The 288,358-nt window shown below is 39.7% G+C and overlaps 2 protein-coding genes across 5 annotated transcripts; both read right to left on the bottom strand.

Annotated features, from left to right (window-relative positions):
• Positions 1-16,255: 16,255 nt before the first annotated feature.
• Positions 16,256-48,728, bottom strand: MAB21L3 (mab-21 like 3). Its single transcript, XM_037826284.1, has 7 exons — positions 48,592-48,728; positions 47,510-47,761; positions 29,020-29,160; positions 26,193-26,484; positions 23,397-23,578; positions 22,943-23,137; positions 16,256-17,578 (listed from the first exon to the last, which is right to left on the bottom strand). The coding sequence occupies exons 2-7, from the start codon at positions 47,555-47,557 to the stop codon at positions 17,300-17,302; spliced, it is 1,137 nt and encodes a 378-aa protein (XP_037682212.1). The 5' UTR covers positions 47,558-47,761; positions 48,592-48,728; the 3' UTR covers positions 16,256-17,299.
• Positions 48,729-92,550: 43,822 nt separating this feature from the next.
• Positions 92,551-234,483, bottom strand: SLC22A15 (solute carrier family 22 member 15). 4 transcript variants are annotated; one of them, XM_037826287.1, is made up of 12 exons: positions 234,259-234,483; positions 221,220-221,432; positions 173,584-173,716; positions 172,802-172,966; positions 160,277-160,406; positions 156,059-156,274; positions 152,488-152,628; positions 149,271-149,356; positions 113,071-113,191; positions 111,505-111,577; positions 108,554-108,742; positions 92,551-93,244 (listed from the first exon to the last, which is right to left on the bottom strand). In XM_037826287.1, the coding sequence occupies exons 1-12, from the start codon at positions 234,343-234,345 to the stop codon at positions 93,224-93,226; spliced, it is 1,575 nt and encodes a 524-aa protein (XP_037682215.1). In that variant the 5' UTR covers positions 234,346-234,483; the 3' UTR covers positions 92,551-93,223. The 4 variants fall into 4 exon arrangements, 3 of the variants coding, with proteins under 3 accessions (XP_037682215.1, XP_037682213.1, XP_037682216.1); XR_005215266.1 differs by lacking the exon at positions 92,551-93,244 and adding an exon at positions 102,330-104,436 and having other exon boundaries at positions 111,501-111,577; XM_037826285.1 differs by lacking the exon at positions 92,551-93,244 and adding an exon at positions 102,330-104,436.
• Positions 234,484-288,358: the final 53,875 nt, after the last annotated feature.

A 288,358-nucleotide genomic window follows, 5' to 3' on the forward strand; every position in this document is an offset into this window, starting at 1 on the left:
GGCACTGGCGGGGAAGAGGGCGAACGGGGAAGGAGACTGAGCTCTTGCAGGTGGCACCGACGTGTCCGGGTGAGCCAACATCTGTGCGGGGATGCCTGCAGGTCCCCTTCTACGCCCCCACCCCCACCCCTTCTTCCCCCTCCAATAAATAGTCCCGGCTGATAAGAGGGACCCAGGGAGCACGGGCTGCCCTGCTGATGAGCAGCCCTTCTGCGAGGTGGTTGAGTCGAAGGGTCACCCCAAGGGTGCCGAGCCCGACACACAGTCCAGCCCGGGTGGGGACGCGAGGGGGCGGGCCGCTGTCTGCATTTCCTGTGCCGTCCCGAGATCCGGCGTGGGCGGCGCAGCCGGGCAGAGCGCCTCGCTAGCGGTGCAGGTATGTGGAAACGAGGACGCAGCGCTCTGCAAGGTCCGCAGTGTCCCAGGCTGCTCTCTGACGGGCTGGGCTCTGTTTTGGGCAGGCGGAATTTCCCCAGCCGTTTCTGAGCTCTGCGGCGGTGCAGACCGCGCAGAGAGGAGCTGTGGGCGCCCCCTGCTGTTTGAAAGCCACAGTGCGGGCGGCAGCCGCTCCTCTCCGGACCCTTGTCTTCCTTTTTATTTTCCCCCTTTAAAGCCTCTCCAGTATCTGTTTACAAGGACCCGCCAGGGGCAGAGTGGGGCTAGCGTGCTCATTTCCCGCTCTATTTCTCCTTCCAGAGCCCATGGCCTAGTCGCAAAGGGCCTGGTCACAATTGGTGGCCCCTGGACAGAGAGAGGCAAAGGCGGGCAGCTTTTTTGATGGCCCCACACATCCCACTGTGCAGGAAAAGAATAATACCTTGGAAAGGGGCAGGAAAGCCGAGGAAAGTGCAAGACGAGAGGAAGAACCCCTGAACCACCAAATGGCCCAAACTGTGCCTTTCTCCACCGCAGGGCGGCCTCACCTGCTCACCTTTATTCTCAGGTCTGAAATGACACTATGCTTGAGTGTCTTTAGTAGACACTCAATGTGTTGGGTGCTCAACCCAATATCCTAGTATCTCCCTGTGCCCTGAAAAGAGAGGTTACGCCTTACATTATAGTCAAGGGTCAAGGGTTCTGACTAGATTGTTAAATTTTTCAATGGCATTCTCTCTAATGAGCACCTATGTACTTCATCTTTTGTATTCAGGGGTTCTAGGGTTGGGTCCTGACAGAGTCATGGGCTACCACATGTGAGAACATAAGATATAAGCACACAAAAGGTCAGGAAGCCAAAAATACAGCTCATTGAATGAGAGGAAATGAATGGTCTAGTCTCAGAGACAAAGAGAACGAACGGGACAGACCTTCTGCCAAGACCACTACTGTTTGTCCCCGTGCTTGGCAGGAAGGGGGGGGATGAAGGCCTCCTTTCTGAGGGCTTTGTTTAAATTCAAAGTAGTTATGTGCAGTCTGCAAAATGCATGTATTGGATCGCGACTGAGCGAGCTGCCAGGACAACTATGCGTCAGCGCCTACAGTTGCGGTCGGCCGCCTGGAGGCTGAGCGGTGGCGCTGTCCCCTCCGCAGCATGAGTGTGCAACCTGAGCCTCTGCTGCAGCAAGCTGGGATCTGCACTGTGAGAAAAGCCAGGCCCTTTCGAGGGTAAAAAAGGTTTCCAGGGCCACAGATATTCTTTCTGTAAAAATACAGGTGTCATTCTTGCGAGTCAGAAGGCCTAGGTTCAAGTTGAGACCCTGCCACAAAGCAGATGGATGTCATGGGGCCAAGTCACTCATTCATTCATTCCTCCAATTACTCGTTTAACAAATATGTGTTGGGCACTTACCAGGCATTCTTCTATGTGCAGGAGATACAACTGTGAGCAAGACAGACAAACTCTTTGCCCTCATGGAGCATACATTCTAAGAGGGAAACAGGCTATGGAAAAAAGTAAAGGAGGATAAGGGGATAGAGTGATGGAGATGATTTCTGTAATAGGCTGGCTGGGGAGGAGTGAGCCATGTAAACACAAGAGAGTTCCAAGCAGAGGGACAAACAGGTACAAAAGCCCTGGGGCAGAAACGAACTTGTCATGTTTGGAGCACAGCAAGGGAGCCAGAATCATGTCAATGGAACAGAGTGACAGGGAGTGGTAGTGGCTGAGGGTGGAAAGGACTGCAGGGGTCACATCATGTGGGCCCGGGAGGGAGTTTGGAATTTTTTTCTAGGAGTGATGGGAAGCTATTGGACAGATTGGGGCAGGGAACCACCATGGCCTGATGACACATTGAAAAGACCACTCTGGCCCTTGTGTGGGGAAGACTCTGATGGGATGGGATGGGATGGGGGCGGCAGGAGAAGGTGCAGTTAGGAAGTCACCACCTCAGGCTGGAAGGGAGAGGGTGGTGACTTGTCTGGGGAGGGGGGTTAGTGAGGAGGGTGTGAGGGGGCAGATTTGGACAATATTTGGAAAGTAGAGCCAAAAGGATTGACTGGTGGATTAAATGTGGGGAATGACAGAGAGGACCCGAGGATAATCGTGTTTTTGGCTTAAGCAAATAGCTGAAAGGTGACTCCATTTACAGTGGTGAAGGGCAAGTTTGAACAGGGAGATCAAGAGTTCAGTCTGGGACATAATCCTTTGAGCAAATCATTTACCTTCCTCTCTTTTGGCCTCTGTCTTCTCACCCATAAAATGAAGAGGTTGGCCCAGTTGATCACCAGGAGCTCTTCTGTGGTGATTAGAGTTATTTTTCCTGATTCTTCCATCTTCCAATGTCTTTTAAACCCACAAATATATTCTGAATCCAGGGAAAAGCAGTAACAGGACTCTTAATTCTCTTTTGGGGAGAGGAGAGGGAGAAAGGAAAGGAAGACAAAAACAAGTCCATGGGTATCACAAGGGTTCACAGGGACGCTGAAGTTCCCCTATTAGAGAGTAAGCTCCCTGAGGGCATGAAGGTGAGAGCCATGGAGAAGGGCAAGGGGGTGAGTGAGAGCAGGGGACACAGATGGGGAAGAAGCACAGTCTGTTAGCCTTGTGTCCTGAAATGCCCTGAGTTGCATTTTAGAAGTTTCAAGGACTACTGAAAGGAAAAGCATTTTAAACTTTTCAATTGCAAACTACCGCCAACTTTGTGGGCCAGTGGGAAAAATCATCACTAACTCTGAAACCCATCTGAACCTCAGTTTCCTCCACTGTAAACTTAAAGCTCTCTGGTGTCTCATTAAGCTAGAACATTCTATCATTCTATTGTTTTTGAGGAAAGAAATCATAAGCACGTCAATGTCCAAGAAAGTTGAGCCCTGAGTTGATAGTTTTTGAAGGAGTTTTGAAACATTTCCATTCCACACATATTATTTTACACCAGCTTTGTATTGGGCCCTGTTCCAGACTCTAAAGATACAACCTGAAAATACAGTAAAGGTCCCTTTCTCATAGAGCTTCCACACTGTGGAAAATAGGTAGGTAGGTAGGTAAGTAGATAGATAGATACAGACAGAGAGATAGAGAAATAGAGGATGCATGGATGGATAGAAAGACAGATAGAGATACGTGGATGGATGGACAGATGGAGATTTATATACAGAGATATAGAGATAGAGAAAGGATGCATGGATGGTGTATTAGTTAGGGTTCTCTAGGGAAACAGAACCAACAAGAGATATCTGTAAATATGAGATTTTATAAAAGTGTCTCACGCAACTGTGGGAATGCACAAGTCCAAATTCCGTAGGGCAGGCAGTGAACTGGCAACTCCAATGAAAGTGATCGATGAACTCGTCAGGAAATGCTTTGCTGGCTAGCTGAAGAAAAAGTGAAAGTCCTCTCTCTTTTGCCTTTGAAAGTCTTTAACTGATTGGATTAAATCAGCTGATTGAATTATCTCATTGTGGAAGACAATGCCCTTCATTGATGCAATCAGTCACAGGAGCAGTCAGTTGACTGATGATGTAATAAACGAGCCTTCTGGTTTATTAACCAGCCACAGATGTCCTTGCAGTAATGTTTAGGCCAGTTCTTGCTTGACCAGACACCTGGGTACCATCACCTGACCAAGTCAACATATGAACCTAACCATCACAGTCCACCTGTTATCAACTTGGCAGTTATACACATCACCTTAAACCATACTTTATCTTTAAGTAGAGCACAATAACAGACATATTTCACCTATCAATACTCAGCTGTCCTGCATACAACCAGAAATGCACTAAATCTCTCCAGAATAGGGTACAAGTCCTTGGGTGACATTGACTCTTAAACTTGATTTCCTTTAATGTAAATACTACAAAATGAACAATACAACTTATGTCATAAGATAAGGGGATAAGATAGAGAAGAAAATGAAGATATTTGCTCTACGGACAATTAAAAACATACTCATAACAAAACAAGGAGGATATATTCATGCCATCATAGTCCTCGTTTCTGTAACTGGTCACACGGTCATAGTTCCTATTTGTCACTACCTTTTTCCACTATTCATTCCATGATTCCTTTACCTTTAGCGAGGCCTTCAGCTGGCCGTGGTTCTTTTCCTGGTGGGGTGACCCAAACCTTCACTCCTGAAGTTTCTTGGCCAATGGTAGTCCTGACTGGACTGGGTTGTTGCACTTTATCATTGACTTTAATGGTAGTACTAAGAGATGCCCTAGGGGATCTCCTGTATTCCAGGAAAACTCTTTTTACCCCATTGTGTAGTTGCAGTGCTACTTCCCTTTGATAGGATCAATCACCCCAGCCCATACGTAATCCCCTTCCTTGTCTGTTGATTCAAAGGCATGAGAAGTCCAAAGTGCCCAGGTGGCAGTCTTAATTTCCAGTTCAGTGGAATTATTGTTGTGTCTCCTGGTAGCAGCACTCCTCCTTTTGGAACTAAGACTTTTAGACTAGCAGACCTTAAACTTTCAGGGACAAGAAGCAAAAATTTACCTAGTGGATCACTAGGAATGATACTGAGTGGTGCCACTCCTGTTTCCACCCCTTGATTCCTGGACCCATGAATCCTGGCTATGGGAGAAAAAGCCCCAAGAGTGGGTGCTGATTCAGAGCATACACAGCCTCCTGGAGAACACTGCCCCAACCTTGCAAGGTATTGCCATCTAGTTGGTGCTGTAATTGAGTCTTCAAAAGGCCATTCCACCGTTCTCTCAACCCAGCTGCCTCTGGATGATGGGGAACACGGTTAGACCAGAGAATTCCATGAGCTTGTGCCCATTCCGTCACCTCATTTGCTGTGAAGTGGATTCCTTGATCAGAAACAATTCTGTGTGGAATACCATGATGGTGGATAAGGCATTCCGTAAGTCCATGGATGGTATTTTTGGCAGAAGCATTTCATGCAGGGAAGGCAAACCCATATCCGGAGTATGTATCTATTCCAGTGAGAACACTTCCATGATGGAAGCGGTCCAATGTAAGCAACCTGCCACCAGGTAGCAGGCTGATCACCCCGAGGAATGGTGCCATATCTGGGACTGAGTGTGGGTCTCTGCTGTTGGCAGATTGGGCACTCAGTAGTGGCCATGTCCAGGTCAGCCTTGGTGAGTGGAAGCCCATATTGCTGAGCCCAGGCACAACCTCTCTCCCTACCACCATGACCACTTTGTTCATGAGCCTATTGGGCAATAACAGGAGTGACAGGGGAAAGAGGCGATTGGTTTCCACTGAATGGGTCATTTTATTTACTTATTAAAATCTTCCTGTTGAAGTCACCTTCTGGTGAGCATTCACATTGGAATCTTCATGTTTTTTGCCCAATCAGAAAGGTCTATCCACATACTTCTACCACAGACTTCTTTGTCACCAATATTCCAATCATGTTCCTTCCAAGTCCCCAACCATCCAGCCAAACCATTAGCAACAGCCCATGAATCAGTATACAAGTGCACCTTGGACCAGTTCTCCTTCTAAGCAAAATGAACAACCAGGTGCACTGCTTGAAGTTCTGCCCATTAGGAAGATTTCCCCTTACCACTGTCCTTCAGGGACATTGCAGAAAGGGCTGCAGTGCTGCAGCTGTCCACGTTAGGGTGGTACCTGCATATTGTGCAGAACCATCTGTAAACCAGGCCTGAGTTTTCTCTTCCTCAGTCAACTTATTATAAGGAACTCCCAATAGGCCATAGCTCTGGGCTGGGAAAGAGAAGGTAATGTGGCAGGAGTGGGGGCCATGGGCATTTGGGCCACTTCCTCATGTAACTTCTTGTGCCTTCAGGACCCACTCAAGCCTTATCTCATATATACCATTTCCATTTTATGATGGAGTGCTGCTGTGCACACCCAACTTTATGGCTTGGTGGGTCAGACAATACCCAGCTCATGATAGGAACTCAGGTCTCATGGTAACTTGGTGGCCCATAGTTAAGCATTCTGTCTCTACTAAGGCCCAATAGCAGGCCAAAAGCTGTTTCTCAAAAGGAGAGTTGCTATCTGCAGAAGATGGTAAGGCTTTATTGCAAATCCTGAGGGCCTGCATTGTGATTCTCCTATAGGAGCTTGCCAAAAGCTCCAAACAGCATCTCTATTGCCACTGACACTTCCAGCACCACTGTATCAGCTGGATCATATGGTCCAAGTGGCAGAACAGCTTACACAGCAGCCTGGACCTGTCGCAGAACCTCATCTTGTTCCAGTCCCCATTCAAAACTAGAAGCTTTTCTGGTCACTCGGTAAATGGGCTGCAGTAGCACACCTAAATGAGGAATATGTTGTCTCCAAAATCCAAAGAGGCCAACTAGGCATTGTGCCTCTTTTTTGGTCATAGGAGGCAACAGCTTATCCTTCACCTTAGAAGGGATATCTCAACAGGCCCCACACCACTGGACACCTAGAATTTTACTGAGGTGGAAGACCCCTGTATTTTTGTTGGATTTGTCTCCCATCCTCTGACACACAAATACATTACCAACAAATCTGAAGTAGTTGCTACTTCTTGCTCATTAGGTCCAGTCAACATGATACCATCAATATAATGGACGAGTGTGATGTCTCATGGGAGAAAGAAATGATCAAATTCCTGCAGACAATATTATGACATAGGGCTGGAGAGTTGATATAACCCTGAGGTAGGACAGTGAAAGTATACTGCTGGCCTTGCCAGCTGAATGCAGATTGTTTCTGGTGGTCCTTACAGCTACTGAGGAAAGAGCATTTGCAAGATCAATAGCTGCATATCAGGTACCAGGGGATATGTTGATTTGCTCAAGCAATGATACCACATCTGGAACAGCAGCTGCAATTTGGGTCACCACCTGGTTAAGCTTATGATAATCCACTGTCATCCTCCAAGACACATCTGTTTTCTGCACAGGCCAAATAGGAGAGTTGAATGGGGGTGTGGTGGGAATCATCACCCCTGCGTCCTTCAAGTCCTGAAGAGTGACATTAATCTCTGCAATCCATCCAGGAATCTGGTATTACTTCTGGTTTACTATTTTGCTAGGCAGGGGCAGTTGTAGTGGCTTCCACTTGGCCTTTCCTACCATAATAGTCCTCAATCCACGAGTCAGGGAACCAATGTGGGGATTCTGCCAGTTGCTGAGTTTGTCTATTCCAATTATGCATTCTAGAACAGGGAAAATAACCACAAAGTGGGTGCACGGACCAACTGGACCCACTGTGAGATGGACTTGAGCTAAAACTCCATCAATCACCTGACCTCCATAAGCCCCAACTCTGACTGGTGGACCAGAGTGATGTTTTGGGTCTCCTGGAATTAATGTCACTTCTGAGCCAATGTCTAATAACCCCCCAAAAAACTGATCATTTCCCTTTCCCCAGTGCACAGTTACCCTGGTAAAAGGCCATAGATCCCCTTGGGGAAGGCTGAGAGGAAGATTATCAGTATAAATTTTCGGCAGTGTAAGAGGATCCTTCCCCAAGGGTATTCGGCCTTCCCCCAATTCAAGGGGCTCTGGATCTGTAAACTGTCTCAAGTCTGGGAATTGATTAAGGGGCCATGACTCTCTGTTTTTGTTATTCAAGGTAGACTTTTGTTCACTTGACCTAGAATTCTGCTTATACAAATCAAACAAGAATTTAGTAGACTGCCGATCTATTTTACTTCTAGGTACTCTATGATCTACTAGCCAGCACCATAAGTCTCTATGAGTCCCTTATGGTAGCCACGCCCACCTTGTCTTTGGTGATTAACTGCTGCCACATGCCTTCTCCTGACTTGGGATCCAGTTATCCCCATTGTGTTTAAGGATTGTAGCTCAGTGGCAACAGTTTCCTACAATAATATCTGACCTATAGAAAAGGGTGACTACAGAGCTCTTCAGGGATGATGGAGCTAGTCTCACAGTTATTCCTCACAGTCCTGGTAAAAGGTGTGTCCTCTGGACATTCCAGGGATGTGTGAGCAGGTCTTCCATGATAAATCCACTCTAACATTCCAGTCTCTCTAAGTCTTTGAATCCCCTCCTCCACATTGTACCAGGGCAGTTCTGGCATTTCAACCTCCGGTAATACCGGCCACCTTTTGATCCATGTTTCAGCCAACCACCCAAACTGTTAACACCCTTTCTAACCCCTCGAGCTACAACACTGAATGCATAATCTCTGCTTAGTGGGCCCATATCAATAAACTCAGCCTGATCCAACTTTATATTCTTTCCACCATTATCCCACAGTCTTAATATCCATTCCCACACATATTCCCCTGATTTCTGTCTATATAAATTGGAAAACTCATGCAGTTCTTTTGGAGTATAGCATACTTCCTCATGGGTCATGCTTTGCACCTCATCCTTTGGGGCCTGTTGGGACTTTAGTCTAATTATAGGTCTTGAAGCAAAGACTGGTGGTGTGGCTGGGTCATGAAAAGGTTTAGAAGTATCCCTCAAGCCAGTTACCTCTGGAAATTCTATTGCAGTTTCATCTTGTGAAACAGGATTAATCTTTCCAGACAGATGAGTGAGGGCTGCTTCCTCAAGGGTGGTGATTATAGGTTTAGCAGGCAATGAAGGGTTAATCTCTTTAGGAGGAGGTTGGATGGCAGGCTCTTCAAGACAGACTGGAGGTTGGGAAGCTGTTTCCTCAAAGCAGGCTGGAGGTTGGGTAGCTGTCTGCTCATAGCAGACTTGAAGTGGGAGTGCTGTTTCCTCAGGACAGACCACTACAGGTATATCTAGCAAAGACTCAGCAGAATTCAGAGTTCCAGTGTCCTCATTGCCACTATTATCAATCCATATGTCCCCATCCCAAGTTTCAGGATCACATTATTTTCTAATCAATGCCTTTACTTTAATAGCAGATACCCTATGAGGTTGAGATTTTAGTTTACATTGTAAATCTGCTACTCACACAATGAGACTCTGGGTCTGGTTTTCAGAAATCTCAAGTCTGCGGCCACAGGAAATAAGATTTTCTTTCAGGGCACACATAGGAACCTTTATATTTGTCAGTTTCAGGGCACACATAGGAACCTTTACATTTGTCAGTGTTTCAGTTTCAAATTTGAAGCCTTTAGCACATCTCTTTCTCTTATAACTTTATCCAGCATATCTAAGAGCAACCAGTCAACATCATTATACCTCTTAACTCTGCAAAACTCTGTGAAGGTGTCAAAAACACTGTCACCCAGAACCTTGCTTCATACAAGAGTATGATTAGGAGAATCAAACGGTGATATTTTGCGTATATCCATTTCCAACTCACACCATGGACCTGTCAGTGCCGTCTTGATTATTGGAAATGGAGTCATTAGTGCCTTTGACTCTAATCAGAGTAAAAACCAGTTGTAAAAGCCCATTTTAAGATTGTTTCTCAAGAACTACTCCCGGTAGCAAGCTGTATTATTTAGGGTTCTCTAGGGAAACAGAACCACCAACAAGAGATATCTGTAAAACAAATAAGATTTTATAAAAATGTCTCACACAACTGTGGGGATGCACAAGTCCAAATTCCATAGGGGTGGCAGTGAGTTGGCAACTCTGAAGAAGGTGTTCAATGAACACTTCAGGAAATGCTTCACTGGCTAGCCGAAGAGAAAATGAAAATCCTCTCTTTCTCCCTTAAAAGTCTTCAACTGATTGAATTAAATCCAGCTGATTGAATTCTCTTGTTGCGGAAGACCACAACCTTCATTGATGTAATCAGCCACAGATGCAGTCAATTGACTGATGATTTAATAGCCCAGCCTTCTGGTTTATTAACCAGCCACAAATGTCCTTGCAGTAACGTTTAGGCCAGTGCTTGCTTGACCAGACACCTGGACACCATCACCTGGCCAAGTTGACACATGAACCTAACCATCACAGAGGGATGGATGGATGGATAGATAGATGGATGGATAGACAAGAGAGGTTCTAAGTACTATGAAGAGAAATAAAGCAGAGAAGGAGGGTGGAGCATGCCAAGACTGAGCAGGGGCAGCATGGGGACCCGTGATGCTATTTTATATAGGGAAGTTACGGAAGACCTTTAGACGGAGGGAGCAGCAAGTACAAAAGTGCTGAGGTGGAATAATGCGTGGTATGTTTTAGGAAAAGCAAGGAGGCCAGAATGACTGGAGATGAATGAGCAAGGAGAAAAAGAGTAGGAGATGGGTTCTGAGGTTGGGGACTCTATATCATCTAGAACTTTGGATTTTAACTTGAGTGGGGTGAGAGGCAATTGGAGGGCTCTGGGCAGAGGAGTAATAGGATCTGCAAAACCAAAAAGAGGACCCAAATTCTGAGTGGTACATGGAGGCACAGGAATCCCTGGGCTATCAGACACATTGTCAGGTTGCTTCAAGCTCTAAAGCAATCAGGTATATTTGTTTCAACAAATGCTTAAACCAAAATTGTTGGGCCTTGGTGTGTAGCCTGCACCACCCCTGCTGGAAGCTTCACTTATTCACCCACTGAAGAGTTATTGATTTTCTGCTGTGTACCCCACATGGGGGATGTTAGAAAGGACAAAACATGATCTCTACCCCTTCTTGGAGAATGAAGTTGAGGTTTTGCTATGCTGAGTAATAACCAAGGCTACTAGCTGGTGGGTGGCAGAGCTGGAATTTGTTTCCATCACCAGCCTGCCCACCTTGGGTCTGAGCTGCCCCTGGAAAGGAGAGTAACCTTGGGTAAAGCCGTTTTCTTTAGCCAAGGCCATCTCCTCAGGGGGATGACAGCTGAGGACTACACCCCCAGCAACAGGGGAAATAAGTCCTTGCTTCCTAAACGGGGATCTGGGTGGCTCATCACAGACTCCAGCACGTGTTCTCTCCACCTCATCACATAGTCTCCTAGTGACGTTTCCTAGTGACATTCCTGGGCCTCTTTCAGGTTACAGAAACATTGTAGGATCACATTTAATACTCAACTTAAAATATATATATATATATGTATCTTTTGCCTATCTTTTCTACCATATTTTCAATGTTTAAATGTTTTTACGTTTTCCTTTCATTTTATTTGTTTTTTTTTTCCCTCCCTCATTCGACCAATCTGTTTCTTTCCTTTGTGCCTTTGCTCTTTGGAAGAGCTGGGCAGTGGAAAGGGTGGTACTCAGGTATTCTAATAAAAGAGCTCACTTTGTACAATTGGGAAAGAAAATTAGAAATGCTGCCTTTTGTATGTAAAGCTACTGGTAGCCAGCAGAGTAATTTTCTATAAGAAACACATGACTCTGCCCGAGCAAAGGCAGAGGTGCTCACGCTGAGGGTGGGGTCATGCTGGCTGAGGTGGAGCTGCCCGTGAAACATCAGCGCGGAGGGCTTCACAGGAGCCACGTGGAGCGTACAAAGGTCTGGTGGAGTTACACGTTTGCGCGTTCTTGGATGGTAGGTGGCACTGGAACCATGGGAATGGGTAAAATTGTAGAGTCTGAAGAGAAGGGGCCTTCCTGAGTCCAAGAGGAAGGGATGACAACATGTAGAGGGGCAGAGAAGGAGTCAGAAAGGAGACTAAGAAGGAGCAGGAGGAGACGCAAGAGAGTGGTGTCACAGAGACCTAGAGGAAGGTGATTCAAGGAGAGGTCGACTGTTGCCAAGTGCTTCAGGGATGTTGCATGAAATGAGAACCAAGAAGTGGCATCTGACGTTGCATGTAGGGTCAGGTGGTAGGGCAGAAGCCTCATTTGGGATTTGCTTGAATCAAGTTTCTGGCTGGCATGGGTCAGGCTATGTACTCATCAGGGTAGCAGATTACGTACTCTAGACAACCTGCCCAGGTAAAAGAGCTAAAACGCAGGGTTAAATATATATGTGTGTCCACTGTATATTTTAAAACCTTTATAAATGCATCCCTGAGGTAGAATGAAAGTCAGGAATTCACAAACTCTAAAAAATGAGGTCAAACTAGAAACCTTGGGAGTAAGTGAACACCAATTGTGGCTTTTTCCCTGAGAGGTTTTCTGAACCCTAGAGATCTTAAATTTCTCACTGACAGCTGTATGGGTCTAGGGACACATGAGAACACCAAGGGCCTGCCCAGGGTGGGAGATCTAGTGAGAGTTACCAGCATAAATTTGGGGCTCAAAAAACTATACTCTCAGAATACGAGTGAATGAGGGCTCAGCCTGCCATGCAGAAGGAAACCTTGCTTATCTCAACCTTGGCATTGGATGAAGGGGAAAAAAATATCCCTTAAAGATTTGTAACCACAAGCTGACCTCAGATGTTTTCAGCCTGAATTCATCTACCTGTTGGCCTGAAAAACCTCAAGCATCAAATTTAATTTAATTGGTTTGGGGCTGGTAGTGCCCTCAGGTAACTGGAAGAATCAAAAGCAAATCCTCTCTAGAATACCTCAACTTCCTCCCAGACCTCAAAAAATTCCCACTGATAAAGTTCTAAAGCATGAACCGCTGACATTCAAAATTTACAAACTCACAAGGAAATGAGACGGGGGAGGGGGAGGGTGGGGGGAGAATATTAAAAGTATCCATAGAGAAAAGGCCAATAACTGATAAAGAAACAGCATATAGTCTGACAACTGACTTTTAAATAGCAACAATGGAAACCAGAAAACAGTGGGAAAAATACCTAAACTGTGCTGAGAAAAATTGTGTGAACCTAAAATTGAATACTCAAAAGAAACTATCCTTTAAGAATGAAGGTGAAATAAGGAATTTTTCAGGCAAATAAAAAAAAAGTGTTTACTCTTGGATACATTCACTATAGGAAATGCTTAGAGGACATAGTTCAAGCAGAAGAAAAATGATCCTTAATAGAAAATCTGAGATGCAAGGAAAGTGAGCAAAGATAGTGGCAAATATGTGAATAATATAAGAAATTATAGACTTTATAACATAATGATGATAAAACTATTTTATATGTGTGTGTGTGTGAGAGACTGGGTGTATTTTAGATGTCTATGTGTGAGAGAGAGTGGGAGTGGCAATCAGGCAAGGACCAAAATCCTAGATTGCAGTGGCAGATAAGCTGGGAGAGTGAGTGATAGGAGTCAAAGCTTTCTATGGTCCTTGCTAGAGGGGAGAAAAAAACATACTGCATGTTTTCCTTGTGATGGTTTCTATTTTCTTTATAAAGAATTTATACGTAGGATGCAGGAGTGGCTTGGAGGGTATGCATCTAAAATGGTGAACACATTTATTCAGCAGTTACTCTGTGCTGGGCACTAAACTAAGAGCTTGTTACATCCATGAGTTCATTTACTCCCTTCATCAAAGCTATGAGATAGTCTCTTGAGATGTCTACTTTGGAGAAAAGGAAATGGTTCTTTGGGGAAGCTGAACAACTTGCCAAGGTCAGGCAGTTATAAAGTGTCAGAGCCAGGATTCAAATGCAAGCAGGTCAACTACAGCAGCTGATACTCAACCATCTTGCTATAGAACCTAGTCCTGCTCCTGGAAGAGCGGAGATCAATGGAAAAGTTCTTTTAAAGAACAAAAAAAAAAGCTGTCCAGATAGAGTAGGAACATGTTGGAAGTAAAGTAGTTATCTTAGGTTAGTTGTCTTTTTCTTATTCCCTTGTTATTGTCTCTTTGAAATGTTCTTTTATTGTATGTTTTTTTAAATTTTTTTTTATTTTTTTATTTTTCATACAGTTGATTTAAAAAAAAAAAACAAGGGAAAAAAATATGCAGAGCCCCCTTGAGGAGCTAGTGGAGAGTGCAGGGGTATTGGCCTGCCCCACCTCGATGGTTGCTAACATGCTCACAGACATAGGGGACTGGTGGTTTGATGGGTTGAGCCCTCTACCACGGGATTTGCCTTTGGGAAGACTGTTGCTGCAAAGGAGAGGCTAGGCCTCCCTATAATTGTGCCTAAGAGCCTCCTCCCGAATGCCTCTTTGTTGCTCAGATGTGGCCCTCTCTCTCTGGCTAAGCCAACTTGAAAGGTGAAATCACCTGCCCTCCCTCCTACGTGGGATCAGACACCCAGGGAAGTGAATCTCCCTGGCAATGTGGAATATGACTCCTGGGGAGGAATGTAGACCCAGCGTCGTAGAATGGAGACCATCTTCTTGACCAAAAGGGGGATGTGAAAGGAAACGAAATAAGCTTCAGTGGCAGAGACATTCCAAAAGGAGCCGAGAGTTCACTCTGGTGGGCACTCTTATGCACAATATAGACAACCCTTTTTAGGTTCTAATGAATTGGGGTAGCTGGTGGTAGATAACTGAAACTATCAAACTACAACCCAGAACCCATGAATCTTGAAGACAATTGTATAAAAATGTAGCTTATGAGGGGTGACAACGGGATTGGGAAAGCCATAAGGACCACACTCCCCTTTGTCTAGCTTATGGATGGATGAGTAGAAAAATGGGGGAAGGAAACAAAAAACAAACAGACAAAGGCACGCAGTGTTCTTTTTTACTTTAATTGCTCTTTTTCACTCTAATTATTATTCTTGTTATTTTTGTGTGTGTGGTAATGAAGGTGTCAGGGATTGATTTTGGTGATGAATGTACAACTATGTAATGGTACTGTGAAAAATCAAATGTACGATTTGTTTTGTATGACTGCATGGTATGTGAATATATCTCAATAAATGAATATAAAAAAAAAAAGACTAAAAAAAAAAAAAAAAAGCTGACCAGAGTAAAGAAGTAAGGTTTTCTGATTTTTCAGAGCTGTGCCATCTGTCCTAGGAAACGGAATGAGCTGAATACTTCACAGGTGCCAGGATAGACCCTCTTCCTACACTCCCCTTTTAAATCTGTATGAGCTTTAGGTAGAAAGACTGTAATTTTTGGCCAACAACTTAACATCAACTGGAATCCACTGTCCCCCAAAAATACATTTTTGGAGAAGCCAGATGTAACTTACAGGCTGAGGGGGCGACACCTGCTGGGTGCTGAGGCTTGGCGGAACCTAGCTCTTTTCATATGTGGTCCTCCACTGTCCTCTGCTGGCCAGAAGCAGGAATGCTCAGGAATCTACCCCGAGTCCCACTTGCTCCAAAACCAACTACTCCATTGGGGAAAGGAGAGAAGAATGAATTGGAATCAGATTGTGGAGTTTGTCATTCCCACCCCTCTCTGCACGTATACATGCATTTTGAACCAATGATACAGTCGACTTTCATGATTTGGCATTGTGGGACTGTAAAGCTGGTTTAAATTTTGCTTCAGCTATTTTCCTCAATTTAGACAAAAAGCCTTGCTATATCTTCCAGATTTTCAAAACTGTTTTCTAAAATCCAAGAATATGAAAATTAGAATGCAAGTTTTGATGATTTAACAAAATACTGGTTTCTACATCATTTCATGTTTTCAAAAATCATCTACTAAGTGTATGTTTTGAAAGGCATTTTTTAAAACTCTGCTTTCCTATGTGAGAGTCAAAGGAGCCCACCATCTGGTTATAGAATTTCCGCAAAAATAATTGTTTTCAAATTCAAATGTGACTCTTCATTAAAAGATTAGTCCATGCTTTTAGAAATTTTACTTTGTTATATATTTGGGTTAAAATGTACAAAAGTAATCTAGGCTTCCCTGGAGTCGGGAAGCATAAATCAATGCCGGAAGCAGCATTGCTGTCGTGGAGAACCCTAGAATTCCTGGTCACTCTGCTGGGCAAGTGGTGCAGCTTTGTGGGCCTCAGTGAAACTTAGAATACATAGGCTCCAGGGCCATCACTGTCCCTGACTCTTGTGTGAGTCCCCCTTTTTCAGATCCTCTTCATAAAGTAGCCAGAATGAGCATTTAAAAATGAAAATCAGAGCCTTACTCTTCTGCTTTGGGAGAGGCCAAGTGCCACATTATTGATCTGAGACAAAAACACAGATCTCTCTCCACAAGGTCTGCTCATACCACCCCCTCCAAGCCTGTCCAGCTCCCTTTCATCCCTGTCCAGCTGTTTGCCTTTCCATGGACGCTTCAAATCTAAATTTAAATGTACCTCCTGTGCCATTTCAGCATTCTGTTTATTTCCTTCTACAGTCTGCAACAATTGTGTTTATCAATCTGCTACTCATTTCCTGTCTGTCTCCACTGTGAGGTGTCATCCCCATCAGGGAGGTCCTTGTCCATCTTGCTCGCTGCTGTATTCCCAGTGCCTAACGGGTATATGTTTACCAATAAGTGAGTGAATGAAGTGAGCAAAGAAATGGACTGAGCAAGCTGACACCAAAGCCATCCCATGCAGATCCCAGCATCGATCCATTCCATAAACACAAGGAAGTTGCATCTCTGCACCACAGCCTGGGAGGCAGAGAGGACTGTGGCTGGGACCAGGCTGGCAGGCAGAGCTGCACTTCCATCTTTAAATTACACTAGCCATTGACATCACTCCATCCCTGTTTTCCTATTTTGAGAACACCAGGAAAGCAGAATGAACCAAGAACAACCATTTAGGAGAACAGGGAGGACAGCAAGTAAAACACATGCATGCCAACTCGTGAGACGCAATCATTTAATCAGTGATGTAGCTACTGATCCAGCATGCAAAGACCAGCTACTGAACCAACAAATAACACTCTATGTTGATCAGTGCCTTTGCCTTGAAAGGGCACCAGCCCCACAGACAGCCCTGCTCTGAGGGAAGCATGTTATCAGTCCCATTTTACAAATGGAAAATTAACCAGTCCATGGTCAGTGGGCTGGAGAACCAGTGCTGGGCAGCAGGCTGACACCTGGCCCTCCAGGGGTTCTTGTCTCCATCCTCCCTGTCAGACAATCAGAGCCTGAGCAAGGGAAAATAAACTCAGAACTGTCATCAGTTCAGAATCCGTGGCTTGGGGAAGCATGACAAGAGCCATCCCCAAGAGAGGTAGGTAGGACTGAAATACTCGATTGGCTCTGAGTAGGCTTGGGTCAGACATTTTGGGACATGTCCGTCCACCCCCGCTCCCCCAAGCGCTACTGGTTCAATATAATTTCCTCTGCCATATTTTGCTTCTCTCCTGGTTGGGGTCCTGACATCCAGCAGAGGAACAATCCGCAGAGAAAGCAGTCAAGCCAAAAGGAGGTGTCCGAGAGCCTCCTGGGCAGGGGGTCCCTCAGAGTGGCTGATCTGGGGGCGCTTTAGGAAGAAAGCGAGTTTTTGGGCCACGGCATCCAGTTCACCTGAGTTGGCATACTGAAGGAGGTTGCTCTTTCGGACGAAATAGTGTTTCAGAAAATGCTGGCTCACACACTTGTGCAGTTTCTGCACCAGGCGCAGGAAGGATTTGTTGAAGATCTGCCAGTCTTTGGAGTAGGGATATTTCTCACAAGTCCAGAAGAGTACCATCTGTTGGAGGAAGAAGCGGGTGTCAGGAATTGTTTTGGGCAATTGAGGAGACTATTTCAAAAGCATTATAGGGCTTACACTGCCTTGGAAGGAGGGAGAGATGAGTCACCAGGGCATACTGGTCCTACCATGAATTAATGACCCCCAATCTCTGGGGTGGGGGTGGGGGGTTGTGCTGGTTTGTATATATTATGCCCCCCAGAAAAAGACATATTTTTTGATGCAATCTTGTGTGGGCAGACATATTAGTGTTTATTAGGTTGTAATTCTTTGATTGAGTGTTTCCATGGAGATGCAACCCACCCAACTGTAGGTGATAACTCTGATTGGATAATTTCCATGGAGGCGTGGCCCCGCCCATTCATCATGGGCCTTGATTAGTTTACTGGAGCCCTATATAAGCTCAGACAGAAGGAGCAAATTTGCTACAGTCAAGAGGGACACTTTGAAGAATGCACAGAAAGCTGAGAGAGGAGCTGCAATTTACAGAGACATTTTGAAGACGGCCATTGAAAGCAGAGTTTTGCTGATGTTTTGGAGGTACCAGCTCAGAGTCTGCCCTGAGAAGCTGACACAGAGACATTCTGGAAAAGCTATTTTGAAAGGCAACCTGGGAGCAAGCAGATGCCAGCCACATGCCTTCCCAGCTAACAGAGGTTTTCTGGATACCTCCAGCGAAGGTACTCTACTGTTGATGGACACTTTATGGCCTTAAGACTGTAACTTTGTAACCAAATAAACCCCTTTTATAAAAGCCAATCCATTTCTGGTATTTTGCATTCTGGCAGCATTAGCAAACCAGAACTGGGGGTCCTCAGCCTTGCCTGGCTGGCTCCTGTGCCTCTGCTGATTTTACCCTCTCACTCTCTTCTGAAATCATTTTCTTTAAATCTGCCACCCCTCACTGTGGGCAGGTGCCATTGCCTCCTAATCCACAGGGGAAATGGAAACCCTCTTTGCCTACATAGAATGGAAACCCTATACTACCTACATCTGCAGCCTCCTCTCTCCTTTCCTGCTTGTTACCTGGAGGAGCTGCTGTGCCTCCTGGCTGGGTCCAGTCCCTCTGCTGGGCCCTGGAATTGGCCTCCCAGCAACTCTATATGATTGATTTCCCTTTTTCTCACTGGCTCTGAAACCTGTTCAAAGCTCTCCTACTCCCCCAATCCCACACCTCCCTCCTTTCTTAACTCTCACCTTTCTGCAAACCCTGACTTCTCCAAAGAGCAGTCTCCACTTGTCCTCATTTCCTCTCCTATTCCCTGCCTCAATCCACACCAGTATGGATTCTTCTGCCATTAATTCTCAAAAGCTGCTCTCATTAAGGGCTAATGGTCTCCATGGTGCCAAATCCAATGGGCCTTTTTTCAGTTTTCACCGTACCTGACCTTTCAGCAGAATTGGTGTTCTTGCCACATTTTTCACATGACTTCTAAGCCTTCACCCTCTCTTGGTGTCTCCTGGCATTACAGCCTTCTCCTTGGCAGGCACTTCCTCTTTACCTCTAAATGCTGGCATTTCTGAAGGCTCAGTTGTAGGCCCTTGTCTCTTCTTTCTCTCTGTTCCTCCCCCAGGTGCTCTAAACCAGAAAAAGTGACTTTATTTCCCACTAAATGTTGCTGACTTGCAAAAAAATTTTTCCCTAGCCCAGACTTCTCTTCTGATTTGCTTACCTGATACCCCTTAGATATTTAAAAACTACCTCAGGCTCAACGTGTCCAAACTGAACTCATGGTCCTCCCCCAGAACCTAGTCTGCCTCCAGAGTTGCTATTCCAGCCAGTAGCACAAGACACAAACCTAGGAGGCAGCCACCGCCTCACCACCCCTGATTAAGTCCTCCTGCCTAAGTGTTTCTCAAGTCTAGCTACTTCTCTTCATCTCCGATATCCTTTTCTACACTGCCATCCCATCCCAACAGGACCTCTGCAATAGCCTTCTAGCCAATCTGCAGGAGGCATCTAATCTTGTCACCCTTCACTCTGTTGTCCACACTGCAGCCAAAATGCTCCTTAAGAAACAGGCATCTGCCCACGTTCCCCTTGTTTAAAATACTTCAAGGTCTTCTCCTTGCTTGTCAACTAACACAGTCCTTAATGTGCATTGGTGTACGCACTTTGGTCCCTGCCTTCCTTTCCAGCCTCAGCATGCCCCGAGTCCTCACTTGCTCTCCTGTCTGGCCACACTGGCCTCATTTCATGTTCTTTTTTACCACAGGGCCTCTGCACATCCCATTTTTTTCTGCCTGGAGCATACTGCCTTTCCCTTATGGCCTGGGAAACTTATTCATTAGGTCAAATTTCCCTACTATATCTGTGACACATTCTCTTAACAGTGTACTTCTTGTAAGAAGCAATGATCACAGTAGTAGCTTTTAATTTATTCATATGATTATTTACTTTTCTCCTCTCCCCTATTAGACTGCAAGCTCCATGAGAGCAGGAGACTGTATCTGTTTTTATTCACCGTTATGTCACTAGTACCCAGTAGAGGGACTGGTCTATGGGAGGCAGTTATTACATGTTTAATGAAAAAGTGAATAATTAAATAAATCTTATGGTTTGGATATTATGTTTTGATTTAGCTTATACCATTTTGAGTAAATGAGTCAGAAATAATTTCATGGTAGTCAAGATAACACAAGACACAAAAAAAGAAAAAGTTTTAATTCCTCTTGTTAAACTTTCTTCTTCCTAAGCAAACTGAAGCAGTTAAGACAATGATAACAAGCCCATGGGCCTCTGCGTGGGTCTTACAAATAAGTAAGCCAATAAAAAATAATCTCTTGCTTCAAATGAAGCAGGCTTGGTGGAGAGCCTCTTTGGGAGGAGGTGAGGACCTCAGAAGACAGCCTCAGACTTAAGGTGAGGTGACTGATTGCCACGTCCCTCCTGAGGATGTTTTGCAGCACCGCCCCTTCCAGAGCAAGGCTCCAACACACTCAAGCAGTCATCCAGGGTGAGTGTCCAACACCGCATTTGTCACCAGCCCCACCCACCCTACGGGAGTGAAGGCCTGATTGTGGGAGAATTCTGACCTTGGGTGAAGGGCAGAAGATGAGAGAAAAGCCTATTAGGGCCATTTCTGTTTGTTCTAACTCTTCTCAACAAATACCCTCCACCCCCTTTTTTTTAAATGTCCATCCTTGAGAAGGCACCATTCTATTGTGCCATGTAGGCAGGTTAGGAAGGACTGAAACAGAGAACCTTCAATGATTGCCTTAAAATCCTCTAGTTTTTTTTTTTTTGTTTGTTTTTTTTTTAGGAGTCATTGGGATAGCAGTAAATTCCTGGGTGGAATGCAGTTTTGAAAGCTCAGAAAGTCACAGGCTGGGAGGTCTGTAGTGGCCTTACTCAATTTTGCCTAAAATATTTATTCCACTAAATGGCATTTCCATCTATCTTAACTGAGAGACAATGAAGTCAATGGTTAGGAGTACGAATTTTGGTATCAGACAGACTTGAGTTTGCTTCTCAGCTCTGCCACTTACTAGTGTAGCTTGTAAAAAGGCAAGTAAGAAGGAAGCAAAAGCCACAAAATAAATCAGATTATCTTCAGGAAGCGTGTGCTTAAGTTCCAGGAGAACAGGTTGTGTGCTCAGGGACATGTTGAGAATGTTGAAACTCTAGAGCAAAGCCCCAGTATGTACAAATGAGATGTTACCAGACTCTTGGGCAGGTCAGGGAGGATAGGTTATCAGGAAAGATAAGAAAGCAAAAACAAGACTAGTAATTTTGTACACACACACACATAAAAGTTGAATAAGACGTGAAGTCATTCATACATTCATTCAACAAATGTTTACTGAGCAACTATTACGTACAACAAAGCATTGAGAGAAATACTGGGGGTTCAGTGGTGAACAAGACCAAGATGGTACTTGTCCTTTAAAAGCTTACATTGGAGCAGAAAGAATAACCGGGGACCCAGGAAGATGGTTCTGTTTGTTGAATGAGAGGAGGCACAGGTAGAAGCATGCAAGGAGGGCACCAAACAGGTGCCTTCCCCCAGGGACCTGTGTTTACCTGTGTAGAGGGCCAGCCTGTCCTTTCTGGGGTCAGGGAGAAGGGCTGAAGTTCCTGGGTAGATAGTAGCTAGTCTGGGGCTGTGATGTCTGATACCCTCAACCCCAGTGAGCTTTGCCATTGCTCCATGAGTGTCCAGTTCACTGTGTATGGCCCACAATTTAAGAAAGTGGGAGTTGGGAATGTGATCAAAGGCCACTTCCTCAGGGAAGCCACCTGATCCCCCAGTCCAGGTCTCATTCTGTTGCTCTGTGCCCTGACAGAGGCCACACTCCTCTCCTTCCCAGCACTCCCCATGCTGAGTGATTCTACATGCATCTGTGGGATTCTTGATCAATGAATGTCCATCTCCGCCATTAGACCAAAGCTCTGTGACAGCATTTGTTCACCACTGTCCCTCCAGAGGTTGAGCTCGGAGCAGGTGCTGGGGAAGATGTCTAGCCCATAGCCTCAATAAATATTTTGTTGAATGAATGAATGAAAGAGTACATGAGTGAATACGTTAATGAATTTGAAATGCTGGGTTTGGGCAAAGGAAGGCAGGTGGTGGCAGAGGGATGGAAAATCCTTGCCTGATGATTTGGAACCCTGACGTTCCAGAGCCCCAGAGCATGTTTGAGGCAAAGTTTGCGTGGAAGCATCAACACTTCCCAGTCCTCCTGCCCCCGTCTTTGTATGGAGTGTTTGTGTGTGTGGCTCAGTGGTTGCACTTGGGTCAGAGTAGGGACTGAGGGAGTCATAACGCCAGGGAAAACATCAATTCATCAGATGTTTGAACCATTCACCAGACTACAGATTTCTCAAGGGCAGGGCCAAATAAATTGCAATAAATTTCTGAACCTCAGCAGGGTTCCTGACACATAGTGGGCACTCACATTGGTTTGCTGAATGAAATCAAAGGAGGGAAGTGGGGGGAAGGGAGGGACAGAAGGAAAGAGATGGAGAGAGATACAGAATGAGAAGAAAAAGAGGGAAAGAAAGAAAAAAAAGAGAGAAGAGAACAGGAAAAGGGAATGGGGGAGGCAGAGGATATTTGCTACCCTGGATCAGAGGTGTTGTGGCCCCCCTGAGTCTGGATTTGCCTATTTCCACGAGTGATCATTTGTGGCATTCACACACACATACACATTTGCGTGCACACACATATGCACACGTGCTCACACATTCTTACAATCACACACATCCTCATGCACACTCCCACACACACTCACATGTATACACACTTACACACGCTCATAAGTACACTCACTCCCACAGCAGGCCCACAGAGGATGCAGAAGGTGGAGCACCTCACTCTAGCGGCCCCCTGCACCCTCTCGGCCCGTGCCTGGCACACTCACCTGCAGATGGTGGGATGTGATAACCGGCCTCTTCCCCGGACACCAGACATCCTCCTTCATCTGCCTCATGACCTGGAAACACTTCCTGCGGCAGCCCCCATCCTCGTCCAGCTCCTCCAGCAGCACCTGTTCAGCTTGGCAGAAGCTTAGCTGCCAGTGATAATTTGAACGGGCCAATAACTGAAACCCAAATGACTGGAGGAAAAGAAAAAAAAAATGGGAAGAATCTCCACTAGGTTCAGAGTCGGGTCTGAGAATCTGCATTTCTATTAAGTTCCCAGGTGATGATGCTGGTGTTGTTGGTTTGGGGACTGCACTTTGAGAACCACTGATCTAGTGAAACCTGTGGGTAAACTCAACTTCCCTTCAGAAGCTGGCTGGCACTCAGCAAGGCTGGGACTGGCTGGGCATCAGCATCTCTGCTGGGATGAGCTGGGGCCCTGTGTGTTGGTACCTTGATGCACTCCACTTTGTTTGGGGAAGGCCAGCGCTTCAGACATCGAGGCCACTGGGCTTTCTCGGGCCAGGTGGTGGGGATCTCCACGGTGGGGACCAGCTCGAGTTCCACCTGACATGCAGATGTCTCCATGGCAACCCAAACCACAGAGCTGTAGCTCTCTAGCATGCTGACCTTACCTGCGGGGAAATTAGACAATGAGAAGAGAAAGCCTTGCTCAGTACAAGCATTCAAAGAAGGAATCTGACCAGCCCCTTGCAACTGGTGGAGCAACTTTTACAATGTCACTGACATATCGAGGGGTGGGGCATTTATGGCAAAATCAGACAATCAACTAGGTAAAAATACTGGTATAAGTGGTGCTAGAAAATCTTACTGTTAACAGGCTTTTTCATTTTTCTTTCTTCACCTAAGACTTTTATGGTATCTTTTCTTTTACATAAGAGATCCTTTTCAGAAGGCTAAACTAGAAGTGCCACAAAATAGAAAGAACACATATCATACTCACTACTGTAAAATGAAATCAAACCACTTTTCTAATTCCATCTCTATTCCACCCAAACACCCAGATGTTGGTTTTCAGAGTGAGGCAAACATATGGAAGGCCAATGCCATCGTTTCCACTCTTCATCAAGATATTCGGATATTGTTTTGGGACAGCCTCTGTGCCCTAACTTTTCATATGCTTTTAGTGGAGTTTGGCTTAACTTGTCTTTTATCTGAGTTAAAATCTCTTAGATGATATTTGTTTCTGCCACTCATCAAACCAGCCTAACCACAGATGCATTTATCATCAAAACCCCTTGTAATCATAAAATACTGCAAAGCATGTCAGAGCCACCATCTTGAAAGGTCGGTGGAGTAGGTCAGGATCTTGCTGCCTTGCTTTCCAGCCAGAGAAAGAGGGAGAGAAAATAAATGCATCTGGTAAAGTTTGCCAGTTCATATATTAGAATTTCCTCACTTCTAGTTTGCTCACCTTCTCTCAGAAGATACACAATAGTTTTTTGTTTGCTTGCTTGCTTACATTACAGATAAGGATAAAGTATCTTCAATTGGGATCTATTATTCTGCTTATCTTTTGGAGAAAAAATGAAAGCTTACTAATTGAGTTAGGCTGTTCAAAAGGCAAACGTGGCTCTCCTTGGCTGGTATGTGACAAAGGGCTGGTTGTCTACATCTCATCAGAGCTGCCCAGGCAGGGTTGATGACAACATCTGGCACTTCAGCATTATTTCTGCAAGCACCTCATCAACCTGGCTGGGTTTGAAACTCTAATTTGCACTTTCATTATTAATAATGTCACCAGCGAAGAGGTGAGCCAATGAATGCTGGAGCAGCCTGCCTGGCCCACACCCTGGCTCTGCCACTTGTTTTGCTTACTGGTCATGTGTACTTAATTTCTCTAAGCCTTAGTTTTCTCATCTGTAAAACAGGTAGAGAAAGTATTCTTACTCTATGGTCTTGTTATGAGGATTAAATTCAATAATCCATGAAAGTCTCTTATACATAGTAAAAACTCATTGAAAGTGAGCTATTACCATTATGGAAAGTTTCAGAACTGTTTTGTCTAAACAAGCAAATGCATATACAAATGCATCCTTTTCTTTCTACACAAATGGAACTGCATATTGAGCAGCACTTTGGTTTTTTGCTTATCTCCACAGATACGTTTCAAAACTGTGTGTGTGTGTGTGTGTGTGTGTGTCTGTGTCGCTTGTGCTTTTTAAAGGCTGCATAGCAGTCCACAAGGCAGAGGTTGCATAATTTATTTAGCCATTTTCCCTTTATTAGCCATTTAGACAACTCCCAGTTATTTACTGCAGTGGATATCCTCATGCATATTTCTATGTGTATTTGCAGGGATATATTTCTAGGATTGGAACTGCTATATTGCCATGTAAGCATATTATAAAAACAAAAATGACAGATTGCCTTTTAAAAAGGAAGCTCCAATTTACAATTCCAAGAACAATGTATGAAAACACCTGTCTCACCACACCCACACCTACCCTGAGCAGTATCACATTTCTCCATCTCTGTCAAACTGTTACATGTTTTAATGTGTATTTCTAGAAATATACATCAGCTGGGACTTTTGTCCTTATTTTTACTAGCCATTTATATTCTTTTTCTTTGATTCATGTTTTTGTCATTATTTCTGTTGGTCTGTTCATCTTTTTTCATATTGGTTTACAAATTCTTTGATAATTAAGGAATTTAGTGATTTTCCTCAGTTTACAATTCACCCTTTTACTTTGTGTTGAATAAAAGAAGGTGTGGTGTGTGTGTGTGTGCATATGCCACACTGTACAGTAGCTTAAAATTTTTCTGTTAAACTTAGTTCCTGTGGCTTCTGGATTTTGTGTTTTGGCACAAATCAGTGGTCTTTGAATGTGCTATCTCAACATACTAGGTACTGCAGTCAGCTGGGGGTGACTACAAAGATCTGAGGTTTGTGAATACTTTACTTTTTTAAAAAAACACATTTAAGTTTTTAAGCTAACATCCTGGAAAGGTTGAATAACCCACTGCCCATCCTATTGCCACAGCCAGGAATCCAGTTAAACCCATGCCTGTTTAGGTAAGAATTCCATTCCTCTGTGTCACAGCAGAAAAACAGCTAATTCAAATTATGAGGACAACACAAGGAAAGAGCACATTGGCTATTGTCTAAATTAGGGACATGGGCCTCAAGAACAGGGCACTGCCTGCCAACACCCAAGCAGAGGGCTTTTTAGAGCCAAAGGGAAATGCCAGAAATTTCTGTTGCATTTTTCCTGATCAGCTCACCTGAGAGGTGACAGGCTCGGATTGCGTTTCCCATCAGCTTCCGGAACACCTGGAGGACCTTAGCAGGCACAATGTCCCCCTCGATGTTCACATCCGCCTCATGCCACTGCCACAGTCTCTTCGTAAACTGCTCCACCTCCAGCCACTGCTGCAGGGCCTCCGGTTCCCGCACGGGGGAGGGCAGCCGGGCACCCTGCAGGCTGTAGTACCGCCAGCACTGCTCCCTGGCGTCCCTGTACCCAGCCAGGCCTTTCGTCGGGACTGTGACGAGGAACTGGCAGGGGGCCAAAACCTGGGGTCAGGAAGGAGGGAGAAACAGCGTGAATTCACAGATGTGAGAGGAAACAGAGTCCCTGGGGGGTGGACTGGTCAAGCTCAATTAATCACTCAGCTCACAGCCATATGATGAGGTGGGTGGAGAGCTGGGCCTGGGTGTTGCCAGAGGATTCCATCTCTGCTCTGCTACTAACCACTGGGATGCTTTGGGCAGGTAAATTAATTTGCTGAGCTTTTGGTTTCATGAATCCACAAACAGAAAGAGTGAACTAGACTTGGAACTCTAGAGGGGACCTAAAGTTCGTGGGGAGGAGAAAAGGGAGGGGAAGGGACTAGTATTCATGGAGTCCCATATATACAAAACCCTGTGTTATCTCATGCATTAGCCCATTTGATCTTTACAATCGCATTGTGAGGTTCCCACATGAGGAATCTAAGGCTCAGAGGGGCTCAGAAATCTCCCCAAGAGCACATAGTCAGTGAGTAAAGAGCCAGATCTGAGCTCAGGTCTTCTGGTTGTTTGTTCAGTGATCCTGTCTCTACCATGGGCTGGCTCTCAGACAAGAATGAGTGACCCAGGATGGGTAAGAGGTCTATTATGAATAAAGAATGGGAGGGAATGAAAGAGGAGGGGAATGCATTCTGCAAAATGCCTTCCTTTCTCTTTGCCTGTATGGATGACGCCATGGCCAGTATTAATGACTAATCCTTACAGAATCTAAGGTGAAATGAAAGCCTGTTTGTTGAAACAATGTAAGCTATTGAGATAGAATCGATTCTATGTTTTGTGGGAAAAAGCAATCAATCAGAATCTACCTACTCCCTTTCTACAGGAACCAGTTCAGCAGCAGTCAGGCCCATAGTCCAAAAGGTAGAACAATTTGGTCAACAGTGTTGGTGTCGTCAAAGGGAACTTGAACTTTGACCACGTCACAGGCAGCCCACTCCATGCTGAATCTTCCCCTTGCCAGTCAGTTGTACACTGGCGGAACCACCTCTGCTTCATGGAAAGTCTGACGGTGGAATTTTGTTAACCTTTGCCCAGGGTCTAGTCATTGGCCAATTCAGGCATGACTACCAGAGAGAGTTCCAACTGATTCTGCCTCACGCTCAGAGCACAGTGGTTTGATGTTTTAGATGATGGGTCCATGTGCCTTCTGGTGTCCATAGAAAGGTGGCTGGATCAAAAAAGGAAAAATAAGCTAAACTATGGAATTGACCATCTGTGCATTATTTGAATCCACTTGCGTGTGAATTCAAGAGGCCCACCATCATGTTGCTGGTTAAATAAATGGTGCTTAATAAATAACTTGTTGTATTAGGTCTAAGATACAATCAAAACACTTTTATGTGCCACACTGTAACTATTTTTGAAACTTAATATGCAGGGCATGATGTGTACAACTGCAAGATATATGTTAAGCTATGAATTCTAAGTGGGGCCCTAGGGGGTTTCCTAGGGTATAGTTCTAGGAGAAGTGATGATAATTATCTTTTTATTCCTAGTCACTAGCTGGTATTTGTGTAATTTAGGTTGGCCTGGGATGGGAAGGGTAGACAGGCGATGCTCTGACATTCCAGGAAGTGATCTACTTGTACAATTTTTATCCTGGAGTGAATTTCCTAAGATCCAAGTTGGCCCCCACATCCACAAGTCCCAGAATCTTATGTGTGGTTCTTGTGTTCACTAAACTGCGTCCAACCACCATCAAGATGTACTGGAGCAGCTGATTGTCCTTCAACTCCCATTTCCTCCAGCTCAACTAAACACCTATAGCACTTCACACAACCCTTTCTGATGGTACTTAATATAGTCCACTTTATGCTAGTTACTTGGGTTTTGTGGGAGCTGCAAACTGACAATCAGATGGTAGAAGGGAGATTTTGGATGTGTTTTTGTTAGCCAGGAAGTTTTGCTTGTTTGTTTTTAATTGATTGCCTTAAAGTAGAGCAAATACTCACTGGTTGCCCACAGTCCCCACCACTCTCTAATGTCCTGCACTAGCTGCTGTGCACTCTGGTCATCTGTCTGACCCTGATGGGCTTCCTTAGCACTGCCACAGTGGCCTGGCATCCTTCCAACATGGCACTTCCCATACAAAGTGATGTTTCTATAGGTGTAGCCCAGCTAGAATGTAATCTCCTCAAGGACAACAATGCACCTTAGCTGTCTTTATGTCCTCACAGCCTAGCAGAGAACAGAGTAGGAGCTGACAAAGGAATGTGTGCTTAACTGAATGTTAACCACTATAGTGGAAAGGGCTATGGAATCAGAAGTCTCTGTCTGAGTCTGACTTTCATGCTGATATAAATTAAGTCATTTGACTTCTCTAAACTTCAATTTTTGTCATCTATAAAGTAGGAAGAGGGGGATTCAAATGAGATAACATTTCTGAAATGGTTTCAAAAACAGTAACACTAAAAGTACCTGTGGAAGCACAAAATATTATTTGTATTCTTGGTGGTGCGAGCACCTGTCACGGGCTAATCTCCACCGATTCAAGTCTTCTGACTCTTGGGGGATACTCAGGGACAGGTGAGACTTGCTTACCTTAATGTTCCCATTGTATGTGTCAGAGTAAGGGACAGCTTGAAATCGAACGTCTTGGTGACTGATTTCTGTGGTCAAATGGTGGACAACTTTCTGTACCTCCTCCACAGTTTGGGAAATCAGCTCGCGCCTCAAGTCCACCTGGGTTTGAAGGGAGGTTATTCAAAGGTGGTTATTTCATGCACAGGCCTCAGGACATTGGGACAAATGAGGGACGAGACAAATCCTGCCCTCCCAAGAACTTGAGGGGAGATAAGCTTAAGTCTGACTCTCCAAGTGAGCATTTGTCAGTGCTTCAGTGTTCTCTTCTGAAAATAAATTCATCTGTTCTATGTTTATTTAATCCTACTACCTGGCAGGCACTGATCTAGATCCAACAGTGAATAACACAAAGAAACCTGCTCTCTAGTTGAGGATACAGGCAAAAACAAGAACCAAAACATATAATACAATACCAGGTATGATAGGTCTCATGAAGAAAAATAAAATAGGATAGTGGGCTAGAGAGTGAAAGGGCTGCTATTTTAGATAGGGTGGTCAGGGAAGGCTTCTCTAAGGAGGTGACCCTTGAGTGAGCCATGAAGACAGCTTAGGAAAGCAAATTCCAAGACCCTTAAAGTAGGAGCAAGCTTGGCAGGAAAGGAGAAGGAATGTAATGGGAGTTGAATTTGGAAAGGAGGACAAGAGCCAGATCATGCAAGATTTTATGAACAATGGTAAGACTGCAGAATGGGATAAGATGGGATAATATTGCCTGCTTTCCAGGTTGGTGAATAGTAAACACTTCAATGTGTGTAAATGCCCTACGGATTGATTTCCACTTAAGTCATCAACAAATGATGATTCCCATCTCCTCTGTACTACTCTCTCCTTTTGCTACTAGATCCATAAGAAAAGGCATGAATTTATGTTTTTTCTGACTCTACACAGCATGTCACCAAGAACTGGAAAATACCCATAGAAAATTAAATGGCCTCAAAAATATATACCTTAAAAGATACTGAAGCTTTAGGGAAATAGATGTCTTTCCCCAAACTCCAGAAAAGACAGAAAAAAAAAAAGTGAAATAAGAAATGGGAAGAGTCTGCAAGTTTTCCCAGAAATGAAGGGAGTATTTGTTTCATTTCCTAGGAGGCACATGCAGGCTGGCACCCTTGTAAGAGTTCTTCAGAGAGAGGTGGGGCAAGATGGCGGAGTGGTGAGGTGTAGGTTTTAGTTACTCCTCCAGGGCAATAGGTAGAAAGCCAGGAACTGTGTGGACCGGACACCAGAGAGCAATTTGAATTTGGACATACTTCATACAACACTCACAAACCTGTGGAACAGCTGAGATCAGAGAAATCTGTAAGTTCTCGCAGCCAAGGGACCTGCGACCCTCCCTGCCAGGCTCAGTCCCATGGGAGAAGGGGCCATCAGTGCTGGGAATGAGGAGGGAGAACTGCAGTTGTGGCACTTATTGAAAACTCAGACTGCTGATCCAAACTCCAAACAGAGATAGACTGAGACCAGACACCAGAGAATCTGGGAGCAGTCAACCCAGCAGGGAGGAGATAGGGCTAGCAAAAACAGCAAAAAAAAAAAAAAAAAAAAAACCCAAAAATTAAAACAGAGACTTTTTGGAGTTCTGGTGAACCCAGAATGGAGGGCAGGGCTCAGGCAGAGTCAGGCTCATATGCAAATCCAGAGGGCAAGGACCCTGGTCTGAAGAGCTGAAGAGACTGGTTCTCTGCTTTCTTGGTTGTTCCTTAATGGCCCTAATCTCCTTGTCTCTTAGCATTTCAATAGCCCATTAGATTTGCAAGTAGGGCCCTTCCTTTTTTTTTTTTTTTTTTTAAATCTTTTTCTATTCTTCTAAAACAGTTACTCTAAGAAGCCCATTACAGAAAGTGTCAAAGACTTGCAATTCAAGCCCAGGCAAGAACAGAGCTAAGAGAGCTCTGAGAGACAAAGCAATAAGTCTAGTGACTGAGAAAATTCATTAAATGCCATAACTCCCAAGAAAAAGGGGGCATCCCCTTACAGCCATCTTCCTGGAGGGCTGGGAATGCTCCTGCCCAGCACCAGCACCACAGCCCAGAGCTGCCCAAAAAACCCAGTGTGACAGGAAGTGTTACTGACAACACATCCACACACCACAACACAGAGCATGGACAATAGCCTTTCGGGCACCCTCAGCTAATTGTCCTGGAGCCTAGAAGGTGGAGCTGTGTGAAAAGGGGGAAATTAACATGCCCCATTCAGCCATCCTTTCTGCAGACTGGGAACACCCCTACACAGCCCTGCAGCCCAGAACTTCCCTTGGGGGACAGTGCTCACCTGTGACGTAGCACAATCTTCCCCCAGCAGGGGACCTAGGAGGGCACGGCTTGGAAGAGAGACCCATTCACAAGTCCCAGGGACCATACGCCAATACCAAGGACTTGTGGTCAGTGGCAGAGACAAACTATGGCAAGACTGAACTGAAGGATTATGCTATTGCAACAGCTTTAAATCTCCAGGAACAACTGGAAGATTTGATTTCTAAAGCTGCCCTCCCCCCCAGCCACTCAACACACGCCCCACATTCAGGACAGGAAGCACCAAGTACACACGCAAACTTAGTACACCAATTGAACCCCACAAGGCTCACACCCCCACTCACCACAAAGACAAAGTGGGGGAGAACTGGCTTGAGGGGAATAGGTGGTTCGTGGATGCCACCTGCTGGTTAGTTAGAGAAAGTGTACTCCACGAAGCTGTAGAGCTGACAAATTGGAGATAAGTGTTTGAATCAGCCAACATATCCTAAAAGAACCCTATCAAGTTAAGCAAATGCCAAGAGGCCAAAAACAACAGAAAATTTTAAAGCATATGAAAAAACCAGACAATATGGATAACCCAAACCCAAACACCCAAATCAAAAGACCAGAGGAGACACAGTACTTGGAGTAATTAATCAAAGAATTAAAGACAAACAACAAGAACATGGCACAGGATATAAAGGACATGAAGAAGACCCTAGAAGAGCATCAAGAAGAAATTGCAATAGTAAATAGAAAAATAGACGATCTTATGGAAATAAAAGAAACTGTCGACCAAAGTAAAAAGATTCTGGATACTCATAGTACAAGACTAGGGGAGCTGAACAGCGAATCAGTGACCTCAAGGATGACATAATGGAAAATAAAAGAACAAAAGAAAGAATGGGGAAAAAAATTTTAAAAATCAAAATGGACCTCAGGGATATGATAGATAATATAAAACATCCAAATATAAGACTTGTTGGTGTCCCAGAAGGGGAAGAGAAGGGTAAAGGTCTACGAAATTGTTGCAGAAAACTTCCCAAATCTTCTAAACACCATAAATATACAAATCATAAATGCCCAGTGAACTCCAAGTAGAATAAATCCAAATAAACCCACTCCAAGATATATTCTGATCAGACGGCCAAATACTGAAGAGAAGGAGCAAATTCTGAAAGCAGCAAGAGAAAAGAAATTCACCACATACAAAGGAAACAACATAAGACTAAGTAGTGACTACTCAGCAGCCACCATGGAGGCGAGTAGGCAGCGGCATGACATATTTAAAATTCTGAGAGAGAAAAATTTCCAACCAAGAATACTTTATCCAGCAAAACTCTCCTTCAAATTTGAGGGAGAGCTTAAATTTTTCACAGACAAACAAATGCTGAGAGAATTTGCTAACAGGAGACCTGCCCTATTTGAGATACTAAAGGGAGCCCTACCAACAGAGAAACAAAGAAAGGAGAAAGGTTCAGTGCTAAAGAGATTCAGTATGGGTATATTAAAGGACATTAAGAGAGAGGGAAAAAATATAACTGACAAACATAAAACAAAGGATAGGATGGCTGATTCAAGAAATGCCTTCACAGTAATAACATTGAATGTAAATGGATTAAACTCCCCAATTAAAAGATATAGATTGGCAGAATGGATCAAAAAAAATGAACCCATATGCTGCATACAAGAGACTCATCTTAGACATAGGGACACAAAGAAATTGAAAGTGAAAGGATGGAAAAAAATATTTCATGCAAGCTACAGCTAAAAGAAAGCAGGAGTAGCAATATTAATCTCAGATAAAATAGACTTTAAATGCAAGGATGTTATGAGAGACAAAGAAGGCCAGTGCATACTAATAAAAGGGGCATTTCAACTGGAAGAAATAACAATCATAAATGTTTATGCAGCCAACCAAGGTGCCACAAAATACATGAGACAAACACTGGCAAAACTAAAGGAAGTAACTGATGTTTCCATAATAATTGTGGGAGACTTCAACACATCACTCACCCCGATAGATAGATCAACCAGACAGAGGACCAATAAGGAAACTGAAAACCTAAACAATCTGATAAATGAATTTGATTTAACAGACATATATAGAACATTACATCCCAAATCACCAGGATACACATTCTTTTCTAGTGCTCACGGAACTTTCTCCAGAATGGATAATATGCTGGGACATAAAACTAGCCTCAATAAATTTAAAAAAATTGGAATTATTCAAAGCACATTCTCTGACCACAGTGGAATACAATTAGAAGTCAATAACCATCAGAGACTTAGAAAATTCACAAATACCTGGAGGTTAAACAACACAATCCTAAACAATCAGTGGGTTAAAGAAGAAATAGCAAGAGAAATTGCTAAATATACAGAGATGAGTGAAAATGAGAACATACCATATCAAAACCTATGGGATGCAGCAAAAGCGGGGGAAATTTATAGCACTAAATGTATACATCAAAAAGGAAGAAAGAGCTAAAATCACAGAACTTATGGAGCAACTGAAGAAGCCAGAAAATGAACAGCAAACCAATCCTAAAACAAGTGGAAGAAAATAAATAACAAGGATTAAAGCAGAAATAAATGACATAGAGAACAAAAAAACAATAGAGAGAATAAATAACACCAAAAGTTGGTTCTTTGAGAAGATCAACAAGATTGACAAGCCTCTAGCTAGACTGACAAAATCCAAAAGAGAGAAGACCCAGATAAACAAAATAATATATGAGAAAAGTGACATTACTGCAGATCCTGAAGAAATTAAAAAAATTATAAGAGGATACTATGAACAACTGTATGCCAACGAACTGGATAATGTAGAGGAAATGGACAATTTCTGGGCCCTGTGGACTGTCCCTCGACAGCCGCCATTGTGTGGAGACTAATTTCATCCCTCTCTGGGGACTGAGAGGAATGCGGGGTCTGCGGAGACTGAGCAACCTGGGCACCCTGACTTCCTCATCTATGAAATGGGAATGTAATACTGCCTATCTTATGGGCTTGTGTAAGGATTAAATGAGATTGTGCATATGCAATAATAAACTGCTTATCACAGTGCCCGGCAGTCTGAGTGCTGGATCCCAATATGGGCAACCTGCCCATAGAAGTCGGGACCCCTTTCCAACCCAAAGAGAAGTTTCCAGATGAACCCCTATCAAGGAGACTACTTCAACATCATTGGAACAGTCCAAGTCAGCACTCTTGGCCATGGGCAGGCAATAGTGCAGTCTCTGCAAAGAGATTCAAAGTCCATTTACTCTAGAAAAAGGATGATGCTTCAGCGTTGTTGTGCCGGTTTGAATGTATTATGTCCCCCAGAAAAAGCCATATTCTTTGATGCAATCTTGTGGGGCAGACTTATTAGTGGGGATTAAGTTGGACGTTTGGATTAGGTTGTTTCCATGGAAATGTGCCCCACCCAACTGTGGGTGAAAACTCTCATTGGGTAGTTGCCATAGGGTTGTGGCCCTGCCCATTCAGCATGGGCCTTGATTAGTTCACTGGAGCACTATATAAGCTCAGACAGAAGGAGTGAACTTGCTATAGCCAAGAGAGACACTTTGAAGAATGCACAGGAGTTAAGAGAGGAACTGCAGTTTACAGAGACATTTTGGAGTTGGCCTTTGAAAACAGACTTTTGCTCCAGAGAAGCTAAGAGAGCACAAACACTGCAAGAGCAACTGAGAGTGACATTCTGGAGAGAAGCTGAAGCCTAGAGAGGAACATCCTGGAAGAAAGCCATTTTGAAATCAGAACTTGGAGCAGACACCAGCCACGTGCCTTCTCAGCTAACAGAGGTTTTCCGGATGCCATTGGCCATCCTCCAGTGAAGGTACCTGTTCTAGTTTGCTAATGCTACCAGAATGCTAAACACCAGAGATGGACTGGCTTTTACAAAAGGGGATTTATTTGTTTACACAGTTACAGTCTTAAGGCCATAAAGTGTCCAAGCTAACACATCAGCACTTGGGCACCTTCACTGGAGGATGGCCAATGGTGTCTGGAAAACCTCTGTTAGCTGGGAAGGCACATTGCTGGTGTCTGCTCCAAAGTTCTGGTTTTAAAATGGCTTTCTCCCAGGACATTCCTCTCTAGGTTGCAGTTCCTCAAAAATGTCACTTTTAGTTGCACTTGGGTTATTTGTCCTCTCTTAGCTTCTCTGGAGCAAGAGTCTGCTTTCAACAGCTGTCTTCAAACTGGAGCAAGAGTCTGCTTTCAACAGCTGTCTTCAAACTGTCTCTCATCTGCAGCTCCTGTGCTTTCTTCAAAGTGTCCCTCTTGGCTGTAGCTCCTCTTCAAAATGTAACTCACGGCTGCACTGAGTTCCCTCTGCCTGTCAGCGCATTTTTATGGCTCCACTGATCAAGGGCCACCCAATGGGCCAGCCAACACTCCATGGAAATTATCCAATTAGAGTCATCACCCACAGTTGGGTGGGGCACATCTCCACAGAAACACTCAAAGAATTACAATCTAATCAACATGGATAACATCTGCCCACAGAAGATTACATCAAAGATAATGGCTTTTGGGGGACATAATATATTCAAACCGGCACAGTACCCTTTGTTGATGGACACTTTATGGCCTTAAGACTGTAACTTTGTAACAAAATAAACCCCCTTTTATAGAAGCCAATCCATTTCTAGTTTTGCATTCTGGCAGCATTAGCAAACTAGAACAGTTGTTAAAGGATTAAATGACATTATAAGTAAAGGGATTAGCACAGTGGCTGGTGCTCAATAAATCATTTTCTGTACTGCCTCTGCCCTTCACATTGGACCTTTGCAAGAGCCTTCTGGTGGGTCTCCTCATTTGCAAACTGGAGTTGAGTAGCTAACTCCTAGGCTGTTGTGAGAATTAAGTGAGAAACTATAGGTAAAGAACCTGACATCTAATTAGGATTTTGGAAGTTATAGCAATTCTTGGTTCACTGGGATGACATACGACCTGTACTGTCCAAGACGCACACCTTTAGAAGCCCCTTCTTCTTTTTTTTAATACATTTTTTTATTGTGAAATTTAATATATATACATAACAGTGATAACTTTCAAAGTACAATTTAACAAGTAGAGAGCAAATTTCAAAGAACGTTATGGGTTACGGTTCCACCATTTCAGTTATTTCCTTCTAGCTATTCTAATACCCTAGCATCTAAAAAATATATATTTATGTAAAGATTCAGTATTCAAACAATTCTACCCAAATTCATCTATAGATTCAATGCAATCCCAATCAAAATTCCAACAACCTACTTTGCAGACTTGGAAAAGCTAGTTATCGAATTTTTTTGGAAAGGGAAGATGCCTTTAATTGCTAAAGACACTCTAAAAAAGAAAAATGAAGTGGGAGGACTACACTCCCTGACTTTGACGCTTATTATAAAGCCACAGTAGTCGAAATAGCATGGTACTGGCACAAAGATAGACATATTGATCAATGGAATCAAATTGAGAATTCGGAGATAGACCCCCAGATCTACGGCTGACTGATCTTTGATAAGGCACCCAAAGCCACTGAACTGGGACATAACAGTCTTTTCAACAAATGGGGCTGGAGAGTTGGATATCCATATCCAAAAGAATGAAAGAGGACCCCTGTCTCACACACTACACAAAAATTAACTCAAAGTGAATCAAAGATCTTAATATAAAAGACAGTACCACAAAACTCCTAGAAGATAATGTAGGGAAACATCTTCAAGACCTTGTATTAGGCGGCCACTTCCTAGACCTTACACCCAAAACACAAACAACTAAAGAAAAAATAGATAAATGGGAAATCCTCAAGCTTAGAAGTTTTTGTACCTCAAAGGAATTTGTCAAAAAGGTAAAGAGACAGCCAACTCAATGGGAAAAAATTTTTGGAAATCATGTATCTGACAAAAGACTGATATCTTGCATATCTAAAGAAATCCTACAACTCAGTGACAAGAGTACAGACAGCCCAATTATAAAATGGGCAAAGGATATGAAAAGACAGTTCTCTGAAGACGAAATACAAATGGCCAAGAAACACAAGAAAAAATGTTCAGCTTCACTAGCTATTAGAGAGATGCAGATTAAGACCACAATGAGATACCATCTCACACCAATTAGAATGGCTGCCATTAAACAAACAGGAAACTACAAATGCTGGAGAGGATGTGGAGAAATTGGAACTCTTATTCATTGTTGGTGGGACTGTATAATGGTTCAGCCACTCTGGAAGTCAGTCTGGCAGTTCCTTAGAAAACTAGATATAGAGTTACCCTTCGATCCAGCGATTGCACTTCTCGGTATATACCTGGAAGATTTGAAAGCAGTGACACGAACAGATATCTGCACACCAATGTTCATAGCAGCATTATTCACAATTGCCAAGAGATGGAAACAACCCAAATGTCCTTCAACAGATGAGTGGATAAATAAAATGTGGTATACACACACGATGGAATACTATGCAGCAGTAAGAAGAAATGATGTGGTGAAACATAGTATTACAACATGGATGAACCTTGAAGACATAATGCTGAGCGAAATAAGCCAGGCACAAAAAGAGAAATATTACATGCTACCACTAATGTGAACATTGAAAAATGTAAAAAAAAAAATGGTTTATAATGTAGAATGTAGGGGAACTAGCAATAGAGAGCAATTAATGGAGGGGAAATGATAACCCAATAAGAACAGATAAGCTATCATGGGTGAATTTAACATTCTGGAAATGCCCAGAAATGACTGTGGTTTGTTAATTTCTGATGGGTATGGTAGAAACAAGTTCACAGAAATGTTGCTATATTAGGTCATTTTCTTGGGGTAGAGTAGGAACATGTTGGAAGTAAAGCAGGTATTTTAGTTTAGTTGTCTTTTTCTTACTCCTTTGTTATGTTATGTTTGTTGGAAACTTTTTTTAGTGTATTTTTTTATTTTTTTGATATAGTTTATTTTTAAAAAGTTAATTAAAAAAAAAAAATGAAAAAAACATGCAGAGCCCCTTAGAGGAGCTGGTGGAGAATGCAAGGGTGTTGGGCTTCCTTCCCCACCCCTCAATGGTTGCTGATGTGCTCACAGACATAGGGGACTGGTTGTTTGATGGGCTGAGCCCTCTACCATGGGACTTGCCCTTGGCAAGACTGTTGCTGCAAAGGAGAGGCTAGGCCTGCCTGTAATTGTGCCTAAGAGCCTCGTCCCGAATGCCTCTTTGTTGCTCAGATGTGGCCCTCTCTCTCTAGCTAAGCCAACTTGGCAGGTGAAATCACTGCCCTCCCCCCTACATGGGATCTGACACACCCAGGGGAGAGAATCTTCCCGGCAACGTGGAATATGGCTCCCGGGGAGGAATCTAGACCTGGCATCATGGGATGGAGAACATCTTCTTGACCAAAAAGGGGATGTGAAAGGAAATGAAGTAAGTTTCAGTGGCTGAGAGATTCCAAAAGGAGCCAAGAGGTCACTCTGGTGGGCACAGTATAGACAACCCATTTTAGGTTCTAATGAATTGGAATAGTGAGCAGTAAATACCTGAAACTATCAAACTACAACCCAGAATCCAAGAATCTTGAAGACGATTGTATAAAAATGTAGCTTATGAGGGGTGACAGTGTGATTGGGAAAGCCATATGGACCACACTCCCCTTTGTCCAGTGTATGGATGAATGAGTAGAAAAATGGGGGAAAAAAAAGGCGCCCAGTGTTCTTTTTTACTTTAATTGTTCTTTTTCACTTTAATTTTTATTCTTATTATTTTTGTATGTGTGGTAATGAAAACGTTCAAAAATTAATTTTGGTGATGAATGCACAACTATATGATGGTACTGTGAACAACTGAATGTACACTTTGTATGACTGCATGGTATGTGAATATATCTCAATAAAAATGAATTAAAAAAAAACAATAAAGTCCTTCAGAGAGACACTGCCAAGCCCAGTCAGGGCTTGATTTTAAGCAGTATTGATAGATCTTTAGCCAAGGCTCATCTATTAATCTTCATGTCCCTTCAGAATTTGGTAATAATGGCTGTTACTATACATTACAGAGCAGTTTTGAAGAAACCCATAAATGGGTCAAGACATCCAGAAAAAAAGTCCAAATCAAACAGATTTCTGTCTGTTTTCCTAAGCTAAGTCATCAATTAGTCCAACCCTCTGAGTTCTCATGCCAGCAAAGCCATATGGACATAGAATACAAATGTGCATATGTATCTATTTACATGCATGTTGTATGTATATCACATACAGAACCAATTCATCAATAAATATTTATTTAGCATCTGCTATGTGCCAGGCACTTTGTTAAATGTGGGAACACAACAATAGTAAGACCGACGCAGCCCCTGCACATACAGTTGTGGGGAAGACAGACATTAAGAACAGAATTCAAGTGTGGGAAGTGTAGGGTGCCATCGGGTACAATATGGGTGGGTGATCTAGTCTGCAGGCCGAGACCTGTTTTATAGGTACATACCCCCATAAAGAGGGCTCTCTCCGTCCAGATGCCTACTTGGTCCAGAGTAATAAGAAACACAAGACGAGGCCCCTGATCTTAAGAAGTCTGCAATCTTACTGGAACTATATGATATACATGCATAAAATTATCTTGGTAAATAGTCAAGGTGCTCTGTCTAAACTTGATTATGGTAATCATACCTTTACTGCCTTTTAACATCTTATTTTTGCCACAAGCAGCCAGCTACCTTCTCTGTACCTTTTGTGTCTATCCTTCCATATTCAGCATGGGAGAAGGAACCAAGGGTACCCTCCTTGAATGTTAGTAAACTATGGAGATTCTGCATCTTCCAGAGTGTGCAAGTGGAGGAGAGGGGACAGGCCATCGGCCATGCCAAATAAAAAGTTCTTCCTATGGCCAAGGGTCCTCTCCACTGTGGGACACCCTCTAAATATTGTGATTCAATGCCATGTAACCAATTTTTGTTGAACATCCCCTTCATGCCGGGCTCTGTGCATACATGGTGTGAAGAGGTTAATGGCTGAGTGACAGACAAGATAAATAAACTGGCAATTGAGAAGAGTGCCATCTTGTGCCAGATAAAGATTTTCACAGGATGATATGCGAACACAAAAAAGGGATATTTCATCTAGTTTGGAGGTGGGGACCTTCCTGGAGGAATAGTTGTATCTTGAAAGACTGGTAGGAGTTAGCTAGATAATGGGCATGTTTCTCTTTTGTTCCAGAAAATGAAAACAGCGGATTATCTAGGCATGAGAGAGCTCAAGGGGAGGATGTTGGAACAGAGAATGCCTTGGAGGCATGCTGGGATGGTAAGAGAATAAAGAATGAAGGTCTCAAAACAAAGGAAGGAGAATTTTAAGAATGAGGTCAACAGTAAATGCCTGAGTGAGCTAAGACCCTGTGATATTTAGTCTATGTGTCAACTTGGCTAGGCTATAGTATGCAATTATTTAATCTAACACTAATCTAAGTGTTCCTGTGAAGCTATTTTGTAGATCTAACATCTACAATCAGTTGACTGTAAGTAAAGGAGATTACCCTCAATAATGTGGGTGGCCCTCACCCAATCAGTTGAAAGCTTTAAGAACAAAAACTGAGATTTCCCAGAGAGGAAGAAATTCTGCCTTAAGATTGCAGCGTAAAATCCTTCTTGAGTTTCCATCCTGCCAACGTGTACTACAAATTTCAGACTCAAGGCTACAACATCAACTCTTTCCAGAGTTATCTGCTGGTCTGCCTTATAGATTTTGGACTTGCCAGCCCCCACAATCACGTGAGCCAATTCCTTAAAAGAAAGCGCTCTCTCTCTGTGATATATATGTATGTGTGCCCATGTCCACACACACACACACAAATAGATCCTCCTGTTTCTCTGGAGAACCCCAACTGGTACAGGCCCCTCAAAAGATAGTAGAGTTTGGCAACTAGAATGGGATTGGTGTGTTCAGGGAAATGCTGGACATTAAGCCAGACGAGCACGGATTAAGAGTAAATGGAAGCTGAGCAAGTAGAGAGAGGAGTAAGGCACTCTTTCAGAAGTTTGGCTATGGAAGGAAAAAAACCAGGGACACCCACACATTTTCTCAAAATGACACACAGGCTTGGACATGTTTAAATGCTGAGGGAAAAGTGCCAGTGGAAAAGGAAGAGGAGCAGAGAGCAGAACAATTGAGTAAGGACTTACCAGCTGGAAGGAGTAATGCAAATCCAGAAACCTGTGTGAGGCATCAGCCTTGATACGTCAGAAGGAAAGAAAGAAGAATGACCGGTGCTGATAGAGGAATCTGAGAGATTTCCTGTCTGATGTCTATTTTCTTAATAGAGTAGGAAATAAGGCAATTTGTTGGGAGTGTGGTGGAGAAGTGGAGATAGGAGACTTAAGGGTGATAGATTTTGAAATAGCTCCTTTAAAGAATGGGGGACTGTTTAGGTACATGTGTGAAGATTGCCCAGGAGTACCAAGGCTCTGCTGAGGATAGCTTGATGAGGCTGTGGATGCCAGGAGGCTCATCGTGACATGCTCTCCAGCACTTCTTAACCCTCCAAAGGCAGGAGTTGAGATGCTAATATTGGAGTTTGCAGGGCAAGAATTGGAGAAGTATAAAAGAGGGAAGCAGGGTTTTAGTGATGGGCCATGGTTTCCAGCCTGGGTAGGTAATAGACATTTTGGTAGATTGGGGACACTGGACAAGTTCAGAGACGAAAAGTCTGATCAGGTATGACAGCAGAAAAGTAATACAAGACCTAACTAATTTGGGCATTGTAGTCAGAGTAGTTGGAAAAGAGCATTCTCAAAGAATTAAGTTCTTGGAGCTCATTGAGGACTAAGGCTAATCCCCCCACCCCCACCCCCAATCTTCCAAGTCCACTGGAAGCACTTGGAAGTTACTAACATGACTGCAGGTAACATAGTGGTGACTATATATAGTAATGCTCATTATTTGTGGTAATTACATTCTATAAAGTCATCGCAAACACTGAAGTAGCAAATAGGGTTAGGTTCTGGTGAACCTCTGACCACATTTTGGTCAATTGATCAATACATTATCTTGTTTTATGTATGCTTCTATTTAAAGACACTTCATTTGATATATATTGTTGATTCATGAACATTGAACTCACCGCCAAGAGCAGTGTAACTTATGCCTGAAAGAAGATTATCTAACACACGTTTTTTTCTCCACAAGGCATGTCTCAGCCTTCGTGTGCTTTAGGAACACTAGATAGCAATTGACCACTATGCCTGGGAGCCAATTTAAATGGTGAAATCACCAACAAAAAGCACAAAAATATGGCCCTAATTGTACTGTGAAAAGACTTGTTTGCAGTCTGAGAGCTGAAACAAGAAGGCAGAGAAGCACTTTGTTTGACCTTGGCTGAGAGCATGCCTCTCAGGTGACTTAAGTTTTTCACTGCTCTGTGCATGTCTGCAAGTGACTGAGAAAGCACAGGAGTATTTGTTTGGTGTTACAAATACGTTTTGGCGAGTAGGAGAATTGGCAAATATAGAATCCATGAATAAAAGGATATATTTTTTTTCCTGAGTTAAAAACTAATGAAAGATTTCTCACCATATTGATACCATCAAGTCATTTTTAATTGATAAAAGCTTGAGAGAAAGTGTGTGTGTGTGTTTGTGTGTGTGTCTGTGTTTGAGCACACACATATGATGAGTAACCTACTGGAAAAAAGTTTTCCAATGTGAACTTCTTACAAATTATGCCCTCATTTGATGGTGCATTTTCTTTCTTTCCAAGTGAAGATCACTTGCTTCCTGGAAAACACTTATAACCTCTCACTCATTATAAGGGTTATTTGCTTGTCTCCATGACCTGTTTTGATTCCCCAAGGTGAAAGTCAAGCAAGAGGCTGCTTTAAGGGGCCTACAGACACAAACTCTGGTTTTGATTTTCTTCATACATCATTTCTGCTGCAATTTAGTCTCAGGATCTTAGAATTGGAAAAGACTCAGAAATCACCTTGTCTGGTATAATTTTACAGAGTTCCAGAGTGACATGGTGGCTCACCTAACGTCACACTGGAAGTAGCAGTAAGACTAGACCTACTTTCCACGTTCTCCGACTCCTTTCCATCACACTGTGCTACTCCCTCAAGTACAGAAGCACCAGAAGTAAAATTTACTCTTTATCCTAAACAACCCTAAACTTTGAATCAAGGTCCATGAAATATTGAGTCCAATATCTCATGTATTTGGGCATCATCGATGGTTCCATCCTCCCACAAGCACATGTGGGTAACCCAGCAGAGGCCTGACAGAGGTACTACGGGCATGGATCAGAGAGGAGGGGGCAAAGAGCTCTGCTATGGACAAGCCAGTTCCCCCCACCACGCCTGAGCTGTAGATGCTAAGTGGGAGCATATTTCCCATTAGGTAATGGACAGCCTTCTTCCTCCCAACATCTCCAGCTATACTTTATACAACAGGTTCTCTTCCTATACAGGATCACTGTGCTATACAGCAGCCCCAGAGGCAGATTTTGCTGCAGGTTTCCCAAACTTGTTCCCATGTAGTTCCTGTCAGTCCCATGGTGTAAACTCCAACCCAGAAACCCTAGCTATTTCTCTTTACTTGTCCTGACCACAGCTTAGAACAGTAGAGCAAGAAGATTCCAATTCAGGGTGAAGTAAAGCAGGGAGTGGAGACTGAGGCACTTTAACAGGGTGAAACAAAGAGTACTACACACCAGAAAGCTCCACCACAAGCAACGATCCACTGCAGGTCCTACCCTAGAGTCCCTTTATTGCTTCTCAAACTTTGGGAAACCTTGTTCAACCCTGTCACCAAATTTATTTCATGGCAAAGGTTTAAAATAAATTTAAGAGAAAAGCATGACAATTTAAGAAGATAGAATCAAAGCACCTTAATCCAAACTTGACCCCAGGTGCCTGCTAAAGTTTCACTCTTCTCCCTAGTTGATTAAATCAATTAACAAGTGCATTTTTCTTTTCAAAAGATTGCACATGTGGATGTGCAGAGCAAAACCAGAAAACCTTTCAGGATGCCACCCATTCTGTGTTGTTCTGTCCTCCTCTGGGGGCATGTCTGCATACCTGTATGCATTCACCCTTCCCCATCTGGGGCCACTTTCCTCTCCTCCTCACCAACCACAATGTTGGCACCATTGTTGTCCCACAAGTCATTTGCTACTATTAATAGCTCAAGTTTGTGAACCATTAACCATTTCAAATGTTAATAGTTGGGAATTCAAGGTTATTCCCTATAATAACATCATTCTGACTCCCTTTGCTTTCTGATATGTTTTCCTGAGTGAGATAAATGGATGGGGCTAAACAGCCTGGCAGGAATGTCACCCAAGCCTGGTCATGCTGGTAAGGACGTGGCCTGTGTGAACATAATCCATGAGGAGTGCCTCTGGGGAAAAAAGCTGAGAACTTCCTTCCAGAAAATAGGAAGTCAGACCTTTCATTCTGGAATTGCATTCAATCCAGCAATCAGTTAAAAAAAAAAATTGGCAGATATCATCTCTGTCTTCCCAAGAGCTAATAATTTAAAGGGATGGAAACTTAAATTCAGCGACACAGCTGAGGCAGTAGGTCTTCCACTATCAGATTCCTGTTTTTCAGACTAACCCTTCCATGAACCAAATCCCTGGGCCACACAGAATATTTGCAGCTCTCTAATGTAGCAGAAGCTGTAGCAAGAGCATCATCATGGAGCTAAGAGTATTTTGTGTTGTACACTTTATAAGGTTTGGCTCATTTGAGCCTCCCAGTAATCCTTTAAGATGTATACTATTATTATCCCCATTTTACAAGTGAGTAAACTGAAGTTTAGAAAGTTTAAGTGATTTGCCCAGGGTCCCAGACTTAGTAGGTCATGGATTCACCCTCATGCAGTATAATTCTGAGGCCAATACTTGTGACCACTGTAGTGGTCTGTCTTCCCAAAAGACAAGATGACTGGGAATGAATCCCATGCCAACTGTTCAGATGGGGTTCCTTTACCTTGGAAGGCCTTTCCAGTACTTTTTCATGAAAACCCCTACACATTCTATGAGACTTTGCCTCTACCCGTCTTTCTGTGAAACTCCTCTCCCATCAGAGCTAACTCTCTACTCTCCTCCAGCACACTGCTTAAATCTTTACAGTAGCCCTTATGTTTTGCTGTGTATTAATTAAGTGTTTGCCTGTCTGCACATGGAACTTCCTCCTTGTACCTTCAGAGTTATGTGCAAAGTCAGCAGTTGAGACAAAGCCATTCTTAAAGATTCACTAAACACAGACTTTCTCATTTGGCAGGCCACACACCTGAAACCAAAGCACAGCATTTTGCACAAAGCAGGTGCCCAGCGTATATTTGTGGAGATATAGAGGAGTTTAGCAGAGGAAATGTGGTCTTTGGAGTAAAAAAGATAGGCTGAAATTTCAGCTCCCTCACTGTCTGGCTGTGTGACTTTGGGTAAATTATTTCATCTCCACGAGCCTCTGTTTCTTACCCTGTAAAAATGGCAGTAACGTGTGCACGTCACATGGCTGCTGATTAGATTACACAAAATACTGCTTGCACCTCAATCTGCCAGCCCCTTCTCCACTACTCTTGGGTTATCTTCAAAGGACCCTGAAGATATTTCTGATCCATATGTGCAAGATACTCTGTGAATGTCAAGGGGGGAAGAAAGATATCCAAGACACTGTTCCTCTCTCTAGAAGCTTATAAACAATAAAATAATATAATATTTAAGTCACTCCCAAGATAATAATAGGAAAGATGTCATGAGTCAATATACAATGGATTACTAAATACCCATTATCAGGAATAATTACAATAGGAGTTCATAGGACTCCAAACACATTTTGTGCTGGGTGTCAAGAAAAGCTTTCTTGAGAAAGTGAACACTGAGCTGAGTTTGAAGGATTAATAGGAACCAGGAGAGAGGAGAGGAGATCTTCCCTGGTAGAATGAAGAAGGGGAGCTTGGCCCTGGCAGACTCGAACACCTACAGGGTGGGGAGAAGGGGAGGGAGGGATCAGGGAATACATAAGAGGGAGAAGTGTGGCAAAGGGGGCATTGATGTCGGATGCCAGAGTGGGCAGCCTCCAGGGAACTGGCAAGCACATGCCCTGTCTAATAGATACCCAGCTCCAGCCTATGGTTGCTGGGCAAGAAATAGGGCCGCATGGTTGCCAGAATTTTGATTTTTTTTTTCCAGAGAAGATGGAAATCTGGATTTCTATGCAAAATCTCACTATTTAAAAATGTTTGTAACAAATTTGAAATATTTTAAAAATACTTTGCAGGCCAAACAAAACGTGCACAGGCTGTGTTCAACATGCGGACTACCATTTAGAACTTCTACTGTTGGAATTGCAGGGGAAGCACAGGGTAAAAAGAGCAGTTGAAAGCACTTGAATACCAGGCTGAAGAATTTGGACTTTTTTCTTTCAGAAAATACAAAGCCATGGGAAGATGTCAGGAAACACCCTTCCATTTAATAACCCCAAAAGGAGTAATCATGGGAAATAATTTTGTTTACTGTAATTTTTATTATCATAGGCTTCTCCTATTTACCTTCCAATGATTTTATCTAAGAACTTGACTTTACTTATCCCTATGCTAGTAACCCCTGCTGTGTTTACTTGTAAAGACATGAAAACTGCAGACTACTCCGTAACTTTTAGTCAGTTGGAATGTCTTGGTTTTAAGGGTGCCTCTATGCCTTAGCAGCTTTATCTGTAAATGGTTGAATGAGATAATATTTTAAAGTCCCTTCACGTTAACATTCTAAGAGCTTATGAGTCTACATAGAAGAAAATAAATTAGTTCCTGATCAGTTTATATTAAAAATAATAATGATATTTTTAACCCCGGCAGTTTCACCGTTTTCAGAAAGTTTTGTCTTAATTCCATTTATTCTTTCCCAGTGACTCTGCTAAGATCTCATTATCATCCCCATTTTACGGAGAAGAAATCTGAAGCTCAGAGAGGTTAAGTGACTTGCTCATGACCACACAAATATCAGTTGCAGAGCTGGAATTCCAACCCAAGTTCTAATTTCCGCCTCCGGGCACCAGAATCCCAAAGAGAGAACTAAAATATGCTAGGACCCAAAACACTCCTCAGGCATAGGCTTTGGTTCCCAGGAGCATTCTGTGTATCTTTGGAAGCAGCCTTATCAAGGCTGAGGGATGGGATCAGGGTTGGGGGTAGGTGTGGGAAGAGTGAGGAGACAGTGCCGTAGGAGAAACAACCATCAGTCCTTACCTTTTTCAGTAGGCAGTCTTCGAAGTTTCCCTCAGTCAGGGGTTTCATGACTTCTCGGTCAATCCTGAGTAGAACGAGAACTTCTGGGTTTGTTACTCAGTGGAAGGACAGAACTTGTGGGTGGCTGTCCCCCTGGACGGTTAGCCTTTGGTTACGAAGTTTCTCTGGAAATCTGGATGTAGACCAGAGATTTGCTTCCTCAAATCTTCACTCAAGTTCTCATTTTCAAATTGAGAACCCATCTGTCATTCTCTGGGAAGTTAAAGTTTTTTTAAAAAAAGAAGTGGTGATGAACTTGAATTTACCTTTTAGCTCTACTGACGGGTACTTTGACCTGAGAGCAGTTCTCCAAGTTGTTATGTCTCACCCAAACATTTAAATTTCATTCAAGACAGAAATGCCCTGTAGTTGCTTTCCCCTTCCCTTTAATTCTCTTATCCTGACACTAGATGCACCCTTGAACTCAGTATCTTATATCTGCTTGTCCTTATTCTGTTGACAGTAAATATTTCTTGCCCTCCAATCCAGGAAATCTTGCAGCTTGATTTACGGTCTTTACAATAAACAAACAGGAAACTGCCGAGCAACCAGCCTGGCACCCATCACTATGCCTAAAAACAAGAGATCAGGCCATGCCAACAGACCAGGGCATAATAGTTTGCTTTTGGAAAAGCACCCCCACCCACCCACACACAAGAAGGGTAGGGCAGCGATCCTTCTCCTCACCTGCTGACCTTTAAATATAATTTCCCTCTTCCCACTTGAAAGCCAGCAGTAAAAATAAAGTCAGTGTAAATAGGCCCTTTGAGAGTCAGGGAAACATTCACTTCTCGTTTTACCAGCAAAACTCATGCTGGAAAACTACTCAGGCAATAAATTCCCAGTCAGTCTGGCTGATTGGAACTAGTTTTACTACAGAAACAAAAAAGAAAAGAAAAATCACAATGGCCTGATTTCCCTGAAGCTGGTAAACATCAAAGAGGATGCTATCAGACGATCTAAAAAAATTACAAAGCTTCGGCAAGCCCAGCTCACTTCTGAACAATGTTCCAAAGGCAAAGAAAGTGTCTTTCCAAACCCACCTCAGTGCGCTGCCTCCAATGACTCAGCACCTCAGCCGCTCAGCTTTCCGTGCCCCGAGTATTTGCATATCTTCACGTACTCTGCTCTATCTAAAAGTATGCTGCTGCTCTGGGTTCCACCCACTCTCTAATCCCAGTTTTCAGTCTGGCTTCTACAGATAACTTTAGTCTGTAGTCTGATATAAATATTGTAAATGTAAAGCTACATCATCCCCAATGATCCTCAAATAACAATCCCCCCTCAAAACTGCCTTAATTTCCCATTTGCTTCAATAGGTAATTCGAAATCTCCTTTTTACAACAAATACTTAGGAATACTTAAGAAACTTAGTCCCTAAATTTTCACAGTTGGAACAAAAGTCTCTCTCACTCTGAAATTCTTGGAATTCAGACTTTTCTGTCCTGAGATCTCATTTTCAACTTCACTAAAGTCCTCGCTCTCCTCCCATGTGGTCCTGTTTTTGTCCTGTCCTCTGCTTGCACTGTAATCATTAACTCCGAGGTTTCTTTCCTCAAGTGAGGCCTTTCCTGGCATTCTAAGTTTACCCCAAAATTCTGTGATCAGATGCACAAACTTTCCTCATTCTGGCACCTGTGGGTGTCCTATTTGCTTACTCTAGTATTGAGGCTGATCAAAATGTTATAACTGTTTATTCTTATTTTTATTTACTTATTTTTTTGAGTAATGAAAATGTTCAAAAATTGATTGTAGTGATGAATGCACAACTATATGATGTTACCATGACCAAGTGATTGTACACTGTGGATAATTGTATGGTATGTGACTAAATCTCAATAAAATTGCATAGAAAAAAAAAATGTTGTAACCGGAATTTTCTTGTTCTAGGGCCCAATGACACTCACCAGACAGGAGAAGGGGAAAAGTGAAACAGGACCAAGTGAGGAGCCTGGGAGGAGAAGGAAGAAGTGTGTGCTCAAGGCAGCTTACCAGAATCTGATATCACCAAGATGCCAAATCCAGGAAATCAGGGTGTTGTATAAACACAATCCAGTTCCTGGATCATGATATAGTTCCTTATAGGCAAAGGTCCTGAAATATAGGGCAGTCCGACAAATACAGCCTCTCTGGATGGCTTCTACCTGACAGATTGGCAAAGACTGTAGATCTGGATCTTGGGCTATTTGGAAATGTTTCAGCAGATATTTATTGAGCAACGTTGTGCCTAAGGTCCTATGCTAGACCACTGAGGGGAATTCTCCTCCCTCAGGAAATATCTCATTTCTCATGACTCAAACCAAGTGCAAGAATGAAAATGGACACAGCTTTGGGCTCAGTTTCTGTTGTGAGGATCAAGAAGTTACTTTTGAAAGTCAGTTTTACAAGGTGAAGCCAACAATATAAGAAGGCCTGGAAGATAACACTTGCCTTTCTTCCACCAGCAGAGATGCTAGTGATTTGCTTAGTAGCCAAGATTTTTATCCCAAGGAGAGGAAAGATCCAAGTTGATCTTAGATATGCAGATTTGTTCAAGTTTCCTGAGGATGAACAGCTTGTGGCAGCGATCGTGTATCTTCTGTATCCCCAGTAGTGCCAGTTACAACACACTGCTGAACCCCAATGAATATTACCATTTAACTGCTACCCTGAGACATGATAAACAAAGCAAAATATTTTAAGATGCATAAAATCACTTTATAAATTATAAATTTAATTTTAAACATTTGCCTGCAACCCCTTTAAATTACTTTTATAGACAGGCTGAATATAAACGAACTTAGCACAGAGACTGGAACACAATAGGACCTCAATAAGTATTTGTCTCCTTATCCTTTTTTCTTCCTGAGGAAAAAGACACCCCACCTCCTTTTTTTTTTTTTTTTTTTTTTTTTTAATGTATGTGAATAATTCTCACGGGCTCACCTGGTGGGTGAGAGCTTTCTCTGGCTTGGTCTTCACAGTTCCACCAAAGAGCTAGTCTCCTTTCCTCTCATATCAGAAATGGCAGCTGAGAGGATGATCCAAATCAGTGGATGGTTGGAACTTGACTTTTCCTAGGTTCAGAGGTAGGGAATCCCAAACTCAAATGCTTACATGGACCAGGCAGGCAATAAAATAAATCAGGATAGGGTAGAACAATAAAAGAGGTGGAGCTTGTGATAAATTCAAGAATGCATGCCTTACCTAGGATATTTTGTGTGTGTGTTTTTAAAGCAACACTGTACTACACACAAAAGCCACTCCTCCTGCACTCTATGCTCCTAAAAGGCTAAAATGGTTGCTGTTCCCTGAAAAGAGGCTCCACCCCTTCACTAGGCCAACTCCCATTTGTCCTGCAAGATTCCTTTTAGCTGCTCTGCTCCAGGAGCCTTCTCTGATTCTCAAGGCTGAATAGGGGCCTCAATACAGGGCTCCTAGACCACCCAGTGCTTAGTCCTTACTTTAGCCTTTATCACATTGCATTTGCTGGTTTCCTGGTATCTATCTCCTGTTGTAATAGAAGGCGAAGGTTTACCTTGTTGGTCACTGTGCCTGATATAATAAGTGATCAATGGATATCTGTAAATTGAATGACTGCATTCATGAATGGAGGCCCCTTTTCTCATTCTACAATCTCATTTGCTTTCTACCCAAATGCATACGATGAAATGGGAAAAGTAAAAGGTAATTAGTGAGTTATCTCTCATTTGTTCATCTGGGAACACAATTAATTAACAAAAGGAGAAAGGGAATGAGGAAATGTCTCTTGGAAGAGCTGACTTTAGCTTGGAAAGAACAAAGCAAAATGGGAAGATGTGGTTGCACCTGCAGGAAGCCACTATTCATAACCCAGGACTTCAGGACTACTGGAAAACTTTCCAATAAGTAGAGTAGATCATGTGGATCTTAGAAGCCAAAAACTCACATCTTTGTAAAAATCATGGCCCCATCCAGCCATTTTAATAAAAAGTTCATTATTTCTTAGCTGCAATTATTACCCTAATTCATCCAGAAAAAGAAGCAGTTCTCCAGCATCAGTCTGGAGGGAGAAAACATATTTTTACTTAATACCAACAGCTCTATTACTTGAATGGATTGTGATAAACAAAAAAAATACTGAAAAATAATTAGTGCTGCCAACCTCAGCTTTCCATGCAGTCAAGATGACTGTTTTAGTTACAAAATAGGATAACTATATGATCCCAGTTTGGGCTGGGGGGAAGGGACACCATCTAGATCTGTTTCCGTCTGTCTGTGTGTCCATCCATCTTTATTTCTGTGCACTAGAATGCCATTCTGGATCTCCCTCATCTAAATGACGCATGCTGGAAGGCAACCCCGGAAACTTATTTTTAACACAGGGGTTTTAGTTCACTAAAACTCTTGTTTTAATTTGCTAAAGTTGCTGAAATGCAATATACCAGGAATGGACTGGCTTTTAACAATGGGGATTTATTAGGTTACAAGTTAACTGTTCTGAGGCCATGGAAATGTCCAAATCAAGGCATCAACAGGATTACACCTTCTTCCTGAAGAACGACTGCTGGTGATCCGGGACTCCTTTGTCATAGGGCAAGGCATGTGGCCGGCATCTTCTGGTCTTTCCCTTCTCTTCTGGGCTTCGTTGCTTTAAGCTTCTGGCTGCTCCATCTGTAGCTTTCTTTCTGAGCTTGTGTGTTTCTCTTTCTCTCACTTCTTTGCTTTCTCTCTATTTCATGCTCTTATAAAAGGCCCCAGTAAAAGGATTAAGACCCACCCGGGGCAGGCCTCCACTGAGATAACCTATTCAAAGGGTCCCACCCACAACAGGTCTACACCCACAGGAATGGATTAGCTTTAAAAACATGATCTTTTCTGGGGTCCATAAAACTTCCAAACCAACAAAATAGGCCAGATGCCAATGTAATGGAACTGTTATGGTTTTGATGGCATTTTATTTTCAAATCAAATAGTAGGAGTTGTTTCTATTTTTATATCTCTGTAGATGGTAAAAAGAGTTACCATCTACAACTTTTCCTTAAGTCAGGGTGCAACTCCCTCCCCTCTGCCCAAGCAATGTGAGGCTGGTATATTTTTCAGTTGACACCATTGGAGAAACACTGTGACTGAGGAAGACATTTAAGGAAACAGACATTTGATTTTATTAATTTGTTATATCACAAAGCTGAATGGTGTCTTTATGGAACTGTTCACCTTAGTTTTGTGATGTCTGATTTCAGACGTGTCAGGAAATAGGTGGTGGCAGGAATTAACTGTTGCTAGTTCTTGGGGACAAGAGATTTCTACAGGTAGACTACCCTTTTCCCTCCCCTCTATTACTCATGACTCATGACAAATCTGATTTTTTTGTTAAAAGCAACCCAGAGTGAAGACATAGACACATAGATCAATGAAACAGAATAGATAGTCCAGTAACAGATCCTTACAAATATGGCCATTTGATCTTTGACAAAGTATAAATGCAATTTGGTGGAAAAAAGATGGCCTTTTCAGCAAATGATTTTAGAAAAGCCATCCAAAGGGAGAAAAAAATAAACCTCGACATAAAGCTCACACCTTATACAAAGATTAACTCAGAAGGGATCATAGATCTAAATGAAAATGTGTAACTATAAAACTTTTAGAAGAAAACGTAGGATAAAAGCTTTGTGACCTGGGTTAGGCAAAGAGGTCTTGGAAATGACACCAAATGAACCATGCAGAAAAGAACAAACTGATACATCAGACTTCATCAAATTTTAAAACTTGTCCTGCCAAACAGTCATGAGAAAGAAGATACAAGATACAGACTAGGAGAATATATTGGCAAACTACATGTCTAACAAAGGATTTGTATTCAGAATATATAATGAACTCTCAAACTCAACAATAAGAAAACAAATAACACTATTAAGAAATGGTAAAGGATTTGAATGTATACCTCATCAAAGGGAATATATGAATGAAAAATGAGCACATGAAAAACTGTTCGACACAGGAAAATGGAAATTGAAACCACAATAAGATACCATTACCTACGTACATATTAGAATAGCTAAAATAAAACATACTGAAAATATCAAGTGCTGCTGGTGATAAGGAATTAATGGAACTCTTATACATTTCTGGTGGGAATGCAAAATGGTATAGCCATCAGCAATCCCTCTCCCAGGTGATACACCCCAGAAGTATGACAACTTGTTTTACACAAAAACCTGTACATGAATGTTCATAGCAGTTTTATTTGTGATCACCAAAACCTGGACACCACCCCGACGTTCTCTAACTGGTAAATGGATAAACAAATGGTGGTACAACCATCTCATGGAATACCACTCAATAATAACAAGGAACAAACTATTGATACACACAAGAACTTGGTTGAATCTTAGAGACATTATGCTGAGTGAGAGAACCCGGTTTCAAAAGATTACACACCGTATGATTCCATTTATTTGACATCCTCAAAAAGAATGTGATTCTAAAGGGATAGCATGAGGGAGAAGTTGGGGATGATGGAACTGTTCTATATCCTGATTTCGGTGATTTTTACATGAACCTATACATGAGTTAAAATTCATAAAATTCATACCAAAAAGAAAGTCAATTTTATCATATGATAATTTTAAAAATAAAGTTTAAAATAAAGAGCCTCAAGGGTATTATTGATTATAATGAAAACATAATCAAGGTACAGAGTCCCTCTTACATGATATTTTCTGTGTCATTTTATTGGAAAATATAAATATTGTGTAAAGTAATCAAATAGTGTGTTTTGAACTCAACTGAATATTTCAAATATTGCTGATTATTAAAATGTTAATGATGATTTTAAACTGTAAACATCAGAGAGCTAATCAATCATGTTTAAATAATTAAGTCTAATATTATGAAGGAAAGATCAGGGCAGACATTATGGATTTGTAAAAGTTGTTACCAGCCTAGCCACCACATAAACTTTCTTTTTTGTGGCTTTTCTGAATGATTCATTTTAGTAAACAGGTATTCCGCGAAATTTTAAGAGTTTGTAGAAGAAAGTAAGGGAGAGGGACAAAGAGATGAAATACACAAGTTAATCGTGGCTATTTTTTGGGTGAAGGAATAACTATGGATGTGTTTTCTTTTTGTGAATTTGTTTTTATACATTTTCTACAATGAGCACATACTATTTGCAGTCAGAAAAAGGTGTAAATGCTGCAAAGGCTATTTAAAATAAAATAAAATGAACTTATTTCCTGATGCTTCTTTTTTATTTACCTTCCAGTTTTACTGACATTATTCTGCATAATTGGAAAATAGACCCAATCTCATAACAAATGCTTCAAATGTTTGAAATAGGAAAATATTATTAGCAAGACTGCAAAGTGCCTATTTCTGTGGTGGTTTTCTTTATTAAGATGTATCATGCTGAGAGAGGAAAGCTATAAACCAAAGACAGCAACAAAAATATATGTAGGTCAGAGGCAGTAAGAGAACATTCATAAATCATTTCATGGTACATGGGTATCTTTTCAAGGTAGCCACACAATTTCAAGGACAAGCATTTAATAGCAATATTTGTGAGTATACTTCAGACTATACAACCAAATTCATTTCTATTGCATTCCTGGGCTGGGTATTGAAAATGCAAAGATGGTATTGATTCCGTAGGTTCCCACCTTAGGAAGCTTCGAGTGAAGTTAGAGTCAAGGCCAAAACATAAAGAATGAATATCCTCTCCTTTGTGCTGATAAAGTCCCTCCTGGCCCAGACAGTAATTGTTGCAGGGCAACATCAGAAGGAAGGCTGAGTGCACAATGCATGGGCGAGTGCTGAGAGGCTGGTAGGAGAGGAAGCCCTAAGACAGGGGTGACAGCTCCCCACCGGCACAGAGACAGGCTAAGGGACTATGGTGAGAGCGAGGAGAAAGAGCATGCTAGATAAGCTGGAGAGATTGCATAAGGCACTGAATTCAAGGCATAGTGTTTTGATTTTTTCTTATAGACAATGCAGAACTTGTAAAGGATTTTGAACAACAGATTGATATGATAGAAATTGCTTTTTTTTTTTAAGATAAACTCTAGGTTTACAGAAAAATCAGGCAGAAAATAAAGTTCCCACATGCCCTCCCTGTTATTTACACCTTGCATTAGTATGGGACACTTGCTACAATTGATGAAAGAATATAATTATTGTACTATTAACTACAGTCCATGGTTTACATCATGGTCACTGTTCGTGTTGTACAGTCCTATGTTTTTTTTTTTAAGTTTTTATTCTAATAACATGAGAGTTGTTTTTTAAACTGATTTTGGAGCTAATTGTCTATGAAATTATCCATCTCCATTAGCCTGTCAGCCTTGTCGGCAGAGATTGTGTTTGGTTGACTGCTGTCATGGGACTCAGGGCTGTTAGCCTCTCTGGCACCACTGTGCAAATCAGAAAAGGGCAGCTCCTCTGGGTGGAACCTTCCCTGTGGGCCCAAAGCCTGGTGAGCAGACAATGCCTGGGTGAGAAAGAGCACAATGTGCTACTTCCTTCAAGAAGGAACAGCCCACTCCAGGGATCATGGCTTGGTGAGCAAAGCATCTAGATTTCAGTCCCACGTGCCCCCCACTCAGGCACCCTTATGCAGTGCACAACCTGTACGTTAGGTGGAAGCCCTGAGGAACCATAGATCAAGGACCAGTTCAAAGGTGATTGGATTAGGCACTGAACTGGGGTGATGGCAGTAAGTTGGAAACAAGGGGATAAGTCTAGGAGACACATTTTCCTATATTCTAACTGGAATCGCTGCTCTAAGGGATCCTGGATATTATTTATCAAAAGCTGCTCTAACAAATCTGCTCCATTGAATTCCTCAGTGGTGACCCTGCTAGAAAAATCTGCTCTCAAAATCTTGTTCCAAGGTACTGGTGTCTCCACGGATTGACCCCAGTTTCCTCCAGGTTCAACTGATAAGGTTTAAACATGAGAACTTACCCAAGGAAGCTTTGCCTTTGAGCTAAGAGGACTTAGCTCAAATGGGCAGGACTCTGTTGGGCCAAATACCAGTAAACATGAACCCCTAGGAAATTAAAAAAAAAAAAGTTAGTACTGGCACTATGTTGGAAAGAAGTTGTGGAGGGTGCTGAACAACTGGTTGGCAATAAATTTCTTTGGTGGTGGAAGGGAAAGGAAAAGAAGGGAAATTAGGGAGTTTTTATTCTTCTTAGAGGTTTCTGAGATATCTCTCCCAAAGTGAGGTTCATCGAAACCCCTAAAACTCCTGGCCCTTCTGGTTGGTCTATCTCTGTCTCCTTCATTGACTCTTCCTCCTCCCCTCAACATCTCATTGGTGAAGCTCCTCATGGTTTGGTCCTGGGTTTTATTTTTTCACTCACTCTATACAAACCACGTCACAGTCCCCTCCACTCCTGTGGCTTGGAATGCCACTGCTGCAGAGACTCTCGCTGATGACCTCCAGACCACAGCTCCCTCCCAAACTTCAGGCCACTTGGCATTTCCATTTAGATACTTCAATGATTTCTCAAAATCAGCATATCCCAAACCTAACTGATTAGTTCTCAATTTTTTTCATAGAAGTAATATTTTCTCATAGTATAGAGTAAAACACTCAAAGATATAAAAAGACAAAGTTAAAAACTACACACCACCTTTACATTTGCACACACACATCATTTAAGTTTTGTGTTGTTTCTTTTTACAAAAATAGGATAATATTATATATACTTCTCTGATTCCTAACAACGTAGTATGGAAATTCCCACCCCCTGCTATATATATATTTATATATTTATATTTATATATTTATTTAAAGAATATATATTTAGTTAAATATATATATTCTTTAAATATGAATGTAATATTCCATAGCATAAGTGTGCCCCAATTTACTCACTTTATGATCATTTCCTTTATTTTGAGGGTTCTTCCTGGATACAATCCTATAATCAGCATCTTATATATATTAGTGCATCCTTTCATATCAGTGCTTTTATTTATTTATGTAGAATAGATTTCTCAAAGTAGAATTTTTAGATGAAAGGGTATATACATTTTAAATTTTCATCATATTGTCAAATTAATTTCCAAACAAGCTCTAGGAATTAAAAGTTCTATGAGCAATATATTAAAGGAGTTCCTTGAACCATTGGCAGCATTGGATATGAGTACTTTAATAATTAAATTTGGTTTTATTGAGATATAGTCACATACTATAAAATCATCCGTGGTGTACAATCAACTGTTCAGAGTACCAGTTGTGCATTCATTGCCCCAATCCATTTTTGAATATTTTCCTTACACCAGAAAGAATAATAATAAGAATAAAAAATAAAAGTAAAAAAGAACACCCAAACCACCCCCTCCAATCCCACCCTATTTTTCATTTAGTTTTTGTCCCCATTTTTCTACTCATCCATCCATACACTGGATAAAGGGAGTGTGATCCACAAGATTTTCACAACCACACTGTCACCCCTTGTAAGCTACATTGTTATATAATCATCTTCAAGAGTCAAGGCTACTGGGTTGGATTTTGATAGTTTCAGGTATTTACTTCTAGCATTAAAACCTAAAAAGTGTTATCTATATAGTATGTAAGAATGTCTACCAGAGTGAATTCTTGACTCCATTTGAAATCTCTCAGCCACTGAAGCGTTATTTTGTTTCATTTTGCATCCCCCTTTTGGTCAAAAAGATGTTCTCAATCCCACGATGCTGGGTCCAGATTCATCCCCGGGAGTCATATCCTGCGTTGCCAGGGAGATTTACACCCCTGAGAGTCAGGTCTCACATGGGGGAGGGCAGTGATGAACACTCCTTTTAATATTTGCTGATGAAGAGTGAAAAATGACATATTGTTGTGTTAATGTGCATTTCCCTATTAGTGAAGCTGAGACTTTTAATGGGTCTATTGTCATTTAAATTCTTCTTCTGACAACTGTCTATTAATATCCTTTGTCCATTTTTTAAAAAGTTGTTTGTTCTATCAATTCATGAGAACCACTTCCACTTAAAGGACATTAATCTTTTTATAGTCATATCTACTACAAAGTTTTCCACAGTCAAAATATGTTCTTTGAATTTGTTTATGTTAGAATTTTATCATGCCTTTTACTTTTCATTTCTACCTAGTCAAATATATTTATTTCTTCTTCCTTTCATGCTTCCTAGCTTTTGATCTTGTATAAAAGGGATCTCTCACAAAAATTTTACAAGCTTCTCCAAAATTTTTCCTAATAATTAGTTTTGAGAATTATAGACTGACTTGCAGTTATAAGAAACAATACAGAGAGAACCCTTGGACACTTTATCCAGTTTCCCTCAATGGTAATATCTACAAAATTATAGTACATCGTAACAGCGTTACTGACCTTGATACGGTAAAGACTCAGCACATTTCCATAACCACAAGGGCGCCTCATGTTGTCTTTTTATAGGCACACCCACCTCCCTCAGCTTCCTTCTCACCTCCAGCCTGAATCCCTGGCAACTACTAATCTGTTTTCCATTTCTATAATTTTGTCATCTCAAGAATGCTATATAAATGAGATTTTCCAATATTAACTTTTAGGGATTGGCTTTTTGAGACAGCATAATTTTCTGGAGATTCATCCAAGTTGTTGCATGTATCAATAGTTCACTCATTTTTACTGCTGAATACTGTTTGATGTTATGGATGTACCATAGTTTAACCATTTACCGCTTGAGGGACATGTGAGTTGTTTTCAGTTTGGGGCTATCACAAACAAAGCTGCTATGAAAATTGGTGCATAGGTTTTTGTGTGATCATGTATTCATTTCTCTAGGATAAGTACCCAGGAGTAGAATTGTTGAATCTTACAGCACCTGCTGTTAGTTTTTTAAAAAACTGCCAAACTTTTCCAGAGAGGTAGTACCATTTTACATTCCCACCTGCAATTTACAAGTGATCCAGTTTCTCTGCATCCTTGCCAGCATTTGGTGTTGTCACTATTTTTTATTTTAGTCATTCTAATAAGGGTGTAGTGAGAGCTCATTGTGGTTTTAATCTGCATTTCCCTAATGACTAATATGTTGAACATCTTTTCATGCGTGCATATCTTTTTTGGTGAAATGTCTGTTCATGTCTTTTGCATATTTTAAAATAGGATTGTTTGTTTTTTTTTACTGTTGAGTTTTGAGAGTTCTATATATATATCCTATATACTAGCCCTTTGTTGGATATGTGGTTTGCAAATATTTTCCCCCACTCTGCAGCTTGTCTTTTCACTCACTTGCTGGGGCCTTTCTCTGAGCAAAGGTTTTTAATTTTAATGAAGTTCAATGTATCACTTTTTCCCTTGAAGTATCATGCTTTTGGGTATTGACTCTAAGAACTCTGTGAGCCCTAGATCCTGAAGATTTTCTCTTATTTTTTTTTCTAAAAATGCTATAGTTTTTTGTTTGACATTTAAATCTGGGATCCAGTTTTGGGTTAAATTTTTGATAATGTATGAGGTTCAGATTAAGGTCCTCCCTCCTCCCCCGCCCCGCTCCAGCACCATTTGTTGAAAAGGCTGTCCTTCCTCAATTGAATTGCTTTTGTTCCTTTGTCAAAAATTAGGTGGTCATATTTACGTGGGTGTATTCGACTGATTTATATATCTACTCCTCCACAAATTCCACTCAGTCTTGATTACTATAGTTTTAAGTCTTGAAACTGGGTAGAGTGAGTCATTCCACTTTATTTGTCCTTTTCAAATTGTTTTAGCTGTTCTAGTTCCTTTTTTTTTCCATATAATTTTTAGAGTAGTCTTGTCTATAACTATTCAAATCTTGCTGAGAATTTGATTGAGACTGTATATGTCAATTTGGAGAGAATTTACATCTTTGTTAACTGAGTCTTCCAATTCATTAACATGATGTTTCTGCATTTATTTGTATCTTCTTTGATTTCTTTCATCAGCATTGTGAAGCTTTCATTATTGAGCCCAATATGTTTCCTTAGATTTATATCACACTATTCCTTCCTCCCTCCCTCCCTCCCTTCCCTTTCATCCTTCCTTTTTCTTTAGCAACTGTAAACAATTTTATATTTTTAATTTTGTTGTCCATGTGTTCAATGCAAGCATATAGAAATACAATTGCTTTTTGTATTTGGTATCTTGCAACATTGCTGAACCCCTTTATTAGTTCTAGGAAGTTTTTTGGTAAATTCCTTGGAATATACTACATTAACAATTAGATCATCTGTAGATAGGAACAGTTTTAATTCTTCCTTTCCAAACTGCATTTCTTTTGTTCTCTTTCCTTGCTGTCTTGGTTTCCTAGGGTTGCTGTAACAAACCACAAACTAGGTGGTTCTAAACAACAGAAATTTATTGTCTCAAGTTCTGGAGGCTGGAAGTCTAAAACAAGTGTCAATAGAGCCATTCTTCTCTGAAGTCTGTAGCGTTCTGGAGGTGGCTTCTCAGCAATCCATGGCATTTGGGCATAACTCAACCTCACTTCCATCCCATGGCTGTCTTCTCTTTCTCCCACTCACTGTGCCCAATTTTCTTCTCCGTATAAGGACACCAGTCATATTGGATTAGGATTCACTCTAATCCAATTTGGCCTCATTTTATCATCTTAACTAATTAACATTTTAAAAGATCCTATTTGCAAATAGGATCTCATTCATGGTAAGGTTAGGACTTGAACATATGTTTTATGAAGACGCAATTCGATCCATAACGTGCCTAATTGCACTGGCTACAACTTCTAACATTGTGCTAAGTAAGAGTGGTGAGACTGAACATATTTGCCTTGTTTCCAATCTTGGAAGAGCATTCAGTCTTCCTCCATTAATTACAATGCTAGCTATTAAGTTTTTGGTTTTTATTTTTTGGTAGATGCTTTTTATCAAGTTGAGGAAGTTTCTCTCTATTCCTATTTTTCTGAGGGTTTTTATCATGAATGAATGTTAGATTTTGTTAAATGCTTTTTTGCACTGATTGCTGTGATTATGCGATTTTTTTTTTTTAGCCTATTAATATGATGGATGACACTGACAGAATTTAAAATATTGAGTTTGTCTTGCATCCCTGGAATAAATCCTATTTGGTCATGCTGTATAACTCTTCTTCTATATTGTTGAACTCTATTTGCTATAAAGTTTTAAGATTATTTTACATCTAGATTCATAAGGAACACTGATTTTTTTTCTTTTTTTGTACTGTCTTTGGTTTTGGCATTAGGGAAATACTAGCTTCATAAAATTGAATTGGGAAGTAGTCACTCCTCTTCTATTTTCTGGAAGAGACTGTATATACTTGGTATTAATTATTCTTTAAACACTTGGCAGAATTTTCCAGTGCAACCATTGGGGCCTGAAGATTTCTTTGTTGGGAGTTTCTTAATTAAGCATTTAATATCATTAATAATTGTATGAGTATTCAAGTAATCTATTTTATGTTGAATGAGTTGTAGTAGTTAGTGCTTTTTGAGGAATTGGTCCATTTCTCTTAAGTTCTCAAATTTATACGTGTAGAGTTGTTTGTAGTATTCTCTTATTATCCTTCTGAAGTCTACGAGGTCTTAAGTGATATGATATCCCTGGTTTCATTCATGATATTGGTAATCTGTGTCTTCTCTCTTTTTCACATTGTCAGTCTTTCTAGAGGTCTTTCTTTTAAGAACGAACATTGTGTTTCATTGATTTTTCTCTATTTTTTTTCAATTTTATTGACTTCTAGCCTTATTTACTTCCTTACTTTGGTTCATTTTCTTTCTTTTTTCCTATGTTCTTGAGGTGGGAGTTTTGATTTTTCATTTAAGACTTTTCTTCTTTTCTTAATATAAGTATTTAGTGCTATAAATTACCCTCCCAGCACTGCATTGGATGTCTTACAAATTTTGATACGTTGTATTTTCATTTTCATTCAGTTCAATGTATTATTGAATTTCCGTTGAGTCTTTCTCCTTGACCCATGGATTATTTAGAAGTATGCTACTTAGTTCCCAGTGTTGGGGGTTTTTCTGTTAGCATTCTGTTACTGATTTCTTGTTTGAGTCCACTGTGGTCATAAAATACACTTTGCATGATTTCAATTATTTTACATTTGCTGGTTTCTACTATGATATAATATACAGTCTATCTTGGTATATGTCCCGTGGATGCTGGAAATGAATGGGTATTCTGCTGCTGTTGGGTGGAAAAGGACAAATATTGGATGGGTTCATTGATATATGCTAATTATAATGATCAAACTCATAGAGTTAGAATTTAGATTATAGGTTACCAGGGAATTGTCTGTGGTGGAGAATGGGGAGCTGATGCTTAATTTTTACAGAATTTATATTTAGTTCAATTGTAAAGGTTTAGAAATGGATGGTGGTGATGGTAGCACACTATTGTGAGTATAATTAACAGTGCTAAATTATGTTTGTGAGTGTGGTTGAAAGGGGAAGCTTTGAGTAATGTATGTTACTAGAACAAAAGTTAGAAGATAAAACCTGGGACTATATGATAGTGAATCCTGTTGTGGGCAATGGACTGGGGTTAATAGTACAATTATAAGAATGTTCTTTCATGAATTATAACAAATGTAAGACACTAATACAGATGTTAATAATAGGGTGGCATAAGGGGAAAGTAAAACTACTGTCAACTATGGACTATAGGTAATAGTACTATTTTAATATTCTTTCATCAGTTCTAACAAAGGTGCCATACTAGTACAAAATGTCAACAATAGCGGGTATATGGGAACACTGTATTTTTTACATGATCTTTCTGTAAACCTACAACTTCTCTAATAATAACAATAATAATAAATATCAATTAGATCCTATTGATAATAAATGTCAATTAGATCTTGTTGCTTGATGGTGTTGCTGAGTTCTATCTCCTTGCTGATTTTCTGTCTAGTTGTTTTATCAGTTGTTGAAAGAGGAGTGTTGAAGTCTCCAACTATAGTAATTGTGGAGTTGTCAATTTCTCTTTTTAATTCTATCTGTTTTTGCTTCACATTCTTTGCGGCTCTTTTGTTTTGAGCACACACATTAAGGTTGGCTACGTCATCTTAGTGTATTTATTTAATAACCCTCTCTGTCTCTAGTTATTATGTTTTCTCTGAAGTCTACTTTATCTGATATTAATATAGACACTCTGCTTTCTTTTTTTTTTCATTACTCCAAAAAATAAAATTAAAATTAAAATAAAAAAGAACACCCAAAACAACCCATTCCCCTCCTCCCCCCATTGTTCATTAATTTTTTTAAATACAGTTTAACTGAGATATATTCAAACTCCCTACAGTCATCTACAGTGTACAGTTATTCACAGCACCATCATACATTTGTGCATTCATCACCAGAATCAATTTTTGGACCTTTTTCTTACTCCAAAATAAAAATAAAAGCAAAAAAGAACACCTAAATTTTTCCATCCCCTCCATCCCACCCTATTCTTCATCTAATTTTTGACCCCAGTTTTCCACTCATCTGTCCACAAAGGGAGTGTGAGCCACAAGGTTTTCACAATCACACTGTGCAAGCTACATAGTTATACAATCATCTTCAAGAATCAACGTCATGGGGTTGCAGTTCAACAGCTTCAGGTATTTCCCTCTAGCCATTCCAACACACTAAAAACTAAAAAGTGATATCTATATAGCACATAAAAATACTCTCCAGAGTGACCTCTCAACTCCATTTGAAATCTCTCAGCCACTGGAACCTTATTTTGTTTCATCACTTTTCCTCCTCTTGGTCAAGAAGATCCTCTCAATCCCATAGTTCTGGGTCCAGGCTCATCCCCAGGAGTCATTTCCCACGTTGCCAGGGGGATTTACACCCCTAGGTGTCATGTCCCACATAGTGGGGAGGATAGTGCGTTCACCTGCTGAGTGGGCTTAGAGAGAGGGGGCCACATCTGAGCAACAAAGAGGCTCTCTGGGAGGGGGGACTCCTAGGCACAATTATAAGTGGGCTTAGCCTCTCCCTTGCAGCAACTAGCCTCACAAGGGAAAGCCCCCAAATCGAGGGTTCAGCTCACTAAATTGGCAGTCCTCAATGTTTGTGGAAAAATCAGCAATAACCCAGGTGGGGAAGTCCAACATTTCCACATTTCACTTCAGTTCCTCAGGGGGCCCCACAAATACACTTTTACTCTTTGCCCATATCACTCTGGAATGTATCGGGATTTACCCCAGCCTGTATAAACTCACCAAATCCCACTTCCCTTTCACAGCTCCATGTACCTATGCTGTTCAAACAAACTGATCATACAGGTTAAATTATCTAGTAAGCTAAGAAAATACAGATCCTGCACCAAATAAACATCTCCTCATTTCCTCCCTCGGTCTCGCACAAAAGTTGTAGTTTTAAAATACAGTCAGTATCATCCTTTACCCTTGGGCCTGATTTGCCTTAGTCCTAACCAGATCTGCTTCATTCATATCTCTAATTGAAGTCTGAACTCTTTTTCAGCTCTTTCAACAGTTGCTGTATGAGGTGCTAACATTCATAGCTGCCAAGCTCTAGCTCCAAGTGTCAGGTGTCACACAGATACCCAAAGTTCCAGAGACCGATAAGGTTAGACACAAGGGGCTCAGCACCTCGGAATTTAGAGATAACCATTAAACTCAGGAATAGATGTGACTGCTGTAAGAGCTTACAATCTAGGGACCATTACAATAAGCATTCCCCTGATAAGCTGTGCTCTAAGATTTAGATCTCAGAGTTTACACATTACAGTTAGTCCATATTAGTGAGGCATTATAATGTTTGTCCTCTCATTTCTGGCGTGCTTCTCTCAGAATGCTATACTCAAGATCCATTCATCTAGTTGCGTGTCTCAAAGCTTCATTCCTTCTTGTAGCTGCTCAATATTCTATTGTATGCATACACCACAGTTTACCATTTTGTTCATCAGTCAATGTACCTTTAGACGACCTCTGTCCATTGCAAATCATGAATACTGCCACCATATACACCGGTGTGTAAATGTCCATTCATGTCCCTGCTCTCCGATCTTCCAAGTATATACCCCATAGTGAGGTTGCAGGAACTTGTGAGACCCACATAACCAGCTTCTTGTGGAACCACCACACTGTCCTCCAGATGGACTACATCATTCTACTTCTCCACAGTGAATACATATATCTCTCTCTCCAAGTTGTCTCCAATACTTGTATCCCTCAGTTTATTTTTTCACCCTGCAATTTTGTAGGGATATATTCAAATACCATAAAATCATTCAGTGTACAATCAATTGTTTACAGTATCATCATATAGCTGTGCATTCATCACCACAATTAGCACTTACACATATTCATTACTCAAAAAAAAAAGAACTGAAACAAAAGAATAATAAAAAGGATAAAAGGAAAAGTAAAAATAAGATAAAATACAGCACTAAGGTCAGTCAACAACACTGTTACCAAGAATCCCATACTCTTCCCCTACATTCCCCTCTCACAGACATTTAGTGTTGGAATATTGCCTTTGTTACATTTAATGGGACCATATTACAATGTTACTGTTAACCCCAGACTCCATTTGCATTGATTATATTTCTCCCCAATACCATCCCTTTTTCAACACCTCGCAAGGTTAACATTCATTTGTTCTCCCATATGTAAAACCATTTTTACATTTGTATATTTAGTCACCATCAATGACCACTCTAGGTTTCATTAAGTTACACAGTCCCAGTCTTTATCATCCATCCTTCATTCCAGTATTTTTTAAAATTCATATTTATTGAGATGCATTCACATACCATGCAGTTATACAAAACAAAGCATACATTCAATTGTTTACAGTACCATTATATAGTTGTGCATTCATCACCAAAATTAATTTTTGACATTTTCATTACCACAAACACAAAAATAATAAGAATAAAAATTAAAGTGAAAAAGAACAATTAAAGTAAAAAGAACACTGGGTGTTTTTTTTTTTTTTTTCTTCCCCCATTTTTCTACTCATCCATCCATAAAAGAGATCAAGGGGAGTGTGGCCCATACAGCTTTCCCTATCACATTGCCACCCCTCATAAGCTACATTTTTATACAATCATCTTCAAGATTCATGGGTTCTGGGTTGTAGTTTGATAGTTTCAGATATTTACTGCTAGCTATTCCAATTCATTAGAACATAAAAAGGGTGGTCTATATTGCGTGTAAGAGTGCCCACCAGAGTGAACTCTCGGCTCCTTTTGGAATCTCTCTGCCACCGAAGCTTATTTCATTTCCTTTCACATCCCCCTTTTGGTCAAGAAGATGTTCTCCATCCCACAATGCCGGGTCTAGATTCCTCCCAGGGGAGTCATATTCCATGTTGCCAGGGGGATTCACTTCTCTGGGTGTCAGATCCCACGTAGTGGGGAGGGCAGGTGATTTCACCTGCCAAGTTGGCTTAGCTAGAGAGAGAGGGCCACTTCTAAGCAACAAAGAGGCATTCGGGAGGAGGCTCTTAGGCACAATTATAGGGAGGCCTAGTCTCTCCTTTGCAGCAACAGTCTTCCCAAGGGCAAGTCCTGTGGTAGAGGGCTCAACCCATCAAACCCCCAGTCCCCTATGTCTGTGAGCACATCAGCAACCATCAAGGTTGGGGAGCCCGACACCCCTGCATTCTCCACCAGCTCCTCAAGGGGGCTCTGCACATTTTTTTCATTGTTTTTCTTTTTTAATTAACTCCTTTTTCTTTCTAAATCACCTATATCAAAAAAAAATTTTTTTTAAAAACATACAATTAAAAAAACCATTTCAAACAAACTATAACAGGGGAGTCCAAAATGTTCCTACTCCACTCCAAGAAAATAACCTAATATAGCAACATTTCTGTGAACTTGTTCCTACCACACCCACCAGAAATTAACAAACCATAGTCATTCCTGGGCATTCCCAGAACGTTAAATTTACCCATGATAGCTTATCTGTTCTTATTGGGTTATTGTTCCCCCTTCATTAATTGCTCTCTACTGCTAGTTCCTCTACCTTCTACATTATAAACCATTTATTTTAGGAGTATGTTGTTTAACCTCCAGGTGTTTGTGAATTTTCTAAGTCTCTGATGGTTATTGACTTCTAATTGTATTCCGTTGTGGTCACAGAATGTGCTTTGAATAATTTAACTTTTTTAAATTTATTGAGGCTTGTTTCATGTCTCAGCATATGGTCTATTCTGGAGAAAGTTTCACGATCACTAGAGAAGAATGTGTAGCCTGGTGAATTGGGATGTAATGTTCTATATATGTCTGTTAAATCAAATTCATTTATCCGATTGTTTAGGTTTTCAATTTCCTTACTGGTCTTCTGTCTAGTTGATCTATCTATAGAAGAGAGTGATGTGCTGAAGTCTCCCACAATTATTGCGGAAACATCAATTGCTTCCTTTAGTTTTGCCAGTGTTTGTCTCATGTATTTTGTGGCACCTTGATTGGGTGCATAAACATTTATGATTGTTATTTCTTCCTGTTGAATTGCCCCTTTTATTAGTATGTAGTGGCCTTCTTTGTCTCTCATAACATCCTTGCATTTAAAGTCTATTTTATCTGAGATTAATATTGCTACTCCTGCTTTCTTTTGACTGTAGATTGCATGAATTATTTTTTCCATCCTTTCACTTTCAATTTCTTTGTGTCCCTGTGTCTAAGATGAGTCTCTTGTCTGCAACATATTGATGGTTCATAGTTTTTGATCCATTCTGCCAATCTATATCTTTTAATTGGGGAGTTTAATCCATTTACATTCAATGTTATTACGGTGAAGGCATTTCTTGAATCAGCCATCTTATCCTTTGGTTTATGTTTGTCAGATATATTTTTTCCCTCTCTCTCTTATTGTCCTTTAATGAACCAATATTGAATCTCTTTAGCACTGAACCTTTCTCCATCTCTCTCTCTCCTTTCTTTGTTTCTCTGTCAGTAGGGCTTCCTTTAGTACCTCAAGTAGGGCAGGTCTTTTATTGGCAAACTCTCTCAGCATTTGTTTGTCTGTAAAAAATTTAAGCTCTCCCTCAAATTTGAAGGAGAGCTTTGCTGGATAAAGTATTGGTTGGAAATTTTTCTCTCTCAGAATTTTAAATATGTCATGCCACTGCCTTCTCACATCCATGGTGGCCGCTGAGTAGTCACTACTTAGTCTTATGTTGTTTCCTTTGTATGTGGTGAATTGCTTTTCTCTTGCTGCTTTCAGAACTTGCTCCTTCTCTTCAGTATTTGAGAGTCTGATCAGAATATGTCTCGGAGTGGGTTTATTTGGATTTATTCTATTTGGAGTTTGCTGGGCATTTATGCTTTGTGTATTTATATTGTGCAGAAGGTTTGGGAAGTTTTCCCCAACAATTTCTTTGAATACCCTTTCTAGACCTTTACCCTTCTCTTCCCCTTCTGGGACACCAGTGAGTCTTATATTTGGATGTTTTATTTTATCTATCATACCCCTGAGGTCCATTTCGATTTTTTCAATTTTTTTCCCCATTCTTTCTTTTGTTCTTTCATTGTCCATTCTGTGGCCCTCGAGGTCGCTGATTCATTGTTCAGCTTCCTCTAGTCTTGTACTATGAGTATCCAGAATCTTTTTAATTTGGTCAACAGTTTCTTTTATTTCCATAAGATCATCTATTTTTTTATTTACTCTAGCAATTTCTTCTTGATGCTCTTCTAGGGTCTTCTTTATGTCCTTTATACCCTGTGCCATGCTCTCATTTTTTTCTTTAGCTCTTTGATTAATTGCTCCAAGTACTGTGTCTCCTCTGATCTTTTGATTTGGGTGTTTGGGTTTGGGTTATCCATATCATCTGTTTTTTTCATATGCTTTAAAATTTTCTGTTGTTTTTGGCCTCTTGGCATTTGCTTTACTTGATAGGGTTCTTTTAGGATGTGTAGGATTATTCAAAGCCTAATCTCTAATTTGCAAGATCTACAGCTTTGTGGAGTACACTTTCTCTAACTAACCAGCAGATGGCATTCACCAGTCACCTATTCCCCTCAAGTCAGTTCTCCCCAACTTTGTCTTTGTGGTGTGTGGGGGTCTGATCCTTTTGGGGTCCATTTGGTGCACCAGGTTTGGGTGTGTTGTTGGTGCTGTCCACCCTGTATATGCGGCATGTGTCTGAGCAGTTAGGGAGACAGGGCAGCTTTAATAATCAAACAACCCAGGTGTTCCTGGAGATTTAAGGCTGTTGCAAGAGTCTAAACCTTCATTTCAGTCTTGTCACAGACTGTCTCTGCCGCTGACCCTCAAGTCCTTGGTATTGGCGTATTGTCCCCGGGATTTCTGAGTGGGTTCCTCTTCCAAGCTGGGCCCTCCCAGGGCCTCTGCTGAGGGAAGGCTGTGCTACATCACAAATGCTCACCATCCCTCAAGGGAAGTTCTGGGCTGCCGGGCCATGTAGGGGCGTTCCCAGCTTGCTGTAAGGATGGCTGTATGGGGCATGTTAATTTCCCCTTTTCATACAGCTCCACCTTCCCAGCCCCATGACAATTATCTGTGGGTGCGCGAAAGGCTAATGTCCACACCCAATATTGTGGCATGTGCATGTGTTTCTTGAAACACTTCCTGTCACACTGGGTTTTTTGGTGCAGCTCTGGGCTGTGGCTCCGGTGCCGGGCAGGAGCGTTCCCAGCCCACCGGGAAGATAGCTGCAAGGGGAATGGTTATTTTCCCCTACTGGCTCACCTCTGCCTGCCTCGCTCTGAGACAATTAGCATCGGGTGCACGAAAGGCTTTCTTCCACACCAGATATTGAGGCATTCACACAGCACGTTCCTGCCACACTTCACTGTGCTGTTCTTGCTGCCATATCTGCAGCTGCTTTTGGGTTTTTTCAAAAAGAACTATTCTGCCTCCAAATGCCAACCCACAGTTTCCCCACACTGCAGCATGGCTGCCAGATATTCAGCCTGCTCACTCATTCGTTTCAGAATGCAGACTCCCAGTTTCACCAGGTGCACGGTCCCTGTGGATTTAGCAGACCTTGTCCAGCTGGTGCATCGCTGGTACTAGTGTTCTGGGTCGCTTTCTGGCTTTTATCTAGTATTTTTCTCAGAGGTGTTCTTTTGCCCTGTCTCTCCTAGCCGCCATCTTAGGTTCTCTGCTTTCTTTCTTTCTTTTTTTTTGACACAAATAATTTTTTTCTGACTTGTGAATGTTGCCTGGACATTATTATTATTAAGATAGAAAAATACAGTCATATTTAGCTGCTCTTTTAAAGAACTGCATATATCAGGGAAAAATACATGACATTGGGAGTGTCTTGGAAAACTGAGATCGATAGTGACTAGTTATTAGTGGATATTGACTTAAGACCCATGAATCAGTTTCCTAGGGCTGTTAAAACAGTCCCATAAACTTGGTGGCTGAAAATAGCAGAAATTTAGCGTTTCATGGTTCTAGAGGCTGGAAGTCTGAAATCAGGGTGTCAGTGGGCCATGCTCCCTCTGAAATCTGTAGGTTGAATCTCCCTTGCCTCTTCCAGCTTCTGGTGTTTCTGGCAACCCTTGGTGTTCCTTGTCTGGTAGATGAAGTACCTTAAGCTCTGCTCCATTGTTATGTGGACAGCTTCTCTCTGAATCTTCTCCTCTCCTTTTCTTATAAGGACACCGGTCACATTGGATTAAGGGCTCACCTACTCTATTGGACTCAATTTTAATTTAACTCATTCCATCTTCAATGACCCTCTTTCTACAGAAGGTCACATTCTCAGGTACTGCGTTGAGGATTTCAGCATATCTTTTTGGGGGGCCTCAGTTCAACGCATAATGGCTCATTCCCTGCTTTATACATAGCCCTGTGCTGAGATAATGGGTCTTCATGAACACAGCCTGGCTTAAACTATTGCAAAAGTCCTCTAAGGAAGGCTGAGTTTCTTTTGCTAAATTCTACATGTATTTTCAATTCTCTTCTAGGTAACTGTAAATTTATAATTTACATATGGTAACTTTCAGTGAACCAGAGCATTTAATTAATACTCTGTTTTCTCAATCTTCAAATAAATAGTTTGCCACAATTACTTCTTATATTAAAACTCCTGGATTGGGAAGCCTAGGTCTTTGAGTGTAGTCGATAAGGTCATTGGAATTGACAAGAAGTTAAAATGCTTATCTTGATCAGATAATACTGTTAGAGTTCATTTCTAAAAATGATTCCACCAAGGTTTTACTTGGAAAAACTCCAGCAAATAGAATTTGAATTCTCGGGTAATTTACTCTAGATTCTAAGGCACATGATTTCTCTGTTCAGGCAACTCCTACCAGTTACAATTTTTCTTGAATACATTTTGTAATTTATCTAGTAAATAGTAGCAACTGCTATGTGGTTCTTTTGTTTGTTTTTCTTGTTTTGCTTTGCTTCATACCCCCCACCCCCACCCCAGTTGCTTCTGGGAGCAAGTAATAAGGAATCTAGAGGAGAGAATAATGCAACAGTCTATCAAGGAGGAAGTAGAAGGGAATAAAAGAAGTATCCAGATCATAAGAAATAATAATTCCATTCTACTGGTCAGTTCTTTTCTGAAATACTGCGTTAAACTCTGTGTGCCATTTAAGAGGGTCAGTAGCACACTAACTTATACATGAAGAAGGAAGTTGAGCGGGATTAAAGCTAAGAGATACAGTTGAAGGAACTGGGGATAGTTAATCTAGAGAAAAGAAGTCTAAGGTGAGCTAGAAGAGCTGGCTTCTAAATGACAACGAATCTCATTGCAGATGAACGATTAGGCTATTCAGTGTTGCTCCAGTGGACCCAACTAGGATCTGTGGACAGAAATCACAGGAGTTGATTTGAATTCACTGGAAATAAGAAATTGCTAATATTGAGAGTTATCCAACAATGGAATAGCAGGCTCCCAGGTGAGACAGTGAGCTCCACTTACAGCTGGATCCAAGGTGGACAAACATCCATTGGTCTTTATCCCACGATGTCTTGAATCAGTGAGGATGTTAGATTTAGCCAGACTTGAGGTCTCATGCACCTTTGAGCATGGGTCATATCCTAGTGGTGTAAGCATCCTTCTCAAATCCAGAAATGTCTGTGGGAAGAGGTAGAAAGGAACTTGACAGTTTGCTGGGTTGTGATCTTCCACAGCCAGACAGCAGCGAGCTCCTGTGAGGGAACCTGGAAGGCTGTGATTGTTCTCCCCCCACAGAAGTCTGGGTTGGGGTTCAGCGGTGAGAAGTGGGCTCTCTGCTTTCTTTTGATTAATGGTTTAATAATCCTAAAAGTGGATTATTTTTTCCATCCTTTTACCTACCTATATTGTTATATTTGAAGTGATGTTTTAAAATCCACTCTGTCCATCTCTTTTAATTGGTGTATTTAAACCATGGACATTTAATGCAAGTATTGATATATTAGGGATTAAGGCTGCCATTTAATTTTTTTATTTCTGTTTGTCTTCTCTATTTTCTTTTTCCTGCCTTCTTATGTGTTACTTAAACATATTTTAAAATTCCTGTTTGATTTATCTATAGTGTTTTTCAGTGTATTTCTTTCTAAATCTTTTTAGTTGGCTGCTCTAGATATTACATTATGTATACACTATTTATCACAGTCTGTTGGTGTCAACATTTACTTGTTTGAGTGATGCACAGAAACCTTACTTCTCTTTACATACTTTTACCCTTCTCCACTTAGAATATTTGCTCTTTATACATTTGGAATCATGTCAGACAGTGTTTCAACCATCAAGCATAATTTGAAAAACTCAAGAGGAGAAGGGAAATGTATTGTATTTAACCATACTTTTACTCTTTCATTCTTTCTTATTCCTTCCTGAGTTCCAAGATTTCTTCTTTTATTGATTACCTTCTGATTTGAGAATTCTCTTTAGCCATTATTTGAGGGTAGGTTTGCTGGTGACAAATTCTCTTAGTTATCTTCATCTGAGAATGTCTTGATTTCCCTTTCACTCCTAAACTATTTTCTCTGGATACAGGATTCTGGGTTGACAGCTCTCTTCTTTCAGCACTTAAAAAATGCCATGCCACTTTCTCATGAGAAATCTGCCATCATTTGAATTGCTTTTTCCCTTTAGGTAAGGTGTTGTTTCTTTCTCACTGCTTTCAAATTTTTTTTCTGTCTTTAGTTGTGAGTAGTTTGATTATGATGTGTCTTGCTGTAGATTTCTTTGGGATTTTCCTGTTTGCTCAGGTTTGCTCAGCTTCAGCCTCCTTGAATCTGCAGGTTTATGTCTTTTGCTAAATTTGGTATGTTTTTGTGATGGCCTAGTGCTGGGACCCCCTCCTAAATGGGAATGAAATCCCAAGCACATAATTGTCTGTGTGACCAGGACAAAGGTCAATAAAGAAAACAACCTCCCTGGAGGAAAAAGAATGTAATCACGGATGTAAAGGGATGGGAGCAGGAGGGCACTGAATGTATCTTAGCCTTAAACATTAATCTTAGTAAAACATCAGGTCTTTAAGATCCTTTAATGATTATACTGGAAGCCAATATCCTCATATTACATAGAATATCTTTGTTCTAAAATCATATGTGTATTGCTCCTTGCACTCCTGCTGCTCTGCAAAGTGCTATCCCTCTGGACTGCCACTCACCACCAGAGACTCTCCTGTTCCTAAGACCTAGTAAATCTATGCCTACTTCAGTGCCTGGTGTGTTTTTAGGTCTTGCTCTGGCACTGGCTTGTGCTCTTTGTGAACTTGGTCTGGGCCTGAACAGTTTTAAACATTATCTCTTCAAGTACTTTTTTACCTGTCCCCTATTCTTTTTGGGATTCCCATGGCAAGAATGTTAGATATTTTGTTATGGTCAGTCCCACAGGTCCCCAAGTTTCTGTTCAAATTTTTAGTCTATTCTTCTTTCTGTTGTTCAGAAAGGGCAATTTATGTTATTTGATCATGAAGTTAACTGATTCTTTCCTCCATCCCCTCCATTCTGTTGTTGAGCCGATCCATTGAGATTTTTATGTTATTGTATTTTTCAGTTCCAGAATATCCTTTTGGTTTTTCTTTACATCTTATGATTATTTGTGAGATTTTCTATTCTTCATTTGTTTTAATTATGCTTATAATTACTTATTGAAGCATTTTATGATGGCTGCTTCAAAATCTCTGCCAGATGATTTTAACATCTCTATCATCTCCATGTTGACACCTACTTATTTTTTTAAATTCAAGTTAAGATTTTCCTGGGTTTTCATGTGATTGGTATTTTTCTATTGAAACCTGGACATTTGGAGTATTTTGTTATGAGCCTCTGGGTCATATTTAATGGGCTTCCTCTGAAACTGGCAGGGGAAGTAGGGTTGCTGCCTCATTTCTGCCAGGTTCCAGTATTTTTACTATCAAATTTTTATTCCTACTACTGCCATCTGGACAACATGAATGAATCTCACAGACATTATGGAAAGAAAAATAATCCCAAAACAATAGAGTATATAATGTTGATTACATTTACATGAATTACAATGAAGCTTTAGGGAAACTTTTGGGGGTTTTGTAACGCTATACATTTTTATCTGTATAGCAGTTATAAATGTATGTACTTACATAAAAATTGATTTGACTGTACACTTAGGATTAGTGTATTTTATGTACATAACTCTAAACATGTTATACTTTAATATGTTAAAAGAATTTAAAAATCTTTAATTTATTTGGAATTGAATCTTACAAGTGGTGTGAGAAAGGAAACTAGCTTTGTTTTCTTCCATAAAAATTGTTAACTATGATGGAAGTATTTATTAAATCAATCAATATTCATATAAAGTATTGTATCCTTAACATACTGTATTAGTTAGAACCTCCAGAACAATGTTTTAAAATTGTGTTAATAGTAAAAAGAAAATAAAATTGGAAATATTGGGAGAATGGCTGATTAAATTGTATCCATGGAACACTGGTTGCAAGTGTGAGCAATGGAGCCAAAGAATGTAGGCAAAGGAGTTGAATTATATGGGCTGGAATCCTGGCTTCATTAATATTGTATGAAGCTGGGCAAAGTACTTCATTTCTCAAGGCTTCACTCTCTTACCTCTGTAAAATGGGGATGATGATAGTGGTTACCTCATAGATCACTGATCACTGTGAGGATCAAAGTGAGTTAATACTTGTAAAGCACTTGGAAGAATAAGTAGCCCATAATAAACTTTGGTAAATGACAACTTTGATGTAGCCATTTACAAAGGAAAGAACTCTAGGTGCTGACTTGGAGAATCTAAATAAAAAATAGCAAATTGCAGATCGATAAAAAAATTGTGGCAATAGCAACAACCTCTATCTTGCCCTGATTTTAATGGAAACTACTTTTAATTATTTCAACATTTTGTATAATGTTTTCTGACAGACACCTTTATCAAATTCTTAAGTAGTTTTCCTTTAGTTTTATTTTACTTAGTTTTCATTAGCAATGGCTTTTAATATTATCAAATGTCTTTTAATATCAATTATATAATTATAGATTTTTTCCTGAATTATGTTCATAAACTTACTAATGTTGATCCTTTCTTTAATTACTAGAATAAATCATCCTTGGTCAGAGTAGATTATTCTTTTGATTCCCTGTTGGGCTCAAATTACTAAAATTTTACTTAGAATGTTTGCTTCTAGTGATTTAATCTTACAATTTCTTTTTGTGCCATTTCATCTATGTTAAAGTCATAGAAGTTTCAAAATATGAATGTGGAGTCTCTATATTTCTTGATGGTATAGAATAACTTAAATAACAAGAGAAATGTCTCTTTAAAGGTTAGATATAACTCAGCCCATTACATCATTTTGTCTAGTCCTTTAGAAAATGAAAGAACTTTATTTTTGGACCGCTTCCAAGGCTATTGATTTGTTTAAATTTTCTACCTCTTCTAAGGTCAATGTTGACAATTTATATGACTCAAAAATCATCCATTTCCTCGAGGTTTTCAACTTTATTGCCGTGGGTTTTTACATAATATTCCTTTATGATTATTTTCATCTCTTTCATGCTAAACTCTTGATCTTCCCCCCAAGTTGCTTTTTCTCCAGTTTTATGGAGATCAGAAAAATGAACTCATATGATCCTAAAATTGAGGTCACTTTGACTCTCTTCTTATCCCTCATCTTCCACATTCAATCCTCCATTCCATCTTGTCAGTAAAATAACTCATGCCCATCCCTCCCTTCCTCCTGGCTGCCATTTCCATTGCTTCACACCACGTCACGTCATCTCTTTCCTGGACTATTATGATGCTTTCTAAGTCGTTCTGCTGCTTCTTTAACTTGCTGCTCTCTGAATAATTTCCTCCTGCAGTCAGAGACATCTTAAAATTTACATTGGATTACATCACTCTCCTCAAAATTCTTCAACAGAATATCATTTTTAGTATAAATTCCAAAGTTCTTAATTATGTTTCCAAGGCCCTGTATGACTTGATTCCCACCTACTTTTCAACTCTTATCAACCACTATTCTTTCCTTCCTTCATAAAGTTTGAAACCCAATTATCTTTTTTATTTCCCTGAAAACTAGAAAGGATAGTTTCTTTCACAAAGGTTGCTATAAAAATGGGCTATCCATCTTGAAGAGAATTAAGTTGTATCTCTACTTCATATATATTTTTAAAATGTAAAATAAATTTAAATATTTTATGTCTAGAAACAAATTATAAGAGAATATATGTATAATCTAGGGAATGGAAAAAACTTTTCAATTAAGAAATCCAGAAACTATACAAGAAAAGATAGAAATATTTGAAAATATAAACATTGAAAATGATTATTGAACCAAAAAATCATACATTTTTTTAAAAGGTAAATAATAGTTTGTGATAAAACACTTGCAAGGTAAATAAAGGGTTATATCTATGTTGTCACAGAGCTCTTACAAGTGATAAGAAAAAGATGAGTATCCCAATAGAAAATATTGGGAAAGGATAACAAAAGGAAATTCACACATGTGCACACACACACACACACCAAACCAAAGTGACCAATAAAATGGGAAAGATGCTCAGTTCATCCCAGCCCACCCCCTTGTAGTACAGGAAATGAAAATTAAAGCAACAAATTAAAGAAGTATAATCATATCACTTCTCATCTATCCAAATAACAAATGTTAAAGAGAGTAGAAAAACCTGCTGCTTGCAAGGATGTGGAGGAAATAGTACTTCTGAAACAGTGCTGGTATAAGTGTAAATTATTATTACCTTTTCAGAAAGTAATCTGGCAATATCTATCAGTATTTAAAATAAATATATATATATATGTATATCTCCAAGCAATCTCACCCTTGGAATCCAACCTAAATAAAGAAATAATCAGATATAAGTGATAACAATATTATTGATACTAATAGCTAACATATATTAAACACTTTTTATATGCCAGATACTGTTTTAAATGTTTTACAAATATTATCTCATATTATCTACATGATAACCCAATGAGAGATACTATTATTATTTTCAGTTATGAATGAGAAAACTGAGTCTCAAAGAGATTGTTACTTGTTGAAGTTCCCCAAACTAGGAAGTATATGTGCAAGAATGCTTATTATAGTATTGTTTAGAATGGAGACAAAGGAGTTGCCTATCAGTAGAAGAACAGATCCATATCTATATTAAATAGTGTGCATCTATTTAAAAGAATGAGTTAGATTAGTGGCCCTCAACCAATGCTCAGTCCTACCCCAAACCAATTAAATCAGTCTCTGGGAGTCAGTTAGGGTGTAAGTTATTGAGTAAGATCTTTGGCAGTTAAATTGGAGGGAATGTTCATACACATTGTTAAAGAGGTCAAGAAAGGTACACAATACCTTGTTTTTTAAAACAATGTCTGTTTAAAAACAAATCTGTACGTATGTGTGTGTGTGTGTGTGTATGAAGTCAATCCTCATTATTTGTGGACTTTAAACTTGTGAATTTGCCTACTTGCTAAAATTTATTCCTAATCCCCAAATCAATACGCATGACACTTTGGCAATCTTTCCCAGACACGTGCAGAGTGGCAAAAAATTTGAATTTGCTTGACGTGTGCATGTTCTCAGCTGAGGTTGAACAAGGTGAGGCTCTGCTTTTTTGTTTCAGCTCTCCTGCTGAAAACAGTGTCCTTTTTCATGATATATTTAGTGCCTCATTTTTCACACTTTTGTGCTTTTTGTCGGTGATTTTGCCATTTAAAATGGCCGGTAAGTGTGTGTTGGAGTGCCATGTAGTGTTTCTAAGCCCAAGAAGACTGTGATGTGCCTTATGGAGAAAATACACATGCTGGATAAGCTTTGTTCAGGCATGAGTTATAGTGCTGTTAGCCATGAGTTCAATGTTAAAGCATAAACAGTATATATTAAATAAGGTATCTTTAAACAGAAACACATATAGAACAAGGTTATGTGTTGATCAGTTGATCATAATATTGTGACCAGAGGCTGGAAGGAACCTAAGCCTGTATTTCCTCTAGAGCAATTGTTCAATATTTGCTAGTTCAGTGTTTGCAGTGACTTTATAGACCATAAATACCACAAATAATGAGAATCAAGTGTATATATATGCAGATGTGTATGTATGTATATGTATGCATGTATGTATCTATGTATAATTATAAAATGGAGAAAGCACGGGAATATACACATATGGTTATTAATATTAGTCAATATGGGGTATGTATATGGCGTACATATAGTACATGAGCAGGGGATGGGGGGGAGCATAGGGGGAATGGAAGGAAAGCAAATAAAGAACTGTTCACCATACAAAACAGTATGCATACTCATAGTAGTTATCACAGGGAAATGGGATTTCAGGTAAATTTTTTTTTACTTCCCTCTGTAAAACATTTTCTATAAGCATGCATAATTTTTATAAGCAGAAAAAAACTTTTTCATTAATTAGTTTTCTCCATCATGCTCTGTCACTTTGCCCTTTGGTTTCAGAGCAATTATCACAATTTGAAAACATCTGTGTAGCTGTTAGACCAATGTCTGTCACAATATTTAGAATGGAAGCCACAAGGGGTCAGGGACCATGTCTATTTGGCTCACAAATGAATTCCCATTGCCTTGCCCAGTTCTGGGCATATAGGGGTCTCAATAAACTTTTGAGAACTACTTGGATCATTTATTTGGATTTTATAACTTTTCACAATTCCCTACCTTGTGCTTCAATGAGATTTTGTGCTCGCTGATGTCTGGGACTGTGTCTTGCACCTCCAGGTAGTCTCTTTAGTGCTCAACAGATCTCGGGCTAGTTGGATCTGTTGACAACCTTTGTTGTCTCCAATTGTTACTAACATTTTCTCTTATTTAACGTTCTTGCTATCATTTTTTTCCTGGTCTTGCTGCTGTGGGAGAGAACTAAATTGGGATAAAGTTCCCTGTCCCCCAGAGATTTCAACTCTTTTGACTATACTTACTGTTCATTAGTTGCTGAATAATGGAAAGCACCTTCATTCGTGTGTTCTTCTACCTCCACCTCCCAGTGGTGGAGTTTACTGTCTCTTCTGTTGCAGAACTGACTTGGGTTCACCAGACTTAGGCAGGAAGACATCTTAATTGCACTCCCTGCTACCAGTCAACCAATTGCCCCAGGAAGGGACAATGACTTTTCAGTTGGTGTCTGCCAATCAGTGAGTTTTTTGCTTTTCTGGGACATATTTCTGCTACTCTTCCCACTTCCACCAGAAGTTGGGGACAGCATTATCTTTCCTCATTACCCAGGAATAGTTTTAATCCTAGGATCATGGGATGTTGACTATTCCCACCCCTCTCTCAATTCCCCTTATGTGGCTTTGATCTACCAAAGAAAACATGTTCCTAAACGTAATCCATTCCTGTGGGTGTGAACCCATTGTAAATAGGAACTTTTGATGAGGTTACTTCAGTTAAGTTTTGGCCCAGTTGAATCAGGATGGTTCTTAATCATTTTACTGGAGTCCTTTGTAAGCATAAAGAAATTCAGGCACACACACACAGAGAAAGCCACCTAAGGAGCAGCCAGAAACTGAAATTCAATAGAACTGAGAAGCCAGGAGAGGCCACCATATGCATTGCATGTGATAGAAAAGCCAAGGACGAAGGATCGTTAGCAGGCAGCCCCAGAATGGTAGTCTTCTGGGGGAAAGCATCACTTTACTGACACCTCAATTTTGCACTTGTCCTAGCATCAAAACCATGAGTCAATAAATTCCCATTGTTTAAGCCACCCCACTGCTAAAGCATGGTATTTCCTTCAGCAGCCATGAAAATAAAACAGCCCCTTTATTATTTTTTCTCCAGGAAGCCTAGCAGCTTCCCTTCAAGTAAGTCTTTTGATGATTAGTCTTGATAACATACAGCTGCCCATTTTAAAATTCAAATTAGGAATCTACTGGGATTCCTAAGTATGTATACATATGTATGTATCTGTATCTGTATCTAAAATATTTTTAATATACTCAAAGAGAACATGCACCACATAGCAAAATTTTGCTAAAGGTAAAAGCCATCTCAAGCTCTTCCTCAGGATTTCAGGGAACCACCAAACCCCACAAAGGCTACACTGGGAAATGTTCTTCCTCTGAGGAAGATAAAACCTCTCGAAGTGAATGCTGGGGCACCTAACCAAAAGGAACACTCAGTTCCCACTTCTCTGTTTCGCTACTAAGAAACCATAATATTTGTTCTTGAAACATGATTTAGGGAACCAAATGCCAAGGTTTTTTACCATAGGCTCATGAGTGTTCATAAACTACAATCAATATTGAGAAAATAAGATTTGGCCTTTTGGGCAAGTGCCCTTTCAGTGAATTCTCAGCCGCTCATCTCAGTCTAACTATAGTCATTAAATAGAGTAAAATGATCTAAGGTAAAAGACCTTGTTGAATAGCACTGGGCAGCAAATTAATCATACAAAGTCCCTATACAAAAGAAAATGAAATAAATAACACACAGGTCAATGATGTCTTCAGTTCTCTGAGTCTTAGCCCAAGTGTCTCGTATAATATACCCTAATTTCTTTTGACTAAGCACCTCTAGAAGTTTCCTCAACCAAAATATCTTTTATAAACATTTCAGGTTAATTGAAATGAACCAGTTAAAGATAGGACAAATGATGACTATTAATTACTAGAGAATCTTAATAGCTTTTCTTCATTAGCTGGGAGTAATATTTCTTCACATAGCTTCTAACCCTGAATTGGATATAAGTAATTACTCCCAGAAAGGCTGCAATGTAAGGCAGACACAGAACACATGATTGACAAATCTGCTCGCCATGTGGATGCCTACCAGTAATTTGGTTTTATTCTCTTGATAAGTGGATTTTGCATGTTCTACCTTAAAGCCTTAAGCAAAGTCTCTCAGAAGTACTGTGTGCATTTAAGTTAAGCTTTAGAATTTACCGATAGCACTTTTCTTTACGCTCAACATGGCACCACACTGAAGAGTTGCAAACTTATGGAAGAAAAGCAAAAAACGTCTATTTTAATGGTGATAGAGACAGAGACAGTTAACTGCAATAAAGGATGACAATGAGTACAACAGGGATCCAAACAAGGCCATTGATGGCATTAAAATAAAATCAATATCACCCAGCAGGTTGAAGTTGACTTCACTGAAGAAAGAACATTTGAATTGAGACATGAAAGGGAAAGGATTCATGAGAGAGTTTAGGAAAGGAATAATGTTCCAAGAAGAGGAAACAGCAATTTCACTTTCTCCAGTGAACATGGAGCATTGAGAGCTGCCATCTATCAACCCCAACATGGAGAAGTTTTCTGCTACTCTAGGAGACTGGCCTTGATGGGACTTCTTCCCCTGCTCTTTTGGACTCCTTGTGCTGTGTAAGTGACAAGGAGATTATTATCCTTTCTGGACTCTTTATTCTATGCAAATTCTCACCTCCATAAAAGCAATGAGAAAATTAGCCAAAATTGTCAGAAGCAACTTTTTCAAAACTCAGGAAAAGGCTGTGTATTAGTTAGGGTTCTCTAGGGAAACAGAACCAACAAAAAGTATCTATAAATAGAAGATTTTATAAAGGTGTCTTATACAAGTGTGGAGATTCACAAGTCCAAATTCCATAAGGGCAGGATGCATGAATCCAAATTCTGTAGGGCAGCAGTGAACTGGCAACTCCGATGAAGGTGTTTGATGAACTCCTCAGGAAAGCTTCGCTGGCTAGCTGATGAAGTGAAGGTCCTCTATCTGTCTCACTTAAAAGTCTTCAACTGATTGGATTAAATCTAGCTGATTGAATTCTCTCACTGCAGAAGACGTACCCTTTGTTGGTGTAATCAGTCACAGCTGCAGTCAACTGACTGATGACTTAATAAACCAGTCTTCTGGTTTATTCACCAGCCACAAATGTCCTTGCAGTTAACAGGCCAGTGCTTGCTTGGCCAGAGACCTGGACACCATCACCTGGCCAAGTTGACACATGAACCCAACCATCACAGGCTGCATTTATTCAAGGAAATTGTTTGAACTTCAATAAGAACAGTAAGTGATATGGTGTCTTAACTCACCCTAATCCCATCTCTCACTCACTAGTTTAGAGGTTAGCCTTGATACAAGCATCCCCATTCACCATGCAAGCCAGCAGTTTGGCATCTACCAGAGGAAATGAAAGAGGGCTGGAGCTTCTTCAAAGCTTCATTCCCAGAGAAGTATTACTATTTGACCCACCAAGTGGTTCCCTGGAAGACCCCACTTGTAGGATTGTATAGATTTGTCTCTTCTCCAGTGAAAGTGGGGCATTGAGAGTTGCCATCTATCAACCCCAATCTGGAGAAGTTTTCTGCTACTCTAGGAGACTGGCCATGATGGGACTTCTTCCCCTGCTCTTTTGGACTCCTCATGCTGTGTAAGTGACAAGGAGATTATTTATCCTTTCTGGACTCTTTATTCTATGCAAGCAGTAAAAAGATCATTTGCTGAAAGTTTCTGTTGTGCCCTGAACTTGTGATCCCATGATGTTCCTTTGTAGCAACTTGCTTCACAGATTTTGGTGCAGTGAGCACAGTACATAGAATGGGTTGATTTTTTTTTTTACCACTCTTCTTTCTCTTGCATTCCTTTTGTACAGGAGTGTCAGGGCTTTCTGGACTAAATTGAGGGGGTCACTCCCACCCTATCAGCCTGGGTAGAAGCACCAACCAAAGCTGTCTCTGCTCTCTGCGGGAGAAGCAGTAATATGGGACTTTGAAAAGTCCCCCATGAATGCCAGGGATTTGGTTCCACACTGAGGTAAGAGAGGTTGGAGCTTCTACTGCCCAAGATACACTCTCCTGGTACATGGCTTCTTATTATCTGTTCATATTCTGAAACCAAGCAAACTCAGCACACCAAGTCTACCCGGACTGATTCTGAGGTTAGTGTGACACTGGAGACTATTAGAACTGAAGACGGGGAACAGGAGGTAAAAATGAAACTGTGAGATTTTACATAGAAGAAGATACAGGATACGACAGATATGGGGAGAATAAAGGACAGGACCTCCTGTCATGGCTGTCCCAACTTTATGGTGAAGGGGTGGCAAGTGCCCTGATTAACCAAGCTGAACAGAGAAGTTTTGACTGCCTTGCTTCCAACACTGTCCTCCAACAGATTCTCAGCCAGTTGGAGCTGAGAGAGGAGGAAGTAGGGAATGGGAAGGAAGTGGCAGTTGCACCGCAGTCCTGACTTTTGTCTGATTGGATCCTAAAGGGAGTTAGACAAGCATATCCCATCTGGGCGACCTCCCCTGAATTCCAAATAAACCTTGGAATAATGAGGAAGAAGCTGCATGTCCTACTGTGACAATTGGGTATTAGTGTGGATATTCTACCCCCACCAGAGGGATTTAGCCCCTCATCAGATTCCCATTTCATGGAAAGATATTGGTAATTGATGATTTTATTAGAAAGGGCCCCCCTGAATGGGACAACAAACTGATTTTGCTCCTAATCCCAGGGCTTCCCCTGGGAGATGCAATTGAACAAGTTCATCATACAGTGGGGAGGGTTTCCCGTGCTAAGGGAGTGGCCCTGTGGTTACTGGTAGGGGAGCCAGGCCAGCAGGCAGTGGGTGCATGCCCAGTAATGCAGCAGGCTCTCAGCCCCACAGGACAGACCAGAGGCTGTGTGTGCTGCTCGTGGCCCTCACTTATGAAACTAAGTTCTCATGGTTACTAGAGCTGAGGGTCCCCAAGGATTTAAACTATGAGCCAGATACCAAAAGGGACATTTGGGAGTAATTCCCAGAGCATCTGCACCAGGTTGCTTATGGCAAGTGGACTACATTGGCCCTCTCCTGCCATCCCAAGGTATGTCCTATGTCTTGGTTGTGGTGGACACCTATTCGGGCTATGACCTTGCCTTTCCAGTTTGCTGTGAAGGCACAGTACATACATGGGATACCTTGAAAAGCAGCTTTGCCACCCCTTTGGGTACTGAGATGACATTTCCTCTGACTAAGGATCATACTATACTGCACAACTCACTCAATGATGGGCCCAGTCCCACAGAATTAGATGGACCTTCCACATCACCCACCACTCACAGGCAGCTGGAAATGAGAACTTTAGTGGTTGCTTGCAAAAGTAGCTTCAATGTCTACATCCTGACAACTCTCTTACTAGATGGACTGTCTGCCTTACTCCAGACCTCTGGAAGCTTAACTCAGAAGTTCCCCAGATGGGAAACACAGCTTCATTCCTCTTTCTAGCCTGGGGAGGGGGTGAAGTTGAGGAAGGCACCGAGGCTTTGCTGTGTATCTGCCTTTATACCCATCAGGATAAGAATTGGCTCTGAGGGAGGGACAAACCATTTGGGGGTCTCCTTCCCAGCCATTATCAGGGGATCATCCTACTTTTTACCCCATTACACCCTCCATATGATTCCCAGAATAGTGGGAGTTCAGTGCTGCCAGGTGGATGAAGTAGGATGAAGGAAGTGGGTCTAGAAGTGCTGTTTAACACACATGGGGTGACAATGGTTGGAACCTGCAGGACCTGACACTCCATACTGGAGGTTAGTGGGTAATGCTTACCCTACTTGGTCCACCAGTCCCATAGGAATGGTCATGGGATACCTTCAACAAAGCTTGACAACTGCCATCTATCACAAAGGGGTGGAAGTGGGCCAAAGGACATGGGCAAGGCACTCAGATCATAGCTCAGGGGAAGGAGCAGAATGACTGGGTGACCTTAGAAGGAAAAAATAAGTTACGCAAATAGGCCAAGAGAAGTATCTCCCATGGGAAGTGGTTGCTCAACCACCTGGTCAGGACTGGTTACTGCTCCTCTCTCCTTTTCCTATGGATCTAACCGACAGCGACCGGGAAGAAAGACACCTTTATTCAGCCGACTCAGGGCACTGTAATGAGAGGGAACCTGACAGATGGCTGGATCTGCCATCTTTGCCAACTCTGGATTGACACTCAAGAAGCTTCCCTGTATCATGTTTGAATTGACAATAGGAAGCCCCTGTGACAAGGACAACAGCACAGTTATTGGCTGTGCTTTCTTCTTCTGCAACCTGTCAAGATGCAACAAAACTCTTGAAGCAATGAAATTGATGAATGGCTCAGTCATTGTTCCAGTTTGTTCAACATTGAACATATGATGCACAATCTGTCACCCACCTTGGCTAGCACTGCTGAGTTCACAGCACGAGTTCTTCAGGCTCAAAGAAAAATCATTAGACTCTCTAGCCAAAGTAGTGCCTAATAATTGCACTGCCTTAGACTTCCTCCTAAACCAACAAGGAGGCATATGTACTATTAACACCTTTTGCCACACATGGATTAATACCTCAGAGGAGGTGGACCAGGAGGAACTAAAATCCAGCAGCAAGCCCACTGGATGACGTGTACAGCCAGATTCTTTGTGGGACCTCTTCAGCTGTCTCCCAGGGGGCAAGGGAGTATGGACACAACCACTATTTCAGACAAGCCTTATTACCTTGCTTGGAGCAATAGCATGCATAAATGAAGACTTCCTAAATGGCTACAGTAGTTGGTATTCCCAAACCTTTACTGTCAACACTGCTGGAGGCCATGGGCCAAGCAGGCCTGACTCATCTCTACCTTCATGTCCAAGGTGGGAGGTGGGCTTATGCCGTAGAAGATAATACACCACCCAGATCTCATCTACCCCCATGTCTTTCTCTGGGAAAGTCACAAACAGATGCTAAGCGGCCATCCTCTAGCCTTCTGCTACTCCCACCTCCTTTTCTATTGTGTGCCATTCCACAACCTGGGGAATGTTAAGTCTAATGAAAAGGCCTGGCCAGATCTTAAACCTGGAAGCTGGGAACAAGCAGCCCCAGATGCTTATCAGAACAGCAATTCTCAGTGGCAGGGCCCCCTCCTCTGGATGTGGATAAAAACATCACTTAACCAGTATACATTTGTCTCTCTTCTCTAGTGTGATTTGGGGTGAGTAGAGCTGCCATCTGCTGACCCTAACCCAGAGCAGTTTTCAGCCACCCTGGGAGACTGGCCATGACAGGACTTTTTCCTCTGCTCTTTTGGACTTGTGCTATGTAGGTGACAAGGAGATTATCTGTCCTTTCTGGACTCTTTATTCTGTGCAAGTAATAACGGGATCATTTGCTGAAAGTTTTCCCCAAACCTTTGTTCCCACGATGTACCGTTGTAGCAACTCACTCCACAGAAGGTTCTAAGCTCTCACCTCTGGATGACCTTGAGAATCTGCACAAGTAGGAGATAAAGACTAAGGCAGAGCTGTCAACTGCTTGACTGAGTGTTGAAAATAAGCAGAGACTTTAGTGGCCACACATAACAAGGAATACAGGCTTTTCAGAATTAGTTCAGAAAATCCTCTAAACAAATAACAACCACAAAGAACAGTAATAACAAGAGGAGTAAAATCTGATTTCTAGAGTTATTATGATACATTATTTAATTCAGTTTTAATAAAAAATTATGAGACATGCAAAGAAATAAGAAATTATGACCCACAGGAAAAAAAAAAGTAATCAATATAAACTGTTCTTGAGGAAGCACAGATGTTGCACTTACTAGACAAAACCTTTAAGTCAACTATCTTAAACATATTCAAAGACCATTAGGAAACCATATCTAAAGAACTGTGGCACAGTATGAAAAATGATGCCTCACCAAGTAAAGAATGTCAATAAAGAGGCAAAATTATTTTTAAAAAACAAGTGGAAATCCTGATATTGAAAATATAATAACTGAAATGAAAAACCATTACAGGGGCTCAACAGCAGATATGAGCTCACAGAAGGAAGAATCAGCAAATTTGAAGATAGGTCAATTGATATTATTCAGTCTGAGGAACAGAAAATAAAGAGAATGAACAGAAATGAATAACGCCTCAGAGACCTGTAATATACCACCAAACATATTAAATATATATATATATAAAAGCATGATGTGGGTCCCAGAAGGAGAGGAGAGAAAGGGACAGAGAGAATGAATGAAGAAATAGTAGTCAAAGAACTGAAAGAAAAAACTTGTCAACCAAGAATTCTAAATTGAGCAAAGAAAGCTATTTTCAAAATGAAGGAGAAATTAAGACATTCCCAGATAAACAAAAACTGAGAGAATGTATTGCTATCAGAACTGCCCTACAAGAAATACTAAAGGGAATCCTTCAGGCTGAAATGGAAGGATGCTAGACAGTAACTTGCATCGACATGGAGAAATAAGGAGAATTGGTAAATGTTACTATATAGGTAAATATAAGAGTTGGTATAAATGCATATCTTGTTTAATTCTTTCATTTTTCTTATCTGATTTATAAGACAACTGCATAAAGCAGTAATTATAAATCTGTGTTGCTAGGCACATGAAATATAAAGATGTAATCTGTACGTCAATAAAAGCACAAAGAAGGTGGGAGGGAACAAAGCTATATAGGAGTAAAGTTTTTGTATACTACTGAAATTAAGTGTTATTAATCCAAATTATATTGCAATGAGTTATGGTGTAAATTATAATCCCCATGGAAAACATCAAGACTATAAGAAAATATATAGTAAAATAAAAACAAGAGAATTTAAATGGCATGCTAGAAAATATCTATTTAACACAAAAGAAGGAATAATGGAGGAATAGAAGACCAGAAAAGACATAATACATAGAAAACAAATATCAAAATTACAGATTTAAATCCTATCTTATCAGTAACTACATTAATGTAAATGGATTAAGTACTCTAAATGAAAGGCAGATATTGACAGAATGGATAAAAAACACATAACCTAATTTTATGCTTTCTGAAAGAGACACACTTAATGGTAAAAGACAAAAATAATTTGAAAATACAAAGATATACCATGCAAAGAGTAACCAAAAGAGAGCAGTAGTACATATACTAATATCAAGCAAAACATACTTTAAGACAAAAACTGTTATTAGAGGGAAAGAAGGATATTTTATAATGATAACATGGTCAATGCATCAGGAAGACATAACAATTTTAAACATATAGAACCTAATATACAGACCCAAAAGACATGACAGAATTGAAGGGGAAAATAGACAATTCAACAACAGAAATTGGAAACTTCAACAGCCTACCTTCAATAACGGATGGAAGAAGTACAGAGATCAAAAAGGAAATATGAGACTTCAACAACACTTCGAGCCAACTAGACATCTTATAGAACACTCTACCCAACAATAGCTGAAAACACATTCTTCTCAAGTGTACATGACACATTCTCCAGGACAGACTATATATTAGATCACAAAACAAGTCCCAATAAATTTTAAAGGATTGAAATCACACAAAGCATATTCTCCAACCTCAATGGGTGAAATTAGAAGTCAGCAACAATAAAATTTTGCAAATTAATAAATATGCATAAATTAAACAACATGCTACTAAGTATACAATAAATCAAAGAAAAAAATCACAAGGGAAACTGAAATTAGAAGGTACTTTGAAATGAATGAAAATGAAAACAACATATCAAAATGTATGGATGCAGCTAAAGCAGTACTTATGGGGAATTTATAGTTGTAAATGACTATCTTAAAAACAAAGATCTCAAATCAGTAACCTAACCTTCCACCTTAAGAAACTAAAAAAAGAAGAGCATGCTAAAGTCAAAGCAAGGAAAAGTGAACAACTGAGATTGGAATGGGAATAAGGAAAATATAGAACCAAAAAACCATAGAGAAAATCAATGAAATCAAATGATGATTTTTTTTAAAAAAAGATCAACAAAATGAAAATATTTTGAAATCAAATGCTCACGAAAAAAAGAGAGAATACTCCAATCACTAAAACCAAGAGTTAGAGAGGGACATTATTTCTGACCTTAAGCTGGGGGGGGGGGGTAGATTATAAGGAAATACCAGGAACAATTGAATGCCAATGATTTTGATAAGCTATATGGAATGGATAAATTCCCAGAAAGACTATCAAAACTGACTCAAGAAGAAATAGAAAATATGGAAAGACATATAACAAAGAAATTAAATTGGTGATCAAAAACCTTCCACATAAAAAGCCCAAGACCAGATTGCTTCACAGGTGAATGCTACCAAACATTTAAAGAAATTGTACCAATTCTTCTAAAACTCTTCCAAAAAACACAATAGGAGGGAACATGTCTCAATTTATTCCATGAGGCCAGTATAACCATGACACCCAAGCCAGACAAAGACAACAGGTAGGAAAAGCTGCATACCAATAACCTTTAAGAATGTAAATACAAAAATTCTCAAAAAATCCTAGTAACATACAAAAAGAATTATACACCATGACCAAATAAGACAGTCCAGGAATACAAGGTTGAATTAAAACTTAAAAATCAATCAGTGTAATGCAGCGTATTAATAAAATAAATTAAAAAAGTGCATGATGATCTCAATAGACACAGAAAGGCTTGTGACAAAAATCAAACCTTTTCAAGATAAAAACATTCAACAAACTAGGAATAGAAGGGAACTTCCTCAACCTTGATAAGGCCATCTACAAAAATCCTACAACTAACATCATATTTTATGGTAAAAGACTGAAAGCTTTCTCCCTAAGATCCAAAAGAAAACAAAGATGTTCACTCTCACATCTTTATTCAACATTGTAATGGAAGTTCTAAGCAGGACAATTAGGCATTAAAGAGAAATAAAAGTCATCTAGATTGAAAGAAGTAGTAAAATATCTCTATTATCAGATGACATGATTTTGCATATAAAAAAATCCCAAGGAATACGCACGCACATGCACACACACACACACACACCCCTCAGAACTAAGAAACAAGTTCAGCAAGGTTGCTGGATACATGATTAACATAAAATAATCAATTGTATTTCTATAAACCAGCACCAAACAATTAATCATAAATTATGAAAACAATTCAATTCACAGTAGCATCATTAAAACAAAATGCTTAGGGGGAAATTTCAACAAAGGAAGTACAAGACTTTCAATGAAAATTGCAAAACGTTGACAGAAATTAAATAACACCTAAATAAGTGAAAGATAGTGTGCATGTTCATGGAATAGAAGACATTATGGTCATACTCCCCCCAAATTCTACAAATGCAACACAATTGCTATCAAAATTACAAATACCTTTTTTGCAGAAATAGACAATGTGGTCCTAAAATCCATTTGGAAATACAAGGGTTTTAACACACCTCTTTCAGTCCTTGACAGATCAACTAGGCAAAAAATAAAATAAAGATGTGGGCAATCTTGTCAAGTGCTCATAAAAAATTGAAAAAAATCATGGCAAAGAGAATCTTATATATTCTAAAAATAAACTGTATTGGCCACATCCTTTAACTACACTGCAACACAATTAAAAAAATAATGATTGTAAATAAAATAATTCCAACTACTTGGAAATTTAAAAATATAATTAAAAATGACAACAAAGACACCCATAAAGACACTTTGGCTAATAGAAGGAAAAAGGAAATAACAATATACAAAACAGGAATGAAAAAGATCCAGTCACAGATATGGAGAGATTACTTTGCAAAACCCTATGCTAATCGGTTTAAAATCTGAATAAAGTAGATGATGTCTTAGAAACATACAAATTAGGAAAATTGACTCAAAGAAGTAAGAACAGTTTAAAGGAAACAACTTTAGAAGTGATAAAATATTAAGGTCTTGCTTCTTTGGAAGGTGTTGGGCTCCGAGCATTTACTGGTGATTCTTTCAAACTTCCAGGGAACACACTGTTTTCCATAAATTTGTTATGGAGTACCAGAGGAATACAGAAAATACTCATGGGTCATACATCAAAACTTAACTGATGAAAATACTCATCATTTTTGCTGCCGATCTTTTCATCAAAGAATAGACAAAATACTACTCATAAAGTTGAAGTCTCCTTAATGCTTTTCTCAAGCCCCATTCCTTCCTGCCCACCCCTTTTCTGTACAAACAACCATGACCATGCCTGAGAGATGGATCCTTACAGGCCATGAGATAAAGGTGGCAGTTCCAATAAGTGGTACAAGATGGGTGATTAAGCAAATGGTGGAAGGAAAATGCTCAGCTGCTCAGAAAAAAAATAAAGCCAGGTCCCTAAATCCCTCCACACACCTAAATAAATTCCAAGTAAATTAAGGAGTTAAATAATGAAACAGAAGAAAAAGAAGATGAATATTTTTCTGAACTTCTGTGTATGAGGAACATACACTAAAGGTACTGAACTTTAAGTAAAAATTAAAAAATTCAAAATTAGAAAACACAAATATATAAATGGGCAGGGGACCAGAGCAGGCAATTAAAAAAAGAAACACAAATGGTTAATAAGCAAAAAATATTACACCTCGAATTACCAAAGAAATGCAAATTAAGTCCCAACAATGAGTTACATATTGCCCCTTTCACTCTGATAATTCGGTGATTTGGCAGAGATTAGGAGACTGTGGGGAATCTGGCCCTCATATATTAATAATGGCAGTGTAAACTGATGTACTTTTCATCAAAATTTTTAAAATTATTTCTCTTGACCCAATGAGTACACATCTTAAAATTGATCTGAAGAAAACACTGGAGGTATGCCAACTCTCTGTATGTCTTAGTTTTGTAATAGGAAAAACTGGACATAAACTAAGTATCAAATAATTGGACATTGGCTAAATAAATTATAATACATCCATATGACGGAAGACTTTGCAGCCTTTACGAAAGACTATTTAATGACAAAAAAGTTATATACAATATATTTTAATAAATGGAGAAAAAGCAGGACACAAAACATTACTCATATATGGAGAAAATGTTAGGAGTGGTTATCTCTGAGTGGCAGGGACTATATCTGATTTTTATTTTCCATTTTAGCCTTTTCTGAATTTTCCAACATTTTTTACAATTAACATGCTATCACTTTTATTATTGGAAAAAAGAAATAATACATAGCCAATACAACTCAATATTCAGAGCAGATGATGTTGAGATTACTCAGGAAGAGTATATGAACTGGAAAGGGAAAAGGGCAAAGGAAATAGAACCCAGGTGAACAACCAGATATAACTGCATCTGGAAGTAAATTTTTGTCTCTGAAACAATGAGACTTGTCTATCAATGTTAAGGGTGGTGCATATAAATTGTAATTGAGTTTGCTTCCTGTTAATTCATCTATGGCTCCCATGGATCTCCAAGATTTAAACACTGACCCTGACCAGATCACACCCTTTTCCTGAGCATTATTACATCATTTTCTCTCCCCTAAGGCCCAGAGATTGGTGCAGCCAGTGCTCCTGGCTTTCTCTCCGCAGTTCTCTTGTAGCACTCTAGAACAAACACCACTCCCCAAACACCACTCTTCCATACTTACTCCTCCAACCTGGTTCCAAAAGATTTGTCCAGGACTAAAGGAAGCAGTCTTGAATAAATCTTCTAGTGTTCCCACCAAGAGGCTGCAGCCTCATCCCCAACTCCAGGATTCCTTAGAAAAGTGGGAGGGGAAGGCAGCAGAAAGTCATCTCTGTATAGGAAATCGCATTAAAGAAAGATCTTCAAGGACAACAAGGAAGAGGGAAATGGTCTTACAAAAGCTGCATTTCCTCAGTTACATTTTTATTTGGCAAAAGAAGTGGATCGGTTGAAAATGTTATCTTGAAACATTCCATATCGATTTTATTTGTAAAAAGTATGGCACCTTAAGAGATCACATTTTTTAAACACACTTTATATGCATGTATTAAATCCTTACTTAAAAATCTTTGGCAGTTCTTAAGTGGAGCATTTACTGAAGTCCTACTACATGGTGGTTAGAATTTTAAATACGTACATCACTTAGTAATTATCACAACATACAATAAAAAGTCTCTTTAACATTTCATTTTACAGATGAGGGAAATGAGGGTGAGAAACAAGTCGCCTTGACTATAACAGCATTATTTACAGTATATTGATTATGATTGACTATGAAGTCTTCAAAGGGTACTTAAAATGTCTTTTGGGGGTATTTTGAACCACTCCAAAGTTAAAAGTTATTAAGCATCAAATGAAGTTTAATAAGGAATGAAAAAGAAAAATGGTGGCAGCTAGTTTGTTCTGGGCTTTGAAATGTGGCTGATCTGTTAAGAGGAGAGGGTTTTTGCAAGAGAAAATGTTTACAAGTCCCCTTTGCTGATAACAGTAAGCTTCTTCTTCTCAAACAACAGGTTTTAGCCAGGGGCATAATTAAGACAGGGTGAGGGATAGCTTAGAAGTTTTGTGACCTAGACTTCCTTCCTTGAACTCTAGCAAAGATCTCAGCCGGAGATCTTACTTCTCAAGAAATTATTCCGTGAAAAAAATCCATTTCTGTAGGTTCTCCCTAATTTCACCAAGGCCTTTTTACCTTTGTGGTACTTCACCCCTCCCTACCCCATATACCATTAGGTCAAAGCCCGTGGAGGGCTCACAGTTTGAGAAAACCATCTCATACTTTATAACTCCAAGCCTACCACAATGCCTGGCACACAGAAAGCCCTCAGTTAACTTTTTTTTTTTTTTTTTTAATGTACTTGGTGGAATGGCAAGCTATTAGTCCCTACAAAGTGAATAATGAGAGAAATCTCAACGGGAACCCCAGAGATATGAAGAATTTTGCCATTTTCTCTATGAGATCAGTGATTCATCCCATTAATGAGGAGTCTCAATCTTGACAAGTTCCCAATCAATCCATATTATTGACTGACACAAGTATTCCTCCACTAATTTAATTCTGAACAAAAACAAAATTGATGATCCTAAAAAAAATGGAGACTCCATAACTAATTTATCTGAATCCTTCTTAAAATGGTATCGCTCCAGAAGGAGCCTAATCAAATGCTGACCCACAGCTTCACAAGGATTCCATCAGTGACTTTCCTCTTTACTTCTCCACACCTGAAAGCCAGGGAGAAGTTGGATGCATTTCTAGTAGTTTTTGAGACAGAAGTATCCCCTCTTCTCTTCAATTATCTCTTTTAGCTCACAGGGGTAAAATGTATGGGCTTTGGCATAAGACAAAATGGGATCTAGACCTAGCACTTCCACTTACTACCTATGACCTTGAGAAAGTTTTTTAATGTCTCTAAGCATCAGTTTTCATCAGCAGAGCAGGGATTATAAAACCTAGAGAGCTGTGTGGGAATTATGGGATATAACACATGGAATGCACTTATCATGGTAACATGGTGCATGACACTCAAGGCATAATAGTTACCACCATCACTACCGTCATTAAACAGTGCATGGAAAATAAGCCCTGGATAAAATGCAAGAACTCAAAAAGCAAGGCAGTATGGGATGGTCTCTTTAAAAAGTGACCTCTGAAGTCAGCCTAGGTTTGAATCTGGGTTTTGCCAATTATTATTTGTGTGACTTGGACAAGATACCTAACCCGAGCCTCAGATTTCTCATCCATACAATGGAACCGATAATATAAATTTCAGTTTTCTTCTAAGGATCAGAAATGAAAGGTATATAAAATGCTTAGAACAATGCTCAATGTATGTTAGCTCTTTTAATCTAGCACCTACAATAGTACTTGGTACATATGTACTCAAATATTTGAGAAATAAAAATATTTTTCCTTGCAGTGAAATAACCTCTTTAACATTGGAAAGCAGTTGAGGAAATTTTTTATCTTTTTTGTACATCTTCTTAAGGATAAACTTTAAGCCATTTCAGTGGTTTGAAATGGTTGACAGGAAATCAGTCAGGTTATTACTCCATTTTGCATTTGATGTTATGACATCTTTGCCCACTAAATTTATTAATTATTTTGGTCCTCTGCTTAACTCATTTTAGTACTTTGTTCTGCATGACCAAAATAACACTAATCTTGTTTTTTGATGGAATATTTTTCCAAAATTCTCTGCTGTTGTCCCAGGTCTTCAATCTTTTACCTGGTCATCCTTCCCCCTTATGCCTTTGTTCTCCCTGGATGGACTGGATTGGGAAAATCATAAATCCTTTCACTGTAAGAAACATGTCTTTTATGCTATGTGTTTGTTAAGGTATCAGTGAATCAATAATTATGGAACCCTACAGTCCAAGGTCACCTGAATGCATTTTCTGGTATTGATGTTTTGGAACCTACATACCAATTAATAAATAGCTTCTTCTGAAATATGGCAGAAGGGAGAAACACATACAATCAGCCTAACAGTCCAACTTTCCCCTTAGGCTTTACACTCAGTTGTTTGCTCTGACAAAGCAATTTTGGCCAAACAAGACCTACATTGTAGTCAACATATGAGAGCCAACTTCTGAGTTACCTGGCAAATAGAAAAATCTAGACACTGATTCAACATCATAATAATTTTTTTTTCTTAATGTGCTGATCCCTCAAGTGCCTGGAAACAAACTGACAGCTTTTCTGAATGTTTCATATGTTGAGATTCCGTTAGAAGAATTTTTTTAAGAGACTTGAATGTTTCATCATTGATGGTTATGCCAAAAATTCCTTCAAAGAATACCTTCAAAGGGCAGACTGACTCTTTATAGGGACAGGGAAATCTCAGTTTAAAAAAAAGATAATCAAATTCATTATTCTACAGGCCAGGCTGAATGGTACTTTGGTAATATGTCTATCAGTACATGGACAAAATTATTATTTAATAACCAATTCTTCTTTGCTTACTTCCATTCCCCATTCCTTGTTAAAAGGGATGGCTTCTCTCTTGAATACACTGTATTCTAATCCTAATTCTAACCATGCACAAAATGCTAAGATTAGGTATAAGAAGGTTAAGGTGGCATGTGGCTCTCTCTGCTTAACTATAAGTATATTTGTCAGAGCTAAATAATTTACAGACCCCTTCTCAAATTGCTTTTGGGGAGTAATATCCCTTTTAAGGACACTACTACAGAAAGGCCAGTTAAACCAATCTTGACTGCCTTGTATCTGGGCATTCATTCATTCAGAAATTTAAAGAATGTCTACCATTTCCCAGACACTATGCTAGTTCTTAGAATCATTAAGATACGACAGAATCCTTGTTTGCTTTTGAGTTTAATGTAGCAACAGAGTTCATACAGAAGAACTTTAAAAATAGCTCATTGCAGTGGGCTGGAATGCAGTAGAAAACAAGAAAGACATGACCCTGTTTTCATAGAGCTTATGGCTAGTAGTGGAGACATCATCATTCATTAAATTACACAGTAAATACTATGATGGGAAAGTAAAGGATGCTTTATGAGCACATCATAAAGGGAGAGTTTGAAGACAATATTAGAGAAGATAAATGAAAGCTAATGACAGACTTGATTTTGATAGGACAACTGCCGGAAAATGGTAAAAAGGTAGCCTGGCAAATTGATAAGATACCACTTCCACAATGAGTAAAACTCAGATACAAAGACTTAGGAGGTATAAATTCATTTGCAAGCAGCTTATTCTTTCACACAATAAGTGTCAATATATCTCAGTGGGAGATTTCAGGCTTAGCCAACTGGGTCAATAGGATCAATAAACTGTAGATTTGGGACTTTACCCAGGGTCTGGCTGCTCCAAGAGATTACTAAATTATTCCATTCAATTTACTAGATACTGTGATTACTCCAACAGATCTTGTCTACTTAGGTTTGTTGAAGAACACATACTTTGAGACACCTGCAGTAGGTTGACTAATGGCTCCCCCAAAGATGTTTACCTCCTGTGCCAGTCTGTATATATTACGTCCCTCAGAAAAAGCCATGTTCTTTGATGCTATTTTGTGGGGGCAGATTTATTAGTGTTGATTAGATTGGTACCTTTGGATTAGGTTATTTCCATGGAGATGTGACCCACCCAACTGTGAGTGACACCTTTGGTTAGGGTGTTCTCTGAATGTTTCCATGGAGGTGTGTCCCCGCCCATTAATCGTAAGCCTTGATTAGTTCACTGGAGTCTTATAAAGGGGCTCACAAACAGAAGGACGTCAGAGCAGCTGCAGCTAAGACAGGACAAAACACTCCAAGAGAAACATTTTGGAGAATGCCATTTTGAAACACCACCTGGGAGCAAGTGGACACCAGCCATGTGCCTTCTGAGCTAACAGAGGTTTTCCAGATGCCAATGGCCATCCCTCAGTGAAGGAACCCGATTGTTGATGCCTTCCCTTGGACACTTTATGGCCTTCAGACTGTAACTTTGTAACCAAATAAACCCCCTTCATAAAAGCCAATCCATTTCTGGTATTTTACATAATAGCAGCATTAGCAAACCGGAACAGATTTTGGTTCCAGGAGTAGGGTGTTGCTGCTGCTGAGTTTGCAAATACCAAACATATTGGAACGGCTTTTTAAATGGATAAGGGGACAATTTTGGAAGAATTGTGAGAAGCTTGCTAGAAAAGGTCTAGATTCCTTGGAAGACACTGTTGGTAGAAATATGGACTTTAAAGATACTTCTGATGAGACCTTGAGCAGAAATGATGAATGTGTCATTGAATGTGTCATTGCCAACTGGAAGAAAGGTGATCCTTGTTTTAAAGTGGTAGAGAATTTGGCAAAATTGAGTCTTGGTGTCAGAAGGAAGGCAGCAGTAGCAAACAGGAACACCTCATAATCTTTGGAACTTGTGAATATTACCTTACATGGTAAAAGGGAATGTGCAGATGTGATGAAGTTAAAGATCCTGAGATGGGGAGATTATCCTGGATTATCCAGGTAGGCCTTATGTAATCATAAGGATCCTTATATGAGAGAGGCAGGAGATCAGAGTTAGTAGAAGACTATGGGACCGAAGCTGGCAAGATGTAGCCAGGAGCCAAGGAATGATGCAACCTGTAGAAGCTGGAAAAGGTAAGGAAGAGACTTTCCCCTGGAGCTTCCAGAATGAACCAGCTCTGCTGACACTTTGATTTTAGCCCCTTAAAACTCATTTTGAGTGAGTGATGCATGGTGGCTGAAGCAGGGGGACATGTAAGGATGCTCAGGCAGAGACCATGGCAGAAGGTGGCTCGGAGTGTGCTGATGGGCGCATCAAGATGGCGGTGGACTATAGTGCCTGGCCAAGACAAGGCAACTAAAACTAAGAGAAGTTGAGTCACAAGCCCCAAGGTCATACAGTTATTAATATCATGGAACCAGGATGCAAACCGAAGTCCAGCAGACTGATTCTAGAGCGGTTGCTCTCACCCTCCATGAAAGCATTATTTTCACATTACATGCTGTCCAACCTAATGAGCCACACAGAAAACCTGAACTCTGAGCACCTGCCCAGGGAAAGGGGGCAGCAACTCTTCATCCATCTCCAGTTAATCTTTGGCAATTGGAGATGAAGGCCCAGTCTTGTCAACGGTTCCAATTTGAGAGAGAAGCCATGAAAATGGATTTTTATATGAAATGCCTCTATATTTAGAACCTGGACACTGATCTGTTTTAAAGTACTATTTGGGCCAATACTATGTAGATCAAACAAAACATACCTACAGACTAAAGTCAGCTCCTCTACCACCACTTGGGAATTAATAGAATGGTAGTATCCACAAGGAAGAAACAAATCACTTACTTAAGAGAAGTACAACTATTCCTAGAAATGAGTCTATGATGAAAAAAATCTTCCCTTTACTAATTTCTTCTGGTAGCCTACTGTATGCAAGACCTAGTCAGTGTTAGGCACTGTGGGGAATGTAAAGAGTACTTGACAAAGCTTTTGCCCTCAAATAACTTATAGGCCAGTAGGAAAAGAGAAATTCCTATATCTGTTGTTCTAGTGACCATAATGTATGGCATTTATTTAGGATGTTGTTATTACATTCAAGACAGTTGAAGAGACTCGCAAACTCAAATGTCAAATGCCTTTTTAGGTGTCAGCTAGGTAAAGGAAGTGTTTAAAACAGAGGGAATGTTGGAGCTTGTTACACTAGATAACATTAAAAGCATTTGGATTCTGATTTTTTTTTTTTTTTAAATCAGTGTGCCAGCCAAACAAAATAAGGTGTATGTGTGGATTGTTTTTGGGGAGAGATTGGGATATTGGTGGGTATAAGTATGCTTTTTTTTGGGGGGGGGCATACACAGACTTACAGCTTTCAACTTTCAGATTAGATGGCTGTCTTACAGTCCTAGTTGTTTTTTTTTTTTAAAGAAGATATATTTCTTTCTAAAAAAAAAAGACTCATTTTGAACTTCTCACATCCAGAACTGTAAAAGAATAAATTTATATTATCCAAAGCTAAGTTTGAGGTAATTTGCCACAGAATCAAGAGGAAACTAATACAATACCCCATGGCTCATGTAGACTAAAAAAGGTCCTTGGAAGTATTCTTTATGGAAAAGTTGATTTGATTGGTACTTCTTAACCACTGGTCCTTTCTGCTGCCCTTCTTACTAAAAAAGCAAACAACTGCTCATTCTCCTCATCCCCCTTGCTCAAAGGACCCATTTAGAGGAAACTATGGTGGAAAAATTAATTACAATAACGAATTTGGGAAGACTATTATTTGAAAGTAAGCCACTGCTCTATTCCAATATTTTCCAGTATAAACTTCAGGACTAAGTCTTCCAATCTACTATGTTGCATTAGAAGCATTTATTAGAGATAATAATTCTATTTTAGATCATTGGTTTTCTATTTTGTATTTTCAAGAAAATTAGGAGGAAAACATGTGAGACTTTGAAGACTTTGCTGATCATGGTCAATCCTTGATTCCTCAAAAAAGGATCATCAGTGTGGCAAGCCGTAGTTGTCAGGTTCCTGGCATATCATGAGTACTCCCAACATCTCTGCTATCATTGCCTCAGAAAAACCAAATGCCTCCACTGCTGTGAATCCAAGTAGAAACAAAACAAAACAAAACAAAACAAACAGGTGCTTAAGAAGTATGGCCTCCATCTCACTTCTACTTCCAAATTCTATCTGCATCTGATTGACTGAAACTAAATTATACTAGAAGCCTAGCTGCAAGAGAGCTTGGGAAATGTACATATTAGCTTTAATGCCTCCGAAGTACAAAAATGAGCAGGGGATTTCAAACTGTGGGTTTGAACCCATTGGTGGATCATGAAATTGATTTAGTGTATCAAAAACAACATTGTAAAAGATGAGATAGAAAAGAATATAAGTTGTCAGCATACCAAGCAAGAAGAGTAAGTATTGCTTCATCAAAGTTATATATGTATGTGTGCACATACACACCCACACACGAGAGGGAAACATTTCTTACTGGGCTATGATCCAGAAAGTTTGAAGGCCCAGGTACCAGGAGGGTGAATAGATGCTGTGTGTCAATCCACCATATCTACTACAATACCCCTCATTTCATTAAGGAAATTTCTTTTTATTCCTAGTCTGCTAATAGCTTTTATTTTGAATGGTTGTTTAATTAAGTCTAATAATCTTTATGCATCTATTGAGGTAATCATGTCTTTCTCCTTTAATGTACTACACTGACTGGTTTTCAAAAAAAGGTATCAACTTTGTATTTTTCTCTTTCTAAAAACATTTTTGAAATTATCTTTTGTACCCATGTCTCCCCAACTTTGCTATATTTTGTGTTCCATGTCACCCATAATTTCTAGCAGGTTCAATCTTTATCCAATTTACCAAAGATGCTACTATACATCCTGACACATTCTGTAAGAACAAAAGAAAAGGCGTTTGTTTTGTGATCCTCTATTAAATTTACAATAAGTCAAAATATCTACATTTTATTTTTGTTTTTTTAAAAAATCTAATCCTTTATAGATACCCTTCCAAATTTAAGAACCAATGACTAAAAGGAATTTGTAATGGAGGAGTGAGTCCTAATTGAAAGGCATATTTTAACAGTGATAAAATTGTTTCAATTTGAATTTTTTAAGAATATAAATCTACGATAAGAATCTTCATTATCTGGTATCCATAAAAATACATGTTCAGATTACATTCACCTAAGCAGTACCTCCCAAAACTTTCATTTGCTTGTTTGTTTTATTATTTGCTTGTTTTTAAATACTAAAGAATGCCTATATTGCTTGAAAGCAGTCAAATAATAAATACTGGAGTTTTCAAAGGGCAGTGTCTATAACTCCTAAAATTAGGAAATGGTAACACTGCTGCTTTCAACATATTGGTGTGGTCCCAAAGTTCTGACAAGCTATTTATAAGACATTTATGTTTGGAAATGCTGAGGTTTCTTATGTGTCTTACATTTTTCTTGCTGCCCTTTAGGAGAAAAGAAATTTCATTTTTGGACACAATAAAAAATAAAAAAAGGTAAAAAAGGATACATTTTACAAACCATCTGCACAAACAAAATATGTCACTTATCAAAAGTTTTCCAGTAATCTAATCAACACAAATATACACATGCAACACAAATATACACAAGCCTTTACAATCAATACTTTTTAACAGTTAATATCAAAAAGAAAAAAATCTGTTTTTATTAAGATAGGGGAAAGAAAGAACAGTAATTATTAAACCTAGCTAAGGAACCATCTAAAAAGAAACAAAATTTAGTGACATTTCTAACACAAGCAGCTAATAACCAGCCCAGCCTTATGAAGCAATATGTGCTCAAACTTTGTATTCCTCCCTCCATTCTTTAACATCATAGTTGAGAAATAATAGGACCCAGGAAGCGAAGTGATTAGATCTTCATTTATACAGCCAGAAGCAGAGGGAACCCTGGTGCCAACAGAGAGAAACACCCCTAATTGGTCATCAATTGGAACAAACCCATTAACACTGGTGTTTGTTGGGTGTTGGGCCTAAGGGTGATAACATTTTTTCCTTCTATCTTCCAAATTTTCTATAATGAGATGTATTTACTCTTACAGTATGAAGGGCTTCCACTAAAACATTATATATATGTTAGTTTACTGTTTTACTTTTAATGTCCAATCGCTGAGGAAAAGCTTTTGCGCGTCCTTGTAAATTCTTCCTCTCTTCCTCTCCTGATGGTGGGCAGGCTCTCCAATATCCAGGGAAAGCCAAGCAGGATTCCACAGCTTGGGGGTTTGGGTTGGAATTGCCCAGGATTTGCAAGAATGCTTCTGGGCAGGGATCCACAACTTCCCTGAAGGTTGGAAACAGCCATATTCAAGAGATGCTCACTATGTCTAGGGCTGTATTATGGGCACAGCAGAGAGAAAGAAACCACAGTACACATGGCCTCAGTCTATGAAAAGTCCAATAATTAATAAAGGGCATGAAGACTGTCATAAAGGACACAAAAATACTTTAACAAACACAAAGGTACAGACTGATACAGTGCAAACCAAGAAGTCACTGTGGAAGAGAACAGGAGAGTATTTGGAGGTGATGCCTCTAAGATTTTCAGTAGCAGCCACAGTGACGTCTTCTCTTTACCCCTAAGGCATTTTCTTTTTCTCCAAGATGTGAGTAGAAATGCAATTCTGAAAACACAGAAATCATCCTAGTTGGGGAAGTGATGACCTAAAGCCATGCTGCCCAAGCTGACTAGTCCAGGTTAATACTCCTATTTGAGACAATATTCAAGTATCACAGGGACACATATTTTCAACATGTGACTTTAGGAAACTAAGAATGATACTAATATACTTGAAAGTTGGTAGTACTTTATGAAAAAAATCTATGTTTCCTATGAAATTACTGTGCCTTCCATTCTAACTAAATAGGCAGGGGCTGATCTAAGACAAGAAGAGTTCAAGTTCTTAAATGTTATCCAAGTCCCTTATTGCACAAAACTGAAAGCTAAACAAACCAAAAATTCATGAAAGATAATTTTCCTTTCTTCCTCATCAAAAATTGCCCTTTTTTTTAAACATTCAAACGTTCAACATGTCACTTTTTAACTGCCCTCCACCTTTATAAAGCTTAACATTTACCATGCATGATTTTGAGGTTATTGCTGGTAACAATCTCAGATGGACATTTTTCTGGAGGTACATACAAGTGGAAACTAAAAAGATTAAACAATTTGAATATCAAAGGGAGCTACACCTCTGACTCTACAGAAAATTGCTTTGGTAAAGTTGGGCTTCTACTAGTCAATCATCTATGGAACTAAAGACACAAACAGCTCTGACAGCTAACAGGCTGGGAACCAAGCTGAGAATACAAATGTCTTCAGTGAAGGTAAAGCTGGAGGGCCACGCAAAAGACCTCTTAGTTCTGTTCCTCCAACACAGAATTGAAATCCTGACAACAACCTGCCTCCAAAGATTCCTGGTTAGGAATGACTGGTGGGGGTAGATGTCAAATATGGTATCAAGATTCAATCATTAGAATGACTTATCCTATTAAAATAGTGAGAAATTTAAAGTATCAGCTTTTAGGTCATGATGAAAGGAAAACAAGAAGACCAAATTTTTATAGACAAATCTGCCTACCACTCTGGAACATGGATTTGAGCTGTTTGGCCAGAGGCCAGGATTCTCAGCTAAACCTGAATTTTGGAAACATTAACAACAGATCCCTCAATGCAGTGATTGTCATCTCATGAAATCTCTTCTCCAACTTTCTTTGTGCCTTAAAAAATCATTCCATGCTGAGTACCATCTATGTATTTTTGAGCCTGTCTTTCTACAGCTCGTAAGTTTTGTAGGAGAATCTGCCTTAGGCAGAGGCAAAAAAGATGATCCTCTGATTCTGAGACGAAATCTGAAATCTGGGGGTCTTCACTTGATCATTTGAGTCTCTTCATCTGCATCATAAAACTCTTCCTCTTCCTCACTCTCGCTCCCTAAAGTGCTCTCCTTGTCTGCAGACTAAATGAGGAAAATAGAAAAGGACAGTGAAATGATGTCATGACATTTCTAAAAATGAAAATTATTATCTAGCTATTCAACTAACAAATGTATTTTTATGACTACTCCTCTTAGAATTAGCCCCGAGTAAATTTAACATTCTGGGAATGCCCAGGAATGACTATGGTCTGTTAATTTCTAATGGGTATAGTAGGAACAAGTTCACAGAAATGTTGCTATATTAGGTTGCTTTCTTAGGGTAGAGTAGGAACATGTTGGAAGTAAAGTAGTTATCTTAGATTAGTTGTCTTTTTCTTACTCCCTTGTTATGGTCTCTTTGAAATATTCTTTTAGTGTATGTTTTTTTAAAATTTTTTTATTTTTTTATTTTTCATACAGTTGATTTAAAAAAAAAATGTAAAAAAAAAAAAAAAAAAAAAAAAACAGGGAAAAGAATATGCAGAGCCCCCTTGAGGAGCTGGTGGAGAATGCAGGGGTATTGGCCTACCCTACCTCGATGGTTGCTAACATGCCCACAGACATAGCAGACTGGTGGTTTGATGGGTTGAGCCCTCTGCCACAGGATTTCCCTTCAGAAGTCTGTTGCTGCAAAGGAGAGGCTAGGCCTCCCTATAATTGTGCCTAAGAACCTCCTCCCGAATGCCTCTTTGTTGCTCAGATGTGGCCCTCTCTTTCTACCTAAGCCAACTTGAAAAGTGAAATCACTGCCCTCCCCCACTACATGGGATCAGACACCCAGGGGAGTGAATCTCCCTGGCAACGTGGAGTATGACTCCTGCGGAGGAATGTAGACCCAGCAGCGTGGGATGGAGAACATCTTCTTGACCAAAAGGGGGATGTGAATGGAAATGAAATAAACTTCAGTGGCAGAGAGATTCCAAAAGGAGCCGAGAAGCTACTCTGGTGGGCACTCTTACACACAATATAGATAACCCTTTTTAGGTTCTAATGAATTGGGGAAGCTGGTGGTAGATACCTGAAACTATCAAACTACAACCCAGAACCCATGAATCTTGAAGATGATTATATAAAAATGTAGCTTATGAGGGGTGACAATGGGATTGGGAAAGCCATAAGGACCACACTCCCCTTTGTCTAGTTTATGGATGGATGAGTAGAAAAATAGGGGAAGGAAACAAACAAACAAACAGACAGAGGCAACCAGTGTTCCTTTTTTAATTGCTCTTTTTCACTTTAATTATTATTCTTGTTATTTTTGTGTGTGTGGTAATGAAAGTGTCAGGGAGTGATTTTGGTGATGAATGTACAACTTTGTAATGGTACTGTGAACAATCGAATATACGATTTGTTTTGTATGACTGTGTGGTAATATATCTCAATAAAATGAATATTAAAAACAAAGAAAAAAAAAAGAATTTGCCCCTGTGCGGGTTTGAATGTATTGTGTCCCCCAAACGCCATTATCTTTGATGTAGTCTTCTGGGGCAGACATTTTGGTGCTGATTAGATTTGCTTGGAATGTGCCCCACCCAGCTGTGGGTGATGACTCTGGTGAGATACTCCCATGGGGGCATGACCCCACCCATTCAGGGTCGGCCTTGATCAGTGGAGCCATATAAATGAGCTGACTCAAAGAGAAGGAACTCAGTGCAGCTGTGAGTGACGTTTTGAAGAGGAGCAAGCTTGCTAGAGAGGAACATCCTGGGAGAAAGCCATTTTGAAACCAGGACTTGGGAGCAGATGCCAGCCACGTGCCTTCCCAGCTAACAGAGGTTTTCTGGACACCATTGGCCATCCTCCAGTGAAGGTACCTGATTACTGATGTGTTACCTTGGACACTTTATGGCCTTAAGACTGTAACTGTGTAGCCAAATAAACCCTCTTTTTATAAAAGCCAGTCCGTTTCTGGTGTTTTGCATTCTGCAGCATTAGCAAACTAGAACAGATTTTGTTACCAGAGAAGTGGGGTGCTTTTGCTGCTGAGTTTGCAAATACCAAAATGTTGGAATGGCTTTTTAAATGGATAATGGGGAGTTTCTGGAAGAGTTGTGAGGAGCTTGATAGAAAAGGCCTAAACTGCTCTGAAGAGACTGTGGAAATATGGACTCTAAAGATACTTCTGATAAGAACTTGAAAAGAAATGATGAATGTGTTGTTGTGAACTGGAAGAAAGGTGATCCTTGTTTTAAAGTGGCAGAGAATTTGGCAAAATTGAGTCCTGGTGTTGGATGGAAGGAAGAATTTGAAAGTGACAACCTGGAATACTTAGCTGAGGAGATCTCCAGACTACATGTGGAGGATGTACCCTGGCTTCTTCTTGCAGCTTTTAGTAAAATGCGAGCGGAGAGAGATAAACTTAGAACTGAACTCTTGGGTTCAAAGAAACCAGAAGCTGATGGCGTGGAAAATTATGAGCTTCCAGGGGGCAGAATCCCAGAAGCTACAGCCCAACATGAGGATGTTACCAAACATGGAACCCAGCCGCCATTTCAGTACAAGCCAAGATTGGAGATGGAATTATCCAGAAAGGATTTGTGGAAAGTCCTATTGTCTGACGGCTTTGACCCCTGTATGCTTCATGCAAAGCCAACAGAATTTTTGTGAGATCTTTACAGACAGAGCCGTTGCCAGTCTGGACTGGAGAAGAGACAAGGAACGAACTGAAGGAAAAATTTCTTCAAAGACAGAGCCATGGAGGTTGAGGTCTGGAGTCAAGAGGTCTTGGGCTGGGAGAGCGGAGTGGCCCACACGCATGGAAAGGGTGAGTTTGCCCTGGAGGTCGAGGGCGGGCCTTCCACCTCGATGCTCAGGAAATGTCCTGTCACCCCAAGCCCCAAAGAGGGTGGAGCACATTCCCAGGGAATTGGGGAGAGCCTGGCTGCCACCACACTGTTCTGAAAGGGTTCAGCATGTGCCCCGGAGATGGAAGGGAATCCGGGAGCTGCCCCGATGTTTGAGGAGGGTGGGGCCGAGAAGGTGGTCTCCCCAATATGTGGATATGTTGAAGCACTCACCCAAGTGTTTGGAGAGGAAAGGGCTGCCACAAAGGCCTTTAGGAAGGGTTAGACTCCTGCTCTCTCAAGCCCCAAGGATGCAACATTGTTCTGTAAATGACCCTCAGACTTTGAAATCTAATGGAGGTCGTGTTCTAGGAACTGTTTTGGTCCTGTTAACCCTGTTTTCCTTACTCCTTCTCCTTATGGCAATGGGAACGTTTATCCTATGAATGTCCCTCCTTTGTATACTGGAAGCATATAACTTGTTCTAAGTCCACAGATCCAAAGCTAAAGGAGAATTATGCCTTAGGACCCACCACGCCTGTAATTGATTTTGATAGGATCTTGTACTTAACTTTTGTTACTGAAATGATTTAAGTTTTTGTGATATTGTGAAGGAATGAATGTATTTTGTGTTTGGAAAGATAATGTCATTTTGGGGTCCAGGGGGTGGAATGTGCCGGTTTGAATGTATTGTCCCCCAAACGCCATTTTCTTTGATGTAATCTTGCGGGGCAGATGTTTTGGTGCTGATCAGATTTGCTTGGAATGTGCCCCACCCAGCTGTGGGTGGTGACTGGTGGGATACTCCCATGGAGGCGTGGCCCTGCCCATTCAGGGCGGGCCTTGATCAGTGGAGCCATATAAATGAGCTGACTCAAAGAGAAGGAACTCAGTGCAGCTGTCAGTGATGTTTTGAAGAGGAGCAAGCTTGCTAGAGAGGAACGTCCTGGGAGAAAGCCATTTTGAAACCAGGACTTGGGAGCAGATGCCAGCCACATGCCTTCCCAGCTAACAGAGGTTTTCCGGACACCATTGGCCATCCTCCAGTGAAGGTACCTGATTACTGATGTGTTACCTTGGACACTTTATGGCCTTAAGACTATAACTGTGTAGCCAAATAAATCCCCTTTTTATAAAAGCCAATCCATCTCTGGTGTTTTGCATTCTGAAGCATTAGCAAACTAGAACAGCCCCAAATGTGTTTAGGAAAGCAAATTAATCTCTTGTTTATTTTTCTGTAAGTCAGCTATTAGATCCTACCTTTGTTTTCCAACAGTTTCTCTCAGTTCTATTTCATCTGATCAGAGCATTCATTTTTTTCAAAAACTGTCATAATGCAAGCAGAAGATGTGAATGATTTAAAAAAATCACCATACCTGTGGGATATCCAAGGTCTGTAAAGATAATGCTTCGTCCCCCAGCCTCCGATAGGAGTACATCTGAAGGTCAGAGAAGGTCTCTAACAATGGACTGTTAAGGGTTTCTGGCAATAATAAGCTCAGGAGGCCGGAGGTCAGGCCAGTGGTTCCAAAGACAATGAAAGGTAAAGACCACTGCACGTATTTCTGCAGAAATAAGGAGTAGAATGAAAACCAACAAAAACTCAGTATTAGTTTCTGCAGAAGATGACATCAGCAGTCTCAAGACTGAAGAACTATCTTTTAACTATCCATTTTATGCCTTCCTACTAAAATCCACTATAAACAACTTTTTCTTTCCGCTTAGAGAATTGTCCTGGGAAATCACTGATTAATTCCTCAGGCATGTAGAGATGGAAGTGAGCACTGGTATGTGGATCAGAAGCAGCAAGCTGTTTTATATACAGGGTGGGAGAAGAGGACAGGGCTGTAACTGAGCAGGGCAGGCCTACATGGCCTGAGTTTGCAGGAAACATGGTGTTTAGCTCCATTTCCATTTTGGCACTGTGTCTGTTCTTCACACAGGAGACATTACACAATATTTGCTGATGATGAACTTTAAAAGTTCTCAACGCTGGAATCAGCCAAACAATCCCAGAAAGCCTTGCTGATTTGCTTAACACTATAACTGAGATGCACAGGATTAAAGATACAAAATTATGAAACGAAAAAGGCTAAATTATAGAGAACTATACCACATATATATGGTGTGTAAATTGCTTCAACTGAACACGACCTACAAGCAATTGCTTCTGAGATCCAAAAGTTGTACTCAGAAACATTTAAACATTTTCTTTAAATACAATGGGTTCAAAGATAACACAGGAAACATTCTTTATAGGATGCTGATTTGGAGCCTTTGTGAGAACTGATGAACATTCTTGAATTCCTGCACAGGAGCCGCTCTGCTTTAGGGCATCCTGGTTTGGTGCCAAGTGTTCACATGTAACTCTGGGTAGGACACTATTACTTTTAGGATTTCTCTTCAGATAATTTTGTCCCAATTTTCAAAACTGAAGAGAAGATGGAGGAGGAGGAGGAGGATGGGCAGGGCAGGAGGAGGCTGGGAGGAAGGGAAGAAAAGGAGAAGGGAGAGCAGGGAGATGAAGAAGAGGAGGGGCATACAGGCAGAGGGGCTCTCATCTCTAGCCACCCGCCCACAAGCACATGTCCAGCACAGTGGATGTGCCGCTGAATTAAGGGGAAAACAATACTTTCATGTCTCTTAAACTTAGCAGGATCAATAGAAACAAACTGTGCCAGTTTGAATGTATTATGTCCCCCCAAACACCATTATCTTTGATGTAATCTTGTGTGGGCAGACCTATCAGTGTTAATTAGATTCTAATGCTTTGTGCCCCACCCAGCTGTGGGTGATGACTCTGATTGGATAATTTCCATGGAGGTGTTGGCCTGCCCATTCAGGGTGGGTCTGAATTAAATTACTGGAGCACTATATAAGATCAGACAGAAGGAGCAAGCTTGCTACAGCCAAGAGGGACACTTTGAAGAAAGCACAGGAGCTGCAGATGAGAGACAGTTTGAAGATGGCTGTTGAAAGCAGACTCTTGTTCCAGAGAGGCTAACAGAGGACAAACACCCCAAGAGCAACTAAGAGTGATATTTTTGAGGACTGAAGCCTAGAGAGGAACGTCCCAGGAGAAAGCCATTTTGAAACCAGAACTTGGAGCAGATGCCAGCCATGTGCCTTTCCAGCTAGCAGAAGTTTTCCGGACACCATTGGCCATCCTCCAGTGAAGGTACCCGATTGTTGATGCATTACCTTGGACACTTTATGGCCTTAAGACTGTAACTTTGTAACCAAATAAATCCCCTTTATAAAAGCCGATCCATTTCTGGTGTTTTGCATTCTGGCAGCATTAGCAAACTAGAACACACACCGAGTGTTATAATGTTCTAGGTGAGTCATCCACAATTGGATATCTTTAATAGTAGATACCTAATATTGTACACATTTTGCAGAAAGAAATATGGAATTTAACACAACTCCTTCATAAGAAGGGTCTTGTGACCTAAAATTAAGCCTTATATATGAAGAGAGATACTCAGAAAAAGGAAGTATTGAGTATTACAACTCAAAAAATGACAGGATGCAATGGCATTCCAGCAACATCCCTGTATGGGGAGGTGGGTGAGCTAGGTAGCAGTGAACAGTTGTCTATATAACAGGTTCATGGGTGCAACACCAAGAGGAAATACACCCAGGGAAGAGGATCTATCTAGCCAGCGTTCATTGTATCTTGGCTGTGAAAGGTACAGATCAGACCAAGGAGGGAAATGTATACGGGACCCCATAGGTCCTTTCATAGAACCTCAGAATTTCAGGACTTGATGGATTTTAGAGCAGTCATTTAGTCCATTCCCTTTCTTTTGACTATAAATTAGGAAAATGTTAAAAATATTAGTAGACATACTGCCAACCATGTTTCTCTTCTAACTGTTCTTTTCCACGTGGTGGGATTTGGGGGAAGGTATTTAACTCATTTCTGCTGTATTTCTCACCTTTAACACAGGAGTAACAACAATGCCAACTCCACATGTTTTTTGTAAAGATTGCATGAGACAATGTATGTAAAGAGCTTAGCACTGAGCTCAGCACACAGTAGAGGTTCAATAAACATTTGCTGATTAACTTATGAAGCGGAGAGGAAGGGGGCAAGCTGGGCATTAGCGGACTCTTCAGGGGCTTAGAGACTTCAGCAAAAAATCATACCCACTAGCTTCTTCTACCCTGATGGAGTGCTGGATTTTTAATTTAAAAGACACAAGGTTTGCATTTGTGTGAGGCGATCTTAAACAATATCTGTTCACTACCTCCTTCTACTCAAAGCACAAGCATTTCCAAAGCAGAGAATCAAGGAAAACAAAACTAGGAGGTACAAACCAACCAGTGAGGGGATGAAGGGAGCAATAATCCCACCAACTCGGGAGAACATGGAACAAGTTCCAAGCCCAACATTCCTGAAAGGCATAAGAAAAGAAAGAAAATCAGTAAATTCTAGGGGGGGCGATTTCAACACCATGGGGAGCAGAGGGCCTAGAATAGTATATCCCCAAAATCTCTACAGCACAGGATTCTACAGAGCAGCGTTGACTGCCAAAACTTCCTGTGATGACGGTAATGTTCTATAACTGCACTGCCCGATATGGTATCCACTAGACACATGTGGCTACTGAGCACTTGAAATGTGGCTTGTGAGACTGAAGAACTGCATTTTAAATTTTCTTTAATTTTAATTTAAATTTCCACATGAGGTTACAAGCTACCATACTGGCTGGTGCCAGTGTGATAGAAATGAACATTTGAATATGCCAAACATTCTTCTGATTTTTGTGTCTTAGGTCTTTTTTCAGTTACTATAGCCACAGAGAGCCAGGGCTTTATGATCTGAAAAGTCTGCACAGTTAATTAAACTCAGTGAATTAACTATTTAAGAGTCAGGCCTATCAATAGGAGTTGACTGAATTTATATTTCCGGGAAACCAAGACTATCACCTGTTTAGGAAGTGTGGGTTTGAAGGAGGTGGAGGGAGGGAGAGAGAATGGTATTGGTTATAGGTAGGATGACAATTATCACCCTTTTATCCCAGCTTAATTATTAATAACTTCCCCTACTCACACTCAAGAAGTCCCAGTTTGGACAAAATGGTCACCACAGTTTTATAGCCAGTATCCAGAAGAAATAGGTTATAGGAACAATTAGGAAATAACTAAGCAGTGCCAGACAATCTGATCTCTTATTGGGAAAAACAGGATTTTAAATTAACAGCCGAAAGAACCAACAGGCTTGTTGCATAGATAAGGCAAACAGAAGAATTCATCTGAAATGACTCTCATAAAGACTGTGAAAGGCCTGGTTGAAGGAATAATGGCCCAACTTAAAGGGAAACGCTTAAGCTGCACCCACCCTTCAAATTCAGGTTTGGTTTGTTTTTAGACTTGCTCTATCAAGGGAAATTCAGGATGGAATATTCTTTTTGCCATGAGCATGTCCTACTCACTAAACATCTAATATTTTAATATTAACTTATTACTACATGACATTTCTTTTAAAAATGTTGTCTAGTTGTTCGTAGGTTCTGTGAGAAGAGACCCTGTCCCTCTGTCACATGCCTGACACAGGATGGGTGACTGAATAAATGAAATCCACGGAACTGAAAACTGCATCAGAGTGCTATCAGGGTGATGGAATATGTTTACTGCAGAATACTTCTTTCACCATTTGCATGAGGGAATTCAGCCCAGATAAAGGTATGATTCATCCATTTTCCTCAGCCAAGCAGGCAAAGAATGGTCCACAAAGATATTTTCCATACTTAAGACTATTTGCCAAGTCGCAGCTGACCCCACACTGCTATATTTCAGATGAAGAGAGAACCATGCCTCTGTTAATGGCAGCATCTACGACAAAATGCAGAGTGTGTGAAGGAGAAGGTAACTGTAAGACACATACCTGATGACGGTAGGGTAAAGCTCGGAGGTGTAGATATAAACAATGTTAAAGGCAGCACTGATCGTCAGCTTCCCCAGCAAGGACAAGGAACGGCTGTTCACCACTGCAAACACACCTGTGCCTGTGGAGAAGAAGGGCAACGCCTGTGAAGGCCTTAGTTCAGAAATACTCTTTTAAATGACACATTTGATTTTGATAGCAAACAGTAGAGGGGTAGTATAATTGAGCATATTCAGAAGGTTTAGTATTTGCACACAGACCCACATGCAAACATTGTCTAAAGGCTTTGGCTAAAGTCAAGCATAGTATGGGAGCCCTGGGCCCACGGTCTTCCCCAAGTGTTTTGAAGACCACACACAGCAGTTTGCTTGACCTAGGACAGTCAATGTTTGACCTACTCTCCTTGTAAAATCAGGCTTCTGGTGCTAAATGTAATCTATAACTAGGTCCTCCATGAGACTCCCTGAGATACTGTTATCTATAAGATAATCTATAATCCTTCCCTCCTCGCTGTTGATTACAATCAATCCCTTCCTACATTGCAAGACCCCCACTCCTGCCTTATGCTCTCATACCCATTGGAATGTCGAGCCCTTATAACCAGCTTGTTCAGCCCCCTCAAAGCACGGAGTATCTTCACATTGACTCTGAACCTGCCGCCATTCAGAGCAGCTCCTGAATCCATTCAGAGAAGCCCCTGAATTCAGGGCAACATGACTGACTTCCCACCCTGTAGGTAAGCCCCCAAATAAAAGCTCATGTCTCAGAACATGTCTGGTATTTTCTTTAGCCCTTTGGCTACAAAAGCCCTCTTGGGCCATGACACAGAGTGGTGGTCATTAAGGGTGGTTAAAGTTGTACTCACTCCTAAATGATAGCGCACCCTAAATACTTCTGTATTATAGCAAAGTAAGCTTAACGAAAATCGTCAGTTTATCTACCAAGGGCGTTACTCAACTCTCCATTCTTCCCAACCTTGGGTAACAATCAGTGATATTATGACAGACTTGGCACTTGAGGGGGACAGGTTATGGACACAAGAGATGGAAGTGAGGTTCACAAAAAACTCCTAGCTTCAGTTTGTGTTCCTCGGTGTTCTATTTAGAACATAAGGAATAATCTCATTAATTTACTGCCAGAAGATATAAAACATTGTTCTTTATAGAATAAGACTCTAAATACGGAAGTAGTTCTGATCCTTCCTTTTCCCCAACTTCTCACTTGAATTACTAACCAGTCATAATATTTGAGTTTCCTAATGCAATATTTTACATAAAATGTAAAAAAGCATTTAATGCATTTTCTCATCATAAGTACAATTTATTATCCTGTGGTTCTTATCTTTATTAACTTTATCCTCCCTGGGATCCTACAATTTAATTATTCCCTTTCAAACTTGTTTCAATTATGGGCCATTACTCTCTTTCAAAAATGAGTTTCAATAACTCATTTGCCTCTATGTTCAAAATAACACAGTTTTCTCCTTCTGAGGAAAAGAAAAATCTCATTGACTTTGTTGTACTCCTCCCCCATTGCTATCAAGCATCTCCAATGAGTAGCTGCCAGTCCGTTAACTCAAATGCATTCACCCTGTTACTAACATCTGGCTTCCAAAACCATTCTCTCCTGAAACTCCTACTCTCGAAGGTCAATGGAGATGTCCTAATCACCAAATATAAAGGCCTCTCATTCTCCTTGACAGTTTGGACAAATAGAACACTCTTTGTGTCCTTCCTTGGGACTCCATGGCTCATATAAACCACTCTTTCCTTGAGTAACTCAAAAGAAACAGCCCTTCCTTCCTTTGACTTCCACTGCCCTTATTTTCTTATCCATTCAACTGGCATGCTACAGACATTCCCTTGTAGTTACTTACTTTCCCATCTTGTCTGCCTGAAATACGTTCAAGTTCCCAAGCCTAAGGTTGGTATCTTGTTTGTATGTGTGCTCTTGTAGCACCTCCCACAGTACTATACATGTTGGTGTTCACTAAACATTTGTTGAATTAATAAATATGATAAGGATTAATTTAGTGAAAAGAATCTGTGTTTATGCTCTCACTCCCTCCAAGGAAGGAGGCACGTAATATCTGCTGTTCCAAAAAACAAGTGTCATGTCCCAGCCTGATCAGAAAATAAATTCTCATCTATTTTAAAGATGGTGCCTTGAACGTGGCCCAGGCACTGCCAAACTTGACCATCTGGGGCTGTTTTCTTCTCTTCTGCCAGGCTATTTGGAAAATGTAAGCTCTTTTAAGTCCTGAATAATTATTCCTAGGCCATGATGTACTTCTAGGGAAAAAAAGATAATCGAGCCTTCCACATTTATTGCAAGATATGTGTCTGAGCTTTTGAGATCTAATGACTTTCTCACATAAACCAAAAATGAGGGTAAATTAAATTCATCAATTATTTGCCTGAAAATTGAAATGCACTGGGTGGCAGTGAAGCAAATAGAAATGTGCATGTCTGCTTGATTGCAAATGATCTCTGGGACTGTTTTCAACCCATAAAGGATGACATCCTTCAGAATAACTTAACTATGGAGGTACAACCTCTTAACTTGTTAGGGAATGGCCATCCTGAAAGTGGAATTAAAATGGTACTTCCCAGAAAGCTTATCATCTAAACACTGACAGCAAGCTCCAAGGCTGGAAGAAATCTCCCAAGTGAGGCTCAGCACTGCCCAGCTGTGGCACATCTGGGTCGCATGGCTCCACTCACACACTCCCAAAAGAGCTCACATCAGTCTAACTAACGCCTCATCTGATGCCTGAAACTTCTCTCTTAAGTCTCAGTCAATACTCGAACCTGGGGGTATTTACTTTTCCCCAAGGCAGCCAACATCAATTTTAAAGCACTGTTTGCTAGAAAGTAGTTTCTTGTGCTTCTCTGGGACTCCTAGTCTGGAACTGCTGGGATTAGTGGTCATCCTGAGTTAATGTTTCGGAAGGCTCTGCAGCCTCTGGGCGGGCTCCCTGGATTCTGACCTTGCTGTTTATCTGCAAATGAAATCAGACATTATTGGCTATCACCAATGAGTGTTCAAAATGACCATTTAGTAAAAAAGAGGGATTTAAAAGGTAAATTAACAGAAATAAAAATTTCTTAAAACACATTTCCTTCTAAGTACTTAACTCAAGAGGTTGTAAGTTTATTCCAACGATACAACTACTAAGGACATCATTCTTGGAACTAGTTTTCTGGAAGGTTTCTCAGAGCCCACCTGGCATCACCAGAATAAAATAACAAAGTCCTAGTCATATTTCACTTCTGACCCAAAACAGTAAAAAATCAACTTGATCGTCCATTTTATTCACTAGGTTACTATGAGCAAAATTTTCACTGTTCATATGTTAAAATCTTTAAGACAGCTACAGGCCTGCTACTATGATACTCAGGTGGGGTAAATAATTGTGTATCCTATTCACTTTGCTATCTTTTGGCTTTCTTCTTTTTCAGTTACGCATTCATCATGCTGTTTCTTTTATTGAATGTAAGTTCAAACTTACAAGACAATTAAAAAATAAAACATACCCCATACAGAAAACTCTAGCATATCCTTATATTCCTCCCAGATATCCAGATCCACCTATTTTAATTTTGCCCCATTTTCCACATCATCCTAACTACTTAGACATTGACTTTTTTTTTTAAATAATAAATTTTATTTTGAAGTAAGTTCAATCTTACAGGAACAGTTGTAAAAACAGTACAAACCCCATACATAGAACTCCATCATACCCCAACTCCCCTCCCCCAATACCCCGATCCATCACCTTTAAGATCCTGTCACACCGTCTCTTTCTTTCCCTCCCTAACACCCATCATCTATTGCTCTGTCCTCTGAACATATGAGAGCAAGCTGCACATATCTTTGAACAAACAGTATAATTCACATATACCTTTCCCATGGACAAGAACATTATTTTATGCAAACTCATTAAACGCAGCTAAGAAGTTCAAGAAATTCAACATTGATATAAAGCTTACATTCTACATTTCCTTTTTTTTTTTTGTTCCTGTGTCCCATCTGTGTCCCTTTGAGCCTCCTCTCCTCCGACCTCAGATCACATCCAGGATCACCCCTGGCATTTAATTGTCATCTACTTAAACTGTCTTATTTTTTTTTTTTTTTCAATTGTGGAAAGATATATATATATAGCCTAAATCTTCCTATTCCACCCCTCCCTAGCATTCCATTAGAGGGATTAATCACATTTAGAATGTTGCAATGCTATTACCTTCCGACCATCTATTGCTAGAAGTTTCCCTTCACCCCAAACAAAAACCCTACTCTTATTTCTTAACTCCCCATTGCCCCTTCCCCCACTTCTTGGAACCCCTACTCTACTTTTCATCTCTTTGGTCATATTCTCTGATACTTTCTTTGTGTTTACCATGGGGCTTAAATTTAACATCTTAAATCTATAACGATCTTGTTTTTCTTTGATACCAACTTAACTTCAATAGGACATGTAAACTGTGTTCCTATACTCCCTCATTCCCCCAGCTTTATGTAGTTCTTGTCAAGAATTACATATTTTACATTGAGTCCAAAACCACCAATTTATCATTACAGTTTATGTATTTTAGACCCTGTAGGAAGTAAATAGTGGAGTTATAAATCAACAATACAGTAGTATTGGTCTTTGTATTTACCATGTGATCTTTACTGGAAATCTTTATTTCTTCATGTGGTTTCAGTCAATTGTTTACTGTCCCTTCCTTTCAGCCCGCTTAGGCCTGATCTACTGGTGATGAAGTCCCTCAGCTTTTGATTAATCAGGAATGTTTTCATCTCCCCCTCATTTTTATCCTTCAGGTATTTTTGAATTCTCCAAGTCTCTGATGGTCATTGACTTCTATTTGTATTCCATTGTGGTCAGAGAATGTGCTTTGAACAAATACATTTTTTAATTTTTTATTTTATTGAGGCTTGTTTTTATGTCCCCACATACAGTCCATTCTGGAGAAAGATCCGTGATCACTAGCGAAGAACGTGTGTCCCAGTGACCTGGGATGTAATATTCTGTATATGTCTGTTAAAAGTCTCTATATCTCTCTCTCATTTCTTTGTTTCTCTGTCGGTAGGGCTCGCTTTAGTATCTGAAGTAGGGCAGGTCTTTTATTAGCAAACTCTCTCAGCATTTGTTTGTCTGTGAAAAATTCAAGCTCTCCCTCAAATTTGAAGGAGAGTTTTGCTGGATAAAGTATTCTTGGTTGGAAATTTTTCTCTCTCAGAATTTTAAATATGTCATGCCACTGCCTTCTCGCCTCCATGGCGGCTGCTGAGTAGTCATTACTTCGTCTTATGTTGTTTCCTTTGTATGTGGTGAATTGCTTTTCTCTTGCTGCTTTCAGAACTTGCTCCTTCTCTTCAGTATTTGACAGTCTGATCAGAATATGTCTTGGAGTGGGTTTGTTTGAATTTATTCTATTTGGAGTTCGCTGGGCATTTATGCTTTGTGTATTTATATTGTGTAGAAGGTTTGGAAGTTTTCCCCAACAATTTCTTTGAATACTCTTTCTAGACCTTTACCCTTCTCTTCCCCTTCTGGGACACCAATGAGTCCTAAATTTGGATGTTTTATTTTATCTATCATATCCCTGAGATCCATTTCAAATTTTTCAATTTTTTTCCCCATTCTTTCTTTTGTTCCTTCATTTTCTGTTCTGTGCTCCTCGAGGAGGCTGAGTTGTTGTTCAGCTTCCTCTAATCTTGTATTATGAGTATCCAGAGTCTTCTTAATTTGGCCTACAGTTTCTTCAATTTCCATAAGATCTTCTATTTTTTTATTTACTCTTGCAATATCTTCTTTATGCTCTTCTAGGGTCTTCTTTATGTCTTTTATATTCTGTGCCATGCTCTTCTTCAAGTCTTTTATATCCTGTGCCATGCTCTCATTGCCTGTCTGTAGTTCTTTGATTAATTCTGCAAGGAACTGTGTGTCTTTGGATCTTTTGATTTGAGTGTTTGGGTTTGGGTTCTCCATGTCGTCTGGTTTTATCATATGCTTTAAGATTTTCTGTTGTTTTTGGCCTCTTGGCATTTGCTTTACTTGATCTTTAATTTGTTAGAATTGCAGCTTGGTGACATACACTTTCTCTAACTAACCAGCAGATGGTGTCCGTGAGTCATTTATTCCCTCAAATCAGTTCTCCCCAACTTTGTGGTGTGTGGGGATCTGATTCTTTTGGGGTCCAACTGGTGCACTTAATTTGGGTGTGTTGTTGGTGCTGTCCACCCTGAATGAGGGGCGTGTGTCTGAGCGGTTAGGGAGGAAGGACAGGTTTAATAATCAAACCTCCCAGGTGTTCCCGGAGATTTAAGGCTGTTCTCTGCCGCTGACCCAAAAGTCCTTGGTATTGGCGTAGGTTCCCTGGGATTTCCGAGTGGTTCCCCCCTCCCTGCTGTGCTTTTCCAGGACCTCTGTTGAGTGGGGGGGGAGGGCCGTGCCACATCACAAGTGAGCGCTGGCCTCCAGGGAAGCCCTGGGCCGCCGGGCTGTGTAGGGGCGTTCCCAGCCCTCTTCAAAGATGGTTGAATGGGATGCGTTAAATTCCTCCTTTCTGCACAGCTCCACTCTCCCAGCTCCGGGACAATCAGCCGTGGGTGTATTCAAGGTCACTGTCCATGGCCGATATTGTGTCGTGTGAGCGGTGCTGCGGGAAAGACTCCCTGTCAGGCTGGGTTTCTTGGCTCGGCTCTGTGCTGTGTGTTCGGCCCCGGGCAGGAGTAGCCCCGCCCGCTGGGGAGACGGCTGCAAGTCGTGTGTCTCCCCTTTGCTCCCCTGGACCCGAGACAATCAGCAGTGGGTGTGGGAAGGGGTATCCTCCACCCCAGACACCGAGGTGTTAGTCCAGACCGCTCCCGTCTTATCTGCAGCTGTTCCCGGGCTTCTTTTTTTTTTTTTTTTTTTTAAAAACGCCAACCCACCATTTCCCCACACTGCAGTGTAGCCGAGGGACTCAGCCGACTTACTCATTCATTTCAGAATGCAGACTCCTGGTTTCACCAAGAGCACGTTCCCTGTGGCTTTAGCAGAACTTGTCCGGCTGGTGCTATTCTAGAAGTGGTGTTCTGGGTCCCTTTCTGGTTTTTCATCTAGTGTTTTCTACAGAGGTGTTTTTTTCTCTGTCTCACCTAGCCGCCATCTTAGGTTCCTCCTGACTTCTTTTTAAAATGCAATTTTATTGAGATATAGTCACATAACATACAATCCTCCCAAGTGTACAATCCGTTGTTCACAGTATCATCATATAGTTGTGCATTCATTACCACAATCAATCTTTGAACATTTTCATTATTCCAAAAAATAAAATAAAAATTAAAATAAAAAAGAACATCCAAAATATCCCATTCCCCTCCTATTCCTCATTGTTCATTTACTTTTTTTAAATACAGTTTTACTGAGATATATTCACACACCCTACAGTCATCCACAGTGCACACAATCAATTACTCGCAGCACCATTATATAGTTGTATGTTCACCACCAGAATCAATTTTTGAACCTTTTTCTTACTCCAAAATAAGAACAAAAACAAAAAGGAACACCCAAAACTCTCCATCTCCTCTATCCCACCCTATTCTTCATCTAATTTTTGTCTTCATTTTTCCACTCGTGTCCATACGCTGGATAAAGGGAGTGCGAGCCATAAGGTTTTCACAATCACACAGTCACACTGTGTAAGCCACATAGTTATACAGTTGTCTTCAAGAATCAAGGCTACTGGGTTGCAGTTCGACAGCTTTAGGTATTTACCTCTAGCCATTCCAACACACCAAAAACTAGTAAGTGATATCCATACAGCACATAAGAATATCCTCCAGATTGACCTCTCGACTCCATCCGACATCTCTCAGCACTGGAACCTCATTTTGTTTCATCTCTCTTCCCCCTTTTGGTCAAGAAGATCATCTCAATCCCACAGTGCTGGGTCCAGGCTCATCTCCAGGAGTCATTTCCCATGTTCCAGGGAGATTTACACCCCTGGGTGTCATGTCCCACATAGTGGGGAGAGTAGTGAGTTCACCTGCTGAGTGGGCTTAGAGAGAGAGGGGGCCACATCTGAACAACACACAGGCTCTCTGGGGGGTCTCCTAGGCACAATTATAAGTGGGGCTTAGCCTCTCCCTTGCAGCAACTAGCCTCACAAGGGAAAGCCCGCAGATCAAGGGTTCGGCCCACTAACTTGGCAGTTTTCAAGGTTTGTGAGAAAATCAGCAATAACCCAGGTGGGGAAGTCCATTTCTGCATTTCTCCCCAGTTCCTCAGGGAACCCTGCAAACACAGTTTTACTCCCTGCCTCCATCACTCTGGAATGTATCAGGATTTCACCCTAGCCTGAACAAACTCAAGTCTCACTTCCCATTCCGTTCTCCCTGCACCTATGGTGTTCAAACAAACTGACTGTCCAAGTTAAATCATTCAGTGTGCTTCAGAAAATATAGATCCTGCACCAAATAAACCTCTTCTCCCTTGGTCTCATATTTAAAACCCAGTCAGTATTGTCCTTTACCCTTTGGCCTGATTTGCCTTAATCCTAACCAGATCCTCTTCGTTCATATCTCTAATTGAAGTCTGAACTCTTTTTCAGCTGTTTCAACAGTTGCCATATGGGATAATACTGACATCCATAGCTACCAAGCTCTAGCTCCAAGTCTTAGGTTAGACATTGACTTTTAAAATTTTTTTTTCAATTCAGTTTTATTGAGATATATTCACATAACCTACTATCATCCACAGTGTACAATCAGTTGTTCACAGTACACCACATAGTTGTGCATTCATCACAAAAATCAATTTTTGAATATTTTCACTACCCCCCCCAAAAAAATAAGAATAAAAATACAAGTAAAGAAGAACACTCAAAACATCCCATTCCTCCATTCCCCCTATTATTCATTTAATTATTTAATTTTTGTTCCTATTTTTCTACTCATCTGTCCATACACTGGATAGATGGAGTGGGAGCCACAAGGTTTTCACAATCACAGTCAACCATGTAGGCTATATAGTTATACAATCATCTTCAAGAATCAAGGCTACTGGGTTGCAGTTCAACAGTTTCAGGTATTTCCTTCTAGCTATTCCAATACACTAAAAACCAAAAAGGCGTATCTATATAGCACATAAGAAAAACCTCCAGAATGACCTGTCATCTCCATTTGAAATCTCTAAACCACTGAAATTTTATTTTGTTTCATTTCTCTTCCCCCTTTTTGGTCAAGAAGACTTTCTCAATCCCATGATGCTGGGTCTAGGTTCATCCCTGGAAGTGCTGTCCCCCATTGTCAGGGAGAATTATACCCCTCAGAGTCATGTCCCATATAGTAGGGAGGGCGGTGAGTTTACATGCCACATGGGCTTAGAGAGAGATACTTCAGCTTTTTTTTTTTTTTAAAGAAAAATACCCTTTGTGTGCAAAGTAAAAAAAATAAAAAAATAAAAAAATAAAGCAATACTAAAGATAACTGGTTCTCTCATTCTCTTTCTTAGAGGCAACCACATACACGTGTGTGCATACACATATTTTAAAAAATATAAATGGGAGGATACTAGGTAAAAAGCTCTGCATCCTTGTAAAAGTTTTGCAAAAAATTCTGCAACTTCCAACAACAGCTTCAGACGCCATCTGCAAAGACTGCGGTAAGTTAATCAATTCAATTCTAACTCTCCCCAGAGTAGGTCAGACTCAACAGGGTAAGGGCGATTGCCCTTCAGACAACAGTCTCAAGTTTGGGGGCCCAAGCCCCCCACACTTCTGACCAACTGGCTAAAAATTTGGGCATTCCCACCATGCTCTGGGGTTCAATAATTTGCTAGGACAATTCACAGAACTCTCTGAAAGTGCTATACTTACTATTGTAGTTGTATTATAGTGAAAGGATACAAATAAGGAGCCTAAATAAGAGACACATAGGGCAACGTCTGGGAGGGTCTCAAATGCAAGCTTCCGTGTCCTCCCTAGGTGAAGTCAGAACACATCACCCTCCTGGTACAGTAGGGATGGATTTTTTCTCAGTCATGGAAGCTCACAGAGCTTCAAGTGTCCCAAGTTTATATGGGGTCTCGTTATATAGGCATGACTGACAGAATTAATGTCCACGTGGTTGAACTCAATCTGCAGGCTCTCTTCTTTCCCAGAGGTCAGGCTGACATGATGTGGCTCAAAGCCCAAACCTCCTAATGACAGGGTTGGTCTTTCTGGCAGGGCCGGCCCCTACCCTAAGGCTGCAGGTGTGGCTGGCCCTGCCCTGCAAACAGATGTACATTAAGAACAAAAGACACTCCTATCACGGGGAAATTCCAAAGATTCAGAGGTTTCTTCCCCAGGAACTGGGGACAAAGATCAGCCAAGTTTTTCATTATACCACATTTTGCTATCATTCATTATTTACTCAACAAATAAGAGGCACGCACTATTCTCAGTTCTGAGGATACAGCCTTTTTCACTTACAGGCATATCTTGGAAATCACTTTCCTATACCTCATTCTTTTTAATGGCTATATAGCATTCCATTGCATAAAGTACCATAATGTATTTAACCAGTTTCCTATTGATAAGTAGTTGTTTCCAGTCATTCTTGCACATCTTTGTGCATATGTACAAGCAGAATAAAGGATACATTTCTAGAATTAGAAGTGCTGGATCAAAGGATATGTACAATTTAGATTTTCACATAGGTTGCCAAAAAGGATATACTTATTTCTATTCCCAGCAACAGTATCCTAGAGTGGCCTGCTTTCACCAAAACAGTTTATTATCAAACTTTCTGAACTTTGTCAGTCTGAAGTGAAAACCGGAATATTATTTCCGTGTGTGTGTGTATGTGTGTGTGTGTGTGTGTGTGTATACATGCATGTGGGTATGTGTATCCAGTGGCCTAGCCCCATTTGTTGGAAAGGCTTAAGGCTATTATTCCTCCACTGGATTGTCTTGGCATCCCAGCTGAAAATCAACTGACCCTAAATGAAAAGGTTTATTTCTAGATTCTCAATTCTATTCTATTGATCTATATGTCTATCAATATACCAGTTCCACACTGTCTTGATTGCTACAGCTTCAATGTAAGTCATCCAAGTTTTTAATTTTCAAGTTTGTTTTGGCAACCTTGAGTCCCTGGCATATCCATGCTTATCAATTTCTGTACAAATGGCAGCTGAGATTTTGATAGGGATAGTGTTGAATCTGTACATCAAATCAAGGACTACTGCCATCTTAACAATATTAAATCTTTGGATTTGTGAACCTAGAATCCCTTTCCATTTATTTAGGTCTTCTTTAATTTCTTTCAACAATGTTTTATATTCGTTGTACAAGTCTCACACTTCCTTTGTTAAATTTAGTTCTAAGTATTTTATTCTTTTTGATTCCACTGTAAATTGAATTTTCTTAAATTCATTTTCACATTGTTCACTGCAATGTATACAAATGCAATTGAGTTTTGGCTATTGATTTTGTAATCTGCAACCTTGGTGAACACATTTTTTAGTTCTAATAGTATTTTATTTGTGTGTGGATGGCTTAAGTTTTTTGGTATACAAGATCATATCATCTGTGAATAGAGACAGTTCCTTTCCAACCTCTATCCAATTTTGTTTTCTTGACTATTTGCCTTGGCTAGAATTGCAAGCCGATGTGGTGTTAGTTATCTATCGTTGCCATATAGATAACCTGAAACTCTGTGGCTTATAACACACAATTCTATAGGTTCTGTTGGTTAGAAATCTGGCATGGATCTCAATGGAGGAAAATCCAAGTGTCAGCAGGTTGCATTCCTTTCTGAGAATCCACACCTGTTCATTCAGGTTGTTGGCAGAATTCAGTCCCTTGTGGTTGTAGGTCAAAAGCCCCATTTGCTTCCTGGCTATAAGCTAAGGGCCATTTCCATCTTCTAGAGGGAGCTGCATTCCTTGGTTCATGGCCCCTTTCCCCAATCTTCAAAGTCAGCAACAGCAGGTAGAGTTCTTCTCACCCATCATCTCTATGATCCACACTTCCATCATCTTCCACTTTTAAGGACTCATGTGGCTACACTGGGCCACCTGGATAATCTTGGATAATTTCCTATTTTGAGGTCTGGTTCGTAACCTTAATCACATCTGCGAAGTCCCTTTTGCCACATAAGGTAAATATTCACAGGTTCCAGGGATTAGGATGTGGACATCTTTGGGGGTTTGTTTTGCCTACCATAAATGTTGAATACACCTTGTGAGCGGATGTCCTTGTCTTATTCCTGATTGCAGGGGAAAGCATTCAGTCTTTCACCATTAAGTATGATGTTAGCTGTGAGTTTTCACAGATGCCTGTTATATTCCTAGTTTATTGAGTGTTTTCATCATGAAAGTGTGTTGAATATTGTCTAATATTTTTTTCTGAGTCTACTGAGATGATCATGTGGTATTTTTCCTGTATTTTCCTTCATTCATGAAGCAATCTGGTGTTCAATTTTTTTGCGGGAAGTTTTTTAATAAAGATAAAATTCACATAATACACAATTAACCACTAGAAAGTGTGCAATTCAGTGGCATTCAGTGCATTCACAAAGTTATGCAACCACCACCTCTCTCTAGTTTGAATACTTTTTCATCACCCCAGAAGAACAAACTGTACCAATTAAGTAATCACTCTCCATTCCCCCTTCCCTAATCGTCTATCCCCTAGAAATCAGTAATCAGCTTTCTGTCTACACGTATTTGCCTATTCTGGATGTTTCATATAAAAGGATTTTATGATATATATGAACTTTTGTGCAGGCTTTTTTATTCTGCATAATGATTTTGAGGTTCATCCAAGTAGCAGCATGTATCAGGACTTCATTCCTTTTTATGGCTGAATAATATCCCATCATACTTATATATCACAGTTTGCTTATCCATCTGTTTATGGATATCAACAGTTTATTCATCTGTTGATGGGTATTTGTATTGTTTCCATTTTTGGCCATTATGGACAATGCTGCTATAAACCCCCATGGACAAGTTTCTGAGCAGATACATGTTTTCATTTCTCTTCAATATATACCTAAGAGTAGAACTGCTGGGTCATGTTGTAATTATTTGTTTAGCTTCTGAGGAACCACCAACTTGTTTTCCAATGTGGATGCACCATTTCATTCCCGTGAGTGACATACAAGGGTTCCAATTTCTCCTCATGCTTGCCAATACTTATTTTCCATTTTTTGTTTTTTCTTTTTTTAAACAGTCATCATAGTGGATGTGAAGTGACATCTCATGTTTTTTTTTTTAATTTTTATTGAGATTGTTCACATACCATACAATTATCCAAAGATCCAAAGTGTACAATCAATTGCCCCTGGTACCCGCATACAGCATCCATCACCACAATTAATGTTTGTTCAATTTTTAGAACCTTTTCATAACTCCAGACAAGAAATAAAGACAAAGAAGCCAAAAAAAAAAAAAAAAAGAAAAGAAAAGAAAAGAAAAAGAAAAAAAGAAAAGGAAACTCAAATCCTTCCGTATCCCTAACCAACCCCCCTCAATTGTTGACTCATAGTATTGGTATGGTACATTTGTCACTGTTTATGAAAGAACATTGAAATACTGCTAACTGTAGTATATAGTTTGCAGTAGGTATATATTTCTTCCCTATATGCCCCTCTATTATTAACTTCCAGTTGTATTGTCATACATTTGTTCTGGTTCATGGAAGAGATTTCTAACATTTGTACAGTTAATCACGGACATTGCCCACCACAGGATTCAGTTTTATACATTCCCATCTTTTGACCTCCAACTTTCCTTCTGGTGACATATATGACTCTGAGCTTCCCCTTTCCACCTCATTCATGCACCATTCAGCACTGTTAGTTATTCTCACAACATGCTACTGACGCCTCTGTTCATTTCCAAAGGTTTAAGTTCAACCTAGTTGAACACTCTGCTCATCCTAAGCAACCACTTCCCATTCTTTAGCCTCGTCCTATATCTTGGTACCTTATATTTCATGTCTATGAGTTTGCATATTATAATTAGTTCCTATCAGTGAGACCCTGCAATATTTGTCCTTATGTGTCTGGCTTATTTCACTTGTATATTGCCCTCAAAGTTTCGTTATCAACCCATTTTTTTTTTTTAAGATGGTTTTGTTCACGTCATACATTCCATCCTAAGTAAACATCTGATGATTCCCTGTATAGTCACATATTTATGTGTTCACCACCCTCACCACTATCTATATAAGGGCATCTACACTTCTTCCACAAAGCAGGAGGAAGAATCAAAGAAGGCAGAAGGTAAAGAAAAAGAAAAAAGAAAGAGGAAAAAAAAAATGACAGCTAGGAAGCAGCAAAAGGAAAGATAACCTTAAATCAAAGTAAAATAAAGAATCAGACAACACCATCAATGTCAAGTGTCTCACACCCCTCCCCTATTCGCCCCTCTTAATCTGCATTTACCTTGGTATATCGCATTTGTTACATTAAAGGAAGCATAACACAATGCTTCTGTTAATTATAGTCTTTAGTTTACATTGATTGCATCCCTCCCCCAATGCCTCCCCATTTTTAACACCTTGCAAGGTTGACATTTGCTTGTTCTCCCTCGTGAAAAAACATATCTGTACATTTTATCACAATTGTTGAACACTCCAGGTTTCACCACGTTATACAGTCCCAGTCTTTATCTTTCCTCCTTTCTTCTGGTGTCCCACGTGCTCTCAACCTTCCTCTCTCAACCATGTTCATAGTTACCTTTGTTCAGTGTACTTACATTGCTGTGCTACAATCTCCCAAAACTGTGTTCCAAACCTCTCACTCCTGTCTTCTCCTATCACTCTGTAGTGCTCCCTTTAGTATTTCCTGTAGGGCGGGTGTCTTGTTCACAAAGTCTATCATTGCCCGTCAGAAAATATTTTGAGCTCTCCCTCATATTTGAAGGACAATTTTGCTGGATATAGGATTCTTGGTTGGTGATTTTTCTCTTTCAGTATCTTAAATATATCACACCACTTCCTTCTTACCTCCATGGTTTCTGCTGAGAGATTTGCACATAGTCTTATTAAGCTTCCTTTTTATGTGATAGATCACTTTTCTCTTGCTGCTTTCAGGATTCCCTCTTTGTCTTTGATGTTTGATAATCTGATTATTAAGTTTCTTGGCGTAGGCCTATTCAGATCTATTCTGTTTGGAGTATGCTGCACTTCTTAGATCTGTAATTTTATGTGTTTCAAAAGTGAAGGGAAATTTTCATTGATTATTTCCTGTACTATTGCTTCTGCCCCCTTTCCCTTATCTTCTCCTTCTGGGACACCAATGAAACGTACATTCCTGTATTTCATTTCACCCTTAATTTCCCGGAGACGTTGCACATATTTTTCCATTCTTTTCTCCATCTGCTCCTTTGCATGTAGGCTTTCAGGTGTTTTCTTCTCCAGTTCCTGACTGTTTTCTTCTGCCTCTTGAGATCTGCGTTGTATGTTTCCATTGTGTCTGTCATCTCTTGTGTTGTGTGCTTTTCATTTCCACAGATTCTGCCAGTAGTTTTTTTGAACTTTCGATTTCTGCCTTATGTATGCCCAGTGTTTTCTTCGTAGCCTTTATCTCTTTTGCCATATCTTCTCTAAACTTTTGAATTGATTTAGCATTAGTTGTTTAAATTCCTGTATCTCAGTTGAAGTGTAAGTTTGTTCCTTTGACTGGGCCATAACTTTGTTTTTCTTAGTGTAGGTTGTAGTTTTCTGTTGTCTAGGCATCTGACCCCTAGGCCACCCCAATCAGGTTTTCCCAGACAAGAACAGGCTCAGGTCACAGAAGGAAGAAATATTCAGTATCTGGTTTCCCTGATGGTGTGTCCTGGATGATTGACACACCCTGTGCTTTTCTGCCCAGCAGGTGGTACCTGTCAGCCTGTCACGGGTTGGTGTAAGGGGGTGTGGCCCGCGTCTCTCCTCCCCCAGGCTCTGGGGTCTGGTTCTGAATGTAAGGCAAGTAGTAGAGTTGGGCCCCTCCTCTTTCCTCTTGGGAAGATATGTCCCCTAGAGAGAGATCATTTGCATATAAATAGATTCTTTGTTTCCCTGACTCTGCTATCTCCACCCTTGTCTGGGTCAGAGTGCTGTGATTTTAAAATGGCTGCAGGTTTCTCTACTGCCAAGCACTGCGAGCTGAAAACAGCTGAGGCTTTCTCCACTGAGCCGCCCAGGTTGACAGAGAGAGAAAGGGACAGAAAGCCCCAGAGTCACCTGTCGGCCAGAGATGGCACCCAATCCTCTGGGCTCCCCATCCTGGGACAGATATGTCCCCTGACTCTCCCAAGATCAGTCGTCACCAAAAGCCTCTGTGTGCTTGTTGGGGAATCGCTGTCTGTATTGAGCAGTTAACATTAAAACCCCAGTTGGAGCTGGGCTGAAGCACACTCGCTTGTTCAGAGAGTGCTGCTCTCTAGCACCGCGATGCTTCCGTGAGGAGGGGCTCTTGGCTCTGGGTGCAGGTGCGCAGTTTTTACTTACAGATTTTATGCTGCGATCTCGGGCATTCCTCCCAATTCAGGTTGGTGTATGATAAGTGGACAGTCCCATTTATCTCCCTGCAGCTATTCCAGGTTATTTACTAATTTTTCTGTTGTTTATGAATTGTTCCAGGGGGACTAACTGGCTTCCACTCCTCTCTATGCCACCATCTTAACTCCTCTCCTCATGTTTTTTTTTTTTTTCAATCAGAGAAGTTGTGGATTTATAGATCAATCATGCATAAAATACAGGATTTCCATATACCACCCCACCACCAATACCTTGCGTTGGTGTGGAACACTGCTTACAATTGATGATAGCATTTTTTGGTAATTGTACTAATTTTTTTTAGCAGTTGTTACCTTTGTTACAGTTGATAAAAATTATTAAAATTGTACTATTAAATATCATCTACAGTTTATATGAGGTATTGTACCAGTTTGGATATATTATGACCCACAGAAAAGCCATGTTCTTTAATGCAATCTTGTGGGGACAGACTAAGTCTTTTGATTAGGGTGGGATCTTTTGATTAAATTATTTCCATGGAGGTGTGAACCTACCCATTGAGCATGGGTCTTGATTAGTTTACTGGAGTCCTTTAAGAGAGCTCACGAAGAGAAGGAGCTCAGAGAACCTGACAGAGACATTTTGGACAGTAGTTAAGTATGTAATCCAGAGTTTGTCCCTGAGAGAAGATAAGAGCCGACACAGAACCAGATGCTTGGAGATGCAGACAGAAAGACATCTGGAGATGCTAAGCTAAGAGATGAAGCCCAGAGTGTACCCTGGAGAAGCTAAGAGAGGACCCCCAGATGCTTAGATGCACAGGAGCTAAAGAAGCTAAGAGAGACCAGGAGCCCAGAGACATTTTTGGAGAAGGTCATTTTGAAACCAGAACCCAGGAGCAAAGGATGAGCACATGCCTTCCCAGGTAACAGAGACGTTCCAGATGCCACTGGCCTTTCTTCAGTGAAGGTATCCTCTTGTTAATGCCTTAATTTGGATACTTTTATGGCCTTAGAACTATAAAGATTCATCCATCTTTTCAACATGCATCATGACTTTATTCCTTTTTATGGCATGCATATACCACATTGTGTTAAACTATTCATCTGATTAAGGACACTTGGGTTGCTTTCATCTTTTGGCAACTGTGAACTGTGAATAATGCTGCTATTAACATTGGTGTGCAAATATCTATTCAAGTCCCTACTTTCAATCTTCTGGGTATATACCTAGTAGCAGAAATGCTGCATCATAAGGTAATTCTACACTTAGTTTCCTAAGGAACTGCCAAACTGTCTTCCACAGCTGTGGGCAGCCAACTCAGCACCTGGCAGTCGGCCTAGTGGCACGGTCCCTGGGCCTTCAGTACATGTTGCGGTGACCGTTCCGCAAGGCGGAGCACCGAGTGGCACCTATGACTCCTGCCTAAAAGGAATTTGCTTCTTGCTGCTGTTTCTTATATTCTTACTGCCTCTTTTTCCCATTTGGTGTCTTTTGGGCTCTGTGGTGGTGGAATGCTCCCACACCTAGCTACATTAATGAGCCAGCAGCTTACCCTGCATTAGCGTCAGCGTAGTGAAAATGCCTGCTCCTTTCTTAGAAGACAATAGGTCACCCTTTCTGCTCACTCCCACTGGCCACCTGTCAACTAGGCGGTAATCCCCCTTCCCAAGCTTTGAAAGAGTTAGCTAGAAGAAACAAAAAGGTAATGATTAACAGATTCAAAAACATGAACACAAAAAATAGTTATAGATTGCTTGGTACCAAATAACAGGAACTGTTATGCCTGTGCCAAAAACACTGTGTCTTGCTACGCTCCAGGGAGTCTGTCCCTGCTAGCCCATTGATCATTGTGCAAGAATAAATAATGTCTGAAATTTAGCCAAACTATTCTAGTATTGTATGCCTAAATGCTAGTGTGTATGTTGTAGAAAATTATAAAAATAAAGCTCTGATGCTCTGCTTGGTCGGAGATTTCATCTTCGTACCCAGACACGACAAGGTGTCTGTCTTCTTTCTTTGCCGACTCCAGCCCCCCTATCAGGACCCTGCCCGTTGCTGAGGCCGGCCCTCGGCACACAGCAGCTGCACCATTCTACATTCCTACCAGCAATGAATGACTGTTCCTATTTCTCCACATCATCTCCAACACTTATAGTTTCCTGTTTCTTTAATAGTAGACATTCTGGTGAATAATAAATGGTATCTCATTGTGGTTTTGATTTGCATTTCCTTAATAGCTATTGATGTTGAGGATCTTTTCAAATTCTTTTTAGTCATTTCTATATCCTCTTTGGAGAAATGTCTATTTAAGTCCTTTGAACATTTTTAAATTGGGTTGTTCGTCTTTTTATTGTTATGTTGTTGTTGGATTTCTTTATATAGTCTGTATATTAAACCCTTATCGGGTAAGTGGTTTCCAAATATTTTCTCCTATTGAGTAGGTTGTCTTTTCACTTCAGTGACAAAGTCTTCTGATGCCAAAAAGTTTTTAATTTTGAGGAGGTCCCACTTACCTATTTTTTGTTTCATTGCTTGGACCTTGGGTGTAAAGTCTAAGAAACCACTATCTAATACAAAATCCTAAAGATGCTTCCCTACATTTTATTCTAGGAGTTTTATAGTTCTGGTTCTTATAGTTAGGTCTTTGATAAATTTTGAGTTAATTTTTGTATATGGTATGAGACAGGGGTCCTCTTTCATTCTTTTACATATGGATATCCAATTCTCCTAGTATCATTTGCTGAAGAGACTATTCTTTCCCCATTGAATGGACTTGGCAGACTTGTCAAAAATCAGTTGGCTCTGGGTGTGAGGGTCTACTACTGAACTCTCAATTAGATTCAATTAGTCAATATGTCTATCCTTGTGCCAATATCCTGCTGTTTTGACCACTGTAGCTCTGTAATATTCTTTAAAGTCACAAAGTCTAAGTTCTCTAACTTCATTCTTCTTTCTCAAGATGTTTTTGGATATCTGGGGCCCCTTACCCTCCCCCAAATAAATTTAATGATTTGTTTTTCCATTTCTATAGGCTGCTGGAATTTTGATTGGGATTGTGTTGAATCTGTAAATCATTTTGGGTAGAATTAAGATCTTAATGATATTCAGTCTTGCAATCCTTGAACACGGAACATCTTTCCATTTATTTAGTTCTTTGTTACTTTTAGCGATGTTTTGTAGTTTTCTGTGTACAAGTCCTTTACATCCTTGGGTAGTCTTATTCCTAGATATCTGATTCTTTTAGTTGCTATTGTAAATGGAATTTTTTTCTTGATTTCCACTTCAGATTGTTCATTACTATGTATAGAAGCACTACTGATTTGGGGGTGTTATACTGTACCTCATCACTTTGCTGAATTTGTTTATTAGCTCTAGTGGCTTTGTTGTAGATTGGGTGTAAAGAAACCAGAAACTGATAGTTTGGAAAATTCCAGGCTTCCAGAAAGTAAAATCCGAGAAGCTATAGCCCCACATGAGGATTTAACCAAACATGGAACCCAGCTGCCATTTCAGTAGAAGGCAGGATTGGAAATGGAGTGCAAAGCCCTATTGTCTGACAGTTTTGACCCCTGTAAACTGCATGCCAAGCTTACAAAATTTTTGCGAGATCTGTATAGACAGAACCACTGCCCGTCTGGACTGGAGGGGACAGAGAAGGAAAAAATTGAAGGAAAAATTTTTTCAAAGATAGGACCATGGAAATTGAGGTCTGTAGTCAAGAAATCTCAAGCAAGGAGAACAGAGCGACCCATGCACAGGGAAAGGGTGTTTGCCATGGTGGTCAAGGGTGGGCCTTCTGCCTTGATGCTCAGAAACAGTGCTGCCACCCCAGGCCTCAGAGAGGGTGGAGTACATTCCCTGGGGACTGGGGAGAGCCTTGCCACCACCCCACTGTTCGGAGAGGGGAGAGCCTTTGCCCCGGAGAAGCCAAGTCTGGATGGCACCCTGATGTCTGAGGAGGGCGGGGCCGAGAAGGTGGTTTCCCCAATATGTGGTTATGTTGGAACACTCACCCCAGCATTTGGAGAGAAAAGGGCTGCAGTGTAACCCCTTGGAAAGTGTGGGACTGCCGCTCTCTCAAGCTCCAAGGATAAAACATCATTCGATAAATGACTCTCAGACTTTGAAACCTAATGGAGTTTGCCCTGCAGGTTTTAGGAACTGTTTTTGTCCCGTGAACCCTGTTTTCCTTTCAGTCTCCCTACGGCAATGGGAACATTTATTCTATGACTGTCCCTCCTTTGTATATTGGAAGGAGATAACTTGCTCTAAGTTTCACAGGTACACAGCTAGAGGGGAAATCTGCCTTAGGACAAGACCATGCCTGTGACTGATTTTTTTTTTTTTTCCCCTACTGACTTTATTTTTTTATTATTTTTTTTAAATCTTCATTTTATTGAGATATATTAACATACCACGCAGTCATACAAAACAAATCGTACATTCAGTTGTTCACAGTACCATTACATAGTTGTACATTCATCACCAAAATCAATCCCTGACACCTTCATTAGCACACACACAAAAATAACAAGAATAATAATTAAAGTGAAAAAGAGCAATTGAAGTAAAAAAGAACACTGGGTACCTCTGTCTGTTTGTTTGTTTGTTTCCTTCCCCTATTTTTCTTTTTTTTTTTTTTTTTAATCATCATTTTATTGAGATATATTCACATACCACGCAGTCATACAAAACAAATCGTACTTTCGATTGTTTACAGTACCATTACATAGTTGTACATTCATCACCTAAATCAATCCCTGACACCTTCATTAGCACACACACAAAAATAACAAGAATAATAATTAGAGTGAAAAAGAGCAATTGAAGTAAAAAAGAACACTGGGTACCTTTGTCTGTTTGTTTCCTTCCCCTATTTTTCTACTCATCCATCCATAAACTAGACAAAGTGGAGTGTGGTCCTTATGGCTTTCCCAATCCCATTGTCACCCCTCATAAGCTACATTTTTATACAACTGTCTTCGAGATTCATGGGTTCTGGGTTGTAGTTTGATAGTTTCAGGTATCCACCACCAGCTACCCCAATTCTTTAGAACCTAAAAAGGGTTGTCTAAATTGTGCATAAGAGTGCCCACCAGAGTGATCTCTCGGCTCCTTTTTGAATCTCTCTGCCACTGAAGCTTATTTCATTTCCTTTCACATCCCCCTTTAGGTCAAGAAGATGTTCTCCATCCCACGATGCCGGGTCTACATTCCTCCCCGGGAGTCATATTCCACGTTGCCAGGGAGATTTACTCCCCTGGGTGTCTGATCCCACGTAGGGGGGAGGGCAGTGATTTCACCTTTCAAGTTGGCTTAGGTAGAGAGAGAGGGCCACATCTGAGCAACAAAGAGGCATTTGGGACGAGGCTCTTAGGCACAATTACAGGGAGGCCTAGCCTCTCCTTTGCAGCAACCGTGTGACTGATATTGATCAGATCTTGAACTTACCTACTGTTTTGTTACTGAGATGATTTTTTTTTGTGATATTGTGATGGGATGAATGTATTTTGTTTATGGAAAGATCATATCAGTTTGGGGTCCAGGGGTGGAATATGCTGGTTTGGATGCATTATGTCCCCCCAAACGCCATATTCTTTGATGCAATCTTGTGGTGGCAGACATATTAGCACTGATTGGGTTGGAATCCTCTGATTGTTTCCATGGATATGTGAAATGTTTGACTGAATTATTTCCATTGAGATATGAACCCTGCCCATTCAGGGTGCATTTTGATTTAATCACTGGAATCCTATAAAAGAGCTCACAAACAGAAGAACCTGAGAGCAGCTGAGAGAGACATTTTGGAGACGGCCATTGAAAGCACACTTCTGCTGACACTTTGGAGATGCCAGCCCAGTGTTTGCTCTGGAGAAGCTAAGAGAGGACAAAACGCCCCAAGAGCAACATTTTGAAGAACGCACAGGAGCTGAGAGAGGAGCTGGAACACAACCCGAGAACAGCAGATGCCAGTCATGTGCCTTCCCAGCTAACAGGTTTTCTGAACACTATTGGCCTCCCTCTGGTGAAGGAATACTCATGTTGATGCCTTAATTTGGACATTTGCATGGCCTTCAGACTGTAAATTTGTAACCAAGTAAACCCTTTTATAAGAGCCAATCTATTTCTGGTATTTTGCATAATGGAAGCATTAGCAAACTGGAACACCTGCCAATAGTGAAAGTTTTTCTTCCTTTCTTATTTGGATGCCTTATATTTCTTTTTCTTGCCTAACTGCTCTGGCTAGGGCTTCCAGTACAATGTTGTATACCAGTGGTGACAGTGGGCATCCCTGTCTTGTCCCAGATCTCAGAAGGAAAGTTTTCAGTGTTTCGCTATTGAGTATGAAATTAGCTGTGGGTTTTTATATATGTTCTCATGTTGAGGAGGTTTCCTTCTATTCCAGTTTTTCTGATTGTTTTTATCAAGAAAGGATGCTGTATTTTGTCAAATGCCTTTTCTGCATCAATAGAAATGATCATGTGGTATTTTCCCTTTACTTTGTTAATGTGGCGTATTATATTAATTGATTTTCTTATGTTGAAACACCTTTGCATACCTGGGATAAAACCTACTTGATCAAGGTATATAATTCTTTTAATGTACTATTAGATTTGATTTGCAAGCATTTTGTTGAGGATTTTTGCATCTATATTCATTAAAGAGCTTGGTCTGTAATTTTCTTTTCTTGTAGTATCTTTATCCAGCTTCGGTATGAAGGTGATGTTGGCTTCATCGAATGAGTTAGGTAGCGTTCCCTGTTCTTCAGTTTTCTGGAAGAGTTTGCGTAGGATTAGTAGTAATTCTTTCTGGAATGATTAGAATTCACCTGTGAAGCCATCAGATCCTAGGCTCTTCTTTGTTGGCAGGTTTTTGATGACTTGTAATAATTGGTCTGTTGAGGTCTTCTATTTATACTACAGTTACTGTAGGTTGATCCTTCTTATTTCTATGATACCAGTAATGTTACCCCCCATTTCTGATTTTATTTATTTGTGTCTCCTCTCTTTTTTGCTTTATCAGCCTAGCTAAGGGATTGTCAATTTTATTTATCTTTTCAAAGGACCCACTTTTGGTTTTGTTAGTTCTCTCTATTGTTCTATTATTCTAAACTTCATTTATTTCTACACTAATCTTTTTTTATTTCTTTCCTTCTGATTCCTTTGGTTAGTTTGCTGTTCTTTTTCTTGTTCCTCCAGGTGTGCACTTAGGTCTTTGATTTTATCTCTTCTTTTTTATTGTAAGTGTTTAGGACTATAAATTTCCCTCGCAGTACTGCTTTCAGTGAATCCCATAAGTTCTGATACATTGTGTTCTCATTTTCATTCATCTTAAGATATTTACTGATTTCCCTTGAAATTTCTTTCTTTGTGGTTACCCTGGGATTTATATTACACATCCTATGTCTATAACTTACTAATTTGAAAAGGTACCAACCTAGCTTCAATAGCATACATGTTCTCTGCTCCCATATTCCTCTGTTTCCTCTCTTTCTGTTGTTTTTGTCCCACTTTATTACTTTATATTTTGCATGTCTGTTATCAGGAAATATGCCGTTTCCTTGTTCAATTGTATTCTGACTCTTATAGGAATTAAAGAACAGAGTTGTATTTTGAGGATAAAGTACTACTGGGTTTTGCATTTACCTTTTTTAGTTATCGTTACTGATAATCTTCATTTCTTCACACTACTCCAAGTCATTTTCTCCTGTCTTTTCCTTTCAACCTGCAGAACTCCCTTTAATCATTTTTGCAGAGCAGGTCTCTTGTTGATGAACTCCCTCAGTTTCTGTTCATCCGTGAATATTTTAAACTCCCTTGCATTTTGGAAGGACAGTTTTGCCAGATAAAGAATTTCTGACTGGGAGTTTTTCTCTTTCAGTACCTTAAATATATCATACCACTGCCTTCTCACCTCCATGGCTTCTGATGAGAAATCAGCACTTAGTCTTATTGAGGATACCTTGTATGTGATTAATTGCTTTTCTCTTGCTGCCTTCAGAATTTTCTATCTGTGGCATTTGACATTCTGATTAGAGGTATGTATCTGGAAGTAGGTCTATTAGGATTTATTCTGCTTGAAATACATTGCGCTTCCTGTACATGTATATTTATGTCTTTCATAAGAGTTGGGAATTTTTCGGCAATTATTTCCTCAAATATTCGTTCTGCCTCTTTTCCCTTCTCTTCTCTTTCTGGGACACCCATGACAAATTTGTTTGCATGCTTCTTGCTGATCACTCAAATCCCTGAGACACTGCTCAATTTTTTCTCTTCTTTTCTCTATCTGTTTTCCTGACTTTATGAGTTTGATTATCCTGTCTTCTAGTTCATGGATGATTTCTTCTGTCTATTCAAATCTGCTGTTTTTGTTGCCTCTCATGTATTTTTTTTATTTGATTGAGATCATTCACATACCATACAATTATCCAAAGATCCAAAGTGCACAATCAATTGCCCAGGTACCATCATACAGCCATGCATCCATCACCACAATTATTTTTCCAATTTATAGAACATTTTCATTACTCCAGAAAAGAAATGAAGACAAGAAAGAAAACCCAGTTCCTCCCACACCCCTAACCACCCCCCCCTCCACCAATGACTCGTAGCACTGGTATAGTACATTTGTTACTGTTGATGAAAGAATGTGAAAATACTGTCAACTGTAGTACATAGTTTGCAATAGGTATATATTTTTTCCCTATATACTCCTGTTCTAGTTTCCTAATGCTACCGGGATGCAAAACACCAGAAATGGATTGGCTTTTATAAAAGGGGGTTTATTTGGTTACAAAGTTACAGTCTTAAGGCCATAAAGTATCCAAGGTAACGCATCAACAATTGGGTACCTTCACTGGAGAATGGCCAATAGCATCTGGAAAACCTCTGTTAGCTGGGAAGGCATGTGGCTGGCGTCTGCTCTAGAGTTCTAGTTTCAAAATGGCTTTCTCCCAGGACGTTCCTCTCTAGGCTTCAGCTTCTCTCCAAAATGTCACTCTCAGTTGCTCTTGGGGCATTTGTCCTCTCTTAGTTTCTCCAGAGCAAAAGTCTGCTTTCAAAGGCCATCTCTAAAATGTCTCTGCAAGCTGAAGCTCCTCTCTCAGTTCCAGTGTGTTCTTCAAACCGTCCCTCTTGGCTGTAGCTCCTCTTCAAGACATCACTCACAGCTGCACTGAGTTCCTTCTGTTTGTCAGCCCATTTATATGGCTCCACTGATCAAGGCCCACCCTGAATGGGTGGGGCCACGCCTCCATGGAAATATCTCATCAGTTATCACCTACAGTTGGGTGGGGCACATTTCCATGCAAAAAATCTAATCCAAACATTCCAACTTAATCCCCACTAATATGTCTGCCCCACAAGATTGCATCAAAGAATATGGCTTTTTCTGGGGGACATAATACATTCAAACCAGCACACTCCTCTATTTTTAGCTTCTAGTTATAGTGTCATACATTTGTTCTAGTTCATGAAAGAGATTTCTAATATTTGGACAGTTAATCATGGACATTGTGCAAAACAAGATTCAATGCTTATACATTCCCATCTTTTAAACTCCAACTTTCCTTCTGGCAACATACATGACTCTAAGCTTCCCCTTTCCACCACATTCACACACCATTCAGCACTGTTAGTTATTGTCACAAAGTGCTACCGACACCTCTGTCCACTTCCAAACACTTACGTTCAACCTAGTTGAACATTCTGCTCATAAAAAGCAACTGCTCCCCATTCTTTAGCTTTGTTCTATATCCTGTTAACTTATTTTTCATGTCTATGTGTTTACATATTGTAATTAGTTCATATAAGTGAGACCCTGCAATATCTGTCCTTATGTGTCTGACTTATTTCACTCAAGGTAGTGCCCTCAAGGTTTCATCAACCCGTTTTTTTTTTTAAGATGGTTTTGTTCACCCACCATACTTTCTGTCATAAGCAAACATCGATGGTACCTGTATAGTACATATTATGTATTCACACCATCACCACTATCTATATAAGGACCATCTCCATTTTCTTCCACAAAGGAGGAAGAGTCAAAGAAGGTATAGAGACAAAAGAAAAATAGAAAGAAAGAAAAAAATACAATGACAGCTACAAAGCAACAAAAGAAAGACAGAATTAAACTAAAGTAGAATACAAGAGTCAGACCAACATCACCAATGTCAAGAGTTCCATACCCTCCCTTATGTACACTTCTTATAGGCATTTAGCTTTGGTATATTACCTTCATTACATTAAAGGAAGCAAAATACAAAGTTTCTATTAACTATAGTCTCTAGTTTATGTATTTTTTCCCCAATACCACCCTATTTTTAATATCTTACAAGGTTAACATTCATTTGTTCTCCCTCATGTAAAACATATTTATACATTTTATCACCAATTGTGAGTAATCTCGGTTGCATCTGAGTTATACAGTCTTAGTCTTTATCTTTCCTCTTTCCTTCCGGTGTCCCACTGCTCCTAACCTCTCTGTCAACCATACTCACAGTCATCTTGTTCAGTGTACTTACATTGCCGTGTTTCCATCACCCAAAAACTCTGTTCCAAAACCTCTCACTGCTATCTTTTCCTATCTGTCTGTAGTGCTCCCTTTAATAGTCTCTGTAGAGCAAGTATCTTGTTCACAAATTCTCTCATTGTCTGTTTGTCAGAGAATATTTAAAATTCTCCCTATTTGAAGGACAGTTTTGCTGGATATAGGATTCTTGGTTGGCAGTTTCTCTCTTTCACTGTCTTAAATATATCACACCACTTCCTTCTTGTCTCCATGGTTTTTACTGAAAAATCCATACATAGTCTTATAAAGCTTCCTTTGCATGTGATGCATCACTTTTCTCTTGCTGCTTTCAGGATTCTCTCTTTGTCTCTGACGTTTGATAATCTGATTACTAAGTGTCTTGGTGTAGGGGTATTCAGATCTATTCTGTCTGGGGTACACTGTGCTCCTTGGATCTGTAATTTTATGTATTTCATAAAAGAAGGGAAATGTTCATTGATTATTTCCTCTATTATTGCTTCTGCCCCTTTTCCCTTCTCTTCTCCTTCTGGGACACCCATGACACACATATTGGTGCGCTTCATGTTGTCATTCAATTCCCTGAGATGTTGCTCATATTTTTCCATTCTTTTCCCTATCTGTTCTTTTGTGTGTAGGATTTCAGGTGTCTTCTTCTGCAGTTCCTGAGTGTTTTCTTCTGCCTCTTGAGATCTGCTGCTGTACGTCTCCATTGTGTTTTTCATCTCTTGTGTCATGCCTTTCATTTCCATAGATTCTGCCAGTTGTTTTTTTCAAACTTTCGATTTCTACCTTATGTTCACCCAGTGTTTTCTTTATAGCCTTCGTCTCTTTTGTTATATCTTCCCTGAACTTGTTGATTTGGTTTTTGATTTGGCTTAGCATATCTCTTTGAAAATTTTTAATAGATTGTTTCATTAAAGTGAAAGAATACCTCAACTCTATCTTGATGAGGTGTAAGTTTGTTGTTTTGACTGAGCCATATCTTCATTTTTCCTAGTGTAGATTGCAGGCTTCTGTTGTCTAGGCATCTGGTTTCTGTTGTCTAGGCATCTGGTTTCCTTGGTTACCCCAGTCAGATCTTCCCAGACCAGAATGGGTTCAGGTCTCAGAATGGGGTTATATATCTTAGAGGAATGACAGATTTTCTTGTGAGATTTTCAGTCACTGTGCTTTTCCTAACCTGCCCAGCAGGTGGTGCCTGTCAGCCTGTCGCTTCCAACTGGTATAATGAGGTGTGGCCCCTTCAGTTTCTGTTTTGGCTGTTTTCCCCCAGGCTCTGGGGTTTGGTTCTGAGGGGAAAGCTGGGCCCCACCTCCTTACTCTTAGGGAAGATAACCTCCCTAGGGATTTATCATCTGCATTTGAATAGTCTCTCTGCCTCTGTTATCTTCAACCTTGTCTGGGTCAGAGTGCTTGGAATTTAAATGGCTGAGGTTCTCTCCACTGAAAATGGCTGCATTTCTCTCCTCTGAGGCCCTCAGGTTGAGAGAGAGAAAATGGGACAGAAAGCCCCCTTTTGGAGCCAGTACATGCCCCTCCCCCCCAGTTTCACTCATTGGCCAGAGGTAACACCTGGTCTTCTGGGCTCCCCCTCTCTGTACAGATGTGTCTTCTGGTTCTTTAAGGTCAGTCATCACTAAAAGCCTCTGTCTGCTTTTTGGGGGTTTGTAGCTTGTATTCATCAGTCTACATCTGTTAATTAAAACCCCAGTTGGAGCTCAGCTGAGGTGTATTCACTTGCTTGGAGAGTGAGTTTCTACCACAGTGAGCTTTTGCAGCAAAGTCTGCCATGAGGGGAGGGGGCTCTCGGTGCAGTTCTGCAGCTTTTACTTACAGATTCTACGCTGCGATCTCAGACATTCCTCCCAATCCAGTTTGTGTATGGTGTGTAGGCAGTCATGGTTGTCCCCCAGCAGTTATTCTAGATTATTTACTAGTTGTTCCTTGTTATTAGTTGTTCCAGGGAACTGACTAAATTCCACTCCTCTCTTGCCACCATCTTGCCCCTCCTCTTGAGTGTATTTTAATCTCTACTATCGTGTCTTTCATTCCCATTATTTCTCTTATGTTTCTCTTTATACTTTCAAATTCTTCTTTATGCTCACACAGTCTTAATATCCTTTATCTCTTTTATGCATATTTTTTCTTCTCCTTGAATTTAGATTTGTTTGAACTTCCCTTAATTCATTGTTCCAAATTCTGTGTCTCCTCTGAAGTTTTGTTCCCTTGATGGAGCCATATCTTCCTGTTTCTTAGGACAGCTTGTAATTTTTTGCTGATGTCTCGGCGTCTGATTATCTGGATGAGTTAACTCTGAGAGACAGTTTCTTCCTCTTGTCTAGGGTTTTATTGTTGATTGGCTCTCTGTTAAGGCTCTTTTTTGACTCTTGGTCCAACTTATTCTAGACCTTTAGAATACCCATGTTTAACTGATCAGATTTTCTCAGCTCTTCTTCATCTCATTCTTGCCCTGGACATGCGGTACAGTTTTTTTTTTTTTTTTTTTTTTTTTTTTTTTTTTTTTTTTTTTTTTTTTTTTTTTTTTGTGTGCACTTTTTGTGTAATTGTCTCACACCCAGGAAAAAACTTCCTTTCCTCTGTTCCTTCTCTGGGAATCTTGATCTTTCTGTTCGTTTTTGTGCAGTATTTTCTCCCCTCCTATGATTTGTTTAAATTCTCTCCTATTAAGTGTACCATTTTTCTTACTCTTTTCAGTTCTGGGACCCTCCTGTCTTACAGCAGTGCAGTTTAAACACCCTCCCACCCACCCACCCCTTGTTTTCTCTCTGTGAGGCTTTTCTGCCTCCAGTTTCTTCTCTGTTAGGGTATCCCATCACGGTGAGCCAGATGGGGTCAATCCAGAAAGGTAGATCAGTCCAGAAAAGCCCATTTTGCATTTATATGATCCAGTCAATAGAAACTGAATTGAGTTAGCACAGCACCTTCCAAACATGGTTTTACTGCAGTCTGTCTCTCTCTCTCTTTTATCCTCCTGGGGACCCTTTTTTATGTAGCATTCCTCAGCAGTTTGAGTTCCGGAGTTCAGCCCTGGCTCTCTGTGGACTTGTGTCACTGTGCCTGGGTATGTGTGGGGTTCTACTGCTGCTGTCCCTGGTGTCAGTGGGAGGGATCTGGGCCACTGCCTCTGAGCAACTCTCAAACTGCATGGGACTTAGTGAGGGAGAGAGTGTGGACCAGCTGATTCGGGATGGATGTTTCCCACCTGATCTTTTCCTTTTTTCTTCAATTCAGTGCTTGTGGAATCCTTTTCCAGTTTCTAACAACCTCCAGAGTTCTAAGCAAGTGGGATTTGTCCTTTTGTTCACTGAATCTCTCAGGAGCTTTCTTTCAGGGGAAGCCTTGCGTCACCATGCCGATGATATCACCTCCCAAATGGTTTTGATTTGCATTGCATTAATGATCAATGATGTTGACAACTTTTCATGTGTTTATCAACCATTTGTATGTCTTCTCCAGAGAAATGTCTATTCAAGTCCTTTGCCCATTTTTAAAATTTGGCTTTTTGCCTTTTGTTGTTGAGTTGTAAGAGTTGTAGTTGAACCTTATCAGATATGAACTGCAAATATTTTCTCCCATTCAGTAGGCTGTCTTTTCATTTCTTGATAATGTCCTTGATACCCAAAAGTTTTTAATTTTGATAAGTCCACTTCATCAACTTTTTCTTTTGATGCTTGTGCTTTTTTCATAAAGACTAAGAATCCACTGCCAAATTAAAGGTCATGAAGATATCCCTATGTTTTGATCAAATAATTTTATAGTGTTAGCTCTTATTTTTAGGACACTGCTCCATTTTGAGTTAATGTTTGCGTATGGAGTGAGGTAGGGGTTCATTTTCATTCTTTGACATGTTATCCAGGTGTCCAAGCAACATTTGTTATAAAGGCTATTCATTTTCCCCCTTAAATGGTCTTGGCACTCTTGTCAAAAATGAATTGATCTTAAATTTAAAGGTTTATATCTGGATCCTCAATTTAATTCCATCAGTCTATATGTCTATCCTATGCAAGTACCGCACTGTTTTGCTTCATGAAGCTTTGTACTAAGTTTTGAAATCAGGAAGTTTGAGGCCTCCAACTCTGTTTATGTTTTTCAAATTGTTTTGGCTATTGGTGCCTCTTGCAATTCCTTATGAATATGAGTATGGCTTTTCAATTTCTGCAAGAAAGGCCACTGCAAGTTTGATGGGGATAGCACTGAATCTATAGATCACTTTGGGGAGTACTGTGGGTAGATTTTTAATTACTGTTCTGGTTTGCTGATGCTGCCTTTATGCAAAATACCAGAAATTGACTGGCTTTTATAAAGGGGTTTATTTGGTTACAAATTTACAGTCTGAGGCCATGAAAATGTCCAAATTAAGGTATCAACATGAGTATACCTTCACTAAAGGAAGGCCAATGGCATCCAGAAAACCTCTGTTAGCTGGGAAGGCATGTGGCTGCTGTCTGCTGATCCCGGGTTATGTTCCACCTCTTCTCTCAGCTCCTGTGTGTTCTTCAAAATGTTGCTCTTGGGATGTTCTGTCCTCTCTTAAGATTCTCCAGAGAAAACTCTGGGCTATCATCTCCCAAATGTCTGCAAAAGTCTGTTTTCAACAGCCATCTCCAAAATGTCTGTCTAAGCTGCATCTGCTCTCCAAAATGTCACTTTCAGGTGCTCTCAGGTCCTTCTGTTTGTGAGCTCTTTTATAGGACTCCAGTGATTAAATCAAGACCCACCCTAAATGGGTGGGGCCATACCTCCATGGAAATAATTCAATCAAACAGTTTACCCACAGTTGATTGAGTCACATCACCATGGAAACACTCACAAAGGATTCCAACCTAATCAACACTAATATGTCTGCCCCCACAACACTGCATCAAAGAACATGGTGTTTTGGGGGACATAATACATCCAAACCGGCACAATTACCAATTCATTTTCTTTATTTGCTTATAGCTCTATTTGTATTGTCTATTTCTTCTTGGGTTAGTTTCAGTAGTCTGCATCTTTCCAGGAATTTGCCCATTTCATCTGGGTATCTAATTGGTTGGTATTCAATTGTTTATAGTATTCCCTTATACTCTATTTTATTTCTGTAAGGTTGGTAGTGATGACCCTTTTTTGTTCCTAATTTTTGTAATTTTCATCTTTTCCTTTTTTCCCTGGTCAATCTAGGTAAAGGTTTGCTGCTTTTATTGATTTTTATGAAGAACTGATTTCTACTTTTGTTGATTTTCTCTATTGTCTTTCTATTCTATATTTCACACTCTTGTGACTGGCCAATGGGAACACAAACGATTCATGGTCCTGTGTTCTAAGGATTGTTCCACCTGCTCCTTTCTGGTGGGCCTTTCCCTAGCCTCAGTAATTTTATCATGTGCATATCAGGTCCTCATATGCACAGGTCAGGTCTAGAAGTCCCCTCTGCAGGTTACTGCTCCCCAGTATTTTACCCAGAAATTCTAGTCATCTTGGTTTCCCAAGATTCAAATTCTATTTCCTTAGTTTAGCAAGAACATCAGACTTTGTTGGGCTCCCTCTCGCTTTACTGTGGCCTGGAAAACCTGAGCCAGGATACTCTCAGGGTTTAAACTGCTTGTTTCTTTTCTCTTAGGAATAATTGTTCCTGCACAGCCTGTTGACCAATGTCTGAAAACCACCCTTTTTCTTACCTTATTTGGTTTTAAAGTTGTTTAAAGCAGGAATGATAGCTGGTTCCTAGAGCATTTTATTGTCAATTCTCAAATGGTCTCTTCTTTTATCATTATTTTTTAATCATTCATTTCTGTCACTAGATTGTAAGCTCTAGAAATTGGTTCTTGTTTATGAATATTATCTTTATATAGTAGGCACTAGAGAAGTCAAATAAAGAATAAGCAGACCAAAGTTGAGAAAAGAAATGGAACTGTAACTCATTTCTTTGAAATATGCTCTTTACTTGTTAAATGACATGATAAAGTTTCCATTACAGCTGAGTTTGAGGATACTCTTTTTAACTACAAAAGAGTTCATCTAGCATGTGCCATGACTTCCTAGTGTTCAGATTCTCTGGAGGACCATAACTACCATAAATCTCCTTACTGATGAGAGCCCATTGCTGCTCTGACAACCCCGATTCTTGGACCTTATCCAATTTCTCATCAGGCAGCATTAATCCTCTAAGACTACAATGTCACTGTTTGCAATGAATATTTGGTTCTTAAATTCTAAAAAGCAAAACAGCATTCCTGAGTTTAGAGTCAGAAAACCTGAAATTTGAATTTTATAGGTGCTACTTACTTGTTAGGAAACCCTGAGCAAGTGGTTTGACCTATTGCTTTAGTTTTCTTAATTATTCCATATTTATATTCCTTATTTATAAAATGAGGTTTAATATCAAATATATTTTGCATATAAAGAGAACCCAACACATAGTTAGCACTTAATAATTAGTAGCCAGTACTGTAATCTTAATTATAATAATCCAAGAAAGAAGCGACATCAGATAAAATGTATGATGACTAATCTGTGGAATAAATTAGTGGCCACCTGGTAATGTTATCCCCAGAGGAGAACATTTTCTTAGAGGCCAGTGTGTGCAAATATGTACTGGGCACTTCTGCCTAATAATTATGGACCACATGCTGGAGAATACCAAACAATCCATTTTCTAGCTTATCAGTTGTTTCTCCTAGAGATATATTGTCACAGTACTCACAAATGCCTGAGGCAGAAAATCAAAATCATAAATAATGCTACAAAAGTTGGTGGGTAGAGGGGCATATGAGTTGACACATGTTTGGTGGGAAAAAGCAAGGGCAAATGAGCACAAAAAGCAGTGAAAAAATTTGTGGTTTCTAAGTTGACACAAGACGTCAATAGAATTTTTCAAACTAGGTATTTTTCTTGATATGAATTTATGAGAACTTTTAAACATTTTGTTCAGAACTCAGAACTTTGAAAAATTGAAGGATTTATATGAAAACCATCAAAATATTTTAAGGAATAAATACCATAGCTTCAAGGAAAGTTTAAAGAATAAATATTTTTAAGCTCAAGGAAGAGAAGATTCAGGAATAGCTAGATGGCTGTCCGCAAGTGTAGAAAAGATTATGCAAAATAAATAAATAAATAAAGGGTGACCATCTGTTCTCTATCTCTAGTGATGAATACAATGAAAAGAAATGGGCTCAACTGTAGTGGGAGAGGATCGTTCTAACAGTAATGGTTATTAAAAACAGGAAATATTTACTAAGGGATATTATGGATTTTTTTTCCCGGGAAAACTTCAAAAATAGGATAGAGGCTACCTCTCTAACAGAGGTATCATATTCCTGAGGCACATTTGGGAGTGGGAAAAGCACTCTGCTATGCTATGTTTCTTACCCAGCGCCCATCAAGGGGCACAATCAAAAAAGGGTTCAAATTGTTCTCTTACGAGTTAGAAGTGGGCAAAGAGTGTTACTATCCAGATTGGAGAACACCATCTGCATTCACTCAGGGTTTCTGTTTTGTTGTTTAAAAGAGATAATTTTAAGAAAGGGCCATGGGCAGTGTCCTAGGAGGTCAGGTTATCTGGAGTGTGCAAATAAGTAAAGTAGGAGGGAGGAAGGAAGTAAATCACCTGGCTTGCGAAGGTGTATTTAGAGTAACAATGAAAAGCTTTTCTCTATAAAGTGATAAATAGAATACTGGACTGTAGGGGGTTAAAAACAAATGAATTCCTAAGTCATGTATGAAAAACAAAATCTGCTGAACTTAGAGCTACAATGATTTGAAGCCCATTATTGTCTTGCTCAGACAAACAGAATTGGACATCTATTTCCACAAGCCTATGGCAGGACAACATCTGAGGAGTTTCTACTCTACCTGGCACTTACAGAAGTATCGATTTGCTTGGAGAAAAGAAAATAGGCAAACTTAATGAATTCTCTAGTTTCCATTTTCCTATGAAAATCAACATAAGGCTATTCTAAATATTGAGGAAAAACCTAACCAATGAGCAAACTGCAATCTGTATTCAAAGCACAGCTTCAGCCAGCAATCAGCAGCATTTAAGGTATACTGAAGAATTACGTAAGACATAGGACACATGGCCTTGGAGGGTTCAATGAGACACTGGGACAACTCACACAAGAAGCAACTTACCAAAGGAACATTTAAAGAATATGTTCCTACAGGAAATGAATCGTTAAGTTCTTCAGCTGCAATTCCAGTAGTTATCAAGATTTTATGTTAAACCATCTGACAATGATTCTCACCTGGATTGCAAGCTCCATAATGGAGCCCTATCAAAATCCCAAAGCCCCAACATGGGGCTTTTGTTGTACCATACATTGTAGCAGGTGAGTGTCTATTGTGACCCACTCCTCACTGTTGAAAATGAGTGCCAAACTACAGGTCTCAGTTCAATGGCTGCCATACCTCAGGTGAACTAGTGCAAAAACAGGCTGAGAACCAGCAGTATCTACAGCAATCAGGTAAAATGAGGATGCCAGAGGGAACTCACCCCTTTTTGGGAGAATTTTTCATTGTAGTAATGTATATACAACTCAAAATTTTTCATTTAGTGACAGTAATTACATTCACGATATTGTATTACCATCACTGATGTCCATTATCCAAACTTTTTTGCAAAGGGACCTTTTTTGAAGCTGTTTGCATGTAAAACTATAATTACATTAAAAATGACAAAGTTTTCAAAGGATGTCAACTGTCACAACTGTGAATATTTATTTTATTGTTGTTGCTGTTACTGAGGTAGCTTGGAAGTGCTGATGGAGATTTTAAAGGGTGCCAAAGCAACCACTGAGAATCAGTGACTCAATCTCTGATGTTGTAATGTGTTGGGATAAGGAGTGCAATCTGCAGTCTTGGACAAAGTTTTTTCCGGGTAGAACTAATCAGTCCACTTCATCATCAAATAAATAAACAACCTCACTAGTACTGCATCCCAGCCACCCCAGATGGTAGCTTAATAGCCTGAAAGAATTAATAGTGCACCTCTAAGCACATTATACACCCAGAGAATAGTTTAGGCAGTAGAAAGAATCTGGGCCATTATACTCGACACAACTGCTAAATAATATGTGATCACAGAAATGAAGCATGACATATGGTAATCTCTTTACTGTACTGAGATTCATTGTAATAAAAATGCTGTTCGAAACCCTTGTAGAAACTTAAAAGGCATACCTTTCTTTTCTGGAAGAAACATTACGATAAGACAGGCCAGTCCTCCTAGGCACAGAAATGCTGCTAAAGTCCGCTTCCGACCAAACCTAAATAATAAAAAGAAATTTCACATTTCTGCTAAGAATCTTAAAAACTCCTGTTTCTTTCTTCCAACCTTCCTTTTTAAATGTCTTCAGTTTCATTATATATGTTCATCTTTTTAAAAAAGTGGTTAGCAAGTGTGACTGACCAAAAGATTGACTAGGACATAAATAACCAAAACAAAGGAGAACTTTCTGATGGCAGAATCAAATGATATGTGTGGGAAAAGAACATAGACCAATACTATCTATTTCCTTGAGTGTTTACTATGTTCTAGGCACTGTTTCAAATGCTTTACATCTATTACCTTATTTAACCTTAATAACAAAAGCCTATAAGACATGTACTATTATATTCTCCATCTTCTAGAAAATGAAACTGAAACATGGAGAATGGAATTTTCTAGTTCATTTCCTTTTCTGGTTACTTGAAGTTTAAGTAGCTCAAAGTTTTGTTTTGGTTTGGTTTTTCATAGACCTTTGTTAAATCTTATCTTGTTTGTTGCTACCCCTTCCTCTCACTTAATCTCTTTCTTCATCTTCAGGGATACCTAGGCAGTGAACACCCTAACTTGTTCATATTAAAGGGGTTTGTATCAGTTTGTATGCATTATGGCCCCCAAAAAGAGCCATGTTCTTTGATGCAATCTTGTGGGGGCAGATATATTAGTGGGTATTAAGTTGGAACATTTGGATTAGGTTGTTTCCATGGAGATGCGCCCCACCCAACTGTGGGTAATAACTCTGACTGGATAATTTCCATGGAGATGTGGTCCCGCCCATTGAGCATGTGCCTTGATTAGTTTACTGGAGCACTATATAAGCTCAGACAGAAGGAGCGAGCTTGCTACAGCCAAGAGGGACACTTTGAAGAATGCACAGAAAGCTGAGAGAGGAGCTGCAGTTTACAGAGACATTTTGGAGACAGCCTTTGAAAGCAGACTTTTGCTCCGGAGAAGCTAAGAGAGGACAAATGCCTCAAGAGCAACTGAGAGTGACATTTTGGAGAGAAGCTGAAGCCTAGAGAGGAACGTCCTGGGAGAAAGCCATTTTGAAACCAGAATTTGGAGCAGACACTGGCCACGTGCCTTCCCAGCTAACAGAGGTTTTCCCAACGCCATTGGCCATCCTCCAGTGAAGGTACCCAATTGTTGATGCATTATCTTGAACACCTTATGGCCTTAAGACTGTAACTATGAAACCAAATAAACCCCCTTTATAAAAGCCAATCCATTTCTGATGTTTTGCATTCTGGCAGCATTAGCAAACTAGAACAGGGGTGTCAACAGTATGGGAAAGGGGGCTGCATCTAACTGTTGATCCTTAAAGAGGCTGTTGTCTCTGAGTTTTAGTACTTGTCTGGTATAGGAGCACTCTGGTGGATTTAAGTTTCTGAAAAGTAAACTTACTGAATGAATCTTTTATAGAATCTCAGGTAGGGACCTAGGTATTTGGGGACTACTGTTGGTAAGGGCATGGCATACTGTGGCCATTTGGGATATCTAGCTGGAGTTTGCATATGAGAAACCTCCAGGATAGTCTCTTGATTTTATCTGGGATCCTCAGCCACTGTGACTTCAGCTTGTTACCTTTCTTTTTCCCCCTTTTGGTTAAGTAGGCATTTTCAATCCCTCACTGCCAAAGTTTTATATACTGTTAAAATAAGCCTCTCTCTCTTAAAAATACAAGCAGAAAAAAATTTCTTATTATTAAGTCAAAATTCACTGACATTTATTGTACACTTTATTGAGAAAAGTAGTTTTCAGATAAGAACTCTGGACTTGGAAGAATGATAACATTAATAAGCCTCCCTTAATCGCGGCCTGCAACATCTGCCAGATACTCTGCTAGGAGCTACAATTTTAGTTCTAATTTTTATAGCAATTTTACCAGGTGGATTTTATAATGCCTAGTTTAAGGATGGGTACATTGAAGCCTTGTAAGGTAATGTGCCAAAGTCACAAAACTAATGTGTGGCTAAAACTAGATTTAAGATGAGGTCTGCCTGATTCCAAATCCAACACTCCTTCCTATGGCTTTAGACTTTAATACCGACTCTGACAGTTGTTGCTGGGAGACAGCGAAGGTCTTGAGTCTCCTTTTCCGTGTCATTTTGCTTCCTTTGACACTCAGCATCAAATGCCTTTCAGGTGACAGGCACCATGCTAGGTAGGCACCAGGGATATAAAGATATATGATACCCACACCCACAGCTTCCTTTATGGCACATCAAGTGGTCGTTAGATGTATGCACAAGAAGCCACAGCAGCACAATGGAGGGGCATATGTCACAACCAGGGATACTGGGGAAAGATTTCTGAGAATAATGCCTGAACTGACTCTTGGACCATGGTGAGAGTAAGCTGCAGTCACTTACCGAGGGGTCAGCAGAGACAACTGGAAACACCCCCTGGTAGAAAAACCTTCAGCTGAACAGAATCCAAACCTTTCAAAATACTCAGAGCTCCAAAAAGCAAACTTTACTTAGCATTTTACCTGGTGCTATTGTCATGGATTTTGGAGAATGAGAATTGACACAATCCAACTGATTCCTAACTCACACAGAATGGGACTTTTATTTGCTCTGGTCAGCGGCTAAATAACAGAAGCTCTCTGAGAAAACTCTCTAAGGAAAAGATGCTCTATAAAATAACTTTTAAAAAGTATTTTAAAGCCATGCCCACTAACAATGAGTAGCAAAAGCAGGATATATTCTCCCTTCAACAAAGTAAAGTGGGCTTAGGAAGTAAGAAAAGTCTTTCTAGTTCTTTCAGTCCTTTGTCCTCCAGTAAGAACTTCTAAATAATAGGCTGATGGACTTCTATCTAAATAAAACTAATAATCTCATCTTCTGGAACTAACAGCACACAGCCTAACTCAAAAATCCTCAAATAGTAATGCCTTTCAAAATTTTTTTAAAACCCATACAGAAACTTACAAACATGAAACCTAAGAAATACTACACTAAAAAATCAATTATAACTGTATTTGGCCTGAAAGGAACTCTAACACCACAAAGCAATTAGCAGATACACCATATGGACAAAGACAATAATACTTAGGTATATATGTTTACATATATGTATATAGGCATGTGTGCGCATATATTCTATATGGTACACTTTATCTATACTCACCATTTTTGGTTCATCAAGTAGATGCAGATAGGGTAAGAAGGAATCTCGATGAGGCCAGATAGGGCCAGGTTGACATAAATATTTCCACCTAGATCACCTGCACTCAGAGTTAGGCCATAATACACCAAACTGCACACAAACCTGCAAATGGTGCCAAAGTACCAGATGGTAAAAGAGAAGAAAGACAACAAAAAAAGCATGTTAAGAATTTACCAAAGAATTTAGAAATACAAGTTCAACATAATGTGATCTGCCTCAAGGAGTAAGCTTAACTCTGCTACTAACCTTTCTATCCCAAACTAAGTTCCTAGACTAGGAAAAAAAAAAAAAAAGAAAAGAAAAGGGCCTTGGAAATGTTTTGTGCAATATTTAAAGATTATAGAAAGCAAATGGATGGCCAAGGAAATACATTCTTTGAACATGCTTTAGTCAAGCATTTTTACATTTAATAGAAGACAATGAAACTCTTCTTACGTTCCCTAATTCAAAATCTTTGGAACATTTGCCTTAAGCAGTTGTGATGTTAACAAAATGACTCTAGAAAAGAACTCCCATGGAGGAAGCCAACAGAGTATGGTGATGAGGATGTGGGCTGAGAAGTGACTGGACCTTCAGTCGTCACCTGCAGGCCAAACAGGACTGGCACTCCCATCCCCTGATGACCCAGGCACTTCTCAGCCCATGTTCTCGGCACCATCCAGCATCCAGCAGGTGCACATACTATAGACATCAACAATAAGAATGAAGAGAGTAGGGTCAGACCTGAGGTAGCATCCTCTAAGAGCCAATTGGGGAGGTCCCTTTGAAAAGCCACTAGTTTATTGATGCAAGCTGTTCATAAAGCAGGCACTTAGGGAGATCTCTGGGTTGGCAGGCATTTTGCTAGGCATTGGACCCAGTGCTGACGAAGGCAGGCACTGAGCCAGTCTCCTTAAGTCTGGGAACTAAGTTGCCAAGAAGCAAAGCCAATCAAAGTGCCAGCCTTCAGCTCCCAGCTGGGGCTTCCTCAGAGTGAAGAGTAATAGGAAATTCTGTGCCTAGTAAATGGCATTATTAAAAAAAAAAAATAGAAACAAACAAAAGTAGAACCTTAAAACTTGCTTTACTAATATATGAAAACACAAATTTCTATACAAACCAAGTAAAACACCTGGGCTTTGTAAATTTACCAGTTTCTATGCTTTGGCAATTCAACTTGACAAGGGTTTATTAAGAAGAGGTTCTCATTTTCTGCTCCTTAGTTTTCCTTTGAAAATGTCTAATAAGCTGCACCTATAATGAGATCAAGCAGGAAAGGGAAGGCTTTATTTCTATCTCTGCTAAAACAGCAAAGTGGGCCAAGTGCTCCAGCTATTAAGAATAGGCCATAGTAATGCCAGGAGAAGGGAAGATGGGAGAAGGGAAAAGGAGACCCCAGAACTGGATTAATTATTAGTTTACCCCTCTCTAGCAAATGAGTCAGAGGCAGCAGCTACTGCCCATTACTACTTATTGGGGTGGTGCTGTCACTGTCACTCATATGCTAAGGACAATAAGCTGTGCTGTCACCAGGACATTACATGCCAAGATGCAAAGTGACACTGAATTGTCTGTTTTCCCTGTCTCCCAGGCACTCTGCATGTAAGTAGCAGGCTAAACAAATGTGAATAAATAAAGTTTTCTCAAATGTTTTCAAAATCTTTTTTACCTGCAGTAGAGACCCTCCTCTTACGTGGTGTTATTTCCTATTGTGATGTATGTGTTAGCATGTGCCTTTCTGCATTTAAAACAGAAATGCCAGTAAATTAATTCCAGCCATGAAAAGCATACATATCTATTTAAACCAAGTTGTGATGGCATGAAGTCAGGACAAGAATTCACAAAGCCAGATCAGGACAACATAGGGATGTAGTTAGCAGCTGGTGGTGGGAGAGAATGGTGAGTGCATGGGGCAAGGTAGGCCTTAATTGTCCCCATGGCTGGGCATCTGCTCTGAAGCCTCCTTGATGGCTGAGTTAGTCATTGGGATCCGTAATTACAGCTATTAAAATCACTTCAATCCTCTTTATGTGCCCCAAACAAAATTTAAAATGCTTGCATAATATTTAACAGTATATTTAGGGCATCAAGAACTATTTAAAAAGGCATATTGTGGGAAATAATCACAGGAACAGATGTTAAACACAGAGGTATAATTTTACCCCCCAGGTAAGGCTTTCTTCAAAGACAGATCGACAGAAGAGATTTTAGAGTTTTAGAGCATCTCCAAAATGAAAGGCAATACGTGGAATGACATTGTCTCTATTACCAGGTGTTTTTAACATTCTGAGCCCAGGGAGAAGAAGTTTATTTGAGAAGAGCTCCTTTGGCTTTGTAAGTCATAAAATAAACAGGCACAATCTCCCTGGCTTTTGTCCCCTGAAGGCCAGAACCCAAAAGTAGGAAAAAAAACAACTTAACAAAAAAAGAGTAAATAATCTTCAGCAAGTACGTGCTTCTTCAGTGGCAGAGGGTTTGAGTTTGATTGTCTACATGATATGCAAATACAGAGTTTTATGGAGCTCTAAGTACCTGAACATACTTTACAAATATTTGCTTCTGAATAGGGAGAACCTCAAATTAGTAGCTTCCTAAGCTGTGTTGTCAGGTTTGGCTTTCAAAGGTCCCCTTACTCTCCATGCTTGTGTCCTCCATTCAACATTTATTACCCCTCTCTGATACTCCCAGCACTGTGCTGGTTCTGTGGGGAATGCAACAACTGGAGTAACAGGGCCCCTGACCATATACAGGTGACAGCCAGTGCTCGGGTAGAAAAGGAGAATCATGATAAAGAAAAATATCTTCACAGCTTCTTATTCTCAATCTACCCCTCTTTTTGGCCTTATACATAAGATCAATTTCATATAAAATCACCTTCCCTTATTCCAACATGAAAATGTAGGCCTCCATGCAACCTTTATAGCAAGTGCATATAAATCACAGCATAGGAGTCCTTTAGGCCAGAAACTATGATGTGCATACTCGATATTGTACCAAATAACATTTATTGGTACAAGGGATATCATTTAGCCCACCCCAGTGAGTTAAAGTGAATGGGAATGCCACTCAAACTGCAGCAGAGGGTAGTGCATGCTATTGAACTACTTAATAACATAACTAAAATATGCTATTGAACTACTTAATAACAAAACCAAAAGTAGACATTTTTTAAAATCCTATTTAGAAAGTCTTCTGTTTCTAGCATGGTTTCTTTCTGCCTTTTTTTTTTTTTTTAATTTTTAATTTTCTTTGCTTAAATACTTAAATCAAATATCCCTTGATCAAAGATGTGTTTCTGATGTCTACTTAATTGATTCAAGTTCAGTAAAACTGCCTACTAGGTACCATCATCTTTTACTCATGAGACAGAGATACAAAAGCACAGGCATGCACAGCACCAGGTACTAAGGGACAGGGCCTTGATGTGAAAACAACCAAATACTGATGAAAGAGGTAAAATTTTCCACAGCTCTGAGGAAGGAATAGATTATCAATAGACCATCAGCAACCTGAATTGTTGAAGATCAACAAAACACCTCCTATATGTAGTTACCAGATGAACATCAGGATCAGGGTGTGTCCTAAGAGGATCCGGTAGCGGAACAGGTCCAGGAAACTTCCAGTCTCCTTGTAGCTTCTGTTGGCTGGATATGTTAGTGAGAACGTACACTTGAGCTTGCGGTTCCTCCTGGCAATGAGGTACAGGGCCTCTTCGGCCTCACTCAGTCGACCCTGGGAGTATAACCAACGAGGTGATTCAGGAATGAATCTGAAAGAGATGTCATTAAAGGCTGTATATTCATTAGGTACATCTGCATAGGAAGAAGAAAAATCACCTACTCAGTACATGAGTTCCCACACCACAACTGGACTCCATGTTAGGTTTAAAGCTTGACTTTCCCAATGACATGTGTGTATATGGGGGTGGGGGCATGAGGGGGGCTTACTTGCAACAGCATGCCAACATTAAGTGATGGTCTAGTTTATGAATGGAAACCAAGAACATGTTTTAAAAATAACAGTTAAGCATTTATTTTTTAAGGTTAAAGTTTCAAAATTTAATATGTAAACGGCAAGTTAAGACTATAATACTGGCTAACACAAATTCCTCATAAAATGCAGATCAGAGACATGGCTCTAAATTCCAGGTAAATGTTGTTAGAATAAGACCCTAGAAAAACTGGATTTTGAAGTTCTAAAAGAAGTCTTACAAATAAGAAACAGATATCTATTATCTCATCTGAAAAAAAATAAATTTTAAAAACATGAGTGTTTTTAAGTAGAAATATGTTATTCGAGAGGTAGAGATCATCTCAAGACTACAAATAAAAATTAAACAGTTTATCACATCTTGGCTACTTCTGGGTGTTTACTGCTTTAAAATAGTTGAATCACTAGCTTTACTATGTCCTGAGGATATTTCCTGATCCTCCAAGACCTTAAAGAATAAACATAACTTTCTGGTTAACATCTAGTTACACACACACACTTACACACACACACACACACACACACACACAGAGTTATTTTCTACGAGAACTATAGTGTTAAACATTTATATTGCCATTGATAACTCTGAACAGTTTCAAGACTTAGATAGTATGCATTTTTTTTTTGCCTTTTCACAGTTCCAGAGAGGACTTTTCAAAGACAAATGGTGGAAGGAACGTGGAAGCCTTGTTTATTGAACACAATATCAAGAACCTTTTGATCTAATTTGACATCATTTGGCTCTTTAATGTGCCTTTTATAATTTGCTGTGTCTTGCAGTAAGGATAGTGATATGGCAGCAAGCACTACAGAAATGGGGATCTTAATGGACAAACAGTCCACAAATAACCATTTATTGAGCATTTCCATTTTGTACAGAACAATGTGCTAGGTACTGAGAGGAAAGACAATGGAAACAAAAAGATAGGATTTCTCCCAGGAGTTTGCTACTGGGGAAAGAACATTCACGTACAACTTTTGATTGGCAAGAAAAGCAGGAACAAAGGTCAACAGCCATATCCTGGAAAATCCTTTTATTTACTTCTTGATTGTGGCTTGATTATTATGACTGCCACTGAAGGAAATAATCAAGCAAAACATTGTTCTGTTGGAAGCTACATTTGCCATCACTTGGATTAATTGACTCTGTCCACTGTGGGCCATATATGAAGTGCAATGGAAAATATCCTGATTAAGTCCAAATACAACTAAAAAGAACATAAAAGAAGACTACTTGGTGATGAGTATACAGAGAACAAACCTGGAATAGAAAAATAAGTGAAAGAAATGTATTAGAAAGTATATAATAAAAAGTAAAACTAAGGAAGATTGAGAAGAGAGCTAAGAAGAAAATATGACAAAATATTAACAGTCATTATCTTTGGGTAAAATAAGTCATTTCCCCCTCCTTTTAAAACTCTCTGTGTTTTCAGAATTGTTTATAAGCAATAAAAATTACTTAAAAAATTTATAAATCATTTTTAAAAAGATATTTGAGAGATATTCAGGCTTTGAAAATTTGAGTCTGATGAATTAAGAAAACTATTTTCATTTGGGGAAGGGTTTACCTTGATTATGTAAACTTAGGACCTCATATTTTTCTGCAGTTTGACCAGGCCAAAGACCTGCTGTCCTCGAAGTTGTAGTGCCATGGCCATCTTCAAAGCTATAATGTTAATGTAACCAAGTGGTTTCTGCTAAAATATGTTGTCTGAATATCTCTAATGGTAGCAGAACTTTGTGAATTAGAGAGACATGGATTTTTAGGAAAAAAAAAAGGCTATTCAAACTAAGTATTTTGAAAAAGAGGAATTTTTTTTTTAATGTTTCTGTTAAAAAAGCAAGGTATAAATCAAAATAATGTGACTTTTTCTTGTGTTACTGATGGACTAATTCTGAAGATGATTCCAAATTGTTTTCATGTCAACACTCGTCTCATAGATAGGAAGCACATGACTGTGTGGAAGGCTTTGGTGCTGGGGGAAATGCAATCATGGAGCAGAGCCTGCTATCAGAGAGCTTTCGGTTTAGAAAATATGGCTCCAGTGTGAGGCAGAAGTACGAGGCCCACTCGAGAAGTATGGGGTAAGTGCTATGGAATTTCATTACAGAAGGGGAGTGACTTGTAGCTGAGGGTATGATCAGGAAAAGCTTTATGGAAGGGGTAGCGTTTGAGCAAACCGTGAAGGCTGAGTATCAAACAAGAGAAAAGGGGCAGAAGGGCATTTAAAGAGCAGACACAGCATGAGGAGGAGGCATGGAAGTAGGAAATGTTTATTTTTCTACATAATGTGCACTCTGGGCACAACCAGCAGCTTAGTTTGCCTGGAGCATAGGGTATGTGAATGGGACAGTAGGAAACCAGGAAAGATAAACTGGAGACAGACTGGGGGAAGCCTCACGTCCCAGGCTTAATGGACTAAGTATATATTTAAGTTTTATGTGTTTCTTTTCTCTCTCTGTTTTCTATTTTTCATGGCCTGAATTCATTTGCCAGTGAGAGTAGAAGTTCCCACCTAGCACTCAGCAGTAACAAACTAAGACTATACATTCAGGAAAAGAAAAGCAGAATGGCTTGGATCATCCCTTAAAGACACACGATTATCAGAGGAGAGATGAGAACTAGAATGAATGGACAAGTATGAGATTTATTAAATATTTCTAAAGAAAATTCATTTATTCAATGTTATTTACATGAATGCTTATTAATGCAAGGAACTATACCAGGTATCCTTACATTATATCAAAAAATTTACAATATACAAGCTAATGAAATCTTGTTAGTGTCCTTTCTAATAAAATTATCTCATTACAATTCCCATAACTAAATTCATTTAATAAATTTTGGTTTTTTTATACAGGCTATTTACACTGTATTCATTTCTGCACTAACAATTAATTTCTTTGCTTTCAAAGATAGTATGCAAACAAATTTCAGTTCAGTCTCTCACCAAATCTCAATTTGTAGACTCTGAAATAAGAGCTACTAAATTAAAGAGCTATCTGAATTAAAATGCCACTACAAGTATCCCTCACTTTATGGCATAGAAGAAAGTTGGTAACATTGGCTGAAGATTTTATTTATCCCAAAGATTTTAATGAGTAAAATTAGATAGAGGGTGGATACCTCAGGGGAGAAAACTCTTCATAAGCCCTATTAGAAACTTCAGGTGAGATGGGCCTAAGTTGGGGGCTTACTTTGGAGCATGAGGGTATTTTAGAGCACCACAGTGCAATCACTTGGGTGAGTCTTTTGTAGAGTCCTGTCCTGCCCAGAGAATCGCCCCTTTACTGCTTTGAGACCATGCATTCCAAGGATTTCTCCCATGTCTGAGACTCTCCCAGAGAGCACCTTGAGAGGCCCTGAAATGATAGTCTTCTACAGGATGAATCATTGTTACTATATAGTCAATGTGAATATACCGCTCTACACTATCACTCCTCAGTTGCATACCTAGCACATGATTTGATCCAGCCTGAAGATATTTAAGCTTGAGGCTTTAGGTTAAAAAAGAAATAGGTTCTTTATGTCAACAATTTGAAGGTTAAAGGCAGTCTACTGAGAGGTTACTTTAAACAAGGGATACCTGCATTTTGAATTAAATATGCATCTCCTCTTCCCAGGAGCTGCAAAGCATTGGAGCACTTGCAGAATTTAGTTCTTCACCAAAGTCAGTTCAGGCAAGCTCCTGAAAGGGAATAATGCTGCTCATTGACCCGCATCCTCTTAAATCATTCCTTCTGCTTATTACATTCAAACTCTAAAAGGGAAAGTACTTACAAAGATAAGAAAAAGACCGCTGTTCCCTGCAGGTTAACCATAATAGCAAGCGTCCTCCAGGAGCGGATAAAGTATCCTAACAGGGCATACTGGGCGATGCCAACTGCAAAGAAGAGGCCTCCGATCGATCCTAATTCAGGAAAAAAAGAACTGTTACTGGAGAAAGGACCAGTAGGACTATTTCCAACCCCAAGTCACAGAGTCATCTCCTTCCTCGTAAGATGTCAGCCCTACACTGTCAAGTATGAAGGGCAGAGCAGAAAAGAAAAATCCTACATGAATATCAAGCATCAGATAATAAACCTAGAAGATAGGCCAGCAAAGTGGCAAAATGGAAGAACAACAAATCAAAAATACAAATCACATTTGGACACAATGAATTTTATGGGTCTGCTCAAATGCTTTCTGCACTGAATGTTGTACTGGCATCTGCCTGAATCTGTGACTAAGGCATGGAAATATTTTTGCCATATGGGAAGATAGGGATTTTAGGTCATAAGGTTATTAGAATACTGGAATTTCATCTTCATCAGAGAGGCTGTCCCTGAAGTCCCTATTTTAAATTACAACTTACTTCCCAAAGCTCTTTATCACCTTCCTCTACTTAATTAATCACCATTGGATGTATGATATTTTATACTTATTTGCTTCTTCTATGGCTTTCCAAATAAAATACGAGCTCTATGACACACGCCTTTTAGGCAGCACACTGATGGGAAAAAATCAAACATGGAACTGTAAAGAATCCTGTTTTTTGAAATGAATACCAGGATGGGTTTTAAACCCCACCAACTTGTCCAATATACTTGCAAATTCTATACCTCTGATGTACTTTCTATAACTGCTATTATCACTACTGGTAGTAATAACAACCACTATTTATTAGGCATTAAATGTTTTCCATACATTTTCCCACGAAATAGCATATTAGTCATACACTGAATTGAGGAAATTGCTCAGAGAGGTTAAGTGAAGCTGTCTAAGTATGTACAGTTTCATGTGTCAGGGCCAGGCCTCGACCCAGGTCTGTCTGATTGGAGAGCTTGTCTCTGCACCGTTCTGCTCTCATATCTCCCTTCTATGGAAAGGCGATTTCTGTGGGCATCCCACAGAAACAGAACTTTGTTGATCTTGTCACAAAAATGTTCTACAATAAACAATCCTGAAAAGCAAATGTTTCCTTTGACTCTTGTCCACAGATTATCACTCTGTAACAAGAGATAATGATTTGTATTCGGTTTGCCCTACAGTTGGGAAAACCAGGAAAACAGGGAGCCATAAGAGAGCCGAAGTGATAGCTTAGGGATGCTCTTTTCAGAACCTCAACAGAGTATGTGGTCCAATAAATAAGGGAATGGTGAGTGTGATTTCTCTGAAAGTTTAAGGTAACCAACAGCCATGATGTATTCATTACAGTATATCAAATAGTACCTGGCTTCCAAAAACAGGGCTTCTTGTCAGTGGTCAGAATAATTCTGCATACTGGGTATCCAATGACAACAACGTAGGTAAAAAGAAGAGAGCCCAGAGTTCTGACCTGAGTTATGCCACATGCTACTGGGTAACCTTGGGCAAATCACTAATGTCTTTAAGCCTCGATTTCTTCATTTGTGAAACAGAAATAATATCTACCTCAAAGGGTAGCTGTTGGTTTCAGATGAAATAATACATGTTATAAAATATTATTATATTGTCTTACTGTAATAAAAATATAGCGCTGTAATTCCATTAATATTCCAAAAAAAGCCACCTGGAAGCCTCCTCCTGTGGTAAGTATTTATTACAGAATTTTGTCTGTCTAGCTTTCCTTTCTACTTCCAGGAATGACCTGCTACTCCTTTAGAGAACCCACTGCCCCTCATTTCATCCCTGTTGTTCAAGTAGGTGGGGGTTGCTAACCATAGTTCCCAGTTGGGCTGATAAGAGCTCTTACTCACGAATTTAAACGAATTTAAACTGGATTTGGTGGTGAAACCCAACAGCTGCTGGGCCAAGTCCCTGCCTGAGTAGAGGAAGCTTCTCGGAGGGGATGGGGAGCAAAGATGAGAAGCATTTGACTTCCTGGCTCTGGGCATCTCTGAGCCTAGCTCTTCTGAAGTTTGGTTATAATTATAATAGATTTTCTTATACATAAGCTTGTTAGAGCTCTCTGTCACTTACAATCAGGAAGACTTGGTCATGATGGATGAGTCTAGTTTGATGTGGCAATGACATTATCATAGACAAAGCTCCCATAAGACTATGTAGAGTTTATGTGGAAAGAAGGAAATGGTTTTTATTTGAGGGGCCAATAAACATTCATGTCAAATATACACCAGGAATCTACACAAAAATGCCTGGAAATGACAACAGGGATAAGGTATAGAAATGCAGATGTAATAAGACTCTAGGTTAACTGGTTAAAAACAATAATAAATGAACTTTTCTAATCACCACTTTTGCATATTATAATTCTGGAGTACTACAGGTGGTTTTTAACTATTTATGGACCTTAGGTTATTTATACCTCTTTTTCAGATTTCTTTTCTGCTTATTTTTAATTTCAAGCCTGCAATTCCTGCTTAGTTTGGACTAGAAAAAGCTAAATTTCAACAGGGTTGGAAAACAGTATATAAGTTACAATTTCATTTTTGTACATAGCACCACAATCCACCCAGTTTTCCAACACAAGCCAAGAAATCTTGATTCCTCTTTCTTTTTCCATTTTTGCTGATCCTTTAGCAAGTCATGTTCTCACCAAAATCCAGGTCTAATGCACCCTCTTCCCTCCATCTCTCCCTTATTCCCCTAGATTTCACATGACCAACCATAAGACCATACTAAATGATTTCTCCATTTTCATACTTGCTCTACTAGGATCTGTTCTCCACACAACTACCAGAGTAATCTTTCCATAAGTAAGACTGTATCACTCCTCTATTTAATACTCCCCACTCACTTTCCATTATATTTTGAATAAAAAAACAAATTCCTCATTCAGCCTATCACCAGCCCTACATCAGCTGGTCCCTCCCAACCCTATCTCACTTCCCTCTCTCCCTAACCCTATGCTGTAGTCAAGGGCACTCTTTCAAGTCCTCAAAGAATATAAGGTTATTCCTGCCTCAGTGATTTGGTCCTTGTGATTCCATCTGACTGGAATTTTTCTCCCCAAATTTCACATGCCTGGGCTTTTCTCATCATTCACATCTCAGATCAAACACCTATAGAGATTTTCTCTAACTATCCTTACTAATGTAACTAACACCCACCACCTCCTCCTGGATTACCACATGGCCCATTACCATGCTTAACTTTCTTCATTGTACTTACAATTTTCTGAAGTTATCACATACATATTTATGTGTTTATTTTCTCTCTCTCCTAATTAAAAGATGAGCCTCATGAGAGCAAGGATCTTGCCCCACCTACCCACCTTTGTCCACTCTTGTCACAGGTGCCTAAAACAGTCCTGTACATGATAGAATCTGTTCAATAAATGAATTTTGTGGAATAGGTATGTGAAGGAAAAGCTCTTGGAGGACATAAAACAAGATGCCAACTGTGATTGTCTCCAGATGGGTAGGATTGCATGTGTTCTTTATGGATGACTTCTATATATTTCTTGATTTTTTTTTATAATAAGCATCAATTCTTTTTGTAATTAGAAAATATTTATATTTTAAAACAAGTAACAAAAAAGAATTTTGCATAGTTTTAGTTTTTTCTAAAATTCTCAATGATTTTCAATTATCCTCATTCTTCCTGTTAAGTAACATACTACAAATTGGTCAAAATGGATATTTCCAGTTTGTACTTGTGCTTTTTTATATATACTGTAATTGTGAAACTCTGGAGACCAGTAGAACACTGTGCAGCATCCAGGGAAGAGCAGGAGGAAGAGGCTGGTAAACTGTGGTGCCTCTGTGTGGCAGTTACTGTCATCCACTCCCATGCTCATGGCCAAGTGCAAGGGATGTGGCCCCCGGCAAAATTTGCTAGTTCCACTGACGGACATAAAAAACCTATTTCCCCAAGATCCAGGGTAGGGGGGTAGGGGGAGCCCAGTACAATCACAGATTACTGCATTTAATAAAAAATTAATTTATTTTTTATTAAAGAAGTTGTGGTTTTACAGAACAATCATGCATAAAATACAGGATTCCCACCAATACCTTGCATTTGTTACAACTGATGATAGCACATTTTAATAATTGTTCAATTAACTAAAATCCATGGATTAACTCAGGGTTCACTGTGTAGTTCCGTGGATTTTTAAAAAAATTTTATCCTGTTATCATATATACAATCTAATGTTTCTCCTCTTAATCATATTCAGATACATATTTCAGTGCTATTGTGTTCATGATGTTGTGCCACCACCACCAGCAGCCATTAGTAGAATATTTCCAGCATTCCAAATAAGAATCCTGTACATTTTAAGCCTTAACTTCCCATTCCCTATCCCCTTCCACCCTGTTCCCTGGGAAGCTATATTCCAGATTCTGACTCTATGAGTTTGCTTATTCTAATTGTTTCAAACCAGTGAGATCATACAATATTTGTCCCTTTGTATCTGGCTTATTTCACTCCACATGATGTTTTCAAGGTTTATCCATATTGTCGCATGTATCAGAACTTCATCTATTTTATGGCTGAATAATATTCTGTTGTATGTATATTCCATATTTTATTTAGCCATTCATTGGTTGATGGACACTTGGATTGCTTCCATTTGTTGGTAACTGTGAATAATGTTGTTAAGAACATCAGTGTGCAAATATCTGTTTGAGTCCCTGCTTTCAATTCTTTTGGTTACATACCTGGTAGTGAAACTGATGGGTCATATGGTCATTCTATACTTACCTTTCTGAGGAACCACCAAACTGTCTTCCACAGTGGCTGCACCATTTTCCATTGCCGCCAGCAATGAATGAGTGCTCTTTTCCTCCACATCCTCTCTAACACTTATTTTCAGTTTTTGTAATAGTAGCCATTCTAATGGGTATGAAATGGTATCTCACTGCGGTTTTGATTTCCATTTCCCTGATGGCTAATGATACTGACTATGTCTTCATATGTTCCTTTACTATTTGTATTTCTTCTTTAGAGAGATGTCTATTCAAGTCTTCTGCCCATTTTTGGGGTTACTGCTATTGGGCTATTTGTCTTTTTGTTATTAAGTTGAAGAATTTCTTTATATATTCTGAACACTAAACCTTTATTGGATATGTGGTTTCCAAATATTTTCTCCCATTGTGTAGGTTGTAGTTTTACTTTCAGGATCAAGTCCTTTGAGGAACAAAAATTTCTAATTTTCAAGATGTCTCATTTATCTATTTTTTCTTGTGTTGCTTGTGTTTTGGGTGTAAAGTCTAAGAAATATTGCCCAACACAAGGTCCTGAAGATAATTCCCTACATTTTCTTCTAGGAGTTTGATACTTCTAGCTCTTATAAGATCTTTGATCCAATACAAGATGAGTTTTGAATATGGTGTGAGGTAGGGGTCCTCCTTTTCTTCTGCAAATGGAGATCCAGGTTTCCCACCACTATTTGTTGAAGAGACTATTTTCTCCCAATTGAGTGGTCTTTGCCACCTTGTCAAAAATCAGTTGGCCATAAATGTGAGGGTTGATTTCGGAGCTATCAATTCTATTCCATTTGTTTATATGTCTGTCCTTAAGCCAGGACCATGCTGTTTTGATTATCGTGGCTTTGTAAAAAGTTTTAAGATCGGGAAGTGTGAACCCTCCAACTTCATTCCTTCTTTTTCAAGATGGCTTTAGCCATTTGGTAACCCTTACCCTTCCATATAAATTTGATGATTGGCTTTTCCATTTCTGCAAAGAAGGCTGTTGACATTTTGATTGGGATTTCACTGAATCTATAGATTGATTTAAGTAGTATTGACATCTTAGTGATATTTAGTCTTCTAGTCTATGAACACAGAATATCCTTCCATTTATTTAGGTCTTCTTTGATTTATTTTAGCAACGTTTTATAGTTTTCTGTGTACAAGTCCTTTACATCTTTGGTTAGATTTATCCTAGATACTTGATTCCTTTAGTTGCTATTGCAAATGGAATTTTATTCTTGATTTCTTCTTCCAATTGTTTATTGCTTATGTATAGAAACATTACTGATTTTGGGGTATTGATCTTGTACCCCACCACTTTGCGGAATTTGTTTTTTAGCTCTAGGAGCTCTGTTATTTTCTGTATACATTATAATATAATCTGCAAACAGGGAAAGTTTTACTCCTTTCTTTCCAATATGGATACCTTTTATTTCTTTCTCTTGCCTGATTGCTCTGGTAAGAATTTCCAGTACAATGTTGAATACCAGTAGTGACAGTAGGCTTTCTTGTCTTGTTACTGATCTCAGAGGGAAAGCTTTCAGTCTGTCGCCATTAAGTAGGATGTTAGCTGTGGGCTTTTCATATATGCTTTTAAGCACATTGGGGAAGCTTCTTCTTATTCCTAATATTCTAAGTGTTTTTATCAGGAAAGGATGCTGCATTTTGTCAAATGCCTTTTCTGCCCAATTGAGATGATCATGTGTTTTTTTTTCTTCATTCTGTTAATGAAATGTATCACATTAATTGATTTTTTATGTTGCACCAACCTTGCATGTCAGTGATAAATCCCATTTGATCATGGCATAAAATTATTTTAATATGCTATTGGATTCAGTTTGCTAATGTTTTGTTGGGGATTTTTTGCATCAACATTCATAAGAGATATTGTTCTGTAATTTTCTTTATCTGGCTTGGGAATGATGATGATGTTGGCCTTGTAGAATGAGGTAGGGAGTGTTCCCTCCTCTCCATGTTTTGGGAGGAATTTGAGTAGAACTGGAATTAAGTCTTCATAGAATGTTTGGTAAAAATTACCTGCAAAGCCATATGATCCTGTGCTTTTCTTTGTCAGGAGGTTTTTGATTAATAATTTAATCTCTTTACTAGGAATTGGTTTGTTGAGATCTTCTCTTTCTTCTTGAAGCAGTGTAGGTATAGTTTGTGTGTTTCTAACTGTCTTTCCTTTTTGTCTAGGTTATCTAATTTATTGGCATACAGTTGTTCTTATTATCCGCTTATGTTTCCTCTTATTTCAGTAGGGTTGGTAGTAATTCCCTCTTTTTCATTTCTGATTTTTGTTATTTGTACCATCTCTCTTTTTAATTTGTCAGTCTTGCTAAAGGTTTGTCGATTTTATTGATTTTTTCAAAGAAATATTTTTTTGTTTTGTTGATTCTATTTTTTTTTTTTATTTATCTACACTCTAATCTCTGTTATTCCTCCTTCTGCTCACTTTGGGTTTTGTTAGCTCGTCTTTTTCTAGTCCTTTCAGTATTGAGGTTAGTTCTCTGGTTTGAAGTCTTTCTTCATTTAAAATTTTAAGCATTTAGGGCTATAAATTTCCTTCTCAGTACTGCCTTTGCTACATCCCATTATGTTTTGGTATATTATATTTTCATTTTCATTTACCTCAAAGTATTTCTTAATTTTGCTTCTGATTTCTTCATTAACCCATTGGTTGTTTAAGTATATGTTGTTTAATTTCCACATATTTATTAATTTTCCATTTCTCCCTGTTTTTATAGCTTTATTCTGTTGTGGTTGGAGAATATACATTGCATGATTTCAATATTTTTAAACTTATTCAGACTTGTTTTATGACCCAACATACGGTCTTTCCTGGAGAATGATCTCTATGTACTCGAGAGGAATGTTTATTCTGTTTCTGTTGGGTGCAGTGTTCTATATATATCTGTCACGTCTAGTTGGTTTAGCGTATCATTCAAGTCCTGTACTTCCTTACTGATCTTATGACTAGATGTTCTAGCCATTATTTGAGATTGGTGTGTTCAAAGTCTCCTATTATTAGGGAACTGTTGGTTTGATGGGCTGAGCCCTCTACCACAGGATTTGCCTTTAGGAAGACTGTTGCTGCAAAGGAGAGGCTAGGCCTGCCTATAATTGTGCCTAAGAGCCTCCTCCCGAATGCCTTTTTGTTGCTCAGATGTGGCCCTCTCTTTCTAGCTAAGTCAACTTGAAAGGTGAAATCACTGCCCTCCCCCCCTACATGGGATCAGACACCCAGGGGAGTGAATCTCCCTGGCAACGTGGAATATGACTCCTGGAGAGGAATGTAGTAGACCCGGCATCGTGGGATGGAGAACATCTTCTTGACCAAAAGGGGGAAGTGAAAGGAAATGAAATAAGCTTCAGTAGCAGAGAGATTCCAAAAGGAGCCGAGAGGTCACTCTGGTGGGCACTCTTATGCACAGTATAGACAACCCTTTTTAGGTGCTAATGAATTGGGGTAGCTGGCGGTAGATACCTGAAACTATCAAACTACAACCCAGAACCCATGAATCTTGAAGATGATTGTATAAAAATGTAGCTTAGGGGGTGACAATGGGATTAGGAAAGCCGTAAGGACCACACTCCCCTTTGTCTCATTTATGGATGGATGAGTAGAAAAATAGGGGAAGGAAACAAACAAACAGACAAAGGCACCCAGTGTTCTTTTTTACTTTAATTGCTCTTTTTCACTTTAATTATTCTTCTTGTTATTTTTGTGTGTGTGGTAATGAAGGTGTCAGGGATTGATTGTGGTGATGAATGTACAACTATGTAATGGTACTGTGAACAATAGAACGTACGATTTGTTTTGTGTGACTGCGTGGTATGTGAATATATCTCAATAAAATGAATATAAAAAAAACAAGCTCATTGATGATAATGACACTGAAAAAGAAAGTTTTGAAATTCTGTTCCATCAGCACTCTGAGCATGGGAATGGACTGATCTAGGTTGAGTACTTGTCTGGCAGGTGCAGTTCTAGGGAAAAGAAGAGTTGGTGGTATTGGAAAGAGAATTGGTTGATATTGATTCCCAAAAACTAAACTGCAAAGACAAGTAAATAAAGTTGGTAAGGATTAAAAAAGGTGGACAATGAATGAGAGACACCTATGGTAGAAAAGAAAATGTATAATATAAGAAAGAGAGAAGGTTTGTTGGAAGAATAAAAAAAAAAAGTCTCCTATTATTAATGTAGAACTGTCAATTTCTCCCTTCAAATCTCTCAGTATTTGCTTCATATACTTTGGGGCTCTGCTGTTCAGTGCATATATATTTAAAATTATTTTATCTTCCTGTTGAATTGCCCCCTTTATTAGTGTATAATGACCATCTTTATCCCTCTGTTTTTGACTTAAAATCTATTTTATCTGATATTAGTATAGTCACCCCAGCTCTCTTTTGGTTACTACTTCCATGGTAGATTTTTCCCCATCCTTTCTCTCTCAACCTACTTGTATCTTTGACTTTAAAGTGAGTCTCTTGCACACAGAACACATAGTTGGGTCATGCGTTTTTATATATTCTGCCAATCTTGGCCTATTAACTGGAGAGTTCAATCCATTTACATTTAATAGTCACTACTGATAATACAGGACTTTCTTCTGCCATTTTGCTATTTAGCCTTTGTAAGTCATACCTTTTTTGTTCTTCACTTCCATTAATACCTACTTTTATATTTATTTGCTTTTTGGTGTTGTACCATGTTGAGTGCCTTCTTACTTCTATCTGGATATAATTTCCACCTATTTTCCTCTGTGGTTACCATGGGATTAAAATTTAACATCCTAAATATATAAAATCTTACTTAGTTTCATACCAACTTAACTTCAATAGCATGCACATATATTTTTTCTATACTCCTCTGTACTCCCATCATTTTTTTTTGTACTTCTTACCACTTACATCTTTGTACACTGAATGTCCAAAAACCTAGATTTATCATTACTTTTTATGCATTTGCAGTTTAGCACCTGTAGGAAGTAAGAAGTGGAGTTACATACCAAACAATACAATACAATAATACTGGCATTTATAATTACCCAAATGGTTATCTTTACCACAGGTCTTTCCTTCTTTATGCTACTTTGAAGCACTGTCTAGCGTTCTTTCCTTTCAGTCTGAAGAACTCCCTTTAGCATTTCTTGTAGGGCTGGTCTAGTGGTGAGGAACTCCCTCAGCTTTTGTTTATCTGAGAGTGTTTTAATCTCTCCTCATTTTTGAAAGAGAGTCTCAAATATAAAATTCTTGGCTGGCAGTTGTTTTCCTTCAGCACTTTAAGTATTTTAACTCACTAACCTCTTGCCTCCACAGTTTCTGATGAAAAAGTGGCACTCAATCTAACTGGGCTCCCTTGTGTTTAAAACATTGCTTTTCTCTTGCAGCTTTCCATGTCCTTTGCATTTGATAGTGTAATCAGCATATGACACAGTGTATTTTCTTCACTGATCCCTGTTTGGTGTTCTCTGAGCTTCTTGGGTGTGCATATTCATGTCTATTGCTAAATTTGGGAAGTACTCTGTCATTACGTCTTTGACTATTCCTTCTGTCCCCTTCTCTCTTTCTTCTCCTTCTGAGACTCCCACAATGTATACACTGGTGCACTTGATGGTGTCCCATAGCTGTCTTAGGCTATTTTTGCTTTTAGTATATTTTTTTTCCCTGCTCCTCAGCCTGACTCAATTTAAGTGTCTTGTCTCTAAGTTCATTGATTCTTTCTTCTACCAGTTCCAATCTGTTCTTGAAATCCTCCTGGGCATTTTTCATTTCAGTTATTGTGGTCTTCAACTACAGCAGCTCTGCCTGGTTCCTTTTTAAAATTTCCATGTCTTTACTAAGACTCTCATATTGATCATTCACTGTTTTCCTGATATCCTTTAGTTCTTTCTCTGTACTGTCCTTCATGTCCTTGAGCATTTTTAAGATTTTTTTTTAAAGGCTTTGTTCGGTATGTCTACACTCTCATCTTCTTCATTGGTGTTTTCTCTATTTTTATCTTCTTCCTTTGGGTGGACCACCATTTCCTGTTTCTTTGTTTTGTACTCTTTAGTTGTACAATGTACATTTTAATATTTTTAAATGTTAACTCTGGGATTTACTCCCTTGGATGTCTGTTTCTTGGTTTTTTAACTAGCTGGTGATAAGACAGATTTTCTTGAGCTTCAGCCCTCCTGTCAGGAAGGTCTGCCCAAGGTGAATGCAGTGTCAGGCTTTTCCCTGTCTTTCTGGGCTTGTCCTGTCCTGGGCTTTTGCTTGTTAGTTCTTTTGGTGTTCCCCTGCTTACAAAAGTTTGGTTGTCTCCTCGGTTTCCCAGGGGACAGAGTTACCTTTCCCAGGTATTTCTGTTGGCAGGCCTTGGTCCCAGAGTGTCTGCCTCTATAGTTTTCATACTTCTTTTATTATCTCATACTGCTTTTGCCTGGGAGGAAAATTCTGGGAAGAGGGTCACCCTGCAGAGGTCTCTCCCAAGTTAAGTCTTTCCCAGCAAGAACAGGGCTGGGACCCATGAAAGGGGTGCAGACCGGCTCCAAAGTGCTCTAGGGAGAGAGGATCAGGAAGGGTACCAAAAGGTTCTCTAATGGCTCCCCAAAGCTGAGCTTTCCTGGCCTGCCCAGCAAATGCAGCCCTTCAGCCAACTGTCCCCCGAAGCCCTGAGGAAATGCTGCATCTTTAAATTTCCATCGTCTCCACCCCTGTAGAGGGAGGGTTGAAACAATGGCTGCCGCCACCTTCCTCCAGTGCAGGCTGGAACAACAGCTGCCAGGACCCACCAATCCAAATTTGCTATTCAAATGCCATGATCAGCCATCAGCTTTCTCACCCCTGTTCTTGGGGCAGAGGATTTTTCTGTTCCTTTCTGTCCCAGCAGCTAGCCAGGCACTGGCCTCACAGTGACCTGATGCAAGAGTAGGGGATGGCATTGAGAGCTGCTGTGCTGGTGAGAGCAATTTAAAATTCTTTACTGTAATTTATCTGCCTCTTCCTCCTGTTCTTCCCTGGATGCTGTATGGTGTTCTCCTGGCCTCTCGAGTTGTAAAATAGTTGTTTCAGACAGTTCCTGCCTGCTTAACAGTTGTTTTGGTGGGTGCTCCCTACTCCACCATCTTCCCCAGAAGTCCGTCCAAATAACCTTTTAAAATAATTTATTTTCCTACATATGTAGTGCTTGAGAAGATGACAGAACGGTTTAAAATAATATGGAATATTGCCTCAATTTTGTAAATTAAGAAGCAGTAAAGAAATGTTACAACTGTACTCTCTGCTGACTGGAAGAGAAATTATAAAAACAAAAAGGGCTGTGAACAAGGATTTAATAAAATATAAAGCCCCAAGAAAGAAGCTCCTAGTATTTCTTATTTCAGCACTATTTTTCAGCTCAATGTAAAAAGTGGTTAATGCCCTTCTGAGGAAATCAACACTTTCTACAATAACTGGCAGGTAATCTGTGAGATGGGTGGTGAGCTCACCACCTCTGAGACAGGACCCAGGGGACTCTTTTAACAGGAATATGAATATTATGACTCATTCAAGGCCATTCAGAACAAACTCAGGAAAACAAATCTAACTGTTGGATAGAGTCCTTCAAATCCAAATGCATTTTCAGACTTAGGGTTAAACTGGTTTCCCACAAGGCTTTCTGGAGCTGCTCAACATCTCCACATCTGCATGATTTAAGCAGTACCTGCCAGTGCCCAGTAGGCGGTGCCAACACACTCGTTCAGCAAGACAAAGGCCACCAGTGACATCCCTCCATTCATTATGCCCACCAGGAAGCGAGTTATTGCAAAAAACTCATATGAGGGGGAAAATCCATTTGCAATAGCAAATAAGATGTCAAGAGCAAAACCTAGAAAGAGAGTAACAGTATTCAATTATCCAGAGACAACAGCAATTCATGAAAGCAATAAATAATATTCATTAGTTTGTAAAGATAAACTTTTGTAAATTTAAATTTTCTTGGCTATATTTTTAAAGTAGTTTCTCAAAATCTATAACAAACGACATTTTATTTCTTTGTTACAAATTGATTTCTGTCAATCATACACAGTTTTCAGTTATTCACCATAATGCTGGAAATGGAAAAATCTTGAGTCCTGTAGAACTTATATGAAATGAATCAACTATAAGGAAATGGATCTAGTTATATGTTTAAATATTTGACTGTTCTCCTTAGAAACATGGGATAAATTGGAATTTGGGGGTTTCCAAAAGCATCATCACCTACCAAAAGTTATGGTATAAACATCTGACCTTAACCAGGTGTGCTGGCCATTAAATCATGCTTGGCCAGAAACAACTCTGACTACAGTATGGCCTCTTGCCAGTGTAATAAAAATCAGCTCTGTGTTCACATGGCAATTCCCTGAAATTAACCTTAAGCAAATAATCCCCCTTATTTCGTTGCCTGCAAACCTTAAGGAAATAAGTCTTTTTATTCAGTTCATGAACACTCTAATAGATTACCTGTGAGATAGACTTTTTTCCTTCCAAAGCGATCTGAAAGTTGGCCAAAAGAGATAACTCCCACAAACACACCACTGAAGAAAAAAGAGCTTGCTGCACTGACTTTGTAAGATTTGTTGACAATTAAAAACCACTAGAGGAAGAAAAAACAAGAGAGACATTTAGGTCACAGGAAAAATGAATGGACTGAGTTAGCTATTAAAAAACTAAATGTACAACAAAAATGTGTACATTGGAACGTCTCCACCTCATGACCAGAATTGGGTACAGCATCCATCTTGAACCATGTCCAAGGAAATTTTGGCTTCAGAAACATTAAGTATCATTATTATTATAATGTGTTCCCACAGTACTCTATACATATCTTATAATAGCACTGAACACAATACATAGTCAATAATTGTTACACATAGCTGATTCTGTCCCTCATACTAAATCCCTGTCTCTTTTGACACTAAGGGCTGTGTCCCTTTCATTTCTATTTCCTTGACACCTAACATATTAGTAGGCACATTTGAAGTAATGAATGAATGGTCCTTTTCTCCAACAGGTTAATGGGTTTAAATCTCTTGAGCACTGTATCTTCTATTTTAGGGCAACATATGAACTTAAAGGTAAAGCAACAATCCTCTGCTTAAAACTCCATTATCTAACATCCTATCCAATAATGTGTTAAGGCGATCTTTGGTTATAAAGTTAAAAGTCAACCTTTATCAGAGCTAACCTCAGAGAAGCAACAGAATGCTCAGTTTCCCTTCCTAGTCTGTTTCCCCACAGCCAGTGAAGATGGGTTTACAAAGAATCCCACTGTATCAAGAACCTGGGAAAGACGTCTGGTAGGTAAGTCACAGACACCTGTTAAAAGTGGCCATCCTCCATTACCCCAGACACCTGTTAAAAGTGGCCATCCTCCATTACCCCATCTCCTTTTCTATTGTGCGCCTTTCCACACCCTGGGGAAGATGTTATGTCTAATGAAAAGGTCTGGCCAGACCTTAAACCCGAAAACAGGAACATGCTTTTCAGAAAAAGGAATTCTCAGTGGCAGAGCCCCATCCCCCCCACTCCCTACCTCATCCCGACCCCCCGAGGTGGATAAAAACCAAGCTCAGATAGTATACATTGGTCTCTCTTCTCTGGCACAAAGTGAGGTATGTGGAACTGCCATTCATCAACCCCAACCCGAGCAGTTGGGACCACCCTGGGGGACTGGCTACAATGGGACTTCTTCCCTTGCTCTTTTGGACTCTTTATGCTGTGTAAGTGACAAAAGAAATTATTTGCTCTTCTGGACTCTTTATTCTGTGCAAGAAATAAAGAGATCACTTGCTGAAATCTTCTGTTATGCCCTGAACCCGTGTGTCCAATAACACACTACTGCAGCAACTCACTCCATAACACCCTTCTTGTCCCTTTTCCACGGTTCAGACCGTTCCTTTCCCCGTGCTTTGGCAACCAGTCATTAGGGCTCAAAACAGATCCAATTTCTTGCCTTGCCTTGTTTTTCTCCTGTAAGACTGGACTGATAAAGATATTGATTACTACTGGACATCCCTATGTAAAAAAAGACTCAGGGATTGAGAAATTGATAAGGATAATGCCCAGTCACTAATGCTGGGCCTTACTTTTGAAGTCTCCCATTCTTCACATACAATTCTTTTTAAAAATACTAATATATATATATATGAATGAATGAAGGGATCTATTTTAACAAATAGGCTTAAGCTATTGCAAGTGGTGGCAAGTCTGAAATCTGTAGAGCGGGCTGGCAGCTCAGAATCTCATGCAGGACTTGTATACTGCAGTCTTGAGGCTGAACTTCTTTTCTGGGAAATCCCACGTTTTTCTCTTACGGCCTTCAACCTGGTAAGCCTTACCTTCAGGTATCGATTTATACAACCTTACTTAGTCATTCTATAAATCATAGGAGAATAATGGAAGAAATGTTAAATCTAGGAATTCTGGATTCAGCATAACCTAGATTCTATTTCTGGCTCTACCTTTCTCAAGCTGTAAGACAGAGGGTAACTTAACCTCTCTAACTCTCAGTCCCAACCGTCAAATGGGAATGATAATAATCCCACGTTTATAACATTGCAGTGAAGATTAAATAAGATAAAATATTTATCACAGTGTGTAGCACATAGTCAAGACTCACTAAAGTTATCTATAATTGGTCCTGGCACATGTGAAAGCATTTTTCAAAATATATTTTTATTGTGATAACACACACAACTCAAAATTTCTGATTTTATCCACTTTCAAGTGTATAATTCAGCAGTACTGATTACATTCACAGTGTTGTGCTACCATCATCTCCATTCACTACTGCAACTTTTTCACAGAAACTCTGTACTCATTAAGCAATAAGTCTCCATCTCCCCAATCTGCCCCAGGCCCTGGTAACCTGTAATCTACTTTCCACCTCCTGAATTTGCATATTCAAGGTGCTACATATTAGTAGAATCATACAATGCTTGTCCTGTTTTGTCTGGTTTTTCATATGCAATTCTTCACAAGGTTAATTGATTGATTTTCCTAACCCTTAGTGGATTAGAAATAGTAAACTAGGGAGTTATTGCTCTTGGAAACAGTAATCAGGAAGTCACTTCTTTTGGTAGCAGACATAATTACAACAGGAGATAGAGATGGAAGCAATATGCCAAAATCTGCACTACATTCCAGACATTTTTTTCACTTGAGTATTCTTTTAGAGGTTAATAACTATTCCAAGCACTGGGAATACGGGTGTGAGCAAGCTAGATACAGCGCCTGCCCTCATGGAGTGTAAGTTTCAGCAGCGCAAGACAGACAAGAAACAAGTAAAAACACATAGAGAACTCAGAGGGAATTTCTTTAAAGAAGGTATTCAGTGAAGGTTTCTGCAGGGAGGTGACATTTGTGACCTGTATGATGAGAAGGTGGCAACCATGAAAAGCAGTTCAGGAAACAGGAGAATAAGTGTAAAGGCCACAAGGTGAAGACACACCAGTGTGCTTCCCAATGGGGTGGGATGAGAGGAAGCCAGAGAGACAGGCAGGTATCAGATCATACAGGACCCTGGCCATGGTGAGGTGTTGGGATTTTATTCTAATACACAGGGAAGACACTGAATTACCTGATTTATGTTTTTAAATATCACTCTGGTCACTGTGAGAGAATGCATTATAACAAGAAAAACTGGGATCAGGGAAGCTACTGCAATAGTTTAAATAAGAAACAATGGTGACTTGGACCAGTGGAATCATTGGTGACAGAATTACATGGACATAGGATATATTTTGCAGGCAGAACTCAGAGACTTACTGATGGATTGTCTGTGGTAAAGGGAGGAATCAAGGATTTCACCTAAATTTTTAATGGTGACATTTATTGAGGTGGAGGAGGCTTTAATGGGTATCAGGTATGTGGCAGGAAATCAAGAATTCTGATTTAGACATGTGCAGGTCAAGATGCTTAAAAAAATCCAAATGGAGATGCTATGCAGGCATCTGGAGATGAGTCTTGAGCCCAGGGGAGAAGGCATGAGAGTTTATGAAACTACAGATGGGAAAGAAGCTCAGCACTGGGGCCCAGGGCACTTCCACATTCAGAGGGTGGGGAGAAGAAGACCATTACAAAAAACACAAAAGTAGCAATCAGGGAGATTGCAAGAAAATGGGGGAGTGTGGTGTCACAGAAGCTACAAGAGAGAATTTGATTCAGGAAGGAAAGTGTAGTCAAGTATGTCAAATACTGCTTTAGAGGTCAAGTTAGAGGAGGACAGAGACATGACAGCTGTATAGGAAACAAAACAGACACTTAAAATGTAGAACGAGAATGGAAGTCAGACTGGAGAGCAATGAAGGACAGTGGAGGTCGAGGACTTGAAAACAGATGCATACAAAATGTTTTCAAGAAGTTTTGCTGTGAAGGAGAGTCAAGAAATAGGACAGTATCTGGACAAGTATTGGAGTCAAGGATTGATTATGTGTTTTTTAAAGATAGGATATATTAGAGCATGTGGCATATTAATGAGAATGATCCATAGAGACAAGACATACTTGTAGGTGAGAAGTTCTTAAAAAAAGCAAGAAAGGATGGGCTTGAGTATGCAAAGGAGAGAGGTTGGCTTTTCATAGCAGCAGGGAGACTGTTGCTATAAAAAGAAGTAAGGCAGAATATGGGCTCAGAAGCAGGCAGCAAAGGAGCTCCTGCCTGCTGTTGCTTTTTTTTTTTCCCCAATGAAATATCAAGCAAGGTCACCTTGAAGAGAGTGAGGGTTGAAGGGAGTTAGAAGTTTAAAGAATTTATTTTTATTTTTTGGAGTAATGAAAATGTTCAAAAATTGATTGTGGTGATGAATGAACAACTATGTGATGATACTGTGAACGACTGTACACTTTGGATGATTGTATGATATGTGAATATATCTCAATAAAATTGCATAAAAAATAAATTTAAGGAAGATGACAACAGGTATGGTCTTCTCAGGAGTGGAACATGACACATCCGAGGGAAATGCTGCAGGACCGACAGACAGTCATGCTGAATGCTCATTTGAGCTTCATGGTCATCAATTTCAGGAGGAGGAGTGGGATAGTTAAGGTTATCCAAAGTTGAGGATTTTCCATGGTGCCATGGGGAGAAAGAGGTATCTGGGAGTTGAGGATGTTTGCAAAAGACTTATTATTATAATAACAGAACATATGCTGGTTAAGGAGAAAAGAAAGACATAAGGAAGATGGTGGGTAGTTCTGAAATACCCTTTCTTCCCTTCTTCCATAGTAATAAAATTTTTAGCTGGGCCTATGACTACCCAGAATAAAGGGTGAATGTCCCGATTTCCCCTGCAGCTAGGTATGGGCTACTTTATCAAGGTATGGACAACTGGATACAAGCAGAAGTATCATGTGGTAGCCTCCAGGAGCTTGCCTTAAGAGACAGTAAATTTGCCTTTCACACTGTGCTGGTTTGGATGTATTATGTCCCCAAAAATGCCATTATCTTTGATGCAGTCTTGTGTGGGCAGGAAACGTACTGGTGTTGATTGGGTTGGAGACTTTTGATTGGATGTTTCTGTGAAGACATGATCACTTAAATGTGGGTGAGATCTTGTACTGGATAATTTCCATGAGGCATGGCCCCGTCCATTCAGCATGGGCCTTGATTAGTTCACTGGAGCCCATAAAAGCTCAGACAGCAGGGGCGAGCTTACACAGCTAAGAGGGACACTTTGAAGAACACATGGGAGCTGAGACAGGAGCTTCAGCTTATAGAGACATTTTGGACACAGTCTTTGAAAGCAGACTTTTGCTCGGGAGAAGCAAAGAAAGCACAAATGCCCCAAGAGCAACTAAGAGTGACATTTTTGAGGAGCTGAAGCCTAGAGAGGAATGTCCTGGGAGAAAGCCATTTTGAAATCAGAACCCTGAAGCAGATGCCAGCCACATGCCTTCCCAGCTAACAGAGTTTTCCAGATGCCATTGGCCATCCTCCACTTAAGGTATCCGATTGTTGATGTGTTACCTTGGACACTTTATGGCCTTAAGACTACAACTGTGGAACAAATAAACCCCCCTTTATAAAAGCCAATCCATTTCTGGTGTTTTGCATTCTGGCAGCATTAGCAAACTGGAACATATACCTTCCTTTCCACTATTCTACTATGTAGAATGTTGATGGGAAAGCTGAAGTGCCATCTTGGACCATAATAAAGAGGGCCACACATTAGCGATGGTGAAGCCAAAAGCTAGAAGAAACCTGGGTTCCGGTGATACTGGGGTAGGACCAAGGTGTTGGCACATTTTTTAAGCTCTCCAGATGATTCTCATAGGCAACCAAGTTGAGAACCTGAACCTTGTCATCCTCAACAATGGCATCACCCACAAAATTTCCATTTTGAGCATTCCACTCTCAGATCACTCTCTTCCCTTAGTTTTCCATCTTACTTCCTCTAGTACCTCCACTCCAAAAACTCTTCAACCTCTTCAAGACCTCCAATTACCAAACTCTACAATAAATATGGCCCGAGTCATTAAAAAAACTAAATTATGTTAAGAAGCCTTGATTTAAGGATCTATGAAAGAAAAGCTATAACACATTTTAAAGTTTCACATAAAAGAGATGAAATGTTCTGACATTTGAAGGAGAAATTTTGTTTAGTGAAAATTAGTTTACTTTGAATACATGGACAGTTCTTGGTAGAACTGTACACTCATGAGGAATGCCTATGGTGACATTTTTCCAGATCTAAAATTGTGTCAAATATTGGATATCATGTTGATCCTAGAAAACATAGGACTTTATTTGCCATAGGGATACCCCTTCTCTACAATGGCCAATAAACAAGGCCTAATTGTACTTGTTTCTAATACTTTGAAGTTCAAACACCTGCTTTTATGTTTTCATGTTCTTAGTGTCTGTTTGGTGTTTTTGTGCTTTTAAAATCTGCCCTGTAACTTTAGCCTTGATTGTTGTGCAACTAAATTTCTACTCGTCTGTTTATATGGCCAAGATGATTAGGATCATACTGATGTTTTATGTCTAATCAGTAAGGAAGGGCTAATGTGACTACTTCAAAATCAACTATTCTGTTGACATTTTCTCAAACCCATCAAAAAGGCTACAATACCATCCCTTCAATAACTGGATCTCTCTCAGTTTGGTCAGTAGTTTTAGGAAGAAGTAGCCCAAGAGATATCTGACTAGAAAATTCCAAATTCTGATCCTCAGGATGCCAGTTCCAAGTATCAAAGCAATTTCTAGTAATTTTTCTTCATGTCAGTGCTGTTTGGGCTAACACATCTCCCTGTTTCTCCTGAAATACATTTATCAACTGATAGAAAAAGTGAAAGGCATTGCCAGATTTTTAAAAAGTAAATCAGCTCTTTTCTGGCTGGAACCATGGAGGGTGTCGAAGAGAAGAAGGTTCCAGCTGTGCTGGAAACCCTTAAGAAAAAGCAAAGGAATTTTGCCGAACTGAAGATCAAGCATTTGAGAAAAAAGTTTGCCCAAAAGATGCTTAGAAAGGCAAGAAAAAGCCAAGCACTTTCACAAGAAATATAGGCAAATGTACAGCAAAGAAAAGCTGGCAACTTCTATGTTCCTACGGAACCTAAATTGACATTTGTCATCAGGATCAGAGGTATCAATGGTGTGAACCCACAGGTCCAAAAAGTGTTGCAGCTTCTTCACCTTCACTAAATCTTCAATGGCTCCTTTATTAAGCTCAACAAGGCCTCAATTAATGTGCTGAGAATTGTGGAACCATATATTGCATGGGGGTACCCAAACCTGAAGTCAGTGAACAAGCTGATCTACAAGCGTGGTTTTGGCAAAACCAGTAAGAAACGAATTGCCTTGACAGATAACTTTTTGATCGCATGATCTCTTGGTAAATATGGCATCATCTGCATGGAAGACCTGATTCAAAGAAGCAAACAACTCCCTGTGGCCCTTCAAATTATCTTCTCCCAGAGAGGGGGAATGAAGAAAAAGACAACCCATTTTGTAGGAGGGGGAGATGCTGGCAACAGGGAAGAACAGATCAATAGGCTTATTAGAAGGATGAACTAAGGTGTCTACCATGATTATTTTTATAACGTAGTCAGTTAGTGAACAGTGCCTGCTTTCAAATTAAAAAAGAAAAAAAAATCAGAGACCGTGACCCTGGAACCCAGCACATCTCCCTGCCAGGTCTAGGTGCACTGGGGGTGGCTGACTCAGGAACACCACCTCAAGGATTTTGGACAACATGCTTAGAATGAACTTTCCACACTCTCCCACCCTCCAACATGTGAGATTTCAGTTTAAATTTTTTGTTTTGTTTTCAATTTTAAAAACTTGAAATGTGGTTTGAATAATTATCACATACCTATTATGTAATCTAAAGTGCTCTATTTTGTCAAAGTTCAGACAAGATACACTAGGAGACTAGGATAGTGATCCCTATAGTATTAGAAAACCTACTTGTAAAGTTTTGGAAAGAGGTCACCCATCAGCCTAGGCTCAACTGCTAGCTCATTTCCTTGCCCCCTTGGTCAATACTTAGTACCAGGCTAATATCTGAATCAGGATATCGCCAGGACATCAGTAATTATACTCTAACAAATCTAAATATGAAGAGTGTGACATTCTCAAGAAATATCTTTTTATGAGGCTTTAAAGAAAAAAATTAAAAATTTATATGTTACTCAAGCACTTAATTGACTAGAGATTAGTAAAGTGATGACTCTTCTATTTTTTTTAATGACAGGCCAAATTCTAAAGATATGAAATGAATGTTCTTTTTATATTTATTCATTTCAAACTGAAAAATCACTTGCAAATTGAAAAAGCAGGGAATCTACTTTTATTTTCCCATACATTAACAGAAAAGGAAGAACATAAAGACAAAATATTTTCAATCTCTCAGGTTGACCTACCTAAGACTATTTTTGTTTTATAATTAATGTCAGTATTTTATGTTCACATGTTAATTGCAATTACTAGACTGAGTTTAAGAGTTGAGTAGTTACTTATACTCTGTTTTCAAAAAGGATTCGAGGTGCCTAGCATTAAAAGCACTGATACAATAATTCACTCATCTAAAGAAAGGAGATCTGGAGAAAAATAGGTGCAACTGGGGGCAGACATCACAGGCAGGTGCCTCTAACATAGAAAATAAAGAGAACATAAATATGGCAAAATACTTCTACGAGCACAGAGCAAGGTGCCACACACAGCCTTCTAGTTCTTAGAGGAAATAAAGTAGGCGAGCAGAGTGAAGAGTTGAGACGGAGTTACTATGACTATTAATGCAGGATTTAGGCTCTTCCTTAATATCTGAATTCTCACTGCTTAGAGGCTGTGAATAAATCTCATGTCCCAATAAGGCGTATAGTATTGGTGTGTGTCAAAAAGCTGCACTCAGCTACAATGCAGAGATTGGATCGGAGGTGGCAGGTGTGGGTGTGGATGGACCTGTCAAAGGCCATCACAGTGATCCAGCAGGAGGGAGATTCAGAGAAGTGAATTATTCAAGCTGGACACACACCTGGAGTTCAGAGGCAATTCTGGGCTTAGTCATCCATAAACAAGTTATCATGTGAAGCCACTAGGATGGTTTTGATCAATCACAGATTGAATGAAGCTTAAAGATAAGTTTTAAAGAAAGTAAATGTCTTTAGCATCAACCTTGAAATTGTCAAACCTTATGCTTTATGGAAATGGCACAAATCCAATCATATTTCTGACATAGCAGTAATATGATAATCTGAAAAAAAATAGCTTATTGCTTTAAAATGGACTACATGCTTATATAATCCTAATAACAAAACATATGGGAAAGCAAATGAATGTCAACCATGTAGAAATTTGAAAAAGGGATGGTATTCAGGAAAAAACATAATCAAAGCAAACTGGAGTCTATGGTCAACAGTAACATTGTAATATACCTCCATTAAATGTAACAAAGGCAATATGCCAATGCTAAATGTATATGAGAGGGGGATATAGGGCAGGAATATGGGATTCTTGGTAGCGGTGTTATTTGCTGTCCTTAGTAGTATATTGTATTGTATGACATGTTATTTTTCTTTTTATCATTTTTTCTTATTGCTAAAAAAAAAAAAACAATTTTTCTTGTAGTAATCAGTATGTTCAAGTGCTGATTGTGGTGATAAATGTACAACTTTATGATGATACCATGAACAACTGATTGTACACTGTGGATAAATGTATGGTATGTGAATATAACTCTATAAAATTGTAGGAAAATATATATATAGGAGTAAAAGTGTTGGAGAAAACATGGTGAGAGGGATGATGCCTCACCAATATGGACTAACTACAATGTGTAAACTCAGAATTGAATCTTAGAACATAGCCTAACGTGGACACAATAATTGTAATAGTCCCTAGATTGTAAGCTCTTACAGCAGTTAACTCTATCCCTGAATTGTCATGCCCATCTCTAAACTTTGAGATGCTGATCCCCTAGCATATAACCTGATTGGTCTCTGGAACAATGCATATCTCTGAGACACCTGAAACTCAGAGCTAGAGATCGGCAGATATGAACGTCAGTATTAGTGCATACAGCCACTGTCAAAAAAAAAAAAAAAAGCTGAAAAAGAGCCCAGACTTCAATTAGTGATATGAATGAAGCAGGTCTGGTTAAGACCAGGGCAAGCCAGGCCAAAGGGTAACGGTTGAAACTGATTGTGTTTTAAAACTTCAACTTTCATATGAGACCAAGGGAATAGATATCTATTTGGTATAGGATCTAAATTTTCTAAACGGTACAACTCTACAGTCGATTTGTTTAAACACCACAATTGCATGGAACTTTGAATACGAAGTGAGATACGGTAGGTTAGTTTAGGCTGGAGTGAAATAGTGACACATCTCAGAGTAATTTGTGCAGATAATAAAAAATATATTTACAGCCTCCCCCTCCCCAGCCCCGAGGATCTGGGGAAAGGTGCGGATGTGTTGGACATCCTCACCTGGACTGGTGTTGATGTTGTCACAAACATTGGGACTGGCGGTTTGATGTGCTGAGCCCTCGATCATGGGACTTGCCCTTAAGAAGCTCATTACCACAAAGGAGAGTCTAAAGTTGTATGTAATGGTGCCTAAGAGTCTCCCCCTGAGTACCTCTTTGTTGCTCAGATGTGGCCCTCTCTCTCTCTAACTGAGCCATCTCGACAGGTGAACTCGCTGCCCTCCCCTCTACGTGGGACCCGGCTCCCAGGGGTGTAAATCTCCCTGGCAACGCAGAACATGACTCCCGGGGATGAATGTGGACCCTGCATCGTGGGACTGAGAGAATCTTCTTGACCAAAAGGGGGATGCAAAATGAGACAAAATAGTTTCAGTGGCTGAGAGATTCCAAATGGAGTCGAGAGGTCACTCTGGTGGACATTCTTATGCACTATATAGATAACACCTCTTAGGCTTTAATGTATTGGAATAGCTAGAAGTAAATACCTGAAACTATCAAACTCCAACCCAGCAGTCTGGACTCCTGAAGACAATTATATAATAATGTAGATTACGGAGGCGGGGCAAGATGGCAGACTGGTGAGCTGTATGTTTTAGTTACTCCTCCAGGAAAGTAGGTAGAAAGCCAGGAACTGCGTGGACTGGACACCACAGAGCAATCTGACTTTGGGCATACTTCATTCAACACTCATGAAAACGTGGAACTGCTGAGATCAGCGAAATCTGTGGGTTTTTGCGGCCAGGGGACCCGCGCCCATCCCTGCCAGGCTCAGTCCCGGGGAAGGAGGGGCTGTCAGCTCCGGGAAGGAAAAGGGAGAACTGCAGTGGCTGCTCTTATCGGAAACTCATTCTACTGATACAGACTCCAACCATAGATAGACTGAGACCAGACACCAGAGAATCTGAGAGCAGCCAGCCCAGCAGAAAGGAGACAGGCATAGAAAAAAAACAACATGAAAAACTCCAAAATAAAAGCGGAGGATTTTTGGAGTTCTGGTGAACATAGAAAGGGGAAGGGCCCTGAGGCGCATATGCAAATCCTGAAGAAAAGCTGATCTTTCTGCCCTGTGGACCTTTCCTTAATGGCCCTGGTTGCTTTGTCTCTTAGCATTTCAATAACCCATTAGATCTCCGAGGAAGGCCCGTTTTTTTTTTTTTTTTTTTTTTTAATCCTTTTTTCTTTTTCTAAAACAATTACTCTAAGAAGCCCAATACAGAAAGCTTCAAAGACTTACTATTTGGGCAGGTCAAGTCAAGAGCAGAACTAGGAGAGCTCTGAGACAAAACGCAATAATCCAGTGGCTGAGAAAATTCACTAAACACCACAACTTCCCAAGAAAAGGGGGGTGTCCGCCCACAGCCATCATCCTGGTGGACAGGAAACACTCCTGCCCATCGCCAGCCCCATAGCCCAGAACTGCCCCAGACAACCCAGTGTGACGGAAGTGCTTCAAATAACAGGCACACACCACAAAACTGGGTGTGGACATTAGCCTTCCCTGCAACCTCAGCTGATAGTCCCAGAGTTGGGAAGGTAGAGCAGTGTGAATTAACAAAGCCCCATTCAGCCATCATTTCAGCAGACTGGGAGCCTCCCTACACAGCCCAGCAGCCCAGAACTGCCCTGGGGGGACGGCACTCACCTGTGACATAGCACAGTCATCCCTCAACAGAGGACCCGGGGTGCACGGCCTGGAAGAGGGGCCCACTTGCAAGTCTCAGGAGCCATACGCCAATACCAAGGACTTGTGGGTCAGTGGCAGAGACAAACTGTGGCAGGACTGAACTGAAGGATTAGACTATTGCAGCAGCTTTAAAACTCTAGGATCACCAGGGAGATTTGATTGTTAGAGCCACCCCCCCCCCCTGACTGCCCAGAAACACGCCCCATATACAGGGCAGGCAACACCAACTACCAGGCAAGCTTGGTACACCAGTTGGACCCCACAAGACTCACTCCCCCACTCACCAAAAAGGCTAAGCAGGGGAGAACTGGCTTGTGGAGAACACGTGGCTCGTGGATGCCACCTGCTGGTTAGTTAGAGAAAGTGTACTCCACGAAGCTGTAGATCTGATAAATTAGAGATAAGGACTTCAATTGGTCTACAAATCCTAAAAGAACCCTATCAAGTTCAGCAAATGCCACGAGGCCAAAAACAACAGAAAATTATAAAGCATATGAAAAAAACAGACGATATGGATAACCCAAGCCCAAGCACCCAAACTAAAAGACCAGAAGAGACACAGCACCTAGAGCAGCTACTCAAAGAACTAAAGATGAACAATGAGACCATAGTACGGGAGATAAAGGAAATCAAGAAGACCCTAGAAGAGCATAAAGAAGACATTGCAAGACTAAATAAAAAAATGGATGATCTTATGGAAATTAAAGAAACTGTTGACCAAATTAAAAAGATTCTGGACACTCATAGTACAAGACTAGAGGAAGTTGAACAACGAATCAGTGACCTCGAAGATGACAGAATGGAAAATGAAAACATAAAAGAAAGAATGGGGAAAAAAATTGAAAAAATCGAAATGGACCTCAGGGATATGATAGATAATATGAAACGTCCAAATATAAGACTCATTGGTGTCCCAGAAGGGGAAGAAAAGGGTAAAGGTCTAGGAAGAGTATTCAAAGAAATTGTTGGGGAAAACTTCCCAAATCTTCTAAACAACATAAATACACAAATCATAAATGCTCAGCGAACTCCAAATAGAATAAATCCAAATAAACACACTCCGAGACATATACTGATCACACTATCAAACACAGAAGAGAAGGAGCAAGTTCTGAAAGCAGCAAGAGAAAAGCAATTCACCACATACAAAGGAAACAGCATAAGACTAAGTAGTGACTACTCAGCAGCCACCATGGAGGCGAGAAGGCAGTGGCACGATATATTTAAAATTCTGAGTGAGAAAAATTTCCAGCCAAGAATACTTTATCCAGCAAAGCTCTCCTTCAAATTTGAGGGAGAGCTTAAATTTTTCACAGACAAACAAATGCTGAGAGAATTTGCTAACAAGAGACCTGCCCTACTGGAGATACTCAAGGGAGCCCTACAGACAGAGAAACAAAGACAGGACAGAGAGACTTGGAGAAAGGTTCAGTACTAAAGAGATTCGGTATGGGTACAATAAAGGATATTAATAGACAGAGGGGAAAAATTATGACAAACATAAACCAAAGGATAAGATGGCTGATTCAAGAAATGCCTTCACGGTTATAACGTTGAATGTAAATGGATTAAACTCCCCAATTAAAAGATATAGATTCGCAGAATGGATCAAAAAAAATGAACCATCAATATGTTGCATACAAGAGACTCATCTTAGACACAGGGACACAAAGAAACTGAAAGTGAAAGGATGGAAAAAAATATTTCATGCAAGCTACAGCCAAAAGAAAGCAGGTGTAGCAATATTAATCTCAGATAAAATAGACTTCAAATGCAGGGATGTTTTGAGAGACAAAGAAGGCCACTACGTACTAATAAAAGGGGCAATTCAGCAAGAAGAAATAACAATCGTAAATGTCTATGCACCCAACCAAGGTGCCACAAAATACATGAGAGAAACACTGGCAAAACTAAAGGAAGCAATTGATGTTTCCACAATAATTGTGGGAGACTTCAACACATCACTCTCTCCTATAGATAGATCAACCAGACAGAAGACCAATAAGGAAATTGAAAACCTAAACAATCTGATAAATGAATTAGATTTAACAGACATATACAGGACATTACATCCCAAATCACCAGGATACACATACTTTTCTAGTGCTCATGGAACTTTCTCCAGAATAGATCATATGCTGGGACATAAAACAAGCCTCAATAAATTTAAAAAGATTGAAATTATTCAAAGCACATTCTCTGACCACAATGGAATACAATTAGAAGTCAATAACCATCAGAGACTTAGAAAATTCACAAATACTTGGAGGTTAAACAACACACTCCTAAACAATCAGTGGGTTAAAGAAGAAACAGCAAGAGAAATTGCTAAATATATAGAGATGAATGAAAATGAGAACACAACATACGAAAACCTATGGGATGCAGCAAAAGCAGTGCTAAGGGGGAAATTTATAGCACTAAACGCATATATTAAAAAGGAAGAAAGAGCCAAAATCAAAGAACTAATGGATCAACTGAAGAAGCTAGAAAATGAACAGCAAACCAATCCTAAACCAAGTACAAGAAAAGAAATAACAAGGATTAAAGCCGAAATAAATGACATAGAGAACAAAAAAACAATAGAGAGGATAAATATCACCAAAAGTTGGTTCTTTGAGAAGATCAACAAGATTGACAAGCCCCTAGCTAGACTGACAAAATCAAAAAGAGAGAAGACCCATATAAACAAAATAATGAATGAAAAAGGTGACATAACTGCAGATCCTGAAGAAATTAAAAAAATTATAAGAGGATACTATGAACAACTGTATGGCAACAAACTGGATAATGTAGAGGAAATGGACAATTTCCTGGAAACTTATGAACAACCTAGACTGACCAGAGAAGAAATAGAAGACCTCAACCAACCCATCACAAGCAAAGAGATCTAATCAGTCATCAAAAATCTTCCCACAAATAAATGCCCAGGGCCAGATGGCTTCACAGGGGAATTCTACCAAACTTTCCAGAAAGAACTGACACCAATCTTACTCAAACTCTTTCAAAACATTGAAGAAAATGGAACACTACCTAACTCATTTTATGAAGCTAACATCAATCTAATACCAAAACCAGGCAAAGATGTTACAAAAAAGGAAAACTACCGGCCAATCTCCCTAATGAATATAGATGCAAAAATCCTCAACAAAATACTTGCAAATCGAATCCAAAGACACATTAAAAAAATCATACACCATGACCAAGTGGGGTTTATTCCAGGCATGCAAGGATGGTTCAACATAAGAAAATCAATCAATGTATTACAACACATTAACAAGTCAAAAGGGAAAAATCAATTGATCATCTCAATAGATGCTGAAAAAGCATTTGACAAAATCCAACATCCGTTTTTGATAAAAGCACTTCAAAAGGTAGGAATTGAGGGAAACTTCCTCAACATGATAAAGAGCATATATGAAAAACCCACAGCCAGCATAGTACTCAATGGTGAGAGACTGAAAGCCTTCCCTCTAAGATCAGGAACAAGACAAGGATGCCCGCTGTCACCACTGTTATTCAACATTGTGCTGGAAGTGCTAGCCAGGGCAATCCGGCAAGACAAAGAAATAAAAGGCATCCAAATTGGAAAAGAAGAAGTAAAACTGTCATTGTTTGCAGATGATATGATCTTATATCTAGAAAACCCTGAGAAATCGACGATACAGCTACTAGAGCTAATAAACAAATTTAGCAAAGTAGCGGGATACAAGGTTAATGCACATAAGTCCGTAATGTTTCTATATGCTAGAAATGAACAAACTGAAGAGACACTCAGGAAAAAGATACTATTTTCAATAGCAACTAAAAAAATCAAGTACCTAGGAATAAACTTAACCAAAGATGTAAAAGACCTATACAAAGAAAACTACATAACTCTACTAAAAGAAATAGAAGGGGACCTTAAAAGATGGAAAAATATTCCATGTTCATGGATAGGAAGGCTAAATGTCATTAAGATATCAATTCTACCCAAACTCATCTACAGATTCAATGCAATCCCAATCAAAATTCCAACAACCTACTTTGCAGACTTGGAAAAGCTAATTATCAAATTTATTTGGAAAGGGAAGATGCCTCGAATTGCTAAAGACACTCTAAAAAAGGAAAACTAAGTGGGAGGACTTACACTCCCTGACTTTGAAGCTTATTATAAAGCCACAGTTGCCAAAACAGCATGGTACTCGCACAAAGATAGACATATAGATCAATGGAATCGAATTGAGAATTCGGAGACAGACCCTCAGATCTATGGCCGACTGATCTTTGATAAGGCCCCCAAAGTCACTGAACTGAGTCATAATGGTCTTTTCAACAAATGTGGCTGGGAGAGTTGGATATCCATATCCAAAAGAATGAAAGAGGACCCCTACCTCACCCCCTACACAAAAATTAACTCAAAATGGACCAAAGATCTCAATATAAAAGAAAGTACCATAAAACTCCTAGAAGATAATGTAGGAAAATATCTTCAAGACCTTGTATTAGGCGGCCACTTCCTAGACTTTACACCCAAAGCACAAGCAACAAAAGAGAAAATAGATAAATGGGAACTCCTCAAGCTTAGAAGTTTCTGCACCTCAAAGGAATTTCTCAAAAAGGTAAAGAGGCAGCCAACTCAATGGGAAAAAATTTTTGGAAACCATGTATCTGACAAAAGACTGATATCTTGCATATATAAAGAAATCCTACAACTCAATGACAATAGTAAAGTCGGCCCAATTATAAAATGGGCAAAAGATATGAAAAGACAGTTCTCTGAAGAGGAAATACAAATGGCCAAGAAACACATGAAAAAATGTTCAGCTTCACTAGCTATTAGAGAGATGCAAATTAAGACCACAATGAGATACCACCTAACACCGGTTAGAATGGCTGCCATTAAACAAACAGGAAACTACAAATGCTGGAGGGGATGTGGAGAAATTGGGACTCTTATTCACTGTTGGTGGGACTGTATAATGGTTCAGCCACTCTGGAAGTCAGTCTGGCAGTTCCTTAGAAAACTAGATATAGAGTTACCATTCGATCCAGCGATTGCACTTCTCGGTATATACCCGGAAGATCGGAAAGCAGTGACACGAACAGATATCTGCACGCCAATGTTCATAGCAGCATTATTCACAATTGCCAAGAGATGGAAACAACCCAAATGTCCTTCAACAGATGAGTGGATAAATAAAATGTGGTATATACACACGATGGAATACTACGCAGCAGTAAGAAGGAACGATCTCGTGAAACATATGACAACATGGATGAACCTTGAAGACATAATGCTAAGCGAAATAAGCCAGGCACAAAAAGAGAAATATTATATGCTACCACTAATGTGAACTTTGAAAAATGTAAAACAAATGGCTTATAATGTAGAATGTAGGGGAACTAGCTATAGAGAGCAATTAAGGAAGGGGGAACAATAATCCAAGAAGAACAGATAAGCTATTTAACGTTCTGGGGATGCCCAGAAATGACTATGGTCTGTGAATTTCTGATGGATATAGTAGGAGCAAGTTCACAGAAATGTTGCTATATTAGGTAACTTTCTTGGGGTAAAGTAGGAACATGTTGGAAGTTAAGCAGTTATCTTAGGTTAGTTGTCTTTTTCTTACTCCCTTGTTATGGTCTCTTTGAAATGTTCTTTTATTGTATGTTTGTTTTCTTTTTAACTTTTTTTTCATACAGTTGATTTAAAAAAAGAAGGGAAAGTTAAAAAAAAAAAAAAAAAAAAAGAAAAACAATTAAAAAAAAAAGATGTAGTGCCCCCTTGAGGAACCTGTGGAGAATGCAGGGGTATTGGCCTACCCCACCTCCATGGTTGCTAACATGACCACAGACATAGGGGACTGGTGGTTTGATGGGTTCAGCCCTCTACCACAGGTTTTACCATTGGGAAGACGGTTGCTGCAAAGGAGAGGCTAGGCCTCCCTATGGTTGTGCCTAAGAGCCTCCTCCCAAATGCCTCTTTGTTGCTCAGATGTGGCCCTGTCTCTCTAGCTAAGCCAACTTGAAAGGTGAAATCACTGCCCTCCCCCCTACGTGGGATCAGACACCCAGGGGAGTGAATCTCCCTGGCAACGTGGAATATGACTCCCGGGGAGGAATGTAGACCCGGCATCGTGGGACGGAGAACATCTTCTTGACCAAAAGGGGGATGTGAAAGGAAATGAAATAAGCTTCAGTGGCAGAGAGAATCCAAAAGGAGCCGAGAGGTCACTCTGGTGGGCACTCTTACGCACACTTTAGACAACCCTTTTTAGGTTCTAAAGAATTGGGGTAGCTGGTGGTGGATACCTGAAACTATCAAACTACAACCCAGAACCCATGAATCTCGAAGACAGTTGTATAAAAATGTAGCTTATGAGGGGTGACAAGGGGATTGGGAAAGCCATAAGGACCACACTCCACTTTGTCTAGTTTATGGATGGATGAGTAGAAAAATAGGGGAAGGAAACAAACAGACAAAGGTACCCAGTGTTCTTTTTTACTTCAATTGCTCTTTTTCACTCTATTACTATTCTTGTTATTCTTGTGTGTGTGCTAATGAAGGTGTCAGGGATTGATTTGGGTGATGAATGTACAACTATGTAATGGTACTGTGAACAGTCGAGAGTACGATTTGTTTTGTATGACTGCGTGGTATACGAATATATCTCAATAAAATGAAGATAAAAAAAAAAAAAAAAAGACATAATGCTGAGCAAAATAAGCCAGGCACAAAAAGAGAGATATTGTATGTTACCACTAATGTGAATTCTGTGAAAAATGTACAATGTTTTATACTGTAGAATGTAGGGGACCTAGAGATACCAATTAGTGGAGGGGGAATGATAATCTAATAAGAACAGATAAACTATGGAGGGTAATCTCAATGTTATGGGAATGCTCAGGAATGATTATGGTTTGTAAACTTTGTTGGATATAGTAAGATCAAGTTGGAAGCAATAGAGTTATTTTAGGTTTTTTTTTTCTCTTATTCCTTTGTTTTCTTAGGGGTTGTTAATTTTCTTGGGGTATGGAAGGAACATGTTGGAAGCAATGTAGTTATTTTAGATTATTTGTTTTTCTTACTCCTCTGTTTGGACATGGTTTATTAATTTTCTTGGGGTATGGTAGGAACATATTGGAAGCAAAGTAGTTATTTTAGGTTATTTGTTTTCCTTAATCCATTGCTTTGTTTGAAATGTTGTGGGGTTTTTTTGGTTGTTGTTTGCCTGTTTGTTTTTAATTTTTTGATAAACAAAGTTAAAAAATTGAAAAAAAATCAGTAGAAAAATGGGAGTAAAAACTAAATGACAAATAGGGTGGGATGGGGGGATGGTTTGGGTATTCTTTTTTCACTTTTATTTTTTATTCTTATTCTGATTCTTTCTGATGTAAGGAAAATGTTCAGAAATAGATTGTGGTGATGAACGCATAACTATATGATCATACTGTGAACAGTTGATTGTATACCATGGATGACTGTATGGTTTGTGAATATATTTCAATAAAACTGAATTAAAAAAAAAAAATAATGTAGATTACAAGGGGTGACAGTGTGATTGTGAAGGGTGGATCACACCCCCTTTATCTAGTGTATGGATGAGTGGAGGAATGGGGATAAAAAATAAAGGACAAATGGGGTGGGATGGGGGGATGATTTGGGTGTTCTTTTTTCACTTTTATTTTTTATTCTTGTTCTGGTTCTTTCTGATGTAAGGAAAATGTTCAGAGATAGATTGTGGTGATGTATGCATAACTATGTTATCATACTGTGGACAGTGGATTGTATATCATGGATGATTGTATGGTATGTGAATGTATTTCAATAAAACTGAATTTAATAAAAAAAAAACTGGAAAAAAACAAAACATATAAGTAATGAATAAAAATATTAAAGATCTGTCAAATAGGAAAGCTGCAGCACCTTATAACTAGATAATTAATACCCAACCAACTTTCACATAACACTCTCCTCTAATCCCAAAAAGCACCTTTTGAAATTGGCATTTGTGGAGACAGGAAAGGTCCCCAGGCTCGACAGATTATACATAGGGCCCATTTCCCAAAATCTGGAAGCCTGAAGGCAGGCACCAGGCTGGGAAAAGGCCAAAAGCTTTGCATGTCTGAAGGCAGACAGCAATTTAGATAAGGGAATAGTCTCTGAGCTCTTGCTGGGCTCCTTCCATGCTCCTGTCTCCTGCCCCTGCTGTTTCCTGTCTAGCCCCAAGGAAATTGTCCCTTGAGATTAAGAATATGTAAATACACCTTATGGCTTTAGAAAAAATGTACCCTCCCTGAAATACCTGAAAACAGTCACATAGGAAACTACCTTGTATGCTATAAATACCTGTAGAAATGAGTAGAATAAAACTTTCTTTTGCAGGAACACGGAGGACGGAGTGGGCTCCCTTCTTTCACAATTGGCGCCCCGTGTGAGGCTCACCAATCCTGACCACGACGTTTGGAAGCTGCGCAGTAAGTACAAGCGAGTTGTCTCGCGGTGGGTCAGAAGTTTCAGTCACTCAACGATATGGGTCAGTCTCTCAGTGTCCCCCAGCGCCGGTCTATGTTAATTTTACAACGGCTGCTGCAGGCTAGTGAAGCTTCTGTTTCAGAAAATAACTTGTACTCTTTATTGTATAATGTTGTTCAAAATAACCCTTGGTGTATTAGTTAGGGTTCTCCTTGGAAACAGAATCAATGAGAGATGTCTCTTATTATCAAATTGTAAAAGTGACTCACGCAACTGCGGGAGCGCACGAGTCCAAATTCTGCAGAGCCGTCAACAAGCTGTCAACTCCAAGGAAGACGTCCGATGAACTCCTCGGGAAACGAACTGGCAACTTCGACGAGCTCCCCAGGAAAAGCTTCACTGAGCAGCTGAAGAAGAAGTGAAGGTTCTCTAACTGTCCGGCTTATAAGCCTCCAACTGATCACCCGGACCAAATCCAGCCAATTGCATTCTCTCACTGTGGAAGCACGCCCCTTGATGAATCATCAGTCAGCTGCAGTCAATTGACTGATGATCCGACAAACCAACCAGCCTCAAATAGCCTCACAGGAATCGTCAGGCCAGTGCCCGCTTGACCAGACAGCCAGGCCACCCAGCCAAGTTGACACATGAACCCAACCATCACAGTCCACCCCTTGTCAACTTGGCAGTCGTACACATCACCCAAAACCATATCTTCAAAATGAACGTTACAGCTTATGCCATATGATAAGGGGACAAGACAGAGAAGAAAGCAAAAATATTCTCTTCACAGACAAATACAAACATAATCATCACAAAACGAGGAGGAAATATTCATATCATCATAGTCCTCGTTTCTGTAACTGATCACGTGGCCGTAGTTCATATTTATCACGACCTTCTTCCACTACCCATTCCATGTTCCCTTTACCCTCAGCAAGCACTTCAGCTGGCCGTGGTTCTTTGCCTGGTGGGGTGACCCAAACCTTCATTCCTGAAGTTTCTTGGCCATTGGTAGTCCTGCCTGGATTGGGTTGTTGCAGTTTTCCATTGACTTGAATCACGGGGCATGGTAATACTAAGAGACGCCCCAGGGGATCTCCTGTATGCCAGGAAAACTCTTCTTTACTTCCATTGTGTAGTTGCAGTGCTATTTCTCCTTGATAGTCAGGATCAATCACCCCAGCCAGTACAGTAATCCCCTTACTTGCCTGTTGATTCAGAGGCATAAGAAGCCCAAAGTGGCCAGGTGGCAGCCTTAACTTCCAGTTCAATGGGATTATTGTTGTGTTTCCTGGTGGAAGCACTCCTCCTTTTGGAACCAAGACCTGTAGACCAGCAGAGCTTAAACTTGCAGGGACAGGAAGCAAAAATTTCCCTAGTGGATCACTAGGAGTGATAGTGAGTGGTGCTACTCCTGTTTCCACCCCTTGATTCCTGGACCCATGAATCCTGGCTATGGGAGAAACAGCACCATAGAGTGGACGCTGATTCAGAGCATACACAGCCTCCTGGAGAACACTGCCCCAGCCCTGCAAGGTATTGCCACCTAGTTGGCGCCGTAATTGAGTCTTCAATAGGCCATTCCACCGTTCTATCAACCCAGCTGCTTCTGGATGATGGGGAACATGGTAAGACCACAGAATTCCATGAGCATGTGCCCATCCCCTCACTTCATTTGCTGTGAAGTGGGTTCCTTGGTCCGAAGCAATGCTGTGTGGAATACCATGACGGTGGATGAGGCATTCTGTAAGTCCACGTATTGTAGTTTTGGCAGAAGCATGTCGTGCAGGGAAGGCAAACCCATATCCGGAGTATGTGTCTATTCCAGTAAGAACAAATCGCTGCCCTTTCCATGATGGAAGTGGTCCGATGTAATCAACCTGCCACCAGGTAGCAGGCTGATCACCCCGAGGAATGGTGCCATATCGGGGACTGAGTGTGGGTCTCTGCTGCTGGCAAATTGGACACTCAGCAGTGGCTGTGGCCAGGTCAGCCTTGGTGAGTGGAAGTCCATGTTGCTGAGCCCATGCATAACCTCCATCCCTACCACCATGACCACTTTGTTCATGAGCCCATTGGGCAATGACAGGAGTTGCTGGGGAAAGAGGCTGATTGGTATCCACCAAACGGGTCATTTTATCCACTTGGTTATTAAAACCTTCTTCTGCTGAAGTCACCCTCTGGTGAGCATTCACATGGGACACAAATATCTTCATGTTGTTTGCCCACTCAGAAAGGTCTATCCACATACCCCTTCCCCAGACTTCTTTGTCACCAATCTTCCAATCATGTTCCTTCCAAGTCCCTGACCATCCAGCCAAACCATTAGCAACAGCCCAGGAATCAGTATACAGACGCACCTCTGGCCAGTTCTCTTTCCAAGCAAAGTGAACAACCAGGTGCACTGCTCGAAGTTCTGCCCACTGGGAGGATTTCCCCTCACCACTGTCCTTCAGGGATATCCCAGAAAGGGGCTGCAGTGCTGCAGCTGTCCACTTTCGGGTGGTACCTGCATATCGTGCAGAACCATCTGTAAACCAGGCCCGAGTCTTCTCTTCCTCAGTCAACTGACTGTAAGGAACTCCCCAAGATGCCATAGCTGTGGGCTGGGCAAGAAAAGGTAAGGTGGAAGGAGTGGGGGCCATGGGCATTTGGGCCACTTCCTCATGTAACTTACTTGTACCTTCAGGACCTGCTCGAGCTCTATCTCGTATATACCATTTCCATTTTATGATGGAGTGCTGCTGTGCACGCCCAACTTTATGGCTTGGTGGGTCAGATAACACCCAGCTCATGATAGGTAACTCAGGTCTCATGGTAACTTGGTGGCCCATGGTTAAGCGTTCTGTCTTTACTAAGGCCCAGTAGCAGGCCAACAGTTGTTTCTCAAATGGAGAGTAGTTGTCTGCAGAGGATGGTAAAGCTTTACTCCAAAATCCTAAGGGCCTGCGTTGTGATTCTCCTATAGGAGCCTGCCAAAGGCTCCAAACAGCATCTCTATTTGCCACTGACACTTCCAGCACCATTGGATCAGCTGGATCATATGGTCCAAGTGGCAGAGCAGCTTGCACAGCAGCCTGGACCTGTTGCAGAGCCTCATCTTGCTCCGGTCCCCACTCAAAACTAGAAGCTTTTCTAGTCACTCGGTAAATGGGCCGGAGTAGCACACCTAAATGAGGAATATGTTGTCTCCAAAACCCAAAGAGGCCAACTAAACGTTGTGCCTCTTTTTTGGTTGTAGGAGGGGCCAGATGCAGCAGCTTATCCTTCACCTTAGAAGGAATATCTCGACAGGCCCCACACCACTGAACACCTAGAAATTTTACTGAGGTGGAAGGGCCTTGTATTTTTGTTGGATTTATCTCCCATCCTCTGCCACGCAAATACCTTACCAACAAATCTAGAGTAGTTGCTACTTCTTGCTCACTAGGTCCAATCAACATGATATCATCAATATAATGGACCAGCGTGATGTCTTGTGGGAGGGAGAAATGATCAAGATCCCTGCGGACAATATTATGACATAGGGCTGGAGAGTTGATATAACCCTGAGGTAGCACGGTGAATGTAAACTGCTGGCCTTGCCAGCTAAATGCAAACTGTTTCTGGTGGTCCTTGCTGACAGCAATTGAGAAAAAAGCATTTGCCAGATCAATAGCTGCATACCAGGTACCAGGGGATGTGTTGATTTGCTCAAGCAATGATACCACATCTGGGACAGCAGCTGCAATTGGAGTCACCACCTGGTTAAGCTTACGATAATCCACAGTCATCCTCCAAGACCCATCTGTTTTCTGCACAGGCCAAATAGGAGAGTTGAATGGGGATGTGGTGGGAATCACCACCCCTGCATCCTTCAAGTCCTTAAGAGTGGCATTAATCTCTGCAATCCCTCCAGGAATCCGGTATTGCTTCTGGTTCACTACTTTGCTAGGCAGAGGCAGCTCTAGTGGCTTCCACTTGGCCTTTCCCACCATAATAGCCCTCACTCCAGGAGTCAGGGAACCAATGTGAGGATTCTGCCAGTTGCTGAGTATGTCTATTCCAATTATGCATTCCGGCACTGGGGAAATAACCACAGAATGGGTCCGGGGACCCACTGGACCCACTGTGAGACGGACCTGGGCTAAAACTCCATCAATCATCTGACCTCCATAAGCCCCAACTCTGACTGGTGGACCAGAGTGACGTTTTGGGTCTCTGGGAATTAATGTCACTTCTGACCCAGTGTCTAATAATCCACGAAATATCTGATCATTTCCTTTTCCCCAATGCACAGTCACCCTGGTAAAAGGCCGTAGGTCCCCCTGGGGAAGGCTGGGAGGAAGATTAACAGTGTAAATTTTTGGCAGTGTGACAGGGTCCTTCTCCAAGGGTACCCGGCCTTCCCTTCATTCAAGAGGCTCTGGATCTGTAAACTGTCTCAAGTCTGGGAATTGATTAAGGGGCCGTGACTCTCTGTTTTTGTAATTCAAGGGAGATTTTTGTTCACGTGGCCTAGAATTCTTCTGCTTATATAGTTCAAACAAGAATTTAGTCGATTGCCCATCTATTTTACTACTTGGTACTCCATGATCCACTAGCCAACGCCATAAGTCTCTGCGAGTCATATTATTTTGATTGCTACTTTGAGCCTGTTTTACATTATGGTAGCCCTGTCCACCTTGTCTGTGGCGATTAACTGCAGCCACTTGGCTTCTGCTGACTCGGGACCCGATTATCCCCATTGTGTTTAAGGATTCCAGCTCAGTGACAGCAGTTCCTACAGTAATATCTGACCTACAGAGAAGGGCGACTACAGAGCTCTTCAGGGATGATGGAGCTAGTTTCACAAATTTATTCCTTACAGTCCTGGTAAAAGGTGTGTCCTCTGGACATTCCAGGACTGTGTAAGCAGGTTTTCCATGATAAATCCACTCTAACATTCCTATCTCTCTAAGCCTTTGAATCCCCTCCTCCACATTATACCAGGGCAGTTCTGGCATTTCAACTTCTGGTAATGCCGGCCACCTTTTGATCCATGTTTCAGCCAGCCACCCAAACAAACTGTTAACACCCTTTCTAACCCCTCGAGCTACAACATTGAATGCAGAATCTCTGCTTAGTGGGCCCATATCAGTAAATTCAGCCTGATCCAACCTTATATTCCTTCCACCATTATCCCACACTCTCAATATCCATTCCCACACATATTCCCCTGGTTTCTGTCTGTATAAGTTGGAAAACTCATACAGTTCTTTTGGAGTATAGCGTACTTCCTCATGGGTCACACTTTGTACCTCACCCTTTGGGGCTTGTTGGGACTTGAGCCTAGTTATAGGTCTTGAAGCAAAAACTGGTGGTGGGGGTGGGTCATGAAAAGAGTTAGAATTATCTCTCAAGCCATTCACCTCAGGGCACTCTGTTGCATTTTCATCTCTTAAAACAGGATTAGTCTCTCCAGACGAAAGAGTGAGGGCTGCTTCCTCAGGGGAGGTGATTACAAGATTAGCAGGCATTGAAGGGTCAATCTCCTTAGGTGGGAGTTGCATGGCAGGCTCCTTAGGGCAGACTGGAGGCAGAGAAGCTGTTTCCCCAGGACAGCCCTCTACAGGTAAATCTAACAATGACCCAGCAGAATCCAGGGTTCCAATGTCCTCACTGTCATTATTATCAATCCATATGTCTCCATCCCAAGTTTCTGGGTCCCATTCTTTTCCAATCAATGCCTTTACTTTAACAGCAGACACCCTGAGAGGTTGAGATTTTAGTTTACGCTGTAAATGTGCTACTCGCACAATAAGAGACTGCGTCTGATTTTCAGAAACCTCCAGTCTGCGGGCACAGGAAATAAGATTTTCTTTCAGGGCACAGATGGAACTCTTTACATCTGTCATACGGCATTCAAGTTTTGAATTTGAAGCCTTTAGCTCATCCCTTTCTCTTACAACTGTATCCAAAGTATCTAAGAGCAGCCAGCCAACATCATTATACTTCTTAATACTGCAAAACTCTGTGAAAGTGTCGAAAACGCTGTCACCCAGAGCCTCGCTTCGTACTAGAGCACAATTAGGAGAATCAAATGGTGCTATTTTGCGTATTTCCTTTGCCAACTCCTGCCATGGACTCTTAGTACCCTCTTGATTATTGGAAATAGAGTCATTAGTGCCTCTGAATCTAATCAGAGTAGAAAACAAGTTGTAAAAGCCCATTTTAAGATTCCGTTTCTCAAGAACCACTTCCGGTACCAAGTTGTATTAGTTAGGGTTCTCCTTGGAAACAGAATCAATGAGAGATGTCTCTTATTATCAAATTGTAAAAGTGACTCACGCAACTGCGGGAGCGCACGAGTCCAAATTCTGCAGAGCCGTCAACAAGCTGTCAACTCCAAGGAAGACGTCCGACGAACTCCTCGGGAAACGAACTGGCAACTTCGACGAGCTCCCCAGGAAAAGCTTCACTGAGCAGCTGAAGAAGAAGTGAAGGTTCTCTAACTGTCCGGCTTATAAGCCTCCAACTGATCACCCGGACCAAATCCAGCCAATTGCATTCTCTCACTGTGGAAGCACGCCCCTTGATGAATCATCAGTCAGCTGCAGTCAATTGACTGATGATCCGACAAACCAACCAGCCTCAAATAGCCTCACAGGAATCGTCAGGCCAGTGCCCGCTTGACCAGACAGCCAGGCCACCCAGCCAAGTTGACACATGAACCCAACCATCACACTTGGTTTCCTGAGAAAGGCACATTAAACTTAAATGTGTGGGAGCGCACTGGACGAAATTTAAAGTGCCACTTTAAGCAAGGACAAAAAGTTTCCTCTAAAACATTTACTACATGGGCTCTTATTTGCACTGTCCTGGCCCCCCTTCATATTGCCAAATCTGAGGCTTAGGAAACTAAGGTACCTGAGAAAGAGACCGCCACTCTCTCCAATAAAGTTCTCCCGCCTCCCAAGCCCTGGGTCCCCATACCGCCAGCCGATAAAGGCGGCGGGGAAACAACTATGGCCTCGCTCCCTCCCTTTCCTCCTTCATCACCACTACCGCCGCCTTCCCTCCTTAAAGTGCTGCACCAGTTTTGCAACGCTGTCTTCACAAGGCCGCATTAGCCAGAAATGTTGTTTACCCCATTATGCTTAACCAGTTGCCCAGAAATTTTTCCTAGAGTACCAAGACTAGGAAGTTCAGATGAAAGTGCCTGCCACAAACAAATACCAAATGCATCTGAGTTAAGGTAGCTTTACAATTCAAACTTTCCCTGTGCTGGGTAAGTCTGTAATTTTTTGTTTGTTGTCTTCATTTTGCTTTCTTTTATTTCAATTAGTCTATTGTATAGTAAAGCTAATTAAGTTAATCCAAGATTCATGCAGGCAAACTCAGTGGGTTTGAGCCCCACTAACCTAACCCCAGATTTATAGTTCTTTCAAATTTTGTACAGTTTGCAGTTTGCATTTGTGTGAAAAACCAGTAACATTTAAACAGCTCCTACTCCTATGTTCTGTCTTTATAATTTCTTGTGCTGTTGTTCAGCCATGGGAAACTCTCAAAACATGCCAATTACATCTTCCTTAAAAACTATTCTTAACAATTGGCCTAAATTAAAAAAAGTATCATTAAAATTGTTAATGAGCTATAGCTGCAGCCAGCTGGCCTTTATGTATGGTATGCCTAGCTATAACAAACTGTCTCAAAAAAAGACAAAGAAATCTGTAAGTTAAAAGAAAATTACAGTTTAAAAAATATGCAGACTTCCACCTCTGCTTTAATATCATGACTTCCAAAGCAATTAAAAAATAATGTAAATGTGCTAGCCTATCAGTTTTTAAATTAAGAAGTCAAAAAGACCTAGTCAAAAGGGTCCTTACAAAAACCTAAAATTGCTGAAAGAACATCAAAAGTAACTAATACAATCTAAAAATCAGCAAAAGTGCAAATTATCAAACCAGTGTCATAAAATATCTCTACTAAGAAATCTGATAATGAAAACTTTGACTCCCCCTCTCTATAAAGAATGTTTTAAAATATTTAGCATCATTCTAGCTAGTTTGATTTTGGTGGTAATAGCATGTTGTATAGAAGGTATAAAGAATGTTTTTCTAATTAAGGGAAAAAGGCAAGTAGCTTTGTCCTAAATGACTGATTGTTTGGGAATGTAAAATAAAGCCTGGAAAGATAGAAATGTGGGATAAAGCTTAGATGGATACAGAAAGTTGTGAAAGGTTTGTAGAAAGTGGAAAATTTATTTCTGTAGTCAAGGTTAAAAGATAAATAAAGAAAGCTGTAAAAAGTTTGTGAAAACAATTATTTCTGTGGTCAAAGTTAAAAAAATGGTAAAAACTAGTAATAATACTGCTTAACAATGAAACCTCACAACTTAAAGAAAAAAAGGTGGTTTTATAAAACAAAATAGCATTAAATATTTTAACCACCACCCAAAGCAGTAATTAATACTCAATGTTGTGAGTATATGCCTAATAATTCACAAAATATAAACTTTCCTCACTGTACTGCAAGCTCCTCATGTTACAGTCTCCTACTGTTTTTATTAAGAAAAAGGTTTCCTTAAATTATTAAGGTGTTATCTCTTGATAAAAGGTTGTAAAAGTATTTTTCTAAATAATCAGTGTAAAATGCAAAGTCTCTTTTATCAAAATAACTTCTTGCACTCAATATATGTTAAGTTTATCATATCCTTGGTTGTTCAAAAATACTGTCTTCTCACTTTTAAAAAAGCTAAGTCTTTTCCTTAAATTTAACCAAATAAAAAACATATATATACTGTTTCAAACCTTATAACTTTTAACATTTTACTTCCTCAAGGTCAAACCCTACAGAATATCTTTTTATTCCCAACAGTTACAAAGAATTTATTCTTTCACCTTAAAATAAATAAATAGATAAATAAACTACTAAAAATGATTAAATTCATGCAGTATGTTACACATTGCAAAAAAAAAAAGTTTAGACAATGTTATAAAAATTAAAAACTTCTAACCTTCCTTTGGTTACTAATGTGCATAACATCAAACAACAATATAATACTAATAATTATAATTTCAGTTATTTTTAAAAGGTTATCTGTCACAAAACAGCCCAATGGAACCCTGGAGCCCACCATCCTGCTTCTCAGAGGACCAATGATGCTGTAACAACTGTACAAAGAAGATACCTCCCAAAGCTGACTCCAGTGCGGATGGACCAGCCTAAGAAGACGTGGCACCCATTCCCGGATCCCTCATGATATCCCTATATATAAGTTTTATGTCACTACACCAAATTGTATTCATAATAAAAAGGGGGGAGATGTGGAGACACGGAAGGTCCCCTGGCTTGACAGATTATACATAGGGCCCATTTCCCAAAATCTGGAAGCCTGAAGGTGGGCACCAGGCTGGGAAAAGGCCAAAAGCTTTGCATGTCTGAAGGCAGACAGCAATTCAGATAAGGGAATAGTCTCTGAGTTCTTGCTGGGCTCCTTCTGTGCTCCTGTCTCCTGCCCCTGCTGTTTCCTGTCTAGTCCCAAGGAAATTGTCCCTTGAGATTAAGAATATGTAAATATACCTTATGGCTTTAGAAAAAATGTACCCTCCCTGAAATAACTGAAAACAGTCACATAGGAAACTACCTTGTATGCTATAAAGACCTGTGAAATGAGTAGAATAAAACTTTCTTTTGCAGGAACACGGAGGACGGAGTGTGCTACCCTTCTTTCACAGGCACTTATTATTATTATTATACGCATTTTATAGATGATGCAAGTGAAGCTCAGACACCTTCCCACAATAGCACTATAGTAAGCAGTGGAGCCTGGACCCAACATCATGTCATCTGACTCAAAATCTCATTCTTTCGGGATTCTTTCTTTGATGTTTGATAATCTGATTATTAAGTGTCTTGGAGTAGGCCTATTGAGATCTATTCTGTTTGGGGTACAAAGCGACCATCACATACAAAGGAAGCTTGATAAGACTATGTGCGGATTTCTCAATAGAAGCCATGGAGGGAGGAAGTGGGGTGATATATTTAAGATACTGAAAGAGAAAAAACACCAATCAAGAATCCTATATCTGGCAAAACTGTCCTTCAAATATGAGGGACAGCTAAAATATTCTCTGACAAACAGACAATGACAGAGTTTGTGAAAAAGATACCTGCCCTTCAGGGTACACTAAAGGAACCACTTCAGACAGAAAGGAAAAGACAGGAGTGAGAGGTTTAGAAAACAATTTTGGGAGATAGTAGCACAGCAATGTAAGTACACTGACTGAACAAATATAACTGTGAGCATGGTTGAAAGAGGAAGGTTAGGACCATGTGGGACACCAGAAGGCAAGAGGAAAGATAAAGACTGGGATTGTATAACTCAATGAAACCTAAGGTGCTCAACGATTGTAATAAAAGGTACAAATATGTTTTTACATGAGGTAGAACAAATGAATGTCAACAACATTGTAAGTGATAAAAATAGGGTGGGACTGGGGGGAAAATACAATCAATGCAAACTAGAGACTATAATGAACAGAAACATTGTATTATGCTTCCTTTAACATAACAAAGGCAATATACCAAAGCTAAATGCACATGGAGGGGTGGGACATAGAGGAAGGGTATGGGACTCCTGGCAATGGTGGTACTGTCGGACTCTTTATTCTACTTTAGTTTAATGCTATCTTTCCTTTTGTTGCTTTCTAGCTATCATGATTTTTTTCTCTTTCTTTTTTCTTTTTTTCTTTTTTTTTTTTTTTTTTTGGTCCCTCTACCTTCTTTGACTCTCCCTCCTTCTTGCTATAAGAAATGGAGATGTCCTTATATAGATAGCGGTGATGGTGCTGAATACGTAAATACATGACTATACAGGGAACCAATGATTGTTTACTTAGGATGGAATGTGTGGTGTGTGAACAAAAGCGTCTTAAAAAAAATGGGTTGATGAAGAAACCTTGAGGGCACTATATTGAGTGAAGTAAGACAGACACATAAGGACAAATATTGCAGAGTCTCACTGGTATGAACTAATTATAATATGTAAACTCATAGACATGAAATGTGAATTACCAGGATATAAAATGAGGCTAAAGAATGGGGAGCAGTTGCTTATTATGAGCAGAACGTTCAACTAGGGTGAACTTCAATGTTTGGAGGTGGGCTGAGGTTATGGTGGCATGCTGTGAGAATAACTAACAGTGCTGAATGGTGTGTGAAGGTGGTGGAAGGGGTTAGCTCAGAGTCACGTGTATTATCAGAAGGAAAGTTGGAGGTTAAAAGACGGGAATGTATAAAACAGTGAATCTTGTGGTGGACAATGTCCATGATTAACTGTACAAATATTAGAAATCTCTCTCATGAACTAGAACAAATGTATGACACTATAACTACAAGTTAATAATAGAGGGGCATATAGGAAAAAAATACATGCCTATTGCAAACTATATACTACAGTTAGTAGTATTTTAACTTTCTTTCATCAACAGTAACAAATGTACTATACCAAAACTGTCAGTCATTAATGGAGGGGGGCGGTGGTTAGGGGTATGGGAGTATTTGAGTTTCCTTTTTTGTCTTTATTTCTTTTCAGGAGTAATGAAAGTGTTCTAAAAATTGAAAAAAAAATTAATTGTTGTGATGGATGCACAGCTACATGATGGTACCATGGGCAACTGATTGTACACTTTGGATCTTTGGATAATTGTATGGTTTGTAAACAATCTCAATTAAAAAAAAATCTCATTGAACACTGTATACATTTCAATTTAGCTACGTCTTTTAATTCTGGAGCAAAGTAGTGACTTAACACTCTACTTCAATGTGTAAAACCAAAACACAAATTATAATATACTGGTTAAAGAATTTCTATTCTTTAACTTTCAGCATGTGTTCCATTAAGAAAAATATCAGCTGAATGTTAGAAGGAATACTAGACACAAGTAGGTCCCTGTGACTTAGGGTAACTTACAACCACAGGCTGGTAGAAAGGAGGCAGTAAGGGAGAAAAGGAAAATTCTACGCCAAATATGAGGTTAAAGTTAAGTGGCCTGTGCACTTAACTTTACAACAGGGAGAAGGCTGGGGGTAAGGGAGAAGAGAATAATATATTTTAATACCAAATTACAAAGTTTTTTTTTTTTAATTTTTAAGAATATTTGGCTGGTCTTTTGCCTTGGTATTTATCTCAATCTATAGTATGTGTTTTAAATACAGACACCTAATTAAATTACTGGTTTTTATATTGAATTTTAATAGTTTATTTACTACTGGACATCCTCATGTTCCCACATGACACAAACAAACTGTCCCCAGGTTTCTTTCTTTTTTACCTCTGCTGAATTGCACTGTGCTTCTTTATCGTCCCCTACTAGAACCCAGAGATTGTAATAGATGTCTCTTAAACTGACCATAAATATCAGGAAAACTAAAGGGCAAGGACCTCTCATAAACCAACTCTGAGCATTTAGACACATACCCAGCCTTTACTCTGAGCAACTTCTGATTGGCTCTGTTAGGGTTGCAAATTTGTTTGTCTCTGCTTCCATTTTCCCCTGTGACCCAAACTGCCCATTGTTTTATTTTTCCTTCTTATTTATGGTGATGTTTCGTGGAATGACAGCTGAGAAACATGCTGTAATCACAGGCCACACTAATGGAGGGGGCAGCGAGTGCATGGTAGATAAAAAGTCATTTATCCTAAGCTTGTACAAGCACTGGGTCATTTCCCTCCCCCAGGGAGGCTCTGCCCTTCCTGCCCTGCTTGTTTGTGCTACCCACAAAGACAGACTGCATGACCCACACAAACAATGTCAGAACAGTCCAGCAGTCCAGGTGAGGGTGTGATCACCCAAAGAAAAGCAAACTGATTTTTCTTTTCACTTTTGCCACTAAGCCAGACACCTTACGGAAATCGACTGCTCTCTGTACATACTGAGCCCTTGTCCCCTCACCCCAATGCTCCCCACCCCACCCCAGTGAACTCCTAGTCATCCTTCATGACACACCTTCATCATCTTCTCTCATGGGAAGCCTTCCCTGATTCACTCCAGCAGAGCTGACCACTCTCTCCTTTCTGCCACAGCTCTCCCTACTGTTGCTTCTAATACGATGTAGGTGAGTTACGTGGTTACTTGTTTCTCTTCTACTATGCTGTGAGCTTCTTTAGGGCATCTTTGCATCCCAAGTGCTTACCTTACACTGTCTGCAAGCACTTACTAAACATTTGAAGAATTATTTATTAAACAAGAATGAATATAGTTTTATGGGCATCTTCATATACATTACCTCAATGTCAGTGCTTCAAGCATCACATGAGTTTATGGGCACCCAGGGAACTGCCTAGCAATTGGGAAAAAGAGTATGAAGATTTGGAATGCAAGGAGTTTTCCTTCTTCCTAGAGCCAATATATAGATGTAGAATGTTTTGGTTTTATCTTTAGCCTATATGTTAAGGAGAAAGAAAACTAAGGAGAAAAAAAAACTATGACAATTTTCTGGAATCAGCTTGAAAAAGTTATAAGGGCAAAATCTGTGCCACTGAAACATATACTTCCCAATGCCCAAGAAACTGACGCAGCATGGCCACTGGAAGCTCTGTAATTGGTCCACAAACATCCCCACTGAAAGAAGCAAGTAGGGTTACGCAGGGATAAGAAATTTGCTGTGATTAATACTCAGTACTTCGATGAACCCACAGGCCAGGCAAGGGTATAGCAGGTCGGATAGTGGTGGCTAAGCCCCTAATCTAGGTGTCGTGTCTCTTCTAAAAGGTGGACATGTTCATGAGCCCAGTGTGGACCACTAGTCCCACCTCACCCTTCCCTGAGGGGGACAGAACGCATAGCTGTTCAGGACATAGCCCACCTGACCATCAAGGAAAAGGAAGACCAAGGGCTGCCTCCCCAGTCATCCAAGTGGGCCAACCACATGGAGCTAACAAGGTGAGCATTTGCCTATTGCTCAAGCTCCTTGTTGCTCCAAGTCCTGCTTTGATGAAAACCAAGTCACAGGACAGCTGCCATAGCCACACACCAACTCCCAGTTTTCAGCATTTCAAGGCTTGCAGAGATGGAACAAACAGTAGTTTCCCCCGCAAACACCTGTAGTACATTCCTGGGGCCTCTGCACATCCAGTGAGCTGGTTACTGTTCAGCTGTGAAAAATTTTCAATAGTTGATAACAATTCCAGTCAAACTTCAGCCCTCCCTGTCCTGTATTTCCCATAAAAATATTAACAGCTTTGTACAGCAAAATCTCACTTGGGGAGAAAATCAGGTAATCAGAGACCTCCTGTGATTAGAGAGTACTTGGACAGGGTAGTTCAAGAACAATTTCATGGTGATTAACTAACTTGCTTCATTTCAATGTAGTTGTCACTCCGAATTACCACTTAATGGGTGAAGTGTGCAGGCTATAACAATCAGTAGCACAGGCGTAAGGAAGCAAGACATTAAAAAAATATTAGCCCCTAAAGCAATTATTGCAGTGAATTTTTCAAATAGTTTTAATACTCTGTCTTTTGACCCCAGGGTATGGCTTGGGGAAAATATATTAATCTCAAGATAATAATCAGTCAATTTCATTTCTTCAATATCTGCAATGATATTAAAGATTCCAACCTTACTCTTTTTGGTTGCAAACATTAATTAAGCATGATAATTGTGTGTCTTCATGATATTTGGTGCTTTCTGAATGAGTCAGAGCTCAGGGAATAATTTGAATACAGCAGACAGCAATTTGCTACATAAATTCACTACAATGGTTATTATTAACTCATTTTATAATAGTCGAGAATCCTAAATTAAAGGGTTTTTTGCATTAAATACCAAGTTAATCACATCTATACAACCTTTCATTCATCATTCCCAAAACCCTCCATAAAAAACTTATGAAAGGCCTGACCTGAGTGCAATAAGCAGGGAGGGATTTTTTTTAATGTTTACTTTTAATTATGTATAAAATAACACACATATATATATTTAAATTATAGAGATCTGTAGACTCTACCTTGATACTTATTTCTAGGAGTTTTATATGAGGGGTCAACAGGATATCATACTTGCTCCTTAACTTTGATTTTATACCAAATAATTTCAAATAGTCATTTCATACCAAATATTATCTATATTCCACCAATTTTATATTAGGGAAATGCATCAACCCATTGGCAAACTCCAGTTCCAGTTTCAATATTCTCACTTTGGAGATTTGGAAGAGCAACTGAAAAACCAGAAAGGTAATCAAAATTGAATTCACGCTAAGAAATTAAACGGAAGGTTTGGTTTGGGACTGCAGTCCACAGTAATGAAGATGAACTCAGCTCGCAGCACGGAGCCCAGCAGCTCCTGAAGGACATCGGCTGAAGCGTGGCGGACCTCACGCTCCTGCCTGGTGCCGCTGGTCCTGGCTGCCACTCAATCACCATTCTCACTGTTCTTCCCTCTGATGCTGTTTCTCATTTTGGTGGCAGCAGCAGGAAACTTGGAAGCCACCCATATGGCCTACTCCGAACCACCCAGGACTTTGAACACCACCCAAATGGGCTCTAATGCCCAAGAAAGAGGTAGAGACTGTAAATTCACATAGAACTCACATGCCCGAAATGGTGGAGATGAAAGCACATAGGGTAGACACTTTTTTTCCACCTCAAAATAAAATAGAGGGACTTCAGGAAAAAAACAAGAGATTCTGCACTTCATACAAGAATATGAAGCAGAACCAGCTCCTTCTTAAGGTCTACTCAAATACACTCAGAGAGGAGAAATGTGGGGGCATCATTGCCACTGAGGGTAGACGGCTGCAGAAGGCTGGTGTCCAGGGGAACTGCTGAGGAGCATGGGAGTTATTTTATTTAATTTTCCTTTGTGTGGGGGTTATTTTTGTTATATCTGGAAAGATTTAGGTTTATTTGGGCTTGACAGTTAACGAAGCCTAACTGAATCATTACTACTTCTGTTACACCTGAGTGAGTGATTTTTTGGGTGGGCCACTGGCCAGGCTCCTCGTAAGTCTAATACAAATCTCCTGAGGGTGCCCATCATCTTGGAGAAGGTGGGCTCAGGACAGTGATTCAGCAAGGCTGATTCCATACCCCCTTACTGCTCTGTCACATGCAACAGTAGAGAGGCCACAGGAATCAGTGGCCAGGCTCCTCCATTAACTAATCGTGTGACACTAAGTCACCAAGCTACGTGGAGAGCTGGGTGTTCTTATATTTTTAATCCGCAAGCCGCAATACAAGCATTACTATTATTCCCTTCTTCCTTAGAAGTTGCTCTGGCAAAGGTTGCAGGCTCTATCAAGCAAGAGATCAGCAGATGGATGTAAGTATTTTATTTAGCTTTCAATCCAGTGTGTGCACGCGCATGTGCTACTACCCCATCATCACTTCACTAACCTTTGTTCCTGCCAATCCACTGACCCATACTTCCAACCAGTGCTCCTTGTCTCTACACCATCAATAAACCATGTAGCCCAGGCAGAGCTGGGCTCTTCACCCTGTTCTCCATGGCAGAGCTTCTGGGGCAGCTAAGGATGGATGGACATGGCAGAAGTGCTGGGGCTCAGGACTCTGCTCCCTCTTCAATGATGACAAAGCATTTAGCTTTTTTACATACTGAAATGCCAATTAAGAGTAGAGGCTTCTGCTCTTAAAAAAAAAAAAAAAAGTTTGGGAATCACTGGTGTAGTAGAAATAATCTGAGCTCACTGAACCCAAGACCAGCCACTTGCCGGTTATGTGATTTAGTGCAAATCATTTAAATTCTCCATGACTCAGTTTTTTAAGCTATGAAGCAAGTTTGTCGGTAGGACTAAACGAGCAATAAGGCCTTGGTAGAGAGCCTCAGACAAAAGTGCATGAAAAGGCAGTCATTATTACCTGCCTCTTCACTCTCTCCTCCATCTACTAAAACTTGTATAGACTCCTCGCTCTCACCCACAAATTCTTCCCAATAAATGGAATGGCCTTGCTGCAGCTAAAGATGTGGAGATTGTCTATGTCTGCCCCACTGTGTGAGCCAGTGATGCCACTCACACTCCACCACCAACAGGGTAGGCAGGCCATGACCACTCTTGCAAAGTACCATGAACCCCCTCAAGGCAGGAAGCAGCTACTATAGCAGCTGGGATGCCTCAAAGACAATTCATTCCAAGTCATGACCCTGGAGTTCCCACAGAGCATCCCCTGGATTCCCATGAAGATAGAGTGTATTGATGTTGCCCAGTTGTGCAACCAGGACAGCCACCTCCCCACACCACAGCTATGGACATATCCATGGAGCACTTGCTGGAGAATGAGGATCACTATCTGCACAGGTGATGTTTATACCTTTAAATACTCCTATTAGGCTGAACAACTACTGACCCTCTAATGGGATGGAGAATATAAGACATGCACCTGTAACTACGAACGTATTTAAATCTGGCACAGGTGCTGGGAAAAAGATATCATGTCTTTATAAGTCTATGATTATATCTATAATTTTGTATTACCATGCAGAGTTCAGATAGATAATCACATATACATCCAAGTATGTGTATCTCAGTGGATATACATGGGTTGCAATGATAAAGAAGACAGATAAGTAAGACAGGAATAGAGAAAGGGGTGGGGAAAAAAAGAGAGTGAGAGTGTGCTCGTTTGAATGTAGTATGTTCCCCAAAACGCCATTTTCTTTGAGTAATCTTGTGTGGGCAGATGTATCAGTGTTGATTATATTGTAATTCTTTGAATGTTTCCAAGGAGATGTGCCCCACCCAACTGTGGGTGATGACTCTGATCGGATAATTTCCATGGAGGTGTTACCCCACCCATTCAGGGTGGGTCTAAATTAAATCACTGAAGCCATATAAATGAGCTGACAAACAGAAGGAACTCAGTGCAGCTGTGAGTGACACTTTGAAGTGCAGCTGAGAGTGACATTTTGAAGAGGAGCTATAGCCTAGAGGGACAGTTTGAAGAAGGCACAGGAGCTGAGAAGAGAGAGAAACTGCAGATGAGAGACAGTTTGAAGACGGCCATTGAAAGTAGACTTTGGCTCCGGAGAAGCTAAGAGAGGACAAACACCCCAAGAGCAACTAAGAGTGACATTTTGTGTAGCCTAGAGAGGAACATCCTGGGAGAAAGCCATTTTGAAACCAGAACTTGGAGCAGACGCCAGCCACGTGCCTTCCAGCTAACAGAGGTTTTCCGGATGCCATTGGCCATCTTCCAGTGAAGGTACCCGAATGTTGATGTGTTACCTTGGACATTTTATGGCCTTAAGACTGTAACTGTGTAACCAAATAAACCCCCTTTTATAAAAGCCAATCCATTTCTGGTGTTTTGTATTCCAGCAGCATTAGTAAACTAGAACAGTCACCATAAGCAAAAATATGGGCAAGTAAATAGACTTTTTTTCTCCTTTTAAGTTTTCTCAAATATGTTTGATAGTTGAATCAAAAATTATAAACTGTCCAATGTTCTAAAAAGATGTGGAGGAAATATTTAAAACAATTATAAACTAAGGAAGGTAAAGGGATGTAAAGTGAGGTGGAGTTTCTACATGTCACTTGAACTGTTTAACTTGACATCAGCAGACTGTGAGAAGTTATGTATACACAATGTAATATCAAGAGCAATCACTAAAAAAAGCTTTACAAAGAGATTCACTCAAAAAACACTATAGTAAATCAAAATGGAAATATAAAAAATGTTCAAGTAATCCACAGGAAGGCAGGAAAAAGAACATAAAGAAACAAAAAAAGAAAGGAACAAAAACAAAAAGTAAAAGGAAAGATATAAGTTTTAACATATAAGTAATTATACTAAATGTGAATGATCTAAATACATCAAATAAAAGACAGATATTAACATAGTTCATTAAAAAACATGACCCAACTACATGCTGTCTACAAGAAAATAATTTCACATATAATTATATAAGGTTGAAAATAAAAAGAGGAAAAAAGATATATCATGCTAACACTAATCAAAAGAAAGCAAGAGTGGCTACATTAATACTAGATAAAGTACACTTCAGACCAGAGAAAAGTATCAAAGACTGAGATGGACATTATATGATGATAAAAAGGGTCAAATCACCAAAAAGACTTAGTAATCATAAATGTGTATGCATCACACAACAGAGCTACAAAATCTGTAAAGCAAAAACTGACAGAATGAAAGGATAAATTGACAAATTGACAATTACAGTTGGAGATTTCAACACCCCACTCCTTTTTTTTTTTTTCAGGTACAAGAGATTTATTACAGAGGTGCTTCCAGAAGACACCATTAACGGAGAAGGGGGACAAGGAAAGGGAAGAAGCTGAGCAAGGGTGTGACTGCAGGTGAAGCCCCAGCCCTGGCCTGCACTGGAAGGCAGCTCGGGAACATGAATTACTCCTCAGAGCATGGCCTTCCTTGAGGGCAGGAAGCTGGGCTTTTAGACCCCCAAAATGACAGTCATGGTCTCAGGTTAAGGGGAGTCAACACCCCTCTCTTGACAATTGACAGAACAATTGGACAAAAAATCAGCAAGGATATAGAACATCCAACAACAGCAGAATATAGATTCTTTCCAAGTGTTCATGGAACACATACTAAGAGAGACCATATCCTGAACCATAACAGAAACTTCAACCAATTTAAAAGTATTGAAATCATGCAGTGCGTTCTCTAACCGTAATGGAATCAAACTAGAAATCAATATCAGAAAGCTAAGAGGAAAATCTCCAAATACCAGGAAACTAAGCAGCACACTACTATAAATAAGGGTCAAAGAAGACTCAAGGAAAATTTAAAAAAATAAAATGAACAGAATTGAAGTGAAAGTATATTATATAAAAATTTGGAAGACACAGAGCAGTGCTGAGAGAAAATTTTATAGCACTAAATGTTTATATTAGAAAAGAGGAAAAGTACCCAACCAATAATCTAAGTTTCCCTTCAAGAATATAGCAAAAGAAAAGCAATATTAATCAAAGGCGGTCAGAAAGAAGGAAATAATAAAGATAAGAGCAGAAGTCAATAAAATTGAGAACAACAACAAAAAAAAAACAATAGAGAAAAATCAACAAAACAAACTGCTGGTTCTTTAAAAAGATCAATAAAATTGACAAACCTCTAGCAAGACTGACAAAGTAAAAAAGAGAGAAGACAGAAATTACCAGTATCAGGAATAAAACAGGGGATATCACTTCAGATCCTGCAAACATCAAGAGGACAATAAGGTAATACTATAAACAACTCTACATACATAAATCTGGCAACTCAGATAAAATGGACCAATTCCTTAAAAAGCACAAATTACTACAACTCACCCAATACCAAATAGATAATTTGAATAATTTTATAACTATGAAGGAAATTGAATTCATAATTTAAAAACTTATGAAAAAGAAATCTCCAGGCTCAGATGATTTCACTGGAGAATTCTACCAAACTTTAAAAGAAGAATTAATGACAAGTCTACACAACCCCTTCCAGAGAACAAAAAAGGAGGAAACACTTCCCAATTCATTTTATGAAGCTAGTACTATCTGATATAAGACAAAAACAATACAAAAATAAAACTACAGACCAACATCCTTCATGAGCATAGAAACAAAAATTCTTAACAAAATAAAACCCTTCAATTTCAGCAAACTGACCAAGTAGAGTTTGATCTACACAATGACCAAGTGGAGTTTATTCCAGAGATGCAAGGCTGGTTCAATATTTGAACAGCAGTGTGATCTACCATCTTACAAGGTAAAGAAGAAAGATCACATGCTCATAAATGCAGAATAAGTACCTGAGAAAAGTGAGACCCAATCGTAATAAAGAACTCTCAAATAAATTGGAAGAGAGAGGAATTCCTCAACTCAACAAAGAGCACCTCCAGAAAACCTACAACTAACATTATACCCAAAGGTGAAAGAGTGAATCCTTTCCTCCTAAGATCAAGAACAAGGCAAGGACATATGCTTTCACCACTCCTATTCAACACTGTGTTGGAAGTTCTAGCCAAAGCAATATGGCAACAAAAGGAAATAAAAGGCACACAGATCTGAAATGAAGAAATAAAACTATTCCTGTTTTTGATGTAATTGTCTTTAAAACTCCCAAGTAATCTTCAGAAAAAGAAAAAAAAAAAAAAAAAAAAAACCTTAGTAATAGTTCAGCAAGGTTACAGGATAGAAGACAAACATAAAAAGTATGTTTTTATATATTCATTCATATTAAATGAATACATAGACACTGAAATTTAAGACATATCATTTATAATCACCAAAAAATGAAATAGGTATAGATTCAAATATACATCTAACAAAGCATGTACAGGACTAAAATTACAGAACGCTGATGAAAGAAATCAAAGAAGGTCTAACACATACAGCATTCATGAACTGGAAGACTCAAGACTTAAGGTGTCCAGTACCTCCAAATTGACACACAGTTTAATGAAACTCCTAGCAAAATCCCAAGAAGATTTTATGTAGATATGTCAAGTATTCTAAAATTTATATGGAAAGGCAAAGGAAGTAGAATAGCTAAAACAATTTTGAAAAAGAAGAATAAAGTGGGAGGAATCAGTCTACCTGACTTCAAGACTTATTATATGACTACAGTAATCAAGACTGTGTGGTATTAATGGAGGGAACAGACACATAGATCAATGGACCTGAATAGAGAATCCAGAAATAGACCCACATAAATATGTCCAATGGATTTTTGCAAAGGTTCAAAAGCAATTTAATGGAAGAAGAATAAGACTTTGCAACCTATAAAAAGGTTAATTTGAGACTGGATCCTGTACTTTAATGTAAAACATAAAACAAACTTTTGGGGAAAAAAATTAGAACATTTTTGGGAGCCTAGAACTAGGCAGAGTTCTTACAGCTGACACCAAAAGCATGATCCTTAAAAGGAAAAACTGATAAACTGGGCTTCATTAAAATTAAAAACAAACTTTTGCTCTGTGAAAGACTCTATTAAGAGGGTGAAAGGACAAGCTACAGAGTGAGGAAAAAAATATCTGCAATCCACATACCCAACTAAGGACTAATATCTCTCAAAATTCAACAGTAAAAAACAAAATCCAACTAAAAAAACGAACAAAAGACATGAACAGACATTTCACTGAAGAAAATATATAGCAAATAAGCCCATGAAAAGATGTTCGATATCATTAACCCCTAGGGAAATGCAAGTTAACACCTGTGATGGTTAGGTTCATGTGTCAACTTGGTCAGGTTTTGGGCCCAGTTGTCTGGTCAAGCAAGCAATGACCTAACTGATACTGCAAGGATATTTGTAGCCGGTAATAAACCAGAAGGCTGGTTTATTAAATTATCAGTCAATTGATTGTATCTGTGGCTGATTATATCAACAAAGGGAGTATCTTCTGCAATGAGAGAATTCAATCAGCTGGATTTAATACAATCATTTGAAGATTTTTAAGGGAGAAGAGAGAGAACTTTCACTTCTTCTTCAGCCAGTCAATCTCTCCTGGGGAATTCATTGAAGATCTTCATTGGAGTTGCGGCTTCCCCTCAGAATTTGGATTCATGCATCCTGTCCTACAGAATTACTCATACAGCTCCACAACTGCATGAGACACTTTTATAAATCTCATATTTACAGATATCTCCTGTTAGTTCTGTTTCCCTAGAGAACCCTGACTAACACAACACCACAAGGAGCTATCATTATGCATCTATCAAAAATGCTAAAATAAAAAATAGTGACAAAACCAAACGCTGGTAAGGATGCAGAGAGACTCAATCACTCAATCATTCATTCATCGCTAGTGAGAACACAAAATGGTATAGCCACTCTGGAAAACAATTTGGCAGTTTTTAACAAAACTAAACATGCAACCATCATATGATTCAGCAACTGAACTCCTAAGCATTTATTCCAGAAAAAATGAAGACAAATGTTCACCCAAAAACCTGTATGCAAATGTTTATAGCAGCTTTATTCTTAAGAGCCAAAACCTGTTAGCAATACATGTGCCGGTTTGAATGTATTGCGTCCCCCAAATGCCATTATCTTTGTGGTCTTGTGGGACAGATGTTTTGGTGCTGGCTAGATTTGCTTGGAATGTGCCCCACCCAGCTGTGGGTGGTGACTTCGGTGGGATATTCCTATGGAGGTGTGACCCCACCCATTCAGGGTGGGCCTTGATCAGTGGAGCCATATAAAACATGCTGACTCATAGAGACTGGATGGAGTGCAGCTGTGAGTGATGTTTTGAAGAAGAGCAAGCTTGCTAGAGAGGAATGTCCTGGGAGAAAGCCATTTTGAAACCAGAACTTTGGAGCAGACGCCAGCCACGTGCCTTCCCAGCTAACAGAGGTTTTCCGGACACCATTTGCCATCCTCCAGTGAAGGTACCTGATTACTGATGTGTTACCTTGGACACTTTATGGCCTTAAGACTGTAACTGTATAGCCAAATAAACCCCCGTTTTATAAAAGCCTATCCATCTCTGGTGTTTAGCATTCTGCAGCATTAGCAAACTAAAACGATACAGATGTCCTCCAATGGGTGAATGATTAAATACACTGTGGTGTCTCAGTAACAAAAAGGAGCATACTATCAACATATGCAACAACATAAATCTATCTCCAGAGAATCAGGCTGAGTGAAAAAAGCCAATCCCAAACCATTACCTGTTATATGATTCCATTTTTATAACATTCTTGAAATGACAAAATTAAAGTACTGTAGAATAGATCAGCAGTTACCAAGAGTAAAGGGGGTGGGAATAGGAAGGGAGTGAATGTGGCTGTAAAAAAGCACCATGAGGGTTCTTTGTGATGGAAATGTTCTGGGTCTTCACTGTATCAAGGTCCATATCTTGTTTGTAATATTATACTACAGTTTTCAAGATGCTACCACTGGAGGAAACCAGGTAAAGGGTAAACGGGATTTCTCTGTATTACTTCTTGCAACCACATGTAAATCTACAATCAACTCAAAATAAAAATTTAATTAAAAACGGTCAGAGGAGCCAGCTTGAAGAGGCTCCCACCAGTAAATTGGGGATAATTTGAGCATCCAAAATAATTAAGGGCCATAATGAATTATAAATTACTGAAAAGAAGAGGAATCTGTGAGTGCATACTGATATAGATAGATGATAGACAGACAGACAGACAGAAAGAAAGATACAGAGAGAAGATAGATAGGAAGGAAAAGGGAGAAGAAAGGGCTCCTGCTTACAGCAGAAAGCAGAATGCCAACTGGTAAATGTGGAGGAAGTGCTATAGTTAAGAAATCATCATTTTGCAACCATCATAGTCTAAATTGGTTCAGGGAAGAACCATCAATAGCTACTAAATTGTGTGTAAGGAGGCCTCTGATGATTATCAGTAAGTTTACATAATCTTAAAATTATTCCCAGTAGCCTACTTATTTGTTGAAATAAATTAAAAAAAAAAAAAAAAAAAACAAAAAAAACAGTGTGCAGGGGAGAAAGCAGACAATATCTTTACTGGATGATCAAAATTAACATTATCAATGAGGAGAAGATGGAGATTGTGTGTCTCCAGATGTGACACCCTGAGAAAGACACAGCATTATTTATGTAGTATTCAGACAGGGGATGTGTAACCAAAATAAGGAACAAAACCAAAACCAAAATAAAGAACACTCCTAATTAAAAAAAAGGGGGGGAGGACCATATACTGCAAAAATATCAATGTAATAATAAAACAAAGGCTGAAGATTAAATGATTCTAAAGAGCCAGGGCTACTAAATGTAAAACGTGATCCTGCACTGGATCCAATACAAGAGGGAAAAAACAATGCTATCAAGGTCTTTATTGGGTTGAGTGACCAAACTGGGTATGGACAGAAGATTAAATAAAACTGTAGATACAATGTTAGATTTCTTGAAGTTGATAACTATACTGTGGTTATGTAAGAGAATGTCCTTAATTTTAGGAAATAAACACTGAAGTATTTGGGCATAAAGGAACTTTAGCATATGCAAGTTTCAAATGGCTTAGAAAAATTATATATAGAAAGAAAGATCAAATTATAATGCCCATGAGGCCAGCTGTTAACCACAGATGAAACTAAAGGCCATAAGGGTGTTCTTTGTACTATTCTTGAAATTTCTGTCAAGCTGAAATTATTTCCAAATAAAAATTTTTAAAAAACATCTCTAGCTGCTGTTATCTATCAAAAAGAATCTAAGAGATGCGTGTACCAATTTGAATTGGACCCATTTCTAAAAATCACAATGATTAAGAGCACAGGCTTCTGAGTTAAGACAAATTTGGGTTCAAATCTCAGCTCTGCCCTTATTAGCTGACCCTGACCTCAAGGAATCTTAATTGCTTCATCTGTAAAATAGAGAAAATAATGTTTACTTCAAAGAGTTATTCTGTCTATTACATGAGATAAGGCTTGTAAAACATCACAATGTCTGGCAGATAGTAATCACTCAATGGTGCTACCTGTTATTTTAAACAATAGTAAAATGCAGTGGTAGTAGTAGTGGTAGTGACTGTGGTGGTAGTTATTGCTGTTGTTGTTACTGGGCCCTAAGATACAAAAATGACGTGAACACAGTTTCTAACCTCAAAGACTTTTAAAACACAGAGGAGAACTACAAACAACAGGCTGAAACATAAGTACACACAAAATGTTACTGCAGCAAAAACAAAAAGTGTATTTACTTCTTCTTGGGAGGGGGTTGGGAAAATTTCATAGGGAAGATGACACTCAAAGTGAGCCCTCAGAAAGGCAGGATTTCACCAGGTAGAGACTGGGGTGAATGGTCAGGGCATTCCTGACCAAGCCAAGGAAACAACAGGTTGAGAGCTCAGTGCATGTGTGGGAAACAGTAAACATTCCCCCTTGGGGAGTGGAGAGAAGAAACGAGCAGTACAGGCTGGAGCTGGAAAAGTATACCCAGGACCAAGTTGTAAAGTATGAAGGTTCTTGAATGTAGCACATTTGGTTTCTAATGTATTCTGTGTGGGATAATCACTGGAGATTTTTGAGTGATAGGGCTGGAGAGTTGTCATAAAACACCGTTGGGCAGTGACTCAAAAAGTTAATCCAGTAATTATCCCTTCAAATGGGGGAAATCCTAAGGATTTAGTATGCCCCACCCAAAGAGTGATAATCACCCAAAGCGTGATAATCAAAATATTCAACAATGAGTAAGGCTGGCTGGTGCCATGGTGCGTGCACAAGCTCAGCAGGGTGGCTTCCAGGCCTGGACTGGAGATGCAGGCAGGGCATCTGGCAAACACACTGGTGTCTCTGCAGGGGAGTAGCCAAGGGGATTCTGGTCATAGCAATCAGAACTGAGAGCTGGAAGAGTCCTGGAGGACCCCTGCTGCACCAGGCATTAACCCCGTAGCTGCTGGATCACAGAGTCCAAGGGTGGGACACAGTGGCAAGAGACAGAGAAGTATTTCAATCTTTTAATAATCAGTACATGAGTTTCCAACTAAGCATAAATCCTGCCTCTCCTAACCCAGGGCTTCTCTTTGCCAGACTGTCTACCCTCAACTGGTTTATCTACAGCTGGCTCAGGAGGTGCTGCCCTTACCAGAATCTTCTCCTTGGCCAGCAAAGCGCCCTTGAAAGTAAGGCTTCCTGCCAACACCAAGTGGCACTGTTTGTATTTCATAGTGTACAGTCAACACACCTCATGTGTTCTATGCATAGGACTGGACCTGACATGAACTGTGGTTGTTACAGATGGGCCATTACACTTCTTTTTACTTTGTTAATTGTTGTGTATGTAATAAAGAGAAATGAAAGATCTAATTCATTTTTCAAAGGGACATTATAATCAAAACACTAACTCTTTTGGGGTTTATATCTTATTTCATGTAACTAGTTTTACCTGCAGTAAAAAGGACAGAGAAAGTGTTCTCATAGGTTATTTTCCTTTGATATATTAAAACCTTTAACTCTCAAATTTACTAGAAAGTTAATTGAAGATGTGGCTGAAATTTAAATCGGCAAAAGAGTGGTTCAATCTGGACAAGGAAAAACATTAATTTAGTGATCAGAATGGCCGGTTTTGCATTTCATTTTTCACTGTTCCTAACGTTACCTCAGAGGCGATCGAGGTGAAGCTGCTGCTGAAATGCACGTGCTTATGGATCTCGCTGCCATTGGCTGTGAGCAGCCAGTCCCCGAAGGCTCGCTCTTCAGCAGCTGAGTGGTTGCTGCGGCTCTGATTTGGCAGGAGCTCGGCCAGGTCCCAGTGGTACGATGGCGTGGCCCCAACCAGGGCAATGAGGATCGCCTCTGTGGCCACGTAGAGCTGAAAGAGTAAACAACAAAACCAAACACTGCAGACTCTCCCAATCTATGTCAAGAACTTACTCAGTAAGCTTGCAAACCTTGAAAGACGGTTTCTTGCTTTTGTTTTTATGAGCTGCAGAAATGCAGACCCTTCATAAACAAAGGAGAAAAATGTTCAAAGGAAGCTTCATTTGTAAAAAACCCTTTCAAGCTTCATTTGTAAAAAAAAAGGGTTTTCGTTTACAGGTGAGGTATATCTGAGACTGAGGACTGCAGGTAGATGGCCCAGCACCTGAGGATTACCTTATCAGCTTTGATTTAAAAGACCAACAGGCCAGCTCTTTTCCTTCTCAACACTATACTTTCTACTTAGATAAGCAGTCACTAGGGTGCCAGGATTATCTTGCCTTGGATTCATAATCCAAACAACAAGACTTCTTGTGACATAGTTAAGTGTCTCAGAAAACAGCATAAATATCCACTTGCAAATATGTAAAAACAGAATCTTTTATGAAAGCAGGTAAGCAAAACATGTACTTGAGTAGGTACTGTTTTAAAGTATGCTATATTATTCATAATAAGATTTAAAGAAATTAAAGGCCCAGGTATAGATACATTCACTCCATAATCTTTGGCTGTGCTTAATCGTTGTTTAATTTCACTTGCTTAATTTAGTTGCCCTCCATACAGAAAAGAATATTTCACTCATTCATTCAATAAATATTTATTGAGCACATAGGCCATTTGTCCCTGATTGTTCTGGGTTTTTCAGAGCTATTCACAATTGGGTTTATAAAGTGTCAAACCCTGTGCAGCATTTTTATGCTATAGTTTCCATTTACCAGCCCTCATTGTTGGATGATTATATTTCAAGTTCAAAATAGATTAGGAAAACCCAGAATTATTCTGCACTATAATGAAACAGTCTTACTTTAAGAAATCATCTCTATTAACTTAAAACTTGATATAGCTGAAAATACCTTTAAAAAGAATAAGTGTTTTTAATAAATGCAAAAGTGTGTGGTTTTCCTACAGCATGTAGTAATATCCCCACTGAATGGATGAGCTGACTGAGGCACAAAAAGGTGGAAGGACTTGCCAATAGTTTGGGCCAGAGGCTACTTCCACACCGTTCTGTAAGGGCATATTCAGCTGTTAAGTGAATAATAAGCTAAAGAGCCAAAGGCAGAGTAATTTATCACAAGTAGACAACGGAATTACTGTCAAGGAAAGAGAAAAGAAGTCATGATATTGTGTCTGTCATAACAGAAAGCTAATGGAAAACCCAAGAGGTAGTGATCTTTCTACTTTCAGTGAGGCTGAGAGTACGTGAGTTGGCCCCTACCTATTCTGAGCCATGTGATGGTGGGCCTCTCTGGAGATGTGCAAAGCTGCCACAGGTCAGTACGTGTGGGTGATTTATTATAAAATGCAAAGGAAAACACATTCCTAGATTTATAGTGCTCCTCCTGGCCCTGATTTGCATATTATTAAGGAAGTTTTAGAACAGGAGGCAATCAGCTTATAAAAAAATAAAAGCCTTAATAATTACAAGAATAGATAGATTACACATTTAGCAATGGCTATAATTACAAAGCCATTTTTCATGCTTTTTAGTAACTGACACCCCCCTCCTCCCCCAATTATGATCTGCTGCAACTCAACTGATGTGGCATAAGAAATGAAGAAAAAGGGGCAAGGGAACCCAGAAGGAGGTGACTCAAGACACATTTTCTAGTGAACACACAACCTTCAATCCAAGCAAAGCGAAACAGCCACATTTTCTCTCTAAGTGTGCTCTTTTCTGCCTTTGTTCATACTGTTTACCTCACCTGGAAGGCACTTTCTTCTGCTGTGAATATCTGAACCTTTCCCATCCTCCAAGATGCAACTCAAATGTCACCTCCTCCAAGAAGCCTTCTCTAGCCTTGTCTGCCTCTCCAACCCCTCCAGCTTGCCCCAAAAGCTCCACCTAGAACTTTGAGTACTTATCATTTTCTTTATGGCATTTTATTTACATATTTGCTTGTCTTATTTTTCCTACTGGATTATACTATTATATTGAGGACAGGATCCATGTCTGATTCATTTTTGAGTTCACAAAACAAATAACATAGGACCTTGATACATGACATCACAGACTCAGAATGGAATATTAATGGAAAACACTTACATAATGCTATGTGCCAGGCACTGTTCTAAGTGTCTATTGCATATATATTAGCATCATTTTTAAAACCTGGATTGTTCTAGGAAAAGCAATGGACCTAGATAAAAGAGGAAATGCTCCAAAGGATCCTCTAATCTGCAGTGTGTTTCACTGTAGAGGCTACCATTCTCAAGAGAAACGGCAATTTGAAGAAGGCAGTTCAGAAACAAAGAAGAAGTATTGATATAGATCCTTATTCATAACGTAAGCAACTGTGAAACCTAGTTAACTAGTATTGTCTGAATTAACCAGCATTAACCAACATTATTCCTAGCATTCTGAAGGTGGCATAAGCATTTTGCACCTTACTCATCTCCTCTGCCCTCCTCCCACCTCTTGCAATATCTCCCTCCCCTGCCCCAGGCATACACACACCCCAGGTCTGCAACTGAACACACAAGGTCCCAGCTTTATGTCACTGGAAACATGCCGCTCTCCTACACAGTGCCAGCCTCAATGAAACAGCATCGTCTTTTCATCTTTTCCAACACCCATAGTCATGCTCGGTTTTGCTAACCAGTGAAGGTGACAAAGTAGGCAGGTGGTTATAATATTGCATGAGAAATGCTACGAAAGGGACATGTGCAGGGTGGTGAGAAAGCCAGAGGAGAGGAATCTCATCCAGCATGAGAGATTAGGGAAGAGAGGTGATGCCTAAACTCTGCCTAAAGGTTTAATGCCTGGTCCTCTTCAACCACAGTCACATTTACACCGGTCATATGGTCATACGAAAGTCACAGATGGTTCAGCAGCTACCCAGCCATGGGGATGTGCCACCTACACATGGAATATGGAGGAAGTTTTTGAATATGGGGGAGGTTTTTCTCGGTTTGCCATCTTTGTGACAATTTCACATAGCTCACATCCTACTCCATTTCCCCAGGGTACAAATATTTTCTCATTCTTCTGTCTACTACTATTCTACAGCTCCCAAGCACATATTCATCCACACATTCTTTGCCTAATGAAATCGCACCCATCAGCAGATGGGTCTTAAAGCCACAATAAGAAACCACCATCCATTCTCCTTCGGAGTGGGTCTGACAACATCACAAATACATCATTATCTTCTCTAGCTCTACCTCCTGGGAAGGAGAACAAGTGCCACAGATGGCTGGGGTTTTTTCCCCCTTTCAATGTAATTATAATTAGAAAAATGACTAAAATGCACAAGGGGATTGAAATTTTTAAAGTTTCAAAAAGTGAGGGTTTTAAAAGTAATTTTATATTACACCATTATGAGCTTTGATAGCACTTTCTCAGGAAACAAAAAAAAGTCTATAAAAATTATCTCATCAGCTACCTAGTGTTATGAAGTCATGGTATGATGTTTATTTCCTAAGTGGGAAACATGAGACAGCAATTAGGTGAATTGTTCAAGGTGTCCTATAACATGAACACAAAACCAAGATGAGAATAGGAGCAATCTAAATTTGGGGTCAGAGCTTTTTAAAGAGGACAAAGATGATTTTATTGTTGTCATTACTATTAGTTATGGATTCAGTGCTCAGTTTTCAGACTTAACCCAAAGCATTACATGGGCAAGACCGTAATCATGAAGGCAGGGACTATATGCCTAATGTCCAGCACGAACATTTGTTGAGTGACATAGTGATATTTAAAATTTACACTCGCATAACCTGAATAACTGGTGTCTCTAAGTCCAGAGCCTTCCCCACTCCAGTCCTTGCTCATAATGACACCAGATCAGTCACCCTGAGACATGCCTCATGAAGCTCTTCTGATCAACTCAAATTAATGGATACAATTCAAACTCTCTCGCACTAGTGTATTCAATTCCCCAAACAGGACTTATTCATTTGTCAAAGAGGCAATTTGTGTAGTGTGAAAGCATATGGAATCTGTACACCTGAGTCTGAACCTAAGCTCTAGTAAACTTTTGCAATTAAAAACTTCTCTAAACTTCATTTTCTGACCAGTATAAGAATACAAGCTAGTGATACATCTTAACCTACTTCACAGAGCTGCTCTGAGGGTGGAATGGGGTGTTTCTATAGCCAACACTATACAAACAGTATATCTCACTATGCAAATAGTATGTATCAGCGGTTGCCAAACTGTGGAGTCGGATTCCCAGGCTTTCAACCAATTATTCAACCTACATCTGTTTTGCTCTCTTTCAAGTAAAATAAGAATTTTACTGACCATCTTTACTTCTGTAATTTTTAAAAATTTTTAGTGAGTCCTGACACTTTCCAACACGCTGTATTACTAGCCTTAGGTGATAACAAAGACAGATATGTTCCTTCGGGGCACTTACATTGAAGCGAGGACAACAGATATATCCAAAGCTATGAATATAAGGCAGATTGTGCCAAATGCTATATTAGCTATAGTAGCATGAAGTTTATGGAAGGACAAAGAAAGCAGACATGAATTCCAACTATGGGAATCAGGAAAAGGTTGTAGAGAACATGATACATGAGCAAGGTAGTAAAAGACTGCCAGGGGGTTAATTAAAACAAAAATCAGGGGAAGGAAGTCCTAGGCAAGAGAAAGATTCCAATCAGAGTCAGGAAAGTAAAGAACATATTTTAGGGTTCTGTAAAGAAGTATTACATGGCTAGTTCAGCTTTTCGCAAACTTCAGTAATCTGAAAAACCCCTTCAAGGGTTTTATATACTCATTCTCTGCAGGCTTTATTTACTTAAAAGTAATCTGTTAATCAATTCAAATTTTTCAACTTAACTAAATTTGTAGAGAAATGAAGTTTTATATCAACAAATATATCACTTGCCAGATAAGATTATAAAAATAAATACAATGTTACAATATCAAGTGTCAGTTAGTATGTTTCTGTTTAAAGTGGACCACAAGAGATATTTTTGGGCAAGATTTGAAGGGTGAAAGTGAAGGAGCAACCTTTGTTTGTTTTGCACTCCAAAGATATATGTTAGATGTTTTCGTACCTCACATACCATGTCACTTATTTGTTGGCTGATCTCATTGGCGTGGCACATTAACTGGACCTGTGAAAGTGGGTAACTGCTCCACCTTCTCCTGGATCCTCTCTCAGCTTCTCTGACTCCTTGGCCAGCTATAGGTTTAGTTCCATGATGAAGGGCATCCGCTTTAGCAAGTTTGGAAGCCGTGAGATCTAACACAGATTCCAGTCAATTCTGATGGGTTACAGCTTGTATCTTCCCTTCCCAACTGCCTGCTCTGCAGATTTCAAACTCCAGGATCAGATACAAAGACAACAGCCTTACAGAGATTGCTGAACGAGCTCTCATAGTTGTATATGATCAAATTCCCAAATTAGACATTCATCAATTAGATATATAATCATATATATAAGTGTGTATGTGATGTGTGTGTGAGTGTATACACACATACATACATCTCCATCCTAGTAGTTCTGCCTCCTGCTTCTCTGGTTGAACTATCACTGCTACAATCTTAAACAAATATGCAAAATATCAGCATTTATTAAATCTGCAAGCAGGTTCATGTGTGTTTGTGATATTATCTGCATTGTTCGAAATGTTTCATAATTTAAAAAGAAGTTTTAAAAGAAAAACAAATATGAAAACAGAATGTTACTAAATTCTAACTAGGAAACATTTTCTGCCAAAGTCTGAAGCTTCTTTAATTCTACTTCTTTCCCTTTGTTAAAACAGAAATATTTGCAAATTTTTGAGAAGAACTAACATCAAATGAGACTTTCTCCTTATATAAAAAAGGATTAAAGAAGAATTAAAAAGAGAATAATCTTCTCACTTTATCTTAACGCTGTTTAATATTATTTCCATATTTTACCTAAATCTACTGTGGAAGCATTCTTTGGGATGTTAGAGAATGCAGGAAGAGGTAAGATTAGAAAACAACTGATGGAGTAATATGGAATCAAGTACAAAGGTGAGAAGATATGCTTAGAAAGAGGGTAGAGATATGTCTTGAACACCATAGTGAAACATTATGATAGGCGAGGATAAAAATAAATTTTGAAATAAAAGGAAGGGATACTGAAGAAGTTCATATCTAGTAACTTCTAATTTTAGAAGTTGAGGTTCAGACAAAGAGCACCTGGAAGAATGAGAGGAATGCAACCAGGAGCTTGAGAAGAGTGGGAAACAATCAACTGGGGAGAATTAAAAGCCAGAGCAAACAAAAGCCCCAATAATATGGGCTGTGTGGAATTTGGAACAGGGAAAAAGAGGAAACAAACTACCTACATTTCCAACCAAAGAGAATTGACTAAGGAAATTATAGCTTAGCCATACAATGGAATACTATGCTGCAATCATTAAAAAATACATAGTTCATTTATGAGCACAGCAAAGCATTCACAATATTGTTAAGGGACAAAATCAGGTTGCAATACACATTTTGACAAAAATAAAGATAAATGTACATATTTGTATAATAAAAAGTCTGGAGGGCTATACACCAGAAGTTGAACATATTTTATTTCTGGGTGATAGAAGGTCTAATGTTCATTTTCTTTTTGCTTTTCAATATTTTCTATTTATTTCTACAATTACCATGTATTATTTGATAAGTACTATAAGCCTCCCATGAATGTAGATGTTAGTTTCTGTTTGGTCAATGAAGTCAGAGAGGAGATGTCTGTGCTGTGTCTTTGGATTTGATGTCCTCTTCCTTCTAAGACAGCCTGCAACTGTGGTCATGAACCAAACCAGTATTCCAACAGCCTTAGGGTCAGCAATGACAAAATGCCAGCTTATTGCTGAACATTGGGCAATGTTCAGAAATCATGAACTTACAAAGTAAATTAAGCTCTCATGGTCCAGCCAATTGCAGATAGCCAGGTAAAGACTAAAGGGTCATCTGCCTAAGTTTGCTCAGCCACCTCATGGCAGAGTAGCACAGCACTTGAGTTTAGTGTTCTTTCTGCTATATTCACAATGCCTGACTTACCATTTTTTACTTCTTTTCCCGCTCTCTTGGAAGTTTATACATTCTGTGAGTGTAAACATAAAGCAGGGGGCGGGATGTCCTTGTCAGGTATGCTGCTGGGAATACATGCATTACAGGCTTCAGGTTAGTCACTTTCCAAGGCACAGTGAGATGTTCCAGGCTCAAAGGAGCCCCCTGAACCTTCCAGATGCCTTATCATATATCTCCACAACTTCCCTAGATGGAAATCTAAATTCCTGGTAGATTTGCAGAGTCATCTGCCTTACATCAAGGAGGCAGTGTCTGTGGTTCAGTCACTTTGGCCTGCGGTGTTCCCCACACCTACACTGGTGGAACTCCAGGCAGTAGTTCCCCAGATCATCATACACCTCTCACAAGACCCACACTCCAAGACATAATCTGAAGACAGACAGAACTATTCTGAGCCCAAAACTTGCTCAAACCAACAGAGATGGTCATGGTGGAGAAGCTCTTCCTAATGGTTCTCAGCATAGCTGAACTCCTTGTGGTGGTGTGAATCCTCTGAGGCAAGAGGGCTGGTATTAATGACCTAAATACAATAAGATCTTCACTGTTTATGGTGTGAATTTAATTATTTGCTTACTGTAGAGAGGTTAGGAGAACCAGCTATCTCTTCAACAATACATCAAAGGGTAGTCTCTCTATGAATCTGAGGAGCAGGGTTGACAAAGGCAAGCAGATAGGGGAGGGAGCTGTGACATCATTTGCTTATCAAGACTGTTCTATATAAAGTTTTATAAAGCACTCTGAACAAAATTCATCACTCCCTACCCTCCTAAGTATTACATGATCAGAAGTCACATGCATAATTGATGAAAGGAATATCAATAAAAAAGAGTGATCTGTTCTTTTCATGCAGTAAACTGTAGTATCCTCTCCTAGGTATGCAAATCTCCTTTTCTTTACTATTTTTTATTTTAAAAATTTCATATAGAAAAGAAAAATTTAAAAAAAATACAATTCATGAATCCAAAATCAAAAACAACAAATAACATTTTATATTTGCTTCAGATTTTAAAAATACAGTATTATGGATACAGATGAAATTCCCTTCCCTTTGTACCCCTCTCCAGTCCTGTTTCTCTCTCTTCCTTCTGAAGAGACCAACAGTCTCATAAATTGGGTGTCAATCCTTCTGCTCCATGTTTTTATACTTCTACAACATTGTTCATATACACTCATAAACCAACTGCAGTATTGTTTTGTGTTTTTAAATTTTGTATTAAGTGTATGTGGTATATTGAAGGTATCACTCTGGTTTTTTTTTTTTTTTTCCACTTAACATTGTGTTTTAGAGATTTATCCATGTAGCTGTATGTAGACCTTTGTTCTAGTTTGCTAATGCTGCCAGAATGCAAAACACCAGAAATGAACTGGCTTTTATAAAGGGGGTTCATTTGGTTACACAGTTACAGTCTTAAGGCCATAAAGTGTCCATCAACAAATGGTACCTTCACTGGAGAAAGGTCTTTGGCATCCGGAAAACCTCTGTTAGCTGGGAAGGCACGTGGCTGGCGTCTGCTTCCTTCTAGGTTGCATTTCAAAATGGCATTCTCCAAAATGTCTGCATCAGCTTCCAACGGCCATCTTCAAAACGTCTCTGAGCTCCAGCTCTCTATGAGCTCCTTCTGTCTGAGCTTATATAGTGCTCCAGTAAACTAAACAAGGCCCACACCAAATGGGCAGGGCCACACCTCCACAGAAATTACCCAATCAGAGTTATCACCTACAGGTGGCTGGTCACATCTCCATGGACACTGAACCAATAGGTTCCAACCCAATCCACACTAATACGTCTGCCCCCATAAGAATGCATCAAAGAACATGGCTTTTTCTGGGGGACAGAAATATACAAACTGGCACAACCTTATTAATTCATTTTAACTGTTATATCCTATTGAATTTATGCCACAATTGAATTATCTGCTCCCTTTTTGAGTCATTTAGGTGGTTCCTGATTTTTGTTATTAAAAACATTTCTGCAATAAACATCCTGTACATATCTCTTTATGCATATGAGCAAGAAATACTGTAGGTTGTATACTTAGGAGTCCAATGCTGGAGTTTATTTTTACTATGCAGTACCAAACTGGTCTCTAAATGGAGTGGGTAGTTCCCATTTCTCCTCATTTTCATCACATCTGTACTGTTAGTCTTTTTAATGTTTGCTCATCTAATACATGTGACATGATATTTCATGGCCATTTTAATATACCTGTCCCAGATGACCACTAAAGTTAATCACCTTTTCATGTGTTGACTATTATAGTTTCCTCTTCCGCAAAATACCTATTCACTCATTCCACTTTCTAAAGCACTATGAAAAGGTATTTATTGCATGGATGATATTAAAGATATTTACTGCACTGGTAGTTCTAGGATATGAAATATGACATTGGGGTTATTAAGAGTTTTCATAAAAATAATGTCTTCCTGAACACAAGTACTGCACCTCAGGCTGAGGTTCACAGTAGGATCCCAAATTTACTGGTAAAAGTAATGTTTGTCACAGGTGACATGTTCCTGTTGGTTAATGCATTTTTAAAATCCTGTGCAAATTATACTACAATCTACACTTCATGATCCTGACGAAAATGAAGCTGGAGCCTCTGGGTTTAGAGCAAAGAAGTAGGTTCCATTTTCATTTTATGTGTAAAGGAATCAAGAAACAAAGAATTATATTTCAAACTTCTTCCAAATAGCTGGCAAACAAGCACACACAGACACAAACACAACATAGTGATGATGGTGCCAACTCTGAATCACCACGGGAAAATGGAAACAGTAATAAAGTAAACAGAATTATTTATATTTAAATACCACAAACGGCTCTCACCCTAGGGAGGGCATGTATATCTTAGTGGTAAGAATTTTTCTAATTACAAAACTATAACTCTTATTGCTTGCTCATAAGACAACTATTTTTATATAAAGCAATTTTTCTCCTTTGGCTTTTTGCTTATGTACTGTAAAAACTACATATCACTATTAACAGGGTATTTGCATCTTAGAATGCTGCAGAGAAATCTATAAAAATCTGCATCTATTCTTTATGTATCTGAAAGTTGACAACCATGGAGAAGTCCAAAAACTGTGTTTGCAATGAGTGTGGCAGTAAATCTCCTAGCAAAGGGCACTGGATATTGAGGAACTTCTGATGATCTACATGATGGTATCAATAATTCAAGAAACAGTTTAACTAAAAGACTTCTAAAGTTGGCTTTGGAATACGGTTTTGTCTTCTGAGTTTGAACTTGGATGTGTTTGAAGTAAAAGAAGTTAAAACCTCTCTAAACAAAAAATAAAGGTCCCAGAAAGAAAAAAATGCAAAATGATCTGTCAAGTTCCCATCTCTGTCCCTCTAGTTTTGTGTCTCTCAGCTTGGGTTGGTCATTAACAAATCACAGATGGAGTAAAGGCTGAAGCAGAGGTTTCCTGTCCGGCAGTGCTGCTGTGCAGCTGGTCTGTGCCTTCCTTGTGCAGTGGCAGATTAGCGCTTTGGTTTTAAAAGCAGACAAACATCGAAGTTCTTTCATTTAAGTCTGTTACTCTGTGAAAAGGGCTTCTTACTTTCCCCTCTGTTGAGGAAAGCAACCACCACAAAAAAGATGAAAGCATCTGTGATTCAAGTATGCAATGGAACTTCCCGATAACGCCCACTCCCCAAGCCAGCCCCCGAAGCCCAAAGCGTCTCTAACCATAGGCTTTGGTAGAGAGTTCTGTACAGAACTCAACTCTCATTTCAGGACCACTTGGATCATGTATTTCAGTGGAGTGGATGAGTACTCATAAACATGTAACAGCTGTGAAGGATGCATTTCTGCCTGGACTGGAATGTCTCCTCCATTCATAAAGGCACAGCTACAAGGCACCTCCCCAGTCCACATCTACAAGATAAACCAATCAGTCCCTCATTTCTAATCCTCTTAGACCTGGCCCTTCCGTTGCAAACACTGACCATATGTCAGTCAGGGTTTATTGAGCATCAACAGTCACGGGAAAGAGCAACACTTGAGACTCTTTAGAACCAAACTCTAACCAACTGGGGCAACCATAAACAAAAGAAAGTGGGGGGAATTTAACAGGTTCTGAACCCAGAACTTTTAATACTACACCCTACTCAAGACAAACTTATTCCAAGTAGGTGGATACCTGGCTAGGCAGATAAGAGGGTAACACAGTATGTAGACAGAGGTAAGGATGGTGAGGTGAGGTTGCTCAGAGAGGGAGTTATGTTCCTGGGATTCTTGGTGAGAATGAGAGAACAGGAAAACAATTTTCTCAAAGAAACAGTATTACATATAAAGATCAGGCATCATGGTTATAATTCTATTTTATCCATATTTCAGTTATATTATGGGGTTAAATATTCCCCATAGGGAAAGTATATTTAAAGCTAAAACAAAGAGTTTAAAAGAACTTCAGAATATCACAAATTTGTGAGCTGAGAACTTATATGTCATCCATCATTTGACCTGCTCTTCTGGCTGGTGATGAAATCAACCAAACTTTCAAACATTTCAATGGAAAAGAGAATCATTAAATCAGCCCCTCTCTCCTGCATCTTCCTATTAAGCAACTGGCCTTATGCAAGGTTTAAGCGACTGGTGGTAGTTGTACACCATCCACCCACCCCACCCACCCCCGTTCTTCCCCAGAATAACTTTCAACACATGTTAGCTATCATTACTTGTTTAACTATCTGCCTGCCCCACTCCACCCCACCTCCATTAGAATGCAAGCTTCAGGAGGGAAGGGACTTCGAAGCTTCTGGCACACAGTAGGCACATATTAAATATGTATTGAATGAAGGAATGAGTAAATGGCTGGCTTTAGCAGGTAACAAAAGAGGATTTGTGAATGAAATGCCTTTAGAATATCCGGAGAAGCAACTGATGTCAAAAGGACCATTTAACTTAGCAAAGAAAGAGGTACTGTGGCTTGGCAAAGTGTATCTGTAATGACTTTCAGGCCATGGAACCAGACCTAGATTTCTAGGTTAGGGTGTGCAAGTATGTTCAGAGAATTCTGCACAATGAAGGAGTGATTCCATTTTATAACCACACATTGTAGATGGCACTATTCTGCTTATAAAACTCTCAACTCGAGGCTGGCCTCAAAGCAGAATGACCCAGCAGAACTTAAACTAGAGACACATAAATCCTATGCACTGAAAACTGCTGGAATAGGTAACCCCCTAAAGTCCCGAATAAGAAGAGCAGCAGATACCCAGAACTAAAGGAAGCCATTCTAGATCCGACCTTTTGTCTGGAGGGTATCAGGGGTACTTCTGAGTCTTAGATTCCAAGGTGACGGTGCCACAGGTTAGGGTAACAATTCCCATTAGTGTCTGCAGCTTAATACAGTGCAATTTTGCATCCCTTATTAACCAGCGAACTGGTTGAAACACCCCCTCAATATGCTCCTTGCCCAGCCGAGGTAGGAGGGGGAACGCCAGGACCTGCAGAATCGGACCAAAGGAAGAGGAGAAAGCTTCGCGGGCCCTCTGGCGACCTTGGCATTCGTCCGACCCAGGTCACAGAGCGAGGTGGGAGGGAGGGAAGGCTCGCCCACAACCTCGGGTGTCTGCGGAGCCTCGGCATCCGGGGCCTGGCGTTCTGAGAGCTGAAGCCTCACTCGGGACAGGAGGGCCGTGGGGAGGGGAAAGCCGGGGGGTGGAGAAGGGAGGTGACGGGCCGGCGGGAGGACTCACCTGCAGCAGCACCGCCAGAAGGAAGCACAAGTACATCTGGTAGACGCCCATCTCCCCCACCGCCTGGAACGCCTCCTCCACCTCCATGGCGGGTGCGCTCCCCCGGCCCGGGGCGTGAGTACGGCCCGGGCCAGCGGCCGCGGTCCAGCCCGCCCCCTCCGCCCCGCCGGGAGCGGCGCGCGACCCCTCGGAGCCCGGGAACCGGCTGGGATCCGCCGGGGCGGAGGTGGGAGCGTAGGAGGCGGCGGGGCGGGGCCGCGCGTCTGCGCTGGCGGCGGCGGGAGGCGGGGGCCGAGGGACCGCGAGGAGGGCGGGGTCCCGGCCGGGGGAGCGGGGTCGCGCGGGCGGGGCGGGGCGGGACTGAAGAGCTGAGGGCGTTCCAGTTAGAGGGCTGGATATTTTGTCTCCCGACCTCGGTGTTTCCTGGGTTTTTTTTTTGTTTGTTTGGCTTTTTTGTTTCATTGAGAGATCGGTGGCTGCGGCGCCCAAAGTGAAAGGAAAGAGGAAGTAGGGTCGGGCGTGAGGTATCTTTTCCGTTGGAGAAATGCGGGAACAATATCCGTGTATGAAGCATGGCTCCTGCTTACAGTTGGCGCGTGGTAACTGTTGTGTGAACTGTTGGCTGACCAGAATTACTTGTCCTGTACAGATCAATTTAATGATAGGGGCAGGAAGGGGTGGTGGTTCTAGACCCTTCTGAGTCTGTTCACCATCTTTTCCAGTCCTGTTCTGTGCCACTGATACGTTAAGTACCCAGAGAGGTAAGCAAATTGTTGCAAAACGTGAGATACATTTACTTACAGAAGTTTTAAGGGGGTACAAAGGAAATACAAAAGAGAAAACGATTAATTCTGTGGGACAGGAGTGATGACTGACAATGTATTTGAAGTATAAAGGGCAGTTTGCCAGGCAGGAGAAGCAGATAAAGACTTGGCAGGGCCTTAGGTCACCTGCCTTAGTCCCCTCATTTTCCCACTTCCTAAAGTGCATAGTATTCCCTTGTCCAGGCCATGGCCCCCAATGCAGTATTGAGTAGAAGTGATGACAGCGGTAGCCTTGTCTTGCCAGCATCCTTGTTATGCATCTAAAAATTCACCATTAATTATGATGTCTGTTGTACTTTAGTGGTAGGTACCCTTCACTGGTCACTTACTTTGTAATTTTAGCAATTAAACGAATGCTTAAAGGTAGTTGGGTTATTAGTCAGTTGGAAACAGTAAACCCTCACAGATTTTTATATTTGCTCTTTTAATTTGAAATACTTTCTGTATAGGTACTAGTTAAGGAAATTTCCTTTATGCCTTGTTTGCTAAGACTTTTCATCATTAATGAATGTTGAATTTTAAATGCTTTTGCCATTTATCATTGTGATTCTCTTGCTTTTCTGCTATTGTGCACTATGGTAATAGATTTCGTGATGTTGAACTTTACTGAATGGAGTAAATCCTGCTCGGTCATGATGTAGTAGTAGTAGTAGTAGTAGTAATATTTACTGTTAAGTTTAATTTGCTAATGTTTTAACTAGGAGTTTTACATCAGTGATTAGTGAGATAGTCTATACTTTTCTTCTTGCTGTCATTTTTAGGATTTGGCAGCAAGATTATAGTAACCTCATAAAATGAGTTGGGAGCATTTGGTAAAGCTGTCCTTTAAACCATCTAGATGTGGCTTATTTTACAGGGAAAGCCTTTTTACTACAGAAGTACAATTTTTTTATGGCTTTATTTTTCTTCTTGAGTCACTTTTTTTTTCTAGAAATGTTTGTATTTTATCTAGTTTTTCAATTGTTTTGTAATAAAGTTCATATTGTTCTCAGGGTTTTTTAAAAATCATACTCTAGCTATATTTATGTTCTATTTTTCATTCTTAACATTGTGGACTTTTATCATTTCAGTCTTAGCAGTTTTTCTAGAAGTTTGTCCATTTTATTATTTTGTTAAAGGACCGGCTTTTGTTTTGTGATTTTTTTTCCCCTCTGTTTTCTATTTCATGGATTATATGAATTCTCTCCTTTCTTTTATTTACTCTGTATTTCTTTTGCTATCTATATGACTTGAAAGTTTAGCTTATTGGCTTTCAGTTTTCATTTTTTAAGAATAATTATACTTAAGACTATAAATTTCTCCCTAGGTACTACTTTGTTTTATATTACAAGTTTTATCCTGTGGTATCTTTTTCTCTTTAGTTTTAAATATTTCATGACATTGTCATTTCCTTTTAAACTGATGAATTATTTTTAGTGCCTTTTTTTTTAGTTTCCAATTAAAGGATGCTGCTATTTTTTTAACCATCTTTCCATTTTTGTTTACCAATTTAAATGTTTTGTAGACAAATAACACCATGTAAATGATATAAAATCTTGAAATCATTTGACTTTTCCTGTGACCTAGTATGTATTCATTTTTTTAAATGTACCATATGTATTGAAAATAATATATGTTCTCTATTTGTTGAGTTCAAGGTTCTCTATCTGTTAGATCAAGCTTGTTAATTTTATACAAGGAGTCTATTATTGCTGTATTTTTCTCTGCTTGATAAATCAGTTTTTAATAAACATGTCAAAATCTCCCAAATGTTTGTCATTTTTGAGCTTTTATCAAGTTTTCTTTTTATTTTTGTAGGTGAATAAGCTATTGATTGAAATGTTCCTTTAATGTGATGAAATAACTCTTTTCTTTTTTAATGTTTTTGGTCTCAATTTTTATTTTGTCTAATATTGATATTTCTGTATCAGCTTTTTTGTTGCTAGTACTGTTCTTGTAATCTTCATTTTCATGTCATCTTTTTATCTTCATCCTTTCAGTTTGCTTATTTTAGAAATGTTTATGGAAGAAAGAATTTTTTCCATCCAATTTGATAGTCTCTGTCTTTTAATAGGTGAGTTAAATCCATTTATATTTATTATGAGAGATACATTTATATTATTTCTACCATCTCATTTTGTCTTTTCTGTTTGCCGTCTTCTTTTTTTTTCCCCTTTATGGTCATTTGTTGGATTCTTAAAGCTATGTTTATATTGCCTGTCTCCATTTATGCTATTGGGGAGCTGCAGATTATATTATTATTATTATCATCATTATCATTATTATTTCAGTAGCTTCACCTACATTTTTACATGCACATTACTATATACTTTTCTATAGTGTTTATAGTTACTTAATACAGCTATCTCTTTTTAAACATGCAAGAACTTATAGAAGATTCCAAAAGTACTGTATCTCAGAAAACTTAGAAGAACATAAACATGTTACATTCTGGAAAACTGTTAGGTAACTCAAGAAATGGCTGTGTGATGCCAAAGACACTGATATAGAAGATTCATGTGAAGAATTCTAATAAAACCTTCCATTGTTAAGAAAAATTATCCTAAACTTGGAAATAATAAAGGTCCATCCCAGTATTTATTTAATTCTATAGGAGAATTTACCAGTGTTTGATTTTACTATTTACCATTAACAAAGCCCAGATGTAAAGTTACATGTCAATTTGTAGATTTTTGTTCAGTAGGAATGCAAATGATTATGTTCAATAGGAAAGATAACCTATGATTTCATTGCCTTGTAAGACATTAATTCATTTTGTGTCTAATCTAGCAATTTTATTCTAATATTGTTTTTTTCCTTTGAATAGCCAGTTCCTCAAATGCTCTTGGTACCACTTTTACTATTTTACTGGTTCCTTAATCAGTTATTGAGTTGAATAAAATCTTTGATATAGGTTCATTCTATATTGGTAAGACAGTCTGTTTATAACTTTGGAAATTTTTCTTTGACATCAAGATGTGTGAAGGTGAAAAAAACAATGTTTATAAATTAATATGTTATGATATATACTAAATTAATCAATTAAGTGTTAGGTAGAAATTGGATTATTTCATTTTACTCCCTATATATATTTTTTATATATTTATATATTTTAAGTGAGCCAAAAACTCTGTAGCATATTCAGTATCAATTCATTTTCTATTGGGACAGATCTGCTAGAAGGCAGGCGTTGGTTATTGTGAGAATACAAAGTGCAACCTGGGGAGTGTCAGAAATGAGGTCTTATGGGTTGATAGAGGCCTGGTATGTTGTGCTAAAGAGCTTGAAATTTTGTTCTGCAGGTTATGGGGAAGCACTGAAGTGTTTTGAACTGGAGTGATGTGATTTTTATTAAAAGATGATACAGCAGCAGTGCAAAATATATATAACCCCAGTTGAGAGACTGTTGTCCCACGCAGGACCTAATGAGGTATAAGGGCTTGAACCAAGACAGTTATAATAGAGATGAAGAAATTAAGTCAAATTTAAAAACAATTTAGAGGTAAAATCTGCAACATTGATAATGATTGCATTTTGCAGAGGCAAAAGAGGGAGAAAGCAGGACTGACCCCCATGTTTCTGACTTTGATGACTGAGAAAATGGAGGTGCTATTAACTGAGATAGGGAACCCAGAAGGTAGAGGAGGTTTGTGGTAGGAACAGAAGTTGAAGGACCAATGACAGGAATGGTGGGGCTTGGCTAACAGTCATTGCTCTTTTAAATGGTCACTGCCCCTTTAAGATCCTGCCCCTCCCCCCTTAGCCCACCTAGGCCCCTGCTGGATTTCCTGGCCCTAATTTACAGGCAGCACTGAGAGCTTCTGAGCATGCGTTCAAGGAAGAGCTGGCCTAATTAAAGCTCTCCTGAGGTTCAAGGTATTGCATTTGTGGCTCTTAGCAAAAAGTTCCATTTTAAGAGCCTGTTTCCCCATCTGACCATTTTTTTTCTTTGTTCTTAAGTCATTTTCTTCCATAATTTTATAGTACATGTATCTTTCTTTTATAACCATGGAGTGATGCACATCTAGTTTTTTTTAAATAATCAAAAATTAAAATAATGTTTACAGTAAGGTGTCTATCAAATACAGACTTTTTGGTCTATGAGACCAGATTTACCAACCATTTTTTGTAGCTTGCATAAAGCTTTGAGGCAGGTATAATATATTTAGTCATAGTCATCTTCTTTTATTACAAAACCTGTGCACCTAATCACCATGTCATGTCTTCCTTTTTTGGTAATTTGGTGTCACAGGTAACCACTGGAATTTGGTGTGTGCGATAATAGACTTCATGTATATGTATGTGTGTTTTAAATCCTTCGAAATCAATGTTCTGTATTTGCCTAAATGTACCCAGAATTGCTGTCTTAACAAAAAATCTGAAGAATATTTTTCCCTCTGCATAAACCTTCATGCTGAGATAACACTTTATTATTATGTCACAGCAACATACCTTAACAAAAATAGCCAATGTGCAGATACCTCCATCAACATTAAATTGATGTAAACACATAAAATATGATGGGAATAAACAGATTGTGAGTGAGCCAGGAGATTTTGTGGGTAGATGTCTGGAGAAGAAGTAGCAAGAAGACAAAGGGAGAAGAAGCAAAAAGAAAATGGAATTAGAAGTGAGATGGACATGTGTCCATCATCTGGCCTCTCAAACCAACAACTGTCTTTCAAAACACATTATTAAGTGGATGAAAACATACACTAAAATAGATCTAAATTTAATGTGGAGAAATTGTGGCCACTCCCATGTATCAAACCTTGGCAATAAAATCGAAGAGTATGAATAGTATTAGGTCTAAAATCCAGGAAGTTAACATAGAGATGAAATATGAGGGAGACAAGCCACTAAAGGGAAAGTAGAGTGTTCTGCTTGCTTAGAGTCCAATTTTACATGTTGTCCAGCAGTCACTGCACCTAGGTAATTGGGCATTTATTTAATTCAAAGAATTCATTACTGAGTGCCATCTTGAATGAAAATGTTGTGTGGTGGTGGTGGTGGTGGTAGTTGTTGGTAGTGGTGTTGCTGCTGTTTCTTACATAGCAGAGTTGTACAACTAGGGAATACCACAATGAAATGATGAATCTGCTAATCGATAAACTGAAACTATGATTCAGAGACAAAAGTCTCCAAGTTTTCCCAGGATAAAATCTCGATGCTGGTGGAACTGCCTGAAATCACTTTTAGTTGGTAGAGTATTGCACAAGGGTGATGATAACCTACATATCAAAAGTCTCAACCCATACTAAGCCTATGAATTAAACCAGCAATTTACATTACTTTCAGAACACAGGAAGGCAAAGTGGGGGTCACCAATACCATTCAGACAACCGTTGTTAATAGAATTCGTTGAATTCTTGCTGAGCACGTGTTCTATACTGGGCACTGTTCTAGGTGCTGAGAATACAATTTAAACCAGAAAAAGTCCTTCCCTCATGGTGCTCACATTTCAATGAAGATCTTTCCTTCTTGGCCTCAGTACTGGATGGGATGGGTGGAGTAAGAGCAGGAAGGAAGTTGCTGACTATGGAAATTACAGACTTGCTTTATTATCTGATCATGAAATCAACCTAAAATCAAAACGTAACAACATCAACCAAATAGATTATAAAATAGGATGGTATCCATCAAATCTGATTTAGTCTAACGGCTCTTGTCCCTATGTTTATCTCCCTTAAGAGGAATGGAGCAATTATTTTTATCTCTCTATCATAAGTCTTCTATCTAGTAGAAAGTTTCATTACTGCACAGATTCACAAACAGAATTTGCATGATTTTTGGAACCAAATTAATACCTAATTTACCCACTTAACGGCTGTTTGAGCCAAAAGATCATACTACATTTTATACAATGTAAACTTATCTTCTTTATCAGTCTGCATTTGCATGAATAGACTGTCTTATTCTCAGCCAAACAGAGCAAATCAAATCCTCCTGTAAATCATCTGTTCCAGCACAAGATTTTGAATATTCTCAGTTTCATTTTCCACTCTTACAATTAATCCTCCAGGACAGATCCTTCAACTTTTTTTTTTTTTAGTCACAGGACCCTTTGCAAATCTAATGAAAGTTAATGGCTTTTCTCAGAAAAATCAGTGAGTCCAATCCCCCATATTATAAAAATGATAAATTAAGACTATGGGAAGTTAAAAATATGCTAAAGGTGGTTAAGGAGACATACCGGAAGTCACATAGCTAGTTAATAGAGCAGTACTACATGAAACCAAGTTCTCAAAAGTTTGCACTTTTTTTTACTACCTAAAACCATTCTCAGGTACAGGCCCCCATCTCTGGACCACTTTTCTTTAATCTGGTAATATTAATGTGGAACAACATCTTTGTAATATATTTGCACTCTGATTGCTTTGTAAACAGAGTAAATGTGTCTCCAGATCCACAATGATTTTAGGGTTGGAGCTTTATCTGAATGGGGCTTTCCCTTCCTTTTTCACAAGTCAAAAACTCGAGTAGGGCATATATAATAACTCAGCAATGGGACTGCAATCACAAACACTTCCAGAAAGGTGTTCTCAACTGTTGTGTGTAAAGCCAGAGAATGGAGTAGTGTCGTAGCTTTCCTTTGTGGGTTATTCCTCACTCAACAGCCATTCTGCTTTGACCTGAAAAACTGTGCCTCATTGATCATGCACCAACAGGCCTGTTTCTTATTGGGCTGTGAAAGTCTAACATATGGCTAATTACAATGTACACCTCCTTGAGTGCTCCAACAATCCACTAAAGGCTGTTTTGTCTCTTTGGTTTACTGTTTGCAGCACTTTTTGCAGACAAAGCAGTTAACAGTTCCTTTGGAGGTACTTTTTAATCTCAAATGATGATGGAAGATGATGATCTTCTGTCTGAGTTGTTAATGATGTATTCTCAGCCTGGTTTGTAAATGACTGTGTTCCTAATGATGTGTCATTTGCCATTTACATAGTTTTGGTGACCAGTTTTCCTTTTCTTCTCCATCTTCCTCCCATGGTGGAGATATTGTCTATTGAGGATAAAATGAAGAACACAGGTAGGTGAGAGAAAAATAAGGAAGATGAGATTTTAGGGAAAAAATGTGCCTATGGCGTAAAGTAATTTAATACAAATGGTAATTAATAAAGATGTGTCAAGTGAGTTGTTTTGTTTTGATGTTTTTATTTTTGTCATTGCTCTTTTCAGCTGTGTGTGAGATAAAAATGAGTTCTGTTACAAGGAGATGGGTGTCTCTTAAAACAATATAATGGAAAGATATTGCCTCAAAAATTAATTTAGTTTCTAATTTGTTGGATATTAAAATGCAAGCTGATAATTAGATATCACTTAAGCAGAGAAATTTTCTATTTAATGAAGTGGCTTGTACGGGGAATAGATGTTCTGACAGAGATGGTCTATTTGAAGCTGGATGCAGAAGGCCAGGATGGATTTAGTCCCAGGGCTCTCTTCTGGCCCAGCCAACAGGTGACCAGCTGGCACTAAATAAGAGCATGACAGCTTGCTGCACTCAACTGAGACTCACGTTTCTGTTTTCCTTCATTTAGGGAATAGCTAAAAACACGATCTCTAATTCCCTTATTGCATGGGACAGTGTAGAAATAAATGAGTTGTCAGTTAATGATTCTGAATAAAAATATGTCAAATAATTTAGAATTTTTAAAGTTGTAAGCTTATAGTAAGTTTTAGGAACTAAAGTGGTCTGTGTACTAAAGTAACATGGGCCCCATGATTTGCCCACCATACTTAACAAACATAAGAAAAGCTGACACCATGGGAGGTTTCAAATTTAAAAATTCAGCTTTGAGATCAATGTTTATGGAATAAATCTTTTTTGAGGAGGCCTGTGCCTCCTTGATGAAGGTACAGAACTAAATGAGAAGATTCAGCCCTTCTTGTTTAATACTAAGTTGCTTGATTCGTCCTAGACCCACATACTGTGATAAAGACAGAAGTATTTCAAATGAGTTTTGAACTTTATTTTCCTTTTAATTAATATTGCTCTTTTAATTTTAAGGGTACCTAAAAATTACCTGTAAAGCTCCCGAGGGATAGTTTAAAAGAGGAAAAAAGTAAGATAATATGGCAAGTAATTATGAAATCTCTGCCCCAATGAGGCTCAAGATGGATAGACTTCAGGTTCAAAAACGACAATCAGGCAGATGGGACCAAGAAACTAACCTGGTCTAGAGAACATGCAATCTGGTATACCTCTTCAATCCCTGCCAGCTGCTCTGTGCTCAGATCAAGAAGTCTTATATTTTTTACAAACAAAACAGATTCAGGGCAGAAGTGCATCAAGAATTCTATCATAATCATACACACCTTCCTCCCTACTTCCCCAGCACCTTTTCTCTGTCATTTCTGGGCATGTTTTCATTGATTGTTTTTTCCTCCTGGTGATGGGTCATATTCTCCTGCTTTTTTTCATATTCCGAAAATTTTTTTATCAGATGCTGGAAATTGCAAATTTTTGTTGAGGGCTGGCTTTTGTTGTCTTAGTTTAAAAATGTTAGATTTTGTTCTTTTGAGCAGTAAACTACCTTTGTATCAGTTTGATCCTTTCAATACTTGTTCCTAAGATTTGTTGAGGAGGTGGGTTTAGAGTAGAATTTACTACAGGGCTTAGTTTAGTCCTACAAAGAGGTTACTCTTTGTAGTCTTAAAAAGACCCAGGTGTTTATGGTAGACTCTTAGTGACAATCTGGCTTTTGCCTCCTCCACATCCTGGAACTGCTGTTTTTGAGATCACCAATGACCTTCAGATCCAAAGGATACTTTTCAGTTTTCACCTTACTTGACCTCTTAGTGGTGGCGTTTAACGTAGTCAACCACTCCCTCCTCCTTGCAACACTCTCATTACTTCTGTTACATCACATTCTCCTTGTTTTCCTCTTACCTCATTGGCTGTTTTGCTGTTTCTCTTTTCTCTACCCAATCTTTGAATATACATCGGAGCTTTGTCTCAAGCTCTCTTATGCTACACTTTTTTCTCTGTCCAGGGTGGGTGTCTCATGCGGTCCCATGACTTCACTATTTTACACTGAAAAAAAAAAAAAAAACCCGACAAATATGCAATATATGTGTGGGTTTATATTGATATGTATATTTATTTTCAATCCCAGACCTCTCTTTTAAGCTTCAGATCTCTGTTAACTACTTCTTCAATATCTCTTCTTGATATTGAATATCTCAGACACATAGTGTTTGAAAGTGACCTCATGATTCTGACCTGCTGCTCCTCCAAGGTTCCTGTCTCATTAAAAGGCACCATCCTGTTCTTCATGCAAAAATCTGAAAACCATTCCTGATAGTGCCCCTTCCCTCCCTCCCAGAATGTATGAATCATCAAGTACAATTATTTTTTCCACCTAAATATTGAATCTGTTCCCAAGATCCAACAAGAAACTATTGGTCCTGCACACCAAGCATGATTCTAGAGCAGAAGAGATGTACATGGCATATTGAGGCAGCAGGGCTGGACAGCCTCATAATGTTGCCCACGCCAGATTGTTTTGAAAGAAGCAGAATACTATGTACTTAGAGAGTAGTTTGGACATGGTGTAGGGATTAGTGGCCTGAGGTGGTATCAAGATGGGTCAAAGATGGTGGAACAGAAGCCTGGATGAACCTCTGACCTTTGGAACCAAGGATGTATTAGTGGATGCCCAGAGTAGATACACGATCAAGGAGACAAGATCACTCACCCCATCCCAACCTTGTACAAGACCTCAACACACACATACCCTCCACCCACATGCAGTACCAAAGAGTGGGTGAAGAGACCCGAAATTGACTGAAATCATATTTCCAATTCCCAGATGAATGGGGGTTTCAAACTGAAATTAACTTCATTTGTATAAAAAGTAATATTCTACTTCTTCCAAAGGTATAAAAATCACACCATGTATATGAACAATACCATTGACGAAAGCCTGATATTTAGCCTAAATAGTGAAAAAGTGTAGATGCAAAGCTAAGTATGCTCTGCAATTAGGAAACTCCATTGCCACCATCTTTGTCCAAGCCACTGTGTCTCTTGCCTGGATGCCAGTAATTGTCTTCTAAATGTTCTCCCACTTTCACTCTTGTTTGCCTCCAATCCATTCTCTACACCAAAACATGAGTGATCTTTTTGAAATGCAAACTTGATCCTATCACTCCTCTGCTTGTAACTCATTAACAGCTTCTTTTTTGCTCTTAGAGTCCAAATTCATTTACCAGGGCCTCCAAGGCCCTGCACTATCTGACCAGTTACAACTCCAGTATTCTCTCCTTCATTCACACTTTCTCTCTTTCTCTCCTTCATTCACACTTTCACACAGGACTCCTTCTGCCTAGAATACTACTCTTCAGTCACCTGCAAAACACACAACCTGGCCAGCTCCTGCTCGTCCTTCAGTTCTCTGCTGAAGTGCCCCTTCCTCACAACCTTCTTCCTTTCCCCAGATCAGCCTGGGTGCTCTAGGGAGTCACTTTCATTTGCTCCCTGTAATCTTGCTGATAACAGTTTACACAACTGTACTCCATCAGGGTCCGGCCAGGACTATCTTGTCCTAGATACCTAGGACAGGCAAAGCACCCCCAAAAGGGGCTGTCTGCAATAAGTATTGCAAAGAGAGCATGCAGTAAATAGTAAAGGAATGAAAGGGATTTGGGAAACTAATTCTCACCCAGGTATTAACTGATAATAATTTAAAAAAAAAAAAGTGATTCCTAGAGGGTGGAAGATATCCAGGTAAAATTTCCATACTGAAAGGAATGCACCTCTAGTGGCAAAACTTCAATTATTGGCAGATATTGGAGCAAGACGACTTCTAACTTCTAACACTTCCAGGCTGTTCCCCAGGGGAAAAGGGAATAGAGATATCTGCCATTGCCCATGAGTCTCTAGGTCATCTTTCCTCTTCCTGCTTCTCTAACTTCATCTTTTGCCATCTTTCCCTTCCCTCTCTCACCCAAACAGGCTTTGTTTCAGTTCTGTGAACACATTAAGCTCTTTCCCCATCTGGGTCCTGTCATGTACTGTCTCTCCATGTTGGATGCAAACCCATATTGCTTTTCACGAAATGAGCTCTGTTACAGTGTAAACGCCACTTCCTAAAAGAAGCCAGCTCTGTTATTCCCATCACTACATCTTCATTGTCTCCATCAGAGATTTTACTCATTTGTTTATTTACTTCCTTTCCTCTATCTCCTTTACTAATCTGTAGATGAAGACAGAGGCCACTCTACCTTGTTCACTGTTGTTTTCACAACACATAGCACAGTGCCTATGGCATAGCTAAGACTCAGTAAGTATTTGTCAAATAAATGAATTAATATTTTTAAAAGCCATACACTGATAGTTATATTTATTAACTATCCTTCATTTTCCTTTTGACAAGGAAAATTGGAATGTTTTTGTGACATTATGGAAGTTTGGCAAGTATGGCATAAAAGCAAATCTGAACTTGTGTCTGGATAGAATCCTAAACTGGGGGTTGGCATTTAGAGAGAGAGGAAAAGCAAGGATAATGGGATGGAGTAGAGGAAAAGGCTAGAGAATGGGATAAAAGATAAGGAAATATGAGGGAGAAAATACCATTTGGAATATTTAACCCTTCAATCTGTGTTCTGCCAAGAACTGTATCATAGAGATTTCTATTTTCCAAACTTTAAGCCTATAAAAAACAATGTAATTGAAAGATAAAAACCATTCAGCTTCTAGATTAATTTTGCCCAGTAACTCACTGGGGCTGTGTATTAGTTTTCTATTGCCACTGTAACAAATTACTGCAAACTTAGTAGCTTGAAACAACATAAATTTTTTCTCTTACAGTTCTGTAGACCAGAAGTCCAAAATGAGTTTTCTAGGGCTAAAATTGAGGTACTGGCAGTGCAGTAGGAGGGTGCAGAGGAGAATGCGTTTCTTGCCTCTTACAGCTTCTTTTGGTTGCCATCTTTCCTTGGCTTGTGGCCGCATCACCCCAGTCTCTGCTTCCTTGGTCACATTGTTCTTCTTGTCTTCTGTAGTCAAGTCTCTCTCCCTTTTAAAAGGACACTTGTGATTGCATTTAGGGCCCACCCAGATAATACAGGAAAAATCTCTGTATCTCAAAATCCTTTACTTAATCTCATCTGCAAACTCCCTTTTGCTGTATAAGGTAGCATTCACAGGCTCTGGGGATTAGGACATGGTTATCTTTGAGAGTCGTTTTTCAGCCAACCACATTTCATTTCAAATTTGAATATCATACTGTCTCTTAAACAAGTGTTTTTGTTTGTTGTTTGTTTTTTGGAACTCTAACAGATAGATTCTTTATCCTTGTTATTTATCAGCACTTTAGCAGTTTTCAATGCTAGTCAAACTTGAGCTCTAAGTATAGTGCCTCTCTTTTCTCTTAGAATGAAAACTTTCTGTTTTATGAGAGGGAAAGTTTATTGTAGGCAACAAAACAACTACAGCTTTGTGTTTTATATCAGGCATCTCTTTTGAAAGGTGGCTCCTGTGAAAATAAACTTGTCTTTTCCTGATTAAAGATCTGTTTTAGTAATGTCATAAAATAAAACTTCCAGAGATTTCTGTCTTGCAAAGTGCTGATCTAGTCCCACTTATTTGGAGGAAGTAGAAATTCATTGCAGGAAGTTTTGTGTTTTTCTGCTTTGACTCAAGGACAGAATTGGAGCTTGAAAATCAACTTCAGACAGTTATCTAATAACCCTGAAAACCTGCTAATCTACATATCCCCAGAGTGAAAGTCAAGTTACTCTTAAGTAACTCTTAAGTTACTCAACTTTAATAACCATTCCCTGATGGTACATAATTTACTGCAAGTGCCTGGCCTGAATTGAGCATTTAAGAGTCCAGTCACTGGAGCTGACTGTTTAGTAGTGACCTTTTGTCGTGGCCATGCAAATAGGAAGCTAGTCCTAGAAAGAACCCCAGCGTTCTCAGCACTATTGCAATGGACACATATTTGTTACTTTCAATCCAGTGCTATCCAATGGAAATACTTTGTGGGCCACATATATAATTTAAAATTTTCTAGTAGCTACATTTTTTTTCTTTTTTTTAATTAAATTCAGTTTTATTGAGATATATTCACATACTGTGCAATCATCCATGGTGTACAATCATTGTTCATAGTATCATCATATATAAAAGTAAAAAAGAACATCCAAATTATCCCCCCCCCATCCCACCCTATTTTTCATTTAGTTTTTTTCCCCATTTTTCTACTCATCTATCCATATACTGGATAAAGGGAATGTGATCCACAAGGTTTTCACAATCACACCGTCACCCCTTGTAAGCTACATTGTTATACAATCGTCTTCAAGAGTCAAGGCTGCTGGGTTGGAGCTTGATAGTTTCAGGTATTTACTTCTAGCTATTCCAATATATTAAAATCTAAAAAGGGTTATCTGTATAGTGTATAAGGATGTCCACCAGAGTGACCTCTCAATTCCATTTGGAATCTCTCAGCCACTGAAACTTTATTTCGTTTCATTTTGCATCCCCCTTTTGGTCAAGAAGACGTTCTCAATCCCCCGATGTCGGGTCCAGATTCATCCCTGGAAGTCATAACCTGTATTGCCAGGGACATTTACACCCCTAGGAAGTCAGGTCCCACGTAGTGGGGAGGGCAGTGAGTTCACGTGCCGAGTTGGCGTAGCTAGAGAGAGAGGGCCACATCTGAGCAACAAAGAGGTACTAGGGGGAGAATTTTAGGCACAATTGTAAGCAGGTTTAGCCTCTCCTTTGCAATAACAAGCTTCATAAGGGCAAGCCACAAGCTAGAGTGCTCGGCATACCAAACCCATCTGTCCTCAATGTCCTTGAGAACATCAGCAACAATCCAGGTGAGGAAGTCCAACACTTCCCCATTTTTCCCCAGATCCTCGGGGCGGGGAGGTGTCCTGCATATATATTTTTATTGGGGATGTGTCGTTATTTCACACTAATCTATACAAACCTACCAGATCTCACTTGCTATTCAGTGTTCCATGTAATTATGGTGTTTGAACAACTGACTGTAGAAGTTACATTGTTCAGAAAACATAGATCCTGCACCAAATAAACATCTCTTCCTTTGGTCTCATATGGAAGTTTACATTTCAAAACAGTTTCAGCCTTTACCCTTTGGCCTGATTTGCCCTAGTCTTAACCAGATCTGCTTCACTCATATCTCTAATTAAAGTCTGGGCTCTTTTTCAGCTTTTTTTTTTTTAATAGCTGCTGTATGTGTTAATACTGACATTCATATCTGCCGAGCTCTAGCTCTGAGTTTCAGGTGTCACACAGATACCCAACGTTCCAGAGACCAATCAGGTTATACACAAAGGGATCAGCATCTCAGAGTTTGGAGATAGCCATTACAATTCAGGAATAGATGTGTCTGCTCTAAGAGCTTACAATCTAGGGACCATTACAATAATCGTTTCCCTGATAGGCTGTGCTCTAATTCAACTCTGAGTTTACACATTGTAGTTAGTCCATATTCGTGAGGCATTATAGCATTTGCCTTTGTTTCTGGCATACTTCACTCAAAATGCTGTCTACGGAATCCATTCACCTTGTTGCTTGTCTCACAGCTTCACTCCTTCTGGTAGTTGTTCAATATTCCATTGTATGCATACACCACAGTTCACCATTCTGTTCCTCAGTCGATTCATCCTTAGGCCACCTCCACCCATTGCAAATCATGAATACTGCCCCCATAAACACCAGTGTGCAAATTTCCATCCATGTCTCTGCTTTCAGATCTTCCAAGTAAATACTGCATAATGAGGTTGCAAGATGTTATGGCATCCACATACTTACAGCTTCTTGTGGAACCACCACACTGACCTCCAGAAAGGTTACACCATTCTGCCTCCTCATCAACAATAAATAGGTACATCCCTGTCTCCTCTAGTAGCCACATTTTGAAAAGCAGAAAGAAGCAAGTGAAATTGATTTTAATAATATAGCTTATTTAACCCAATATACCCAAAATATTATATTTCAACATACATCAATAAAAGTTATTAATGAAAGATGTTACTTTTTTTTCATATTAAATCTTCAAACTCTAGTGTGTGTTTTACACATCCAGCCAGCATATCTCAATTTGGACTAGCTACATTTCGAGTGCCACTATGGCCATTGCTATTGTATTGGACAAGGCAGTGATAGCCTTTTGGAGTCACTAACAAAACTTTTCTTGGTCAATAGTGATTCTTCTGCCAGTGCAGACACACTCTTTTACTCCTTTATATACTTCCTGGTTTTGTTGTGTATTTTGCTTTCTAGACTTCTTTTTATTAATTTCTTATTTACCTGCAAATTTCCCCCCTCCCCCCATTTTGTTGGGAAACAGGAGCTTCCTCTTAAGGAGTATAAATTGGAGAATACTCCACATACTAAAAATGAGATAAAATGATGCTCTATGAGTCACTGAAAAGATCTCCAAGACCCAGAGGGTGACTTGGTCTGAACAATGGGAAGGGGGATGAAATCACTGGCCCTAAAAGTAATGCAAAATCCACATGCCTTCCAAGACAGCAGTAATAACACCCTCTGAACACCAGGTTGAGGGTAGCTTCTGGAATAAACTTGCTTTCTTATATCTAGGATTCCTCAGTCTCTGCATGAAGAGATAGTCTTGAACTGGGATTAGGGAAACCTGACTTTATTAGCTAGTTGGAAGACCTTGGTTAACTTATTTAAATTCTCTGATCCTTAGGGCATTCATTAGTAAAATGATGAAGTCTGAATAGATCAGTGGTTTTCGAACACTAAGCAGTGAACTCATTTGCTAAACAAACTTTTACAGAGAATCCCAAAACATAAACCAGAGCCTGGTGGAGCTATTCTGGCAGCAATAGAGACAAGGAGTCGTAGGGGATGGGGGTATACACAGGAGCAAGATGCACTTGAACCCCATTACCTCTGCCTTCCTTTCACCTCTCAGGCAGTTTGAAAGCCCAGATAGATGGCCTCCATTATAGCTTTCAAGATTAAACATTCCAATCTCTAACTTTTCCAGTAAGAGCAAAGTAGATGGGAGATCATTCCCAAGGAGATTCAAGGAGGCTTAGGTCTTGCATAGGCCTCTGCACTTTCCCTTTAGTTGCTCTATCCTACCCATATGATATCAAGCATATACTTTTCTTTTGGTATTTTAGAGACAGTTTTTTTCAGGTCTCAGAAACATTTTCCGGAGGCTTTGAAAAGCTCAGAGGCTGTAGGTGCTATGCCCACGGTGCCTAATGGATAAATAGCCCAGAGGAGGGTATCTGTCTTAGTTTGCCAGGGCTGCTGTAACAAAGTTACAAAGACTAGCTGGTTTAACTAACAGGAATTTATCTTCTCATGATTTGGAGGCTAGAAATCCAAAATCAAGGCATTAGCAGGATCATGCTTTCCCTGAAGTCTATAGTATTCTGGTGGTGGCATGCAGACAGTACATAACTCAGTCTGTGCCTCCTCTGTCCAAATTTCCTCTCCCTGTCTCATTTTGGCATCACCTTAATTAATAACATTTTCACAGATGCTGTTTACAAATTCACATCCACAAGGCTGGGGCTTAGGACTTGAAAAAGTCTGTGGGGTGCCGGATTCAATCCATAACAGTGTCTTAACATAAGGATTTGGGGTGATGAAGCATGATGGAATAGAACTGGCCAAAGTATGAAATCCTCCATTTTCTTCCCTGAATTCTTCTAATTCCTGTTTTGCAGCTAGAATATAAAAAGAGCTTGTCTAGAATATCAAAACCATAAGTGAGTAAAGGGAGATATGAGCTATGTAAAAATTGCAGTAGACCCAAAGCTCAGTATTATTGAAATATCTGATCTGAATCTGGTTATTTTAGAATGTGTGGCTATGACATAATAAATAATGTCTGACTTCGAAATTACTGAGAGAAAAAAATATATATACTGTTCTGGTTTGCTCAAGCTGCCAAAATGCAATATACCAGAAATGGTTTAGCTTTTATGGTGAGGGTTTATTAGTTCCCAAATTTATAGTTGTAAGGCCATGAATGTGTCCCAATTATGTCATCAACAGGACAATGCCTGCTCTAAGGAAAGACTGATGGCATCTGGGGTTCCTCTGTCACATGGGAAGGCACATGGCCAGAGTCTGCTGGTCCTCTCCTGAGTTTAACTTCTGGTTTCCGTGACTTTCTCCACAATGTCTCTGAGCTTCTGTCTTTAGCTTCTCTCTCTCAGCTCCTGTGCATCCTTGCTTGTTTCTACCAGGGCATTTCTCTCTAAGCATCTGGGGTCCTCTCTTAGCTTCTCCAGGGCAAACTCTGGATTTCATCTCTCAGCTTCTCTCCTGGTTCTGTTTTCAATGGCTATCTCCAAAATGTCTCTGGGCATTTTCTCTCCAAGCATCTCTGAGCTCTCTTCAAAATGTCTTTGCCTTTTATCCTCTCACAGAGGACTCCAGTAAAGACAATGAAGACCCACCTTGAATATGCAGGGTCACAAGTCCATGAAAACAACCTAATCAAAAGGTTCCACCCACAGTAGTTCTGCCCCCCCCCCCCGCAAGATTGGATTAAAAGAACATAGTAGTCTTTTCTGGGGTACATAATAGATTCAAACCAGCACATATACCCAATGTAGGACAAATAATATAGTCATTGGATGATGAACTTCTTTCACTTTGTTTTGTTTTTCCAATCTGACTGCCTGATAATATTATTGTAAATTTAGGTAATGTATTTCATTTTGTGGCACTGTCAAAGAATGAGGAATTCTACTTGAACAAAAAGCAAATCAACCAATTTCATAAAACCATGTTGGTCTTGTATTTAACTGGGTCATGTGGTGATTGCTTGACATTTCCATCGAAGGCCACTTCCTTCAAAGCATTCATTGCTTGAGGATCTCAGTTGAAGCATGGGGTGGGGTGTCCTGCTTTTGACAAGATGGTAAACTTTGCTCCTCCCTTCAATCGCAGCCTTAGGGATGCTACAGAAGTGAAAGAGAAGTTTATGAACCTACCGAACTATCAAAACATGCAAAAAAAAAAAAAAAAAGAAAAAAAAATCAAGAGAGAAAAACTAAACATAAGCAAAGGTCTTAATAATTTAGGGAAACAACCAGACTCTTTTTTTATAGTTTCCATGTCTCTGCTGAAAATCCCCATGCTTGTTGTCCTCCTTCTCCACTAGATTCTTTAACATATTAATCATAGCTATTTAAAGTCCTTGTTTAATGTCTGAATATCTGGGCCATCTCTGAATTCTTTTATTGCTTTGTCTTGACAGTATTCTCCTCCTTGATTTATTTTATGTCTCATATTTTTTGTTGTATGCTAGACATTGTGTGTAGAACAGTAGAGACTGAGTTAAATAGGATTTACATCCAGAAATAGGCACACTTTTTCTTCTGTTACATCATTGATACAGAGGGTTGAGCCAATCTAGAGAAGAGTTGAGCTGGGTTTGATACCTTTTTCAGTTGCACCACAGGATTTCTGTTCAGTTAAACCATCTAAACAAAGCTAATAATGTGATAAACTGAGAGAAGATATTTCCAGTATTCAACTGCTACATATCTAAAATATACAAGGAACAACTTCAAATCAAGAAAAAGGACAGGAAATCCAATAGAAAATTGGGCAACATATGCATATAGATAATTCTCAAAAGGGAACATTGGAATAGCTAACAAGGATATGAAGAGAAGCTCAATCATGCTTTCATGGAAATGCACATTAAAACAAAATTATACTTTACACCCATTAGATTAGCAAAAGTCAAAAAGTCCAGTAATACTAAGTGTTAACAGAGATGCAGAGAAGCATGATATGCTGCTGGAATATGTGTAAACTTGTTAGCAGGTGGCCAAAATATGGTGAACTTCGGTAAGCAACCCCATTCCTGGATATATGCCTCTGGGAAAGTCTTGCACAGGACCAAAAAGAAACATTGCCCAGCACATAGTAGGCCCTCAGTAGATACTTATTGAGTGAAAGTGTGAAGGCAGCATTGTCTGTGGCAAGTGAAGTTGGAGATAACCCAGTTGCCCATTTTTAGGACTACAAGAAAATAAAATGTATGTGAGAGATGCATTTGACAGTAGCTAACATTTGTCAAAAATTGCAATGTGCCAGGCAGTCTTTTAAGTGCCTTACATATATTAAGGCTATTAATCTTGAAACAGTGCTATAAGGTAGGCATTCTCATTGTTTTGTTCTGTTTTGTTTTGTTTTTTAATTTTACACAGGAGAATCTAAGTCACTTGCCTGCAGTCACACAAACAGCAAGAGGCAGAGCTGGGTTTGAACCCAGGCTTGTGGTCTCAGCGGCCACCTCCTGAACCGCCCGTGATAATGTGCTGCCTGCCTTCTGTACGGTGCTGTTTCTAGACCTGCACTGTGGTCTAACCACTCACCTTCCCAATCAGTCCTTTCTGTTACAGACTTTTTCCTCTTCAAGGGTAGTCAATTTCAGCATGTCCTATCCTGCCCATAGGAGCACACCTCAACTCTGTTGATTCTTTCCTTATATAGTTAGTGAAACGGTGGCCTTCCAGGACTTTTGAATGTTTAAAGGAGCTGTAATGAGGAGCTGGGTCCTCAAGCAGTCTCTCTCTTTCCTAGTTTCTTGAGGTGAATTTCAAATAACCTGAGACAATATGGTCATTTTCTCCTCCAAGTCCCCTTGCCCCTAGTGCAGGCACTTTCAGCTCTAGCAGGATCTTTAAGGGATACTCTTTGTGCCCAACAGCTGTTGGATCACAAGAATATCAATCATTGTACTGGGCTGGGATTATTAGTAAGTCCCCCAGAGGCTACTTAGCTCATAGGGCTTTATTTTCCTACACTAAGAGCCCCAGACTATTAAACTTTTGGAATCGTTTTGTCTGCGTTTTATAAAATTTCCTTCCTTCTCCTTCTTTGCATATTTATTGTCTCTTTTAGCACTCATCAACATATCTGCCCCATACCACTTTCTTGAACTGCCCACCACCATGGCTGGTTATGGCTGGAAAATCCATAGCTCAACTTGATAGAATTGTACCTAAAGAAGTCATTGAGTCCTGAGCCTAATGCTGAACAACTGAGCTTGGTGGAAACTATTTTCAATTTTAGATTCAAACATTCATTGAAGAATCATTAAGTGTGTGTCACACTCTGTGCCCTCCACTGTTATTTGTTATCTTACATCATCCTCCTGACCACCCTGCAAAATGAGTATAAATGTCTCCATTTTGCAGTCGAGGAGGGTAAGAGTCTTGCCAGAGGTCATTCAGTTAGTTAAAAGTTTGCAGAGCTGGGATGCAACTCAGGTCTTTTTGTACAATTACCTCGAAGTCTGACATTCTTTTTTGTTTTTGCTAATTTCCATGTTCTAAACTTCCAGTTGTTTAACCTCTACATAAATGGTACATTTCTGTATTAATTTCCTTTTTTTCTAAAAACAAGTTACAATTTGAGATGTTCTTATTGTAGAATGTTCAGCAGCCTAGTAGAGATTAATTAGCAAATGGAAATTTCCTGCAAGGAAAAAAAAATCACTTTTTAACAAGAAGCACAATCCTTCCCAAGGAAAGCTCAATTTCCAGCAGCCTGACAGTTCTTTCAGAGGGAAGGAATCTCTCCTTGGAGCAGGTTTGTTTATTGATTTAACAAACATTTACAGAGTGCACTATGTGCTAAGCACTTACCTGGACCCTTTACAAATACTAATTCAGACCTACATATAGGAACTAATAATATCCCCTCTGACAGATGAGGAAACCGAAGTTCTAAGAGATTTGATTTATCTTTAAGTGGCAGAGGCAATATTTGAACCCCAGGAATTTGTCTAGAGTACAGAGGCTTAAGCACTGTACTATGCTTTGCTAACCCATGTTCTGTGTTCTGCTAGGCAGAGTGAAGCAATGACATGTAAGAGGGGATAAAAACAGAGGGTAGCCCAGGAAACCTGTCTCTGCAGGTTGGTGGAAGGAGCTGTAAACACCCAACAGCCCAAGACAAAACTATCTTTAGTGCCTCTGTCAACTCCTGGGCTGTTAAAGGAGATCATTGTGGTGGAATCAGAAAGGGAGAGAGGCCCTCCATCTTCATCAGCTGAGACTATTTTGGTCTGAAGTAGATTCTTGTGGAGAAGGGATGTGTTAGGCTTTTAGATAACTCACTGCAAAGTGACTTCTGGTTCTGGCTTTTTCCATTCAAACCACCTGCCTGGCATTTTAGTGGTAGGGTCTAGGTGTGTGTTTTGAACAGGCAGACTGTTGACTCAGAAAAGAATAATTTTTCTAAGGAAGTGTACTGATGTGTTTAGTTCATAGTCATTAAATGGGAAGAGAGAAAAGAACTCTCTTCTTTTGCTTCTGCTTTTAGAGTTTGTGGAATGAAAAATGCTCTCAATTCTGCCTGTATCCACAGAGGGGAGCAGAGGGGTAATAAAAACCCAGGTCTTAGCATAATATAATCAAGTTCTACCTTTCAGAGTCTGGTGTTTATCTTTGTGGATTATCCAGACTTTCTACTTCACTTTTCTCTTGGTTTCAGCTTTTGAATTAGTTAGGTCATAGGAGGAAATGGGGAAAAACAAAAAGGATGTGAAAGAAATTAGTTCACAAGTTGTTTTTTTAAAGTTTGATGAGAAAGATAGTTTCAAACAGGATTGTGTGGTTGCCAGGAACTGAGATCCACCAAGTTTCCTGGGAAATTAAGAAAATCCATGAAGTTCCCAGGCTAGGTGTCTCTCTTCCCCTCCCAGCTCCTCCCTTTCCTCTCTCTTTCAGAGTGCTTCTGTTTCTCTGTGCTCATTTGATCCAACCTCTTTTCTCCTCCAACCAGTTCCTTATCCTCTATTTTATGTGCTACCTCATGACATTAGCTTTCATATGATTTTTGAATCAGTTTGACATCGGGGCATCCCTTCAGCTCTGCTGCCAGCTCACACAGTCTCTCAGTTTCCCAATTTCTAATTTCTGCAAGAGCTATCTGAATGAACTATTTTTTCAAGAGAGGCCACATAAGCCACAGGCTGGTCTGTAAATAGGTTTGTAGCCTTTGGGCAAGTTGTTTATTGCTCATCAGTTGTGGCAATTAGTATAAAATATGTTGGCTTCAGCAACAGGGACTGGAAGTGACAAGTTTCTCTTACAAGGGGATGTGGGTGGACAAGCACCATAAACGAGTCTAGTGCCAGGAAGATGAAGTTCAGTTAAATGAGTACACTGCCTAGGGCCAGACTTTAAAGGTAACCTCAGGGTTTGTGGCACTAATCTTACTCTTCATTAAAAAGTGATAATGCCTTTATGGTCCATCCAGAACAAAATTCTTTGGATGGACTCTAAGATAGATACTTTTGATATCAAATTCAACTTTGGCTGAGTGGTATTATGGAGACTTTGTAGGATACAATCTACTGCTTTCATTTCTGATAGCATAAGTAAATGAAAATAATGATCCAGTGTGCTGGAAAGCTCCCAGGTCCCTGCATTCAGGCAGAGCGGGGTCATAAGCCGTTTGCACCATGTGTGACCTGTCTCCAAACCAGCTTCTTTATCTGTAAAACATCAATATTATGGTGATATCTTCTTCACAGGGTTGTTGTGAGAATTAAATCCACATGGAAAGTACTTATCATAGTATCTGGCTCATATTAAGTACCAAAATGGCATTTGTGAGCAGCCATGCCTCTCTTCCAAGGGCATCTTTCAGGACTTATGTGGCCTGAATTTTACTGAGTGGAGTCATTAACATAAACCATGTAGAACATGCCATATTAACAGTCAAGTTTCTTAGCTACAAACAACAGAAAGCAATTCTGTCTGATATAAGCCAAAAAAAAAAAAAGATATTCTGAAGAGTTAATTGGGTAGCCCATTGACTCCCTGGGAAGGCTGGACAAACAGTGTCAGAAAGTGACTTGGAACTAATGGAGGCAAGGAAGTGAGAGCCACAACCAAACTCAGTCCAGAAAACTGCTGCTGCACAGCTGAACACTGGACATCCAGCCGGCACTACCTCTGGCACCACTTTCCAGCACCACCAACAGCACTGGGTGTTCATTGCTGCCACAGAGCACTGCTGGCTAGGACACTGGTAGTACTGGCCACAGAAATAGATTCTTTGCTGTCCCTGATTCTTTTCACTCACTCCAGGCTCCGAGGCAGCTATTTTGTCACCGTGAGGGGAGACACTGCAAGGCAGGTGAAGACAGAGGAGTGGGAGGCTGGAAAGAGGCTGGTTCTTTAATGACATTGTTGAGCCACTTCATCTTCCCTTGGGCTACCTTCCTCCACTCTTCTATGGTTTAGGTTATTATGATTTGGGTCACTTTTAAATGGATTTTTGTTGTTGTTACTTAGAGCCACAGTGCACCCTAACTGATATATTCCACTTAAATGGTTGGGCACAAGCACCTAACCTGTATCAGAGCTTCCCTTTTTGCCCATTCACCATTGGCAAGGGGAATCTAAAATGGTCTGGTGGCAGTCTTACTTCCAATTTAGTGGGATCATTGCTTTATCTCCCTGGAAGATGCCTGCTTTGGATTCTAAACCCTCTGTATCAGTAGAGCACCAAGTTATGGGAAACAGAAGCAAACTTTCAGAAATGTGTCCATGGGTGCGATGGTGAGAGGCATCTCTTCTGCTTCTGCCCTCTAGACTCCCACATGAATATTTTCTTGCTGTGGCAGAAAGGGCACCAGATTTTGGTCACTGATTCAGAGCATAAACTTCACCCCTTAGCACCACACAGAAACCTTACCTGGTTCTGTTTATCCTGAGGCTCCACTTCTGAGCTTTCAGTGGCCCATTTCCCCTCTGCTGTAGGCAGTTTGTAGTAGTGATTATTGGCACAACCCTGGAGATGGGCAGTCTGGATTCAAATCCTAGTCTCCCCCTTACCAATTGAGTGACCAGAGGCAGTTTATTAACTATTCTTGCTTCAGTGTCCTCTTGGAAATTAGTATATTTATGGTAATTGCCTCAAAATGCTGTTATGGAGGTTAAATGAGTTGGCACATGTGAGGTATTTAGAAGAGTGTCTGGCGTTTAAGTGCTAGTTGTCATTACTGTTGTATAAGGCCAGCTGCTTCAGAGGGATGGGAGTAAGTCCTGTGAATCTCATCGCCTTACTTATTTCAGGGAATAGTGTGTTACTTGGTTAGAACCAGTGCTGGGTAGGAATCCATGGCATCATCACTTCTACAGATGATAAGCGGGGCAGAAGCATGGGGGGCAGGAAAAACAATTCGGAGCCCAGAGCACTGATCTATTCCAGGAAAGACAAATTTTGCCTTCCTATTTGAAGGCAGGAATCCAATTTACAAGAGACTGGCTAGGCCCCAAGGAAAATGGTACCATGTTAGGACATAAGAGTTAACAGTGACAACAAGTTGGGCGCTCAGAAGTGGCAGTAGCCCCTCTTCTCCAAGGACGTTGAGCCTATGAATACTTCCAACTCTGCCATCATGGCCAGTGATGGTTGTTTATGAGCCTACCCAGCACACCCCAGATCTGGGGAAGGAGGGTGACTAACAGTCACAGGGCAGTTAATCTTGTCCACCTGGTTATTAAAATCTTCCTCATTGAAGGGGGCTTTTTGGTAACCATGTTTACATGAGATGCAGTCTCATGTTTCCAGACCATTCTCAGCAATCCATCACCTACTCTCCAAACTTCTTGCTATCAGTTCTCGAATCTTGGTCCTTTCTAGTCCCTACCTCCACCCAAATCATTGGCCATTGCTTATGAAACAGTAGATGCTGACCTCAGGCCATCTTTCCTTCTAAGTAATGCATTGGTGTCCCTCTCAAATTTTTACCAGCTGGGGTGATTTTTTCCCCCACTGTCCTAGGGACACCCTGAGTGGGGCTACGATACTGCTGCCATCTACTTCTCCTTGTGTAACCATCTCATGCAGAACCATCTTGACTATCCCCCACCCCCACCCCCAACTCAGTCTAGTCCATAGAAGAGGGTTGAGGAGGATCTGGCCATGGAGGAGGATCTTCTCATGTCACTTATATATTGAGGACATTTTCAGCCCTATACTGTTACACTGCTTTTCTCTGATGACATGGAGCTGTCAGACATGCCCAACTGTGTGACCTGGAGAAGATCAGCTCTCACCCTTCCCTAATGGGCAGCCCAGGTGCCTAGTAAGATCCATGTCAATAAAGTCCATCATTTGATAAAAAAGATAATAATCCTTTAAGTTGTATAGATAGGGGGTTGGCAAACTTTTTCTGTAAAGGGCCAGATAGTAAATAACTATTTTGGGCTTTGCTGCCCACACCAACTTTGACACTGTAGCACAAAGGTTTCCATGCACAATATGTAAATGAAATGTGAATTTTATATAATTTTCACATAACATATTTCTCTATTTTTAACCATTTAAAAAATGTATAAGTCATTTTTAGCTTGTGGGCCATACGAAATCAGATGGTGGGCCAGAGTTTGCTAACTAGGGTGTAGAATATTGTACTTTACAAAAGGTTTTCATATGCACAAATGTGTCTCACTTATTTCTGAGATGAACTCACTGAGGTGGACATTATTAGCCCTATTTTATAGCAAAGGAAAAATTCTCAAAAAGGTTAAGCAACTTATTAGGGATCACAATTAATAAGAAGTGGAGGTTAGCTCTATCTTCAGAATTCTATCACTCTTACTACATACCATGCTCCCCGGTATATGCTCATCTTTAAAACACATTTTAGAAAAAAATGACCAGCTCTTGTTTCTGAATGCTCATGAAAGGGACTGCTCTCACAGGTAAAGCAAGAGCTCGCCTAACCTGGGATTTGTTAGACTTTATCAGAGCCCCAGAGTGGTTTGTATTCACTGTGAGGACTGTGCTAGAGAAAAATCCAGCTTGGGAGCTCCCAGCGAGGCCCTGGCCCCTCAGGAAACAGGCCCCATGGGCTTTGAACCTGCTTCAAAAGCCTTTATTATGGCAGCCCCATAGTGTGCCCAGCACACCCCAGCTTGTGGCCAACTGGCCTCTGTCTACCTTTCCATCCATTAAGTGTTCCAAAGGCCCAATATGAGGAGGAAAGAAAGAGAGAGAGAGAACAAGAGAAAGTGAGCTGTGAATTACAGGTTCGTGCCTCGTCTATACTGTTGAAACCCGAATTTCTTCCTTAGCTGCCTACGTGATGGATAATGTGCCACCAGATTGACTGTGGGGCGGGGGTTTGCCTCATGATTTGAATACCCACTTCTCCTTGGACGTGGCCCTCTGAGTCATAGAAACCAGTAGGATTTTCAAAATCCAATCAGGAATTTATTTTTTGTTCAAAGTTAACTACCTATGAAAATAGTCATAACTACTTATGAAAAAGCAAAGCATTAAAATGACCAGTATTCATATCTAAATGTATATACAATGTATTATCTATATAATATTGTATAATTAAGTACGTGTACCAAAGTAGAATACAATTTAAGGGTATATAATTGACTTGGGTATAGGTATTATTTTCAATAACATCAAATTTCCCCTGTTTTCAAAGGTTGAATAGAATGTCATCCATCTGTTCATTCATTCATTAGCTGGTTATTTTCATTATGTCTGAGCACCTACCATGTGCCAGACCTGCGCTCTTTCAGAGATTGAAAATCTAAGGACTCCCAGAGCTCCCTGAAACCCAGAGTAATCATCCCCTTACCATCTTTCTCACCACCTCTCATTATCACCCATTTTTTTCCTCATGCTTAGTTGTTGAATAAATTTCCCAAGGGGTTTTAAATATTTTTTTTCTTAGCTCTCCGCCTTTCCTTTTAATATGGCTCAGTAAAAAGGAAAACGAGCACTGCTACGTACACCCCATGCTTCCCAGTGTGACTTCTCAGCAACTCTGCTTTTGCAATTAGTTTTTACCTCCTCAAAGGAGAGGGACTCTTTGCCCACAGGTACTGTATTTGGCAGCTAGGTGTTTAATAATTAATTGCTTGAATTTACAAGTTTTTCTCCTTATTAATTCCAACAGGCATCTAGTTTACTTACAAGATCAATTCAGATTTTTAAATGGCCATGCTTTTTTTCCCCCAAAATGTAAATTTTAAACACATGTACATATAACATTAAAAAATCATATTTAAAACAGAGTTATAAAGTGACTTCCCATAATCCCCGCCACACTTAGAAGAAAGGAAACAGGGTCAGAAACTTTGTAGCTCTGGGAAGAAAATAAAAAGGGTTACCATGGTCTTCAGACACCAGAAACGGACAGTTTGTGTCCATACCATAGTTTTTCTCATTCCTGCTGTGTATGCTCAAAGTCTCTGTGTTGGTGGTTCTCAGTCATGGTGTCACGAGTCACTTATGGGCATAGTCAGTTGTGAGGTGCCTTAAATATTCTGTTACTATATGGTTTCTAAGTATGCAAACTGTTTACTTTTTCCATAAGTTAAAGCAGATTCAAGGTTTCCCCCTCGATTCCATCGCCATCAGGAGACAAGAGGCATTAAATGGTGCCTAAGAACACTCTGGTTCATACTGCCTAGGTTCACAGCCCAGCTCCGCCAGTGACAAGCTGAATAACTTTGGTTGAGAGGCTTAAAATCAATAAGCCTCCATTTTCTCATCTATAGAATGGGGTTTATAACAGGATTTAGGTCAAAATTACGAGAATTAATTCAGAATATGAATAAAAAAGTGCAGTGTTTGGCATATAATATGTGCACAGTAAAGGTTAGATAAACTAACACTATTTTCAAAATTAGTAGTAATTATTATTATGAAAAGGTAGTCTAATGGAGTGATTATGAAAGAGGCTTTCTGGTCAGATAAACCTGGTCAAGATCCAGCTTTACTGCTTATTAGTTCTGTGTCCTAAGGCAACCTGCTGAACTTCTCTCAGCTTCAGTTTTATCATATAAAAAATGTACATAGGGTTGTTGCAGAAGTTAAATGGGCAATAAGTCATACATACAAAGTGCCTGATAATAATTGTTCAACAGATGTCATTGATGATGATGATAATGATTCTGCTTTCTTAAATGTGAAAGGGAGGAGGTAATTGTGTTTAGGACTATTGGATTCATGATCCGTTTGGTCAAGAAAATATATTATTAATGATAATGAAATAAAAACATGTTTTCTGAGAGGGAGAGGTTGTCTTAGCTGAGTTGAGAAATAATGAGTACATAAAGGCACACGCTCAACTTTTCCCACATGATTCCATACCTCACCATTTTCTAGCCTAGAATCCCAAGACAATGTGAGACTGCATACATATAGGTTGACACAGAGAGGGAGGTATTTGCTCAATGGTATAAAAGTTTGAAGCAGGAAGAAACCTTGGAAATTATAACTGAGGAAAATGATTTATCCAAGGTTATCAGGTACATAATACATGATCAATAAATCTTTGTTCAAAGAAGAATAAATCGGGGGATTTATTTTGTCTCTCTATCTATTTCTTTGTATATCAGCTCATGTTTTTGTTTAAGATTGTGTTTACTTGCCAACTGAAAGCTAAGAAAAAGAGAGAATCAGTTATCAGGATCTTTCAAAATATCTGGGTATTTCATTTGTGATTTTGTATATTCAAATCACAAGAGAAGGAAAATTAATATTTACTAAGAGCCCACTAAGAGCCAGCGATTTTTACATGAAGTGTCTCCTACCAACTCTATAATAAACCTAAAAGGGAGTCTTCTATCCATCAGGGTTCAGTGCAGAAAACAGAAACTACTTTGGCTGTTTTAAGCAAAAAGGGAATTTGGTACCTTCAAAAGTATTGAAAGGGCTAAATGAGCACGCATTAGGTAAGGCCTTCAGAAATGGCTCCCACAATATCACCATTGAACTAGCCTGCAAAGGGAACTGCTTCCTCTCCTACAAGTAGACAGGTAGGATCCCAGAAGATGTCATACCAACTGCAGACTCTAGATCATACTCTCGGAGCCATGCATCCAGGACCATAACTCTTCCACCAAGATCGCTGGCCCCAGAGCTGTTACAGCTGTTGGATTCATACTCACAAAAGTTGATGCCCTTCAAGCTTTTGCCTGTTTTCCCACATGATTCAGTTTAAAGTCGGTTCTCACAGTGCACATATGATTGGCTGGAGCTAAGTTACATCAAGAACCTTAGCTGCAAGACAGTCTGATAAATACGGTTTTTAGTTTAGTTTCTTAAGCCTCTGCAGGACAGGAAGTCATATTAGAAGGAGGTTACAACAAATGTTGAGTAAGCCAAACCACCATATCTACTAAAGTAGGTACTATACCCATTTTTGAAATTAAATAGCTACTATCTCAAGAGGTTAAGTAGATAACCCAAGCCCACACACCAATTAATAAAAAGGGAAGAGATTCAAATTACAATCTCCTGACTTAATGCTGTCTACACTGACATCTTTTACAGCTTATTGGTATCTCTGGTATAACATTGGGTTAGTTGTGTACTCATCTGCCTTGATTAGGAGCACCCCTAAGGTAGACACATGTTGTGGTTGATTATTACTCTAGGGGCCTCCCAACTGTTCATGCCTCTGTGTAGTTCCCTACCACATTGATTCTGTGCTTGGCCATCAAGATGTCAGCACACAAGTATTTGTGCATTGGAACACTGCTATCACCAACTGAGGAAATTCAACTTACCTGACTTGAGGGTGAGAGACAAAGAGAGAGGCCCAGACCTCCAGCTGTCTCAGTGGAGCCCCAGCCCCCTGGAGACCCTTCAACTGTATACATGAATTAGCCCATAAGTGAGCCCAGAAAAGACAGTGGAAGAACTGTTCAGCCGACTCACAGAATCATGAGAACTGATAAATTGCTTTCAGTCTCAGTTTTGGGGTAGTTTGTAATAGATAATTGAAGTACTGCCTTATTTAGTGTTATATCTATATAGTCACTTATTTGTCTATTCATCCATTAATTTACATCAACAAATATTTAATTAGCACCTACTATATCACAGAGGCTGTGATAAGCACTGGGGAATATAAAATGAATAAGACAGAAGCCCTGCTATGAAAAGGCATCCAGCAGGGGTTATGTGATTATAGTACTATGAGAAACGGACTATTAGAAGGGTAAACACTGAGTGCCTTGGAAGCCACCTAGGGGTGGCACTTAACTCGGGAGGATGTGAAATAGCAAAGAGCCTAATGCAGGACACTCAATACATATGTACCTTCTGTTGTGAGTGAAAGAGTAGTTCAGCATTTTAACCAGTCATTCAACTAGAACTGAGACTAATGGAATTTCTCCTGAGCCTCATTCAAGGGTTCTGTACTCAAAGATTGTTTGTTTTCATAGGTATTTTTGGTTGGTCGGTTGGTTGGTTTGGTTTGTCAACAATGGAAATACATTCTCACCAATAAGATTTAGGGTCTTGTAGTCCAAATAGCTAGGCTTTCTGCAATCATAATTTTCTAAAATAGAATAATACCCTACTTTCTCACCCAATAATTCTTTATTAAAAATTAAAAGGCAAAATAAATTATTAGACTACTTAAAGCTAAATATCCAGAAATATTATACTGCATAGATACATTTATAGAGCAAGAGAAAGAAAACAAATATCAAGATACAATTTGGTACCTGCTTATTTATCCTTAATTAGATCATCCAACTGTTCTCTTCCCATCAAAACCTGAAGGAACACATAAATAAAGGGATGAATGTGATCTTTGGGTCAATGAAATGTCTGCTTAGAGATGGTTCTAGGATCTCTAGGTGCCCTAAGTATCACAGATCAAAAATAAGCACATTAAGAAAAGAACAATCATGAACACTTATTTTAGTTAGGACACATGCTTGTACAAGACCAGCAGTCTAGAAGAAAGTCACTAAACAGGCAGTGCAATTTTAATTAGTTGAGTGTGGAGACTAATTAATATGCAAATGCGGGGCTTACCATTATTAATCATCTGTTTTACTAGGTGGCTTTTACTAAAGAGTTTCTAACGAGTTTGCAAATTAAGTTTCTTTGACATTAAAAATCAGCTAAGCGCCTGTCTGAGAATAATCTCTTCTAACTCAAGGATGGGAAGGGGAAATTTTTTTTTTGGATGAAAAACATCAATGTTTAAAACCAATTCCCATGTTGGCAAGCACTGTGCAAGAGTTCTGTATCAACCCTTTCCAGGCTCTAATTGAAACCATTTCAGCAAGAGAGATACCAGAAAACAGTTGGAACAAGGGACAAATATGAATGATGGTGATTTAAAGGAGGTTGGAACAAAACTTGTTTATTTAAGTTGGTGACTAGCATTGTTAAAACTAAAAAGAGGTTACAAACATTTTTTTTTAAACTATTTTATGGCCTTTGGCATACCCCTATGTTTCTCTTTTCTTGGAAATTTAAAGATCAGATTGGACACTGATTTATCAGGAATGATTTAAATTATGGAGATAGATTACAGGGTTTTCCTTGTGACTTTAGTTTTGGGATTCATTTTCACTCAGTTTGTGAAAAAGTATTTGCACTTGGGCTCAATTATGTTATTCATTTTCTGTGTCAGTTAACCCCGTTATTGTGCTGTTCAGCCGTTAATACAGAACTACCACCTTTGGGTTCCCTATGGTTAGGAAGAATGTCAGAAGGGAAATTCTGCAGAAGTGACACAGTGGACTAGATGTACATCATCTCTGAACCACTGTCCCACCAATTGAAACACACAGTTGCCCTTAAAAAATATTTTACCTCCCATCAAATCCCTATGGAGATTCAAAGGACGCTTTGAAAATATACCCTTTTCAATCAACTCACACTCTGTGTTTCTTCTCAAATGTTCACCCCACCCCTACCCCTTTCTTACAGCTTTCAGCTGCAGATTACCATCACTCAGGATAGACAGATTTGTTACTGGTGATTTACTTATTCATTCAATAATTTGTTCAGTAAATATTTATCGATAGAGTTGAACTAAGGTACTGAGCACCTCCCACTGTATCTCAGACAAAGATGTATGATTAGTGGCCTCAGGGGACTTACGGTCTACCAAGAAAATAAAACATGTGCCCATTAGCCTTCTTTGGAAAATTATGTGGTGAAAGCAATGCAAGTTGTATATTTCATGTGCTTACTGCAAATGGTTTTGAGCAATCTCGTGAAAATATTCCTGCCTCAATCTCAATATAGCTGAGATAGTTCTAGTGAGATACATCAGAGAAAAGGATATGACTAGTGTTTATTACTTTACTTTTCAGTTTTTACAAGTTAAAAATGGCTAATGTGACAAACACTGGAGAATGTTTGCACCTTTTCCTGACTTCTCCATCTTATGGAGAAATCCTTTTTCAGTCTATGAATGTGTTTCCTTGCTGACTGGCAAAGGTGGTAAGCCAATGGCATTCACTTAATGATTTCCAGTCCTGGAGCTCTCATCTATATTTTTCAGTCTGTGTCAAAAGCCTTGCTTGGCAGAGGCCTTATTTCTTTTGGTCAATGCCTATGTTAAATATCATGGCTAGTGGAAAACACTGTTAGGTTCAGATTCATTGAAACTCATGGCAAAAAGAAAGAAAGTTCTTAAAGACATGCAATAGATTCTGCAAAGAAATAACAGCCAGAAAATTAATCCAAAACATGCTTTGGTTTGGGCTTCTGTACAAGTGCGACTTGGCAGCAGGTCTGGACTCGAGGTTCTGGGAGTTGCAGGAGTGGAAAATGGAAATGGCTCATCTGCACCTGCCTTTTCTCTAGAGATTTGGCTCATCCTCACCCATGACCATGTGCAGGGTTGGTTCACACCCTGAAAAAGATGCCTGCACACCCCCTCCTTGATGTCTGAGTCCCACAAGTCACTGCTACCGAATCTATATGAGGGATTTAATATATGACCATATAATCATATATAGCCATCTAATATTGGTAAAGAATGCATTTCTGTGGCATATGCGAATTCCCATCCTTTGCTCTAGAACACTGATGTCCAATAGAACTTTCTGAAGTGACAGAAATAATCTATAAATACAGCAGCCTCTAACCAATATGGCTGTGGAGCAACTAAAATGTGGAACTGAATTTTTATTTTTATTTAATTTTAATTAATTTTAATTTAAATAGCCACATATGGTTAGTAGTTACTAACATACAGTACCTAATGCAAAGCAACTTCTTCCATTTGGATTTACTTGAATAGATACGAATAAATGATCACCCTGTGAAAATGACACAGTTTTGACTTAGGAACATAAACTAACTCTCTTAATTTTAACATAATAGGATGATTAAACATCTGAAACTTTTTTGTTCCCAGTGTTACAGGTGGCATCTCAGGCTGTGTCTCCTTAATATACAATATCAAGATGAAAAGAAATTGATTTTAAAAGACAGGATGTTTTACCAGATGATTACTTCAGTGTTTAAATATCAAGTAGATATTGAATATCAAGTAGAGAGAGCTTCAGACTTCTCCATGTCGTCAGTCAGCATTTTTAGGCAATGAGAAGTGGTACATTCTGATAATTATCCACGAAATTATTCAGCCCTTCTATTATTGAAGAAATGTAAGGTTTAACCTCAATTGCCTAGATTGAATATGTAAATTTAGTCAACTGACCTACTGCCCTGCTGATTTTTTTTCTGCTTAATACTCATCTTTGCACCCCACACCTAGCCATAAAAAGGTAAGGCTGCAATTTACTAGTCTTCCATCTTAGGAGAAACATAAAGGCCTTACCAGGACAAAAAAAAATTATAAAAATATTAGTAAATGCAAATATTAATACTAATAATGTTTAGGTAATTAATTTAAAAACTTATTTGGATCAGAACAGCTTGGTAGCATGTCTACACTGGAGCTAAATTTGCCACTATTTGAAAATTATGGAATCAAATACTATTAATGATGTGTTCTAATGAGTAAAGACAATCATCTCTTGAGTGCATGGTAACATATATGAGATTAAGCACAAATAATAGAAAATTATATTTAATCCAAACACTTTTACTCTAGGTTTTGTGATGTCCTGAAATTTAGTGTCCTGGCCATTCTGGACAGAATTAGAAGCAACCAGGGACTGAAGTGGTCTGATTCTGATGACTGGACGAGGCAGCTGTCCTGAGATGCTGGATGTGCACTTCCAAGCCTGCTCCACTGACTGATCCTTGTTGACTAGCCCTGACACCTACCACTGACTAGTATTTTGTTAACTTTTGAATCTGCCACCACTAGGTCGATGTCACATCCATGAACATGGTTGATTTAGACTAGACCAAAAAAAATAGGTTTTTTAGGTAACTGGGGTTCGGCCGAATTCTAGGGCTGGGCTTGAGAACACCTTCGCCTCTGGTTGCTTTGACATGACTCCTAGCAAATCAACCCACTCGTTTGTAGAGCTGGCCTCGCTTATCACGATTCTTGTGAGGATCAAATGAGATCCCGAGAGGGTTAGACTTCTGTGGAAAGAAAGAGCAGTCAGATGATCAAAATATCTGAATTCTAATCCCAGGACTTTAATGTCTTTTGAGCTTTAGTTTTCCTATCTATAGAATGAGGGTAGGAACATCTGCTCTATATACCTCACAGTGTTGCTGCACAGATTATATGAGACCATCTATATGAACACAGTTTTCAGTTCCAGTTCTGTTACAGGCATGGCAATTTCCCGTCACTCTTTTGTAGATGAGCTTCATTTACTTTTATCTAGTCCCTCAGTCACCAGTTGCACATATGTACAAACTGATTGGCTGGGATTAGGTGTGGTATGTGAAGGTGAAATTGAGTGACACAAGAAGAACCATAAAAGGCCCCGAACCCGTGGCTTTGACTTCATTACCCAGGAGCAATATTCATCTATGTGATCCATCTTCCGTCATGTGCAGCCTCCTGACCTTTCGCCAGCTTAGCCCCACTGTCAGCAGCTGGGGGGCCCTACAGGGCAGGGCCAGGGAGCCCCAGGCTGCCCACATTGCAGATTATCTCCAGAGTGTTCAAGAGGGACTGTAAAATAAGCCCGCAGTCTTGTAATTTTACTTCAAAAAGCAAAACAGTCCCCAAATAATGAGCATTTTGCTCTAATAAGAACTGTAGGATTGATTAGGTTCAAACTGTTAACTGACACCCTTATGGTTAATGAAGCAGCATTGAAAATGCCTCTTGATTCTTAGGAAACTTAAATCATACAAAGGCAGTAAGAGGAAAGAAAAGAAGAAAAGAAAAGAAAAGAAAAGAAAAGAAAAAAGAAAAGAAAAGAAAAGAAAAGAAAAGAAGAAAAGAACTGGAGGTGAGATGGATTAAACTGCTAGTAATTGTACTCAAGATAATGGACACAAAGTGTTTGTTCTTTGAAAAGTTAACATTTACTGAGAGTTATCTCTGCAGTGGGCAGTGGGCAAGCAATAAACTTTGATGACTATTGTTCTTTGGGGTAACAGGCTTTTCTGCACACCTCGAGTGAGGGACAGAAGCTTCTGCCATTTTAATTCCTTTGTTAATGTCTTTATGAATGCAATTAACACTTCATTCACGCTTCTTTGTTTCTGGATCCCATTAGGATGTGGTTTATGCAGGTTTCTCTCTCCCAGGAGACAGAAGCATCACACAACATTTCACTCAGCTGTGTGGCTGAGCACTGACAAACTCAATTTAAGGAAGGCAAGACTGAGTTGACACCATGCTGTGGCAGTTGTCCTGATGGGAACGAATGGCTCATTTCATTCCAAGGTGGGACCTAACTTCTCCGAGAAGCATGTTTGTGTACAAGGGTATGGAAGACAAGGAGGTAAGGAAAGCATCTTGGCTGTCACAAAGTGAAATCACCAAGGCTGAGGAAATGCTCAGAACCAAATTCAACATGGATTGTAAAAAGGAGCACTGGCTATTGCCTTGCAGGCACAACAGGCTGCTGTTATCTTTATCAAACATTTTGCAAGGGTTAACTAGGTATGGCACAAAGCAAGGGAGGAACCCAGAAGTAGGGGACAAGTCTCTTTCCTCTGGAGTTTACAATTTAAATGAGGAGGCAAGCGATATGCATAACAAATATATAAGCAAAGGGTATAAGGCCAGTAGGGGCTAGGTCCTGCATGGCAAGTGTAGACCTCGAGAACATGAAGGGTTCAGTTCTCTGTGCGAAAGGGAGGCTAGGGAAAGCTTTTCTGAGAAGGTGGGACTCGAATCAGGCCTTGAAATACAAGCAACTCCCCTGGCCATCCTGTCTAGATTGCCAGTAAAGAGGGAGAAAGAGGGAGGAATGCAGAGAGGGAGGGAGGGGCAGGCACCAGCAAAGATGCAGAGGTGGGAAATGAAGAAGAGGGTTCGATGTCCATGATAAATTATTTTCCCTTTATATTAAAGTCTCTCCTCCAATTGATGGCATCATTTCTATTTCAAATATCAGTGTGATATTTGCTTAACAGCCAAAGGCACTGCCGATGAATATATCTGAATCTCACTAAGATACTGTACAGAAGGAAGTGCGGGAGGTCTGAAGGGAAATCAGCAGACAAAAGAAGGAAGAAATGAAACAAGGAAACACTGCCCATTGTTTCAGGTTACGTTTTTTCTTTAAATGAAACAATTTTTTTTTTTTTTGGAATCTGAACACATACAGGCCTTGTACATTTAAGTTTGATTTTCTCTGACGATAAAAAAAGAGCAGAATTTCTAATGTGTTACAAAGGATAAAATATTGCCAGGAAACAAAGTAAAAACAACCTTATAGCCCCAAGTCATCTGTGCCTAACATTAAAGTGTGTGCATAAATCAAGGACAGTATTCTGTCTGCAGTTTTAACATTATTGAATGGCATGATGAATGGTTATGTTTCTATTCTTTTTTCTTTGAATTTCTCCAAAAATCTAGCCTATTTTCTTTAGTTACACATCCTTATTACCAAGATTTTTCTTGTGTCTCTTTCACCGAGACCTGGACTGTCAGTGCCGTCATATCCTATTATAACGAGGCGTGGGTACCTCTCTCCAGGACTGCCAGCCCTGGGTATTAACCGTGTAGTCCACAGGCATGCCCCAGTGTCTTTTTGCCTTAAGAAGGTCATTTTGTTTACACTTCATCATACATTGCTTCTCTTCACGGGGAAAACAGCTTTCTGCATTACAAACAATTCCTGGCCAAAGAACAAGTCACAACTCACGGTCCCATTGATTCCAATCAACGGCTGAAGTGTCGGTAATTTTAAGAGTACCTATTTCTTTTTTTTGAAGCAAATAGTTTTAGAACTACTGTGTGATTTATTGGAATAAAAACAACCAAACCCATTAGCCTTATTAAATTAAGGCCCAAACAATTAAAAGGGGAAAGATGAAAAGGTGGTGGTGTTGGGGGGAGGGGGAAAAGGGTGTTCCCTGAGGTTAATTTTTTTTTTTGTTAATTTCTGTCCTTGTGCATTTTTTAATAGAAAAAAAGTCACTCGCATTCCTTGGGCTCAAGCCACTAGGTAGCTATGTAAAACATAAACTGGGTCTGTGTTTTGCTGCATTTGTGAAAGAAGTAAATGTGTAAATATGATGGAAGAGGTTTTATTTTTCTTCACCCTCTCAGGAATGGTCCGACAGCCCCAGGCTAGAGAATGTGTCTCTCCCAAGTACTCTGTCACCCCGGTAACCATGGAGACTATGACGATCGATTAGATGCCATCTGATCTCAACCTCATAAAAAAAAAAAAAAGGCAGCAGATGGCAACCAGGCCACTAGACCTGTCTCAAGAGAGGCGAAGAGGAAGAGAGAGAAAGGGAAGGAAGGAGGCAAGAAAGGAGAAGAGGTGGGGGTGGGTTGGAGCAGAGAGAAGAGAGCATAGAAGCAGCTCTGGTAATGAAAATTTTGGAAAAGAGTGGAAATAGAAAACAAGGAAAGCAGGATTAAGGGAAAGAAGAGACATAATGAAATAAATGGAACTTCACTGTGCAATAGACCTCTATAGTGAATCGTAGCAAGAAAATCCAACAAAGAAAGTGGGTCAGTTATTTCCTAGCTTTCACTTGCATGTACAGGTCTCACATGGTTAGGCAGAATGCTTCGGAGTCTGCAGCAGGGCTTCTCTGAGGGACATCCACGGTTGTCTTTGTGGTATCATTTGGACTTTGCTGCATCTGCAAAAGAATTCTGCGACATGTTTCTCAGAATGTATGTCCCTGGTCAAATGGGATTTTCCCATTACGTTCCAGACCGCTGGATGCATCAATACCAGATAGGTCTTTTGTGCCGTATCCAGCAGTGTCCTAGCCACCCTTTTGCCTTAGTTTGTCTACTGCTGTGACAAATAGCACACAGTGGGTTGGATTAAACAACAGGAATTTACTAGCTCATTGTTTCAGAGGCTAGAAGTCCACAATCAAAGCATTGCAAGGCCATGCTTTCTCCCCAGTGTCTGTAGTGTTCTAGTGCTGGCTTGCTACAATCCTTGGGGCTCCTTGGCTTGCTGCTGTGTCTTCTGTGGCAATCTCTCTCTCCTTGTTTCCAGTTTCTGCTGACTTCTGGCTTCTTCCTGTGGCCTTCTCTGACTCTGAATTGCTTCTGCTTTTAAGGGACTCCAGCCCACCCTGATTCAGTTCAGCCCGCAGCTTCAATAGGATCTTAGAAGATCCCATTCACACCTAACTGACAATACATCTTTAAAGGTCCTATTTACAACTGGGTTCATACCTACAGGAATGCAGATTAAGAACAGTTCTTTTGTCCCCATACACAGTTCAGTCTACCAGGTGAGCAGATATCCAAGGTGAAAAGAAAACAAGGACAATGAAGTTGGTGCTGGTAATCTAGAAGTCTTAGCTAGAGTAATGTAAAGGCTAACATTTATAAAGTGCTTATTATGTGTCAGACATTATACTAATCACTATATATAGATTATGTCACTGAATTCAGACAACAGTGCCACAAGACGGGTGCTCTTGTTATCATTGCCATTTTACAAATCGGAGCTGAGGCTTGGAGAGGTTAACTACTTTCATTCAGGGCACACCTAGAAGGTTAAAGATGTGTAACAGTTGTATAGGGAGAGGTAACAATTTGCATGCTTGCTTTTGTTCTTTTTCCTTCCTCTTTTTAAATTTTATTTTAATTTTTTTTCAGATTACAAAATAAGACATTCAGTGAAGAAAATTGTTTAAAACAAGAGAAAAAAAAAGAAAAATACCTATAATCCCATTAGTCAGGATAAAATGGTAAGCATGTAGGTTGTATACTGTCCAGCATTCTCTATGGAGATACACACACACACACACACACAAATTTTAACAAATGTAATATTAAATCTTAAATACTGTTTGGTTAAGCTGCCTTTTTTCAGCCATATAGTATGAACACCTACCCATGTTTTTAACCCTTCTTCTAGTTCATGTCATTTAACGACTATGTAATATTCTACTGTTTCACAACTTATTTAACCATTTCCTTATGTTTGGACTTTGATTAATTTCCAAATTTTTGCTACGATAAATAGTGCTCTGATGATCATTTTTGGAAGTAAATTTTTTTGTACCTTTCTGATTTTTTCTTTAGGATGAAAGCCTAATTGTTAAATCAAAGAATATGTTTTTAAAAAACTTTTATTGAGTTATAACATATCTACAATAAAGTGAATTCATCAGAAGTATATAGTTAGTTGAATTTTATATATGTATCTACAGCTGTATAAACACTGTCAAAAATCAATATACTAAACATTTGTAGCACACCAGAATTTTCCTTCATGCCCCTTCCTAGTCAGTATCCATCCATATTCTTTAACTTCTTATAAATGGAATCATACAGTGTATACGCTTCTGTTTTTGCTTATTTCACTCAACATCACGTCTGTGAGATTCATCCATGCTATGTGTAATTTATTCTTTTTATTGCTGTGTAATATTCTATTGTTTGGATATACTACAATTTATTGCTCTATTTTACTATTGATGAATATTTAGGCTATTATGAGTAAAGTTGCTATGAATATTCTTTGGGAAGATATGTATACTTTTTTGATGTAAGCTTCAAGTGGAACTAATAGGTCATAGGGTAGGCATATGTTTAGTCTTATATATGAGTAAAAATTTAAAAAGTTTTTTAAAAAATATATATTTTTTAAATTGGTCCCCAAACTTCTATACCAGTTAGAACTCTAACACCCCGATGTATGAGAGTGCCCTCCCTTCATACCCTTACCAAACAGTGGGCATTCTCATTCTCTTTCATCTTTGCCTATCTGAGAGATGAAATGGTATCTGGTTGTTTACATCATGTTCGATTACTGAGTATGTTAACCAATTTTTGCTATGTTACTAAACGTTTTTATTTTTTTTTACATAAAGTGCTCATACATGTTATTGCCGTATTTGGTATTAGCTTTAGGATAAGGCAAAAAAGATGAAGCATAATCCATATGCTCTTATCATATAGGTTCAGTGGCATTGTAAGAAAAATGCATGGGCATTTATGACCAGAACAAATTTACATTCTTTGCATAAATTAACATATATTTTAGAAGGAAACTAACATTTACAGAACACCAATTACTGAGAACTTTCATTCTTTAAAACAGCCCTATTCATTTAATTCTTATAAGGTCATTTGATTTCTGTAGGAGCATTTAATTTTCACAAAAGCTCTAAGAGGCACTTAATGTTCTGCCTATTTGTACAAATGTAGAAATCAAGGCTTGTGTGGCTCACTGTCACACAACTGCTTCAATGGCAGGATGGGGATTTAAACCCAAGACACTCCAAATCCAAAGTAAATTTTCTTTTCTCTGTTCTCTATATACTATTGACTACATAGTGATCTTTATCTTTTTTTTTTTCCTTTTTAACTTTACAAACTCTAGAAGGACTTCTGAATCCCAGAACCCTATTCTTAACACCCCCTTCCATCCTCAACACACACATTTACCATTCCATCACCAAAATCCAAAGGAGTGTGAGGGTCTCCATGCTACTAAGGAAAGAAAAATAATATGGGAAAATCCATTTTAGTTCATTTTAACCATTTTAGAGTGTTAATGAGGAAATAATTCGCTACAAATTACACATCTTAAAAAGATTGGACTTCATCAAAACTAAAAACTTTTGTACAACAAAGGACATTATCAAGAGAGTGAAAAGATAACCTAAAGAATGGGAGAAAATAGTTGTTAACAATATATCTGGCAAGGATTTAATATCCAGAATATATGAAGAACTGCTACAACTCAACAACAAAAGACAAATAATGAAATTTTAAAATGGGCAAAAGACTTGAATAGACATTTCTCCAAAGAAGATACGCAAATGGCCAATAAGCACATGAAAAGATGCTCAACGTCATTGGTCATCTTATCATTCTAACGGGTGTAAAACGGTATCTCATTGTGGCTTTGATTTGCATTTTCCTAATGGCTAATGATCTTGAGCATCTTTTCATGTGTTTTTGGCCATTTGTATGTTTTCTTCGGAGAAATGTCTATTCAAGTCCTTTTGCCAATTTTTAAATTGGATTCTTTGTGTATTTGTTGTTGAATTGTAGCGTATATTCTGGATATTAAACTCTTAGCAGATATGTGGTTTCAAAATATTTTCTCCTATTCTGTTGGTTGTCTTTTTACTTTCATGATTAAGTTCTTTGTTGTGCAAAAGTTTTAAATTTTGATGAAGTCCCATTAATCTATATTTCCTTTTGTTGCTTGTGCTTTTGGTGTAAAGTCTAAGAAACCATTGCCTAATACAAGGTCCTGAAGATGCTTCTCTGTTTTCTTTTAGGAGTTTAATAGTTATAGTTAGGTCTTATATTTAGGCCTTTTACCCATTTTGAGTTAGTTTTTGTATTTGGTGTGCTGTAGGGGCCCACCTTCATTCTTTTGCATATGGATATCCAATTTTTCCAGCACCATTTGTTGAAGAGGCTATTCTTTCCCAATTGCAGTAAACTTGGCATCCTTGTCAAAAATCAATTGGCCATAGATGTAAGGGTTTATTTCTGAACTCTTAATTAAATTCCATTGGTCTATATGTCAATACCATGTTGTTTTGATTACTGTGCCTTTGTAATGTGTTTTAAAACTGGGAAATATGAGTCCTCCAACTTTGTTCTTCTTTTTAAAGATGGTTTTGGCTAATTGGGGCCCCTTATCTGTCCATATAAAATTGACAATTGGCTTTTCCTTTTTTGCAAAGAAGGCTGTTGGAATTTTGATTGGAATTGCCTTGAATTTGGTAAATAGCTTGGGGTAGATTTGATATCTTAATATTTAGTCTTCCAGTCTATGGACATGGAACGTCCTTACATTTATTTAGGTCTTTGATTTCTTTTAGAAATTGTTGTAGTTTTCCACATGTAAGTCCATTACATCCTTGGTTAAATTTATTCCTTGTAGTTGCTGTTATAAGTGAAATTTTTTTTCTGGATTTCCTCTTCAGACTGTTCATTACTGCGGTATAGAAACACTACTGAATTTTGCATATTGCTCTTATACCCTGTCATTTTGCTGGATTTGTTTATTAATTCTGGTAGCTTTGTTGTGGATGTTTCAGGATTTTCTGTATATAGGATCATGTTATCTACCAGTAGGGAAGGTTTTACTTCTTCCTTCCCAATTTGGATGCCTTTGATTTCCTTTTCTTGCTAATTGATCTGGCTAGAACTTCCAGTACAATGTTGAATAACAGTGGTGAGAGTAGCCATCCTTCTGTTGTTCGTGATCTTAAAAGGAAAGCTTTCAGTCTTTCACCACTGAGTATGATGTTAGCTGTGGATTTTCATACATGCCTTTTATCATGTTGAGGAAGTTTTAATCAGGAAGGGGTGCTGGATTTTGTCAAATGCCTTTCTGCATCAATTGAGGTAAATGTGTTTTCTTCTTTCATTCTATTAATGTGCTGTATTACATTATTTTTTTCCTTATGTTTATCTGCCTTTATATCATGGTGTATACTTCTCTTAATGTGTTTTGTTTTCATTTTGCTTGTATTTTCTTGAGGATTTTTGCATCTATATTCATAAGGGATATTAGTCTGTAATTTTCTTTTCAGGATATTGGTGCATTTTGAATATAAATACTGAATTATAAATATTGGTATACTTATCTGGCTTTGGTATGAGGGTTATGTTGGCCTCATAGAATAAGTTAGGGAATGTTCTCTCTTCTTCAGTATTTTTTGTGAGAGAGCAGTATTGTTAATTCTTGGAACATTTGGCTAAATTCACCTATGAAGCCATATGGTCTTGGGCTTTTCTTTTTTGGGAGATTTTTTCTTACTGATTCAATCTCTTTACTCTTTATTGATCTGTTGAGATCTGTACCCTCCCTTGTTTTTGTCAGTCTTGCTAAATGTTTGTCAATTTTATTGAGCTTTTCAAAGAACCATCTTTTGGTTTTGTTGATTATCTCTACTGATTTTTTATTCTGTTTCATTTATCTCTACTGTAATCTTTTTCTTTCCTTCCTTCTGCATGCTTAGGGTTTTTGTTTGCTTGTCTTTTTCTAGGTCCTCCAATTGTGAGGGTAAGTGTCTGATTTGAGATTTTTTTTTTAATGTAAGCATTTAGAGTTATAAATTTCCTTCTCAGCATTGACTTTGCTGTATCCCATAAGTTTTGATATGTCATGTTTTCATTTTCAGTTGCTTCAAGATATTTCCTAATTTTCCTTGTGATTTCTTAGTTAGCCTATTGATTGATTAAGAGTATGTTGTTTAATTTCCACATATTTGTGAGTTCTCCAATTCTCCTTCTGTTACTGATTTCTAGCTTCATTCCATTGTGGTGGAGAAAATACATTGCATGCTTTCAATATTTTTGAATTTTTTAAGATGTATTTTGTGACCTAACGTCTGGTCTATCCTGGAGAATGATCCACGTGCACTAGAGAAGGAAGGGTATTCTGCTGCTGATGGAGAATGTGTTCTATATATGTCAGTTAGGTGTAGTTGGTTTATAGTATCGTTTAAGTCTTCTATTTCCTTATTGATCTGTCTAGATGTTCTATCCATTATTGAAAGTGGTATAATGATATCTATTAGCATAGAACTCTCTGTTTCTCCCTTCAAATCTGTCAATTTTTGTATCATATATTTTGAGCTTTGCTGTTAGGTGCATATATATTTATAATTGTTATGTATTTTTGTTGAAATGACCCCTTTATCAATATATAGTGACTTTCTTTGTCCCTTGTAACAGCTTTTGACTTAAAGACAATTATTTTCTGGTATTAGTATAGCTATCCCAGTTTCTTTTTGGTTACTATTTGCATGGTATATATTTTTCCATCCTTTCACTTTCAACCAACTTGTGTCTTTGAATTTAAGACAAGTCTTTTGTAAACAGCACATAATTGGGCCATGCTTTTTTACCCATTCTGCCCATCTCTACATTTTGACTGTAGAGTTTCATCCATTTGTATTTACTGTCACTACTGTTAATGTAGAACTTTCTTCTGCCATTTTTCACTTTGGTCTTTATAACTTTTTTGTCCCTCAGTTCTTCTATTAATGCCTACTTTTATATTTGTTTGATTTTTTTGTACTGTACTATTTTGGTCCCTTCTCATTTCTTTCTTGGTATATATTTTATATATTTTCTTTGTGGTTACCATGGGGCTTAAATTTAACATCCTAAATGTGTAACAATCACATTTGATTTGGTACCAATTTAACTTCAACAGCATACATGCATACTGTATCTATAACCCTCTGCCCCCCATCTTTTTGTTGTATTTGTTACATATTGTATCTTTATACATTGTATGACCCAAACCATAGAGTTATCATTACTTTTCATGCATATGTATTTTAGCACCTGTAGGAAGTAAGAAGTAGAGTTACATACCATAAAATATAATACTGTAGTACTGACATTTATCATTACCCATGTGGTTATCTTTGCTGGGGAACTTTTTCTCCATAGCACTTCAGTCTACACTCTAGTGTCATTTCCTTTCAGTCTGAAGAACTCCCTTTAGCATTGCTTGTAAGGCGGGTCTAGTGGTGATGAGTTACCTTTGCTTTTGTTTATCTGGGAATAGCTTAATCTCTCCCTCATTTTTGAAAGACAGTTCCACTGGATATAAAATTCTTGGCTGGAAATTGTTTTCTTTCAGCACTTTAAAATATTCTGTACCACTGCTTTCTTGCCTCCATGGTTTCTGATAAGAAATCAGCACTTAATCTTATTGGGGCTCTCTTGTAGATAATACACTGCTTTTCTCTTACAGCTTTTAGAACTCTCTCCTTCTCCTTGGCATTTGACAGTTTTACTACTATGTGTCTGGGCCTGGTTCTCAAGTTTATCCTGTTGGGAGTTCACTGGGAATCTTGACTGTGTATATTCCTGTCTTTCATTACATTTGGAAAGTTTTCTGTCATTATTTCTTCAAATATTTCTTTTGTCTCTTTCTTTCTTCTCCTTCTGGGACTCCATCATGCATATGTTGGTATGCTTGATGGTGTCCCACAGGTTTCTTAGGCTCTGTTTGTTTTTTAATATCCTTTTTTCTTTCTCCTCCTCAGCCTGAATCATTTCAAATATCTGGCCTTTGAGTTCACGGATACTTTGTTCTATCAGCTCCAATCTGCTGTTGAATCTCTCTAGGGAATTTTTCACTTCAGATATTAGGGCCTTCAACTCCAGTGTTTCTGTTTAGTTCCTTTTAAAAATTTCTATCTGTCTCTTTATCAAGGTTCTCTTATTATTCATTCATCATTTTCTAGATATCTGTTTTAGTTTCCTCATTGCTAAAGCCAATATAATGCAGTGGGTTCACTTAATCAATAGGAATTTATTAGCTCATGGTTTTGATGCTAAGAGAAATCCAAATCAAGGCCTCATCAAGGTGATGCTTTTTTTTTCCCAAAGACTGATATTCTGGGCTGGCTGCCTGTAATTCTTGGTCCTTGGCTCCTCTGTCACATGGCAATGCACATGGTGGCCTCTCCTGGCCTCTCCATTCTCTTCTGGTTTCTATTGACTTTCAGCTTCTGGCTGCCTCCTCTGTCTTTTCTGTCTCTTGGTGACTTTCCCTATAAGAACTTCAGTAACAGGATAAAGAGCCATCCTGATTGAGTTGGGCCACACCTTAACTGAACTAACTTCATCAGAAGGTCCTACTTACCATGGGTTCACACTCACAGGAATGGATTAACTTTAAGAACATGTCTTTCTAGGGTACATAGTTCCAAACTACCACAATATCCTTTAGTTCTTTCTCTATGTTTTCTTTTATGTCCTTGAACATATGGAGGATCATTTTTTAAAAAGTCTTTGTCTGATATGTCCAAAATCTTGTCCCTTGTGATCATTTATGGATTTTAATCTTGTTCCTTTGGATGGGCCATCAATTCTTGTTTCTTTTTTTGTCATGCAACCTTTTGTTGCACATTCTAGATTATAACATTTTGAAGTGTTAATTCTCAGATTTAGTCCCTGAACTGTCTCTTCCTTAAGTTTTTATCCAGAGATTTCCTTGGGTGCCTAGAGTTAATGAAAACAAATCAATGCAAGAAGAAGCTTTATTAGCTTCATGATAAATTCACCTTGCAGCTTTGGGAGGGGTGTTGGAGAGATCGATAATTGGAGAACAAGATAAGGATGGGTCAGTGGAGAGTGGGAGAGTAGAGGCACATATGATTCTGCTATTGGTTCAAATACTGTCTGTGACTTTCTATCATTAGGATGTCAGACAGAGCCTTCCAACTCCCTGGTATGGATCTTGTATGAGAAACAAAGTAAGACCAAAATGGCTTTTCCCATCTTTTGTCCATTGCCTTGCTCCTTTTACTTCTTTATGGTCCATTATTTTTCTTTTATCTCTTTCAGCCTTATAGTTCCCTTTAAATATTTCCTTCTCCTCACCTATAAAATGTTTGTTCTTGGTGAGAACCAAGGTATCTGCCATCCATTTATTCACAAATGTTTATTTTGCATGTATTATGGATTAGGCACCATTTAAGTTACCAGGGATTAATTAGTAAACAAGACAGTAACATCCTGGGCTCATAAAGCTCATATTCTAGAGCTAGTGAGATAAAATAAACTACTGTTCAGTTTAGAGTGGCTGAGATTTTAGTACCGTATCAGTACTTTCATGGAAATTTGTCTTTTATCTCTTGTTGTTAAGGATTCTCTTTAATCTTCAGTTAACACAATTTCAAAGATCAGGGAGTTGGGGAGGTCTTTCAGATAGGGAGGGAACACGTTCCAAATTCCTTGAGGCCTTCCATTTTTCTTTATGCACAAAACTGGTTTTGGTTTCCATGGATTTGATTGGCTCTCTTTCGGCCCTTGCCCCTTGTGCCAGTTTGAATATATTGTGTCCCCCAGAAAAGCCATGTTCTTTGATGCAATCTTGTGGGGGCAGACCTATTAGTCTTTTGATTAGGTTGGAACCTTTTGATTGAATGTTTCCATGGAGATGCGACCCACTCAACTGTGGGTGAGACCTTTGATTGGGTTACTTCCATGGAGGTGGACCCCGCCCATCCAGGATGGGTCTTGATTAGTTCACTGATGTACTTAAGAGAGCTCAGGAGCCAACACAAATGCTGATGCTTAGAGACACTTGGAGATGCAGACAGAAGGATGTTTGGAGATGCTAAGCTAAGAGATGAAGCCCAGAGTTTGTCCCGGAGAAGCTAAGAGAGGACCCCAAATGCTTGGAGAGAAACACCCTGGGAAAAAAAAGCAAGGACACACAGGAGCTGAGAGAGAAGAGCAAAGACAGAAGCCCAGAGACATTTTGGAGAAAGCCACTTTGAAACCAGAACCCGGGAGCAAAGGACCAGCAGATGCCAGCTAACAGAGGTGTTCTGGACACCATCAGCATTTCCTCAGGGAAGGTATCCTCTTGTTGATGCCTTGGTCTGGCCACTTCTATGGCCTTAGAATTATAACTTTGTAACCTAATAAATCCCCTTTATAAAAGTCAATCCATTTCTGGTATTTTGCATAACGGCAGCTCTAGCAAACCAGAACACCCCCCAACTGGGCAATTTATTATTATTGTTAGATCTTCTAGAAAAGTCTCTGGTTTCTTGACCAGAGCATCTTGAGAGCCATTTAGAACTGCACACTAGGTTTTATCTACCTCATTCTCTTTGAAAGGTCCTGTGGTAAAGTTATGTATGGCCATGGTAGATACTTATTTCTAACACTTTAGGATGTTTTATCTGATCATATTCAAACTATTCTGAGTGATGACAATGCTGTGGGTTCAATACTAAATTATTTCATAACAATTGTTTCCACTGTAGCACACAAGCCATCTCAGTTATATTACAATGCAATTTCCCTACTTTTTATTCATTAGTCAATATTGCATTCTTTTTTCATATACACAAATGTTTTTGTCTTTGCTTTAGCACCATTTAGAAGTCTTTAGTTTTTATCAATTTGTATTAGTTAAGATTGCTTTATATGTAAGCAACAGAAAACTCAAACTGGCTCAAAAAATAAGGTAACACATGGCTTACAAACCTGAAGTCCAGAAATAAGCCAGGCTACAAGGTTGATGGAGTCGAGTGGCCCTGGCTCCATTTCCCTGCAGTTCTTTTCACCCTGCCCTCTTCCGACTCAAAATTTTTCATCCTCTGCCCAGTAGCAAAGATAGCTGTAACAGTTGGCTGCACATTCAGGAAAAGAACTCCTCCTATGGCCTCTCTGAAGAACTGAGAAATTTTCCCCAGAGTCTCCCAGAAAACCTCTCCTTTTGTCTCATTGGCCCAAACTATCACATGATACTCTCTGAACTGGCAAAGGACTGAGTTTATCCCTAGTCCAATCAGGCCCTCCCTTGGAGTGGAATGGGTGGGGGGAGGGTTGGGTCAGCTTTCCCTGACGCACCTGGTTCTTCCTGGGTGGGGGTGGGGGGGATACCAGACAAAGTCAGAGTTATGATAAGAAGGAGGAAATAGGAAGGAATGCTGGGTAGGCAAATGGTTATAACATCCTTCTGCTTTGGAAATTGTTCCAGATGCCCCAATGATATTTTTTCCATTTCTGAACCTATTTCTCCAGTTCCCGGGAATAACATCACTCTCATACATTCCAATATGACCATAAAAAAGAAGTTAAAATTATGTTCAGTATCTTTTGCCTAAAGAAGCCAAGGCTGTATATAGTACATACATGTTTAATGTAAATACTTTCTTTTGTTTCCTTTTTTCTGAAGGCATTAAGTTTTAGTTATTGAAAATAGTCTAAAGGCATATGACTGCCTCAGCTGTCAAGCTTCCCATGGAGAAGCTGGAGAGATTTTACAGCATATACTTGCAACACAGGAAGAGCCTCCCATCACCGCAGTGAGGTCTGCATGAGAGGGTCGCTGGTTGTTTGGGTTAAGCTACATCGTGGGGTGTCCTGGGCAGCTGATAGTTTATTTGGAGGCTTGGGCATATATTCTTTTGTTCCCTGCTTTCTGTCTTTAGAGGCATTTTCTTTCTTGAGTCAAACTGCAATTGGCTCTGAATGTTTCAAGGAGATTTTCTGGTCTCCCTCTTTTTTCTTGAGAGGTGGAATGGAAGTGGGGTGTATGGAAATCCTTAATTCTATGTAAATGACCCACCTTTACTTCTTTCCCTGGAGTTTTATGAAAACTAGTGGTCTAAAAACATTTTTACAAAGAGTTCTCTTGAGGTGGGAAGAAAGTGTTACCAGCCCAGCAGTTTCTCTGTAAGTGTTCCTTAGTGGGAGGGGGGAGGAAGGAAAAGTACCACACATGCCTCTGGCATTTTTCAGGTTTTTGGAATTTTTTTAAAGATATCATAAAAATTATTTTAGCATTTCACCATCTATCAGTTCACAGACTGGGTTTGCATTAACTTTTCCCACTTTGCTGGTTGTTAACTTAATAGGGTGTCTCATTGGAAAAGGTTAGCACATCAGAGTGGTGTTTGTTGAAACTGACAGAGTGATAAACTAGGTTTGTATTTACTGTTATTACCAAGGATACTTTTAACATCCTTTTTAAGTGCTAATAATCCTTCCTGAGGAAAATTATGTAAACAAATAAACTTAATTAAATCAATAGCAGGCGTCCCCACAGAACCACAATATGCAGATTTGTTGACCAGTGTGGACTAGAATGGCCTTTGACTTCAAGGATGCCCCCAGGCGCCAGCTCTCTGCGTGAACATTCACACCTCCTGGAAAGGGCTGCGGGAGCTTGTGTTCTCTCACCACTGGTCTTCTCTGAGAGCTCCTCCCAAGGGGGCTCTGGATACCCTGTTTCAACTTACCTGGGAAGATCAACTGGAGAACCGAAGGACTGAGCATGGGCGACTTGGATAAGCAATATAAAATTTTCCAAAACCCTATGAATTCCTAAACTGTCATTAGAGTTCCTGTATGACTTACAATTTTCTATAGGGGTGGATTCCATTAAAAAAAATAATAAACAGATTATGTGGTGTCCTGTAACCCGAGTCTTGGTTGGCTGGGTGCATTTCACCCATCAGCCACTTGTGCTCACATCAGCCACAACCTACAACTCTGCACGATTATTGCTATTATTGGGTTATTAATGCTAATTCTGGACCAAGTTGGATCTGACAATATGTGTGCTGACGCTCGGGTCATGCACAGAGGAGTCGTGATATTTCTTGGTCCCAGATGCGCTCCAGTTTCATCCATAGCCTCAGTCAGCTTTGGCTCTCCTTGACGCTTTATTGCCCTGGCAGTTTCCGTCTCACTGGCTGCCCACTCTTGCTATTGGGTGACTTTCAGGAGCACAGCTGCCTACAGACATTGTATCTCACATGATGGTGTTTTTTTCTATCTGGCTCTAGGTTTTTTCTCTCTCCCAAGAGGAATCCTTGTTTGCTTTTAGTCTTTTTTTTTCTGTCCAAGCTTTTAATGTTTAGTTCAGTCTTTTAATCCCCTTTCCTCCCTAAAACTTCACAGAGCGTTGTGTTTTACACTTTACGATGTTAACTTTACAAAGTGCTTTCTGATGTAAAACGTTAAGACTCCCAGAAAGCGTTTTCTAATGATGCCTTGATTTGGACATTTCTGTCAGCCTCAAAGCTGTAAGGTTGAAAGCTAGTGAATTTCCATTGTTAAAAGCCAACCCATTTTATGGTATCTGCTTTTGGCAGCCTAGAAAACTAAAACAAATAGTTTGGTGATTCCTCAGAAAGTTAAGTACAGAATTGCAGTATAATCTGATAATCTCACTTCTAGGTATATACCCAAAAGGATTGAAAGCAGGAACCCAGATATCTTTACACCAATGTTCATAGCGGTAGTACTCATAATAGCCACAAGGTGGAAGCAACCCAATGCCCATCAGTGGATGAATGGGTAAACAAAGTGTGGAATATTACTTGGTTGTAAAAAGGAATGACGTTCTGGTGTGTGCTACAATGTGGATGAACCTTGAAGACATCATGTTGAGTGAAATAAGCCAGACAAAAAAGGAAAAATATTGTGTGATCTCACTTATGTAAAATAATGAGAATATGCAACTTGAGAGAGACAGAAAGTAGATTACAGGGGCAGGGTGGGGAATGGGGAGTTAATTCTTAATGGGTAGCAGGTTTCTGTTTACAGTAATGGAAAAGTTTTGGTAGTGGATGGGTGGTGATGGTAGCACAATATTGTGAATGTAATTAACACTACTGAATTATATACTTGAAATTGGTTAAAATGGGAAATATTATATTATATATATGTTATGATAAACATTTTTTAAATAAAAATTAAAAACCTTAAAAAATGTTATGACTCCCAAGTCTTAAGTTTGATCCCTATGAAAATTCTGTCTCTTTCTACTCTGTCCCTCTAAGATCCAGCCATATAAGGCTCTTTCCTCTTCCCATGAAGTGTGACATTAAAAATGTCATGGAGATAGCCCCATCCCCAAGCTATTTTATTAGCTTGGGGAAGTCTAAAATGCTATCAATGAAGATATATTTCTTTGGCCTAATTAAGGGATTTTCCTAGTCTAATTATAAAGCTCTTTGATAGGTGGACATACAATAAATATTTAACATTCACTTCCCTTTAGTGTAAATGAGGTCATCTTGGCTTCCTAAGGAGAAGGTTCTGAAGGGGTAAATGTTGGGGAGAACATTACCGATTTAGTTTGTGAAGAGGGAACAGGGTAGGAATAAGATTGGGGAAGGTGATGGCAGAGGGGCAAAGGCTGTGATGTCTAGTGAAAAGCCTCACCTGCTTCTCCCCTTGGCTGAGGGCCAGTCTACCCGCAATACATTCAGTGGCTTCCGGAACCAAGCAGGCAACTGAGATTCCGAGCAGGGAAAAGATTCACCCTGGAGCCTTCACTCACTTCAAGACATGTGGCCTCTGTAGGCTTGGATTCTGAGAAATAATCAATTAACCCAATAAAAAAATGTTGCTCTCTGGTTTTGGGGATTTGTTTTATCTCAAATCTCTTGATTGAGCTGATGGGTTGTTTCTTACCACTGACCAAATGCATTACTGAGCAGCCTGGCTGCTTTGCTAAATGACTGACCTGACCATTTCTTTTGTTCTGGAGTACCCACAGCCTTGACAAAGCAGGCTCTCTTAATGTTCACATAGAGCCTCTGGGAATATAGGCCAGTGGCTAAGAATGCATCAGAGGTCACAGAGGCTGGGGTCAACTCCTGGGGCCATCCTTCCTTAGCCGTGGGTAGGACTACTCTCTATGCTAATATTTGCTTCTGCAAATGGGAAAACAGTAACACCTACCTTGTAGGGTTGTTTAAGAAAAAAATGGTAATGTATCCAAAGGACTTACACAGTGCCTGGCAAATGGTAAGCATTCAAAAGAACCCAGCTGACATTAATATTAGTATAAGGCCAGCAGACCAGTTATTTAGTAATAAGTTTCTTGACAATCAGGAAGACTTACATCAAATTTATCCCCAAGAGTAATACCCAGTGAAGTAGATGGATCTGCAGCTTCCTTAACCAGCCGTATAAGGGACAGGAGGAGAAAAGTCACTCTCCCCGGTGTCCTGCAAGCCATCATTGCACCTGTAGAAAGCAGCACCCACACTGAGTGTGGCCCTCTGGGAGAAAGGGAGAGGATGGGGGAATTTGGTGAATTCTGAACCTGGTCAATTCTGAGACTACTACTCTCAGGAAAATCATTTGTGTCCACAATACACACATATGTGCATGGCGTTGACACATGCACACACAGGTTGCACACTCACACACTCACCCACTCACAGGTTAGAACTCTGTTGCACCAGATGTATTTTTTCTTGTGTCCCCTCCCATCTCTTGAATCCTTTCAGTCCATTCAGGCATAATTATTATTGCTTTGCTTGCTCAGTTCTGCAGCTCTCTCGAGTGGAGCAGATGTTGACAGCTCTGAAAGATCCCATGCTATTACACAACAGAACAAATGAGGATGTCAAAAAAGGCTCTTCAGTCTAACAAGAAAACAGAGGAAAGAGACAAAAAGAATAAAGCCTTTGGAGACCGGCAGACTCACTCTGATTAGATCTCATGCTAACTTGGTGCCCA

This window comes from Choloepus didactylus, chromosome 2 (assembly GCF_015220235.1).
Source record: "Choloepus didactylus isolate mChoDid1 chromosome 2, mChoDid1.pri, whole genome shotgun sequence".
Classification (NCBI taxonomy): domain Eukaryota; kingdom Metazoa; phylum Chordata; class Mammalia; order Pilosa; family Megalonychidae; genus Choloepus; species Choloepus didactylus.

Coding starts and splice junctions, on each gene's coding strand:
- MAB21L3 (XM_037826284.1), bottom strand. CDS start 47,557: ATGAAACCCCTGACTGAGGGAAACTTCGAAGACTGCCTACTGAAAAAG. Junction 29,161..47,509: donor AAGACTGCCTACTGAAAAAG/GTAAGGACTGAT, acceptor CTTCAAACCCAG/GTGGACTTGAGGCGCGAGCT. Junction 17,579..22,942: donor TCACATCCCACCATCTGCAG/GTGAGTGTGCCA, acceptor TTCCTCCAACAG/ATGGTACTCTTCTGGACTTG.
- SLC22A15 (XM_037826285.1), bottom strand. CDS start 234,345: ATGGAGGTGGAGGAGGCGTTCCAGGCGGTGGGGGAGATGGGCGTCTAC. Junction 152,629..156,058: donor CTGATCCTGATGTTCATCTG/GTAACTACATAT, acceptor CACCATTTGCAG/GTTTGTGTGCAGTTTGGTGT. Junction 108,743..111,504: donor CTCCCTTCATCCCCTCACTG/GTTGGTTTGTAC, acceptor TTATTTCTGCAG/AAATACGTGCAGTGGTCTTT.